At 39.3% G+C, this 288358-nt stretch overlaps 2 protein-coding genes and 2 pseudogenes across 14 annotated transcripts; 3 read left to right on the forward strand and 1 right to left on the reverse strand.

Moving 5' to 3' along the window:
- Positions 1-457: 457 nt before the first annotated feature.
- Positions 458-80476, forward strand: YAF2 (YY1 associated factor 2). 12 transcript variants are annotated; one of them, XR_011483283.1, is made up of 7 exons: positions 458-598; positions 1023-1148; positions 2684-3062; positions 22491-22623; positions 22717-22816; positions 68299-68353; positions 77734-77887. XR_011483283.1 is itself a non-coding variant. In XM_070454560.1 (5 exons), exons 1-5 carry the CDS (start codon positions 573-575, stop codon positions 78922-78924), a joined length of 615 nt encoding a protein of 204 aa, XP_070310661.1. In that variant the 5' UTR covers positions 460-572; the 3' UTR covers positions 78925-80476. The 12 variants fall into 12 exon arrangements, 5 of the variants coding, with proteins under 5 accessions (XP_020769600.1, XP_070310661.1, XP_070310663.1 ...); XR_011483279.1 differs by lacking the exon at positions 68299-68353; XR_011483280.1 differs by lacking the exon at positions 68299-68353 and having other exon boundaries at positions 22552-22623.
- A 9615-nt stretch (positions 80477-90091) lies between these two features.
- On the forward strand, positions 90092-140474 carry GXYLT1 (glucoside xylosyltransferase 1). Of its 2 annotated transcripts, XM_020898438.2 has the most exons (8): positions 90092-90472; positions 98598-98690; positions 107899-108070; positions 113466-113591; positions 117685-117936; positions 125955-126078; positions 126276-126448; positions 134666-140474. In XM_020898438.2, the coding sequence occupies exons 1-8, from the start codon at positions 90252-90254 to the stop codon at positions 134825-134827; spliced, it is 1323 nt and encodes a 440-aa protein (XP_020754097.1). In that variant the 5' UTR covers positions 90092-90251; the 3' UTR covers positions 134828-140474. The 2 variants fall into 2 exon arrangements, with proteins under 2 accessions (XP_020754097.1, XP_020754098.1); XM_020898439.2 differs by lacking the exon at positions 98598-98690 and having other exon boundaries at positions 90093-90472.
- Positions 140475-146211: 5737 nt separating this feature from the next.
- Positions 146212-146879, forward strand: LOC139030926 (large ribosomal subunit protein eL29 pseudogene; annotated as a pseudogene).
- A 40072-nt stretch (positions 146880-186951) lies between these two features.
- On the reverse strand, positions 186952-188267 carry LOC110140167 (splicing factor 45-like; annotated as a pseudogene).
- Positions 188268-288358: the final 100091 nt, after the last annotated feature.

Genomic DNA, 288358 nt, shown 5'->3' on the forward strand with positions numbered 1-288358 from the left:
TTCGCTGGTGGCTCCCGCCTGCCCCCGGGGATCCTTCGGGCTGGGGCAGACGCGCCGAGACTCGCCAGGCCCGGAAAGCGGTTCTACCTGGAGCCCGCGGCCGCGCACTCTGGTCCGGAGCCGAGCTGACCTCCGAACGCCGGCCCACCTTGGACCAGGCTTCGGGCGGGATGGCAGAAGATAACCCCGACACAAGTGCTCGAGGGACGCCCAAGGGAAGCGGGCGGCTCGGGGCAGAGAGGCGGCGGCGGCGGCGGCGGCGTCGGAGGCTGCGGCGGCCACCCCCACGCCGCCGCCGGCGAACTCCCCGCGAGTGCTGGGCCGCGCTGGCCGCGTTTGAAGTCTCCGGCGCGGCCGCTGGTTGGCTGGCGCGGGTCACGTGGCCCAGGCAGGAGTTTCCCCGACAGCTGGAGGCTGCGTGGGATCCGGCGGCGGCTCCCGAGCTCGGCGGTGCGGCCTTCCCCACCCCCTCCCTCCCTCCTCCCCCGCCCGCTTCCGCCCGGCTTATTATCCTCCTTATTGACAAACAGCGGCTGCGGCGGCGACTCTCGGCGTGCGTTTGTAGCCAAGTCATGGGAGACAAGAAGAGCCCCACCAGGTAACAGCGCCCGGGCCCCCGGGCCCGGACTGTGCGGGCGGCGGGGCCCTTGCGCCGGGCTTCGGGCAGCCGCCTCGCTCGCCGCCGGGGCAGCGGGGCGAGAACGGGGGCGGTGCCGCCGCTGAGCGAGCGCTGCCGCGTGAAGGGCCGGCGCCGGCCGCCCCACAATGGAGCCGCGATGGCGGCGGCCGCGGGTGTCCAGCGGCGGCCCCGGGTGTCCAGCGGCGGCGGCTCCTGCTGCGGCCGTGCTCGCGCCCCCGCCTGCCTGACTCCCCTCCCCCTCCGAGCGGGAGCCCGGCGCGCCGGGGACCGGCGGGGCGGGGGTCGCGGCACGGGGCTGGGGGCGGGGCGGGGGCGGCCGCGGGGCCCGGGCGCGGCCCGCTGGTGACCCCGCGCCGCGTCGTGTCCGGGTTGTGTCCTGCAGGCCGAAGCGGCAGCCGAAGCCGTCCTCGGATGAGGGTTACTGGGACTGTAGCGTCTGCACCTTCCGGAACAGCGCCGAGGCCTTCAAGTGCATGATGTGCGATGTGCGGAAGGGCACCTCCACCCGGTGAGTCCTGGGCCTGCCCCGCGTCGCCAGCCCCCGGGGTCCCGGCGCCGAGGACGCCCCTGCGGCCGCCGCCCCCTCCCAGGATACTGGCAGACCCGGCGGGCCGAGGCGAGACTGAGGTGGTGGCCGCGATAGGAACTGGGTCAGATTGATCACGACCCGAGCGATGCTTTGCGGTGAGGGTAATTGAAGAGGCTGTAATGTTTTTTGCTGCCAGGAGAGAATAAATTATTGAAGGGAGGCATTAACTCTACCGCGATTTAATTCGTGTCGCTGGGTGTAATGCCCCCCCCCCCCCCCAATCCGCACCACATTTTCTGGATGAAATAATGCTGGCTGCATTGTTGTGTTGGTGTGTAGGAATCAGAGAAAAACCATGAAAACCTCTTTAGGAGCAAACGATGTAATTTAATTTCGTTCCTGAAAAAAAGTATCTGATTAGAGAATACACAATAGATTAACCTTCCTTTTTTTATATAGACTCTGGAAAGGTCAAATCAGGGGTTTGTGTAGTGTTTTAATCTCAGTTCTTTAATGTTTTATAAATAAATAGTTGGAGGTGAGCCCAGTCATAGGGACACATTTTTCCTGAAAGTATCTGAATATCTTTAGTTTGATTAAATGGCAATTTATTATACTATACAAATGAGATAAAATGATCTCTGCCTATTTTCAGTCTTTATTTCATTGTCAGCTTACAGTGTGATAACAGTCTTTTAAAAAACCACTTAAGTGTATTAAGTGGATGAAGATCATTCAGGAGATTCAAAGTCAGTGACATTCTTGAACTGCCAGCACTTTTAGTTGCTGTGATTCGTGGCCTGATATTTAGATGGCATATATTTTTGATTAAAGTTTCTTGGAAAGTGAATTATCACGAGTATACTAATGCAATATACTGTTGCTTTTGAAAAGGTCTATATGATATTAACCTTAGGGGAATATATTCGGTAGAAGTTATTCTAAAAATGAGATATCTTGATTCTAATTAAATTTTAAATGTAGAGACATAAATGGTTTAAAAAATCTTGAAATTTAAAGATTTGTGTGTTGAAGCTAGCTGCTTTTGACATACCTGTCTTTTTGTAAACCATAGTATGCTTTTTGTATAGTCTCATTAAATTCAATAAATTGTTAAGTATTTTCCTGATATCTTTTAAAAAGCAAACTTTAGAACAACTACTAAATTCAAGGGAATGTAACAGAACATACGAAAAAGGAAAAAGCCCCATTTGCTGAAATGAATGTGGTAGCTATTTTTGGACCCGTGATTTAAGTATTTGGAAAAGCAAAGTATCTTTATACCTTTTAGTTTATATAAGGTTTGATTTGGCTTAGATTATATTTGTTTTTCAATGTCGTACTTTTTAAAATGCTCAATAAGCAATGTTAAGAAAAGGCAGGAACTTTAATGTGGAGACAGTTATAATCTTAATCTCTGGTACGGTATTGTTGGTTTTTGTTGTTCCCTCTCTATGTTCTTGTGGCCATTAGAAAAATACTGAAACTAGAAGAGCCTGTATGTTTATTTGCAGGGACAGCAAGGAAGGGGGGAAGCTGGTGGCCTACTCCACAGCCAGTCTTGGGGTTAGAGGAACCCTGAGAAATAGAGTAGGTGGTGGCAGCTCAGAAGAGAAGAAACAGGCCGAATACCTGGCACCTGGAAGAAGAAGGAATATAGTGCACAGGGGAGTCGGCCCAGGACAGAGAAGTGGGCCTAGTTTAAAAGAGGTGTGAGGCCCACGTTGGGGGCCCCTGACATTTTTTACCAGTACATCTGAGCTCTTATAGATCCAATTTTTAGTGGTGGAAACATTTCTTGAGAAGGACTCAGAGAAGCATTGTCATTTGGATTGAAACTGAAGAGGCTCTGGGCAACTCACCAGAAGTCTAAGGGACACTCTGTTCCTAAAAGTAAGTGTTCTACACTATGACCCTCTCAGCTTCTTCCTTCCTCTCTCTGAATTTGTCTCTTCTCTTTTGATTTTGGCCCTAAGTTAAACCTAAGAGCTCTAATTTCTCTGTTATTTGTTACTTTTCTCCCACTGTTTCTGAAATGCAGAGTGGACTCCATGTTTGGAGAGAACAATGGAACAGGGCATTGTTAATAGGGCAGATATTGATTGCACCACAAAATATTTGCCTCTCTGGTAATGTTAGAAATACAGAATTAAAGGACTGCATAATACTTGGAGGAGCAGAAGTTTCAGTAGTTGGAAGAAATAATTCTCTACGACTGACATGTTAATTAGCAGTTAGGGTAATTTCAAGAATGACGTCGGCAGGGACTGGATAGCTGCAGAGTAGAAGGAGGCAGTTTGCTGATGACTCGTTTGTGAGACTGACAGACGGGACTTCAGTCCCTGGGGTCAGACTGATCTTTGAACTGATTCTGTCTCAGTTGCCAAATGTGAGGCCATGTCTAAGCCAATCCCAGACATTTGAAAAACTTTTCCTTTTAAACCTCCAGAGAAGATGGAGTCTGTGGTCTCCCTTTAAAGTCTTTCTGACAGTCTTTCTTGTTTAAAGATTATCTAGTTCAAATCCTTTTATATTGCAACAGAAGATCTTTTCCTTTGACAATATCCCTGGTAAGTCATGTTTTTCTGCAGAGTAATTGTATGAAATAAAATGGGGTTATGTTCATAGCAGTGTTTCAAGATGAAATGCGATTTGAAGTAACTTCAATTCCTAAATTGTTAGCTTCTTTAAATGTATGCCATTTCCCCAATTGAATTGCAGTTTTGTACTTACTGGCCTTAATTAGTTTAAATTTGATTAATTTTTTTTTAAAAAAACTAAAATCTAAAAAAAAAACTAAAATCTAAATAACTAGATAGTTCAAGTACTGAAAGTTTTATACATTATACTTTTGTAAGAGAATCAATGACAAATGTCAGTCTGACAGGAAAAATTGAAAAAGTTTCAGTGACAATTATTATTAAAAGTACTACACATTTTCCTTCATCTTTATATTTCACATTCTTTTAAGGCAATAGTGTCTCAGGTATAAGTCTAAGAAACTTTAAAAAATCAAGAACAATTCTGAATTATCAGAGAAAAAGAAGTAGTATAGTGTGTGTGAGGTAGTAGAATCAATGTGTTGAGTTAGAGTGGTATCTTACTGCCACTTCATATAGGAATGGAAATTAATGCTTAATTCAGATTGTAGATGTATGAAAATGAAAGTGATAGAGCTATTTGGTTTTGAACTGTGATCTAAATGAATACTTATAAAACACCTAGTCTAGAGCAGGCTTTCAAATGTAATTTCAAGTACAATAGATAGTGTTATATTTTCTCAGGGTAAATTGTATGAGTTCCTTTGGGTTTCTAAGAGATGTTACAAGATTTATGAGAAAGATTTCATATATTAGCAAGAGCACTAGGTGTTAAACTAGGAGTTTGACCATGAATTCTTATTTTTAACCACTTCAACATTCAGCAATGTTTATTGAACAATCTTATTTTGTACTGGGGTTGAGCTAGGTACTAGACTTACAGTGGTGAACAAAATAGATACTTGTTCCTTCTGTAAAATTTTATGATTTGCTGTCAGTTCAGAAACACTTTGAATTGTACCCAATTCTATACAGGAGGTAGTATTAGTAATTCTTTATGTGTGAGCAGAGGAGGTGAAATTTTCTTATTTAAAAAAATAGTGTTTATAATTAAATACAGCATTATGGTTAGGATTTGACCATTGGTAAAGAGAGTGATTTATTTTAGTTTCTATAAAATGGAAGTAAATGATAGAAAATTCACATTTTTTTGAAGAAACCTTAAACCAGTTATCATCTGATAAAAATCTTTTCAGTGTCATTGTTGTCATGCTTGCTGTCTGTCTTCTAATTTGAGGCTCTGCACAGATTTCATCTAGACTCTTGTGTGAGAATGTGGAGAAAAAAATTGAGGACCATCTCAGGCAGTCTGTTTTTCAGAAATGCAGAGTTCTGAGCCTCCCATACCTGAGGAACCTTTCCCACGACCACACAGTTATTGTTCAGAGACTTCTTATTCTAAGAGGTTGGCTTGTTTGTTTTCTCCTCTACATCTTGGGTTAGATAGTCACATGGGTTTGTTGTTTACAGAGGAATTTTAAAAGTGATTAGTGTTTGGATAGTAGTGGTTTTCAAAGTCTGAGCCCTGAGAGTCCCTAAAGACTTGTTAGGGAGTCTGTAAGGTCCAAGCAATTTTCATAATCATTCTAAGATGTTACCATGTTGACACTTGAGGTGGTGGTGCAGAGTTAATGCTAGGCAACATTGTTGGCTTGGGGCTTTGCTGGTGGCTCAGTGGATAAGAATCCGCCTGCCAGTGCAGGAGACACGGGTTCAATCACTGATCCGGGAAGATTCCACATGTCTCGGAACAGCTAAGCCCATACGCCACAACCACTGAGCCAGAGCTCGCCAGAGCTCTCCAGAGCCCAGGAGCCGCAGCAAGAGAAGCCCCCACAATGAGAAGCCCCCTCGCCACAACTACAGGAAAACCTGCACAGGAGTGAAGACCCAGCACAGCCAAAAATAAAATAGATAAATAAAATTATAAAAAACCCAAACCTGCTAGCTCTTCCAGTGGCACCACATTGCTGTGTTCATTGTAATCTTCACTACCATGCGCATGTCGTAAGAATAATGCTAGTTTCACTTTAGAATATCCTTCATGAAGCAGTAAAAAATGATTAGTTTTAGAAAGTCTTGTGTCTTTTAAAATATTCTGTCTGATGAACTGGGAAGTACAAGTAAAGCATTCCTGCTGCATACCAAAATCATGTGGTTGATTCACGGGAAAGCATTTTTGTAGTTGTTTGAGTTTTGAGCAGAACTTGCTTTTCTGACAGAACATTATTTTTATTTGAGAGAATACCTGACAAACTATGGTTATATTTAGACTTGGATACTCATTAGATATTTTCTCAAAAATGAACATAGTCTATCACTTCGAGGAAAACAATTGATGGTATTTGTTGCCAGTGAAGAAAACTGAGCTTTCAAGTGAAAAATTTTGAAAACTTGTAATTTCTGTAGTGAGTTTAAGAGTTTCCTAGTACTTTACAGATGAGATTGGATGGTTATATCCACAAATATAATTTCTGATACTTTATCATAAAGTTTGTTATCATTTGGAAGATTTGCATAACTCAGTAAACCAGTGTTTCCCAGTTACCAGTGTATTATGTTATACAACCATACATAGATAAACCACTCAAAGTATAAAAGAACCAGTGGATTTTAAGGGAACCCTATGAAACCTTCGTTGATGTGGTTCCAGATTTCACATGCAACTAACCTTTGAGAAACAACTCCTTGTTGTGTTTTTATGCATGTATCAAAGAATATCCACAATTATCTGAAAAGGCTATTAAAATATGCCTCCCTTTCTCAACTACAAATTTGTGGGAGTCAAGATTTTCTTCATATTCTTAAAAATACACATCACGCCAAATTGAATGCAAGAGGAAATACCACAATCCAGAGGTCTTATGTGAGTACCACTAAAAATACACAAGTACACAAAGTTATATATTGTTTTGGAAAATATAGTTTTTTTATAAAGATATATTAAAATATTTTAAAATGAACTAGTATACATTTAAATTTTTCTGTTTTTATTTTCAGTGTAGTAACTTATTTCTTGGTTTAGATAAGAGCTAGATAAACAAAAGCCCTTTAAATTTTGAGAGTATAATGAGATCCTGGGACCAAAATATTTGTGCACTGCTGGCATAGAGTTTTGCTACCTTGGGTTTCTGTATGCAGTAGATGTCCTTCATCAAGCATTCTTTCCCTTTCTTTTATCCTTAGTGAAGTGACAGCTCTCAGATACAACCTAGTGACCCCTAGTGACCCAGTTGTTAAACTCAGAAGCCTAACCTCAGTCTTTTTCATGACACCTCAGCAGTATTTGATGTTGGCAGCCTTTCCTAAAAATGTAAGTTCCCCTTCCCTGACGTCTCTAACATTCCTTTTTCTTAGTTTTCCTAGTACATTTTGAAATTAACTTCTGCTTACCCCAAACTGACTTCTCTATTCCTTATTTGGTATGGGGCATAAACTTTATGGAACCTCAACTAGAAACTTTCGTCGTCTCAACTCTGATTTCAGTTCATCATCCTCCCTCATGTCCAGTCTTCTTTTGGCTCTTTCTCAAATCTGTCCTTTTTACAGTTTTTGTTGGTGTCGTTAAGAAGCCAGTATCATTTCTCTCATCAGGTATTGGACAGATGGGTCTCTTCTCCTAGAACATTGCTAATGTCATCTTCAGCACTTTTTTGAAACCTATGGGATTATTTTGATTGCTCTGTATTAAAAACAAGTTGAGATCTTTCTAGTGACTGCTGAATAAAGGTTGAGCTCTTGAGCATGGCATTCACGGCCATGACAACCTCTGTCTAGATCGCCTTGCTAGCTTCAGTTCTTGCTGTGTGTCCCAGCCAGGCCTGTGCTGCCTCGGCACTCAAGTACTGCGCTCAGATGGTGCTTCTAAAAAGAAGCCCTGGGGGATTGCAGCCATCCCTGCACCCACTCCCACTGTCAGACTGATTCGGTGTATCTTTGTATGTGTGTGTGTGTGTAATTACTTCCGCAGAACACAGAACTGTGTAATGTTTGCTCTCCCCAGCAAGGACTATCTTACTTTGCTGGCTCCGAAGCTAGTAAAGTACTTGGAACATTTGAGGCATTTAAACCTTGTCAGTTAATGTTCTTTTAAATTTGTTACAATTTGCCACCTGGCATTGCTTTTCCAATAACTTTAGAGATTATCTTTGTAAAAATATGATCAGATTATTTTGTCATAATTTGTTATGCATATATTAATTCTTTGTGCATTTAAAAAAATTGTTGCAATGTTGCCATATAGTAAAAGCACTATTTTTACAGTTGGATTAGTAACTGAGATGAGTAATTCTGAGTATTTGTTTAAACATGGAAATAGTATTTTTATAATACAATATTTCGAAGATCAGATAAAAACAAAGAGCTTAGCACATGTCTTATTTCTGTTACCATATTTTATTTGTTCTTATACACATTCTTAAAAGCATGTATGTGAACAAGAGAAAATATAACTTTTATCTCAGTTTTGGTACATTTTTAGCTTTATCATTTTTTGTATTGACATATAACATATGTTCATGTTTTAACATTATTTCAAGGATGATATTATATATGAATACCTTAACATTTTTAAGGTTTAACTTTGGAAAATTTTGTGTTTATTATCTCACTTAAAACCTTTTATTTAGGTCTTGTTATTCACATTACTGAAATTTGCATAGTATAGAAGTACTTCTTGACTATTGACTATACTGAAGTCATAAAAGATAACAATATATTATAAAATATTTCTATTACTCGATTAAATTGTAAGTTCTCCGTTGAATATTCAAAGTTAAATAGTTGATATCAAGAGCCTATCAGAAACTAAAATATACTGAACATAAATTTGTAATATTTGAGATTGTTTAACCAAAAAATAATTTAGAATTCAGATTTTTGCATTTGTTTGAACTGTACTGAATTTAAAATTAACCAATGGAATGAATTAAATTTAATTATAATTAAAATGGCACTGATTTTTACCTTCTGATTGAGGTAGCATTGTTTTATCTATCAGCATGTTACTTTTCAAGATAAATCAGTTGTACAAATTAGCACACACCTGTGTAATAGAAATCAGCTGTTTTTCAGCCACTAAGTCATGTCTAACTCTTGCGACCCCATGGACTGTAGCACACCAGGTTCCTCTGTCCTCCTCTGCCTCCCAGAGTTTGCTCAAATTCACCTCCATTGAGCCGGTGGTGCTATCTAACCATCTCATCCTCTCCCTCTTCTCCTTTCCTGATAGAAATTAGGCAGACATTAAAAAAAAAGAAACTTCCCTCATCTTGTGCTTCTTTACTATTTCTGATTTTTGTGAGTCAAGCTGAAAGAACTAGTCATTGACATCTTTCTAGAATTTGTTACTTTGCCTGCCGTGTTAACTGCTTCTTCAAGATCCGGCTCACACACACAGTCTGTGTGCCATTCCCCGAAGTCCATCCAAAGCTTGCCTGCCTTTGTGTCTTCGTTCGTACCTCTCATCGTGATCTCTAATGAGTTTTTCCTCCTAAACCCAGAGTTGGTTTTGTCTTTCTCCTGAGGCTGAGTATTTGAAAAAGTTGGAATTCTAATACAGGTTAAGTCAGTACTTGGAAAAGAAACCTTCTGTATACATGTATGAATTATTGGAAATAAATCATCAGAAGTGAACAAAATCTAGCTTCTGAACTCTTCAGTTGCACAGCAAACATCCTCCTGTTGTTTGTTGGGCAACATGTTGTCATTGGACATGTACCATAAGCCAGAAATGTTAGGCCTATAGAATTGTGGATGAGACACCAGTTCCAGCTTCTAAGAGTTTGAAATCCAGCAAAGAAGGTCGATAGTATTTGCTAATGAGTAAACAAAAGAAGGAATTTAAAATTTTACAATATTGTCCTAGTTTTTGGAGTTCTATATTCAAGTTGAGTATAAAAACAGTTACTGTGGTGGCCAGTAGTAAAGTGCTTTTGGTACAAAGTGTGCTTTAACCTTGTGGCCCATTTCCAGTTTGATTACCTTTGTCCTAAGAAATTTCAGCCAAATGAAGCTGCCACTTCATTGTTGGGTAAAACCTTCTTTCTCTTTATATGTGTGTATATATGTATGTGGGTATATATATATATGCATATATGTATAAATATGTATGTTTTTAAAAGGGATTGCTGTTTTTAACAAGATGTTTAAGGAGGAGAAGGGGTTGACAGAGGATGAGATGGTTGGATGGCATCACCAACTCAATGGACATGAATTTGAGTAAACTCCAGGAGATGGTGAAGGACAAGGAAACCTGGTGTGCTGCAGTCCACAGGGTCACAAAGAGTCAGGCATGACTTAGTGACTGAACAATGAACAACAGGAGGATATTTCCTATGTAATTGAAGATTTCAGAAGACTAAGATGATTACTATGAAGACTATGACAAATTTACATAGGATGGATTGGGTGAGGTTTATATATATTTTGTACTTATCCCAGGAACCATCTGTTTTGTTTTTGAGAGTAAAATAATTATAACAGGACTGCATTATTAAACTTAATGTCTCTCTTCTCAGCTGTCTTATTGGTTATATTGGCAGTGATCTCCATTATTCCACTCCATTTTTGTTCTTCTAGTTTGTTTTTCCTTTAAATGTGTTGTTGAGAAAATTAAATGAGTTAATTTCTGTAAAGCCCTTATCATTGTGTCTGGTACAAGTAAGTGCTCACTAAATATTTTAAAAATAATATTTATAACTTATTGCCACCAAATTAATTCTTAGTTATTATAGGTTGTTTCTGTGGGTAGGAATTCAATAAAAGCAATATCATTAAAGTATTTATAATTCGTGTAGTGCTTTACTGTGTTCAGAATGCTTTTGGTTTATTCTTGCATTTGTTCATCAAGTCACCCTGCATTCAGGAGAGGGAGATGGTCATCTAATCATAGTTTTATTGCTAGAAGCATAGTTTTTTTTTTTTTTAACTTCTAAATAAACCAAAGAAACAGGTTTGTTTGACTCAACCTTCTGTCTCTGATAAAGAGGTTTATGAAACTACTTTATTTAGGTGAAAGGTTTCTTTGCTATTCCTCTTTCCTTCGAGGTTAGATATCTGGCCAACATACTTTGGTACAAGGATTAGCATTCTTTGGGGTATCAACGTTTTCATTCAGTGAAACCTGAGGTGTTTCTTTTTTTTTAAAAGACACATTTTCCTTAAATAGTGATTTTAATAAGTTGTAAAATATTATGTAATTGTGATTTTGAAAATAAATTATTCATTTAACAAGTATTTACTGAACACTTAGCTGTGTTTTGTTTATTGGCTTTTATTCCTGCTAAAATCTCTACCTTTTGTTACATGATATATGATCTATGATTGATCAGTTTTAAAAGATTCAGTAGAGATTTCATTCTGTAATATTGTTTATCATGGATATTTACAGAATGACGGAGAATTTTAAGAGCTTCCGTAGTGTTTAGCGATTTCCTGAGAGGCTGGTTTTTATTTCCTGAAACCTTGATGGTAGAGGGCTTCCCAGGTGGCTCAGGAATTAGAGTCCATTTGTAATCCGAGAGACGCAGGAGACGGGGTTTGATCCCTGGGTCGGAAATGTCCCCTGGAGGAGGAAAAGGCAACCCGCTTCAGTACTCTTGCCTGGAAAATCTCATGGACAGAGGAGCCTGGTGGGCCCCAGTCCACGAGGTCATAAAGAGTTGGACACGACTGAGCTCTCATGCACCTGATGATAGAGAGAGGAGGTAGTCTTCAGAGGGAAGTTCTTGAGGGGTATGCGGCAGAGATGTTGGTATTAAAACTTTTGAAATTGTCGAGGCCGTTATTGTTTCCAGATCCTTTTGTTTGACATTTTCAGCTCAGTTTAGAGGATTCTTGTTGCACTGAAGTCTTAGAGAACTGCCAGGTAACACATAGCAATATGCTGGGTGAGGTCTTTTCTTTGTGTTGGAACTCACGGCTCTAGCTTAGCTTCTTGACAGGTAAGAAAACAGGCCTGGAAAGTTTGTGACCTGTTCAGTATCAGTAGCTGGTTAGTGCCAGGTCCAAATGTTTGGATTTCTTTGTCTTTTTTATTACCTTGCTGTGATAGCTTTAAATTTGCTAGCAAGTAATTTCTTAAAGAGTTGTTCCTGTAAATTTCCTATGCCTGTAGCTAGCATTGTATACCTTGAAAACGTCTAACATTAAACCTACTACTTATAACTAATACAAGAACTTATGTTAAAATTTGGGCTAGCATTATACTGAATGAAGAACAAAATGACCGTTAATTGTTTTCCCTATTTTAGGTAATATTTTTGAAGTTAAAATGTTAAACTTCATTTTGATGTCTTTTATAATAATGGTTATTGTGCTGTATATTCTGACTTCTTTGATACCATAGTATTTCTTAGGAGAAAAATCCTGGTAAATATTATTTCCCTCTTTTATTTGTGATACAGGTACTAAGAATCTCTAATAGTATAACTAATAATAAATTTGAATGTCTGTGTGTGTATGATAAAAAAATTTGTACAGTTCTCTGATAATTTTTAGGCATGAGTTGAGAGTCACTTCATCTTTACATATTTTATAGTCTGATCAGGGCTCTTTTATACAGTATCATCCTTTATAGGATATGCTAATGATGATAAACCTACAACAGCTGCAAGTAGATAATATTCTATGCCAGAGAAATAGTTGCTCAGGAAGTAGAGCTCTATGTGTATTTTCAGAGTAGGCAGAGTTGTTTTAGTCGTTTTTCAGCTTTTTCCATCCTTTTTCTTTATTTACTTTTTGGCTACCCAAGGCACAGCATCTGCTTGATAATAATAATTTATAGCCTACTTTCTGAAATGTTCTGATTCCTTTATGTTCTTACTCCGCCAGCAGTTATTCCTTTATTAGAACTTTCCTGTTTTAGGTAAATCTAAATAAATACTTTTCAAGTATGAATGTAAATAACCTGAGCATGGGGGATAGAATTATTTTTTTCCTTTAAGAGAATAGCTCTTTTTGATGAGAAAAGTATTTCATATTCATTGAAGATAGTAAAGTGTAAGGAGGAAAATAGGAATGCCCACCCATTATGACATCTCTCCAGCCAGAGACGTTAGTACAGCACCGAATACATAGCCATCCATTCTTTCCGCTGTACCGCTTGTTCAGGGCCAGCTCTGAGAAGCGTCCTTCCTGCAAGTTGCAGAAAATAAGGAGTAAGGAGGAGATGGGTTTACTGCTTAGAATCAAGTAACATGTTTCTTGGCGTAGAGAGAGCTGTTTTTTTCCTTTAGAAGGGTGCAGAGGTTTTGAATTGTGCTCTTTGGAGCCCTGAGATCTCCTGAAGTTGTCTCAGTGGCTCCCAATAGAGCAAACACGTGGGGCTTTGTGTTCCCCTAGTCCACTTCAGCCAGATCATCTGTGCTCTTATACATTTTGTTGTTGTTCAGTTGCCCATTCGTGTGTGACTCTTTGTGACCCCATGCATTGCAGCACACCAGGCCTCTCTGATCCTCACCATTCCCGAAGTTTACCCAAGTTCAATGTCCATTGCCTCAGTGATGCCAACCAGCCATCTCATCCTCTGTCATCCCCTTCTCCTGCCTTCAGTCTTTCCCAGCATCAGGGACTTGTCCAATGAGTCAGCTGTTCGCATCAGATGACCAAAATACTGAAGCTTCAACTTCAGCATCAGTCCTTCCAATCAGTATTCAGGGTTGATTTCCCTTAGGATTGACTGACTTGATCTCCTTGCTGTCCAAGGGACTTTCGGGAGTATTCTCCAGTACCACAGTTTGAAGGCATCAATTCTTTGGCGTTCTGCCTGCTTACAGTTCAGCGCTCACAACCGTACGTGACCACTGGGAAGACCATAGCTTACACATTTTACTTATTAGGATTTCTCTTAATTTTTATTTCCTAAACTTGTTCTGCTATCAGAACTTTTTGAAAATCATTGCCCTGTTCATCCATTCTACCACTCAAATTCTGTTCGGCACAGGCTGAATTAATTGACTAGGCTTCTTAGCCTCACATTTCAAAGGGAAGAGCTAATACTGACTTCTGTATAGTGGTGGGGGAATTTGAAGCTTTTCCCTTTGAAAAGCCTTTTTCTTTCTCCCTCCTTCCCTGTTCCTTTCCTTTTTGTTCACCCATCTTAGACATTTTTGCTCTTTATGTATTTTTTTAAGACCAAGCCTGGTAAGGCCCAAAGCTCTGTAATCATTGATCAGATGCGTAATGAGCAGTATAACTTACAGGTGAAAAATACGTTAAGTTCATAATGTCATCAGGTTGTACTTTATGATAAAACTTAGTAAGACTGTTTCGTCATCTCTATGAACACAGTTATTAGGTTTGCTCAGTATGCTAGTTTTTTTGTAAACTTCATGTCTGTGGTTCACACAGCATTTTTTGCTTCCTTGGTAGTGTACATTTTAATTGTAATCTTGCCGTCTTCCACTTGTGTAGAGTTTCATTATACTTCTTTTTAGTGCAGGAAAATGTATTTAGTTTTATTTTTTTCAATTGTGTATTTGTTTTTAATTTTTATGTGTACTCATTATGATAATGAAAAACAAAACAAAGAAAAGAATGTTGATATTCATGAGTTGCTTGCAATTATATGGTATAGTGGTGAACAGTTTTGAGTCTGTAACTTGTTTTCTTGGACTTATATATTAGTCTCCACTTATTGACTGTGTGAACTCATGAAAGTTACTATGAGCCTGTTTTTTCATTTGTAAAATGGAGATGATAATAACAACCAAGGGTGGTTGTGAGGATTAAATGAGATAATTTTTGTAAAGTACTTGGCACAGTGCCTGGCATACAGTAAGTCCTCAGAAAATATTAGTTGAAATAGTTAAATACATGAGTGGTGATATCATAGTAGACTTGTATATAGGGGTTTAACAATTTGTATTGTCAAATGTGTGGGTTCCAGTGGGGTGACTGGCAAAATCCAGAACATAAGGGTAAGTGTCTTCTACTGAAAAATAATATTTCAGTAGATTGCCTCCGGGATGTTTTCTCCTCTTAACTCCTTCCATCTCTTCCTCTTTCTTCTCTTCCTTGTGTGCGTGTGTGTGTGTGTGTGTGTGTGTGAGTGTGTGTGTGTGTGAAGCTGATGTGGACTGTCATATAAACATTTGGGCCTCACCAGTAAAAGTTTTAACCTCCAGGAAGTACTTTGATAGTATAATAGTGGTAAGCAATTTATATAGACTTAAGAATTGAATAGTTAAAAACAGCCTTTTTTTTTTTTTTAAAAACAAAGAGTAAGTCTATTTTCATGTATTTGGGCGAACCCCAGGAGATAGTGGAGGACAGAGGAACCTGATGTGCTGCAGTCCATGGGGTTGCAAGGAGTCCGACATGACTTAGTGACCGCACAACAGCAACAAGTCTGTTTTCAAGGTTGGATTGTCAGACAGCTTGGTCATGGTCTTTTTTAGGCCACTGTGTCTTCTTGTTTATTATATTATTTCCTCTGCTTCATATGCTCCTATTCACGACAGTTTCTTTCTTATTCTTTATGACTGCTCAAAGCATCATCTCTCTCAAGAAGCATTTCTTTATCTATTAGGCTAGAGTGAATGCCCTTTCAATTAGTCTTAAAAGTATGCTGTGCAACATGTGATGATCGTATTTATACAGTGTACTGAAAATATTTCATTGTGCTTCCCTGAACTGTATTTCCTTGAGAATAGTGCCACTGATACTGGAATCACATTTTAGTTTAAATCCCTGATATGCCATTTATGGTCATATAACCATAGGACTCTGTGTTGATGATTAAATGTGATAATTGATATAAGAAACTTAACATAATTTTTAGTTAATAACAATGATAATAATTGTAAGTGACATTAATAAAAGATCCCAATGTCTGTCATTGTGTCTTGCATGAAAGTGAAAGTCGCTTAGCGGTGTCCTACTCTTTGCGACCCCATGGACTACACAGTCCATGGAATTCTCCAGGCCAGAATACTGGAGTGGGTGGCCATTCCCTTCTCCAGGGGATCTTCCCAACCCAGGGATCGAACCCAGGTCTCCTGCGTTGCAGGCGGATTCTTCACCAGCTGAGCCCCCAGGGGAGCCCGTAGGTACTGACAATGCTTAACTGCAAAGGCTCTTTATCATTTTTCTGGTTCTGTCGTTCCTTTCAACTGTTTGCCACTTATTTTTTAAGGAACATTTATATTGTTTCATTTCATTTTTTGAACTTTTGAGTTGGGTAGAGTATTTACTTCATGAAAGAACTTGTGTCAACCTAAATTACCTTCATACTCAGCTTTTTCAGCAGTTTAAAAATGTTTTCTTTTGCCATCAAAATACTGCATACTAGAAAGCAGAGCAGGCAGCATTTTATTCTGTTTTAAGTCATGCTTACTGTTTGCTGAATCTTAACTAGAGATGGAGAAACTATTTGGTGGAATTCATTGCTAGGCAAGAAATAGTAGTGGCCCAGACAAGATTGATGTCAATAGGAGAGAGAAATGAATGGATTCTAGATATGTTTAGGAGAAAATGTATAGGCCTTGATGGATGGTTGACTATGGTTGTGGAAGATAGGAAGTTGGGTTTTAGAGAGGAAATTTAGAGAGTGAGTATTTAGCGAGAAATTGAGGATAAATCCCAGGATTCTGGCTTAGTTATACAGCTAGGTAAATGGTGGTACTTTTCACTGAAAGGGCACAGAAGGAAGGACAGGTTTTGGGCAAGGTAATGTTCATTGGAAGGGCTGAAGCTGAAGCTCCAGTACTTTGGCCACGTGAGGTGAATAGCCAACTCATTGGAAGAGACCCTGATGCTGGGAAAGATTGAAGGCAAAAGGAGAAGGGGGGGCAGAGGTTGAGACAGAAATAGTATCACTCACTCAATGGACGTGAGTTTGAGCAAACTTTGGGAGATAGTGAAGGACAGAGAAGCCTGGCATGCTGCAGTTCATGGGGTGAGGAGGAGTCAGACGTGACTTGGCGACTGAACAGCAACGACTGGGTCACTTTTAGATTTGTTGAATTTCAAGCATCTGAGAGAAATAGGAGAGGGTAGATATATGAGGCAGTTGGATATGTGGTGCTTAAGCTTAGGGAGGAAATCAGAGCTACTAATGTATGTTCAGTAGTCATCAGCATACATGACCAATTGAAGCCAGGAAAGTGACACAGATCAAGGAGAGACTAGACTGAAAGCGTGAGAAAAGAGAACCTAGGATGAAACTGAGAAACATCATCATTTCCTTAAGGTAAAAGAAAAGCATCATGTAAAGAAGAAGAAAGAAATGGAGGAGAAAGAAAAATTAAATTGGGAATAAAAAGCCCAGGAGAGAGTAATGTTATAGGAAGAGAAGGAAAAGAATGTTTTCAAAAGGAGAGGATGTGGTTGGCCATGGCAAAGGGCTTTTACTTTTGTCAGAATCTTAATTTTTCCTTTGCATTCTGTGTAATGTTTATTTTTAACAAGTGTTGCATTAACATTTGTATTTCAAATTGTAACAAGAATTTAATCCTGCCTAGTGGGCTAAGCTTTCCATGATAGTTTCAACAGTTCTGAATTATATCTATAGATAACATAAAGGAGATTGATAATGGTAGATCAGGAGACAAGTAAAATTACGTTACTCTTTCAAGGAATAATGCTCTAATTATCTAGTTAAATCTGTAACTAAGCCTCTGCATTTACAGTTAACTCCTGATTGTAGCTATAGAAATGAGTAGAATTAATTTAAACATTGGGTCCATGTTGGTATCAAAAATATTTTAAATGATAAGTATATTAACTTGGAACACTTTTTTGGAAAACTGCGTTGTTAATTGTGGGGGAGCTTGTATAGTTTGAAGAAGTCCTTACCTTCTGTTTTTAGAAGGAATGAAAAATAGTTTTATTAACTTAGTAAGCAAATCACAATACTTTTCATACAGTTCTACAGTTTGTTTGGTCTCTAAAGTGATAGCCATTGTGGGGTATGTTGAATTTGATATGATCCATGATTCAGATTTTTTTTTTTTTTTTGCAAAATAACTTTGTGACCTTTTAATAGATGCCCCCGAGAAGGAAACAGCAACCCACTCCAATATCCTTGCCTGGGAATCCCATGGGCAGAGGAGCCTGGAGGCTACAGTCTGTGGGGTCGAAAGAGAGTCAGACATGGCTTAGGGACTAAACAACAAGCAAATATGTGCTAGACAAGCTCTAATAAGCCCATTGGTGGGGTATCTCTTTTGAGAATGTACGTTCATTTCACTATGATTCAGATTTTATGAGTGCTGAATTAACAATATTTAGAATACAGTCAGTAGGTTGCAAACTATTACTGTTGACATCAGACTATTTGAGATTTATTGTTAGAAAAGTTTGCCATTGTTTTATAAAATCAATTTTACACTGAAAATATGCACTCATGTTTTAGAAATGGTTATTAAAAATTGATTTGAAAACAAATACAGGGCTTAGAACCTCCTCAGATTAATTTTAATATTATAGGCAGAAAAGGTGAGAAAAAAGGATGAAGTTGCAGAGCAAAGGTTAGACTTCCTTATCATGTTGACATAATTGTTGGCGTTCAAAATAGTTAGCCGTTTGTTATTTTTGTGTATTTAACTTGGATACTGACTATAATTAGCATATGAAGGACTAAAGCTCCTGCTATTTTGAACTAGGATCAGGAAAATATTTCCTTAAACTAGAAACTATTAAGGATAGAGGAGTGAGTGAGTGAGTGAGTGGGTGAAAGTTGCTCAGTCCAGTTCTTTGGGACCCCATGGACTGTATTCTCCAGGCCAGACTACTGGAGTGGGCAGCCCTTCCTTTCTCCAGGGGATCTTCCCAAACCCAGGGATCGAACAGGGATCTCCTGCGTCGCAGGCAGATTCTTTACCAGCTGAGCCATAAGGGAAGCCCAAGAATACTGGAGTGGGTAGCCTATCCCTTCTCCAGCAGATCTTCCTGACCCAATAATCAAATTGGGGTCTCCTGCATTGCAGGCAGATTCTTTACCAACTGAGCTATCAGGGAAGACCGATTCATGATTCCTAATGAATACCATAAATTACTTCTTTTCTTTCTCTTGCAATATAAAGAATATAGTCTCAAAATAATAGTACAGTCATCCCTGTGTATCTATGAGGGATTGGTTCTGGGACCTTCTTGGTTACCAAAATCTGAATATGCCACAGTCCCTTATATGTAGGTTTAGGATTATAAACGGCATACTCCACAAACCTACACATCCTCTTGTATATTTTAAATAATCCTTAGGTTGCTTATAATTCCTAATACAATACAAATGCTCTGTAAATAGTTGTTAGCATGAGAAATTAATATTCTGCTTTTTGGAATTACTTGTAATACCTAATACAATATAAATGCTCTGTAAATAGTTGTTAGCATGAGAAATTCATGTTCTGCTTTTTGGAACTTAGTGGAAATTTTTTCTCAATATTTTTGACGTGTAGTTGGTAGAATTGTGGATCCTGAACCCGTGATACAGAGAGCCAACTGTACCAAAGTTAATACAAACAATAAATCTCTAAGCTTAGAATTTTTTTAGTATTTCTTTGCAGATATATAAAATCATTTGAAAATAATTCCATTTCTGGGTGGATATGTTACAGTTTGATAACATGGTTAGATTCCAGGCATGGTCTTTAAATTTTTATTAACTTAATCCTCATAACTATTCTATGAAGTAGGTTCTGTTTTTACCCCTAATTTATAGATAAGTATAGTTTTTTCATCTTGATTTTAGGTTATTTATGTTAACAAGAAAATGATGCTGTTTTTGTTTGTTTCTTTGTGAGTTCATATAGAGCTAAAGGATAAAGCTGAAGGAAAGGAAAATTTAATTAACAAATTATCTGATGAGCTTGTTAAGAAACAAAGAAAGATGACAGTTTCCGTAAATAATATTATTTAATAAGTAAGTTTACATTTCACTTTTGACCTTGTTTTACTTAATTGAGCTACACACCTCCCCCCATATTTAGGAACCATTATGATGTCACTTAAGTATATGTGAATATATGTATAAAGTTAAATTTTATTACACTGCTAAAGGTTTTCACATCCCGGATTTACTATGAACAACTTTCCACAACTATAGTACCTTACATTAGAATTGCAAACCTTATTTAAAAATTCAAACATGTACTTGGAATCATAAAACCAGTTGTAATTTGATTCTGGCCAAAACATAATATCTAGCAGTAGTGGAAGTGAAAGTTAGCTAACTTATTTTTTTTTCTGAGCAGTTTTTTCAAAAGTTCAGATTGATTTTTTAGAGTAGATTCTCATTAGTGAATTGCTTTATTAGGTTCTTAATTACTTGTTAACCTTTTTGTGGACTGGCATTATAATTATTGGAACTTACAAAGGATATTTTTGAGTAGAATATTCTAATTTCTGCAATTTCTTTTCTAAGCTATTCTAATAAAACCCATTTTAGTTAAGCTTATGGCCTAATAACAGCAACAAATAGCTTTGAATGCTAGTCTCTTAAGTGACCTTTTAGGTTACCTTAAAATATTTTAAAGATATTTTATTTTATTATTTTTTTTTCAAGATATTTTAATTCTCAAATTGTTTTAAAAAGTGCATTTGATTTTATTTTAAATTCACAAGATCTTAGTCTAAATGAAGGCTGTATGTGTTGCCATAAAGTAAAATTGGAAATTATTATTTAGTTCTTAATGAAAAGTTTTATACTAGCTTTTACTGTAAGGATAAAATATTTGGGTTATTGCTCCTGTATCAGTTGTATCAATCCAAACACATAGGACTTTCATGCCATGTACTGCTTCACACTTCAGGAAATATAAGTTAACTAGGAATCTAATTTAAACTAGATGATCCTTTTGGAATTTATCTCTATTGCAGTTAGAAATTGAGGTCTGTGTAGTGCCCCTCTTTGCCTGAATGAGTCATTTAAAAACTAATGCACTAATTGCTATTATTATTTAAAACTCAGATTTATGTAAAATGGATATAGTTTATCCAAAACAATTTGTATCTTTAAGTGGGAATCTAGGAAAAATCTTGACATGGTGTTGTCCACCTTTACTATATAAATATTACCTCCTAACAAGATTAAAATGCTAGATTTTCATTAGCAGTACATTTTAAGAATGTTTTTAAGAATTACATTTTGTTTGAGAGAGGGAGGTGGGGGGGGGTATCGGGATGGGGAATACATGTAAATCCATGGCTGATTCATGTCAATGTATGACAAAAACCACTACAATATTGTAAAGTAATTAGAGTCCAACTAATAAAAATAAATGGAAAAAGAAAAGAATTACATTTTGTTTTTGATGAATTAATGATTTTATATACCATCTTACCCTGTTTACTCTTAAAGTAGAAGCTATGTATTTAATTTTTTCCATAGAAAGAAGAACCATGAAACCATATGTTTTTTGAAGGTAGGAAATAATTATTAAATAGCAGCATAATGAGAAAAGGAAGACTGTTACTGAAATTTGTCTGTATCTTCAATAGGAACTAGTGTTTGAAGTCATCACTACTATAGCACATCAAAATGAACATGTACCCGATGAATATATACTGCTGCTGCTGCTAAGTCGCTTCAGTCGTGTCCGACTCTGTGCTACCCCATAGACAGCAGCCCACCAGGCTCCGCTGTCCCTGGGTTTCTCCAGGCAAGAATACTGGAGTGGGTTGCCATTTCCTTCTCTAATTCATGAAAGTGAAAAGTGAAAGTGAAGTCACTCAGTTGTGTCTGACTCTTAGCGACCCCGTGGACTGCAGCCCACCAGGCTCCTCCGTCCATGGGATTTTCCAGGCAAGAGTACCGGAGTGGGGTGCCATTGCCTTCTTCGAATATGTATTGTGTTAACGGTAAAGGCAATCTTCATGTATACCTGAAGATAAAGTTCTATTGAGGATAGCTTTCTTTTGTTAGAAATAGTTTATTTTTTTTTAATGACAGGTCCAATTTAAAAAGTGTAACAGTTAATTGAAAATATTACTGTACTACTTTGTACAAGTGTTTACGTTAAAATCAGCATTATTATTTATCAGTGGCCTGGCATTCGTAAGGGCTTCATAGGTGGTGAAGTGGTAAAGAATCCGCCTGCCAATGCAGGAGATGCGTGTTTGATCCCTGGGTCAGGAAGATCCCCTGGAGAAAGAAATGGCAACCCACCCCAGTATTCTTGCCTGGAGAATTCCCATGAACAGAGGGCTACAGTCCATGGGGTCACAAAGAGTCAGACATGACTGAACAGAGCACAGTGGCATACTTACATATATGTATGTGGTTGGTTTGTTATAGGTGACAAATAGTTATTTTAAAGACTTATTGAGTGATGAATGGGAATTGCATTGGTGCTTTATCTGAAGTGTTATAGAGTATTAATCCACTGTAGTGGCCTCTACACCCAAATTCAGCCTATGTTAATGACAGTGGCTAGTTAAGAAACAGTAGATTTTGATCAATTAATTATCCTTTACGGGTACTAAAAAATGATGGTAGTACTTTAGCGAGACAAAATCGTTTGATAGCTGATATTTTTATAAATTAAAATGTTGCTGTTGTTACAGTAGAGATTTTAAAATGAAACTATTCAAATCATTTTCTTTTTCTTGTGTTTCTAATAGTGCCAGAAGTTTCTGTTGACTTTATAGTTAGTACATTGTTTCTGTATTTACTTTGGTGCATTCATGTATAGTTATCTAATTAATTTGCAGCCCTTTCCCCTGTAGTTCTTTATGTATTAATCTCAAATAAATTTAAATAATTTTCTTATTCTGATAGAGAAGAAAAAGCTGGATCACTTACCAGTAACTGGAGTTCTCCTATTGGGTAATCTCCACAGATCCACATTCTTTGAAGTTATTGTGAATGCCTCGTGGACCATGGGACTGTTGAAATTTCCAATTTCAGGAAGGTAAGCAAGCACACTGAAGCATGTCTCTAGCATCTCCCAAATCCCCTTCCCTCCACTTTCTTACATATGCGTCTGTACTGCATGCCCCCTCAGTTCCAGTGGATGCCTGTCGGGAAGATTCCCATGCTGGACAGAAGGGCAAGAGAGGTGGATCTGTGAGGGAAAAGACCCAATAGGATAACTCAGGTTACTGGTAAGTAATCTAGTTTTCACAGAATTGAGATTTTTTTCTCGCCCATTTCTTCTCTTTAGGGGTTCATTTAATTGCAAAGAGAGGAAATGGTTTGACATAGTTTCTTTTTGTAAGTTTGATGTGGAGTATAGTATTTATTGTATAGATGATAAATGCCTAGTTCTTAATGGACATAATGAATAAATGTGACATTAAAGTACATCATTTACATAATAGTTGTTTATAAGAATTATGTATTTACTACCTTTTGGTAAATAGTGTAAAGCACTATTGGTATTTGGTAGAACTATTTGGTAAATAGTTCTAAAGCAGTATGAGGAGCTGTGTGTTGAATTACTTTAGTTCTTTTATTTGCGATATTGCTTTTATTGAAGTAGATACTCATACTGTAAAATTTCTGCTTGTGTCTAATTTAGCCAAATTCTTTTGACATTCTACTGAACAGCAAGAATAGTTTTACATTAACTGACTAACACTTCTTACTGATATAATTTTCAGTGTACCTTAAATTTCATTGAATGTATGTTTGGAAATAATTTAAGGTATGTTGCAATTATATTTACTACTTCGTTGTTTATAATGGATAGCCTTATTAATGTGAAGGGTAGCACAGTTGGTTCAGTGTGAGCTCTGCCTCAGTTACTAACCCTATTTATTTGTATAAATATTAGAATTGTATAGAGTTCCTTGCTTCCCATTTCTCTATTACTCATTCTGTATTGTTACCGGTTACCATTTCTAAAAGGCCACTTGCATCACATAAAGAGCCATAGTGATGCCACGCTCTTGCTGTTTTATAAAATTTCATCCATAGCTCAGTACTTAGGGCCTCTCATAATCCAGTCCTATCCTGTTTATCCAGCCTTAATTTCTTCAATTTGAAACTTTTGTTTTGGTGTTACCTTGGTATTTATGCTTTAGCTTGTACTTTTCTGTTTTCTTGAAATGACGTTGGAAAGATCCATTTTGCTTCTCTATATTTTAAAGTTGAAGTTAAGTCCTACTCCTTACGTATATCCTTTTATGCTGACATCTCTGTTCATCTGTTTCTTCAGTGAAAAAATGAGATTGCTATGAGGCTTGAATTAATTAATTCATGAAATGTACTTAAAATAGTGACTAGTGGCACATACTAACTTCTCTTATTAACTGTTATTTGACCATAGATTTATCTTAAATATTTTTGTGATTGTATGTATAGTTCTTATCTGTATGACACAGTTTAGCTTTAAATAATAGTATCAGGTTGTACCAGTAGATGTTTCTCCTGATATAAAACTCTTACTCTGACTTGCATGGTCTTTGACAGCAAGTATAGGTTTTATTGGGCTTCCCTTGTGGCTCAGCTGATAAAGAATATACCTGGATTGGGAAGGTCCCCTGGAGAAGGAAACGGCTACACACTCCAGTATTTTGGCCTAGAGAATTCCATGGACTGTATAGTCCATTGGGTCGCAAAGAGTTGGACACGACTAAGAGACTGTTTTTTTTTTTTTTAAATAGGCTTTTTTTGTCTGTAACCTTACTTCTTAAAGTTAGTGACTGAGATTAAATTATACCCATTGAAAAGTTAGTTTTCATGTAGAATGACATATATACTTACCAGTTTTTTCATTTGCAAAATAGGTTCATTTGGCTAATCAATCCTGTTTGTACTGTTTGTTTTTCTTAAGAACAGCTTTCCTTCAAAGCTGATATACATTGTAAACTTCCGTTGCACTTGAGAAAAGACGGTATAGTTTTGAGAGTGTTAATTAGATTGTATTCACTTTAAGACTGTGTATTATTGGAAAACAATCTGGAAACTTAGTGTACTTGATTTTTGAGGCCTGAATATCTTAGGAGATAACTGATTGATTTTTTTTTCAGAAATGCTTGGATTTAAGATTCCTGTCTGATGAAACAGTAAATAAAATCTGATTTCAAGGCCGCTGAAGGAAGGAAATGCTCTATGACAGATTGGGTGTCACTTTTATTTTTTTTGTGGCTGTCCCATGCACCGTGTGGGATCTTACTTTCCTGACAAGGGATCAAACCTGTGCCCCCTGCATTGAAAGTGTGGAGTCTTCACTGGGCCTCCAGTGAAGTCCCAAGTGTCACTTCTAAATAATCACCAGAGAACCACTTCAGGTCCAGTTAGATGAGCCAAACTGAAGAATGTTTAGTCATTTGACATCAGTGTTTGACTTGAATCTGCCAACTGTTCAATCTCCTGGTTTCATTGTGATTGTGGTATGGTGGTTATATTGAGAATGGCCTTATTCTTTAGAGGTGCATGCTGAAATACTTAGAAGTGAAGTGTCATGAGTTCAGAATAATCGTGTAGGTATCTGAATGTTGGTATATGTTATGTGTATGTAAAGAGAGATAAAGGGAGAGAGAAAGCAAATCTGGCAAGTTTTAACAGTTTTGGATCTAGGTGAAGGGTATAGTGGTATACATTGTACTTTAAGCTTTCCTGTGGCTCTGATATTTTTCAAAGAAAAGTTGTGTGTGGGGGAGAGTATTTTAAAAAGAGCTTTATTGTGCTTCAGTTTCTCTAATTCTAAAATGACAATAATAGAACTTATTCTTTACATGCCTTGATGCAGGTAGGCACAGTGGGATAACATTTGGTAGAATGGCAGTCAGGAGAGCTTTTAAGAAGTAATTTTTTTTTTTACATTAAAAAAGAATTTTATAGTGGAGAACTTTTCAAAGAACATTTCACCTAAAAGTATATTAGATTAAAATATATCTGTTCCCTTTTTTATTGTTCAGAGCACATTCTATTATAATTGAATAAAAGCAATCAAGAAACAGTAAATACATGTAGATATATAAATTAGCCAATTGAAATCTTGAAAATATCTAGTTATAAAATAATCGTGAGAAAAACAGAAGATTAGACATAGATAAAGAGAGACATTGTTAATTCCAAGATAAAACCAATAACTCATCCAGGACCAGAGCCCAGGGAGATAAAGAATGAAAAATAGAAAAGAAAAACTAAGACACTTTAGGGCTAGATTGAAAAGCTCCAGTGTAATGTCCAGAAGAGAGAATATGGAGAGTGGTAGAGAAACAATATTGAAGGAAAATGACTAAGGATTTTCAAATATTAAAAAAAATAGTGGAAATTAAGAAATAACTAGAGTGGAATCACAAAAATGTTGTATCCAAATTTGAAGGATGTAAGAAAAGTGGTACTTAGGGGTAAATTTATAACCTTAAATGGCTGTGTTAGATTGAATAAAAGTAAATGAGCCATATATTCAACTCAAGAAACAAAAAAATGGAAAAAGTAAAACCAAAGACAGGAGAAAAGAGAAAATAAAAATGGAATTAGATGAAATAGAAATAATCAACAATAGAAATGATAGCAATCATCTTTCAAATCATAGCTATTTCTCTTCAGCTAATTAAGTACTAGAAATTCCAAGAAGCACATTATACAATAAAATTATAAAATGGGATATAATTACAAATAATAATTGTAATTTAAAAAATCACAAATCACTATTAATTTATATGTGTATAAATTTTAAAAACCTGATGAAATTGTTTTCTAGGCAAAATATCATTTAGAAATTGACTGTACAAGAGAAAGATGGTCATAGAAACTAAAAACCATTAAAAAATTGAAGCTGTAATAAATTTCTCCAAGAAGTTTTTTTAAAAATATCAGCTTAATTGTGGTATATGACTATACCACCTACCCACTTAAAATGTACAATTTAATGGTTTTTAATATTGTTACATAATTGTTGAATCATTACCACAGTTAATTTTTAGAATATTTTCATCACCTCAGAAAGAAACTGTGTACCTGTTAGCAGTCAGTTCCAATTCTCTGAAACCCTCCAGCCTTAGACAATCACTAATCTACTCTCTGTTTCTATAGGTTTGCCTGTTCTAGATCTTTCACATAAATAGAATCATTCAGTAAATGGCCTTTTGTGGTTTGCTTCTTTCATTTAGCGTAATATTTTTAAGGTCCAGCCATGTTGAAACATGTATCATATATCTCATTCCTTTTTATGGCCATATAATATTTTATTGTGTAGATATAGCACATCAGTTGACGGATGTTTGGATTTTTTCCCATTATGAATAGTCCTTATACTGGCATTTGTGTATAAGATTTTGTGTAAACATAGTTATATGTTTTCATTTCTCTTGGATGTATACCTAGGAGTAGAATTGTTGGGTCCTCTGGTAACCATGGAACAACAACAAATAGGAAAAGGAGTACGTCAAGGCTGTATATTGTCACCTGCTTATTTAACTTATATGCAGAGTGCATCATGAGAAACGCTGGGCTGGAGGAAGCACAAGCTGGAATCAAGATTGCCTGGAGAAATGTCAGTAACCTCAGATATGCAGATGACACCACCCTTATGGCAGAAAGTGAACAGGAACTAAAGAGCCTCTTGATGCAAGTGAATGAGGAGCTTGAAAAAATTGGCTTAAAACTCAACATTCAGAAAACTGAGATTATGGCATCTGGTCCCATCACTTCATGGCAAATAGATGGGGAAAGTGGAAACAGTGAGAGACTTAATTTTCTGGGGCTCCAGAATCCCTGCAGATGCTGACTGCAGCCATGAAATTAAAAGATGCTTGCTCCTTGGAAGAAAAGTTACGACCAACCTAGAGAGCATATTAAAAAGCAGAGACATTATTTTGCCAACAAAGGTCCATCTAGTCAAAGCTGTGGTTATCCCAGTAGTCATGTATGGATGTGAGAGTTGGACTATAAAGAAAGCTGAGTGCTGAAGAATTGATGCTTTTGAACTGTGGTGTTGGAGAAGACTCTTAAGAGTCCCTTGGACTGCAAGGAGATCCAACCAGTCCATCCTAAAGGAGATCAGTCCTGGGTGTTCATTGGAAGGACTGATGTTGAAGCTGAAACTCCAATACTTTGGCTACCTGATGCAAAGAGCTGACTCATCTGAAAAGACCCTGATGCTGGGAAAGATTGAAGGTGGGAGGAGAAGGGGGTGACAGAGGATGAGATGGTTGGATGGCATCACTGACTCAATGGACATGAGTTTGAGTAAACTCTGGGAGTTGATGACGGACAGGGAGGCCTGGCGTGCTGCAGTCCATGGGGTCGCGAAGAGTCAGACAGGACTGAGCCACTGAGCTGAACTGAACTGTGGTAACCACTGAAGCTTTTAAGGAACTGTCACTATTTTCCAGAGCACCTGTACTGTTTTACTTTCCAACCAGCAGTGTATGAAGGTTCTAGTTTTTCTACACCCTCATCAGCATTTTCATTATATGTGTTTTTAAAATTAAAGCATTCCTAATGGGTGTGAAGCAGCATCAGAAAGAATAGTTTTAATTGTGATTTTGTTATCATAATTTCAGGCATACTTTTGGGGAACAGGTAATCCCAGTTTTATACAAACTGACCTAGATAATAGAAAAAGAGGGAGAGCTGTTCTGTTGTTTATCAGAGAAACTTACCCTGGAAACCTAAACTGAAAAGAATATGCAAGGGAAAATAATGGTACATTCAATCTCATTTATGAACAGAGACAAAATTTTTAATTAGGATAAGAGTGTAAGCATAGCCCAATATTTGAAAATTATTAAGGTAAGATTTAGGGGAAAAGATCTTGAAAGATTTGGTAAAATTATGATAGAACTCAATACTCATTAGTTTTTTTTTTTAAAGTAACATTTAAACCATGATGAGAAATAAACATGTTTCTTCCAATAAAGGCTCTTTTTAAAACTTAACTGTCTAAATCTTAGAAACATTCCCATTAATATCAAGAACAGGACAAATATATCTCCACTAGTAAGATTAAAAAAAAAAAAAGGAAATAAAGTACAAAAGGGTTGGAAAGGAAGAAAAATGAGATGAATGTATTCATAGGAAATTAAAAACAAAAGACTATGGGACTTCCTTATGGCTCAGTGGTGAAGACTCGACATTCCCAATGCAGGGGGCACAGGTTCAGTCCCTGCTTAGTATACTAGGATCCCATGTGCCATGTGATGTGGCCAAAACAAATAAAAAAATAAAACCAACAGAATAGGGAATTCCCTGGCAGTGCAGTGGTTAAGATTCAGCACTTTCATTGCTATGAGCCTGGGTTCCATCCCTGATCAGAGAACTAAGATCCCTTAAGTCATGTGGCTTGGTCAAAAAATCCCTCAAAAAACCATCAACAGACTAAATATATTCATAAGAGAATTCAGTGTTGCTGGATACAAGAACAACATTCAGATTGGCAGTAGCCAATTAGGAAATAAAAATACCTCTTTTACAGCAAATTCTATGAAGTACCCAAAGTTTTATTGAAGAACATAAAATTAGACATGAATAAAAGACAAGATACAATTAGTATTGGGAAGTATAAATATTGCTAAAAAAATTAACTTCTCTATGACTTACATGTAGTTTCAGGCAAAAACCTAATAGAATTTGTTTTCTTTTTTGGAGGAAAATGATCTTCATATACAGAAGTAAAGAACCAAGACAGTTGTGAAAGAAGAAAAAGAAGGAGGGAGTTGACTATTGGATATCTCGATTAATCTTAGATTTTGGTATTTAGAATAGAATCCTACACAGTAATGAAAAATAGTAACCTGCTACACACAACATGTGTGTGGCTTTCCTGGTGGCTCAGACAGTAAAGAACTCACCTGCAATATGGGAGACCTGGGTTTGATCTCTGGGTTGGGAAGATCCCCTGGAGGAGGACATGGCAACCCACTCCAGTCCAGTATTCTTGCCTGAGAAATCCCATGGACAGAGGAGAAGTCCGTGAGGTCATGAAACATCGGCAACACACAACATGAATCTTCCAGACTTAGTGTTGAGCAAAGGAAGTGGAACACAAAAGAGTTCATATAGTGTGAGTTCATTTTTAGGAAGCTCGAAAACAGAACTAATCTATGATGATTGAGATCAGAGTAGCAGTTCTCTTGGAAGCATGGTACTGAGAAGGTGTATGAGGGAGATTCTGAAGCATTGAAAAAAGTTAATATCCTAATCTGAGTTGGATCACACAGGGGTTTACATACTTAAAAATCAGATTGTACACAGTACTTTTATTTAAAGTAGTATAGTCTTAATATACAAAAAAACAGATTCATATAACAGAATAGAGTTAAGAAATGGATCCATATATATTTGAGAAGTTGGTTGGTGCTCGAGATGGCATTTTCTGTCATCAGGGAAAGGAAATGTGAACTGTTGAATTGGTTTTTCTGTATAGGGGAAAACTAGATTTCTACTTCAGGCCATATGCAGAAATAAATTCCAGTTGAATTAAATACTAAACGTGAAACCCGTTTTTAAAAAAAAGGAAAGTATAGACGAATATGTATCTTCAGAATATGTAAGGTCTTTTTTAACAAGTCAAGAAAAAAGGAAGAAACCATCAGGGATGAAAAACCATCAAGGATTTGACTACCTCAAAAAAAAGAAAAAACAACCTTAGGTTTAATGTAAGACCCCATAAACCCAAATAAAACATAATGTCACAACTGGGAGATATATATAATGTCTGTACTATCCAGTGGTTTTGTGTCCAGAATATGTGAAGATCAAAAGAGGTAAGATAGGTAATACAAATAAAATGAACAATGAATAGTATGGCAATTCACAGCAAAGACTGGAAATTGTACTGAGAAGATGATTAGTCTGTAGGGATTTTATTTGAAAGTATTAGTTGCTCAGTCATGTTTGACTCTTTGTGACCCCATAGATTGTAGCCCGCTAGGGGCCTCTGTCTGTGGAATTTTCCAGGCAAGAATACTGGAGTGGGTAGCCATACCCTTCTCCAGGGGATCTTCTCAACCCAGGGACTGAACCTGGGTCTCCTGCATTGCAGGTGAGTTCTTCATTGTCTGAGCCGCCAGGGATGTCCCATTTTTAGGGTAGATGCAGTTAAAAACATATGAATCATCAGTGTTTACCCATTAAGTTGCAAGGCTCAGGATCAGGTAAGTGTTACACACATTAAAATAAGTGTTACACAATTAGAAATGTGCATACACGGTTATCCAACCATTTCTATGTAAGATATTGTCTAGAGAAGCTTGCACATTTGCCCAGGGTGATTTGTGCAGGGATTTTCATTTGGAAAACAGTCTAAATGGCTGCAATAAGAGTCATGGATAGATAGGATATAAAATAGTTATTTAATTAAGAAGTCCCTGAATCTGTGATTAGGTTACAGACTTCCTTGGTGGCTCAGATGGTAAAGAGTCTGCCTGCAGTTCGATCCTTAGGTTGGGAAGATCCCCTGGAGAATGAAATGGTGACCAACTGTAGCTTTCTTCGGTGGAAAATCTCATGGACAGAGAAGCCTGTTGGGCTACAGTCCATGGGGTCGCAAAGAGTTGGACATGACCGAGCCACTACACTTTCACTTTTCACGATCAGGTTATTCTCAGTGGTTTAGTAATTTACTTACTTATGGCTGTGCTGGGTCTTTGCTGTACACAGGCTTTGTCCAGTTATCGAGAGCTGGGGCTCCTCTTTGTTGTGGAGTTCGGGCTTCTCATTTTGTGGCTTCTCTTGTTGCGGAGCACAGGCTCCAGAGCGGGGGCTCAGTAGCTGTGGCTCGTGGGCTTCGTTGGCCCATGACGTGTGGAATCTTCCCAGAGCAGGGATCAAATCCGCATCCTTTGCACTGGTAGGCTGCTGCTTCACTTCTGAGCCACCAGAGAAGTCCAGTGATTTTTTTTTTAATACAATAAATAAGTGGTACTGTCTATAACCAGGATTGTTTTAAGCATTTTATAAACATTCAGTATTTTAGTCCTCATGAGAACTTAGAAGTAGGTACTGTCATTGTCTCCACTTTTTAGATGAAATACTGAAGCATAGAGTAAATAACCCTGCCTATGCGCATGGGTAGTAAATTGCAGAGCTGGGATTCAAAGTTGCCTGGTTCTAGAGTCCACTATGCCATGCTGCCTTTTGATGTTTAAAAATATGGAGAGGCCTCCTAATTGTAAGGAAAAGTTAATCCCTTACATAAATGTAAGGATAAGCCTCATTTACACCAAATTTATGGTGGTGGTTACCACTGAATGGGATTGGGAGGTGAGGGAGATCAGTGATGGCGGTAAAAGAAAACTAGCATAGGGAACTTCAAGAGTATGTCCATTACTTTATAGCTTTTAAATACTTGCACTTACTGTGGATATATGCTTATTATGTAAAAGGAAACATTGAAAAGATTGGCCTTTATTTTAATCTTTATTTTTCTTGATATGGGTTATATAGAAAAAGAAAAAAGCAGTGGCCCTAGCACAATGGCTATAGTTTAGTCTAGTTCTGAGATAGTGAGCAGCAGATAAGCGCCAGACCCTGGATTAGGGTGCTGCAGATAGGGTGGTTTCTTCCCCGATGGCTCAGCGGGTAAAGAATCTGCCTGCAATGCAGGAGAGGCAGGTTTGATCCCTGGGTTGGGAAGATCCTCTGGATGAGGAAATGGCAACCTACTCCAGTATTCTTGCCTGGAAAATCCCATGGACAGAGGAGCTTGGAAGGCTACAGTCCATGGAGTGAACAAAAGAGTCAGACATGACTGAGGGGCTAACACTATCATCCTCTCTCTTTAAGGAGTTCAGAGTTGTAAAAGGAAAGAGATAAGAAAAATAATTTTAATTCAGTATGTTATACCCAAATCTCTTCTTCTTCCCTATTTCTCTACCCCCATCCTTTCCCCTCCATATGCAGATAGGAGAAGGGGGAAATGTCTTGAGTTGGGGCAAGAGAAACAGGCAATGAAATCTTGATTGTGATCCTACTTCCAATTCTTTTAAAAACTGCCAGGGAGTAAATTCTATAATGGTCAGTGATTGTGGCTTGTTCACCATCTCCAAAACTTGGTATAATGCCCTGTGCATAACAGACCCCTGGATGTTGGAATGAATAACATGCATTTGACATTTCACTCTCAAATGACCTAGCACCTCAACCCAAAGTTCTTAAGCCATCTAGGGTATCTTCCATTGACTAATAAAGTTTAAAGCAGTTTGCCTGAGAACTTAATATGAAGTCTTGTGTCAGATTGTTTTGTGCCAGAGAATTCTGACTTGAGAAATATTTTCATCTGTAGGAAATTTTAGATCTCTAAAATCTAGTATAATTTTCTTTGTGCTGAGTCCATGGACTATTTCCAGGTGGTATTAGTATGTATAATCTGAGAATTCTAGTGTCTTTTAAAATTTATCTTTTAAAGTGACTACCATTTTTCAGTCTCATCAACAATGAATGAGAATTCCTGTTACTTCACATCTCTCCAGTGTTTGCTGTTATCAGTGTTCTGGATTTTGACCATTCCAAGAAGGGCAACCAATAATTTTTGTTTTAACCTTAGTAAGATCATGTTATTCCCTTATTTAGAACCTTCACATCCTACTTCATTTCCCATCCTACTTAGAATAAAATCCCGTTATTTCCAACTGTATGAGGGGAAGGCTTTGTATGATCTGGTCCTTGGCCACCTCTTTAAACTAGTTTTATCATTTTCTCTGTTTTTCATTGCAGTTCAGAAATGTTGGTCACCCTAGTGTTCTTTGAACATGCCAACCTTCTGCTTCAGGGCCTTTGCAGTTGGTCTTGCCTTTCCTGGAATGTTTCACATCTAGATACCTTGAGGGCTTACTCCTGTATTTCACTGAGGACTCCGCTTAAGTATAACCTTGTCAGAGATGCTTCTCTGATTTTCCTGCCAAAAAATAGCACTTCTGTGCTTCTTCCTATACCCTGCTTTATTTTTCTTCTACTGCTACCTCATAATATATATGTGTATGTTTGTTTATAATAATACATATAAATTATATATACACATGTATGTAGCCTATCTTTATGAGAATGTATGTGTGCTTCATGAAGGGATATTTCTGTATACCTCTAGAGTAGAACCTGGTACACACATGGTGTTTAATAAATATCTGTTGAGTGAATGATTGTATTACATCAAAAAATGCTTTAATGTTGGTGATTTAGAATATTATGGTAGGACATAATCAGATACATAAGGAAGGCTTAAAACTTAATAATTAATAATTAAATAAAACCTTAATTTCACAACATGTAATATGCAAGACTAGGGATTTTTTCTTCCTTGCTATATTCCCATGCCTAGAATGTTTCCTAGCAGTAATACACATTTGATTAAGTATTTGCTGAATGAATGAGTTTATGTAGCATGTCTTTTAAATAAACTACCAAATTATGCTATATGTAAAAGCAATGTTGAATAGAACTAAAAGCAGACCACAAAACTCCCGAATTGGGAGAAGGGGACGGGGATGAGCGATAGTACTACCTTGATTTAAATTTTTGGATCCAGCTTCACCATTTGCCAACGACTCCAAGCCAGCACCGTTGCTTGTCAAGACTACTCTAATACTGCACCATTTGTTCTTCAGTTCCGCATGTGTCATGTTTCATTCTCTATGTTTAAAATTTAAAAGTATTTCAGGATACTTACTGTACCTAAAATAAAACCAAGATTCTTTCTTTAACTTGGAGACCTGACGTGGCCTTTTTACCTCTTAATCTCATTTAATCCTTCCCTCTTGCTCAACATCCTTCAGCTTTTCCTTCTGTTTCTGTAGGCCACCAAGTTCTCTGCTTCATTTATACACTCAGTGCTGACTTTCTGCCCATTATAACCTTTCTTTCACTATGTCACTGAAGCACCTTCTTTGTGTTATTTAAGTCTGAGTGTGTTGTATCTTGTGAGCAGTCTTCCTTGAAAACCTTATCTACCCCTGCTCATGTTAGAATTGCTTCTGATATTTGCGTGGGGTGGGGAAGAACAAAACCACAGTTTGTAATTATGTATAGTGTTAGTCACTCAGGTGCGTCCGACTCTTCGTGACCCCAGGAGCCGTAGCTCGCCAGTCTCCTCTGTCCCTGGGATCCTCCAGGCAAGAATACTGGAGTGGGTTGCCATTCCTGTCTCCATTGTTATGTATATGGCTGACTTTTCTTTTTGCTGTTTACCCTTGTGTTCTTGGGCTTCCCTCATGCCTCAGACCATAAAGCGGTAAAGCGTCTGCCTGTGGGTGACCCGGGTTCGATCCCTGGGTTGGGAAGATCCCCTGGAGAAGGAAACAGCAACCCACTCCAGTATTCTTGCCTCGAGAATCCCATGGACAGAGGAGCCTGGTAGGTTACAGTCCATGGGGTCACAAAGGTCAGATACGACTGAGCTACTTCACTTCACATTGTGTTCTTAATGTTAAGTATGGTACTCGGCATATAATAGGTGCTCAGTAAATTTTTTTTTCAGTAACTATTTAATATGTGAATAACTGTATTTCAAAAGATGGAATGTAAAAATGGGCATGAAAGGAAAAAAGACCCCAAAACTAGAAAAAAGATCATATGTGCTTATTAAAACAACAGAAATCTATGACATAAGCTCAGCTGTTAAGCAAGACTGATAAATCACAAAACCCAACTACATGCTTGATGTTAGAAACATTTAGAACAAAATTTCTAAGGGAGTTGTAGGTAAATGTATAATCAAAACAAGATACTAGGCAAATAAAAACAAAAAATTAATTGTTGAATGATATTGCTAGACAAAGGTGAATTAAAAGTGAATGAACATTAGGTGGAAAAAGATGCATGTTGTAGTATGTATATACATACATACCTATCTTATCTATCTCTATATGTACACACACACATATATATAAAATCAAGCATATAGTTACTAATATGAAGAGAACCACAAATCTTTATTTTTTTGAAGGTGAAGCATTGAAATGTTTAAAGTAAAAATTATAAATTCAAGAAGGAAGAGAAAGAAGTCTAACAGTAACAGAAGACTTTAAAACATCTTTCAGTTCTAACCACGTCAGAGAAAATAAAAATAGGATATGGAGATCTGAATTATGTAATTAATAAATTTCATATAATGTACTTTGTTATTATAAAAAGAAGAGCATATTTTTAATTCCCCATGAGACATTGTGAAAATAAATACTAGAAAGAAAGTTGGGGGGAGAAGGTATTAACTACATGCTCTACAATGAAATTTTAAGTTAATGGAGAAGTTAGAATCAGAAACCAACCACAAAATCTTCCCAACCTCAAAACAAAAACCTCAGCTAATTGAGATTAAAAATGTAAAAACATTCTCCTAAAAAATTTTAGATCAAAGGTCTAAAGGTACCGCAAACCAGCAGTTGTGGTCTCTCTAGAAAATAATTACAATAAAAATTAAATACTAGGACTTCCCTGGCAGTTTAGCGGTTAAGACTCTACTCCCAATGCGGGGGGCACAGGTTCAATCCCTAGTTAAGGAACAAAGATCCCACATACCACGTGGTATGGCTTAAAAAAATAAACTACATAAATTTATTTTTAAAAATTAAATATATAAATATAGGACATAGGTAAAATTATTTGTAAAAGTTTCATTACTAAATGAAAATAAACAAGTTAACATTTAAAGAATTTATTAAAAGAGCAATAGCACAAACCTAAGGAAAGTGGAAAAAAATAATAAAGCACAACATAGCAAGTAATAAATGAGAAAACAGAACAGGTAGTTAAGATAAATACAACCAAGAACTGGTTCTTTGATTAACACAAAAATAAGACTAGCTAACTTTTTTTCTTGTAAACAAAAGGATAAAGTACAAAAATTAAAATTTAGATTATGAAGAAGAAAACAAGCATAGATGTAAATAATACAAACATAAGAGGATGGTTGGCACAATAAATAAGTTAGAAAGCATTGGGAAAACATCATTTTCTAGGAAAATATACATTATTCTATACTCAAAACTGATCCAAGAAGAGACTGAAAACCTAAACCTACCAAGCCCAAATGGTTTTACAAGTGGTTTCTTTCAAGCCTTCATGGAGCAGATAATTTCACATATATTTAAATTGACCTAGAGAAAATAAGGAAGAATTGAGGCTTTCCTATTATTTTTATTTTTTTCCCTATTATTAAAAAAAAAAACTTCAGCATAAGTCTTTCCAATAAATATTCAGGACTGCTTTTCTTTAGGATTGACTTGTTTGATCTTGTAGTCCAGGGGATTCTCAAGAATCTTCTCCAGTACCACAGTTTGAAAGCATCAGTTCTTTGGTGCTCAGCCTTTTTTATGGTCCAGCTCTCTCTTTTATGGTCTCATCTCTCTGTACATGACTACTGGAAAAATCATAACTTTGACTATATGGGACCTTTGTCAGCAAAGTAATGTCTCTGCCTTTTAATACACTGTCTAGATTTTTCCACTGCTTTCCTTCCAAGGAGGAAACGTCTTTTAATTTTGAGCCTCAGTCACCATCCACAGTGATTTTGGAGTCCAAGAAAATAAAATCTATCACTGTTTCCACTTTCCTCTCTTCTATTTGTCATAAAGTGATGGGACCGGATACCATGATCTTCGATTTTTTAGTGTTGAGTTTCAAGCCAGCTCGTTCACCTTCGTCAGTAAGGTCTTTAATTTCTCTTCACTTTCTGCCATAAGGGTGATGTCATTTGCATATCTGAGGTTGTTCATATTTCTCTCGGCTATCTTGATTCCAGATTATGTTTCATCCAGCCTGGCATTTCACATGATGTTACTCTGCATAGAAGTTAAATAAACAGGGTGAAAATATATAGCCTTGTACTCCTTTCTCAGTTTTGAACCAGTCAGTTGTTCCATGTCCAATTCTAACTGTTGAAGCAAAAGGCAAGGGAGAAAGGGAAAGGTATACCCAACTGAGTGGAGATTTCCAGAGAACAGAAAGAGCGATAAGAAAGCCTTCTTCAGTGAACAATGAAAAGAAATAGAGAAAAACAATAGAATAGGAAAAACTAGAGATCCCTTCAAGAAAATTGGAAATATCAAGGGAACATTTCATGCAAGAATGGGTATGATAAAAGACAGAATTGACAAGGACCTGACAGACAGAAGAGGTGGTAAGAATACACAGAAGAACTATACAAGAAAGGTTTTAATGATGCAGATAACCACGATGGTGTGGTCACTTACCTAGAACCGGACATCCTATAGTGTAAAGTTAAGTGGGGCTTAGGAAGCATTATTGTGAACAAAACTAGGGGAGGTTATGGAATTCCAGCAGAGCTATTTAAAATCCTGAAACATAATGCTGTTAAAGTGCTTCACGCAATATGCCAGCAAATTTGCAAAACTCAGCAGTCGCCACAGGACTGGAAAATGTCAGTATTCATGACAGTGTCATACAGTTACACCCATTTCACGTACTACCAAGGTTGTGCTCAAAATCCTTCAATCTATCATTAAGTAGTATGTGAACTGAGAACTTCCAGATAATTCAGTGTATTAGATAAAAGAAGAAAAGCTATGTGATTATCTCAATAGATCTTGAACTACAGTTAATAAAGTCAGACATGTATGCCTGGAAGCAGTCTTTAGTAATAACATAATTAAACTATGTACCTCAAAATCATACTCAGGAAAGTGCTTCAGGGAGATATATTAGAAATTAAGTGATATTAATGTTAGAAACAAGGCAAGGAAATTCTCATCACTATTATTTAACTTTGTTCTAGATGTGCTAACAGTTAAAGAAATTAGAGAAGCATGATATTGAAGTAATCCTCAAACACTTTGGATAACATTCAAGTGCTTTGTTCTGGAGCTATCCACCTTGTTAAACTTTCAGCCACATTCAGTTATTTCCACAAATGCAGTCTCACAGTGTTTTTGGTTAGCTTATTTTAGTGGTTTTGCCATTAAAAAAATCTCAAAAAATTTTGTTTGGAGCTCTAATGAGTAAAGTGAAAGCAGAGCTACTTTTGTTGCAGAGGGATTAGGGAGCATTGTAGTCGCCTCTTTGTCATCCATGACTCCTCCATTAGCTTCTGGGAATGCTGTGTGCAACTGTAAGATTTACAACCCTATTCTGCTTCATGGAATTTTTTTTTGTGTCACAGTTAATAGTGATATAAAACAATCTTTGTATAAAACATGACGACCAATTTGATAAGATCATCTTATTCTTGGCAATTTTCAGTCCTTCTTTGGTTATGGTAGATATTAAATTAGAAGCAGCTTGGGGCTTGGAGTTGTGATTGAGATGACTAAGGTTGCCCAAAGCAGTTATACAGAGAAGTGGTAACTGATGCCAAGATGGGGCACAATAAAAACACCAACTAGAATGAGGCAGCATTCTGGAACTGCCATTTCAGATGAAGGCAGATATTCCAGAGCATCTTAATGGCTCCAGAATACCATGCTGCATGGAGTTCTAAAAGATGGTTCTCAGTAGAAAAGACAGCACAGCCTTGTGCCATGTGGGAAGTATGGGCTGTGGAAAGACAGATGCTACATGATGTGGAATATATGTGGAATCTAAAAAAGTTGAACTCATCACAGCAGGGTGAATGGTTGCTTCCAGGGGCTGAGGATGAAAGAAATGGGAAAAGGTAAAATGGTACAAAGTATCAGTTACGCAGAATGAGTAAATTCTGGGAAATCGAATGAATTAGTCCTTGTGTTCAGTTCAGTTCAGTCAGTTCAGTCGCTCAGTTGTGTCTGACTCTTTGCAACCCCATGGACTGCAGCATGCTGGACCTCCCTGTTCATCAACAGCTCCAAGAGTCTACTCAAACTCATGCCCATTAAGCCGGTGATGCCATCCACCCATCTCATCCTCTGTCGTCCCCTTCTTCTTCCACCTTCAGTCTTTCCCAGCATCAAAGTCTTTTCAAATGAGTTGGTCCTTTGCATCAGGTGGCCAAAGTATTGGAGTTTCAGCTTTAGCATCAGTCCTTCCAGTGAATATTCAGGACTGATTTCCTTTAGGATGGACTGGTTGGATCTCCTTGCAGTTCAAGGGACTCTCAAGAATCTTCTGTAACATCACAGTTCAAAAGCATCAATTCTTCAGTGCTCAACTTTCTTTGTAGTCCAACTCTAAATAACATCCATACATGATGACTGGAACAACCATAGCTTTGACTAGATGGGCTGCAGTCTCCATCTGCAGTGATTTTGGATTAATCCAAGTTAATACATGGTTAACTATAGTCACCATGTACAGCATGGTTGCTGTAGTTAGTAATACTCTATACTGGAAAATTGTCAAAAGATTGCATCTTTAATGTTCTCTACATCTATAATGTTCTCACCACTGCAAAAAGGTGATATTATGTGATGGATATGTAACCATTTCATAGTATATATGTATATCAAAACATTACATTGTACAGCTTAAATTGTTTATAGCTTTGTCAGTTGTGCTTTTTTTGGTTTATTTTTATTTACTTATTTTTAAATTTATTTTTATTAGTTGGAGGCTAATTACTTTACAGTATTGTACTGGGTTTTGTCATACATTGACATGAATCAGCCATGGATTTACATGTATTCCCCATCCCGGTCTCTCCTCCCACCTCCCTCTCTACCTGATCCTTCTGGGTCTTCCCAGTGCACCAGGCCCGAGCACTTGTCTCATGCATCCAACCTGGGCTGGTGACCTGTTTCACTATAGATAATATACATGTTTTGATGCTGTTCTCTTGAAACATCCCACCCTCGCCTTCTCCCACAGAGTCCAAAAGTCTGTTCTGTACATCTGTGTCGCATATAGGGTTATCATTACCATCTTTCTAAATCCCATATATATGTGTTAGTATGCTGTAATGTTCTTTATCTTTCTGGCTTGGTTTATTTTTAATTGGAGGATAATTGCTTGACAATGTCGTGTTGGTTTCTGCCACACATCAGCTTGAATCAGCCATAGGTATACACGTATGTCCCCTCCCTTTTGAACCTCCTTCTGCCTCCCCCCATCCCACCCCTCTAGGTTGTCACAGAGCACTGGATTTGAGCTCTCTGCTTCAGACAGCAGATTCCCACTGGCTGTCTGTTTTACACATGGTGATGTATATGTGTCAGCGCTCCTCTCTTAATTCGGCCCACTCTCTCCTTGCCCCACTGGTCCACAAGCCGGTCCTCTAGGTCTGTGTCTCCATTGCTGCCCTGCAAATAGGTTCATCCGTACCATCTTTCCAGGTTCCATATATATGCATTGATATACAATATTTGTTTTTCTCTTTCTGACTTACTTCACTCTGTATAATAGGCTCTACGTTCCTATACTTCATTAGAACTGACTCAAATGCATTCCTTTTTATGGCTAAGTAATACTTCATTGTGTATATGTACCACAGCTTCATTCATCTGTCAGTGGACATCTAGGTTGCCTCCATATCCTACCTATTGTAAATGTTGCTGCGATGAACATTGGGGTACATGGCCTCTTTTTCAGTTATGGTTTCCTCAGAGTATATGACCAGTAGTGGGATTGTTAGGTCATATGGTAGTTTTATTCCTAATTTTTTAAGGAATCCCCATACTGTTCTCCATAGAGGCTGTCTCAGTTTACATTTCCACCAACAGTGCAAGAGGGTTCTTTTTTATCTACACCCTTTCCAGCATTTACTATTTGTAGATCTTTTGATGTGGCCATTCTGACTGGTGTGAGGTGATAACCTCATTGTAGTTTTGATTTGCATTTCTATAATAATGAATGATGTTGAGCATCTTTTCATGTGTTTAATAGCCATCTGTGTATCTTTTTTGGAGAAATATCTGTTTAGGTCTTCTGTCTACTGTTAGATTGGGTTGTTTGTTTTTCTGGTTTTGAACTGCATAAGCTGCTTGTACATTCTGGAGATTAATCCTTTGTCAGTTGTTTCATTTGCTATTGTTTTCTCCTATTTTGAGTTTTGTCTCTTTACCTTGTTTATAGTTTGCTTCACTGTACAAAAGCTTTTAAGTTTAGTTAGGTCCCATCTGTTTATTTTTGTTTTTATTTCCATTACTTTAGAAGGTGGGTCATAAAGAATTTTGCTGTGATTTATGTCAGAGTGTTCTGCCTGTGTTTTCCTCCAAGAGTTTTATAATAAGTTTCTGGTCTTACATTTGGTCTTTAATCCATTTTGAGTTTATCTTTGCCTATGGGATTAGGAAGTGTTCTGATTTCATTCTTTTATATGTACCTGTCCAGTTTTCCCAGCACCCCTATTGAAGAGACTGTCTTTTCTCCAAAGGTGCCCATAGATGTGTGGGTTTATTTATGGGCTTTTACCTTGCCCCAGTGGTTTGTATTTCTGTTTTTTGTGCCAGTACCATACTGTCTTGATGACTGTAGGTTCGTAGTATAGTCTGAAGTCAGGAAGATTGATTTCTCCAGCTCCATTCTTCTTTCTCAAGATTGCTTTGACTATTCAGGGTCTTTGGTGTTTCCATACAAATTGTGAAATTTTTTGTTCTAGCTCTCTGAAAAATAGCTTTGGTAGTTTTATAAGGATTGTATTGAATCTACAGATTGCCTTGGGTCGTATAGTCATTCATTCGCTCAGTTGTGTCCGACTCTTTGCGACCCCATGAATCGCAACACACCAGGCCTCCCTGTCCGTCACCAACTCCCGGAGTTTACTCAAACCCATGTGCATCGAGTCGGTGATGCCATCCAACCATCTCACCCTCTGTTGTCCCCTTCTCCTCCTGCCCCCAGTCCCTCCCAGCATCAGGGTCTTTTCCAATGAGTCAACTCTTCGCATGAGGTGGCCAAAGCACTTGAGTTTGAGCTTCAGCATCAGTCCTTCCAATGAACATCCAGGACTGATCTCCTTTAGGATGGACTGGTTGGATCTCCTTGCAGTCCAAGGGACTCTCAAGAGTCTTCTCCAAAATCACAGTTCAAAAGCATCAATTTTTAGGCACCCAGCTTTCTTTATAATCCAACTGTCACTTTAATACCTGAACTGCAAAAACCATAGCTTTGACTAGATGGACCTTTGTTAGTAAAGTAATGTCTCTGCGTTTTACTAGGCCGTTTAGGTTGGTAATAGCTTTTCTTCCAAGGAACAAGTGTCTTTTAATTTCATGGCTGCAGTTACCATCTGCAGTCATTTTGGAGCCCAAGAAAATAAGGTCTCTCACTGTTTCCATTGTTTACCCATCTATTCAGAGGAAGTCATGGGACCTGATGCCATGATCTTAGATTTCTGAATGTTGAGTGTTAAGCCAACCTTTTCACTCTCCTCTTTCACTTTCATCAAGAGGCTCTTTTGTTGTTCTTCGCTTTCTGCCATAAGGGTGGTGTCATCTGCTTATCTGAGGTTATTATTATTTCTTCCAGCAGTCTTGATTCCAGCTTGTACTTTATCCAGTCTGGCATTCTGCATAATGTACTGTGTGTCCGTCTAGTCAAGGCTATGGTTTTTCCAGTGGTCATGTATGGATGTGAGAGTTGGACTGCAAAGCAAGCTGAGCGCCGAAAAATTGATGCTTTTGAATTGTGATGTTGGAGAAGACTCTTAAGAGTCCCTTGGACTGCAAGGAGATCCAACCAGTCCATCCTAAAGGAGATCAGTCCTGGGTGTTCATTGGAAGGACTGATGCTGAAGCTGAAACTCCAGTGCTTTGGCCACCTCATGTGAAAAGCTGACTCATTGGAAAAGACCCTGATGCTGGGAGGGATTGGGGGCAGGAGGAGAAGGGGACGACAGAGGATGAGATGGCTGGATGGCATCACCAACTCGATGGGCATGAGTTTGAGTAAACTCCAGGAGTTGGTGATGGACAGGGAGGCCTGGCGTGCTGCGATTCATGGGGTCGAAAATAGTCGGACATGACTGAACGACTGAACTGAACTGTGTATATAAGTTAAATAAGCAGGGTGACAATATACAGCCTTGACGTTCTCATTTCCTAGTTTGGAACCAGTCTGTTGTTTCATGTCCAGTTCTAACTGTTGCTTCTTGACCTGGATACAGATTTCTCAGGAGGCAAGTCAGGTGCTCTGGTATTCCCATCTCTCAAAGAATTTTCCACAGTTTGTGCTTATTCACACAGTCAAAGGCTTTGGTTTAGTCAATAAAGCAGAAGTACATATTTTTCTGGAACTCTTTTGCTTTTTCAGTGATCAAGCGGATGTTGGCAATTTCATCTCTGGTTCTTCTGGCTTTTCTAAATCCAGCTTGAACATCTGGAAGTTCACAGTTCATGTATTATTGAAGCCTGGCTTGGAGAATTTTGAGCATTACTTTGCTAGCGTGGGAGATGAGTGCAATTATGCTCAAAATTTGTTTGAACATTCTTTGGCATTGCCTTTCTTTGGCATTAGAATGAAAACTGACCTTTTCCAGTCCTGTGGCCACTGCTGAGTTTTCCAAATTTGCTGGTATATCTAGTGCAGCACTTTCACAGCATCATCTTTTAGGATTTTAAAGAGCTCAACTGGAATTCCATCACCTCCACTAGGTTTGTTTATAGTGATGCTTCCTAAAGCCCAGTTGACTTCGCATTCCAGGGTGTCTGGCTCTAGGTGAGTGATCACACCATCGTGGTTATCTGGGTCATGAAGATCTTTTTTTTTTTTTTTTTTAATAGTTTTTCTGTGTATTCTTGCCACCTCTTCTTACTATCTTCTGCTTCTGTTAGGTCCATGCCATTTCTGTTTGCTGTGCCCATCTTTGCATGAAATGTTCCCTTGGTATCTCTAATTTTCTTGACATGATCTCTAGTCTTTCCCATTCTATTATTTTCCTCTACAATGTAAAATTGACATTGAAGTCGCTCAGTCGTGTCCCATGACTCTTGGCAGCCCCATGGATTGTAGCCTCCCAGGCTCCTCCGTCCATGGAATTTTCCAGACAAGAGTACTGGATTGGGTTGCCATTTCCTTTTCCAGGAGATCTTCCCGACCATGGATCGAACCCGGGTCTCCCGCATTGTATGCAGACGCTTTACCGTCTGAGACAACAGGGAAGTCCACAATGTAAAATAATTACATACAATTTAGGGGGTCAAGCAGAGTGATATGGTAAGTCAGTGTGCATACATGCACATGTTTTCATCTACCCAGCCAGTCTTATGTCTTTTGGTTGGTACATTTTATTCATTTACTTGTAAGGTAATCATCAATATGTATGATCCTATTATTACCACTTTCCTAATTGTTTTGAATTTATTTTCCGTAGGTCTTTTCCTTCTCTTGTGTTTCCTGCCTAGAGAGTTTCCTTTAGCATTTGTTGTAAAGCTTGTTTGGTGGTGCGGAATTCTTTTTAACTTTTGCTTGTCTGTAAAGCTTTTGATTTCCCCATCAAATCTGAAAGAGTTCTGCTGGATAGAGTATTCTTGGTTGTAGTTCCTTCCCTTTCATCACTCTAAATACATCATTCCATTCCCTTCTGGCTTGTAGAGTTTCTGTTGAGAAATCAGCTGATAGCTTGATGGGAGTTCCCTTGTATGTTCTTTTTCCCTTGTTGCTTTTAATACTTTATCTCTGTCTTTAATTTTTGTCAGTTTGATTACTGTGTGTCTCAGTATGTTCCTCTTTGGGTTTAGCTTCCTGGACTTGGTTGACTATTTCCTTTCCCATGTTCAGGAAATTTTCAGCTATTATCTCTTTAAATATTTTCTCAGATCCTTTCTCTCTTTCTTCTCCTTCTGGGAACCCTGTAATATGAATGTTCATACATTTAGTGTTGTCCCAGAGGTCTCTTAGGCTGTCTTCACTTCTTTTCATTCTTTTTTCTATAGTCTGCAGCAGTGATTTCCACCATTCTGTCCTCCAGGTCATTTATCTGTTCTTCTGCCTCAGTTATTCTGCTATGTATTCATTCTAATGTATTATTCATCTCTGTTTGTTTGTTCTTTAGTTCTTCTAGGTCTTTGATAAACATTTCTTGCATCTTCTCAATCTTTGCCTCCATTCTTTTTCCAAGATCCTGAATCATCTTCACTATCATTATTCTGAATTCTTTTTCTGGAAGATTGCCTATCTCACTTCATTTAGTTGTTTTTCTTGGGTTTTATCTTGTCCTTTCATCTGGGACATAGTTTTCTTCTTTTTCATGCTGATTAACTTTATGTAATATGGTTTTTGTTTTAATTGTGAGATTGTGCTGCTTCTTGCTTCTTCTGTGTGTCCTCTTATGGATGAAGCTAAGAGGCTTATGTAAGTTCCTTGCTGGGAGGAACTGGTGATGGAAAAACTGAGTCTTGCTCCTGGCAATCTTGATTCCAGCTTGTACCTCATCCAATTCAGCATTTCTCATGATGTACTCTGCATATAAGTTAAATAAGCAGGGTGACAATATACAGCCTTGACATACTCCTCCTATTTGGAACCAGTCTGTTGTTCCGTGTCCACTTCTAACTGTTGCTTCCTGACCTGCATACAGATTTCTCAAGAGGCAGGTCAGGTGGTCTGGTGTTCCTAACTCTTTCAGAATTTTCCACAGTTTATTGTGATCCACACAGTCAAAGGCTTTGGCATAGTTAATAAAGCAGAAATAGATGTTTCTCTGGAACTCTCTTTTTTGATGATCCAATGGATGTTGGCAATTTGGTCTCTGGTTCCTCTGCCTTTTCTAAAACCAGCTTGTACATCTGGAAGTTCATGGTTCATGTATTCCTGAAGCCTGCCTTGGAGAATTTTGAGCATACTTTACTAGTGTGGGAGATGAGTGCAATTGTGCAGTAGTTTGAGCATTCTTTGGCATTGCTTTTCTTTGGGGTTGGAATGAACACTGACCTTTTCCAGTCCTGTGGCCACTGCTGAGTTTTCCAAATTTGTTGACATATTGAGTGCAGCACTTTCAAAGCATCATCCTTTAGTATTTGAAATAGTTCAACTGGGATTCCGTCACCTCCACTAGCTTTGTTCATAGTGATGCTTCCTAAGGCCAACTTGACTTCACATTCCAGGATGTCTGGCTCTAGGTGAGTGATCACACTGTCATGACTACCTGGGTTGAGAAAATCTTTTTTGTATAATTCTTCTGTGTATTCTTGCCAACTCTTCTTAATATCTTCTGATTCTGTTAGGTCCATACCATTTCTGTTCTTTCTTGGGGTTTTTAATTGAAGTGTAATTAACATACAAGAACACACACAGGTCCTAAATGTTCAATTTGATTACATTTAGCTTCAAATATTAATGTGATAACTTAGTAAAATCTATGTTAAGAAAGCTCTTTAATAAAAGTTAGTTATTTTTGAAAACTGAGTTGATTTGTAGTCACTGTTGATCTGTATTAACTTAGTGTCAATGTTCCTTCATAAATTTTACTTATTTATGGCCTTGAGTACCAAAAATTTCTGTATATAGCTTCCATTTATTAGTACATATTACATGTTAACTACTATTACATGTTAGCTAACTATTACATGTTAACTAACTACTTAACTATTTAACTTTATAACTAACATATTACATGTTAGGGCTTCCCAGGTGGCTCAGATGGTAAAGTGTCTACCTGCAATGTGGGAGACCCAGGTTCGATCCCTGGGTCGGGAAGATCCCCTGGAGAGGGAAATGGCAACCCACTCTAGTACTCTTGCCTGGAAAATTCTGTGGATGGAGTAGCCTGGGAGGCTACAGTCCATGGGGCTGCAAAGCGTCGGACACGACTGAGCGCCTCCACTTTTCTTTCTTTCTTTCTTTCACATGTTAACTGGTATAATCTTGTGTAAGATTATTGAAGTTTGTCTTCTCATATTTCTTTTTTTATCTTATTTGGCTTAATATACTTCTGTTCTTCCTTATACTTTTACCAGAAAGAGAAGATCTGCCGTGGTCACGTAGGCCTGCTAGTAGATCACTTCTTGTTGTTTAGTTGCTGCTGCTGCTAAGTCACTTCAGTCGTGTCCGACTCTATGTGACCCTATGGACAGCAGCCCACCAGGCTCCTCTGTACACAGGATTCTCTAGGCAAGAATACTGGAGTGGGTTGCCATTTCCTTCTCCCATGTTTAGTTGCTAGGTCGTGTCCAGCTGTTTTGTGACCCCATGAACTGTAGCCCTTCACGTACCTCTGTCCATGGAATTTCCCAGGTAAGAATACTAAAGTGGATAGCCATTTCCTCCTCCAAGGTATCTTTACAACCCAGGGATCCAGCCATTGTCTCCTGTGTTGGCAGGCAGATTCTTTACCACTGAGCCACCAGGGAAGCCCCATAGATTATTTGTATGTGTTTATAAATTTGTTATTTCAACCATAACATTTGTGTTTTAGCTCTGTATCCTAAAGTAAGTTTTGGCAAGTGAATAAGATGGGGAACTATGGGATGAAAGGGAAAATTACAACTATTTCCTCAGCTGATCTGGAAAATAAATTTAACTTAATTCTCTTAGGATCATTAGAGATAGAGAATCCTGAACTGTTGCCTTATTGTGTTTGGAAAGAGAAGCTGAGGTTTTACTTGTGTTTGGCTGAGAAATGCTGAGAGTAGAGGACATCTGTTTTTCCTAAATTAGGACTCTGTTCATCACTAGAAATCTCTCTGGTAGTCTTTTCCTCCCCTCTTTTACTTTAGGTAAGCCTCTTTTTTGTTGCATGTTTCTTTATATTTGATGTCCTCAAACCCTAAATTCCCCTTTTCAGTTATTTTGAAGTATATCATTATATCCATTCATTATAAATTAATTTAACTCAACTTCCAGTGATCACACATAACTGTTTGGTAATATACCTTAGCTGGAAAAAAGTGAAAGTGTTAGTTGCTCTGTTGTGTCTGACTGACTGTTCACGAACCCATGGATGTAGCCTGCCAGGCGTCCATGTCCATCATCAATGCCCGGAGCTTGCTCAAACTCATGTTCATTGAATGGATGATGCCATCCAACCATCTCGTCCTCTGTCGTCCCTTATCCTCTAGCCTTCAGTCGTCCCCAGCATCAGGGTCTTTTCTAATGAGTCCATTCTTCACACCAGGTGGCCAAAGTATTGGAGATTCAGCTTCAGCACAGTTCTTGCAACGAACATTCAGGACTGATTTCCTTTAGGATTGACTGGTTTAATCTTCTTGCTGTCCAAGGAACTCTGAGGAGTCTTGTGCAGCGCCGCAGTTCAAAAGCATCAATTCTTTGGCGCTCAGCTTTCTTAATGGTCCGACTCTCACATCCATACATAACTACTGGAAAAACCATAGCTTTGACTAGATGGACATTTGTCAGCAATGTAATGTCTCTGCTTTTTAATATGCTGCCTAGCTTGGTCATAGCTTTTTTTCCAGGGAGCAAGAGTCTTTTAATTTCATGGCTGCAGTCACCATCTGCAGTCATTTTGGAGCTCAAATAAATAAAGTCTGTCACTCTTTCCATTGTTTTCCTCATCTATTTGCCATGAAGTGATGGGACCAGATGCCATTATCTTTCTCTTTGAATGTTGAGTTTCAAGCCAGCTTTTTCACTCCTCTTTCACTTTCATCAAGACGCTCTTTAGTTCCCCTTCACTTTCTGCCATAAGGGTAGTGTCATCTGCATATCTGAGGTTATTGATATTTCTCCCAGCAATCTTGATCCAGCTTGTGCTTCATCCACCCTGGCATTTCACATGATGTACTCTGCATAGAAGTTAAATAAGCAGGCTGACAACATACACCCTTGTAAAAAACAACAACAAAAAAACACAACTCGTTTCCCAATTTGGAACCAGTCTGTCCTTCCATGCCCAGTTCTAATTGTTGATTCGACACTTGCATACAGATTTCTCAGAAGGTAAGGTACTCTGGTAGTCCCATCTCTTGAAGAATTTTCCACAGTTTGTTGTGGTCCACACAGTCAAAGGCTTTGGTTTAGTCAATAAAGCAGAAGTAGATGTTTTCTTGGAACTCTTGCTTTTTCTATGATCCAATGGATGGTGACAATTTCGTCTCTGATTCTTCTGGCTTTTCTAAATCCAGCTTGAACATCTGGAAGTTCACAGTTCACGTACTGTTGAAGCCTGGCTTGGAGAATTTTGAGCATTACTTTGCTAGCGTGGGAGATGAGTGCATTTGTGCTAAAAATGTGTTTGAACATTCTTTGGCATTACCTTTCTTTGGTATTGGAATGAAAACTGACCTTTTCCAGTCCTGTGGCCACTGCTGAGTTTTCCAAATTTGCTGGTATATCTAGTGCAGCACTTTCACAGCATCATCTTTTAGGATTTTAAAGAGCTCAACTGGAATTCTATCATCTCCACTAGCCTTGTGGTGATGCTTCTTAAGGCCCACTTGACTTTAGACTCCAGGATGTCCGGCTCTAGGTGAGTGATCACACCATCATGATTATCTGTGTCATTAACATCTTTTTTGTATAGTTCTTCTGTGTATTTTTGCCACCTTTTCTTAATATCTTCTGCTTCTGTTAGGTCCATGCTATTTCTTTCCTAAATTGTGCCCATCTTTGCATGAAATGTTCCTTTGGTATCTCTTAATTTTCTTGACTCGATCTCTGGTCTTTCCCATTCTTTTGTTTTCCTCTATTTCTTTGCATTGATCACTGAGGAAGGCTTTCTTATCTCTCCTTGCTATTCTTTGGAACTCTTCATTCAGATGGATATATCTTTCCTTTTCTCTTTTTTTTTTTAGTTTCTTTTTTTTTAATTTTTTATTAGTTGGAGGCTAATTACTTTACAATATTGTAATGGTTTTTGTCATACATTGACATGAATCAGCCATGGATATACATATATTCCCCATCCCGATCCCCCCTCCCACCTCCCTCTCCACCCGATCCTTTTCTCTTTTGTCTTTTGCTTCCCTTCTTTTCTCACCTATTTTAAGCCCTCCTCAGACAACCATTTAGCATTTTTGCATTTGTTTTTCTTGAGAATGCTTGTGATCACTGCCTCCTGTACAAGGTCCTGTCAGGACCTTACAATGTATACCTCCGACCATAGTTCTTTAGGCACTCAGTCTATCAGTCTATCAGTTCTAATCCCTTGAATCTCCCTGTCACTTCCACTGACAAGTTAAGGGATTTGATTTAAATCATGCCTGAATGGTCTAGTGGTTTTCCCTACTTTCTTCAATTTAAGTCTCAATTTGGCAATATGAGTTCATGATCTGAGCCACAGTCAGCTCCCGGTCTTGTTTTTGCTGACTGTGTAGAGCTTCTCCATCTTTGGCTGCAAAGAATATAATCAATCTGAAATTGGTATTGACCATCTGGTGATGTCCATGTGTAGAGCAGTCTCTTGTGTTGTTGGAAGAGGGTGTTTGCTATGACCAATGCATTCTCTTGGCAAAACTCTGTTAGCTTTTGCCCTGCTTCATTTTGTACTCCAAGGTCAAACTTGTCTGTTACTCCTGGTATCTCTTGACTTCCTACTTTTGCATTCCAGTCTCCTATGTAAAAAGGACATCTTTTTTGGGTGTTAGTTCCAGAAAGTCTTGTAGGTCATCATAGAACCATTCAGTTTCAGCTTCTTTGGCATTGGAGGTTAGGGCATAGACTTGGATTACTGTGATATTGCATGGTGGAGTAAAAGGATGTGCACTCATCTTCTCCTGTGAGAACTCCAGAATTGCAACTTCCTGCTGAACAACCATTAACAGGTGAATGTTGGATCCCACCAAAAAAAAAAAAAAAAGATAAACAAGATATATAGCCATTAATCCAAATTTTTGGAGAACTTTCTGAAGGCTGAATTAAATCTTCTGTTAGCAGACAGAAAATAATAATCATTTGTGAAGAATTGATACATAATATAATCAAAGGGAAACAGACTTAACAGTGATTAGTATTACTAGGTTCAGTGTTTTAAAAATCATTCTGATTACAGGACACTATCTTTTGAAAGAACACTCTCTAAATTAGAAATCTCTGTGATTGTAGAGATCTTGAATTAAGTAGAACAAACAACCTGAAGAATACAACAAAAGTTGATTTTATGGCATTTATATTAAAAAAAGACAATTTTGATCAAATTTGTGATTAATGTTTTCAAAATTAAGTGTATACACACATCTAATACATATATACATGTGTATCAGTGTGTTAGTCGTTTCAGTTGTGTCCGACTCTTTGTGATCCCATGGATTATAGCCTGCCAGGCTCCTGGGTACATGGGATTCTCCAGGCAAGCATGTTGGATTGGATTGCCATGCCCTCCTTCAGGGGGTCTTCCCAACCCAGGGATTGAACTCTGGTCTCCCGTGTTGCTGGTGGACTCTTTACCGTCTGAGCCACGAGGGAAGCACCTATATACATATCCAAGGCCAGATAATAAAGTTTAAGCACATCTCTGCTTTGTGGTGTCATCATGCTCTTACGCTTCCGTTATAAATTGTGACATCCTTGTTCATTCCTCCCCTTTGTCGCAACACTTCAAATAAAAATAGATTTCTGATTATTTTCCCTATATATGCTCTCGCATGTAGCCCATCTAGTCCCCGCAGCTCTATTTTAAACACTTCTGTAGTAACGATTTCTTAATGATTTCCTTTGCTTTCAGTCTAACCCTGAGCCTCTTGCATGGTCAGCAATGAGGATTCAAAAACAGTTTCAACTTTTAAACTTTAATTTATATGTTGTTGTTGTTATTCAGTAGCTAAGTTGTTTCTCACTCTTTGTGACCCATGGACTGCAGCACTCCAGGCTTCCCTGTCCTCCAGTATGTCCTGGGGTTTGCTCAAGTTCATGTCCATTGAGTCAGTGGTGCTATCTATCCTTTTCATTATCTGCTGTCTTCTTCTTTTGCCTTCAGTCTTTTTCAGCATCGCTGTCTTTTCCAGTGAGTTGGCTCTTCACATTGGGTGGCCAAAGTATTGGAGATTGAGCTTCAGCATTAGTTCTTCCATTGAATATTCAGGGTTGATTTCCTTTAGCATTGACTGGTTTGATCTCCTTGCTGTTCAAAGGATTCTTAAGAGTCTTCTTCAGCACCACAATTTGAAAGCATCTATTCTTTGCTTCAAAAGCCTTCTTTATGGTCCTGCTCTCACATCTGTCCATGACTACTGGAAAAACCATAGCTTTGACTATATGGACCTTTGTCAGCAAAGTGATTTCTTTGCTTTTTAATATTCTGTCTAGGTTGGTCATAACTTTCCTTCCAAGAAGCAAGAGTCTTCTAATTTCATGGCTGCAGTCACCAGCCATGGTGACTTTATTTATATAACATTACATGAAGTTTCAAACATATAATAGAATATTATATGGATTGAACTTGATAGCTCCTTATTTTTCAGAATAAAATCCAGACTCCAGACCACTGAATATATATGTCAGAACTGTCCATAGCATGGCTTCAACTTGCCTTTCCACCTTTGTCTCTACACGTAAGGCTGAGTTTAAGTACCATCTCCTTAGCAGGGCTTTCCTGACGTGTTTCTTTTCAACTCTGACTCTCCTAGCTGTAGGTATGCTCTTTTACTGTATCCTACTCCTAATATTTTTTTCAACAAATATTAAGACTATACCAAGTTGTAGGCCATTATTGAATTCTACTAAATTGAGCCTCCATGGCATTAGGAACCACTCATCTTCATCATTTGGTCTCTTCTTCCATTTAGCACAATGTCTTGCATATAGGTGAAGCTTTGGCTTCTGTTTGTAGGTCTCTAGAGTGTCTAATTGGAAAAGACCCTGATGCTGGGAGTGATTGGGGGCAGGAGGAGAAGGGGACGGCAGAGGATGAGATGGCTGGATGGCATCACCGACTCGATGGGCATGAGTTTGAGTAAACTCCAGGAATTGGTGATGGACATTGAGGCCTGGCATGCTGCGATTCATGGGGTCACAAAGAGTCGGAGACGACTGAGCGACTGGACTGAACTGAATGAACAGTGTCTGATTTCCGCCCTGACACAAGGGGGCGGAGGTGGTCTCTTGTTCAGGTTCGCTTGTTCAGTCGTGCTGCGGGGAGGGAGCGGGCGCTGCAGACAAATGTCACCGCCCTGTATGGGGAGTGCTCACAGTGTTCCGGCCACACTGGGTTTGCCCCCACTCACGGCGTGTGTGCTTTCCCCGTCCACACTGCTCAGGCTCCAGGCTGCTCTCCAGGAAGCTGGCCCTGCGTTGCGTTCACTTCCCAGGCCTAAGCCGCTGAGGTTCAGGTTCTCGGGTACCCCACAAAGGTGCAGACTCGGTTGGGCCTGCGTTTTGTGCCTTCCCCGTCTGAGCAGCTCAGGCAGCCAGGAGCTTGATGAGCGCACTCTCTTCAGGTGCAGCGCGACTTCTCCCCTCCCTGTCCCTGCCTCAGTTTCCAGGCGCATCCGGTCCGGTGCGCCTTGTGTCTCTTCTGGGGAGGTGATCTCTGGCTGCAACCCTCCTGGCGGATGTCAGCCATCCAGAATCTCAGGAAGTCTTTGGTTAGAAACGGGAAGCCTGTTTGCAGTTTGGTAGAGGATGCCGTCTCTGGGGCCGAGTTGCCCCCTTCCGGCTCTGGCGCCTGCCTCCCCCCTGCCTCCGGCGGGGGATGGCCCAGGTACGCAGCCGGCTAGCTCTTCTCTGGTATTGCTCCGTTCTTTGTTCTGCTAATGGGCTGGCTGTGCCTTAGGTTAGGGCTTTTTGCAGGTTAATTCTCTCTCTTGCTATCCCACAGTTTAAGTTGCTATCTCAGATTAGCTCCCTCTGATTGCTCTCAGGGCGTTCAGCTCAGGTTCTTACCGTAAACAATGCCGCCTGCTCCTCTCCATTCAGGTTCAGCCCCTACTTGCTGGTGGCGGATGCAAGCGTCTGGGGTACTTTTCTACTCGGAGTTGCTTTTAGGCTTGTAATCTGTGGGTTTTATTTATTTTTCCTCCCGGTTAGATTGCCCTCTGAGATTGGAAAACTTCCCCCAGACCCACCGATGAGAGGGTTTCCTGGTGTTTGGAAACTTCATCTATTAAGACTCCCTTCCCGGGACGGATCTCCGTCCCTAACTCTTTTGTCTCTCTTTTTATCTTTTATATTTTGTCCTTCCTCCTTTTCCGGGTGCCTGATGTCCTCTGCTAAGGATCAGGAGTTGTTTGTGGAGTTTGCTCAGCGTTCAAATGTTCTTTCGATGGATTTGTGGGCGAGAAAGTGGTCTCCCCGTCCTATTCCTCTGCCATCTTAGCTCCTCTAGGTTCTTCTAGGTGAAGCTTTGAAGTCAGTAGTGATCTCAACAGTTGACCTTCAGTTATTTTCAAATTGATCATTACCTAATAAAATTATACACATGAAATTTAGAAAGTCCTTAGAATTAAAAATTTTAAAGTTTTTAGGATTACAAATTTCTCTTTTAATTTTTTTCTGTTTTTATTTTCAAAGTAAAATAGATTGTTAAAAGTGTGGAAAATATAGATAAGGACAAAAAAGATTAAAATGATTTTGAAACCTAGAGATAACAACATAAAACATTTTTATCACTTTGCATTGATTTATTCTGTTCACTTGACTCAGTCTCTTCCCCACACCCACCCACCCCCTCTGTGTTCCTCTTCCCCACACCAGAAACCACTGTCTTTTCACCTGGATTTTTGGCAAACAGATTTATATATTTCTGTGTAACAGAGTATTCCAAAACATTTGTTTTCTTACAGCTTTTGTGAGTCAGTAGTTTCAGAACAGCTTAGCTTGATATTTCTGGCCTTGGGTTTATCATGAGGTTGCAATTAAAATGTTAACTGAGGCTACAGTTGAAGGCTGGACCCAGCCACAGCGTCGGCTTCCAAGATGGCGCACTCACACGGGCTCTCTGGGCAGGAGGTCCCAGTGTCTCGCCATGTGTACTTCCCCATAGGCCCTGCGTGAATGTTCTGATGACACAGCAGCTGGCTTCCCCAGTGTGAGTGATCAAGGGTGAGCCAGATGGAAGGCAAGTGTTGTTTATGACATAGCCTCGAAAGTCCCACTTATATCCATTTCTGCAGTATCCTTCTGTTGGTAGAAATCAGCATTATTCATCTTAGGAGGAGCCTGTGGAAGGGTGTGAATGCCAAGAGGTGTAAAACTGTCTTGAAGGCCAGCGACAGTTGTCTCATCTAGCTCCAGAGCTGTGAAACAGAGGGGAAATGAACAAGCCAAATAGCTTTTAGTTTTTTCCAAATTGCGATTTTGCAGTGTAGAAGTGATTTTTTTTAAGATGACAAAGTATGAAAAACTTAAAGTCTTATAAAAGTATGTGTTCCTAAATCATTTTTAGTTCTGCATTCACATATCAGCTTTCAGATTTCTTATGTACTCAATTATAGATTGCTGAAATGATAGCAAGCAATGGCTTGCTCAATTCAGTATTTCTGAATCTTCAAACTGAACATATCTCCAGAATTACAGATAGTTCCTTAAACTGTTTCTTGAACTCTCAAACTCTTGATCAACTTTGTCTCACTAAAATGCTCATTTTTTCAAATTGAGGCAGTGGTGAATGTAATATTAATTAGCTTCCTGGTTATTTTTTAGTGGGAAAATCATCTCTAGGTGATCAACACTACCATATCTGACTTTTTCTTAAACTAAAAATTAAATTTATTATTTTGTATTCCAAATCACCATATTTCATGCTACTCAATATTTTAAACATATTGCTCAGATATTTATATTACTTGAACAAGTCTTTAGAAGTCATAGAAATGATCATTTCTAATGTTATCAGTGTTTTAAAGAAATGTAAACACTTTTTACTGCAACAGTTTATATTGATGTGCACAATTCAATATATTCAATGTCTTCTTTGTATAGAAAAACCATTATGACCATTCTGATCACATTGAATCAAAACTGGGAGGTGTATTTTTGTTTTCGTTTTTTTTTTTTTTCCCATTTATTTTTATTCATTGGAGGCTAATTACTTTACAGTATTGTAGTGGCTTTTGCCATACATTGACATGAATCAGCCATGGATTTATATATGTTCCCCATCCCGATCCCCCCTCCCACCTCCCTAAAACTGGGAGGTGTATTTTTGATTGCCAGCTATATACTGAACAGTAAAGCAATGTGAAGGTTAGGCAATCAACTGCAACCTCTTTTGTAAGTTGGCGTCTATACAAATGGGCTTCCCAGGTGGCTCTAGCAGTAAAGAACCTGCCTGCCAGTGCAGGAGACAAGAGACGTGGGTTCAATCCCTGGGTCAGGAAGCATGGTAACCCATTCCAGTATCCTTGCCTGGAGAATCCCATGGACAGAGGAGCCTGGTGGGCTATAGTCCAAAGGATTGCAAAGAGTTGGACACGACTGAAGCGACATAGCATACACACATGCATCTATACAAATATCTGGTGTTCTATCAATACTGACTCTAACCCACCTTTTGCAACTGATACTGTAGTTCACAGTTTTCAATACAGTGTCATTCTACTGGAAATAACTTTTTTGTAGCTTGGGATGTCAGTGATAAATCAAACAAAATCATTGATCATTTCTCTTTCAAATAGATTGCTTATAATGACATAAGAGCTGCTTGGTTTTTTTTCACATTTATTTTTTTCCAACTGTAAAAGAAAAGTATCTGCTAGCATGCACATGTACAATACATAGTATTGTATGCTATTAACATTATATGATGTCCAACTATATCACATTACAAGAATCTTATGCCTTCTACTTCCCCTTTAAACATATCATCGACTTTGTGAATTTTTTAAAAAAGCTTCTAGTTTATGATATTTTTGATATTGAGTATAATTATGAATGCTACCTTTATAGTTTTAGACTTAGCTGTTTTTGATGACAGAGTTCATTGATTTCATACCAAAGAGCATATCTTGCCTTCATTTTGTAAAAGCTTACTTGGTTTGCCAGAAAAGTACTGCATTTAAAAAAATAATTCAGAAGCTTTAATGCTCATGCCACTATTTGAAAAAAGATTATACCATGATTCATGTGAGATGACAGGATGCTAGTTTATTAAAAAACAGTTTCCAGATATTTGTCAGTTATTTTTCCATTCACAGTTTTCTTTTCCAGGTACTTGTGCATACACATGAATACCTGTAGATTCATTTACCTTTCATAATGATTGATGTTCTGTATTCTCTTGAAGTCCTATTCAGTGAATTCTGGTATTTCTGGAATTATTTTCACCTCTTCTTTTATGAGTTTGAATTACAGATTAGAAAATAATACAGCTTTTGTGGAAATTTGTGATTGATCTTACCTTTTAAGTTTATAATTAAACCAGGCTGCCTGTGGACACGTAGCAGATGACCGGGACACTGGTGGTACACAAGCTGAACTTTGAAAGTATCGCACTGAGTTGTTCCAGGAGCAGGTGTTATAATGGCCACAGATCTGATTATTACGTGAGTAACAGGTCTGGCTGGTAAAAAATAAAGGAGAGATGAAAATGAAAGTAGACGTTATTAATGCCTTGTGATGACTCTGAAAACCATTGTCTTAACCCACACCAGGCCAGGAAGCAGAGGAGAAGCAATAGAGCAAGGAGTAGGATAGACAACACAAAGGAAACTTCATGACAAGAGGAACTGATAGTGCGGAATAAAGGTGAACACTACAGAGGAGTGGAAAGAAATGCCAGTTGGAACTTGTGAGAACATTAAGTGAAGAACAAATCAAGTATTTACTTGAGTAACTTCAAGCACAGGACAGCTTGTCCCATGCTGAAGGTGCTGTATCTGATAGATGACTTGTTATAGTCCAGTGGTGACCTAAGTCCACACCATAACCTCTGTGTAATATATAAAGATTCAGTGAATCAGAGCTAGGTGTGTCAAAGAGGCCGTTATCATCCAGTATGGGTATCAGATTTTCTGTAATGAAGGATGGTGTCACAATACCTGGAATATAATTGGTTTCAGTAAGTATATTATCTATTGCTGCATGATAAATTATCTCAACATTTAGCTGCTTAAAAACACAAACATTAATTGCCTCACTGTTTCTATGGGTTAGGAATCTAGGGACAGCTTAGCTGGGGCTTCTGACTTCGGGTCTCTCATGGGCTGCAGTCATCTCAAGGCATCGGTGAGGGAGGAATTGCTTCCAGGCTTCCTTTCCTCACTGGGTGCTGAGCAGGCTTCTTTGTCGTGTGGACCACTTTATATAGAGGCACTCACAACAAGGCAGGAAGATGTGAACAAGATGGAAGATAGAGTTCTTGGGTATCCTAATTTTGGAAGTAGCATCAATCAATTTTGCTGTAGTCTGTTTGTTAGAAGCACTTTACAAGATCCAGTCACCTCCAGGGACATGAGATAGGGCATGAATACCAGTGAGTGGGATTATTGGGGACATTTTAGAAGGCTGCCACAATAAACATGTTCATGAATGAGTAGATGAATGAAGGAAAGAAGAAAAACTTAAGAAAAAAAGCTTGTACTAGTAAGTTCTCTACAAATACGGATTACTAGAAGAGAAGTTGAGCCATAAAACAGAAAATTAATCTCTGGATAAGACTTGTTTTAGCTTAAAATAGACATCTTGATCAATAAGTACACTGAGTTCATCAATATCATAAAAGAAAGACTTTGAAAATATAAGTGCTATTTCCTGCAGACTGTAACTCAGCATCTTCAAGATTCACTTACTCAGTTTTTTGACTGTGGCGGTCTTCATTGCCGTGCTCGGGCTTTCTGTCGTTGCAGGGACGGGGTTGCCTTTTCATTGCGGTGCGTGCTCCTCTCACTGGGGTGGCTTTTCTCGCTGCTGAGCTCAGGCGGTAGGTGTGCGGGCTTCAGTAGTGGCTGCGTGTGGGCTTATGGTTGTGACTCATGGGCTTAGTTTTTCTCACCATCTTTTAAATGTTGTCAGTTTCTATGTTTACAAAAGGTAGTGACTTTTGATGTGTTTCAGTCATTGGTTCCTAGCTCTCCTGCACATTGGAATCACTTTAGGAACTAGAAAACCAAACTGAAAAAGAATACCAGGGCTCTATCCCAGGCTCAATAAATCACAGCTCCTAAAGGTGGGGCCCAGACAAGGATATAGTGTCTTAAGAGCTCCTCAGGTGTTTGCAATTTGTCAGGGTTTGGGACCACTGAGTTAAGTGGTTCTATTTTTGGGGGAGAGAAGGATTGTGTTGCATCCATAGATCAGATGAGAGGGATTGATATTTTTAAGAAATTACTTATTTTTGGCTGTGCTGGGTCTTTGCGGCTGCGTGGGCTTTCCCCTAGTTGAGGTGAGCAGGGGCTGCTCTCTAGTGGTGTGAGGGCATCTCATGCGGCGGCTGCTCTTGTTGTGGAACCTGGGCTCTAGGGCATGCAGGCGTCAGTGGTTTCGGCTCCCGGACTCTAGAGCACAGGCTCAGTAGTTGTGACACACAGGCTTAGTTGCTCTGCGGCATGTGGGGTCTTCCGGATGCGTGATCAAACGAACCTGTGTCTGCTGCATTGGCAGGCAGATTCTTAACCACTGAACCACCAGGGAACCCCTAAGTGGTTCTTAAAGGAAAGATTCGAGCAGGCACCCTTTCTCAGGTTTAGTACAAATTGAAAAAGGAAATAATTTTATTAGCAAGCTTTCTTTATTCAACATGTTAATTGTGTCTAGTATGTGCATAGCACATGTGGGGGATTAAAATACATATAAGTAGTTTAAAAATGGGACTAAGCTTTACTTCGTGGTATATATGTATTTACTATGATTACCTGATAGTCCTCATGTGCTGTGGGGTTTTCAAGAGGGGAGAGATGCATACAGGCTACAGTAAGAAGGCTACTTGGAAGAGATGGGATCGGGTGCGTTAGAGAAGTACAAGGCGAAAGGCAGTAATTTGCTTCACTTGACAGATCTAGAATCTGACTTGGAGAAATTTGACAGCTTAGCTAGCACTTGGATCTTACTCTGTAGTGGCTATATAAGGAAGGCAATGGAGGAGCTATGAAAAATACCACGTTTCACTCCTGGAGAACTTTATCCAGTCGGTCTGAGTGGAGCCTGAGTATTGTAATTTGTGAAAGACTTCCTGTGTTGGCTACTGTGCAACTAGCATTCAAAAACTGCTATAGGACCACCTAAGGTCCCTGGAAATTTTCGAGGAGGAGGGTTTCAATTTACCCATCTATTAAAAACACATTAGGGTGGCTTTTTGTTCTGTTTTTTATGCCATAGGCAGAGGGCAAACAGCAGTGAACAAAATAAAACAGGAAAAAGTCGTTGTTTACACTTATGGGGTGGAAGGCAGCTTATTCTTTTCTGGTAGGGGAAGACAGGCCATAAACTAATGGTACATGATGTGGTAAGTGAAAACAGGTGTTTTGAAGGAAATAAAGTATAATGAGGGAAACAGAAATGGGGGGAAGGGTCAGAGAAGAGAGTGTATTTTATGTCAGGTTAGGGGAGACTTCCCTGATGGTGGGCATGTGAGCAGAGGCATGGAAGAAGTGAGGGAGTGAGTAGACAGAGGAGGTCATAAGGGAAACCTCCAGACAGCCATAGGCCAGTGAAGGTGGATGCCACACTGTGCAAAACACATACACATACTCATTTATGTATCGAAACCTTAATCCCCAGCATGACTGTTTGGAGATAGGGCTTCTAGGAGGTCATGCAAGTTAAATAAGTTGTAAGTGAAGTGAAAGTCGCTCCGTTGTGTCCAACTCTTTGCCATCCCATGGACTATACAGTCCATGGAATTCTCCAGGCCAGAGTACTGGAATGGGTAGCTGCTCCCTTCTCCAGGGGATCTTCCCAATCCAGGGATCAAAGTCAGGTCTCCCACAATGCAGGCAGATTCTTTACCAGCTGAACCAGCAGGGAAGCCCAAGGTCATAAGTATGAGATCCTAACGGGATGGGATTGGTGACCTTTTAAGAAGAGGAAAAAGAAATCTCTTTCCCTGTTTACCATGTGAGGAACAGCACGGAGGCCTCTGCAAGCCAGGAGGGGGAGCACTCACCAGAGGCTGAATCCTGATAGACTTGATGTTGGACTTTCTGTCTCCAAAACTTTGAGAAAATAAATTTATGTTTTTCAGCCACCCAGTCTCCAGTATTTGTTATGGGAGCCCTAGCCAACTAAGACAGCATATTAAAAAGCAGAGACATTACTTTGCCAGCAAAGATCCATGTAGTCAAAGTATGGTTTTTTGAGTAGTCATGTATGGATGTGAGTATTGGACCATAAAGAAAGCTGAGTAATTGATGCTTTTAACCGTGTTGTTGGAGAAGACTCCTGAGAGTCCTTTGGCTGCGAGGAGATCCAACCAATCAATCCTAAAATAAGTCAGTCCTGAATGTTCATTTAAAGGACTGATGGCTGAAGCTGAACCTTCAGTACTTTGGCCACCTGATGTGAAGAACTGACTCATTAGAAAAGACCCTGATGCTGGGAAAGATTGAAGGCAGGAGGAGAAGGGGATGACAGAGGACAAGATGGTTGAATGACATCACCGACTCAATGGACTTGAGTTTGAGCAAGCTCTGGGAGTTGGTGATGGACAGGGAAGCCTGGAGTCCATGGGGTCGCAAAGAGACAGACACAACTAAGTGACTGAACTGAACCAACTGAGACCCCAGGAGCAGAGGCTTCAGAGGGGAGAGTATAGGAGATGGAGTGGAGGAGGAACTCAGTCATGTAGGGCTGCAGTCCAGAGCAAGGATTTTGAATTTTCTTGTCAGTTGCCATGTATTCTTTTTTCCTGGGGAAGGAGTTTGGGTAGGAAGGAGGAATCCATTGAATTGTTTCAGGCATAGGAGTGGTATACTTTGATTTATACCTAGAAGGATCAACTGGCTGCTTTGAGGGAGCATAGTCTTCCTTCCAGGGACATTAGTTATCTTCATAACTGTTGCACACGTGGGAACAGTGTGAAATCATCCAATTCCAGATATAGTTTGAAGGTAGAGTGGAAAGAAATTGCTTGTGAATTAGATGTGGGCGTGAGAGAAAATGGGGCATGAATACTGTGTCTAAGTGTCTGGTCAGAGAAACTGAAAAAATGGAGTGCTATTTACTAAGATAGGAAGACTGTCAAAGAATGGAAGAATGGGAGGAGGGAGCAATTAAAATTATAAGTTATTTTGAGTTGCTGCTAAACATCCAAATGAAGGTTTAAGTAGGTAGTTGGTTTATAAGACTGGAGTTTAGAGGGGACATTGGGGCTGGTGATAGAAATTTTGGAGTATCATTATATAGATCAGTAGTTTTCAACCTTGGATGCCCTTTATAATCAGTGTGGGAATTTTCAGAACATTTCTAAACCTGGTCCCACCCCTGTATATTCTCATTTAATGTGAGAGTGGGGCTCAGGTATTCCTGTTTTAATTTGGCTAGTGGTTAGATTAAACATTTTTAAGACAACTTTTATTGAGGTATAATTGACACCCAATATACTGCACACAAAGTATGCAGTTTGATAAGTTTTGGCAGGTGAATACACCTGTGAAACCATCACCACAATTATGATAGTGAAACATATCCATCATCAGCAGAAGTTTCTTTATATCCTATTTCAGTTCTTCCCTACTATGCCTCCCTCCCATCTTCAGTCACTAGGCAACTGCTGATTTGCTTTCTGTGTAGTTTAGCTTGCATTTTCTGGGATTCTATAAATGAAATCTTAACAGTATATATACTCTTCTGTGTGTCTTCTTTAAGTATAACTGTTTTGAGTGTAACTCCTTTAGCATAATTCCTTTTTGTTACCGAGTAGTATTCCATTGTATGAATTTCTTTTTTTATTCAGCTGTTAATGAACATTTGGGTTGTTTTCAGTTTGGGGCCACCACAAGTAAAGCTACTGTGAACATTTGTGTATAAGTCTGTGTGTGGACATATATTTCCTTCTTAAGATAAATATCTTAGAATGGAATAGCTGGCTTGTATGGATCAGATTTTTTCATATATTTCAGGATGAGGGATTTTGTGTATGCATGGGTATATGTGTGTCCTTGAGGAAAACTTTATGCCCCGAAGTTTTTCAGACACTGTTTTTATTATTAAAATTAATACTCAGTGTATTAATTTCAATTTAAATATCTAATTTTTTTCTTAAATGTTCATTTTGTCAGATCTTATTCACTTTAGAAAATTTAGAAAAATTTAACTTCTTTTTTCCTAGGTGCAGTTATGTTTTAAAAAGCATCACAGGTTAATTCTGTTGTGGAGCCCGGGCTGAGAACCATGAGAACAGATAGTATTTAAAGCCAAGTATTGAATGAGATCACCTAGGATAGTCATTTTTCAAACTTTTGTTTGCAAGCAAATACACATATTCCTGGGGCAAATTATGAGAATTTGTATTTCTGCAAGGCTCCCAGATGCTGATACCCTCAGTTAAGCCGATGGGCCATACTTTGAATAGCACATCCTAGAAGGTTAATGTAGATAGAAGAGATAACCTCAAGGCTAATTCCTGGCCCTTCAAAAGTTTAGAATTTGGAAAGAGGAGTAGAAAATGAGCCGGGGGTGAGGGGGTGGGGATGAGGCGGTATTCTAGAGGCATCTGAAGATAATTATAGTTCTGTCAGGAGGTAAAGTGTAATAAACTCTAAAATATGGCTTGAAGAAACAGAGTGAAATTCGAGCTATAGTTGACTAATGGACATGGTAAAGTGCTCACTGAAATTCTTTACTTGAAAGAAATGCTTTTGGTAGAGTGGTAGGGACAAAAGCCTGATTGATGAGAGCTCATGAGAGAAGGGAGGAAAGTTAGTACAGGCAAATCATTTAATGCTTACTGTGGAAAAGAGAACAAAGAAATGGGGCCAGCGACTGGAAGGGGATGTGGAAGTAGGGATGGACTCTCTTTCTTTTTCAGGTAGGAACTATCATAATGTATTTGCATGCTGACAGGAATAACTTAGTAGAGAAGGAAGTATGGTTGGAGCAGGAGTGGTGTCCTGGGAGAAGAGATCTTCTTGGCAGATAGAGGCGTGACCTTAATAGGATTATGGAGAGGGAAAATTAGACTATCAAATAGCTTCTGTTGTCTTTATGAAGTGAGAATCAAGGTCACTCCATGATAAGTAAAGAGAACACAATAAGTTTTGTTCAGCACTCTAACCTCAGTACTTAGAATGGTGATTTGCATATGTGAGGGCTTAGTTAATATTTGTTAACTGAATGAATGTAAGGAAGAGTGACCTTGGACTGGAGGGGAGGAGGCAAGGAGTCACGTCAGATAGTATAGAAGGTGGCTGTTGGCTTAGGCCAGAGTGGTGCTTATGGGAATGATGAGGAGAACTGTTCCAGTAATATTGGAAAAAAAAGTGAAAGGACTTGATTTTAATTTGACTAAGGAGATGGAAAAGTTGAGAATGACTTGTCTATAGCTCTGGAGCATGTCTTTAGTCTTTCAAGTGAAGTGGACTGTGATGTTCTTTAATTATGTGAGTGATTTTTCGAAGACTTAATTGCTGAACACTAGCATAGTTTTTATTAAGTTGATGTAGTCAGCTTTCTTGTCTGTACTTAACAGAGAGTGTCTCAGTAGCTCCTGAGCAATCAAGTCTCTCCTGCCACCACCTCTCAGGAATTTAGGGGGGAATTTAGGGGAAAATTGTGTCCTGGGCCTCTGAGGAAATGTGTGATGTTGAAAACTAAATGTATATAAACCTTGGAATAAAAATTCTTCAAAATACTCAGCATAGATTCTTAAAATGATGAAGGATACTGTACATTGCATTCTGTAAGCAAACTAAGGCAAGGGACAAGACAAAGTGCATGGAACCTGAGGTGTCAGTCTAGTTGGTTTGGTGTGAGTACTTTGGATCAGCAGACAGAATGGTTTTCCTCACAGCCACACCTCAGGGTCAGCTGGGAGATGCAGGCACGAGCCCTGAACAAGTGGGGCTGTGGAGTCTCCACAGGAGCTTCAGCAGAAGTCAGTCAAGATGGTGGCCAGAAGGACGTGTTCATCACCTCCTGGGGGAGCGCCAAAATCGCAACTGGCTGTTAAACAACCATCAACAGGAGGATGCTGGAACCCCCCCCCCCCCCACCAAAGAAGGTACCCCATGTCCAAAGACGAGGAAAAAGCCACAGCGAGACAGGAGGAGGAGCACAATCACAATAAAATCAAATCACATACCCCCCAGGTGGGTGACCTACAAAGTGGAGCGCAATAGTACCAAAGAAGTTCTCTTGCTTTTGGGAAGATTCTGAGCCCCACATCATGCTTCCCAGCCTGGGGATCTGACAAAGGGACTGGGAATTCCCAGGGAGTCTGACTTTGAAGGCCAATGGGATTTTATTACAGGACTTCCACAGGACTAGGGGGAATAGAGATTCCACTCTTAGGAGGGCACAAACAAAATCCTGTGTGCATTGGGTGTCCAGGGGAAAGCAGCAGTGACTCTACAGGAGACTGAACCAGACCTGCCTGCTAGTGCTGGAGGGTCTCCTGTGGAGGCCTGAGTCACCGGCGGCTCACCATTGGGATGGGGGGACTGGCAGCAGCAGTCCTCGAAGGTGCTCCTTGGCATAAGCCCTCTTGGAGGGCTGACCCCTTCCACAGACCCCCAAGGCTGAGACGCCTCAGGCCAAACAACTAACACGGGGGCTGACAGCCCCACCTCTCAGCAGATGATTGGATTAAAGTTTTACTGAGCATGGCCCTGCCTGCCAGACCAAGACCCAGTTTTCCCACCACTAGTCCCTCCCATCAGGAAACTTACACAAGCCTCTTAACCTCATCCACCAGAGGGCAGACAGAAGAAGCAAGAAGAACCACAATCCCACAGTGGCTAGAACAAAAACCACGTCACAGAAAGTTAATCAGAATGAGAAAGTAGCGGGTTATGTCTCAGATGAAGGGACAAGATAAAACCCAGAAAAGCAACTAAATGAAGTGGAGATAAGCAACTGTCCAGAAAAAGAATTCAGAATAATGATAGTGAAGATGATCCAGGATCTTGGAAAAAGAATGGAGAAGATGCAAGAAATGCTTACCAAAGACCTCGAAGAACTAAAGAACAAACAAACAGATGAACAATACACTAGAAGGAATCAATAACAGAATAACTAAAGCAGAAGAATGAATAAGTGACCTGGAGGACAGAATATAGAAAAAAGAAAGAAAATGAAGACATCCTAAGAGACCTCTGGGACAACATTAAATGTACCAACATTTGCATTTTAGGGGTCCCAGAAGGAGAAGAGAGAGAGAAAGGATCCAAGAAAATATTTGAAGAGATAATAGCTGAAAAGTTCCCTAACGTGGGAAAGGAAATAATCAACCAAGTCCAGGAATTCCACACAGAGAGTCCCAAACAGGATAAACCCAAGGAGGAACACACTGAGACACATCATAATCAAGCTGATGAAAACTAAAGACAGAGATAAAATATGAAAAGCAACAAGGGGAAAAGGACAAATAACATACAAGGGTACAAGCCAGAAGGGAATGGCAAGATTATTTGAAGTGATGAAAGGGAAGAACTTACAACCAAGAATACTCTACTCAGCAGAACTCTCATTGAGATTTGATGGAGAAATCAAAAGCTTTCCAGACAAGCAAAAGTTAAGAGAAATCAGGAGCACCACATCAGCTTTACAGCAAATGCTAAGGGCACTTCTCTGGAAGGAAGCACAAGAGAAGGAACAGACCTACACAAAATAAACCCACAACAGTTAAGATAATCACCTTAAGTGTAAATGGATTAAATACACCAACCAAGAGACATAGACTGGCTGGGGATGAAAACATGTATATGTATGCACTTCCACTTAGCACATCATTCTACTTAACCCCCCAAATTGTATGTAATTATATTGTTAGGTTAGTCATGTTTCCATTATGGTTTGGAGTTGTAGTTATCTTTTATTTTTTTGTCTGGCTATTGAGTGTGAAAACTGATAAATATCTTTTACTGTTGTGATTATGTAACTATTATTTGCTTAATACTATTGTATCATGAGGGCTTCCCTAGTAGCTCAGATGGTAAAGCATTTGACTGCACTGCAGGAGACCTGGGCTTGATCCCTGGGTCGGGAAGATCCCCTGGAGAAGGAAATGGCAACCCACTCCAAAGTCCTTGCCTGGAAAATCCCATGGACAGAAGAGCCTGGCAGGCTGTACGGTCCACGAGGTCACAAAGAGTCAGACATGACTGAGTGACTAACACAACACAATTGTATCATGATGGGTCAACAAAAATTAGAATTCTGTATCACTAAAACTATCATTTAATAGAAAAACCTATTTAAAATTCAGGTGCATATCAGAATTATCTTGAAATTTTTTGAGAAATACAAATGCCCAAGTATTGCTTTTTTTCTTCAAAGCTCCAGATGTGTTTCTAACGAGCACCTATGTTTAAAAACAATTAGACTATATGATGGTCTTTTGCTTTCATCTAGTATGTTTCACTTTTTCTATTTCATATTCAGTGCTTCCTTTTCATTTAGTTTGTTTTCCAATTTCTCCCATCTCTTTTTTCTTGTTGTTCTTTCTCAATCCTTTATCAAGCATAGTAGAAAAACTTTAGTATACATATGTAAATATAATAGTATGCATAATACAAAGAGTATGTCTAATACATATATTTTAGAAAATTTAGGAATTTTTGCCTAGCTAAAAAATTTATGACATTTTGATTCTACTTATTTGACTTAATATGAACAGAATGATAGATTTCTGATTTATATTTACTCAGAACTTTGATATAGTTCCATGTATTTTGGTATCTAATATTACTGCTGAAAGTTTAGAAAGTTTATTATCTTAGTGATTTATGATAAAGACAACTTGAATGAGGCTTGAAACCTCTAATCCAATTCTGAGAATATAAAGAAATACTATATCATAAAAAAACAGGAAATTAAATGTGATACAGTATTGTTAAAGTACAGATTTTGTTCAAATTACAAAAATCTTATGGTAGTGTCCATTATTTATTTTCATACCTTATTCAAGATTCCACATTGTATTTAGTTGCATTGAGCATCTCCAGTGCATGCAGCAGATTCTGGTAAGTTCTTTTAAATTTTTTTTCTGGTACAAATATTTTCTGATTTTCCTTGTTGTATCTTCTTAGATATACCCATCATTTAAAAGTGCACATTTAATTTTCACATATATGGGACTTTTAAGTTATCCTGGACATTAAATTGCTCATTTTGATATTGATTGCTCATTTAAATGCTTTCTTCTCTGCAGTCACCCTATGTTTTTTCAGTCTCCTAACTTGATTGAGGCTTTCAGTGGCTAAATCAAAGATCTCTTGGTAAATGTCACATTGCACTTGAAAATATGTTGGTTATTTTCAAGTATCTTTTGATACTGATTTTTAACAAAATTCTGTAGTGAGAAGAGAACAGTCTATATGATTTCAGCGCCTTGTTGTTGTTGTTCAGTCACCTAGTTGTGTCGACTTTGCAGAACACCAGGCTTCCCTGTCCCTCACCATCTCCTGGAGTTTGCCCAAGTTCACGTCCATTACATCGGTGATGCCATCCCGCCATCTCATCCTTTGTCACCCTCTTTTCCTTCTGCCTTCAATCTTTCACAGCATCATGGTCTTTTCCAAGGAGTTGGCTGTTCTCATCAGGTGGCCAAAGTGTTGGAGCTTCAGCTTCAGCCTCAGTCCTTTCAGTGATTATTCAGGGTTGATTTCCTTTAAGATTGACTGGTTTGATCTCCTTGTTGTCCAAGGAGCACCACAGTTGGAAAGCATCAATTCTTTGGCGCTCTACCTTCATTATGGTCCACCTCTCACAACCGTACTTCACTACTGGAAAGACTATAGCCTTGACTGTACAGACCTTTGTCGTCAAAGTGATGTCTTTGCTTTTTTAATAGACTGTCTAGGTTTGTAATAGCTTTCCTGTCAAGAAGCAGTTGTCTACTAATTTCATGGCTGCAGTCACCATCCACAGTTATAGAGCCCAAGAAGAGGAAATCAGTCACTGCTTCTACCTTTTCTCCTTCTATTTGCCTGAAGTGATGGGGCTGAATACCATGATCTTAGTTTTTTTAATATTGAGTTTTAAGCTGGCCTTTTCACGCTCCTCCTTCACATCAAGAGACTCTTAAGTTCCTCTTTACTTTCTGCCATTAGAGTGATACCATCCACATATCTGAGGTTGTTGGTATTTCTCCTGGCAGTCTTGATTCCAGCTTATAATTCATCCAGCCTGGCATTTCTCATGATGCACTCAGTGTATAAATTAAATAAACAGGGTGACAATAAACAGCCTTGTCATACTAGTTTGTCAGTCCTGAACCAGTCAGTTGTTCGCTACAGGATTCTTACTGTTGTTTCTTGACCAGTATACAGGTTTCTCAGCAGACGGGTAAGGTGGTCTGGTATTCCCATCTCTTTGGAGTCTTCTACAGTTTGTTATGTCCACACAGTCAAAGGCTTTAGCATTGTCAGTGAAACAGGTAGATTTTTTTCTGGGATTCCCTTGTTTTTTCTGTGATCCAGCAACTATTGGCAATATGATCTCTGATTTCTCTGCCTTTTCTAAACCCAGCTTGAACATCTGGAAGTCCTCTGTTCACGTAATGCTGAAGCCTAGCATGCAGTTTGAGCATAACCTTACTAGCCTGGGAGATGATTGCAGTTGTCTGGTGGTTTGAACATTCTTTAGTACTGCCCTTCTTGGGAATTGGGATGAGGATTGAACTTTGGCAGTCCTGTGGCCATTACTGGACCATGAAATTTTTGCACTTTGTTTTTATGTCCATGGATGCGTTCTAGTGTCTCCTAGTTGATAGTCTATGGGAACTTAAAGTTTTTATTCTACTGTTGTGTGAAAATTGTATAAATCTTAATTATGTTAAATTGATTCATGGTGCTCTTCACGTATACTATACCTTTCTACTTTTCTATATATTCATCCTATTTTTGAGAGTTTAATATTGAAACTCCAACTAAAAATCTTAATTTACTTAAAATGAATTGTAATATATAGTGGAAATATATGTAACTTTGTTCTGTATTTTCTAGTCTCCTGTGTTATCATACTTACAATTTAAAAAAATAAAGAAAAATATATAAAAAGATGTTAGTTTGCTTTCAGTTTTATATATTGTGATTCTTTGTAAAGATTTTATTTGCATGATCTACTGTAGAAACAGTAACAGAAAACATTTGTATATCTCTAGGGTAGGTAGCATTTGAGTTTTGCTGAGAAGTTAGATAGTGCTGGTATTAGCAGAGTAGATTATTTCATTGTTTGGAGGTGGGGAAAGCCACATAGAAAGGACTCTTTAATCCTTTGATTTAGTAGTCACTATTTATGCAGAGCAGTCATACTTTAAACCTTTCATTCCGTTTTCATGAAAAAGGAAGTAAATGGCTCAGAAGCAAAATGGTATCAGCAAATTTTTCAAGAAAGTGAATTCTTGGAAGTTGGCACGTAGTTAAATCAGTGTTTACAAAATTAATTTATAGTTGTATTTATGCATCATGTTTTAACAGGTTTTTATGATTGCTACTGTTAAGAGATATTTATTGAGCATCTAGTACTTGTAAATTCTACTGTATATGTATTTGTTGGGGATAGAAAAATAGGCAATATGTGATCTTTTCCCACGTAGGAATTAGAGTCACCTTGGGGAGGAGATAGAACACAGCCATGAAAGGATCAGCAGCCTTGCAGAAGCGCGTAGAAGACCACAGAACCACTGCAGGCTTCCACAGACATGTGACGTGCCTTTCTTTTAAAAACTTCCAGTAACCTGTTCTGTAAATGTCTTCTCTGCACTGAATAGGGCTTCCCCGGCGGCTAGTGGTGCAAAATTCGCCTGCAGTGCAGGAGACACACAGGAGATACGGGTTCAATCCCTGGGTCAGGAAGGTTCCCCTGGAGAAGAAAAAGGCAACCCACTCCAGTATTCTTTCCTGGGAAATCCCATGGACAGAGGAGCCTGGCAGGCTACAGTCCATGGAGCTGCATAGAGTCTGACATGACTGATCAACTGAGAAGCAGGATCAGTGTGCACCAAATACTCACGTGCACAGAAGGAAGATGATAAAGCTTACTAATTTATTTTGCTTATTAGTTCACCTTTTTTTTTTTAATGATTTCTAGAGTAGCAAATCCTTCATTTGTATTTCTCCAACATAGTGAAAAGACTCACATGGCCCTAGCAACATTTTTTAGTCATCATTTTCCCTCTTCTAGCTCTGCCTTCTCATAATAGTTTTGCTCCCAAGCTACACTCATCAAAACCTCTGTAGCCTCAAAAACTGATCTGTCAAAAATAAGATCTGCCCGAGAAAGCCTGGGAAAGGAAGATACATTGAGCAGGCCAGGCCACAGAATGGACTTCCCTGGGCCCTGGGAGGAGAAATCCAGGGGATTTCAACAGTACCTACCTACATCATGCTTGTTATGCTGCATGGTGCTTGGGCTCTCTGACTCCAGGTCTTCACCTGACAATAATCCTGGATGAGTTTTTCTGCAGATTTAAGAATTGTTACATGAACAGTCTTTTAAGAACAGAAAGGGATATGGTTTCTCACACAAGTAGTCATTTATCCCAAAGGACTCTGTCATGAAATATTTCACAATAGTGAACCTGAATCATCTTGTTTTGCAGTAGAACATGTGATAGTATTCTTTTTTCATCTTTGACATTTGGCACTGAAATTTATTTGATAATGATTGGTAAGTGGACAGCTGCTGAAGGGTCAGAACGTATACCTAGTCTAGAAGTGACAATGTTTGATGTTTTGGGAGCAAAGAAAATGGTTGGCCTCTTCAAAAAATTGTGAGCTGTCAGGCTTTCAGATTAAAAGTGTTTCGATGATGCAATGCAAGAAGTGGAAGCAAAGAGAAGCCAGAGTCTATTAGAGATGTATTTGAGATCAGGAGTCACTATTTAAAAGGTAAATATGTTCCTAGGATTAGGCCTAACAAGTTGATGAGGAATTAGTTACATTAGTCTATATCAGGTCTGTATACCTTCAAATAGAATAAAAATTTGGGTTTACTACTTTTTAAAAGTCTTATAAAGTTTTTAATATTAATTATTCCTTTGTTTTTTACTTCTGTAAATTATTCATAAAATGATTTTAAAGAGGAGGGTGGCAGTCCATGGTGATGGCTGTTTTTCTTCGTGTACTGACCGTTCAAACATGAACTAAAGTTCCTTCCATCTTGTGGAAAGTTCCTTCCATCCATTTACTACAAGTAAATCCTCTGTCTGATTTTTGAAATCACAGCACATCCTTTTTTCCTTCTTGGCGCTTTTGACAAAGTTTACTTTTATTTAGTTAGTTATCCTTTGTGTGGCTTCTCTCCCATACATTAAGCAAACACTTTGAGGGTGAGAACTGTGTCTGTCTTGTTCACAGTGAATCTCCAGCACCGTGTCTAGTGTCTGACATGTGTGTATGTGCAATATATTTGTCAAACAGTGGGGCTTGTTTATAAAATCTTCCTTGGTTGTATTTTTGGACTTTTGTTAGCAGTGTATCAACAGACTTGCAACAGGTTTAGATTTTTGTTTAGTCTTTTAACTCACTTAAATTTATTATATTGCTTCAATTTACAATATATATAAGTGTTTTGCAACAGATTGTCTTTCTCAGCTGAGTAATGTTGCCTCCTTTAGAAAAGAATGAATAATTGCTTTATATCTTATTTATTTGTTGCCTATCCAGCTCGACAAAGCTAATTTGTGATGAGATTAATCAAGCTTAAAATGTTTATTTCATAATAGTCAGCACATAGAATTTTTGTTGCAGGGTGGTTGGGGTGGAGGGCAGACACATAGTTAGACACAGTATATATCAAGTCACCAATAACCAGTCTCCTACCCACATGAAAAGTCAAGCAGCTCCTAAATGTACTTTGTTCTGATGAATAGGAGATATCCATAAATGTTTGTTGAAATGTTCCCTCCTCTTTTTTTATGTTACAGGAAATCAATTTTTAGGTTACAAGAAAGCAAAAGAGACCTGTTAAACTTGACACTGTCTCTTTGACCTTTTTATGATGGATACATAGGGACACATGGAGATCCCCAAATTTTGGAATGCCAAATGTTACAAGTTACATCAAATCGTGACATATGTGAATAATAGAGTACAGTTGAGATATGTCTGGATAGCACTTATTTTTCTAACTGGGTGACCTTTTTGTCCTGGTCACAGAACCTTCAGGGTTGTAGGTGTATTGTCAAAAATCATGAATGATAAATTGCTGAACATAAAAAAAGCATACTATAAATACCCTCCCCCTTATATCCTATCTCCTACCTCTAAAATCCCCTGCTCTCCTCTAGATTTTTCTCACTTAGTAGAAAAGGGATCACCGTTAAACCTAAGACCCCTAGAGATAGGAGAGCTTTCTTTTGAATAGAGCATGGTGAAGGTGAGTCAGTTTATGATAAGCTGAAAAGATTGTCAGAAGCTGTGTTCCTCCTGCCTTCATTGAAGGATCTTTGAAACTCATTCAGCCATTAGAGATCAGCAGAAAGCTTGTTCAATAGTTAAGCTACATGTATACACATGTTTTGTGCTTCTTTTAGTTGTACCAGATCAAATAATCCTACAAAAGAGGAGCAAAGATGTAATTTTTAAGTGAAAATCAACCATCTAATTAAAATAAGAATAAAAGAATGAATTAATAAACATTTAGGAAAATTTAGGATTAAAAGAGAAAGAGATGTAACTACTGAAAAACAAAAATAATATTTTTTGAGGCAGAAGAGAGCAACTATAGAAAATTTGTTGGTGCTTAAAAACTAACAAAAAATTAACAACAGACAGTGCCAAATACAGAAGTTATTGGTTGCTTATGCGATCACTAGTCTCATATTTCCACTTGCTCCAGGGACACCTTTTCTTAAATTTTATAAAATCCACAAACCCAACATGACCAGCACCATCATTTCTAGTTTGATGTGATGGTCTTCTAACTTGTCTCCCGATTCCAGTCTTTCACCTGACCAGGCCAGCTAGTCTTTCTTTCTGTGTTGTTTTTACCTTGTAGAAGAATATACATTTATTACTTTTGTTCTTACCTCTGAGAATATGACACTTAGAAGAAATCTGTATTCATAACTAGTTTTAAAATATTGATATATTTAACTCAACCTCATGGTTTTATGGAGAAAATCATGCTCTATTGACTGATATGCTTTCATTTTCAGATTTATGGGCCATATAAAAAGGGGGAATGGTTCTAGAAAGATTCTGGAGAGAGAACTTGTTAACTATGAAAAAGACTTGATAGCAGTTTTATTGTAAGTTTCATGAAGTTGGGAATTAGTTTTCTTTCTTACGTAAAAGTGGGAGTGATTGAGGAACTGTGTCTCATAAGCAACATGTACCAACTTGGAGACAGATACTGATGGGGAAGGGGAGGGATTGATAGCGTTGTAAAGATATTCAGTACCTAACCACAACACAGCAGTTACATTCCTAAAACGTTCGTGATCAAAGAATCCATGATTGAGACAGTTACATCTTAAGGGAAATACTGTGTTGAGATTAATAATGAATCCAGAAAAACCTAGAAAAATGTTGTTTTGCTTAAAAACAGCACTAAATAAGGAGAATATACATGATTATATATCTGAAGTTAGTGAGAATGGCCTGTAAATAACTCATGTCAATTTATTGATTGGTGGAAACATCAGGGTTTCTACTCTAGAATGTGATTTTTTTTAGTTTTGCAATTTATTGTAATTCAGTTTAAAATTTTTATAAATTTATTTTGTATTCAATTTTAGGTTTAAGGGAGTAAGAGTACAAACTGATAAAGGAAGTTGTCAAACTCCCATTGGTTATGGCAGGAAGAGATTCAGAGACCCATAATGCCTTGCGAGACAAAGGATGACTACACCTCAGTTGCATTAGCTTGGAGTGACTCGCAGTTTTAGGTGACTCACTGGTTCACCAGGCAGTAGTCTAACCAAATCTTTCCACAACCTGCCACACCTTTGAACTTTCTTTCTCTTTACATACCCTAGAATAATTAAAAGAGGCATTAATTCCTGCTGCTCTTGCCTTTGACTGCTTGCTGGCTTCTGTGTAGTGAGTGGTTGATCCTCTGAGTAAGCATGAGACAGTGTTCCTTTCCTTTAAATACATCTTTGTGGGTGAAGGGTGGGAGGGAGGTTCCGGGGGCGGGGACGTACGCGTACTTACCGGCTGATTCACATCGCAACATGGTAAAACAGTTGTCTTCCAATTAAAATGTTTTAATAAATGCAAAACCTTTCCTCGTTAAACCTGATTTTATCATTCATTCATTTTTCAACAAATATTAGGTATCTAGTATTTTCCAGTACTATGCTAGGTACTAGTTATCCAGTGGTGTATAAAACTGATACCACCTCTTTCTTCGTGGAGTTTATACTCTAGATGAGGAAAGAGACGGTAAAATTAAAATTGCAACTCCTTCCTTAAAACTCCCTGTGTTCCTTACTTTTTTTTTTTCTTCCATAGCATTTATCCACATCTATGACTTTATCTCTTGTTTAATTTCGTCCACAGAATACTGGTTACATGAGAATAAGCAAGAGTTTCTGTAGGTTTTGCTAAGGGACTGTATTGGTTGAGAAGTGAGAAAGGCACATTTAATTAGTCACCATGTCACCTTGATTCTGCTTCTTCATTCTGTCTTTAAATAACCCCACGTCTGCTTCATTTTAGTTCAAGCCCTTTTTATTTTTGCCTGATCTATTAAAGTAGCTTTCCCTGCCTCTGTAGTACCTTTCTCTTCCAGATCGCTGCCAGTAATTTTTGTAAAATTCAAGTCTGAATTTCTTCAGTGATCTCCCATCTTTAAAGAGTAAATCAGACTCCTTAGCTTTGCATTATCAGGTTCCTTCATATCTTTCTTTCATTTCTCTGCCACTCCCTGATCTCCATCTTAAACTCATTGCTGCAGTAATGTTAATATATTATACTCCTTCAAGCTTCTTTGCAAAATGTGGTGGCTAGACCGGAGGCTTCTGCTTAACTGGGAAGCTATTAAAAATGCAGATTTTAGACTCCATCTGAGACCTACTGAATCAGAACTCTGGGAGCAGAGCTAAGCAAGCTAAATAAGACTTTCTAGTAATCCTGATGTACCTTAAATTTGAGAACCACTGCTTTAGTCTTTTTTCTTTTAAAGTTTATTTCCTGAACAAGCTCAGCCAATAATATTTTCATCTATGTAACTCTTAATATGCATCATTAACTCTGGTATCTGGGTCAGCCCTATTTTTATATTGTATTCTGGACATCTTTCCTGGATATCCTATCTGTACTTCAGACTCTGTAGGTTCTAAACAAAATTCAATATCCATCTATTAAGATGTTTTAGATACTGCATTTCCTGTTTCTTCCTTCAAAGGATTCCTCCTTGCAGCTTTTAAAGCTAGATTGTGCAGTATTTTCTCTTTGGTTTCTATTTTGTCTTGTTTTAGAAGAACAGAGGAAAAAAATTTTTTTTAAACAGCTCTACTGACCAAAATAGGGTCAGGATTTTCCAGGCAATAGATTACTGTTGTTTGTAGACCATCTGTTATGATTTATTTTTGTCTTATTTTTCCCTGTTTTTTCCCTCCCATCTTTTTTCCCCTCTTTAGTAGTCTTTCTCATTTTAAGAGACTATTAACTTTGAATCTTGACCTCGGCCACCCACACTGTACCATAAAGTTGGAGGGATCCTTGACCCTGGGCTAATAGAGTGACAACTGGTACCAAAGGCTGTAGACAGGAAACATTTCATCTCTCTCGGTACAGTTTTACAGTAGGTTCTCAATACATTTTTTCTTCTTCTTTTTTTTTTAATAAGTAAGCTAGGCAAGTCTCAAAAGACTGGGAAGATCTTCAGGGTCAAAAAAGCACAGTGAAATTGTGGCTAGGTAGGTAAGGAACCTTAAAGACTTTAACAATAAGGAGAAAATTTACTGAATGAATAAACGAATGATTTTTAAAGAAAAGAATAGCCACTCTCACAGATGGTGAGATATTTCCTCTGAGAGAGGAGGGATACATTTAGATTTTATTTCAGTGTAAACTTTCAAGTTTAATTTAAAAATCTCATGTTTGTTTATATGTTTGCTTCCCTATGAGCACAGTTTGATATACATTTTTATAATTTTCATGTTGATTTATGTGACAGTTACATTTTAATAGTTTGACTATATATCTTGGGCAATAACTTTGAACTGTTATTATAATTTTTGTTGACTAGGAAAGATAATAATGTATATGTGTGTGTGTATACATACATTTATCTGTTAAATTGCACATCTGAATTACCTTACATATGAGAAATTTTTTAATGTGAATATCACAGTATGTATCTATTCTCATAATTTGAGGTATTCTCATGAAAAATCATGTTGTTAAATTATAGTAATAAAAAACCTTTGTTTTTAACATGCACACAGGAAGCCTCGACCTGTCTCCCAGTTGGTTGCACAGCAGGTTACTCAGCAGTTTGTACCCCCTACACAGTCAAAGAAAGAGAAAAAAGACAAAGTAGAAAAGGAAAAAAGTGAAAAGGAAACAACTAGCAAAAAGAACAGTCATAAGAAAACCAGGTAAATTTGAAGAGTGTTTTAATGGCACTTTCGAAATAATAAAATTAACCATTTAACATTGTCTTTTAACACTGATGTAGAAAGTAGAATATGAAATATATAATATAGAAATGAAAGATTTCATCTGTTTTACTATGTCATGAAAGTATTTTTTCAAGTTGAAGCTATATTAGAAATTAAATACGGAGGCCACAAATACAGGCTTAAGTGTGAGGACACTTTCTGCTTTTTGTTTTTGTTTTACTAGATTAAAAGCCATCTGTGTTTAAACTATTTCTTTTTCACTCATAAAGCCAGGAGTGATATTCACAGTACTGAACAGATATTTGCATGAATTTTAACCAGTCAGAATGGCCATGGGTCCTGGCAGGGCAGACAGTCACGATGCCCTTATCCTGAGTGCACATCAGTGGAGTGGCAGCCCTCCACCTGACTCAGCCTTGGCTGCTGTCAGCTTCCTCTGTGATGCGGCTGTGACTGCTGTTCGAAAATCTTTACTGTAGTGAAATTGATAAGCCGTCTGCAAAATTATGATCAGGTTATAAAAGCACAATTAGGAGACCATTACTCCCAGTGTTTTTTGTCATGTTGAGGAAGATTCATGAATGATTGGCTTGATTAATGTTAATGATTTCAAGCATTTAATTATATTTTTGTGTTTAGTTACACATGAAAATAGAGCTTTAAAGATAGATGTACTTATTTTGTCATTTTTACTTTAACTTAATATGCATGCCATGCTCAGACACTTGGTAGATAAAAAAGCTAGTTAAAAATTTTTTATCATCTTTTGTGTTTAGGCCAAGATTGAAAAATGTGGATCGGAGTAGTGCTCAACATTTGGAAGTTACCGTTGGAGATCTGACAGTCATTATTACAGACTTTAAGGAGAAAACGAAGTCACCGCCTGCATCTAGTGCTGCCTCTGCCGATCAACACAGTCAGAGTGGCTCCAGCTCTGATAACACAGAGAGGGGAGTGTCCAGGTCATCTTCACCCAGAGGAGAGGCCTCGTCACTGAATGGAGAGTCTCATTAAAGTTTATTTTCTCCAGTTTCCCTCACTTCTGTCATACCATGCAAATACACGGATTATGCCAAGAAGTACCACATTTTCATGACAAACATATTCACACACAATCCATGATTTGTGTTTTAATTAAAATAGAAATTTGTTAGAATTCGTTAGATTTTAATTGCAATCTGTGCCTACCAAACATTTCCAGACTTAATGTTTTGGTCTCCACAGTTAAAGATGCCATGAAAATGTGGTTGAGTTATTCATTATGCAGTGTTATTGGTAAGTCTATTTTCACTTTTAGTTTAGTGAATTCTAACACATAATTCTTGAATTCTCTACTATTGGCATGTAAGAATTTAAATTTTTATAACATAGTGCAAGTTGCCTAAATATGTATTATTTGAGAATTGTGAAACAAATAGTTATATGTATACAAGTCAAAGATCAACTTAACCAACTATTGCTGCAACAGAATTTTCTTAATGGTTATCCTCTTAAGTACACCTGCTGGTACTTGGTGTGGTTAAATAGGAAGATTGTTATTAAATAAAGAATTTGTATGAACCATTGCCAATGTTTTTGACACATTTTACTAAATTATTGTTTCTGAATTATGTTTTAGGTTTTATCTGTTTTGGGGGGGTTTGCTTATCTTTCAAAACATTCATTTATTGTAATGTTTACTAGCAGACTAGTAAACAATAAAACATTGATTACGTAGCTTTATAATTCAGGTTTAGTGCTATTGTCATTGAACACTGGTATTTTCTGTATTGTATAGAACATTAAAATTCAAGTAATTATAAGCATTTGACGAAAACAGAAGAGAAAAGAAAGCTGTAATTTTAAGAGCTGAATTTTGGAAAAGCTTTAACTTAATAATAGTTTTATCACTGTTTCCTTGCCCCAGACTTATCCAGGGTCATAGGAGTATGAATCTAATTAATACACAAATGGGAACTGTTGCACAGAACTAGGAAATAACTAATATTTAATCAGCTTAATTGGCCTCTTTATTAAATATAACAATTCTTATAAAAATTATAGTACCCTATTTTCAGAGACACTTGCCAGTTTATGCATTTATCAATATCCTAAAATTAAAAAAATATTTACAGCCCCACTTACTATTATGTAAATTTACCAATAAAATATTTTTATGACTACAGATTTTGCATTTTTGTTTACAACTAGTAAAAGTGTTTTATGTTGTCTTTAAAAATCCAACTTAGAAACCACACAGTACTTAAATTCTAGGGTCTCCCGCTTTCTCTTAGCCATTTGTTTAATACATATTTACCTGTAGGAGACTTTTGAACTATAAATGAACTTTAAATCATAATGTGGATACAAAATATCACATAAAAACATCATGATAACATTTGAAGAAAGGAAAGTGTAGACTCTGACAGTTGTGATATTTGGTGGTTTCATGTGGTAATGTAATTTTTTGTTTAATTGCAGTACTTTTTACAGGCACTATGGTACTGTCTTTTTGTAAGATGCAAGTTGTGAAATACAGTTAATTGCATACAGTAAAAGTCTGTGATTAAAACATTTATATACCTCATTCTTTAGTGTTGTTAAGTGAAAGAATTTTGTTTTTAAGATACTTCCAGTGGAACCCCAAATAACTGGTATGTTCTTTTAAAACATGAAATTTTTAAATTTTATTCTTTTTCACATGTTTCAAATGTTTTATATATATGCATATATATTCATTTTTTAGATGTAGTAAAAATTGCAAGTATTAACTGTAATAGGGAAAATATTATAATATTTAAACTAGAACTACTCTTTGGGGATACTGGGTCTTCTGATGATGATTAAATACTTTCTAGATGTATTTTAAATGGACTGCAAGAGAGAATAATCAGACAGCAGACGGGATTTTACCTGAACAGAGCACAGTCATCTTTGTAAATAGTAAGGAGACACTGCAGCATGGAAATGAAGATGCTAACTGGAGTCTGGCATTTTAATCTCTTGGAGAACCTAAGTTAGCTTGAGTGAGTTACTCCAGGTCATTTCCCCTCTGGTATACAGGGATAATGATAATCATGTCTAGCTCATAGTGTTGTTGGGTTAAATGTCAATCCGTATACAGTTCTTAATAATTACCTGATACATACCCAATGCTCAGTAAAGGTGAGCCTTTACTATCTTTATAGGTAAAATCCCATTTACAGAAACGTAATGCTTTTTGGGTTTTTTTTTTGGTAACAAAAATTATTTCCATGCCTTCTTGCATGACTGAAAGGAATTGTGTTCTCCAGGTTAAACTGAATTTTTACACCAGATGTTTGCTTTGATCCCAGACGAGCTATCTTTCTATAATTAAAGAATTTGATGATACGCATTATGAGACAAGAGAAATGAGTTGAGTTGGCTACTTTGACATTTTGTTTTCCTTTCGTTAATTATAGTTATGTTTATCTGCCTTTGTTTCACCCTACCTCAAATACACTTCGAAACCAGGAGACAGACCCCAGTTCTATAAATACTTATCTCTAATGTTCAAGTATGCAAAAAGATTCAGAGCCTGGGCTTAAGGTATATATTTAGCTCTGTTTCATCAGCTTACCTTGTGGTTTTAATAGTGGATTCTTTTAGCCAAATTCTACACAAAAAGAGCATTTGGATGTTTTTCAGAGTTTATTAGCTTATTTTGATATAAGTAAGAGTGAAGATATAATTTGAGGCATACAAGAATACATATTCTTAAAACCTTTTATATTACACAGAAATAGTTGACTTAATAACTTAAAGGTTTTATTTTTATTAAATGCTTTCCTAAAATTATAGTGATTATAGACAAAGTGAAAACATTTAAAAAGAAAAGACCTCAGCTTTTCTAAGTTGACATATTACCTTTTTTTTAGACAAAAGTCCTCATCGCCTGACAACATTGTAGTTTATTCATAGTATATGCATTTATGCTGAGTGGTCCAGAATTTTTAGTTTCCACTAACACTCTTATTTTACCTGTTCTTTGGTCTGCCACTTATCTCTTTCCTTAAATCTTTTAAAGACTTGAAGTAGGAACTGGGCCATTAATAGAAACTTCTGTACTGTACTTTGAAAATTAAGTGAAAACAGTGAACGTGTGTGTGAAGAATAATCACAGAGTAATACTTTGACTTAGCACTGGCTCCCCCCTTAACCACAGGCACCTTCAGGTGTCTGGAACAAGTGAAATGTAGAAAAACTGAGGTGTAGAAAAGTCATCAGTGACAAAATAGCAGAATCAGGAGACAGCGAAGGTTACAGAATACACAATGTGACTGATCATTTTGTGAAAGCAGAAGGATAAAACATTCCCTGGCTATTGAGGGTGATGAAAAAGAAGGTCCCCTAATAACAAAGGCAAGAAAGTGCAGAAATGGGAAAAAATAAGGGAGGCAGAAAGAGAAAAAGCAATAATAGTAGGAGAAATGAGAAAATGGGACATGGGAATGCAGTTGATGGTGGCAGAGGAGAATCACTAGGAAGGGAGAAAAAGGACAAATAGAAGAATTTGTCTTGGGAAGTCTCTTGGAAGAAATTTTAAAGCATGATAAATCATCTTCATAATGACGCAGTCGTTGTTCCAGTTGTGTTTACTAGAGCAGCAATATGTGTAATAGCTGTAAAATGATTTTCTTCAAAACCAGTTCACTTTTAGAAGCGTCATAGAAAAGATTTACCTTGAATTATATGAACACTTTACTGTCTTGAATGCACAACCCTGCTAGCCTGGATAATCTAAATGTTACACTTTTTAATACAGCTTTGTATTTAGCCAGTGCAGGTATTCCTGCCTTTGCGGAATGGGCTAGTTCTGGAGCATATGAGATGTCATGATAAGACCAGGTCCATACATACTAGAAAAATCAAGTAGAGCTCTGAAAGCTTTCAGTTCTCTGGGACGTGTTTCATGTTCTGAATTGCTTTTCCGTGGTGATTTCTCTCCCCTCCTTCAGTGAAAGTTGTAGGCTATAGTAGCTGTTTTATTGCCACTCAGTATTTTCCTGATCTTGATTTTATGTTGGTATTCAATTCAACGAATATTTATCGAGTTTATTTGTGTCTTAGGCACTGGTCTGGGGGTTGGTTTCAAAGACTAAGATGTGGAACTCTCATACTAGAGGAGAGATCTGTAAATATAATGCCATTACTTCAACAATAAAAATACAGAAGCAACAGAAGAGGGAGGGCTTGCCACTTTCTTTTCCTTCCTAGAAAATTCAGGCTTGGCCTGAGTGCCCACTGTGAGTCCACATTGAAGATACTAGGATCTCACCTTAATACTTGCAGCTGATAATGTTGGGTGTTAACCAGTAACTTTTGCCAGCTACCATTTCATCACCCTAGCTTGAATTTTCAAAAGTTAGACCTTAAGCCATGTAATGTGAGATTATCATTTTCCCGTTCTAATTTTTAAAAGTCAGTAAACCATTGAATGAGATCTCCTGTTGCCTTTTTCTGAGGATATTGAGGAAACATTACATCTCTTAGAATCTAAATGAGAAATTTTATTCAGACCTGTTTCAGGAAGAGCTTTACTTCAACCTGAGAAATCAATTTGCATGTTTCTTATGAACAATGCAAATCATTGACTGTTTCCAGTGTTTGCTTTAGTTGTGAGAAATCTCAGATTAAAATCAGGCCTACTTTTAATAATTAGGTAGAACTCAATCATCTGTATATTTGTATTCTGACTTGTTATTTTTGATCCAACTGTATTTTTCTAGATTACAATTTTTATCTATTTAACCTTTTTCCTTGTGTTCTAAAGTTCCTTAAATCTCTTCTGTAAATAAGGCTAAATAGTAATACTTAAAAAAAAAACAACAACTCAAAAAAGCTGCTTAATTTTAGTTGTGAGGATAAGCTCCCATGTGAAATTTTCAGGGCAAGTATCCAGTAAAATGCATCCAGCTGAAATTCCTGCGGAGTGGAAATAATACATAAGTTTGGTGGGTCTTCAGTTACATCCAGGGAAACCTGGATCTGCTGAGTTACCTAGATATTGATAATGTTCATCAACTCTTACCAAGAGAATTCAGAAGCTAAACTGGGTACTAAATCTATTAATTTAAACTTTTTCATGTGTATTATTTTCACTTTTAATTCAGACTAATAGCAACAATGAGATTAGCCTATGTTTAGAGTTGGGATATTGTTCTAAAACCAGTTGGGGAGTAGACTCCTAAAGGACAAAAACGAAGTGAGAACGTTAAAAAGGAAAGGAAAGTAGGCTGGTTTCAGAATTAAAGAACTGAGTGATCTGGCCTTAGGTTGGAGAGAGAGCTTTTGGTCTTTAATAAGAGATATATGAAAGACTATGATGATTTCAATATACGATAAGGTAAATAATGTAAGGGACACTTAGAACAAAAATTATCTTTTACCTTTATTTAAAATACAGAAATGAGAAAAAAACCATTTCAACATATGAAACCTATTAATATTAAAAAAAAAACATAGACTGTTTAGGATGTAACTTCTATATAGAAAGGAACAATAGATAACAAGAATTCTGACTTTATTTTTCAACTAAGCACTGTACTTCTGAAGTGTAATGGTATTCTTTATTTTCGTCTTTCATTTTTGAGGAATCTGGGTCCAGATGGCATGAATGTTTTAATTCTCATTTTCCCCATAACTAAATTTCTCTGCAAACCTAGACTTTTAATTTCACTGACAGTACTTTTTAAAGAAATAAGAATAGATTGTAATCTATTAATGGGAATGGAGAGTTCCTGTAGATTTAACCAGGGAGAATTAATAAGGGTGGCCCATAGGATATTTCTTTCTCCCCTCCCCACTCTGCCTCTTCATACTCTCGCTCCTTTGTGGGCAGAAATAAACTAGCTGAATTCTGGGATTATTTGGGAGTGAAAAGTGAAAGTCGTTCAGTTGTGTCCGACTCTGCGGCCCTATGGGCTATACAGTACATGGAATTCTCCAGGCCTCAGTACTGGAGTGGGTAGCCTTTCCCTTCTCCAGGGGATCTTCCCAACCCAGGAATCGAACGGGGGTCTCCTGTATTAAAGTGTCACCATTTATTAGTTTTCCACTGCCACTTTTTTTCTAATCTTTTTGCCTACAGCTGAGTTTTTTGAGCAGGAAACGAATCACTTTACTCTTTCATCTTCCCTCTTACCCTACCCTTTTTCCATGCTGGTCTGAATGAACACAAAATGAAATTTTTTGCTCCAACTGACAACATAGTCTTGCAACTTTTTCCTCCAGTCCAACAAGGTCTCTAGGAAATAGCTTGTGAAAAAGGAAGAAATTTCACTAGAGGCCAACAAGAGGAGAGAATGATTTTCACTTTCAGTGTGAATTTCTGATTCTTTGTGCTCTGCATCTAATCTGATTTCTATTTCTTTGATTGTAAATCTAATTTGTCTTATTCCTTAAGACCAATCTAAGAGATTTCCATGTATTATCTTTTTTTTTTCCTGTTTGCTTTTACTTTTAATCTGCATCACGTAGTTTAGCATTTATTTGTTCATGGTGAGATAGTATGGTATAAGGGAAAAAAACAAATACTGTGGATCCTCAAAGCTTTCCATTTGAATTATGGATCTTCATTATTGGTCATGTGGTTAATGAACTTCTCTAAATTTCAGGTTCCTTGTTTTTTTTTTAAAGAATAAAATAACATCTATTTCATATAGCTGTTATCAGGATTAAGTTAGATTATGCAGACCTTTAAAAAGTGAAAGTTATGTTAAAAAAAAGTCTTTGAACTTGACTCTGAAAAGGTATAGAATTTACCTTGGCCCTCATAGGATATCTTTTTTTTAAAGAAGTACTAAAATGTAGAATTGGAAAAGAAATGCTAAGCAGAAGCATTTGCTCTAGAATGACTTGGGAAAGATTTTTTAAAATGTCATTAACTGAGTGTCTATTATATATCCAACATGTACCAGGAGCTCCATGAAAAATCAAGATTAGTCTTTTGAATATAAGATTTTTGAGATTTGGATTATCCTGAATCTGAGAGTTTTCCAGGTCTGGAGAAGGTCTCTATCTCCATAATTTAACCAACAACCAATGTTGCTGCTTTTAAATTTCTTTTTGTCCACCTAAACGTAACCTTTTTGACAGAATGCAGGGAAAATCAGAATTGATTAAAAATGTGAATATAGCCAGCCTGTTGTTAGAGAATCAAGAGGGTGGTCTAGAGATGCAACAATAGACTAAAGAACATGTACATACACAAAGTAAATGAAATAAATGCCTAACTATTATGACATAAAGATATTTTAGATCATTTTCAGTAACTTACAGTTAATTTTAGAAATATCAATATGTGTGAATCCTGGAAATTATCAGAAGTATTCACACAGCTCCTTACACTCCAGAATAACCAGTTAGGACAGTGGGTGGGTAATACAGAAGTCATATCTAGTTTTGGAAAGCCATATATACTTTTTCAACAATTTCCTTTTTAATTACAGGATTAAAAGGGATCTAAAGGTCCAGAACCCTGATGTCAAGTAAAAGGAGATTGTTCTTCTTGATATGCTCTTCCCATATATTGTGCAGAAATGAATACTGCCATTCCAGTATTTTAACATTCTCTGGGTCATTAAATTATTCTTTATTTTTATTACATTTAGTTTGTTGCAATAGAAACAATCGTAGTTAGCATCTCTTTAAATTAAACATAATTTGAGTACTAGCTCTTACTCTAGTTTCTTGTTACAATATCCTTTAGTTTTTCTCCCTCAAAATCTATTTTCTTTTCTTACAGATGCTTTTATTATCCATCTTTGTATCTCATTAAGTTTCTATTTATTTCTCTAAGAATTGTAAGGTGTAGTGAAAGGATTATTGTCGCTGTTTTTACTTGCCTGTCTCCCCTTTTGGGGGCAGTACAGAATAGCCCCTTGTCTGGCATGTAGAACATATTCAATAAATGTTTATTGAATGAATAAGTGTATGTTTTCATTCTATTCATACCTCTTAACAGCATAATGGTTTTGCTTTTTTGTCAAGTAAGGCAAGAAATTTAATCCTTATGGGGGAGAAATTGAGGCTTAAATTTGTTAGTAACTAGTGCCCATGGTCACAGAACCAGCACTTATTTGGTGTAGGGATTCCAAATGAAGACTACTGTTAATTACACAGCATTTCCCCATCTTGTTTTGCACGGCCAAACTTTTCAAAGCTTCAACTGCAATTTGAACCGTTTAACAGCTGATTTTTCTCCATGGAGAGAGAGAGAGAGAGAGAGAGAGAGAGAGAGAGAGAGAGAGAGAGAGTGTTTAAAGCCTCTTTCCTTTCCCTCACTTTTTGGAACTGTAGCTGCTTTCTGGCTCCAATCTCCCTCTCTGTTTCAGCCTCCACACTGCAACCAGAATCTGTCCTCCAAAAGGCAGATGTTATCATGTTACTTCCTAACTTAAACCCCCTTCAGTGGTTCACTGTTGTCTGCCAGATTACCTTCAAACTCCTTGGTGTGCTGAACAAGGAATTCAGATCTCTGGCCCCTTCAACCTCCAGTCTTATCGCTCATCATATCCTCTCTTGCATTCACTTAACTGATGGTATCAAACTTCTCACAGCTCCCTGAACAAAAGAGCCTGTTTCACTGATTCCTCAGCCTGGAATCACTTCCATTACCCCATCCAAGACTCTAGGGCCAGTTTTGCTATACTCAAAGTTTCACAAAAAACAAAAGTAAAACCTATGAATCACTGAAGCAGTTACCAGTAAAAGTGTATCGTGCACACAACCAAAAGACAGCAAACTGGTAACACTCAAACCAAAATATGGAATGAGGCTTAAGGGTATGTTATTAAGCAGTGTATATAGTGTGAAGGCAGTTGAGTGTGTTGTCTTTTCAGTGATTGGTTAAAACATTACAATTTTTTCTTTTTTCTTTTTTGCAGTTTAAACTTCAAACATTGAATATTTTATTCAACTGCTTCTATTTCTTATTTCTACCTTCTTTTTATTATACAAGTTTCAGGTGTATAGCATTATAGGTTGCACTAGTAGTAAAGAGCCTGCCTTGCCAATGCAGGAGACATAAGAGACCTAGGTTCAATCCCTGGGTTGGGAAGATCCCCTGGAGGAGGATTTGGCAATCCACTCCAACATTGCCTGGAGAATCCCATGGAGAGAAGAGCCAGGTGGGCTATATAGTTCATGGGGTCGCAGAGTCCCATGCGACTGAAGCAATTTAGTACACATATTCTGCAAAGTCGTCACTACCATAAGTCTAGTTATCAACCATCACCATACAACTGATCCTCTTCATCTGTTTGCCTACCCTCTGCAAGAATTTACTAAAAGGGAATTGGGTTAGTGGTTACCTCATACCACCCTTATGGCAGAAAGTGAAGAGGAACTAAAAAGCCTCTTGATGAAAGTGAAAGAAAAGAGTGAAAAAGTTGGCTTAAAGCTCAACATTCAGAAAACTAAGATCATGGCATCTGGTCCCATCACTTCATGGGAAATAGATGGGGAAACAGTGCAAACAGTGTCAGACTTTATTTTGGGGGCTCCAAAATCACTGCAGATGGTGACTGTAGCCATGAAATTAAAAGACGTTTACTCCTTGGAATGTTATGACCAACCTAGAAAGCACATGAAAAAGCAGAGACATTACTTTGCCAACAAAGGTCCATCTAGTCAAGGCTATGGTTTTTCCAGTGGTCATGTATGGATGTGAGAGTTGGACTGTGAAGAAAGCTGAGCGCCGAAAAATTGATGCTTTTGAACTGTGGTATTGGAGAAGACTCTTGAGAGTCCTTTGGACTGCAAGGAGATCCAACTGGCCCATTCTAAAGGAGATCAGTCCTGGGTGTTCATTGGAAGGACTGATGCTGAAGCTGAAACTCCAATACTTTGGCCACCTCATGTGAAGTGTTGACTCATTGGAAAAGACCCTGATGCTGGGAGGGATTGGGGGCAGGAGGAGAAGGGGACGACAGAGGATGAGATGGCTGGATGGCATCACCGACTGGATGGACATGAGTTTCAGTAAACTTCGGGAGTTGGTGATGGACAGGAAGACCTGGCGTGCTGAGATTCATGGGATCGCAAAGAGTTGGACACGACTAAGCGACTGAACTGAACTACCTCATACCAGTTTTGGGGACTTAAATACTTAAGTTCTGATTATGATTTTCAGATGTATAGGCAAGAAGTGACCCAGATCAAGTTAAACTCTTATCCTGCAAAATATGCTAAATTAAGCTTTGCTTGTATGACTGGTTTTGTCTGGCCAAGGAATTTTCAAGTCTGGTCTCTGTATTGCATTTTGACATTATGAAGTATCTCCTGACCATGCCTGCTGGTAGAACTGGTTGTGCCGTTCTGTGTGTACCCGCAGCTTTACAGGCTTCTATCCTAACGTCTGTATGGTTGTATTGCACTTAAAATATTCACTGTCCCACCTCCATGCCCCAACTAGGGGTTTTTGTGCCCCAAGATACTCACAGTGCTTGGGACATAAGTGATGATCTATAAATGTTCAATAAATGAATGGCATGAAACTAAGGCCGAAGAAGAGGGAAAAGAATTGGAAAGCTCTCTTTAGGGAGATATTGCAAATGCTGAGTTGTGAGCTGGTTCATAAAGGAGTAAAAGCTTGGACCTTAGTCTTACAGGAACTTACAACCTCGATGGGAGGCGGAATATGCATCCTCAACAGCATCGGGCATCTGCATTCGATATCTGCGTGAGAATGGCTCGAACCAACTGTATTAGAGAATGCTAGAGGCTAGGGAAGTCGCTGCTGGATGAGGTTAGAGCGGAAAAGCGGCTTAATCAAGTGCCTTCGAAATACAAGGCGTTTTTCGTGCGTTAAGCAATTTAATCTTTACAACCATCCTATGATGAGGATATCGTCTCCATTTTAGAGACGAGGAAAGCCGCTCAGAGAATTTAGGTCTTTCAGCGTCCCAAACTACCACGTGGGAGAACCATAATTTGAAATTGGGTCAGTTGCCTCCAACGCCCGGCTCATTTCGCCACACTTCTGCAGCGCAGTTGGGAGTTGCAGGGCTTGGGAGTCGCTCGCCCGGCAGTCCCCAGCTCCCAGAGCTCCAGGCCAGCCCAGCCCACCAGGCGCGCCCCGCCCCCGCGCCCAGTGCGCAGGCGCGTCGGGCCGCCAGCCCTCCGGGCGGGGCCCGCGGCGGAGGCGGGGTCAGGGCGCCGGGGCGGGGTGTCGGCGCGCGGGTGAAGGTGGTGGGCAGGGAGCCGAGTGGGGCGGCTGCGAGGCCGTGGCGGAGGAGGAACTTGTTGCGCTCGCGGCTGCGCGGTGTCGCTCCTTCGGTTCCAGTTCGCCCGGGCGGGCGCGGCGGCGACGGCGGCGGCAGCAGCGCTGGGCCAGCGCGATGCGGCGCTACCTGCGCGTCGTGGTGCTGTGCCTGGCCTGCGGCTTCTGCTCCCTTCTTTACGCCTTCAGCCAGCTCGCCGTGTCCCTGGAGGAAGGAGCGGGCGGCGTTGGCGGGAAGCCGCAGGCCGCAGCGGCTTCCTGGCTGGGGGGCGACGGACGCGGCGCCGGGAGAGGGGTGGGCAGCGCGGGCCCTGCGGCGCATCACGGCCGGTCGGACAGGTACGGGCCGTTCCCTCTTGGGGGGCCGGGGGTGCGGCGGCACGGGGCTCGGGACTCGGCCTGGCCCGGGCTGCCCGCGAGTCCGCCTAGCGCCTCTGGCCGCCGGGCCCGCATCTCCCGCTCCTTTGCAGCCGACTCTGACCCTCTTTGCTCGTTTCCCTCCTTCCCTTCACCCCAGGGGTGAGCTCCCCGCTGCTCTAGCCCGAGAGCAAAAGCGTTTTGCGTTTGTCTTCTAACCTGTTCCTTAGGCACAATTCAGAGCAGTTAGAAATTAGTTTTCAACTCTTGACAGTTGCGTCTTCCTTTTCTTTCTTTCTTAGGATTTGTCGAAAATAAGGGGGTCCTACAAAAACCTTCTTGCTGTCTGACTAGTGGGAATTCCCTCTTGTTTCCATGGCGTTCCAATTGAGATATTTAAACAGCCGCCTGGCGCCCTGGTTCAGCTTTCCTCCTCCCTCCTAAATGAGGCGGCTAAATTTCCTGTCGCTTAAATTTTTCATTATTAGCCGATCAGTTAAATCTGGAGAGAGCCTTTTCTGCGGATTGTGAATTTTTCTTTAGGAAACAATCCGTCTATTGTGTAACTTAGAGCAAGTTAAGAAAAATAAGGGATACTTAACATACGTCTTTTGTGAGTTGGGATAGAGGTGTCTTTCTTTAAAAATAGGAATTTTAAAAGCACGGTGACTCAAGTGGATTTACACAAATCACTGTCAAGAGTTGGAATCAAGATGAGATTTAAATGGAAAAAAGAATGCAACGCATTACGAATGCTTAACAAAATCTGAGCGCTCCCACTTCCTTGAAAAAGAGGCTCCTCCATTTGTGGGCAGCTCTCTTGCTCCGACTACTCTCTTAGTAAGAGGCAAAGGCTGCTTTGATCGGATCCAGTATCGGATTGGTAGGAGGAGGGAGCGCTGTAGACTGTTGAAGGTTCTTCTCAAAGTTGATGGCCAATCCTAAAATGAAAAGGAATGTTTGGGCAGAGGGGCACAGAAAAGCCGGACTGTCGCGTTTTCACCCTGTGACCTGATTACAAGGGCTCTGTTCATAAATGCAGAACTTCTTTCCAGGGCCAGGTTTGTCACTACCATTATCTGCCCTGGGAGAGGCAGTGACAGATCTGGAAGAGCTCATGAAAAGCTGATCGAAGTCGGTTTTGTTCTGTGAAGAGTTTTAAGTTAAGGGAAGGAAACTGTTTTTGTAGTGGGTAGAATTGAAAAGAAGAAACATTTTTGTCAAAACATTGAATGAAATTGAACTATGATATTAGCATTTCAATTTGATAGAGTAACATGCATTTTTAGTGCCTTGTCTGAGATACTTAAATATTTTGTGGCAAATTTTTATACATTGGATTTGCTTGGCTAGCTAATTTTAACAAAATTATGTTATTTGAAATTGAGAAAATAAGCACCTCAGTTTTAAAAGATAATTTATAGAGCCATTACTGAAATCTGAAGTTTGATGTGTCAGAGCCAACTGAAAGCTTTGTATTATAAGTCCTCTGAACAGCATGATTCCTCATTTCAAATGAGGCATATATTTGAGTTAAAATTGAAGGTGTATCATTGTTAAAATGTTGTGAAATACATTTCATCATGTGTGCATGCATAAGAAGGGTGAGAAGAGGAACAACATGGAAAAGCTGGGTTGCTTGGATCACATGGTTTGATTACAGTCAGGAGAATTCTTAAAAGATACCAGGGCTCTTTTCATTTTAGATATTATCATTTATAACATCTTTTTAGACTTCTCACAGAGTTCAGTCAATTTTTTTGGCTGTCATGGGAAATGGAGTCGGCATTCTTAACCTGCTTCCAATGTATAAATTGTTTAGCCAAGATCAGAGAGCATCTGTACTGGACCAGGATTAGAAACTATGTATCTTTTGCTTGTTCTGCCAATACTCCTATAAAGCTGCTGTGATAAGACCCCAGTCTGGATAGTATTTAATCAGTGAAAAATGGGGCTATGAGGCAAGCAACATCTGTTTTTTTCTTATTAGGACTTGATTATCAATTATGTTCTTACTTTATTTGAAGCAGTCTTAGCTCAGAGATTAAACCTACTATTTCTCTCATTTAAAACATGGGATTACAGTTGTATCTAATAGATTCCATTGGTCAAATCTTAATAGAAAATATTCACTGCACAGAATTCCATGATAACGAAATACTTGGAAATGTCCTTTCACATTCTCAAAGTAAAAAGTCGAAAATGATGGAAACAGTTTTTCAGTGAAATTTATTATTAATTAGTCATTTTGTTTGAATCCATCATTTTGGATTCCATTTAGAAAATGGGTAGATCTTAGTGTCAGACAAACCTGTGGTGTCTTTCTGGCCCTGATTGCTGTGAAACCTTGACCACCTTTTTGCTTCACTTTTCTCACCTGTAAAAATGTAGTTTATATTTACCTTAACTAGCTCAAGTTGGTAAAGAATCCTCTTGCAATGCAGGAGACCTGAGTTCGATTCCTGGGTCAGAACAATCCCCTGGAGAAGGAAATGGCAACCCACTCCAGTGTTCTTGCCTGGAGAATCCCATGGACAGAGGAGCCTGGCAGGCTACAGTCTATGGGGTCTCAAGAGTCGGACTTGACTGGATGACTAAGCACAGCACACACAAAATCAGAATTCTTAGTTGTCAGTCATCAGAACCCATTAAAACTGACTTAATATAGTATTATATATAGACTATAGACTGTATATATACATAATAGTCTCTATATTAAATATATTACATATAGACTATATATTATATATAGTATATATAGGTTATATATTACATATAGACTTAAATGGTTTGTTAGAAGGAGCAGAATTAAAGGAAAAATGCCTGGACAGCCACAGGAACCTCAAGGACTGAAGACTCTTTCTCTTCTGCTGTAGACGGGCTTTGTTCATGCATCTTTCCACTTCTTAATAGTGTTTCCTCTCTAATCGCAAGTAAAAATTCTAGAAAAAGACTCTCTTTGGACTTGCTTTGCCTCATGTGCCCATCTGTGGGCCCGCTGTTGTTGCCTGGAACGGGCACCGCTGCTTCTGTGGGCTGTGTCCCTTGCACATCTCTCCTGCAGACAGAATCCCATGACCGGTGTAGGAGAGGAGTCCTGCCTCAGTGGAGGGAAGTGAGAGGCTCTCTGAAGCCGCTATGGACAGACTGTATTTCAAGTATTCGATCTACAGCACTTAATATTACCAGGTGTCAGTAATCCTCCAGAAGGAATTAAACCATTTTGTAACTAGATTCTCAGGATGAGGAATTTCTCACATTTCACTGATGAATCCTGGTAGTGGCGAACCAAGAAACTCCTAAGCGCTTTTCTGGGCTGTCCTACCCTTAGTGTGAATGACTTGCCTTGGGAGGTCGGCACCTTACTTTCCTTTGCAGATCTGGTCAGGCCATCAAATTATGGATTCTGCTGGGTCCCAGGAGCCCCAGTAGGATGTCCTGGAAATGTAGAGTGGAAGGAGTCAGGGCTTTGGAAACAGCTTTGCCTCTTATTGACTGTGTTAACCTTGAACACATTTCCTCATCACTTACAAAGAGGTAAGAGCATCTGTGATACCTGGGCTTTTTGCTGGGAATTGAAATAAAATGGCATGTGTGGATTACTTGGTGGTGCCTGGCACAATAAAATTACAGCTAATTCAGTGGTGGTTTTGATCATTTTAATTTTAAGTGATTTTTTTTTTTTTTCTTTCTGACCTTTGGAGAAAATTCAGGCCCCAGTCCACACCTGCTAAACCAGAGTGCCAGGCAGTGGGGCCTGGGAATCTGTATTTTAGATATGTGCTCCAGGTTATTTGTCATAAAACCAAAGATTGATTAAACCCCTGATGTAACTGAGAATCATTTGACCACTATTTTTGCGCTGTTGTTTTCTGGGGGAGAATTTTCTTCCCTCTTCCTTGTGCTTATTTTTGAAAAGGAGAGGAGTTAGGCAGTAAACAGTGAAGAAGGCTGAATTATTTACTAAAGCCACTTTAATCTCTGCTTTGTTAATGCAGTGGCATCGTATATAAAAACCAGTAACTTTGCATCTTGTATTTCAGTTCGTTGAAGATTACATTTCATGTATTTGTAAAGTGCTTAGCACAAACCTGACTAGTAATTATTGTTCTGTGCTTTTGAAAGGGGAAGATGGTTAGGCGAGTGAAAAAATGTGTACTTTTGACTTAGAAATCCTATTTTAAAACCTTAAGACTATTATCTATGTGTCATACCTGTTGGAAATAACTTCCCCCAAACATGTTGACTTAAATTTGTTTTAGGAGTGTATACCACGTGAAGTTTAAAATTTTACTGTATTCAGATTGGCAGTTTTTTCCTTTATTTTTATTTCTGTTTTGTAGAAAAATTTTCTATCAGTGGGATTTTCCTCCCTTTTTTTTTTACATTTAAATCTTTAATTCAGTTTTTTGTTTGTTTGTTTTTTTTTTTTTGAGAGAGGGTAGGTTGTACAGTGTGATGCTAACTTATTTTTTGAAATAACTGTTCATTGCCATTTGTATGTAAACAGTTCTTTCTTCCTGGGTATTCCTGAAACTAGATATTTAAGAAAAAGAAAACTGATTAGAGCTAGAAACTAATCTAAGTTGTCTGAAGACAATTTTTAGTTAAAAATGAGTTGCGCAGGCACTGATCTGTAAATAGTGGCGGTCAGAACCATGGGGATGGTCTCCTCTAACGTGGCCGTGAGCAACTTCGTTCCTCTTGCAGTCACAGTAAAGGTATCCGTTCATGCCTTAAGGTGCATCATTGATGAGGCACCTCATTCAGACTTCCACATTGTTATGCTGGATATGCCTAGACATATCCCCAACTCTCAATATGCATGGTTTTCACTAAAGCCTCATGGCTATCATGGATGTTTTGAAATGAAAAATACCTTTTCCAGTTGAATTTAAAAGTATAAATGACCTTCCACTATTGGATTTAAGTAAATTTGAAGTTTGAAAACTGTTATTGTGGAGAGCATTATTACTGTTTAATGCTCTGTTTAATCTCCAGAGCCTGATGCCTCAATTTTTAAAACATTTTTCAAGTACTGAAATTTGTGACCTGTTTGTTTTTTTAAACTTTTGAAGTAAATGTTAAGTTTACAGGAAACTTCATGGACATCCCATTTAATCTTCACTCAGTTTTTTCCCAATAGTGACATCTTACATGAGCTTAGTATAATACCTCTGTATCTGGAATATATGTGTATGAACGTAGTGGAATACTAGAACCCCAGAAATTGGCATTGTCCAACCCATACACCATCTTCAGACATCACCAGTTTTACACACTTGTGTGTAGGTGTAGTTTTTTGATGTTTTATCAATAGGTAAAATTCATGTCACCACCCCAGATGTCAGGATACAGACTATTTTATCATCTTGGAGAGTCCCGTGCTATCCCCTGATCAGTTTGCTTCTAGACGAGCCACATAGTTAGAAACATTAAGCCTATGAAGTAGGAGGATGAGCCTTAGTAAAGTTTTATTTCTGTCTGATCCACAGTGGAAAAACTTTACATTTATGAACTTTACTCATTCTGGATATTATTACTTACTGAAGACATACCCATTTGTCTCAGCTACAGTTTTATTTCATTAAAATTATTGAAGTTATCTTTTTGAATTTTGTATATCTAATGTTTCATTTTTCAGTGGTCTTAAGAAATAAAAGCAAAAGCAACTAATAACTAGAACTTGGATAAGTACCTTTACTTTTCCAGCATTTTTAAGATTTTTTTTTCTGGCCTGAAAGTGCAAGTACTGTCTTCTCTAGATGAGTTGCCTTTCCTAATTTATTGTTTGTAGTGATGGTTACTGGTCTGTAATGAGTTCTCAGTATGAGTTTCTACTCTCAGTCTTTGAAACCAAGTTTTCATAAGTGAGAGGATGTAAGTTTGGGAGATATAAACCTTCAGTAAATTTTGTCTCCTCTTGCCAGCAGCACCTCAGTGCTTTATGTGTTTTTTTTTTTTTTATTTTTTAATAGTAAGGAGAATGTATACTCACTAATGCATATGTTTTATATTTTCATTAAAGAAAGAAAGAAAACATTCTTCCTATAAACTGTGTTTTCTGACATTGAGTTATGGTTAAGAAACTTATGTTAACTTGACATTTTTTTCCCCCTGTAGTTTTATCTGCATTGATCAGTTTACAATGATTACATGATCCAGCAATTCCTCTTGTAGGGATACGTGCTCACACTCAAGAGAATTGCAAACATATGTTCACATTAAAACTGTACATGAATCTTCATAAAAAGCATTATTTATAATAGCCAAAACTATCAATGACCCAAATATTCGCTAACTCAAGAATAGATAAAGAAAATGTGGTATATACATTCATTTATAAAAGGGAATATTATTTGGCCATTAAAAGGAATGAAATGTGCTGATAAGTGCTACAGTGGGTGAACCTTGAAAATAAGCTAAGTGAAAAAAAGTCAGACTCAAGGCCACATACTAATGATTCCATTTATCTATGGAGACAGAAAATAAATGTGTGACTCCCTAGGGCTAAGGGATTGAGTAATACAAGTTAAGGCAGAAAATGATGTTAATACATAATTTCAGATAATCATTTTTACAGAAAAATTACTTAGTCATTTTCTTGAGACTTCTTTCTCATTTTCTACTGTTGGAAGGTTTGACAGGAGATGGAATAACCAGCTTCCTTCCTGAAATAAAGGTGTTGATTATAAATAAATTGTGGACTTGAAAGAAAGGTTTGATAATGTCTGTATCTGAAAGATAGGGATGCCTATTTGAACAGCTTTGTTGTGAGGCTTAAATGGATGTGAAAACTCTTGAGTCTGAAAAAAAAAAAAAACTTAGTTGTTGCCACTTCCACTGAGCCTAAGGAAATGCAAGACTTAAAAACTACATGACCACACCTGGAAGGGGACAAACATAAATTTCCTTATCAAGTTGTACATTTTACTGGTCTGTACACATTTTCTGATTTATCAACCATTTAAATTAAGATATGTTAATGTTTTATGCTGTGCTTGAGAATGCTGTCCCTTTCAAGAAAAACCACATTACAATGTCAGTTTTTTCCCATTGATTTAAAATTCTGATCTAGTTCTTTGTGCAGTAGTATACAGAATCACTTAGGCAGGGTTTTAAAAACTACTGGTGCCTGGCCCTGTTTTCAGGGTTTCTGATTTAACAGGTCTGGTGCAGGGGTCTCTGGTGATTTCACTGTGTGTCCTGGATCTGAGACCCCCCTATCTTAACCTGTTGGCATTTGTGAGAGGTGGGCTCAGAGATCTTGCAAATATGACATTTCATAGACCTTTCACTGTAAGAAGTCACTTAATTGAATTCATGATAATGGGACATGGTTTAGTGACTCTGGCTTCATACTTGCTTACTTTAGTAAACTCAGGCCTCCAGTGTCCTGAATTACCAGCTAGACTATTGTTTTGAGAAGAAATAACAATGAAAATACATACATTTTATATTGTAAGTAGCTACTGTTGTGTGTGGTGTTTTTTTTTTTTAGCTCCAACCTGCAGTCTAAGAAGAAATTTGATCCTCCCTGTTAGCTTGTGAAATACAGTGAAGCTGAGATACCTGTAGATAGTGAAACTGAACTGTGAATATTAGCATGATTTCTTAATTCCCGCTTAAAACATCATATGTGTAGCTTGGATTCAAGACTAATTTAAAAGCATTTAAATATCTTCTTTTTCCATTCTACCAGCATTTGTGGCTTAAATTTTGCTTCAGGATAAGCAGATGTTTTGTTTGACTAAAATGGATTTTATTCTAGGGGGAATGTGTGCAGTTCATGAAGGAAAATTTTAGAAGTATTCCAGTATTTTCTGTGTCATCTGAGAAGGAGATCTTATTATATTAGAGAATTCATGACTAAAAAACTTTTCCTGTCTCTGTAGTATTTTCTGCCTAAAAGTTTCACAGTTCTGTTTAAAATAGTGGTACCCTAAGTAAGGGAGAAATCAATTTCCAGAAATCCTCATTACCATAGCAGGTTGGATTTGCAGTTTTGTTGCTGTAAAATAGAACAGTAAGTTTTTATGTTATTGAGTAAATTCCTTGATAGTTTTAAGCCTGAATACTCACATAGGTTTCTGTCTCACTCTGTTAGGTGTAAAGAGTTCTCTCTGTGTTACTGGAATCCCTATTGGATGCTGCCCTCTGATGTTTGTGGAATGAACTGCTTTTGGGAAGCGGCCTTTAGGTAGGCACTTAATATTTAATTGGTAGATCAGTGTAGGTAAGATCAGATAGTAGATAATAAATTTTTAACTGTAACAGGTCAGAAAAAGATTTCTTTTCTTGTAATCTAACATTATCATAAAAGTAAGTAATTCATTTTCTGATTAGGTTTTCTTTTTTTTCCCACTTTGAAGTAGTTACGACTAATTTTTAAATCCATACTTTGCGTGAAATGCTCTAAAATTTGTAAGATGTTATTAAGATAAACCATTGTTCATGGAACAATTTATGGTCTAATTTTAGGTAATAGGTGATAAAATGATAAACAGATATTGAATATAGACTTCCACTGACATTTACAGGCATATAGCATTTATCTAATTTAAAGCTGGTATACTAAAAAAACATTTGTAGGTAGATGGAGACAACTGGGGAAGGGTTAAGTTGGTCAGTAGCAGAGGGATTGAGTATTTGGGGATGGGAAGAAAAAGACAAAAGTATAATGAAGAAGCAAATGATGTGACAATGTTTATTGACCCTTTTTAAAAAAGTTTTTGAAGAGTGTGGCTTTCTTCACTTATCAGGATAATGAAGGCACAGTGTTGGCTGACTCTCCGGAACCTCCTGCTTCTAACCCTCAATGAGGGAAACAAGTGTTGGTAGAAATGGAATATCAGACTCTGAGATAGTGGCAGGGGAGAGTGAGGTTATAGCCTGAAATGCCCTCCCCAGGAGTAACATTTTTTTGTGATTCATTTGAATTTTAATTCTACTCATTCCATTTGCCAGGCACAGTGCTAGATGGTAAGAATCAGACTGAGTCTGGTTAACATGGCCCTGTCCTTCTGGAGCTTACATTCTGATGGAAGCTTCAGACCTGAGATTCTAGTAGAGGGTGACGAGTTATAGCCAAGATGATGGGAGAAGCAGGTGGTCATCAGATGGGATTATCTTAAGGCATCAGGGAAGGCTTTTTGGATGGGTTGACTACATGATGAACAGGAAATTAGCCAGGCTTAAGAATATGTTACCAGGAGGTAACATATTCCAGGTTGGAAGAACTGTATTCTTAATCAATACTAGTAGTGTGTATTTTAAAATTCTCATAGTCCAGATGTATTATACAGCCCACAAACAACTGGGGAGAAATCGTTGAAATCAGATATTCTAATCTAGTTGCTATGGAAAAGATTGGGTGAATGAAATTCTAATATGGGTCCGTCAAGTCAGATTATGTAAACTTTTAAAAACTAACTTTTTAGGATAATCTTGCCATTCAGCTTGTTCATAATTTTGGAGAGTAGGAGCTCCATATTTTTCCTTCTTTGAAGACTTTGCTAATGAATAGAATATTGACAAGCTCTACTGTGTTATCTCTGGTGACATAAATCTATTCACCCTGGAAGCTGGGTAAGCTTGAAAGCCCCAGTATTCTCTTATTTATACAACCCAGACCCTTTTGTAAGTTCTGGCGTGAGTAATAATCTTCCTACTCCTTTAGTGCAGGAGTAGCCCAGAGAAGCTGACCTAATCTGAATCCTGGAGCTCTGCTTAATATTCCTTTTGTTTGAGCCTCTCGAACTCATTATTTTCCCAACGTTCCCATGTATTCCCTGGAAGGAATTCCCTGTGGATGGAGGCATGATATTGCAAACCTTGTGCTTTTTACTGTCCTAAATTGGAGATTTTAAAAGTTATACATCCAACGTATAATTCTGAAACCATTTTAGATGTATGTGTGCATATTACTGTATGTGTACATATTACTGTAACATGCTGTTACATGTGTCGTATCATTATGTAAAATCTCAGTGTATGATCAGGCCACCCAAGGTGGCTCTCTTGCTCTCTGTACATTCCCTCTCCACCAGTGCCTGCTTCGCGTTCACCCTGCTCACGTGACTGACCTTGCTACGCACTGTCCCTCAACGGACTAGTGAGTGTTCTAACATTTAAATCTGAACACCTCCTCCGTGATAGTTTATCAAAGGGATGGTGAGGGGCCTACCCCTCTGCTGGTTTCCCTGGTAACCAGCGAGCCAGCCTGAGGTCGGGTCTCGATAACTGGTGATCTCTCCTTCCCCAGAAGCAAACGCCGCTGCCCTGGCCTCTGCACACGGTGGGGTGTTGCTGCAGGCCCTTGCCTCCTGTGTGTAAACTCCCCTTGTCCATGAAGCCACCGATGTCCCTGTCGCCTGACTCCAGCCTCCTCCTCCTGTCTTGGAACTGAGCGAGTGCAGGCCTTGCAGGCCTGTTTGCTGCGGTCCAGCACACGTAGTTTCTTACTTGAAACTTGGGAATACCTTATTTATTTGGCCTGTTCAAACTGGCAGACGAGCCAAAGTGCTGTGCAGGTGCTGTGTCATTCTCCTGCTCCATTTCAGTATTTAGTGAACACCGCGTTTTGGCCTGAGTCGAGAGCTGCTCCACCCACCCAGGAAAGCATCTTGGAAATCGCCTCTGCCAACATGAGGACTCCCGTTTTGTCTGGCAGCAGTGGGCCCTCAGCTGGCACCGTTTTCTCCTCCTCAGACTTGTCCCAGAGTCCCCAGTTTGAATTCTTTATATATTTTGATCTTCTCTGGGGGGTTCATTCCTCCCAGTTGATTTATTATGCACTGATCATAAAGTAACGTCAGTTCAGTCGCTCAGTCGTGTCTGACTTTCTGCTACCCTGTGGACTGCTAAAAGTAACATAAAAAATCCAAAATCGCCAGGACACCCACCACCAGTGTTTTGTCCATTTCCTGCCTGTGCTTTTGGTAATTTGTGCCTGCATCTGAGTGTCTGCGGCTGACCGCGCCCCAGTGCTCACACCTCATCTCCCTCTTCTGTCCTTGAAACAAGCACGAAGTCCCGACAGCACCTGCTTCCAGCCCTTTCCCTTCAAACATCCCTTCGTTATTTTTTCTCTTCACCAGAAAGCGTTTATAAGAGTTATCTCCTGGCTTTACTTCCTTAAAAACAAATCAAAACCCACCTTCACACCTCAACTGTGAGCAGCACCTGCTTCTGTCCCGAGGTCGCCCTGATGTCGGGATTGTTCTGAGGCTGGTCTGTTTCCTTGTCACCTCTCCCTCCGTCTTCCTTTCAGTGCTGTCTCCATCCCTGGCTCTCAAGACCAGTGTCCCAGGCTTTGTTTCTCTCTGCCTCTGGACTCCTTGGGACTCTGCTCTTTGCCTGCTCCCTGGAAGGGTCACGGGGTCACCTGTTTAATTGGTTTCTTCAGTCCAGGGCTCTTCTGAGCTCCCGAGCTGTGTTTCCAGCTGCACTGGGGTGATTTTTACCTGCTCATCACACCTCGCCTCGTCTGGGTTTTGTACCTTCATTCGCGGTGGACTTTTCGTGTGTCGGCCCACAGTGACTGTTCCTGCTCGTCTCCTTTCTTGTCCGCGCTCTTGCCGGCCCCCTCCTTTCTCTGCCTGAACTCCCACGCCATCGCTTCTCATCCCGCCGCTGTCATCTCACTGCCTGCCCGCCTCTTCTTCCTTCTCTGTATCCTCTCACGTACTGTACCTGCTGCATCTCCTGTGGTTGTGAATTGTTACCCATTTCAAGAAGTGCTGGCTTTGCAGGTGGACACCAAGTGTTGCTCATTATTTAAGCCCCATTATTTAGCCAGGTGCCTGGCAACCAGTAAACGACTAGTAATAATTTCCCCCAGCACTTCCAGACGTAAGGTTAGATGTTTGTGTAGTAAGCCCTCTTAGCAACCTCATTTGTTTTCTAGTGAAGCAGTTACCATGCTTTCTGTTTAAATCTTTTAAAAATCTGTTCTTCACAACAGGCTATAAATTGTATGAGGTTCAGATCGTGGCTTTCTGGCTTATCCCGTGTCTAGCATGTGAAAGGAGTTCAAATATTCATTACAAAGAATGGATAATCCCGTGTGTTCTAAAAATTATGCAGATTTAAGCCTGCACCAGCATTGTGTGTCTCCATAACTTTAGCATTCATTATTGGGAATTATAATTTTACCACCTATTAGAGTAAAATGATATTTTATTATTGATTTATACTCATTATTTCTTGAATATATTTCTGTATTTGTTTATCTTTTAAAAGTTTTGTTTGCATTGTCTGTATTGCTATTTACCTGTTTGGTTTTTAGTGCTTACTGTATGAACTCTAAGAATATACTCTACTTTTGACATTGATTACAAACGTTCGCCTAATTGGTTTAATCTTAAACTTTTAGTAATCTTTTCATTATATAATCTCTTAATATTATTTAAAGACTTGAGCTTTTAAAATATTTAATCTTTCTCTTTATGATTGAAATTGATTTTCAGTTCATAGTGTCTGTGTATTTACTACCTGAAATGTTATCTTGAATGGTTCCATACTAGTTTTAAGAGGTATATTTTTACAGACTTTTTCAAATTGTATTTTAACAGTTAATACTTACACTTCATATTGAATTTTTAGATTTTTTTAATGCTTTACTTAAAACCTTGCAGAGATTTTTGCAAAGAATTGTATTTTGTCCCCAAAGTGATTTATGCATGCTGCATGTTAAGTTGCATTAGTTTTCTGACTCTTTGCGACCCCATGGACTGGAGCCTGCCAGGCTCTGCTGTCCATGGGATTCTCTAGGCAAGAATACTGGAGTGGGTTGCCATGCCCTTTTCCAAAAGTGATTTATATACAACCTTTAAAGTAGTTTTAGCTAGTATGATAATTCACTACAACTTTTTTCCTCTATAGTAAAAGGAAAAACTTTTTTAAAAGGTTACACATTAAGGAAGTTATCATTAGTGTTTCTGAGTATAGTTTTCCAGTTTTGTTCAACTGCAGATTTTAAAAATTAGTTCATGGTAGTTATTTTTTTAGTTTGAGGAGAATGTTACCAGAAATTTAATTTGCTTACCTTGAATTTATGTACTTCGTTACAATGCTAATTCCTAGTCTAAATCTTATTGTACATTGTTTTCTTTTATAGAGAAAACACTAGTTTAATTATAGGCTGGAAGCTTTCAATGCGGCCTAATTTTTTAAAAAGAGAGGGAAAGTTATTATTCCTTTATAACAGGAATGTTACTTAAAATGTTACTTAAAATGTTCTTAAGGCTTGTAAGTCTATTTACAGTATTTATATTAGAATTTTCATCTAAAACATTGTGTTAACTTTTTTTTCTAGATTCCTCCTCTCAACTTTTCACTTTGATAAGTTTTCACATCTACAGAGTTATAAGAATAGCATAGTGAGCACTCTCACCCTTCACTAGATACTTATTATTAACATTTGCCACTTTGTTTTTGGCTGAACCATTTGAGCAACAGACGTTATGACACATGGGCTTCTCAGGTGGCTCAGTGGTAAAGAATCCACCAGCAATGTGGAAGATGTGGGTTCGATCCCTGGGTCAGGAAGATCCCCTGGAGAAGGGATTGGCAACCCATTCTAGTATTCTTGCCTGGGAAATCTCATGGACAGAGGGGCCTGGCATGTTACAGTCCATGGAGTTGCAAAAATCAGACACAACTGAGAGATTAAATCACCACCACCACCACAAATATTCAGCATGTATTGCCTAAGAACATGGGTGTTCTCCAATTTCACCATAACAAAATTGGCACTTCAGTTTATTCAACACTGACAATATGTGTATGTTAGTTGCGCAGTTGTGTCCAACTGTTTGCGAACCCGTGGGCTGTAGCCTGCCAGGCTCCTCTGTCCATGAAATCCTCCAGGCAAGAATACTGGAGTGGGTAGCCATTTCCTGCTTCAAACACTGACAATATTGTATTTATATACTACGTGTACATTTATAATACATTTACATATATTCATATCTCCTTATTTACCTATTAATGAATTTTATATCTTTTCTTCCCCATTCAGAACCCAGTCAAGGAAAATACATTGCATTCAGTTATTTAAATCTATTTAGTCCCCCTTTTCTCTAGGACAATTGGCCGACTTTTCTTTTTGAGGGGGGCAGGGCAAGGACATGATATTTTGTTTTGCAGAATGTTCCTTTGTTTGAACTTGCCTGTCCGCTTGGGGTCAGATTCGGGATCTTCCGCAGGAATGCTGCACCGGAGATCCGGTGCCCCTTGGGCATGCTGTTGGGAGGCACCTGGTGGCAGACGGTTAACATAATTGGTTGTTTGATCAGATGGTTATGATGGTGGTATCACATTTCTACACTGTAACAGTATCATTATCCCCTTTGTAATGTGTGGGGATAAAACCTTGATACTGTGTGGGTTTAACATCCATTAATTATTCCTGTTCAAATCATCTACAAGAGTGAATGCAAAATAGTGCTTTTTGTGGTTTTCTCATTCCTTCTACATTTATTGGTTGGTATCCTTCTTTAAAGAAGAGCTCCTCCCCCGCCCTCCTTACCCTTTACTTAGTATCATTTTGGACCCATTGATTCAGTTTTTTTAATAGAATGTGTTACCATTTATTACTGTCACAATTGCTGTTTGTGTTCAGGTGATGCCACATTTAGTCATGGGGACCCTCAGGTATTAACTTTGAATTATCTGAAGGATATCTTCTGATCCTATATCTGTAGAAGAACAGAGTTGACTTTAGAATGTCCTTTTGGATAACATTTCTTTGAATCCACAGGGGTTTTTTCTTATTCACACTGTGACTAATATATAGCATATAGCACATTTTTGTAGATCCTGACAATATTAACACCATTCATTTGGGATCAAAATTCCTTGAATGACTACTTTCCTATGACTTTTTCGAAAGTTGTAGTCATCCCTTCCTCTAATGTAGAAGCTTGCGTTAGATTTCGTCCCGTTGTAGTGACTTCCCATCCCTGGGTCTAGGGACAGGGTGGTGGGCAGAGACAGCTTCAAACTATGTTTTGTCTTCTCAGTTTAGATGTTGGAGTCTGTACTGTGTATAATCCTTTTACTGAAAAGAGACACATAATAGAAAAGCGAATTTCACAGAAATTGGTGGAAGGAGTGCTAGCAGCATGATTAGAAGAAGCCTTGCTGCAATGCCTGAGAGCCAGGGTCCCTGGGACTGACTCAGAGCGACTTTCTTTCATGAAGAACATTTGACTTGTTTTTCTTGAGAAGGTTTATTCTGCTTCTTGTCTCTGTATGTAGAGAGTTCTCTGGAAAGTGGCACGTGCCTGTTACTGCTTACTCTCTTAAGTCTCTAGTCTTTTTATCTTTGGAGCAGGATTGAGTTATGGCCAGGTGGGTAATTCGAGCCCATTATAGATTCTCAAATCTGGGTCATCATGAGGAACAGGATCTGGAGGTATTTATCAGAAAGATGAGACAGTTTAGAGCTCTGTGAAATTGTTGTGTGTCTTGATTGCCCTGGCTTCTGCTTGTGTTGTGTGACTTCCACTGCTTAGAGAAGAACTGGGTTCACATGCCCTTGTTTAGACATAGAAAGTGTGGATGGTCTCCCCTCTGATAGGGATCCAGTGTTAAACATTGAACAGCTCAACAGAAAAGAGGGCAATGGATAGAGGGTGCAGACAAGGAAGGAGGTGCTGTTGCTTTCTAATTGCTGTCAGTACAGAAGAACAGAGCTTTCAAAAGACCCAGGCTTAGGCTACACCTTATGTATGAGAGAGGTGGCATAGCAGGTGGGTAGGGAAAGGCTAGACTCTCTGTGATCCTGTAACAGAAGGGGCTTGGACAACTGGATAGCCACATGCAAAATTGTGCAGTTTTCCCCTCTTCAGACCACTCATAAAAATCATTTCTTGGTAGATTGATATAAGTTTTAAAGGCAAGATATGTACCTGATATCTTAATCTTATTAATGGTCTCAATAACTTGATGAATGAACTATCAGCACCTTTTCTTGAATAGTAAATATTCTTCTTCCAAGGATATCACATTATATGTGACTTCTCCATTTACCACCTTTAACAAAGTGGTGTAATAATGTTTAACTTTGTCAGTTATCTGGGGGAAGTTTCATTTTCTTAAAAGTGGTTTTTGTTGCTTGATTTTAAAGAGCCTCACCTTTAGAATAATCAGCCCATTAAGGGTAAGTTGTCAGGGTTATGAGTTTCAGTCTCCCAGTTGAGGGATTCGGGATGGAAACCACCCCTTTGTTTTCTAGGAGGTGAGTATTCTGTGCTGAAGGCTGACTGTTACCAGTAATTGTATATGCAAGAGAAATGAACCTGTGTTCAGGCCTCAGGAACCCAGTCAGACCAGAGAAGCGTCAGTTTCAACTGCTGTCTTAAGTGTCTCTAGGCCCTTAACAAACAAACAAGCTTGTTAATAGGAACGGACAGATCCACAGTAAAAGCAGGAGCATGTTTTGTTTTGTATATATATATATATCTATATACACACACACACACACACACACACATACATATGTATGTATATATATCTCCAGGCTTAATTTTTTATCATGTTAATATAAATAATTGGTATAATTATTAAAAAGGATAAAAAATAGTATAATTCCAAATGTTTAGTGTTAAAACATTAAGATGTATGAATTTAATATTTGGGCCTACTTGGCTTAGTGGTAAAGAATCCACCTGCCTGAGGCAAGAGATGGAGAAGACACAAGAGCTCAGTCCTGGTGTTGGGAAGATCCCCTGGAGGAGGAAATGGTAACCTACTCCAGTGTTCTTGCCTGGGAAATCCCATGGACAGAGGAGCCTGGGCTCTAGTCCACGGAGTTGCAAAGAGTCAGACATGGCTGAGTACACACACATGCACGCATGTTTTATATAGTCAATTGTTTGTATTTAATTTTATTTAACATGTTTCTCTTTTCCGATATCCTCGTTAGTTGAGGAAATATCCATGAACAAGATTTTCTTTGGAAAATAGTTCTGAGTCCACTCTGACACATGCACACGTGAATACTCAAGATTCCAAAGTCCTGTGCTAATAAGCAATGTAGCTGCAATAATTTTAGCCTGTAAAATTAAAAAAAATGATTGATCACCTGTCCCTGCTACTTAGTAATATATACATAGAACTATTAATGTTAAACAATATAATTTCTAATCCCCTTGTACATTTTACAGAAAGGATCTCTAACCAAAAATTGAAGTCAGCAAAGTGATTTTGTTATATACATATATTCTTTTCCATATTCTTTCCATTATGGCTTATTACAGAATATTGAATATAATTCCTTCTGCTATACAGTAGGACCTTATCGTTCAAACTTCAGTCTTCGAACACAGTCAGAATACCATGTTGTTAACATGTTACCCTGTACTAAAACTGTGGGAAAATGTGGTTATCTTTTCTATCAGGTATGGTGTGAAAATGCAGCCCACTGAGAGAGTGCACCTAGCCGTAGTTGCCTGCGGGGAAAGACTGGAAGAAACCGTAACCATGTTGAAGTCAGCGCTCATCTTCAGCATCAAACCTCTTCAGTTCCATATTTTTGCTGAAGATCAACTGCATGATAGTTTTAAAGGCATAGTAAGTATTTGAGACTTGGTCAGGTCTGTAGAGTTGAATGTTTAGCATATACTATAGTAAAATGTTGCTGAACAAAAATACTTAGCCTGCAGCTCTGCCCTCTTAGAGTGGGGACTGCTCCCTGCTGCCACTTGCGTCTGTGCGCCCAGCCCTGGGGTGTAAGAAGAAGGCTTGGCTCTGAAGGAGTTAGGCTGCTTAGTCCTACTTCGTCCTTTGCCAAGCGTGGAGGTTTTGTTTTACTAACTGTAGTTCCAGGATGTTTTGACTGAGAAGTCCTGTGTCTTAATTGTGTTCCCATCCTCGACTTGAGAGTGCCTCAGTCAGAGTGTGCACAAGGTTTTGATTCTGTTTTGAGTGGAGGGAACTTTTAATTGATAATATGGAGGGAAGTGACTTCTTCCTCTGATAGTAAGGTTTTTTATTTTGGTTTTGCATTAGTTGCAGTCAGTTTGGCTGTAATGGCAGAAAACCCAAAATGTCTTAAAAAGATAGAAGTTTATTTCTCCCTTATATAAAAGCAGGCAGCCTGTGTCCAGGGATTCTGCTCTTTTTTCTCTCATGCAGCTGAGCCATCTTTAACATAAGAAATCTAGCTTATGATCCAGGATGGCTACTCAGGCTCCAGTGATCACACTTATATCCTAGCCAATATGAGGGAAAAAGGGGTGAAGAAGGGTGTTCTCCTTTCTAGGGAGACTTTCCATAAGTCGCACAGGATGTTCCTGCCAGTATATCATTGGTCCGATCTTAGTCATCTGACCATATCTAGCTGTTTGTGAAGACTGAAAATATACTCTTTTAATCAGGACCACTGCATTATCTTAACAAAAGAAAATTACTATGCAAGAAGAAGAGAACAGATAAATACAGAAGGGAGAACATACACAAAAAAGAAAATTCCCCAGAAATCTCATTACCTTGTGTTCTGAAATGGTGGTAAAAGTGATGGTGATTATGCCTTCACCATCTCTGTCTTTCTGTGTTCATTCAGTTAAGCTTTCAGACTGATTTGGATTTTTATGCTTGACCTATATAGGAAAAGCTTATTTGATATTTTCTCAGGTAATTTAGTTCATTTTTCATATTAGTTGAACAATACTACTTGTGACTTCAAGTCTTAGTTTCCTGCTAAAATCTTTGATTCTAAGAGGCATAAAGCTTTACTTACTGTTACAAGGAATGAAATTGGAACATTCTCTTAACACCATACACAAAAACTCAAAATGGATTAAAAACCTAAATGTAACACCTGAAACCATAAAACTCATGGAAGAAAACATAGGAAGAACACTCTTTGACATAAATCACATCAGTGTTTTTTGGATCTGTCTCCTAAAGCAAGAATAAACACATAGGACCTCATTAAGCTTAAAAGCTTTCACACAGTGAAGGAAACCATTGACCAGCCAAAAAGACACAACCTACTTAATGGGAGAAATACTTATAGATGAGATGACCAGTATGCCTCACATGCAGGATTTACTAAAAATCCTGCACCCTAGGCTTCAGCATTACGTGAACTGGGAACTTCCAGATGTCCAAGCTAGGTTTAGAAAAGGCTGAGGAACCAGAGATCAAATTGGCAACATTTGCTGCATCATAGATAAATCAAGGGAATTCCAGAAAAGCATCTACCTCTGTTTCATTGACTACACTAAAGCATTTGACTGTGTGGAAGGCTCTTAAATTAAGAGATGGGAATACCAGACCACCTTACCTGTATATTGAGAAACCTGTGTGCCAGTCAAGAAGCAACAGTTAGAAGCCTGTGTGGAACAACTGACTGGTACAGGATTGAGAAAGGAGTATAAGAAGGCTGTATATTGTCACCCATTCATTTAACTCACATACAGAGCACATCATGAGACATGCTGGGTTGGGTGAGTTACAAGCTGGAATCAAGATAGCCGGGAGAAACATCAGCAACCTCAGATATGCAGATGCTACCACTCTAATGGCAGCAAAGAGGAATTAAAGAACCTCTTGATGAGGGTGAAGGAGGAGAGTGAAAAAGCTGACTTAAAACTCAGTATTGAAAAACTAAGATCATGGAATATGGTCCTGTCACTCCATGGCAGATAGAGGGGAAAAGGTGGAAGCAGTGACAGATTTCTTCTTCCTGGGCTCTAAAATCACTGCAGATGGTTACTGTAGCCTTAAAATTAGAAGACGATTGCTTCTTGGCAAGAAACCTATAACAAACCTAGACAGTGTGTTATAAAGCAAAGACATCACTTTGCCGACAAAGGTCTGTATAGTCAAGGCTATGGTCTTTCCAGTAATTATGTACAGTTGTGGGAGCTAGACCATAAAGAAGGCAGAGCACTGAAGAATTGATGCTTTTGAACTGTGGTATTGGAGAAGACTCCTGAGAGTCCCTTGGATGGTAAGGAGATCAAACCAGTCAATTTTAAAGGAAATCAACCATGGACACTCAATGGACTGATGCTGAAGTTCCAACACTTTGGCCACTTGTTGTGAATAGCTGACTCATTGGAAAACACTGATGCTGGGAAAGATTAAAGGCAGAAGGAAAAGAGGGTGACAGAGGATGAGGTGCCTGGATGGCATCACTGATGCAAGGGACATTAACTTGGGCAAACTCCGGAAGATGGTGATGGACAGGGAAGTCTGGTGTGCTGCAGTCTATGGGGTCACAAAGAGTTGGTCACGATTTGGCGACTGAACAACAACATGACCAGTAAGGGGTTAATGTCCAAAATATATAAACAGCTCATACAACTTAGCATCAAAATACAGCCTGATTAAAAAAATGAGCTGAAGAACTGAATAGACATTTCTCCAGAGAGGACATGCAGATGACCAACAGTCACAGGAAGAGATGCTCAACATTGCATGTTAATCATCAGGGAAATGGAGATCAAAACCACAGTGTGATCTTGCCTCACACCTGTCATAATGGCTATCATCATGAAGACCCAAACAGCAAATGTCAGGACGTGGAAAAAGGGAATCCTTGTATGCTCTTGGTGAGAATGTAAAGTGGTGCAGACAGTGTGGAAAACATTATGGAGGCTTCTCAAAAAATTAAAAATAGAACTACATATGACTTAGCAATTCCACTCATGGGTTTATATTTGGGAAAAAACCTAAAAACACTCATTAGAAAAGGTACATACACCCCAATGTTCATAGCAGCATTATTTACAGTTGCTAAGATATGGACACAACCTAAGTGTCCATCAGCAGATGAATGGATAAAGAAGAGATGATGTACACACACACACACACACACACACACACACACACACACTGAAATGCTAACAAGCCATAAGAAAATGAATATTTTGCCATTTGCATCAACATGAATGGACTTGGAGGATATTGTGCTAAGTGAAATAAGAAAAAAATACTGTGTAATATTACTTACAGGTGGAATCTAAAAATTACAGTGAGCAAGTGAATATAACTAAAAAGGAACAGGCTCACAGTTATAGAGAACAAATTAGTGGTTCCCAATGGGGAGAGGGAAAGGAGGAGGGATAATACAGGGGTAGGAGATAAAGAGATGCAAACTATTATGTATAAAATAAGCTACAGGATATATTGTACAACATAGGAAGTATAGCTGGTATTTTATGATAACTCTAAATGGTGTATAACCTTTAAAAATTGTGTATCACTGTATTGTATACCTGTAACTTACAGAATATTGTACATCAGCTGTAGTTCAATAAAATAACCAAAATAAAAGCTTTACTTACCATTTTAAAATATTTATAGTTTCTGTATCTGTGATATGTGCTTTTGTGATCCTAAGGTCATTATCTGGGTTGTTTTCTGAAATATTAACAGAACAATTAATCTTGCCCTAGCTGTTCAAAGACTAGCAACAGATTGCTACCAACTGTGGAAGCCTTTGAAAATATAATATAAAAGTAAAATAAATTTATTGCTTCATCTTATATGCAGCTCTGTGTTGTCTTCAGATCTGGATGAGTTATTGCTTGTGTAGTATATGTTATATTTTTAGACTTAGTTTTTCTTTAACTATCATAGTTAACTCTGAGAATGTTTGGGTTTTCTTTTGATGAAAGAGAATCAAATATTTCCTGGAATGTGATTTTACTGCAAAAAAGATGACTAGATACTAGAACTTTAAAAATGACTAAGATTTATTTTTGATGTTGGTATTTAAAGGATCTTTAATAAGTGATTAATAAGTCATGCAAGGGAAATAAAATGCTAGTGTTTGAAACTAGTTGATGGAGACATCAAAGCTGTGTTGGATGTAAAGCTATTCCCTTAAACTACGTTGAAAGGCATATGTTCCTTCCAAACACATGTTGGAAGGAAAGAAAGAAGGAGGATGTTTCTAAAAATTACTTGAACACAGATGTAATTCAAAAAGAGATCTTCAGTCTGTTATTTTTTTTCTTCCCCCAGAGATTGTGAATGCTCTGTGGGAAATTTACGTCAACAGTACTGTTGAAGCAGCAATGATAGATAATACTTTCTGAATTTGAAACAATTCAGAGTCTCCAGATGCATTCAGGAAACTAAAAAGTAAATGTGTTCATTATAGATTTTCAGATGAGAAAATCAGATTTTGCTTTTTTTGTAATGATTTTTAAAAAATTGGCCCTGGAAGAACTTCCCTGGCGGACCAGTGGTTAGGACTTGAAGCTTTTGTGGCCAAGGGTCCGGGTTCAGCCCCTGATTGGAGATGTGAGATCCCGTGAGTCACACAGTGTGGCCAGAAACAAAAACTCTGTGCTAGATATATATTTATTAAAATATTTTATTATGAGGAATATCTATTAATATAGAAAATACACCGATAAATATTTTCTTTTTTTAAAAATATATTTTGGCCATGCCTCACAGCATGTGGGATCTTAGTTTCCCAACCAGAGATGAGCCTGAGCCCCCTGCAGTGGAAACATGGAGTCTTAACCACTGGAAAACCAGAGAAGTCCCAGATAATATTTTCTCATCAGTTCTTTATGTTGGTCTGACTTGATTGTAAACATTTTCTGTTACGTCATACATGAGATGGTAATAAAATTAGTGCTTAATTTTTCTGAGTTTAACTTGTTTAAGGATTCAGAAGATTTGTACATCAGGTCAAGTTTGATGGAGGTGAACAGTTTGTATGGTTCTTTCAACTTCCTGGTTTTTTGATTGATACTCTTATAATTTTAATTGTCCCTTAGATCTTTATAGTGACGTCTTCTCTAGCTATTAGAATGATTTTAAGATTTTGAATGAAAACAAAATGGTGGGAAAGAAGAATCTCAACTTTCTCTTAACTGTGTATGACATACAGTATATAACATTTTAATTTTTAGCTTTTGAAAAATAATCTTGGTTTATAATTTTGCAGAGAAAGTGAAACAAGTTTGAATTGAGTTCTTTTATTTTTTTATTGTAGCTTGACAGCTGGTCATTTCTGCAAACGTTTACTTATTCATTATACCCAATAACTTTTCCAAGTGAGAATGCAGCAGAGTGGAAAAAACTGTTTAAGCCGTGTGCTTCCCAGAGATTGTTCTTGCCAGTAAGTTTTTCTCCAGCGTTTTTTGTTTGCATCTTGCTTTTACACATGAGTTAATGAAGAATTTCATGTAAATCAGTTAAATAAACACACACAAATTGTTTTCCTTTTGAATATTAGAAGAAAGAAAAGACTTCCCATAGGACAAATAAAAGCTCTGGTAAAATATGCTGTTAAAAATGAAAAGTGTAAGTAATTTCTATTGTAATACTATTTCTTACATTTTAATTTATTCAGTTGCTATAAACTGTCTCTTCTCTGAGAAGTAGTTGCCTGTCTGCCTGCCTGTTAAGTCACTTCAGTCGCGTCCGATTCTTGCAACCCCACGGACTGTAGCCCGCCAGGCTCCTCTGTCCAGGGGATTCTCTTCGCAGGAATACTGGAGTGGGTTGCCATGCCCTCCTCCAGGAGATCTTCCCAACCCAGGGACGGAACCCACGTCTTTTGTGCCTCCTGCATTGGCAGGCAGGTTCTTGACTGCTAGCGCCGTGTGGGAAGCCCTAAGAAGGAGTTAGAGGTTATCAGATCTTAATGGAGCCAAATCTTTGCCAGTAGGAATGCAGCAGCAGGATCACCTGCCAGTTGCAGGCTGCGTTTGTAATTCGGGAAATGAAACAGATTATGAAATAACTATTTCTGTTTTAACAGCAAGTGAGTTCACCTTTTCTAGCTGATATTTTTAACACAGAAACAGAATTTGAGGCACGTGAACTAAAAGGGAAATGGGAACCATTTATTCAGTGGGACTCTTCTTTGGTGGTAGTCTCTGGTGATAAACCCTGATTATTATTTTTTTTAATCTAAAAATATTCAGGGACTTCCCTGGTGGTCCAGTGATTAAGACTCTGCCCCCAGTGTAGAGGGCCCAGGTTCGATCCCTAGTCAGGGAGCTAGATCCCACTGCTACAACTAACGACAGAGGATCTTATGTGTTGCAATTAAGACCCAGTACACTCAAATAAATAATAAATAAATAAATATTTTAAAAAATATTCAGAAACAAGATTACCTCTTCCTTTTGAATTTAATTCACCCATATTTTAAAAATTCTCAGTAGTTGTTAGAACCACTATAATGTTTAAAATAATTATGGTAGTAGAAATATTGAAAGCTCATGAGTTCTGTTAAGTATAGGAATTATTGGGAAGAAACTTATTCGTTATTAAGTGGAGTAAGGCAGTTCTTAGCATATAGAGTAGAATTTGTCAAATCTAGGATGTCAGTTAAGATTTAAAATCATGTTACATTTTGATAGCTGAATCTGCCTAACCAGTAGGTTTATTGCTGAGCATAAAAAATCTTGATCCTATGGTATCTTCCTTGTTATCTGCCTCCCTTGTAAGAAGCACACAAATAAGGGAGTAGGGGGGGAAAAGCCTAAGAAATTTTAGATAGCTTCATGCAGGCTTTAAATTTTAAAAGTAAAAAAAAATACTTGCGTTGAGTCATTTAGTAGTTTGAGTGCCTTTGTTCTGCCACGTATCTGTACTGAAGTGCTGGGTATATAGGAGTGAACATATACCCAGATTTCCTGTTTTCATACAGCAACGGCAGCCCACTCCAGTCCTCGTGCCTGGAAAATCCCATGGGCGGAGGAACCTGGTGGGCTGCAGTCCATGGGGTCGCTAAGAGGCGGACACGACTGAGCGACTTCCCTTTCACTTTTCACTTTCATGCATTGGAGAAGGAAATGGCAACCCACTCCAGTGTTCTTGCCTGGAGAATCCCAGGGACGGGGGAGCCTGATGGGCTGCCGTCTATGGGGTCGCACAGAGTCGGACACGACTGAAGCGACTCAGCAGCAGCAGCAGCAGCATTGTCTGCTATGGGAGATGAACATTTAAACAAACACATTATGACATTAAATAAACAAGAATACACCACTGAGAAACAGTGAATGGTGAAAGAAGCATGAGTTACAACCGTTGCTCTTCTGTTTTATTCAGCGTTATTAAATTTAATTGTTGATGTTGTGATAGGAAGTTTGCAAGATCATTTAATGATGTGATCTAGTTAAAAATTTGAAATACTGAAATTAAATACTTAAAACCTGTCAAATTGTTCTTGTACTTCATTCACTCTTAGTTCTGCATCTTTTTAACCAGATTCTAAGTAAATTGGTTCTTCATTTTTCTTAAATGAAGAATTTTCTTAAACTATTTGCTGAAGTAGTTAAGTAAAAACCTTAACTATTTCTCCTCTTTTAAAATGGAGGGATTAAGGGACTTCCCTGGTCCAGTGGTTAAGAATCTGCCTTCCAGTGCAGGGGATGCAGGTTGATCCCTGGACAGGGAACCAACATCCCACGTGCCACAGGGCAGCTAAGCCTGCATCCTGCAGCAGAGACCCCATGTTCCACAGCTAAGACCTGACACAGCCAAGTCAATTAATAAACATTCAAAAAATTAAAAAAAAAAAAATGGAGGGGTTAATAGATCTAATGTAAGCTCTGGCAAATCCTCCTTCCTCCAAAAGGAACCATAGAAAAATACTCATGTGACTTATTTCGCCTTCTGTATGACTTCCAGATGGACTTCCCTGGTGGCTCAGCGGTAAACCATCCACCTGCAGTGTAGGAGATGTGGGTTCGATCCCTGGGTTGGGAAGATCCCCTGGGGAGGAAATGGTTACCCACTCCAGTCTTTTTGCCTGGGAAATCCCATGGACAGAGGAGCCTGGTGGGCTGCAGTCCACGTCACAAAGAGTCGGACACAACTAAGGAACAGAACACACAGCGTGACCGCCAGTAGGCAGTGGCTCCCGACGGTGACCTTGGAGCTTCCTGTAGTGTCTTCCTAGACTGCCAACAATACAGTGGTCTGTAAACACACATTTGTCTCATGGTACAGAAGCAAAACAACTTCATTCACTTTTCTGCCCCCCCAAAAAAGAAGAGAGGGACAGACATACAGACACATACATAGATACATACCCTTTGAATTGTAGTCCTTGGACAAGTGAACCTTCCGTACTCAGGCTCTGTGGTTAACTGTCAGATTTTTCCCTCAGCCTGGAATTAAAAAGGGGGGAATGGAGTGATTTTGGCTTTGTAACTGGTCATTAGGGGGGTGGCTTAACCCTAGCTGCAGGAGGAGGCAGCAGCTTTGAAAGGGAGCAGAATGAGGATCCAGATCTTACCCTCATTGTATTCTTAACTAAAAAGCTTTAATTTAGGTTAACCTAATCATTGAGCCTTACTAGTACACTGGGATAGACAAATTTAAATTTGCAGGGGTCAGATTCTTAAGTCTTTGGGTGAGGCACAAATAAAAACTTACGCTTGAAAATTCCTGTGAAAGATACATGTTGGAGGTTTAACCCCAGGAGTGGGGAAGATCCTGTGGAGCAGAAAAGGGCAACCTACTCCAACATTCTTGCCTGGAAGCTTCCATGGACAGAGGAGCTTGACAGGCTGCAGGCCATGGGGTTGCAAAGGGTCCGACCCAACTGAGCACAGCGAGGGCAGGCAGGAGGTTTAACATCTCTTGGGGAAGTGACATAGCCAGTCTTCCAAGACAGGTCTTGTTTCAGCCCTTGCTATTTAAGTGCAGGATCTTTGATTTGTTAGGAGATGATCAGCTCACATATAAGAGCATGGACTTGAGCTTGGTGGTCTGGATTTCAATTTTGACTCTACCAGTTGCTGGCTGAGGCCAGAATGAGGTAAAGATACCAGCTATTAGTGTTACGGCAGAGGGGACAAGTTCAGATCTTCATCTGTATTGGCTAGTTTCTGTATTTATCTCAGGAAATTAAGATTTGCTATGTCAGTTCACCAAAGGTAATGTTATTTTTCATTATGGAAAACATTTCCTCCCTAGTCTTTGAGGATACTGTTTTTACTATTTTCTTCCAGTTTTTAGTATTGAGTTTTTATTTGGATGTGTTTTTATAGCTCTTCTTCTTTAAAAGTTAATAAAAAGATTAGCAGAATATCTGTATATGCTGTTGTAAAAATGACAGACTTCGGAAAAATTAATTTAAAAAATTAATGTCAAGTAGTTTATCTCTTAAGTATTTTTTAAAAAAATAGTGAAAGCCTCTTTGGTGTTTTGTAATGAAATAGAGTTACTGATTCAAATATCTCTCCCCACAGTTAATCCTGAAAGAAGTTGACTCACTATTGTATGTCGACACTGATATCCTTTTTTTACGGCCCGTTGACGATATTTGGTCTTTGCTAAAGAAGTTTAATTCCACACAAATTGCCGCAATGGCACCAGAACATGAAGAGCCTCGAATAGGCTGGTATAATCGCTTTGCTAGACATCCATACTATGGAAAAACTGGAGTGAACTCGGGAGTTATGCTGATGAACATGACCAGGATGAGAAGGAAGTATTTCAAGGTAAGTCACTGATTCAGGTTAGCATTCCTCTCTTTTCCCTCCAGATTGTTTGGTTTCCAGTTTAGTTTTGTTTTATTAAAAGCTAGATTGACCTATTCAGAATTTTTCTACTTACCTAGAATAATTGAAGCAAGTGTGTTCTTAGTATTCTGTTTATTAGAGCATTACAGTAGGTCAAAGCAGGTGGCATTACAGTCCAGTATTAAGTATCAAGCAGCAAGTGTGAACATTCCTAGATTGGTATTCCAGACACAAGTTATCATTTTGTAATCATGCAACCTCATAATACTTGACTCTAAAGTGTGATATGTCCTGGAGAAGCACAGATTGTGGTTAAGAGCTTAAGACTGTCATGTTAGCTTGGTTCAAACACTGAGATCTTGGGTAAGTTTTGAACATCTCCAGGCTTTGATTTCCTCATCTGTGAAGTGGTATGATAGATAACGGTATGTATGTCATGGGATTTTTGTGAGGAATAAATTAATTAGACCAGAGGCTTAACACATAGGAAATGTCGGCTGTTTTGGTGCTATTGGAAATTACAGTGACTTTAAAAAAAATCCCTACATGTTTCTTGTCTCAAATTTTGGGATCAGAAAAGTCCGGCTTATAGAATTCTCTGACTGTGCATTCTGAACACATTGTACTGTTTATCAGTTTCATGCTGATGAATCCTTAAGCCATTGTAGTCTGGGGCCGTTAGAGTCAAGTAGTTTGGCCTTATGTTTAACTTTGTCGCCTGTTCACCACAACTACTAGCCAGCTAGTTAATTTTCAAATGTCAGTTCTCTCAGCTGAAAAATAGAGATAATAAATGGACTCATGTAGGTGGTCTTTTTAAGAGAAACATTCAAAGTGCTTGATATAGGGCATGACCATTAGTAAGCACCTTCAGTTCAGTTCAGTTTAGTCGCTCAGTCATGTCCGACTCTTTGCGACCCCATGAATTGCAACACGCCAGGCTTCCCTGTACATCACCAACTCCCGGACTTTACCCAAATTCATGTCCATCGAATCGGTGATGCCATCCAGCCGTCTCATCCTCTGTCATCCCCTTCTCCTCCTGCCCCTAATCCCTCCCAGCATCAGGGTCTTTTCCAGTGAGTCAGCTCTTTGCATCAGGTGGCCAAAGTATTGGAGTTTCAGCTTCAACATAAGTCCTTCCAATGAATATTCAGGACTGATTTCCTTTAGGATGGACTGGTTGGATCTCCTTGCAGTCCAAGGGACTCTCAAGAGTCTTCTCCAACACCACAGTTCAAAAGCATCAATTCTTTGGCACTCGGCTTTCTTTATAGTCCAACTCACATCCATACATGACTACTGAATAAACCATAGCCTTGACCAGACAGACCTTTGTTGGCAAAGTAATGTCTCTGCTTTTTAATATGCTATCTAGGTTGGTCATAACTTCCCTTCCACGGAGTAAGCATCTTTTAATTTCATGGCTGCAGTCACCATCTGCAGTGATTTTGCAGCCCAAAAAAATAAAGTCTGACATTGTTTCCACTGTTTTCCCATCTATTTCCCATGAAGTGATGGGACCAGATGCCATGATCTTAGTTTTCTGAATGTTGAGCTTTAAGCCAACTTTTTCACTCTCCTCTTTCACTTTTATCAAGAGGCTTTTTAGTTCCTCTTCACTTTCTGCCAATAAGGGTGGTGTCATCTGCATATCTGAAGTTATTGATATTTCTCCCGGCAATCTTGATTCCAGCTTGTGCTCCCTCCAGCCCAGCATTTCTCATGATGTACTCTGCATAGAAGTTAAATAAGCACGCTCACTGTTTCTCCCTTTACATCTGGTTAATACTGAATTAAGCATTAAGGGATATTATATCTTTTATGATATGAATATGTATGTATACATATTTGCACATATATATATATTTAGGATTTTTCCATTGGCTGTGGTGGACCAGAGTTTACACCATTATTTTTATTCCTGTCTTTATGTCTGATTTAAATTTATTGTCCCTTTGTATCCTTCCTACAGGCCACTGAACTGCTTGTAGCCATCACCACCCACATCTGGACATTTCAATCTTAAGGCAGTTAATATCTGTCACTCTTATCTTCTGTATATCTACCAGATATAGGGTTGGTTGGTTTGTTTTTTTAGCTTTCCCATCTTCTGTACCTTTCTGAAATCTTGATTTCGCTTCAGTTTGTCTTCCACAAATGAATGCATTAATGAAGTCAATGTAAACTGTGCTCTTATCAGTCAACCTCAGTTACCCAATTGGCTAATATATTTTGAGCTTTAAAATTTTATCTACCATAACGTTTCACTAAATAAGGCAGGTGTCATACCATGAATTTTCTTTCTTTTCTGATGGTTAGACTATGCATAGTAATATCATACCAGAAGATGGTGCTGTGAGATTATGTGCTAAGGAATAATGTAAGTGCTTAGGGACTCTTCATTTGAAATTCTTAGAGTTACGAGAAGTGTTGTGTTGCAAAGAACCTTAGAGATAATTTAGTGTAACACCATTATTTGATTTTTAAGAACATTTCAAATTACAGCTATGTAGTTCAAATATATCGTTATTTTTTATTTGCCTTTTACTTATTAGAATGTCATTCTTAAAGTATGTGGAACAATTTCTCTGCTTTCCTTTTAGTCTGTGGCATGTTCTAATCCAACTAGAGATGTAGATATGGGAATTGAAAAAATTTCTAAGCTTTCAAACTTTTGTTTTTGTCTGTGTATTAACGACTTAATGAAGAAAAATACGAGGTGTATGATTGTATATTAATTAGTAGGTGCAATTTACTTCATACATACTATCCCTTTGTTTCAGACAACTCTGTTCTTGCCCACTGGGAACAAAGATTTGCTCTGTTTTTAAAATATTTTGTTTATAATTGCTGATATGTTTTGACAAAACTTATTGATTTTTTTTTTTGGTTCCATTTTATATCTCTTTATTTTTCCTGATTTCCAAACATATCTTTAGCAGACATGACCTTGTTTTTTTTTCCTACTGACTCTATATAATTTATGGCACAGATGTCAAATTTTAGAGCTCTAGTGATATGACTGAATTACTTATAATAACTTTTCAAATTGTTTCATAAAGGTCCACAAATGTTATCCCATAGTTATTATTACATGAAAGGCTGTAAGACAACCCACAGGACAGTGACCATGTTTTAAATTCTTAATATGCTTTGCTGTAGCCAGCCCCAACCATTCATAATTATTCAGTTCCAACCTTATGTATTGTAATTATATATTTTAAAATTTAAAATAGTAAAAATTTAGCTTTTTCTTTTGTTTCTGATAATGCTTTGTAGACACTGATATAACCCTGGCTAAGATACTACTTTGTATTTTGTATTATGATTGTTTCTGCAGTGTTGAATCCCTGTTAGGATATTTCTTGACCTTTTCCTATTTATTAGATAAAAATCAAAGACTATAGGCATCTTGAGAATTCTTTTCTTGTATGTTTGCTATACCTTGTTCGTGTCCTGCCATTTATTTTTTTGTAAAGTTTAATTTTGGCCTGTTTTCTACAAGAACTGAGGGGAGGGTATGTCTTTTATACAGCTTTGCTTTCAGAATATTTAGCATGGAGTCTGGCATAATGTAGCAACTCGGATAACTACTGGCAGAGGACAGACAGAAGTTTTAGAAACCAGGCAATTAATGAACTTTTTTTTTGTCACTGATGAATTATGGAAAAGTATGAAAAAATAGAATACTTGCTGTGAGGTAGTTGTGATGATTGTTTTTACATATTTGAAATATGTGTGTGATGGAAGGCTTTTATTGTATTACATATACAGCTTAAGAAAACAATGTCAGTGAACATCTTACCAAAAGGGGCAGAACTTTTCAGAAATTAGTAATCTTTGAGAATGGATGAGTTCTCAGTTTCTAGCATTGTCAGAGCATGATATGAATAGTCATCTGTTAATTTTATTTTTACATATAACATAGACTGATGGTAATAATGAGTTTGTTTTTAAAAGCTTACATAATTCTAAAAATGAAACTAATTTATCTTAATATAATGTGCATTTTTGGTAGATTTGCTGAAATGAATATTAGAGCTACATCTTTTTTTAAAAATTACAAAATAAATCATGCTTGTAAAAATTCAGGCAATTCATTGAGTAAAAAGACACTTTTCCACTTTACATTCCACTATCCCCAGTTTCATTCTTTTGCCCAAATGACATTATATACTTTGCTCTGTATTCTTCAGGCCCTTTTAAAAAGGCATTTTGAAGCAGATATACATGTACATTAGCATATACATGTGGAGACCTTTTATACAGCTTCAGTTTGCTTTTTTCACTTAGCAAATATATAGTTGATTTTTATGTCAGTACATATAGCCTGTCACATTTAATGTGTGTGATATTGTGGAGAAAGAATAATTTATTTGATTGTGTGTACTAGTATTAATATGTAGTTATATGGCTGCTGCTGCTGCTAAGTCGCTTCAGTTGTGTCCGACTCTGTGTGACCCCATAGACGGCAGCCCACCAGGCTCCCCCGTTCCTGGGATTCTCCAGGCAAGAACACTGGAGTGGGTTGCCATTTCCTCCTCCAATGCGTGAAAGTGAAAAGTGAAAGTGAAGTCTCTCAGTTGTGTCCGACTCTTCGTGACCTCATGGAATGCAGCCTACCAGGCTCCATCGTCCATGGGATTTTCCAGGCAAGAGTACTGGAGTGGGGTGCCATTGCCTTCTCCAAGTTATATGGCTGCTTCTGCTTTATTGACTATGCCAAAACCTTTGACTGTGTGGATCACAATAAACTGTGGAAAATTCTGAAAGAGATGGGAGTACCAGACCACCTGACCTGCCTCTTGAGAAATATGTATGCAGGTCAGGAAGCAACAGTTAGAACTGGACATGGAACAACAGACTGGTTCCAAATAGGAAAAGGAGTCCGTCAAGGCTGTATATTGTCACCCTGCTTATTTAACTTATATGCAGAGTACATCATGAGAAATGCTGGGCTGGATGAAGCACAAGCTGGAATCAAGATTGCTGGGAGAAACATCAATAACCTCAGACATGCAGATGACAACACCCTTATGGCAGAAAGTGAAGAACTAAAGAGCCTCTTGATGAAAGTGATAGAGGAGAGTGAAAAAGTTGGCTTAAATCTCAACATTCAGAAAACTAAAATCATGGCATCCAGTCCCATCTTGTCTTAAATCTCAACATTCAGAAAACTAAAATCATGGCATCCAGTCCCATCACTTCATGGGAAATAGATGGGGAAACAGTGGAAACTGGCTGACTTTATTTTTTTGGGCTCCAAAATCACTGCAGATGGTGACCGCACTCATGAAATTAAAAGACGCTTACTCCTTGGAAGGGAAGTTATGACTAACCTAGACAGCATATTAAAAAGTAGAGACATTACTTTGCCAACAAAGGTCTGTATAGTCAAGGCTATGGTTTTTTCAGTAGTCATGCATGGGTGTGAGAGTTGGAGTATAAAGAAATCTGAGCACCGAAGAATTGATGCTTTTGAACTGTGGTGTTGGAGAAGACTCTTGAGAGTCCGTTGGACTGCAAGGAGATCCAACCGGTCCATCCTAGAGGAGATCAGTCCTGGGTGTTCATTGGAAGGACTGATGCTGAAGCTGAAACTCCAATACTTTGGCCACCTATTGTGAAGAGCTGACTCATTTGAAAAGACCCTGGTGGTGGGACAGATTGAAGGCTGGAGGAGAAGGGGATGGCAGAGGATGAGATGGCAGGATGGCATCACCAACTCAGTGGGCATGAGTTTGGGTAAACTCCTGGAGTTGGTGACAGACAGGGAGGCCTGGCGTGCTGCGATTCATGGGGTCACAAAGAGTCGGACATAACTGAGCAACTGAACTAAACTGAACTGATGGCTGAAAAATACCTCATGCATTTTGATTTTTACTTTCCTGACTACACCACCTATGTGGATGAAAATCTTTTCATAATTTTTAGCCGTTTTTGTTTCCTCCTTTGTGAATGGCTGTATGTCCATTTCCTTTGACTTCTACTTTGCTGTTTTTCTGTTTCTGTTGGCTTGAACTCTTTTTGTATATAATGCCTCTTTATTAAACTCATTTTTCATGGCTTTTTTGGTGTTGGATATTCTATATTATATCCTCAACAAGTACTACTAGTGTTATTGCCTCTTGTCCAATATTTTTCTGGTAGGACTTTTCCTTTGCGTTATAAAGATTCCTCTTCACCCCCCGTGCCCCCCACCCCTCCTTTCCCCCTAAAACTGCCCTGGACTTGTTATTTATCTTTTCTTCTTCGAGTAGATGTGTTTCTTAGAATAGGTATGTTTTTCTTCTTCCTTTTTTTAAATAAGTAAAATCCATTGAAGACTTGAACATGACATGATACAAGGGTTATTCCATGCATTACTGGTCTTGGTCCTTGTTGATCAACTCATATTTTCCTTTTCAGATCCTACAAGTATTTAGTTAACATGATCAGTGACTCATTGCAGAGTTGTCCTTTCAATAAATTGTTTTCTTACCATTTCCTTAAGTAAAATTTGTTTCAGTCATTTTCCAGATTTTGTGTGTGTATGTATGAGATTTCTTATTGTGTATAGTCACTGTATTTACTGCATCCTGAGAAAGAAGGTAATACAATTACTATAGTAGATTATATTTAGTTTAAATATGTAGTTTTTTCCCCTAGGAATTCTTACTTTTCCTTCTCAAAGGATAGTTTGCTTATACCTCCACTGAGTTTACTATATATCCTTGAATATGCTTATAACAGTTGTTTTCAGACTCTCTGGAGATAGGATCAGTGAAGAAGGATCAGTGCTTTTTTAAACATTGTTTGCAATCTGTCATGAGCCAATGGTTTTGTAAAAAATAATATAAGTAAATTACTTGGAAAATGTTAAAATAAATAGACATAAAATTACTGTTAAATTGCTATAAAAGTTTCTAAATTTTATGCTCAATTTCTGTACTTAAATCTCTCAGAAGTTGTGAAAAATTCACTCATCAGCATGTTAGAAACTATAGTTTGAAAAGTACTTAGTTTAAACCTGGAGAGTTTCCAAGAGTCAAATTTGTATAAAAGACTTGGTATTCAACTCCACCCCTTTTCACCCTAGATTCAAGTGATCCCCAGCCCTCTTTCAACTCTGTTGTTTCCTTACGTATCTGACTTTGAGTTTTAAAATAATGAGCTATGAGTAATTCCATAGAGGCTGAAAAGGCATCTGATTAAATTCAGTATCTATTTTTTATTTATCAGTTTCAAGTGATCTCTTTGAAATGCCAATTATAAAGGATTAACAAATCAGTCTAAGAATCATAGTGATCATGGTGATAATATAAGAGCTAAGCAACGCTGTGCCAAGTACTGCTCCTGTGTGTGTGTGTGTGTGTGTGTGTGTGTGTGTGTTAGTCGCTCAGTCATGTCCAGCTCTTTGTGACCCCATAGACTGTAGGTTGCAAACCTGCTCTGTCCATGAAATCCTTCAGGCAAGAATAATGGAGTGGGGATGGGGAGACACTCCCTTCTTCAGGGATCTTCCTGACTCAGGGATTGAACTGGTCTCCTGCATTGTATGCAGATTCTTTGCCGACTGAGCTACCAGGGAAGCCCCACTGCTCCTAGTACGTTTCATTTATCTATTCACATGTTTAATCTTCAGCAGCGTATTGCAGAGACATAGGTGCTGTGTCTAGATATATGACACAGGTACTAAAACTGTGTGCTTTTGAAGATGAGGGTACAGTCATAGCACTGAAACCACCTCCTTTCTCTTTCCCTTTCCTTCCCGACTTCTGTTAGTTTCATCATGTCTCTGTACAGCTTCAGGTATCTTTTGTTCTCTCTCCACTTGAGCTGTTCATTCTTCCTCACTTTTAGGTTTACGTTAGGGTCACATTGTTTTGTAACAAAAAAGTTTGCACATCTCCTGTTGCCCTGTAATGACTGCTAAGGGAAGAAGGAGGAACTGTCACTATGCTGCCATTTTTAACCTGGAAGTCTGAGAAATTTGTTCATGTGTTTACCAACAGAATGATATGACCACCGTGCGACTACGATGGGGAGATATACTGATGCCATTGCTTAAAAAATACAAGCTGAACATCACATGGGGTGATCAAGATCTGTTGAATATCATATTTTTTCATAATCCAGGTAATTTTTAAAATTTCTTTTATTCTTTGTAAAAAAAATAGTATTTAGTCAAAATTGAAAAAAATGCATTTATTTGATTTTGGCTTATATTATCACTCTTTATGTTTAAGACAGAGTAAACTAAGTTTAAAATCTTTGCAGAATGTTAATTCTGTGGAATTAGCGTGTGTTTACTTCTTTGTTTTATCTTTGTGTAGAAAGCCTTTTTGTTTTTCCTTGCCAATGGAATTATCGACCAGATCATTGCATATATGGAAGCAATTGCCAAGAAGCTGAAGAAGAAGGAATCTTTATTCTCCATGGGAACAGAGGTGTTTACCATGATGATAAGCAACCAGCATTTAGAGCTATTTATGAAGCACTGAGAAATGTAAGCTCTTTTTTTTTAAGTGTTTTTGTGGACATGTTCCCTGGTTTACAGAGAATTTGTATATCCTTTACTCTAGTTCAGTAGTGATAAGCCCCACCACACCCTCCCCATACAGCTCTGGCACTTGGCTTTCTGCTGTAAGGAAGGACACTGCCTTTTGCCCACTTATTGACCTATGCATTATCAGTATGAACTCACTGATACTATTCTTTTCAGCAAATTGTAATGCAGTGTTCAATGTTATTTATATTGATGCTGAAGTTGTGCCAAATTTAGCGATTGAGTGCCCCTTTTGGCCATCTCTTGTGCTTATTTGACGCATTTCCTTCATTATTTTGAGTACCTTCTCAAAGAGGAGGTACAAGCAAAATATTCCAGGCTTATCTTACTATGCCTTCCCTGCCCTCGCCCTGAAATTAGCTGTCTCTCTAAGGAACTCTGATGCTTATTGCTGCAAAGGTGTCTTCCCTTCCAAGCCCTTTTAGCAGCAGAGCTGGGAAATACAAAAATGCAAACACATACACACACAGAGACCTCTGCCCGCACCAGCGCACCCAGTTTCATTCCCCCAGGCTCCTTCCTTTCCTCTTCTACATGGTTTCTGTTTTCTTCCAGTTAGAATCCTGGCTGCAAACTAGAACTTTTCCTCTTTTGCTTAATGCTATAATACATTTAAAATAATTTCAGAAATGCTCCATTTGTAGTACTATCCCCACTCTTCTCCTTGAAAAACTAGCTGGCTGTAAGCATTCAGTTTGTTTACAGTCCTTCTCCCGCCCTCCCCACCCCTGGATGAGGGTGCATGTTCTGTACTGTATTTGCGTTAGTTTTTTTCTCCTCCTGTCAGTGTCATTATTTATTCATTTGAAATACTGTTGGATTCATGTATTTCCACATGCTTTCAGTTTTAAGTTTTTTTCCCCTCATCTCTGTTGATTCAATTTTTAAGGACTTCATTAATCACTTTTTTGGCTGTGCTGGGTCTTTGCTGCTGCACAAGGGCTTACTCTAGTTGAGGTGAGCGGGAGCTCTCTAGTTTCAGTGCGTAGGCTTCCCCTTAGCGTGGCTTCTCTTGTTGCAGAGCACAGACTCTAGAGCAGGGGCCTCAGCAGTTGTGGCTCTTGGGCTTAGTTGCCCCATGGCATGTGAAATCTTCCAGGACCAGGAATTGAACCCGTGTCCTGCATTGGCAGGCAGAGTCTTAACCACTGGACCATCAGGGAAGTCTTAGTTCAGTTTGATATGAGGAATATTAATATACTTCAAAAAGTCAAAGCTGTATTAGGGTTTACTGAGAAATTGTTTCTTCCCCATCCTTCCACCCCAAGTCCCAGCCCCATCACGAATTTCATTTTCTGGTTTGTCCTTGTACAGATGAGAGGGTACACGTATGTTTTGTAAGTCCCTTTTTCTTACATGAAAGGTATTGTTCATCTTTATTTGTTCTTTGCTTTTGTTTTACAATATTCTGTAAGTTTGGGCATTTATAAATATCTTCCTCATATGTTTTTTACACAGCTGTATGATACTCCACTTTGTGCATGTACTAGAGTTTATTCAACTAATCTCTTAAGTTTGAACGTTTTGGTATTCTCCAATGTTTTGAATGATAATGCTGCAGAATTCCCTGGTGGACCAGTGGTTAGGGCTCCATGCTTTTACTGCCGGGGCTCTGGTTAGATCTCTGGTTTGGGGACACTAAGATTCTGCAAACTGCAGGGTGGGCCAATAGAGAGGGGGAAGGAGAGAATGAGAGAGAGAAAAGAAGGAAAGAAGTGATGGAGGGAGGGAGGAAGGAAAAAGCAATGTATTAATTAGGGTAAATTCCTGGACATGGGATAATTTTAATGGAAGTTACTGCCTGTTTCCCCTCCATAGGGATTATTTTGCATTCCTGCCAACAGTTCATGAGGAAGCCTGTTATGCACAGGAGTATATTGTCAACCTTGAAAATTTTTTGCCATGCTAATAAGTGAGAAATGGAATCTTAGTTTAAATTTCGCTTTCTCGTATGAGTGAGATGAACATCTTTTTATATATCTAACAGCTGTTTTTACATCTTTTTGTTGTGAATTTTCTTTCAGATCTCTTACTTAGTCTTCTGTTGATTTTTAAAAATGACTTTATTTTTAACATATTTCATATGCCATCCTTTTCACTCATAGTGTAAATTATTTGGTGGTTTTTAGCATATTTATAGAGTTGTTCAGTCATCACCATGTGAGACTTTCATACTTTACTTCCTACCTGCTCATCATTTGCTGCAAGTTCTTTGTGTATTAAAGATATTAGTTCTTTTTCTGTTATATCTGATGTAAATATTTTCTCCCAGTTTGACTTTGTTTATGGCATTTTTTGTCATTCAGAGTTTTTTTTTTTTAAATTTTTGTGTAATCAAATTTAAAACCTTTAAAAAAAAGTCATAGAAAGTCTTTCCCTACCTATACTCAGCTTACCGAAAAGTTCACCTATATACTGTTTCACTTACTACATTTAGTCTTCTGCTCAATTTGGAATTTACTCTTGAGTAAGGGATAGATCTGATTTGATCTTTTTCCAAGTGGCCGTCTTGTCCCAATTATGTTTATTTGAAAGGTTATCTATAACCTGAAGATTTGAGATACTGACTTTATCATATACTAAAATTCCATTTGTGATTTCTCGATTTTCTCTTTTGCTCCACTGGCCTGTCCATTTGTACACTAACACACACTGTTTTAACTATGATGTCTTTGTGCTGTATTTTAATACCTGCTGGAGAGGGAGGCCTGGCGTGCTGCGATTCATGGGGTCCCAAAGAGTTGGACACGACTGAGTGACTGAACTGAACTGAACTGAACTGAAGGGCTATTCCCTGTTCACATCCTGTCCTTATAGTGTTTTCCTACTTAGTGTATTTTTATTTTTACACAGGTATCAATGCATTTAACAAAAAGTTGTTTTTTCGTTGGGAGTGTGTCATTGTCACATGTCGACTTAGTAACTGCTGATGTTTTGATGGTGTTGAGACATCTTAGGAACAAAGGTTGTCTTTGATTTGTGTCTTTCAGGAATGTTGAATAGATCTTTTCATACAGTGGATTTTGAACATATCTTAAGTCTATTCAGGTTTCTTTGTTGCCTTTGTAAATGAGGTTTTCTTTTTTAAATACTAAACTTTATATTAAGTTTGGAAAAAATTATTCTGGCCCTGTCACCCAGGTACCTGTTTCTGTCTCTTTTTCCCCTTGGTCTTAATAGTCCACTTTTATGTAGTTAAGGTGGATTGACAGGGGGAGATGATTATACTTCACGTACCTGTAGATTGATGCATGAATCAGGTCTCTGAGTATGTTGGGGACCAAGACTTGGGGCAAAGCCAAATAAGGATTGGATTTATGATTTTGCTTAATGAGCTGTATATCAGTCACTATCCATGCAGCTAATTCACCGATACCTAGGGAGAAGTTATAAGTGACCATTCATCTTTCAGGGGGTATGTTCACTGTGCTGCTGGACTGTGTCTGATCTTCTATGGATGTGAAGACAGATATCAGTGACAGGAGTGCTGGTTTGGTCTAAGTGTGGGGATCAAAAGAGCTGATGCCCCTATTGGCGAGACTCTTAAGTATTTGCTAATGACACCATCCTTATGGCAGAAACTGAAGAGGAACTAAAAAGCCTCTTGATGAAAGTGAAAGAGGAGAGTGAAGAAGTTGGCTTAAAGCTTAACATTCAGAAAACTAAGATCATGGCATCTGGTCCCATCACCTCATGGGAAATAGATGGGGAGACAGTGGAAACAGCGTCAGACTTAATTTTTTGGGGCTCCAAAATCACTGCAGATGGTGACTGTAGCCATGAAATTAAAAGACGCTTACTCCTTGGAAGGAAAGTTATGACCAACCTAGATAGCATATTAAAAAGCAGAGACATTACTTTGCCAACAAAGGTCCATCTAGTCAAGGCTATGGTTTTTCCAGTGGTCGTGTATGGATGTGAGAGTTGGACTGTGAAGAAAGCTGAGTGCCGAAGAATTGATGCTTTTGAACTGTGGTATTGGAGAAGTCTCTTGAGAGTCCCTTGGACTGCAAGGAGATCCAACCAGTCCATCCTGAAGGAGATAAGTCCTGGGTGTTCATTGGAAGGACTGATGCGAAAGCTGAAACTCCAGTGCTTTGGCCACCTCATGCGAAGAGCTGACTCATTTGAAAAGACCCTGATGCTGGGAGGGATTGGGGGCAGGAGGAGAAGGGGACGACAGAGGATGAGACGGCTGGAGGGCATCACCGACTCGATGGGCGTGAGTTTGAGTAAACTCCGGGAGCTTGTAATGGACAGGGATGCCTGATGTGCTGTGATTCATGGGGTCGCAAAGAGTCGGACATGATTGAGCGACTGAACTAAACTGAACTGAACTGATCTCAGTATTTGCTAGTACACTCTCATTAATAGGAATGAGAATAAAGATACTGAACTAATCTCCTGAGACACAGACTGTATTAGGATGTCGAAGAGTGTAGCAGCTGTGCCCCGAAGGGCCAGGGAAGGCCTCATTGAGGAGGAGGCATTTGAAGTGAACCCTGAAGAGATGAGTAAGAGTTTGCCAGGTGAGCAGGCAGAACCAGCACTGCCTGAGAAAAGGTCTTGAGGGTGGTGAAAATCCCATGAGGAGGTCAGGAGTTGAGCTGTTTGACTGGGGTGATGGGTGCAAGTAGGCAGTGGCTGGACTGGGCTGGATGTGGTGACGATGTGTGCTGTGTAAGGTGATGATCTGCAGCTGAAGTTTTCTCCTGGCAGTGAGTGTTGCTCACACTTGGTGGTAGGGAAAGTGCTGGTAGCATTGTAGGCTACAGCTTTAGTGTTTTTCTAAGTTTCTTAATCCTATAAGCCTGAGAGATAGGGTTTCTGAATAATCAGTTTATCATGATACAGCTACACTCACTGAAGAGTGATAAAATTTAGTGTTGATGTTCATTTTCATGTAGCTGACCTTGTATGCCTTCAGAATCAGTATCATATTTTAATAATGCTTTATTATGGCTTGTCAAGAGGTGATAAAAATAACAGAAGGTACTTTAGGAGTTCTGAGACTTTGCAGGGTAGAAAAGAAATGCACTCCTATAAAAATGTGATTTCTTTGTTGCCTCTGAGCATTAAAAAAAAAAAAATCCATTATTAAGGAATTAAATCTTACTAGTTTTATTTGATCTTTTCTTTGATCTCTTATAAGTACATACTTAAAAAAAACTGAGTATTTGTTTTAAGCTGATTAATTACACTCAATTTTTAAGAAATAAATCTTATTTTAAAAACTGTTTCAAACCCTGAAGTAATTAATGACTAGTGGTTGTTTTCAGTTTGTATTAATTAGCCGTATCTACCCAGTTTTCAACTTAACGAAGTTAATCAGTCTTTTTGGTGCTTGGTTAATGTTTCTATCTTCTCTTATCTATTATTCAATGGAAAGTATAATTTTTAAAAGAATTACTGTTCAGACAGAGGTATTTATGCAAGTTTCAGAGAGAAGCTTAGTCATAGCCATTGAATGTTGTGAACCATAAGGATGTGAACCATTTGTAAAATGTGAACGCATGGCTATGTCTGCCAGCAAATCAGGTTTTATAGTCCATACATAATGGTTAAATATTAGTTGTTGAGTGAATACAAATACTAAGATTAAAAAGTGCAGATTCACAGTGGGAATAAAGCATTTTATTGCGCTGTAAAGTATTTTCTGCTTCCTGTATTTCATTTGAATTATTAGATTTCATGGTGTTTCTGTGTTAACTTTGATTTACCTCATACCCTTCTTGTATCTGCATAAGATGCAGTAGATTTGCAGAGATGCAGGGGACTCAACATCCTCTCCTGCACAATCTTGTATGTAGCTGGCACTTGGCATCTGAAGGATTGAACTGCCTGCCATTGTACTTGTATTTTTGAAACATGTTCTGTTTTTTGAAAATGCCTTGAATTATCTCATTGTAGGCATCATAGCCTCACTGTTCACTCTCTGCCTTCAGCTGACATTCTTATATATAAAACATGACCTTCCTAAAAGTTTGTGTGCTGGGTACGGTGCCAATGAAGAGGGAGTGATTATCTGTGTCAGGAGAGCTTCTCGGAGGAGCTGACATCGGTCTGAGCTGGAAGGACGAGTACCAGGCAGCCAGGAAAGGTGTGGACGAGTCGGGTAGCACGCAGTGGGGGAGGAGGAGGCCTGCAGTCAGGGGAGGGCACCGTGGCCTCTAGGCAGGTGAGCTGCTGGACGCCAGGAGGGTGCACAGTCCTGGGTTCTGTGGAATCTGAGCCTGGCGGAGGGCGACTGCTGGCTCTGTATATACAGGTGGGCATTTGGTGATTTCTCACCTTCTTCTTTAAAGGTCAAACTTCTATGGTGGACTAAAAGAGCTGTAATCCCTGAGGCACTGTTTTTATTTCAGGAAAATATTCATCAAAAGACCTTCCCAGTGAAGAAAAAAATTTTTTTAACCACAGACACTGGGATTTAAAATCACAAGGAAATGCACTGATTCTCAAGTATTCCCCAGGAATTAACATTTAAACACCTTTGCAGCGTTTCCATTTTTAGTCGTTGTAGAGTAGGAACAAGACCAGTTTGGTCTGCCCAGTATCACTCGCCTCTCAGCCACAGTTGCCCTAGTACGTTTTTGTACACAGTGAACTGTTACCAGGCTGACACTCCATTACAGGTGTTACACCTTGATGAAGGTTCCCTTCTTTGGCATGGCTGCTACTTTTAGCCCCAGACAAGTGTAGACACATCTATATACAGCACACCGCAGTTCACCACTGGTAACTGAGCTTCATCTTTTCAGCAGAGGTTTTGAAACTCACTTGGCACGGTTGCATTTGCTTTTTTGGGTTAGCAGTGCTGTCTGCTTTGAGCACTTAGAGCTTTGTAACTGGGAGAATTCTCTCTCCCTTCCTTAGTTGCTTCATTGTAAATTGTCATGTTTCATAAAGTTGGTGTGAGGTTTAAATGCTTTACTGCATATAAAGCTCTTAGCCTGATGCCTGGTGTGTAGGAAGTGCTTTCTTTTTAACCAGTCCAGCTTTCAGCAGTTTCTTCCAGATCCCAGAGTGCTGGCTGTTATTATTTTCATTACATTTCTTTCTAGTTAAGCCTCTTCTCCCCCCTGCTTTTTTTTTTTTTTTTTTTTTTAATACTTTAAGATATTTATCTTCAGTGTATGGGATTAGGTTTGAAAAAATTACCCAAGAAGGAAGGTTTCATGCAGTTAACACTCCTAGTCTTCTTGCACTAGAGGCACCAGGGTTTAGGATCTCTGTTCAGCCCTATCACGGCAGTGTTCTGAATGAGCATTGAAGTTCAGCCTGTTCTCCATAGAGGGGCTGCAGCTTCCTACAGACTCACTAATTGTGATTCAAGTGGTGCTTCCATTTCCTCTCCCTCTGTGGCAGGGTAGTAAACCTCAGGTCATTTGCAGTCCTCTTAGATTTCTGGTTCTGAATTTCCTTTAGAGTCTTCCATTTTTTACTGACTTTAAACTTTCCTGTAAGATATTTCCAAGCCCCATCAGTCTTTCTAATTGTAGTTGCAAATAACAAAAAGGTACATGGCCGAAAATGCTAAGAGCTCAGCTTTTTTCCCACTTACTACTACTACAGTGTTTTCCAAAATATATTTCTTGAGGTATTAATACATTTTGTAGTGAAAAAGGATTCTGAAAGTACATTTTGGAATTAGTGGGCCAAACAACATCCAACAGGTGTGTTTTCTGTTTTAATCGATTCTCATGTGTCCCTGTGAATCTCACTCAAGAGTGCATGGTGTTTAGCAGTTCTCAAACATCTATCCTTGTGCAGCTGGAGTACTCTGGGAAACCCTGAACTGTGCTGTCTCCATCTCGCTTCTTCCCAGTCCAGCTTCACCAGTGTTACCGGAGTGATTTTTGGCTTTTATTAGTCTCTCTCAGCCACCTTCAGACCTGTTGCTTGTCTTCTCACAGCTGTGAGAATCTTTGGGTCTTTTCTGCTCTTGACCATGTCCTTGCCTTGACTCAGGATTCTCTGCCTCCTCCCTCCTCCTGTGAGATGTCTTCTATTTAATTCATTGAAATTATTTGTTGGGCACGTGCTGTATATGAGACTTTTTAAAGTGGAGACTGCTGATAAAAAGTTGATTGAAGAAGTTATTGGGAATAGTTAAATTTTTATATATATCTTTGTCTTTTTATCTTCTTTCTCTAGTGTTCTTTTGAAGATGACCACATCCATTCCTTATTAAAACCATTAGAACTGGAACTACAAAAGACAGTGCATACATACTGTGGAAAAATTTACAAAATATTTATCAAACAGCTGACAAAAAGCATACAAGACCGTCATGACAGACCGCCGAAAGAAAGGTGATTCTTGGTGACTGCTAAATCAAATGAATTAAAACAACAAAATATCAGAGACTATTGTGAAGGAATAGTCTTAGATGAAGTTTTCAGGAAGGAATTATTCATCTTCAGTAGAATTTTTTTCCTGAAGAAGTCAAATGAGCTATATTTTCATGTAATGAAGAACAAGTTGAAGTCTTGGACCTCAACAAGAAGATATTTTTGATCTCTGATGTTTTATAATGTTATCTGGTATCATTCCAGTATTGACAAAAATGTTATTGAATGGTTATAGCCTACAGACTTGGGTTGACTCTTAACTCTCCAGTAGGTAAGGGCAGTAAGGATATATGAATGGAGAAAATGTACCTCATACACAGTGGAAACACTCAAACTGTGAGTATAGCAATAATCTTATGTCAGCACTAACCTCACTTTAAATGTGTGAGAAAAAGAAGTTGTTTACAGAAACAGGAAGGGTTCTGTTTCTAAAGAAATGTGATGGAACTGATGTCACTATCGACAATCTGTGTGTGCCTTTATACATTTCATCTCTGTTTAAAATATTTTTGTGACAATCATGTTTAAAAGTGTTTTTAGTTTATACGTAAGCTGCACATTTAAGATTGAGCTCCATAAGGAAAACAGTGAAAGTTTGGATTTTAGTCTGTGTGTGTATTTGTGAAATGTAGTATTTTCATTTGTATGTGCTTAACTGTCTTGCCAAAAGTCAGGTCTAAGATGATTAAGCAAGTATTTTAGGAAAATTTTTTATCACTTTAAATGAAAAATTTCAGCTTTACTGGGCATTCTGGAAGCAATAAATATGCAGATAATAAAGTGAGAACCTAAGAAGTATACTTCTGTAATGGTGGAAAATGTGATGGACCAAAATATGGAAGCTATGTCTTCTGTGAGCAGTGATTACAGTTAACAGTGGAGCAGGAAAAAGTGATCCATTGAAACCTTTTCTTTTCTACCTCAAAATGGCTTTGCAGAATATCTTTGAAGAAGCAAATATACATATACAACCTTAATTTAAGTACATTAGAAAACTATCATGGATGATTTGGCTTAAGATTGTCACATCTGACTGTAGAAAACACAGTTTTGATTTGGTTAATGTGCATGTCCTCCTTTTTTGAATATCACTTAAGACAGCTATTTTTTTTTTATCCTGACAGTAAGGAAAAAATTACTTTTCTTAGTGTTTTTGACCTTTAACTGATATAACTATAGATTCTGAGTACTTAGCATGTGCTGTGCTGGGGCACGTGTCTCTTTACCAATTACTATGAGGTTAACTTTTTTTTTTCTTTTGATATTTTAATACTTAAATAGAGAAGAGAAAATCATGAAGGAAAACTGCCATGGTGGTTTATGAAGTACCTGAAATAGTGGTGACTGGCTTTATGAAGACCCAGAGCCCTCTGTGGGGTTTGGAAGAACAGCCGGCCTCTGTCTTGTGCGGTTGAGTCAAGGACAGGTTGAGAAAGAAAGGTGTGAGAAAGACGAATCAGAATTTGGCAAGAGCCCGGCTCTCGTGGGGCAGAAGCATTTAGGGAATGCCACGGTGAACATGAGAACTCGTGAACGTGTTGAGATTGAATTGGCTAAATAAAAAATGGGATCCCTAGAATTTTGAAGTTTGGAGCAGGTAGGATCATTTTTAATGGCCCCAGAGGAGACCCTTGGCTGCCTGGCCACATTAGGCTCTTGTGGAGACCTTGACGAGAATGACCAGGGCTTCACCTTAGCTGACCCTGGTATGCCATATCCAGATGGGTCTGCACATTACACAGAAGTGGAGAGAACGGTACAGTGGTACTCGTCCAGATTGAACACGTCCGTGTTTACCACTTTTGTGTTATCTGTCCCTTTTTCCTTTGCTAATGTATCTTAAAGAAAATGCTAGTCATCATGTTATTTCACCTGTATAAACACTTTGGTAGCCACAGTGACATTGCACCCCCTTTGGCTTCAGTTAATATCGAAGGCATATTCCCCTTATGATAAGGGTGCAAAAATAAGTCACCTTATGATTCTATTTTTAATAAGCACCTCAGATGATTTTGGTGTCATTTAGTTTGGGAACCACTGGAAATCATTCTGCCAACTTGAAGGTTGAAGTAGGACCACAATTCTCAGCCCAGTTGATGGATTATAAATGTGATTCTGGAATGTTAGTGGAAGTACTTGGGGTTATTTACAAGATATGAATTTATATTATTAGGAAGCTCCTTAGGTTTAATTTTCTCAGTGAACAGACTCTTAGTCCCGTGGGCTCTAGTATGATTGAGACTGGGTAGAGTGTATCGTAGTTTAACTGGATTGTGTGCTGTGGTCTCACACATGTTGTGCCTTATTTATACCATCACACACTGTCCACTGTGGGGTCAGTTGGAAGGTCCTTCACTTGGTTTATTCAGACCTGACCTAATTTTAGCATTTTACCATAAATTGGGTTATGGTGAAAACTCTCCACTGAGGGACTATTTTTACCTAAAGTTTAGGATATCACAGGAAGTCCTTGACAATATTAAAATGAATTTTCTGCGTTTATCTTTGGATAAACTTTTCCCTTGAGAAGTTTCAGGAAATACAGTTTCTCAGCATTTATGAAGTTAAATTCTAGAGCAGCTTACAGAATGTTTTATATTTCTTTCCTTAAGACAGTGTATCTATGCAGTGTATTTGAATTATATTATATATTCTTTGAGTCTATGTCTTAGAAAAATTCTGACCTCAGAATTATCTCTGGGCTACAGTTTTACCAAAGTGGAATGACTTTATAATGTAGTCAACCTTCATTTATATGAAGTTGCCATCTTAGAGGAAAAAACCTTGGGAAAAAACCTTGAGAAAATATATATTGTGATTTACATTTTAAGAAAATGCATACGTTGTTTTTCCCCCCTGTGAAGAGTAGTTTATAATGTATATACAGTAACCCAGTTATCTCTGGATACTTTTGAGCCGAAACAGTATTACTGCTTCACTGCTCTCTCATTTTGCCTCAAGTTGAATGTTACTGGTATAAAGGAAAGAAAACCAAACTGAACTGGATCTGCATTCTCTTCTTGATTTGGGGGCCAGGGCATATCATTCACCTTCTCGGTCCCGTAAGCTTGCGAACAATCAGTATGCCTTGCCCACCTCATGAGACTCGGCAGTCATGGGGCTGTGAGCCCGGGAGAGAGAACGGGTTAGCTGCATGGCCTGTCTCACGCCACTCCGGCCTTGCTGTTGAAGTTGTGTGCCACGCTGTTGTCTCCTGTACAGATCATTCTGTTTTAGACCGAGTGTTTGCGGACGTGCACTATATCTCCAGTGTGAATTTGCTTAGCTTGTGTAAGGAAGAGAAAGTGAAGAAAAGAATGATGTAAATGAATGGTGAGAGGAAGAAGGAAAAGAGAGGAAGTGACAGAAGTGAGGAAAGAGAAGGGAATAAGAGAATGGCCAAAGGCAGAGTAAGAGAAGAGTGGCTCAGAGTGGGGAATGGAGAAGGCGAGAGGGAGGGAAGTGGTGTGGGGACAGTCACTTTTGAAGCTGCGACCCCCTAGCCTGTCCTGCGGTCAGCTTGCCTTCCTCTGTTCATGGCCCTGCGGGGTCAGGCTTTCATGGAAGGGGCAGCCAGGCTATGGTTGTTGAATTTCTTTGTTTGATTTGTTGATAGTAAAGTCTTTCCCCAGTTACTCTGCTCACTGATCATTTAGTGCTATGATTCTACATTGTAGTTTTTTTTTTTTCTATATATTGGATCCCAGTTTGTGACCCAAGACTTGTGGAAACACGATGACAAATATCTTCCTTTTTGACATCCTTTTAGTCGTCCCAGATACTGGATTATGCAGGACTGACCACATAGATAATATGGGAGGTTAGGGTGGAAGGGATAACCTTATTAGATCTGAAAGGGGCCCAGGGATCTTATCTGATTTTCCCAGATGATATTGATAGGAGGCCAGGTTTGGGAACCACTGCCCTACCTTGAGTGGCAGTTTAAACCACACATCACATCCATTGATTCCTCAATAGGCATACTTCCAGGTGGAGTGTTAGGAAGGGATTCAAGAGAACAGGAGACAACAGGAGTACATTAAATGGAAAAACCTTGAAAGAGGGTAGTCAGAGTCTTCTTTTTCAGAAGTTTATATTGTAAGGAATAAACATCTTAGTGTTAATCAGTAGTGATTTAGTAAGCCCGCTAATTTTTTATTTTTAACTTTTTGATTTCTTAGAGTAAACAGAGAAGAAACGTAGGGGCACAGTGTATCAGGAAAGGTAGGTGCACAATGTGTCCGTGTAGGACCAGTTATCAGTTTATTAAATTTAACTTCAAGTGTCTTAAAACAATTGCCTTATTGCATTCTAATATTTAATAAAAGTAGATTAAATAATGATTAGTACTGTAACAGTTATCCTTTTATACTTTGCCAAAGCAACCCTTTTTTGCCTATTAAAGCCTGGCTTAACTGTCCTAATGTTTGTTGTTTCTTGATTCATTGAGCATGAAACTAGATTTTTAAATCTAAGTTATATGAACTTAAGGCAGGGGTAAATTGTGGTGCAAGAATTTTTTTTTAACTAAAAATGAATATGGTGTTAATTTAGATATCTAGCAATTACAGAATTATGAGAAGAGCATGGAATAGGATATTGGACTAAGCAGTTTAAAAATGATTACAAATGAATGTCGCACTTACTTCTAAATGAAAAATACCTATTGTCACCTCATTTCTACCAATAATTTGAAATGTCTAATGGGATTATTTTTAAAGAATTTTCTGTAACTCCAGTTTTCCAGTTTTCAAACAAAAGAGAGCCTTTGAAAAGATGTGGAGAGAAAAAGGAAAATCTCTCTCACTTCTAATGCTGTGAATGCTATTTGGAAGGTGTGGTTAGACTTTTTAATACAAACTTAACTGATGTGAAGCCTCTGATTATGTGTAGTTTACATATACTGTCTGAATTCGTAAGCATATTCAAATATACAACATCATAGTCCTTGTAAAAACTAAAGAGAAGCAACAGTGTACCTTCCATTTAAAATATAAGTTGACTTAAACTATGATGGAAAATAGCTGTTTTCAACCCGTGTGTAAAATTTCTTCAGGGAGTATTGGGGTGTTATGCAAAAATAATTCAGGTCTTGTAGCTTTGCTGTAGATGATGTCATCCATTCAAACTCAACACACATGCATCACAGTCGTTGTCAGGATTTGAGAGCTGGGCCAGTGGCGTTTGATGGATGTTGTAACAGAAGATCTGTGAAGGAGATGGTGGCTTGCAGCTGTTCCTGAAATCAGAAACTGGAAGGTGTTTCCATTTTTCACAAGTATTTGCATAAATGTGTTGATATTTTGAGTAGTAATGATTCTAAAGCTGCAAGAAGGCATTTTGCCATACTGTGATATGTAGCGATTACCACCCTTAAACTGCTTTTTAACCTGAAAATATTACAATTTTAGGATAAATTGGATATCCTCCAAGTAGTTTGTGTGTCTTGGCATTTATTAAAGAGAAGGCGAGTGCAAGATTATAGATTCAGATATAACGTGAGAATAATGGCAAGTTGCTTTGTTTGGTTTTCGGGGGAGTTCATATCATCTTTTTCACTCTGTGGTGGTATTAAGTGAATATATACTCAATAAATGTCTGATTTCTTCAAATGGTGTGTCTGAATTATTCTAGAAGGCCAATACATGTTGATGTATGGCAAAAAACCATCACAATATTGTAAAGTAATTATCTTCCAATTAAGTAATTTTTTAAAAAAGTAGTTTTGAAATCATTAGCCTTGGGAAACTTGATAACTAAAAGTCTAGGCAGGTGGCAGTTCCTGGATTGACTGATTCACCAACTGGACAATGTCATTGGAAACCTAGGTACCTTCTGTCTTTACATTACAGTTCTCACCATGTGAGCTAGTTTTCCCCCCATAGCCCCCAAGTGGCAGCCAGCATTCTGGGTCCCAAATGACAGCCAGAGGCAAAAATACATCTTTTTATAACAGGAAGGTGCCACCTGTCCCCATTCACTTGCCCTCATAGCCATAGCAGTGACTGTCTGTCTCCAAAACCATTACTTTTCAAAGAGAATAAAACTTGAATGGTTTTCTCAGATCTTAATTTGCCCCACACTTAACCGTAGCTTCCCCTTGAAAAATGGCTACTCGCAGGAAAGGAAAAGGAAGTAAAGAGGGTTCTGTTAGAAGCCTGTGGGGTAGAAGGGTAGATAACAGACCTACATGATTTTACTGGCCCAAGTATTTCTTAAAACTTCCCAGGGATCAAATTTCAGATCTAGAGGAGAGCAATTTTTCTGTGCCAGAGTGTGTGTAATTGTACTTTAATGGGTCTTCGTAATGTTATGATCCAATAGTTCTCAGGTTTACATATTTTGTTATTTATACTATGATTTTCCAGTCACAATAGATAGCATAAGCATAAGGGTTTTAAAAGATACTGAGCTGATGAGTACTTACAAGAGAGTTAAAATCAACAGTCTTTCGTTTTAAATCATTTATAAGTTACACAATGTCCTTATTAAGATTCAAACAATACAGAAGAATTAAAAGTATATGAAGTAAAAAAAGACTCCTAACAAGCCACCCCCGAGAACATTTGGTGTGTATCCTCCCTGTCTTGCTCTGCACATTTACACGTGATGCACCCACACTGGGCTGGCTTCTACAGTGTCTGGCAGCTTGCCTCATTTCAGATTATACATTATAATATCTTGCCTTGTTGATACATTAGATCCACCTCATTCTTTAGCTACATATTATGTCATAATAGTGTACTTAAGTAGAGATTAGCCTATGGACTTCTGAAGTGTGAAACCAAAAATAATGAGTTTTAACTTGTTAGGGGAAGTAGTCATTAACTACTTTTACCATTTTTCTAGTTGTGATTTAATTTAAGTACCTTAAGTGGAAAGTTTTTGTAAAGTAATTTGTAATAAATATACAATAAAATAATAAAAGTAAATAATAGTTATATCTTTGTGAGACTGACATGTCTAAGTACTGTTACTTCGGAGTTATTCTTTTACCTTTCCATTCTTAAAAAGACATTTTTGAATAGTAAAGTTTTAAAAAATTTATTTGTGAAAATTAACAAAATTGGACCATCAGTTTTACTTATGCTTTATCTACGGTTCTTTAGCATTTAAAATATTTTAATAGGGTCACTTAACAGGTTAAAAGAGGTTTTTAATCTGTTAGTGCTGTCTGACAAATATAATACAAGCACATATATAAGTTTTCTAGTAGCCACATTAAAAGCAGTGAAAAGTACTTGCTACTAATTTTAGTAATATATTTTGCTTAAGTATATCCAAAATTTTATCATTTGGGCATGTAGTCAATATAAAAATATTTAGTGAGATCATATTTTTTTCATATTGTACTAATAAGCATGTGTTTATCACATACAGTGTTTGTCACATTTTTGTTATCTCATTTCAGCATTTGTCATCTCATCATCAGCATTTGTCATCTCATTTCAGCTTTGTCACGTTTCAAGTGGCCACTTGCGGCTCGTGGTTAACAATTTGGACAGCACAGCTCCACTAGAGTGCAAACTTGAGGCAAAAGTCATTTCTTTTTTCAAGTAGTGTCTGTCACCATGACTATACATGGTAGACACAGATTTGCTCAGTACATTTTAATTGAGAGATGTTTTATAAAACTGTGGAGGTGTTTTGTAAATTGGGACAAGTTTGAACTCTGGCCATTTTATTTTTAAGAACAAGAAATAAAATTCTGTTTCCCAAAATGTATACCCTCATGGATAGTGAAAGAAGTTAAACCAGAAGAGGTGAAAAATTCTAGTCTAATTAAAGTGTGTATGTCTGAGATAATGAGAGGAACCTCAGTGCTAGCAATGTTGTGGTGAGTCTACTGCACAGAACTTCAGGTGACAGTGTGAGGTCATGTGATTCACATACCCTCCTGGTCCACTTTTTGGGTCATTGATTATTCATGCACACACATTAATCTCAAATCTATAATAAATCTGAATCTGCTCTGGTAGATTCTGGCTTCCCTGTGTTACTAAACCTCCCGTTTAAAGCCAGTTCTTTGACCTTGCCCTGGATTTGTCATGAGGCTACCATTGGCATGTGTGGTGGTGAGAGGTACCCACTCTGCCAACAGTCACCCTCGCAGTGGTGCTCATGGCAGAGAGTGTGGAGAGAGGTGGATCACTGCCTTCTCCCTGGGGCCCCTCTGGCGGCCTATAGTTCATAGGGTTGCAGTCAGACACGACTGAAGCGACTTAGCACGCGTGCCCACCTCTCTTACTCATCTATGAATTTGTTTTTATGTTAAAAATTTCCAGTGTTTTCTTTCATACCATCTTGTACTCATTTCAAAAATGTACTCTTTTCTTTTTTCTCCCCAAGGATGTTCATGATTTTGCATAATCCCAATCACAAAGTTTCTCTTTATTTTGTTTTGGTCTGCCTCTAGTGTTGGATGTCTGGTGATTATAGTTGGTATTAAGGTGCCTAAGAGCTGAGTAGAAGCTCTGCATGGGTGGGATATATTATCTGATGGACTTTACTATAGGATAATCTGTGCTGTTTTATTGGGAACTCTTGATTCTCTCAGTATCTATAGGTCTTTTTCATGGGCTGGTCAGATGCCTCAGAAAGGAGACCAAGTTTATATGGTTTGAGCCTGCATTCAATTGTGAGAACTAAGGAGGGGAAGGGGGCTGTTATCTATCATTTAATTTACCTCCCCCCTCTTTTTTTTTTTTTTTGGAAAGTGAGTTGAGGCAAATGTATCCAAAGTCACATATTTTTCTTTTTTTTTAATTGAAACTCTTGAGCCAGTTAAACTGCAGACTCAGTCGTCGTGGAGGAATGGTACTCACTGCACAGAGGGACAGTGTTGGGGTGAGGTTGGGGGGCTGTCTAGCAGCTCATTCGTTGAGGCCACCAGTGCCCCTACCTTCAGCAGAACCTTGTATGCAGTTCCTGATATTTCTCCAGGTCTCTGATTCAAGCGGCTTGTTCCTGTGCTTTCCCCGTTTCCTGCTTGTGCAGTGTGCTAAGTTGCTTCAGTCGTGTTTGACTCTTTGTGTCCCGCCAGGCTCATCTGTCCATCGGATTCTCCAGGCAAGAATACTGGAGTGGGTTGCCATGCCCTTCTCTAGGGAATCTTCCCAACCCAGGGATCAAACCCGTGTCTCCTGCATTGCTGGCAGATTCTTTGCTGCTGAAGCCACGAGGGAAGCCCATTTCCTGCTTACATTTCAGCAAAGAAAAGGATCAGCAACTCCTTGTTTCTTTACTTTTCAGCTTTCAATTTTTTGTTGCTGCTTTCATCTCCTTTCTTGTTTTCTTTGCCCATGTGGATGTATGCTTCTGTTTTGCTATCACTTTGGTGGAATTTAGTGAAGACACAAAGGTAATATGTGAGTTCAATTCACTATATTTAGGCAATTTGTTGTATTTTAGCCATGAGCCGTTGCAGGATCTTAGTTCCTCAACCAGGGATTGAACCTGTGTCCCAGTGCTGCAGCGGAAGCATGGAGTCCTAATCATTGGATCACTAGGGTTGTCCCAACATGAAGACCTTTTTAAAAAAAAATTGTTTATTTTTATCTGTGCTGGGTCTTTGTTGCCACCAGGAAAGCCTGGAGAGTTTTGCTCTTGAAACTCCAACATGAAGAGTTTCGATTTTCTTTCTATCTATGCTTCTAACTTTATACAATTCTAGTTACCCTAATTACATGTGAAAGACTCATTTAGCTAAACTCTGGGTGTTTTAAGCTCCATCTTCTTTCAGAAAGCTCCTTATTCCACCCACACAAGACTTTATTAAAGGAGCTAGGCTTTTTCTGGGATAGACCACTAAGTATGATGCTCTTTGCTTTCTATTTATTATCTCATGAAATCTTTATGACAGTTCTAGGAGCGAGATATAATATATGCACTTTTTAAGTGGAGCAAATGAAAGGCATAGTATGTTACTGGCCTACAGCAAAGCAACTTTTAAGTGGCAAAAGCAGACTTCAATGCTCTTATTTTTTTTTAGCATTGTTTTTATTTTATTTATTATAAATGAAACAAAGATGAGTTTTTTTAATGATGAAAGGTACAATTCATAAAGAAAATAGAAATCATAAACCGTTAGACACCTAACAACAAAGAAGGAAAGATACATAAAGCAAAAAGCAGAAGAAATATAAAGGAAAAGAAAAAGATATATAATCATAGTGAAACATATTAACATTTCTCTGAGAATATTTTACCAAGTGGAGAAAAAGTAAGAAATGGAGCATCTTGAATGATATCATTAATAATTTAAATATAATAGATTTATATTTAATTCATTTATATTAATCTTATGTCCTACACAAATATATTTAAAACTTTGTATCACGTGCTTAGACATTTAGAAAAACTGGCAAAAAGATAAACATTACTAAATTTCAAAAAGAATTATTTTTTTGTGTGTGATTCAGTTACACATATACACATATATTATTTTTGAAATTATTTTTCATATGTTATTACAAGCTATTGAGTATAATTCCTCATGCTATACAGTAAACCTTTGTTGCTTCTTGCATATCTATTTTTTTAAATTAGAAATCTAACATTCTATTCGTACTAAGTCAAACAAGTGAAATCAAAATGTCATAAGTTTTTTAGGCAAAAATTCATAAGTTTTCTAAAATATATATATTATACATATTTTTATATATGTATACAAAAGCTTTTCTACTATGTTTGATAAAGGCTTGAGAAAGAACATCAGAAAAAAAAAGAGATGGAGAAATTGGAAAACATAAAGTAAATGAAATGGGAGCATGGAATCTGAAATAGAAAAAGTGAATCAAACTAGACAAAAGTAAAAGATCCTCATATACTCCAGGTGTTTTTAAACATGGCTGCTCATTAGAAACATATCTGGATCTCTGGTGAACAAAAGCAATACCTGGGCACTTATATTTTTCAAAAAATTCCAAGATACTTCTGATACTCACCTGGATTTTAAAAAGTGATTACAAGATTTTCTATTAGTTTGTAATTTGGGTGATATAGAATCTGTTGACCAATCATGATGCAATGGTATTAAGTGAGTAATAGTTAAAAAATCACAATAGTAAAAGATGTTTATCAGTTTTTACAATCAATAACCAGACCAAAATAAAAGATAATGACACGTCCCGCCTAACGTGTGTTCCTCAAGGACTCCCGTCGCCTTCAAGACCTTTAATGAGACCTGAGACTCAAGTCCAGGAAAAATAGGAGGCAAAACCTGAATGAGCCGGCCCGGCTTGTTAGCCTCGCCTTCCTGTCGAGATTGTATCCTCCGGGCTTAGGAACCTTTCTTCACAGCGTTGAGGGAAGCTTTTCCAGTAGTGCCTTCCTGCTGCGACGAGCCTATTTCCCGTGCTGCACCGCGGCTTTCCTCTTTCTCTTCCGGTCCCACGCGCTTCAGCATCTGCGGGCCGTGGTGCAGACATGGCCAAGTCCAAGAACCACACCACGCACAACCAGTCCCGAAAATGGTATAGAAACGGCATTAAGAAACCCCGATCACAACGATATGAATCTCTTAAGGGGGTAGACCCCAAGTTCCTGAGGAACATGCGCTTTGCCAAGAAGCACAACAAGAAGGGCCTGAAGAAGATGCAGGCCAACAATGCCAAGGCCATGAGTGCATGTGCTGAGGCTGTCAAGGCCCTCGTGAAGCCCAAGGAGGTCAAGCCCAAGATGCCAACAGGCGGCAGCCGCAAGCTCAGCCGACTTGCCTACATTGCTCACCCCAAGCTCGGGAAACGTGCTCGTGCTCGCATCGCCAAGGGTCTCAGGTTCTGCCGGCCAAAGTCCCAGGCCAAGGCTCCAACCAAGGCCAAGCCACCTGCAGCTGCGGCTCCAGCTGCCAAGGGTGCCCAGGCCCCCACCAAAGCTACAGAGTAGAGACCTTCATCTGCTGGTGTGAGGACAGAAGGACTGGTGTGACCCCCTGGGCTGCTGTCTGTGTGGGGCTGGTGTCCTCCTGTGCTATTTGTACAAATAAATCTGAGACAGGAAAAAAAAAAAAAAGATAATGACAATTGCAAGCCATCATGGAAACGTGATTAACCTAACAATATAAAATAATTATATACAATTTGGATCAAGCAGAGTGATGTGGTAAATGGAAATGCATACATGCACATTTTCATCCACCCAGCCAGTCTTATGTCTTTTAGTTGATGCATTTAATCCATTTACAGTTAAGATAATTATCAATATGTATAATCCTATTACCATATTCATAATTGTTTTGGTTTATTGTTTTCTGTAGTAGGTCTTTTTCTTCTCTACTTTCCTGCCTAGAGGAGTTCCTGTAGCATTTCTTGTAAAGCTGGTTTGGTGGTGCTGAATTTTCTTCAACTTTTGCTTGTCTGGAAAGCTTTTGATTTCTCCATTAACTCTGAAGAGGAGTCTTGCTTGGTAGAATATTCTTGGTTGTAGTTTCTTCCCTTTCATCACTTTAAATATATCATGCCATTACCTTCTGGCTTGTAGAGTTTCTGTTGAGAAATTAGCTGATAGCTTGATGGGAGTTCCCTTGTATGTCATTTGTCTTTTTCCCCTGTTTCTTTTAATAGTTTATCTGTCTTTAATTTTCATCAGTTTTGTTATTATGTCTTGGTGTGTTCCTCCTTGGGTTTTTCCTGCCTGGGACTCTCTGTGCTTCCTGGAATTTGTTGATTATTTCCTTTCCCATGTTAGGGAAATTTTCAGCTTCAAATATTATCTTTTTGAAGTTCTCTCTTCAAACATTTTCTCAGGTCCTTTCTCTCTTCTCCTTCTGGGACCCTTATAATGCAGATGTTGCTGCATTTAATGTTGTCCCTGATCTCTTAGGCTGTCTTCATTTATTCTCATTCTTTTTTCTATATTCTGTTCTGTGGTAGTGGTTTCCACCATTCTGTCCCCCCAGTCATTTATCCGTTCTACTGCCTAAGTAATTCTGCTATGGATTCCTTCCAGTGTATTATTCATCTCTGTTTCTTTGTTCTTTAGTTCTTCTCAGTTCAGTTCAGTCGCTCAGTTGTGTCCGACTCTTTGTGACTCCATGAACCGCAGCACACCAGGCCTCCCTGTCCATCATCGACTCCTGGAGTTTACCCAAACCCATGTCCATTGAGTCGGTGATGTCATCAACCATCTCATCCTCTGTCATCCCCTTCTCCTCCTGCCCCCAATCCCTCCCAGCATCAGGGTCTTTTCAAATGAGTCAGCTCTTCATATCAGGTGGCCAAAGTATTGGAGTTTCAGCTTCAACATCAGTCCTTCCAATGAACACCCAGGACTGATCTCCTTTAGGATGGACTGGTTGGATCTCCTTGCAGTCCAAGGGACTCTCAAGAGTCTTCTCCAACACCACAGTTCAAAAGCATCAATTCTTCAGTGCTCAGCTTTCTTTATGGTCCAACTCTCACATCCATACATGACCACTGGAAAAACCATAGTTTTGACTAAATGGACCTTTGTTGGCAAAGTAATGTCTCTGCTTTTTAATATGCTGTCTAGGTTGGTTATAACTTTCCTTCCAAGGAGTAAGCGTCTTTTAATTTCATGGCTGCAGGCACCATCTGCAGCGATTTGGGAGCCCAGAAAAATAAAGTCAGCCACTGTTTCCACTGTTTCCCCATCTATTTGCCATGAAGTGATGGGACTGGATGCAGTGATCTTAGTTCTCTGAATGTTGAGGTTTAAGACAACTTTTTCACTTTCCTCTTTCACTTTCATCAAGAGGCTCTTTAGTTCTTCTTCACTTTCTGCCATAAGGGTGCTGTCATCTGCATATCTGAGGTTATTGATATTTCTCCCAGCAGTCTTGATTTCCAGCTTATGCTTCCTCCAGCCCAGCGTTTCTCATGACGTACTCTGCGTATAAGTTAAATAAACAGGGTGACAATATACAGCCTTGATGTACTCCTTTTCCTATTTGGAACCAGTCTGTTGTTCCATGTCCAGTTCTAACTGTTGCTTCCTGTCCTGCATACAGGTTTCTCAAGAGGCAGGTCAGGTGGTCTGGTATTCCCATCTCCTTCAGAATTTTCCACAGTTCATTGTGATCCACACAGTCGAAGGCTTTGGCACAGTCAATAAAGCAGAAATAGATGTTTTTCTGGAACTCTCTTGCTTTTTTCGATGATCCAACAGATGTTGGCAATTTGATCTCTGGTTCTTCTGCCTTTTCTAAAACCAGCTTGAACTGGTTTAGTTCTTCTAGATCTCTAGTAAACATTTCTTGCATCTTCTCAATCTTTGCCTCTATTCTTTTTCCAAGATCCTGAATCATCTTCACTATCATCATTCTGAGTTCTTTTTCTGGACGGTTGTCTATCTCCATTTAGTTGTTATCTGGGGTTTTATCTTGGCCCTTCATCTGGAACATAACTTTCTGCTTTTTCATTGATTCACTTTCTGTAATGTTTTAGTCGCTGTGGGATTTTGGTTCTTCTTGGTTCTTCTGCCTGCTGTGTGATGGAGGAGGCTAAGAGGCTTGTGTAAGCTTCCTAATGGGAGGAACTGGTGGTGGGGAAAACTGCATCTTGCCCTGGTGGGCAGGCCCTTGCTCAGTAAAGCTTTAGTGCAATTATCTGCTGATTGGTGGTTTTATGCTCCCTCTCTGGTAGTTTTTGGCCTGAGGCAACCCAGCCTTCAAGTCTATGGTAGGATTAATGACAGCCTCCAAGAGGGCTTATGCCAACGGGTCCTTCCAGGACTGCTGCCAGTGCCCCCATTCCCGTGGCCTCCTCAGGAGACTCTCCAATACTAGCAGGTGGTTTTGGTTCAGTTTCCTGTGGAGTCATTGCTCTTTTCCTCTGGGTCTTGGTGCAGGCAAGGGTTTGTTTGTGCCCTCCAAGACTGGGGTCTCTGTTCCCCCAGTCCTGTGGAAGTCTTATAATCAAATCCCACTGGCCTTCAAGGTCAGATTCTCTGGGGATTCCCAGTCCCTTTATCAGTCCCCAGGTGGGAAGCCTGATGTGGTATTCCAAGTCTTCACAGCAGTGGGAGAACTTCTTTGATATTATTATTCTCCAGTTTGTGGGTCACCCACCTGGCAGGTATGGGATTTGATTTTATTGTGATTGTGTCCCTTCTACCATCTTGCTGTGGCTTGTTCTTTGTCTTTGGACAGGGGTATCTTTTTTTGGTAGGTTCCAGCATCCTGCTGATGGCTGTTCAATAGCTAGTTGTGATTTTGGTGCTCTTGCAGGAGGGGATAAGCACATGTCCTTCTACTATGCCATCTTGAACTGGAAGTTCCTCAGTGTTCTTATTCTTAGCCTCAAAGCAACTAATATGCATCCTTTTGCTTTGTTGTTATTGTGGCTCTTCCTTTTTCTACTACTATATTATCTTTGGGGAATATGATGTTAGCTATTGAATGAATCATTTAAATTTCTCTTTAAAAAGACTTTCTGTTGGTTTTTATGTTAATACCACTTTAGGTCATGTGAGGGAGGGTAGTTTATTAAAGTGCTTTTCATTAACCTCATGCTCCAAGAATCAAATCCACTCCATACGTATCCTTTTGACAGCTTAGCATCATATCCACAGCTCTGTAATTATATACTGCACCATACAGACACATTTGATAAAATGTTCAGTTTTAAACAATTGTCAAATTTGCTGACAATTTGCCAACTTTTTAATACCAAAATATCATCTGTGAAATTAATTATAATATTTATCTGAAGTATTCCAAACATGTGACCACTCAGTCTATTAAAAAAAAAAAAATCAACTTACCCTGCAAAAGCAAACAACAAAAAACCTTCCCACCCAAGAAAGACCTACAAATCGATACAGAATTTGTATATATTCCAGATATCATTGATCCTTATTTGTGATAGTTTTAGAAAAACATTATATTTAAACTTTAAATTTTTAAATTTACTCTCCTTTGCCCTCTCTGTCAGTCTCTCCCTCTGTATAATTAAGGCTTGTATATGAATTTTTCCAGGCTGAGAAAAGAATCAGTGAAGAAATGTGAAGGTGATCAACAAAAGTCTGAAATTTTATAATTATTCTGTCTCTCTCCTTTAAAAAAACTCCATAATATTTCAGAGATCTTTTGACTGTCTCAGGGAATAAACTGAGTACTTCTGGCTAAATACTGAAGAGAGGATTCTGATATTGATGCCAGCTAGTCTGAGTCCTATTCATTCCTGTTAGGATTCTTGTATGACAAGTGATTAAAAATGGGTTGTTACTAGGTAACAAAACAGTAAATTTAAGAAAATCCAAACCATCTCAAGCATCTTTTCTAACCAAAATTTTATGAGACTAAAAATCAAGTACAAAGAAAAAACTACAAAAAACACAAATATGTGGAGGCCAAACAAATATGCTATAAACAACTATGAATCACTGAAAAATCAAAGAGGGAGTAAAAAAATACCTGGAGACAAATGGAAATGGAAGCACAATGATCCAAAATCTCTGGGATGCAGGAAAATCAGTTCTAAGAGGGAAGTTTATAGTAATACAAGCTTACCTCAGGGAACAACAACAACAACAACAAAAAACACAGTATTGGATGTCCTAGCCACAGTAATCACACAAGAAAAAGAAATAAGAGGAATCCAAATTGGAAAGGAAGAAGTAAACTGTCACTGTTTGCAGATGACCTGATACTGTACACGAAAATTCTAAAGAACTCAACAAGAAATACCAGAACTCATCAACAAATTTCATGAAGTTGCACAATATAAAATTAATATACAGAAATCTGTTGCATTTCTATACAATAACAACAAACAGAGAGAAATTGAGGAAATAATCCCATTTATCATCACATCAAAAAGACTAGAACACTTAGAAAAAATATAACTAAGGAGGTAAAAGGCCTTTATATGGAGAACTATAGACATTGATGACAGAAAGTGAAGATGACACAAACAGAAACATATATCATATTCATGAACTATAAGAATTAATATTGTTAATATGTCCATACTGCTCAAAGCAATCTGCAGATTTAATGCAATTCCTATCGAAATAGCCATGACATTTCCATAGAAATAGGACAAATAATCCTAAAATTTATATAGAACCACAAAAGACCCCTAATTACCAAAGCAATCTTGAGAAAAAGAAGAAAGCTGAAGCTATCACACCCTGTGACTTTAGACTATACTACAAAGATATAGTCATCAAAACAGTATGGTACTGGAACAAAACATAGATCATCTATGATCTGGAACAAACTGGAACAAAATATGGATCAATGAAACAGAATAGAGTCAGAAATAAACCCATGCCCCTATGGTCAATTAATCTATGACAAAGGAGATAAAACTGTACAATGGAGAAAAGACATTCTTAATGTGATGATGGGAAAATGAGACCGCTACTTGTAAAAGAATGAAATTAGACCATTTTCTCACACCACATACAAAAATAAACTCAAAATGGATTAAAGAGCTAAATGTAAGAGCAGAAACCATAAAACTCCTAGAAGAAAACATCAGCAGAACACTCTTTGACATAAATTGTAGCAATACTTTCATGGATTTGTCTTCTAAGGCAAAGGAAACAGAAATAAACAAATGGGATCTAATTAAACTTAAAAGTTTTTTCACAGCAAAGAAAGCCATTGAGACTGCTATCCAAAAGTCTACAGGCAATAAATGCTGGAGAGGGTGTGGAGAAAAGGGAACCCTCTTACACTGTTGGTGGGAATGCAAACTAGTACAGCCACTATGGAGAACAGTGTGGAGATTCCTTAAAAAACTGGAAATAGAACTGCCATATGACCCAGCAATCCCACTCCTGGGCATACACACCAAGGAAACCAGATCTGAAAGAGACACATGTACCCCAATGTTCATCACAGCACTGTTTATAATAGCCAAGACATGGAAGCAACCTAGATGCCCATCAGCAGATGATGGATAAGAAAGCTGTGGTACATATACACCATGGAATATTACTCAGCCATTAAAAAGAACTCATTTGAATCAGTTCTAATGAGATGGATGAAACTGGAGCCCATTATACAGAGTGAAGTAAGCCAGAAAGATAAAGACCAATACAGTATACTAATGCATATATATGGAATTTAAAAAGATGGTAATGATAACCCTATATGCAAAACAGAAAAAGAGACACAGATGTACAGAACAGACTTTTAGACGCTGTGGGAGAAGGTGAGGGTGGGATGTTCAGAGAGAACAGCACTGAAACAAGTATACTATCAAGGGAGAAACAGATCACCAGCCCAGGTTGGATGCATGAGACGGGTGCTCAGGGCTGGTGCACTGGGAAGACCCAGAGGGATGGGATGGAGAGGGAGGCAGGAGGGGGGATTGGGATGGGGAACACATGTAAATCCATGGCTGAGTCATGTCAATGTATGGAAAAACCACTACAATATTGTAAAGTAATTAGCCTCCAATGAATACAAATAAATGGAAAAAAAATAATATGCTGTTAAAAAAAAAAAGAAAGCCATTGATAGGGAATTCCATGGTGGTCCAGTGGTTAGAGCTTGGCCCTTCTCTGCTATGGCCCTAGGTTCAATTCCTGACCAGGGAACTAAGATCCCACAAGCCATGCAACTCAACCAAAAAAGAAAGAAAGAAAGAAAACCATTGACAAAACTAAAAGACAAACTAATAAATGGGAGCAAATATTTGTAAATGTTGTGACCAATAAGTGGTTAATATCCAAAATATATAATCAACTCATACAACTGAATATCAAAAAACAAACAAGCCAATTAAAAAAATGGGCAGAAGTCCTGAATAGACATTTTTCCAAAGAAAACATCCAGATGGCCAACAGACACGTAAAAAGATGCTTAACTCAGAGGAATTTCAATCAAAGCTACAATGAGTTATCATCACATGCCTGTCAGAATGAATGTCATCAAAAAGACCACATATAACCATTGCTGGCAAAGATATGGAGAAAAGGGAACCCTTGTGCACAGCTGGTGGGAATGTAACTTGGTGCAGTAACTGTGGAAAACAGTATGGAAGTTCTTAAAAAAAATTAAAGATAGAACTACCATATGATACAGCAAGTCTACTCCTGAGTATATATCTGGAAAAACAAAAACACTAATTTGAAAAGGTACATGTACCCCTATGTTCATAGCAGCATTAGCCAAGGTATGGAAGCAAAAAAATGTCCATCAACAGATGAATGGAAAAAGATGTGTTTTCTGTATAATATATATATATATATATGTAAATGAACCTGGAGAGTATTATGCTTAGTGAAGTAAGTCAAACAAAGAAAGACATAACATATAGTATTTACTATATGTTTTAACTTATATGTGGAATCTAAAAATTGAAGCAAATGGATGAATATAACAAAGCAGAAACAAACTTATAAAGAACAAATAGTGGTCAGCAACAGGGAGAGGGAAGTGGGAGGAATAATACATGGAAGGGGATTATTACCATGCGTAAAATAAACAAGCTACAAGGACATATTGTACAGCATGGGAAACACAGTTTATGGGAACTGATAGTATATAATAAGTTTTAAAAGCCTACCATACAGAGATAATGAGGGCTTCCATTTGGTATGTATCTTTTCAGATATTTTCCTTCACACATTCATGTGTTGTTTCTGTCGGGGTACAGTCAGCGAAGCAGAGTCCCCATGGATATTACAGAAGAGGAGTTAATGACAGTCATTAGACTCTAGCCAATTGTGGGGGGAGCTGGAGAAATGAAAGTCCAGAAGAGGGAGTTGGACGATTGAGAAAGATCTAGTAGCCACTCTCCTGAAGCAGTGCTGTGGGTGGATAACTTGGAGCTTGCATGAAATCTGAGAAGCCCTACTACATCTCACAAAAAACCCAAGACTTGTGGCAAGGTCTGTGGGAAGCTGTTGTCTCTGTGGGGGGAACTGGGAGGGGGGTTGCTGTGGCAGCAGCAGAAGAGATGGATGTGGAATGAGAAGAGTTAGAACAAGTTGAAAGCCGCTAGGAAAGTCTGGGTCTGTCTGACTGTATCTCACTGGGAATTCCTACAGAATGTGGCTGCTGACTCCAGCTCAGACCCAGACAGGGCAGGGACTTCTGGGAAACATGGTTCCCAGGTTAACAAATTTGACAAGAGTGTGTAAGTACATACATGTTTGTATATATATGTTTATATACATATATGTGTGTGTGTATGCATTCATACTGTACAAGGGGTTCTGTAACCTATTTTTCTTACTTCAACCATTGTAAACACTATTATTTATATAGCTTGTTAGCATATCTTTAATCTTTAATGGCTGTTTAGTTTCCCATCATTTTAAAGATTTATTTGATCTGTTAATCTTCTCAATTGTTTCACACTGGAAGTTTAGGCAGGGTTGCTTCTGGTGACTGGAGCAGTGAGTGAATTAGATGAAGAACACCACCAGGACATTCCAGAGCAGAGTGGTAGGGGTTAAGTTATAATATTCCATTATTGTAAGGCTTTTAGTAATTTCTATTAAGACTGACTACATTTTCTCTGATTTGTGTGCTAAGTTGATTTAGTTGTGTCTGACTCTTTTTCAGCTCTATGGACTGTAGCCCACTAGGCTCCTCCATCCATGGGATTCTCCAGGCAAGAATACTGGAGTGGGTTGCCATGCCCTCCTTCAGGGGATCTTCCCAGGAATGGAACCCACATCTCTTACATCTCTTGCATTGGCAGATGGGTTCTTTACCACTAGTGCCACCATTTAGAGGGAAGATCATTGCTCTGAGAAATGAATGAAAACCACATTAACTGGGCTCGGTGGCAGGTGGTACATGTGTCATTGTCATCAAACACAGTGGCATGTGGACACGAGGAGGCCAGAGCAGAAGAGACCGAAGACTCTGCTCCTGGTGTCTGTAAGGTGGCCCCCTTTGGGGATGGCTCAAATACAGCTGGAGAACATTTAGGCAAGATTACTCTCCAAACCACAAGGCCGGACAAGATAGGGTTGAGGAAAGGTGCCTGAATAATTCAGGTTATGACTGAAGGTATCACAGTGCATTTTATTTAGCTGCATTCAATTTTTACTTTGGATTGTGAGCAGTTAAAATGCATGGTTCATGTTCAACCATCTTGTTATCTCTAGTGTGTAGGGAGTATACTGAAGCATGTTCAAACTGGGTAACTGAGGAGAAGTACATGGAGAAACAAGTTACAAACATGGGGTCAAGGTTTAGGGAAAACAACATAAAATGTTGGAATATCCAGGGCTCATAAGACTGGGGAATTATTACCACTTCTAAGTCCAAAGGGGCAGAGCAGGGAGGTAGAGTTGCCAGAACCCAGAGAGCATCTCCCACTGGGCACATCCAGTTGAAGACCAGAAAGCACAGAGTCCAGCAATAGAGGCCTCAAAGACAGATCCCCAGAGATCAAACTGGGGCAAGAAGGGTGGTGGAAGCCAAACTGGAGGGGCCAGTGGGAGATACCAGCCCAAGGCATCATTAGACAAAGGTGTTTTTGAGAAGATGAGCCCTGAGCTAGCTGTTCCATATATTTGTTATCATGAATTTTAGGTACGTGTTCATTTTGATTCACTTCAAACTAGAAAATTGCAAGAATAGCACCAGGAACTCCTGTTTATACTTAATTTTTTTGCCTCATTTGTTTTATCATTTCCATCTCCCCTCTTGCATTCTGAGGCTTCCCTCCACCACTAGAGAGTAAGCTGGACACATTATGCCTCCTTTAGCCTAACTACTTCAGTATATGTTTTCTAGGCATAAGGACATTCTCTCTCATATCCATGGTACAATAATTTAAATTGAAAAATTTAGGGCTTTCCTGGGGGTGCAGAGGTAAAGAATCCTCCTGCCAATGCAGGAGACATGGGTTCAACCCCTGATCCAGGAAGAGCCCACATACCGTGGAGCAACTAGGCCTGTGCACCACAACTTCTGAGCCTGTGCTCTAGACCCTATTCAGTATGACTGCTGAGGCCCGAGAGACCTCGCACCTGTTCTCCGCAACAAGAGAAGCCACCACAATGAGAAGCCCGAGCACCGCAACTAGAGAAAAGCCCATGCAGCAATGAAGAGGCAACACAACCCAAAGTAAAGAAATAAAACAAAAAGAAATTTATCAAGTATACAATTTTGTTTGTTTAAAATACATTTAAAATCATTTAAAAATGATTTTATCAATCATCCCAATAATGTCTTTTATAGCTTTTTTTTTTTCTGGTTCAAGATTTAATCCATGCACATACATTATGACATTGTCATGTTTCTTTAGTCTCTTTTAATCTGGAAAATCTCATTAGCTTCTTTTAGTTTTTGATCCTGACTCTTTTTTTGTGCTATTACTATTATATTTAGGTTAAATCTATGGAATCAAAATAGTTTGAATCCATGTCATCATAGAAATTGAGTTTCCAGGATTCCCCTTTTCTTCCTTACAAATGTAGATGTTATTTAACCTATTGCACAGATGTTGAAACCAAAGCCCAGAGAGGGTAAGTAACTTGGTGAAACTTGCAAGTAGAAAAGTTGGTCCTGGAATCTAGAGCTTCATGACTCCAAAAACCTGTGTTTTTCACCATCATGTTATGAGGTACATAGTCAAATAATTTGGAAAAGGCCATTTTAGAAATCTGGGTCCCATTACTTTATGATAAATAGATGGGGAAAAAATGGAAACAGTGGCAGATTTTATTTTCTTGGGCTCCAAAATCACTGTGGACAGTGACTGCAAGCATGAAATTTAAAGGCGCTTGCTCCTTGGAAGAAAAACTATGACAAACATAGACAATGTATTAAAAAGCAGAACGAGTTCAGTACAGTCAAAGCTACAGTTTTTTCCGTAGTCATGAATGGATGTGAGAATTGGACCATAAAGAAGGCTGAGCACTGAAGAATTGATGCTTTTGAATTGTGGTGCTGGAGAAGACTCTTGGGAGTCACTTGGACAGCAAGGAAATCAAAACAGTCAATCCTAAAGGAAATCAATCCTGAAAATCCATTGGAAGGGCTGATGCTGAAGCTGAAACTCCGATACCCTGGCCACCTATGCAAAGAGCTGACTCACCGGAGAAAACCCTGATGCTGGGAAAGATTGAGGACAAGAGGAGAAGGGAGCAACAGAAGATGAGATGGTTGGATGGCGTCACCGATTCAATGGACATGAGTTTGAGCCAACTCTGGGAGACAGTGAAGGACTGGGAAGCCTGGTGTACTGCAGTCCATGAGGTCTGCAAAGAGTCAGACACAACTGAGCGACTGAACAACAACATTTTTTTTTTTTTTCCTTTTTTTTTTAAATTTTTATTAGTTGGAGGCTAATTACTTTACATCATTACAGTAGTTTTTGTTATACATTGATATGAATTAGCCATGGATTTACATGTGCTCCCCATCCCAGTCCCCCCTCCCACCTCCCTCTCCACCCGATCCCTCTGGGTCTTCCCAGTGCACCAGGTCCAAGCACTTGTCTCATGCACCCAACCAAGGCTGGTGATCTGTTTCACCCTAGATAATATACATGTTTCAATGCTGTTCTCCTGAAACATCCCACCCTCGCCTTCTCCCAGAGTCCACAAGTCTGTTCCATACATCTGAGTCTCTTTTTCTGTTTTGCATATAGGGTTATCGTTACCATCTTTCTAAAGTCCATATATATGTGTTAGTATACTGTAATGGTCTTTATCTTTCTGGCTTACTTCGCTCTGTATAATGGGCTCCAGTTTCATCCATCTCATTAGAACTGATTCAAATGAATTCTTTTTAATGGCTGAGTAATATTCCATGGTGTATATGTACCACAGCTTCCTCATCCATTCGTCTGCTGATGGGCATCTGGGTTGCTTCCATGTCCTGGCTATTATAAACAGTGCTGCGATGAACATTGGGGTGCATGTGTCTCTTTCAGATCTGGTTTCCTTGGTGTGTATGCCCAGAAGTGGGATTGCTGGGTCATACGGCAGTTCTATTTCCAGCTTTTTAAGAAATCTCCACACTGTTTTCCATAGTGGCTGTACTAATTTGCATTCCCACCAACAGTGTAAGAGGGTTCCCTTTTCTCCACACCCTCTCCAGCATTTATTGCTTGTAGACTTTTGGATAGCAGCCATCCTGACTGGCGTATAATGGTACCTCATTGTGGTTTTGATTTGCATTTCTCTGATAATGAGTGATGTTGAGCATCTTTTCATGTGTTTGTTAGCCATCTGTATGTCTTCCTTGGAGAAATGTCTGTTGAGTTCTTTGGCCCATTTTTTGATTGGGTCATTTATTTTTCTGGAGTTGAGCTGGAGGAGTTGCTTGTATATTTTTGAGATTAATCCTTTGTCTGTTGCTTCGTTTGCTATTATTTTCTCCCAATCTGAGGGCTGTCTTTTCACCTTGCTTATAGTTTCCTTTGTTGTGCAAAAGCTTTTAAGTTTCATTAGGTCCCATTTGTTTATTTTTGCTTTTATTTCTGAAATTCTGGGATGTGGGTCATAGAGGATCCTGCTGTGGTTTATGTCGGAGAGTGTTTTGCCTATGTTCTCCTCTAGGAGTTTGATAGTTTCTGGTCTTACATTTAGATCTTTAATCCATTTTGAGTTTATTTTTGTGTATGGTGTTAGAAAGTGTTCTAGTTTCATTCTTTTACAGGTGGTTGACCAGTTTTCCCAGCACCACTTGTTAAAGAGGTTATCTTTTTTCCATTGTATATCCTTGCCTCCTTTGTCGAAGATAAGGTGACCATAGGTTCGTGGATTTATCTCTGGGCTTTCTATTCTGTTCCATTGATCTATATTTCTGTCTTTGTGCCAGTACCATACTGTCTTGATGACTGTGGCTTTGTAGTAGAGTCTGAAGTCAGGCAGATTGATTCCTCCAGTTCCATTCTTCTTTCTCAGGATTACTTTGGCTATTTGAGGTTTTTTGTATTTCCATACAAATTGTGAAATTATTTGTTCTAGTTCTGTGAAAAATACTGTTGGTAGTTTGATAGGGATTGCATTGAATCTATAGATTACTTTGGGTAGTATAGCCATTTTGACAATATTGATTCTTCCAATCCATGAACATGGTATATTTCTCCATCTGCTTGTGTCCTCTTTGATTTCTTTCATCAGTGTTTTATAGTTTTCTATGTATAGGTCTTTTGTTTCTTTAGGTAGATATACTCCTAAGTATTTTATTCTTTTTGTTGCAATGGTGAATGGTATTGTTTCCTTAATTTCTCTTTCTGTTTTCTCATTGTTAGTGTATAGGAATGCAAGAGATTTCTGTGTGTTAATTTTATATCCTGCAACTTGACTGTATTCGTTGATTAGCTCTAGTAATTTTCTGGTAGAGTCTTTAGGGTTTTCTATGTAGAGGATCATGTCATCTGCAAACAGCGAGAGTTTCAGTTCTTCTTTTCCTATCTGGATTCCTTTTACTTCTTTTTCTCCCCTGATTGCTGTGGCCAAAACTTCCAAAACTATGTTGAATAGTAGTGGTGAGAGTGGGCACCCTTGTCTTGTTCCTGATTTCAGGGGAAATGCTTTCAATTTTTCACCATTGAGGGTGATGCTTGCTGTGGGTTTGTCATATATAGCTTTTATTATGTTGAGGTATGTTCCTTCTATTCCTGCTTTCTGGAGAGTTTTAATCATAAATGGGTGTTGAATTTTGTCAAAGGCTTTTTCTGCATCTATTGAGATAATCATATGGTTTTTATCTTTCAATTTGTTAATGTGGTGTATTACATTGATTGATTTGCGGATATTAAAGAATCCTTGCATTCCTGGGATAAAGCCCACTTGGTCATGATGAATGATTTTTTTAATATGTTGTTGGATTCTGTTTGCTAGAATTTTGTTAAGGATTTTTGCATCTATGTTCATCAGTGATATTGGCCTGTAGTTTTCTTTTTTTGTGGCATCTTTGTCTGGTTTTGGAATTAGGGTGATGGTGGCCTCATAGAATGAGTTTGGAAGTCTACCTTCTTCTGCAATTTTCTGGAAGAGTTTGAGTAAGATAGGTGTTAGCTCTTCTCTAAATTTTTGGTAGAATTCAGCTGTGAAGCCATCTGGTCCTGGGCTTTTGTTTGCTGGAAGATTTCTGATTACAGTTTCGATTTCCTTGCTTGTGATCGTTTTGTTAAGATCTTCTATTTCTTCCTGGTTCAGTTTTGGAAAGTTATACTTCTCTAAGAACTTGTCCATTTCTTCCAAGTTGTCCATTTTATTGGCATAGAGCTGCTGGTAGTAGTCTCTTATGATCCTTTGTATTTCAGTGTTGTCTGTTGTGATCTCTCCATTTTCATTTCTAATTTTGTTAATTTGGTTCTTCTCCCTTTGTTTCTTAATGAGTCTTGCTAATGGTTTGTCAATTTTGTTAATTTTTTCAAAAAACCAGCTTTTAGCTTTGTTAATTTTTGCTATGGTCTCTTTAGTTTCTTTTGCATTTATTTCTGCCCTAATTTTTAAGATTTCTTTCCTTCTACTAACCCTGGGGTTCTTCATTTCTTCTTCCTCTAGTTGCTTTAGGTGTAGAGTTAGGTTATTTATTTGACTTTTTTCTTGTTTCTTGAGGTAGGCCTGTAATGCTATGAATCTTCCCCTTAGCACTGCTTTTACAGTGTCCCATAGGTTTTGGGTTGAACAACAACATTTTAAATGAAGTTACATCAATTTCTTCATTACAGCACTGGTCAGAGCTTTTATTATTCAAATGAACATTGGGAATTTCCAAGAGGGGAAAAGAGTACACAGTATTGTCTAAATTTGTACTCACAGAAGTCTTTCCCCCACCTCTTATCTCTCCGGACACATCTATGCAACGCTGTTTGTAAACAGTGGGCTAGAAGATGGAGTGTCAGTGGCTTAAGTGGGGTGGAAGTACAGAGCTATGGTTGAAAAGGGAAGGTTGAAGACTATTAATGGGAGAATGGCCAAGAAATTAGTTTTTCGGAATGAATTCTGGGCCAGGTGCTCTAGGCAGACATCTTTTCACTGTTTCCTCAGTCTCTGTTTTGCTTTGCTACAGCTGCCCACACACCTGCTACTACTGCTACTCAGCAACCACAGCCTTCAGAAAAGTTTTAAACTTGTGTTTAAAATGTCAACTCAGAGTCGGTCTAAAAGAAAATAAATCTGGGGAGAAGGAAGAGCTATCCCAGCCAAGATGGCTGCCTAGGAGGAAACGGAGAGCAGTGAGTAGGAGAGGAATGACGAGGAGAAGCATGGAGATGAGTGTGACAAAGCTGAGAGGGCTACTCGGGCAGAGAATGGAAGACGGCAAAGCCAGCGCCTCTCATTCCTAGAAGCAGAGAACTGATGGGGACCATCAGGCAGACAGCACTGAAAGGAAATGAAACAGGGGTTTCTTAAAAGGCCATAAATGCCAGGGGATAGGGTAGGAGGGAATGGGAGTTATAATTTAATGGGTAGAGAGTTTCAGATTTAAAAGATGAGGAGAATTCTGGTGATGGGTTGCAGAGCAGTGTGGATGTATTTGGCACTATGGAACTGTCCACTGAAACATGGATGAGATGTTAAATTTTATGGTATATGTATTACATCACACACACCATAAAGGTGCTAGTGATCGACACACTTCTCATTCCAGAATCCAGTTTGGGTAGTGGGTTCCTTCTGCCTCAGGGTTACCATCCTATTAGAGAACACAATGCTTCTCAATAAAATGACATGAAACCAGCTGAGGGGAAAACTGCCATCAGTGGGGAAAAGACAAAAACTTGAAGGACAAGCTTTCTGCTCAGAAATTTGTCTACAGATACAAGTATAACTGCAGAGTTGTGGAATTTTGTGTATATTTTGGCACTGAACACTGTGTATGTCAGATCAGTACAAAGAGCGACTAAATTAACAGCAATGTCAAGAGAACAGAAAAATCCAAGTCAACACTCTGTTAGAAAAAAATAATTGTGTGACACAAATGAAGACCCAGGAAGGTCTGAGTTTGCAACTTTGAAGAACAGGTATGGAAAAAAATTCTCTGCTTTATACAACATACTATAGAGAAGTATTGTATTTTTAGTACTTAGTTATTGAACAACAGTCCATTGTGTAGTAAAGACCAAATGAATACAGTCAAGATTTTAAAAAGATTCCTCCCATCAGCACAGGAGCAGATGGAGCCAGGCAGAAATAATGGGACTCTCTTAATGGCTGAATTGGTATGACACCACCGAGGCATATTTGTAACCTCACATTGCTCCTTCTGTGGCCGGATGAAAAACGTAATAATAAGACACCAATTGCACATTCCAGGTTCAAGGGGGAAAACCCCACAATATAATAAGAAGTAAATCATATGTTTTGGAATGAGCAATAAAGGAGGCAGATGCTCTGAAAATAATGCTGATATATCCAGGGAGGCATCTGGGATCTTGTAGGATGGCTCCTCCTCAGATTAGCACTGCCTAATTATGAATAATTGAGTTATGGGCCCTGCTGGTGAGGCTTATATCATTTGTCTTGTTGATAGTAACTCTAAAACACCCACACTTGAATTAATTTGCTGGTAGTTATTACTGAATGAAAAGTGAAATGATTCAGCAGCCTAATCAGAAGGGCTGGGCAAGTGGAACGGACAGCCACACTGTCAGCTGCATACTATGGCCCAGTGGGATATGTTATTGGGCCGTCAGTTGACATGTCTGCCTCAGTTTCTTTGTGGTGAAACTGGAAAACAAAAGCAGCTCAGACCTACAGAGACATCTGCTCATCTCAACAACCTGACTGAACACCAGTGTCAAGTTTATTGGCTTCAAATTCTGCATTGATCCCGTAGAAGCCAAGAGTGACATTTTGCCCTCTTTCCAATATGCTTAAGCAATTCATATATGACAGTCAGAGAAAACATGTAACCCTCTGATGTACACCAAAAATAACGAGGCCACCTTGACTGGGTCTGGCCCATGCAGAGCAAAACCTTGCATATTTCCTGAAAATCATTTTATACCTGTTATTTGCCATGTTGGTGTCTGAAGATACATCATGACCATTTGAATGTGATAAGCATGTGAGAAAACTGCTGTTTTCCTTCATGGACATAATTATGTAAACTTGGTAACCTGGGTAATTCTGCAGCTTTTAAATTTAAATACTTTGGTGAGCCAGTTCTTCTGAAGTCTGACTCTTTTGCCCTCTTGGAAAATAAATGCTTTCTTTCCTTTGCTAAATGCTTCCTTCTCTCTCTTCCTTTGACAACCATCTCAAAAACCTTTGTGCAAAACCCCTAATGGTTTCTTATTATTTGTTTGACCAGATGCAAATTCCTTTGGCTGATATGTCATGGCTGCTGAAATCTGACCTTGAGCTCTTTCTGCACATTTAAGTCCCATTGTTCCCTCATGTGAATCCCCTGGCAGCTAGGTAGACCATGGTTGCCTGGATTGCCATCCTTGCACATTGGCTCATGCTGCCTCTTCCTTTTGCAAAATCCTTCTGACATCACTTTATCAATGCAAATTATATTCATCTCTTCAGGCACAGCTTAGGTCCTATATTGTTCGTGAACCTCACTGGGTAGCTCACAGCATTTTCCTTCTCTCAACTCATAGTCTGTACCACACGTTCAGCATTTAACCCCTTGTGCCTATGTGAAGTACTTTGCATTAACGTTTTATGTCTGAGAACCTCATCTCTCTTAGATAGATTGTAAACTTCAATCCACAAGAAAAACCAAAGCAGGCGTACTATTTAATGGAGGAACTGGAAACTGAGTACTGTATTGTTTTCTGCTTTTTGCAGAGTTTTCATTGCAATATTGAGACATGCGAAACATTGGAATACAAGCCACTTTTAATAATTCTATGCCAAGTATGACTTTCAACCTCCTAACAACACCTTGAGCAACTCCTACACCTTTCTGATCAATTTCTGTTATTTGTGCCAAGATGGCAGAGTAGAAGGACGTGCACTCATCTCCTGTGAGAATTCCAAATTACAACTTGCTGCTGAACAACCATCAATAGGAAACTGTTGGATCTCACCAAAAAAAGATACCTCATGTCCAAGGGCAAAGGAGAAGCCCCAGCAAGAAGGTAGGAGGGGCAAAATCACATTTAGAATCAAACCTCATACCTGCCAGAGATGCTCAGAGGGATCAAACAAAACGTTGTGCACCAGGAGACCCCACAGAGACTGAGCCAGACCTGCCTTTGAGTGTTTGAGTGTCTCCTGCAGAGGTCCGGGTCAGCAGTGGCCTGCCACAGAGGCAGGGGCTCTGGGTACAGCAGACCTGGGTGTGGAATAAGCCCTCTTGGAAGAGGTCGCCTTTAACCCCACCATAGAGCCTCCAGAACTTACACAGACTGGGGAAACAGACTCTTGGAGGGCACAAACAAAACTTTGTGCACACCAGGACCCAGGAGAAAGGAGCAGTGACCCCACAAGAGGCTGACCCAGACTTTCCTGTGAGTTAGTGTCCAGGAGTCTCTGGTGGAGGCGTGGGTCGGCAGTGGCCTGCTGCAGGTTCGGGGGCGCTGAGTGCAGCAGTGTGTGCATGGGGCCTTTTGAAGGAGGTCGCCATTATCTTCATTACCTCCACTCTAGTCTAGTCTCAGGTCAAACAACAGGGGGGGAACACAGCCCCACCCTTCAACAGAAAGTTGGATTAAAGATTTACTGAGCATGGCCCCGCCCATCAGAACAAGATCCAGTTTCCCCCTCAATTGGCCTCTCTCATCAGGAAGCTTCCATAAGCCTCTTATCCTTATCCCTCAAAGGGCAGACAGAATGAAAACCACAATCACAGAAAGCTAATTAAACAGATCACATGGGCCACAGCCTTGTCTAACTCAATGAAACTATGAGTCATGCCATGTAGGACCACCCAAGACAGATGGGTCATGGTGGGGAGTTCTGACACAATGTGGTCCACTGGAGAAGGGAATGGCAAACCACTTCAGCATTCTTGCTTTGAGAACCCCATGAAAAGGCAAAAAGACATGACACTGAAAGATGAATTCCCCAGGTTGGTAGGTGCCCAATATGCTACTGGAGATCAGTGGAGAAATAACTCCAGAAAGAATGAAGAGATGGAGTGAAAGCAAAAACAACACCCAGTTGTGGATGTGACTGGTGATAGAAGCAAGGTCCGATGCTGTAAAGAATGATACTGCATAGGAAGATGGAATGTTAGGTCCATGAATCAAGGTAAATTGGAAGTGGTCAAACAGACAGCAAGAGTGAACATTGACATTTTAGGAATCAGTGAGTTAAAATGGACAGAAATGGGCAAATTTAACTCAGATGACCATTATATCTACTACTGTGGGCAAGAATCCCTTAGAAGAAATGGAGTAGCCCTCATAGTCAACAAAAGAGTCCAAAATGCAGTACTTGGGTGCAATCTCAAAAATGACAGAATGATCTCTGTTCATTTCCAAGGCAAACCGTTCAATATCACAGTAATCCAAGTCTATGACCCAACCAGTAATGTTGAAAAAGCTGAATTTGAATGGTTCTGTGAAGAACTACAAGACTTTCTAGAACTAACACCCCCAAAAGATGTCCTTTTCTTTATAGGGGACTGGAATGCAAAAGTAGGAAATCATAAGATACCTGGAGTAACAGGCAAATTTGGCCTTGGAGTACAAAATGAAGCAGGGCAAAGGCTTGCAGAGCTTTGCCAAGAGAACACACTGGTCATAGCAAACACCCTCTTCCAACAACACATGAACATCACCAGATGGTCAATACCTAAATTAGAGTGATTATATTCTTTGCAGTAAAGACGGAGAAGCTCTATACAGTCAGCAAAAACAAGACTGGGAGCTGACTGTGGCTCAGATCATGAACTTCTTACTGCAAAATTAAGACTTAAATAGAAGAAAGTAGGGAAAACCACTAGATCATTCAGGTATGACCTAAATCAAATCCCTTATGATTATACAGTGGAAGTGACAAATAGATTTAAGGTATTAGGTCTGATAGAGTGCCTGAAGAACTATGGATGAAGGTTCATGATATTGTAAAGGAGGCAGTGTTCAAAATCATCCCCAAGAAAAAGAAATGCAAAAGGCAAAATGGTTGTCTGAGGAGGCCTTACAAATAGCTGAGGAAAGAAGAGAAGCTAAAGGCAAAGGAGAAAAGGAAAGATAACCCATCTGAATGCGGATTTCCAAAGAATAGTGGGGAGAGATAAGAAAGTCTTCCTCAGTGATCAGTGCAAAGAAATAGAGGAAAACAATAGAATGGGAAACACTAGAGATCTCTTCAAGAAAATTGGAGACACCAAGGGAACATTTCATGCTAAGATGGACACAATAGAGGACAGAAATGGTATGGTCTTAACAGAAGTACAAGACATTAAAAAGAGGTGGCAAGAATACACAGAAGAACTATACAAAAAAGATTTTCATGACCCAGATAACCACAATAGTGTGATCACTCACATAGAGCCAGACATCCTGGAATGCGAAGGCAAGAGGGCCTTAGGAAGAATATGAACAAAGCTAGTGGAGGTGATGGAATTCCAGTTGAGCTATTTCAAATCCGAAAAGATGATGCTGTGAAAGTGCTGCACTCACTATACCAGGAAATTTGGAAAACTCAGCAGTGGCCACAGAAATGGAAAGGTCAGTTTTCATTCCGGTCCCAAAGAAAGGCAATGCCAGTGAAAGTTGCTCAGTCACGTCAAACTCTTTGCGACCCCATAGACTATACAGTCCATGGAATTTTCCAGGCCAGAATACTGGAGTGGGTAGCCATTCCCTTCTCCAGGGGGTCTTCCCAAGTTAAGGATTGAACCCAGGTCTCCCACATTGCAGGCAGATTCTGTACCAGATGAGCCACCAGGTAAGCCCCACATTTTGAGCACAGTGGCACTCATCTTGCACGCTAGCAAAGTAATGCTCAGAATTCTCCAAGTCAGGCTTCAACAGTATGTGAACTGTGAATTTCTAGATGTTCAAGCTGGATTTAGAAAAGCCATAAGAACCAGAGATCAAATTACCGACCTCTGTTGGATCATCGAAAAAGCAAGAGAGTTCCAGAAAAACATCTACTTTTGCTTTACTGACTACGCCAAAGACTTTGACTATATGGATCACAACAAACTGTGGAAAATTCTTCAAGAGATGGGAATACCAGACCACCTTACCTGCCTCCTGAGAAATCTGTATGCAGGTCAAGAAGCAACAGTTAGATCTGGACATGGAACAACAGACTGGCTCCAAATCAGGAAAGGAGTACATCAAGGCTGTATATTGTCACCCTGCTTACTTAACTTCTATGCAGAGTACATCATGAGAAACGCTGGGCTGGAGGAAGCACAAGCTGGAATCAAGATTGCCGGGAGAAATATCAATAACCTCAGATATACAGATGATGCCACCCTTATGGCAGAAAGTGAAGAGGAACTAAAGAGCCTCTTGATGAAAGTGAAAGAGGAGATTGAAAAAGTTGACTTAAAGCTCAACATTTAGAAAACTAAGATCATGGCATCCAGTCACATCACTTCATGGCAAATAGATGACAAAACAGTGGAAACAGTGGCTGACTTTATTTTTCTGGGCTCCAAAATCACTGCAGATGGTGACTGCAGCCATGAAATTAAAAAGATGCTTGTTTCTTGGAAGAAAAGTTATGACCAACCTAGACAGCATATTAAAAAGCAGAGACATTACTCTGGCAGCAAAGGTCCATCTAGTCAAAGCTATGGTTTTTGCAGTAGTCATGTATGGATGTGAGAGTTGGACCATAAAGAAAGCTGAGGACCGAAGAATTGATGCTTTCGAACTGTGGTATTGGAGAAAACTCTGGAGAGTCCCTTGGACTGCAAGGAGATAAAACCAGTCAATCCTAAAGGAAATCAGTCCTGAATATTCATTGGAAGGACTGATGCTGAAGCTGAAGCTCTAATACTTTGGTCACCTTATGCGAAGAAATGACTCGTTGGAAAAGACCCTGGTGCTGGGAAAGATTGAAGGCAGGAGAAGGGGATGACAGAGGATGAGATGGTTGGGTGGCATCACTGACTCAATGGATTGAGTTTGAGCAAGCTCTGGGAGCTTGTGATGGACAGGGAAGCCTGGTATTCTGCAATCCACGGGGTTTAAAGTTGGATACAACTGAGTGAATGGACTGAACTGAACTGGGTCCAGGTAAAAGCTTCAGTTTCATATCTGATGCAAAACTCTTCTTCAGTGCTGGTCAGACTGTTTTCTTCTTCTGTCTTCTGTCTAGAGCTTGGGGAAGGGATGCCAGGGAAGAAAAACTTCTTTTGTCTTCTTTGGGTGATTACAATCTGCTTTTCGTTGCTTTTCTGGTAATGCTGATGGGAGAGAATGCCTGGTTGCAGAGTGCAGATGCTGACCTTCTGACGGGGTCCCCACTACAACATCCCTTCCTGTGGGATCTTTGGTTTCAGATCAGCCTCTTCCCTTGACCTCCTCTTGCTACCAGACCACTTTCCTGGCAATGGCTTCCATGAGAGCTGTTCTGGTTGGATGAGTCCCTTCCATGCAGTTTCTGTGGGTCCATCAACCACACAGGAAAGTCATGTTACTCATACGAAGTAGCACAAGTGCTGACTCCAACCTCTGCTTTCTCCGTATGCTTCTCCCCTGTTCCCCTTCCTCTGTTCATGCCAGCCTGGGGGCAGATATGCAAGACCACTTTCTCAGCAGATACCAAGTGGGGATAAAATGACATTGCCCCGATGTGTGCACATCTGCATTTCATGCATCTGATTCTCTTGTACACTCCTGATCAACCCTGGGCTTACGTTACAAGATACCAATTGTGTGAAGCTATTTTTCTAATAGCAGTTCTTGGTCAAAATTATTCTTGATCAAAATTTTAAAATGGATAGCGGTTTCAATTCCAAATAAGGTAGTTCTAATAAAAGCCTGAGTTATTCGCCTCAGACATCATATTATATTATATACACAAGAATCTTTGTTTCACTGAAGAAGACACTATTTCAGCAGCTTATTCTCAGTCCTGAAACTTTAAAAAATTTGTGATGTATGAATTTTATTTTATTAGAAGTAGTTTGAGACATCTGTGTAAATTTCAGACACCTTTCAGACAATTCCATTATATTTTATAGACATCCATTTCCCCTATAATTTTTTCACCTTAATTTTTATTTTTGATTAAGTTTTTGTGGGTATCCTACCCCATCATCAGTATAATCTTTTCTAGATTTTCACTTTGGGGTCACTTTAAGCTGCTTTGGGGCTTTCTAATTTTGTATTCTCTATCTGATATTTCCAATAGCTACAGTTCTTCAGGGCCTAATTCTTTATTTCTCCAGCTCTTTTGCTCATGGCCAGTGTGTTTGGTAATTTTGGATTGTGATACCATGTTTGTCTGAATTTTCTATGTTAATTTATTGTTTGGGGGTTTCCCAAACCAATCAGAGCTTGCATTTTAATCCCAAATGCATAAGGGTAAACCAGCAGTTATGAATTTCAGAAGATATTTTTTATTTTTTAGATACCCTAAATCTGTGCCATGACAGAACAATCTTGTGTTTTCTTTTTGCTGATAGGCAGACAACAATTTTCTAGCCTTCTTTCTTTACTGAGGTTGAGCACATGGATTTCAACTCCAAATTCCTGTCTTTTGTAAGTTCAAGATCTTATTTTCTGTCTACTGGTCACTCTTCAAAACCAAGCCTTTAGAAAATGGGAACTGTTAACTGCTTTGAGGCCAATTGCACTTTCAGTGTCAGCCTACAAAATATGGGTTACAACTTGCTTTTAGGGGGGTTTCCTTATACATTAAAAAAAAATGAACTCAGGTATGCGTTGGAAAGAATGACTTATATTTGATTCAGTTTTTCTAAGTATCTTATAGAAAAAAAATTGAAAACATCTAGCCTGCTATTCCTTTAAATTTCAAATCCTACCTACTCATATTTTAGATTTTTCTTCATATCTTGCTCTGAGCAATGTAATAAGAAAATACTGCTTATTGAATGCCATTTATGCACCAAGTGCTTTATATTTGTGATTCCATTTTGTTGTCATCTTTACTGTAATTCTGATTATACCATATAAATGGGATCCTATCTATTACACTTTGTATCCACCCCTTGTATGTATTCTGTATATTTCTATGATGTTGTTGTTCAGTCGTTAAGTTGTGTCTGACTCTTTGCGATCCCATGGACTGCAGCATGACAGCATTCCCTGTCTTTCACAGGCTCCCAGATTTTGCTCAAATTCATGACAATTGAGTCAGTGATGATATCTAAACATCTCATCCTCTGTTGCCCTCTTCCCATTTTGCCTTCAATTTTTCCCAGCATCAGGGTCTTTTCCAGTGAGTCAGCTCTTCACATCAGGTGGCAATGCTTCTGCTTCAGCATCAGTTCTTCCATTGTGACATAATAAGAAATACATATTTGTTTTCACTCACTTGAGCTCCTAAAACTCTGTATTTCCTAAGTGATGAGAGCTGTAAAGTGTCTCTTGTTATGTTAATTGGGCTTCCCAGGCAGTGCTAGTGGTAAAGAACCCTCCTGCCAATGAAGGGTTTGATCCCTAGATTGGGAAGATACTCTGGAGAAGGAAATGACAACCCACTCCATTATAATTAGGAGGGCTGGAGACTTCAGTTCTACCACGTGCCCTCCTGGGAAGGTAGAGGGTCTGGAGGTTAAATTCATCTCCAATGGCCAGTGATTTCATCAGTCATGCCTATGTAATAAACCTCCATAAAACCTGAAAGGACAGGTTGGTGAATTCGTGGAGACTCAGGAAGAATGGTATGCCACTCAGGAATAATGGGAGCTCTGGGCCCTTTCCCCAGACTTTACCCTATGCATCTCTTCTATGTGGCTGTTGCTGAGTTATGCCCTCTAAAATAAACTGCTAATGTAGTGAGTAAGGTGTTTCTCTGAGTTCTGCAAGCTACTCTAGCAAATTAATCAAACCAAATTTGATTGGTTGGAACCTTCAGTCCATAGCTGGTGACAGCGTTGGTGATGGTCACATAAAAAAAATATACCTATTTTCAGATAAAGACCTGTGACCAGGGAAGTGAAGTGACTTGCCCAAGGTTATAGAGGTAGTCAGTGATTAATTTGTAGTAAAAGATCAGATGCCAGAGTCCATAACCCCTGCCATTTGGGAAGTTATTTCTTTCATTAGTTTCTGAAAAGCCAAGGTGACTAGCTGAATTATGAAAGTGGCTTGATTAAATGATAAGTGAAAAAAGTTCTTCACATCATTAATTTTAAATTACGTTGAATTTTAATAGTTAGAGGATTTATATTGTATAGAATCAAAGACATTTCATAGAGACAGCATTACAGAGTACAACTTCCAGGCTCTATTGCTTATACATTGTGCCAATTTTTGTCTTATTTCTGAAAAGTAGGTAACATTTGTCTTGAAAACTACATTTTGAGTTCTCATCTTACTTAAGAGAAATATTAAAAACCACTGTGCTTTCTTTCTTTCCTCCCCTACTTTTCTTAGTCCCTGATGTAAAGGAGAAGATTGGCAAACTATTGTTTTTACTGAGTCCATTATAGAAATCAGTTTATTATTATTTCTAAAAGACCCACAGAAATTAGCTAGTTCAAAATGTCTTTTTCTTAAAAGTATCTAAACATTCTAAAATAGACACAATTGCCTTGCTTCAACTAATTTATTACAGGTTTCTATTTAAGTCAAGGTACTTAAACTAGAGAACACTTTCTTCAATAGAGGCTAAAGCTAGCAAACTGGTCATCAAAGTGAAGTGAGCATCACAAAGAATATCCATACCTAGAGAGAGTATGTAGTGAAGATGAGATTCTTACAATAGATGAGTAGATATTGTATGATGAGTAGAAAGGCTATTTTGGATCTTTTCAGGATAAATCGGTCTGTAACAAATTGTGAGTCGCTGCTGCTGTGGTTCATTCTCAGATGGAATTTGGAATAAATGAATACGTATGCTCTCTGAGTATAAAGATTCTGACTTATAGTGCCTTTTTCAGTTTAGTGATATGAAGAAAAATGACTCCCATTGTCTGAAAGAGTAGTTTTCTGTAGAGTCTGGAAAACGTTCTTATACTTTTAATGGCAAGTTTAAAAACGTTGTCCACAGGGTTCTATATTGTACAGCTGGAGGCGAAGTCTGAGTCCATTTCACAGAAAGCGTGGAGCCTTGATTATTGAATGGGTTCCCACGGTGGCATGCACAGAGAACAGCTTTTCAATCTTTAGAGTCAGAGTGTGGGTTTGCTTATGTTAGGTTGTAAATCAATGCTATTTAACTGCAAAATTGAAATACAAAATATTTTGACAATATAGTTTTAAAAAATACACAAAGAGCTGTAAAAGTCAATATTTAGGCAAAAGAATCTTTCCAAAATAGGATAGTTTTGAGTGACAGTGTGATTTTAACATGCCTTATTAATTTCCACACACCTCTTTATATAGACCATAATATTAGATCAAAGGCAGGGATATCTCTTATTCACTTTTTTATCCTCTCACTCCTACTATGCCTGGTCAGTGCTGGATGAAGGGGTTTGGAGATATTCATCTAAATAGTCATGGGCAAGCCTCTGCTTGAACATGTTTCAACACCGTTACCCCCACTATACCAGTCAACCCATTCTGGTTTTGACAGCTTAGGCAGAAACTTTTTCTTCTCTTGAAGAATTTTCATTCTCTCTTCTTTAATTGAAACTGGGCAGAGCCCTGCGGCTTCCCTGCCTGCAAGTACAAAGGCCCCTGTGTCTCTTGCCTCTTGTTTGTAGAAAATCTGAAGTCTCCCAGGCCTCCCAGGATCACATAAGAGCAGGTTCAAGCAATGAATGATTAGGACAATAACGTCATAGACTCAGTGTCTGATGAAAAATTGGGATTAATGCTGTTGCTTATAATCATCTATATTTTTGTGGGCATTAGAATAATTGTAGCTTGCTCTAGAATTTTCAGCAAAGAGATGCTACAGACCCATGCTGATATTTCTCACTTTAAGATCTCGATGCCCTTTCTCAGCATCAGAGAAAAGGGGCCTTTGCCTCTAATCTCATAGAAATGGAAAGATATCTGACTTGGAATTGGCAAGCAGCTTTTCTATTTATCTGTTTTCCTTGAATCTTAATCATAAAAATGAGATCCCTAGGTAACATTTAACCTAATTCTTGACTTCTATTTTACTGAACCTACACAATGCCTTGCCTAACCTGTTGATTCCTTTCTTGGATTAAAAGGAGTGAAAAGTGAAGAAGTAAGTAGTAAACGAATAACTGACTCTCTATGCCAAACTTTCCCTTAGCAAATTTACATGCTGTCCATGTGGGCAATACAGCATCCAAAAGAGGTTCAGAAGTCAGTCGGTCTGCACTCAATGGAAAAATGACAAAGAATCTGACCTCTTACATTAATGATTTACTGGGACTGTTTCCCCCTTTTCCCTAAAAAATTGTCATGGCTGAGTGAACCTCAGACAAGTGTTCAGTATCTCCCCAGATTGCCAGATTTTCTGAATAAAGCAGGTTTCCTTTCTCATCAACACTTGCCTCTCAGTTGTTTGCTTTTGAAAGGTGAAAAGCCAAATCTGTTCAGTAAATAACTTTCTCACGCCAGCTTTGTCCTCTGAAGCCTCTCAGAACAAGTCTGTTCCTTCTTCCATGTTTTAGACATTTGAAGTCAAATACGATGACACAAAATTTGATTTACGGTGTGGCAAGTGCTACACCACTGGGTTAGGAAGATCTCCTGGGGAAGGGAACGGCGACCCACTCCAGGAGAACTGCCCAGAGAATTCCATGGACAGAGGAGCCTGTGCCGGGCCCGTGCTGCTGTATGCGGGATTTATCCAGTTGCGGAGAGCCAGAGCTACACCCCAGCTGCAGCGCACGGCCTCATTGCGGTGCCTTCTCTTGCCGCGGAGCACAGACTCTAGGTACGCAGGCTGCAGCAGCTGGCAGCGTGTGGGCTTAGTGGTTGGCACGTGGGCTTCGTTGCCCCCACTGCATGTGGAGTCTTTCCAGACCAGAGATGGAACCGTGTCCCCTGCGTTGGCAGGCAGATTCCTAACTCTTGGACCATCAGGGAAGTCCTTAGGACTTGGATTTTGAAGAAGTTTGTTTTATGGGTTACCTTCACACTAGTTTAAATCATGTCAATCTTGTTGTCAACTAAAATCCCTGTTCTCTTTTCTCATGCTCTTTAAACACTTCCACACATCCTTGAGTAGATTTTGAGTTAGACTTTGAAATTTGCATTTATCTCTCTTAAATTTCTTGTTGTATTTAGCTTATCATTTTGGCTTACCAGAATCTTCATGAATTTTTCTCATATTGGCTAACGATCCTATAATGCTCTTTTATGTCACTTCCAGCCTCATCTCTCATCACTTCCACCCTCATACACTCTACTCCATACATACAATAAGAAATATAATTCTTGGGACAAGTCATGCTTTATCTCGGTTTGAGTCGTTGCATATACTCTGTTTTGTGATAATTTTTCCTTTTTTTCCTCTGCTAGTTCTTATTCTTCAAGGCTTGACTGAAACATCACTTTTTCTAGGATTTTGTTTATTGCTGGGTGAGATGGCCTACCTCGGAGCTCTTATAGTACTTTGCTTTATGTTAGTCCTAGCACTCATCAAATTATTATACATTATAATGGTCATATCCTTGGCTCATTTCCTCACTAACCTGTATGATCCTGAATGCATTTTGTATCTTCAGTGTCTAGTATAATGCATGGCATATAGTGAGCGTTCACTATGTATTTCTTGAGTCAAATGGCCTCAGCAAAATAATAAGAAACATGTGTACATGACCAAGGAAGTTGCCCTCTTATATACCTCATTAAACCCTGGTCCTGCAACCCACAATCTGTGTTTTAGACTCTGGTCATTCAACCAGTTATGGGCCTACCACACTAAGTCACTTCCAGCACACTTCTTATATCTTACAAGATCATCGTCAAATATAATAATACCATCTGAAATTCAGTGATACTATGCATATGGACTTGACTTGACCTATAGTCCCAGAAATGAAATATTTGTGTTGACCTTAAGCTATAATGGTATTTAATTCTTTTTTTTTTTTAATTATTTATGGCTGCACTGGGTCTTTGGTGCTGTGCCTGGCTTTTCTCTAGTTGTGGTGAGCAGGGGCTATTCTTCACTGTGGTACGTGGGCTTCGCATTGCAGTGGCTTCTCTTGTTGCAGAGCACCGGAGTGAGCTGTGCTAATCTTGGTCACTCAGTCTTGTCCTGCTCTTTGCAAACCCATGGACTGTAGCCCATTGGGCTCCTCTGTCCATGGGATTCTCCAGGCAAGAATACTGGAGTGGGTTGCTGTGCCCTCCTCCAGGGGATCTTCCCAACCCAGGGATGGAGCCCACATCTGTAGCTGTCTACTTGCATTAAAAGGTGGGTTCTTTACTACTGGTGCCATCTATGTAGTTGCAGATGCAGACTCAGTAGTTACAGCATATGGGCTTAGTCACTCTGCAGCATGTGGGATCTTCCCAGACCAGGGGTTGAACCCATCTCCCCTGCTCTGGGAAGTGGACTCAACCACTGGACCACTGGTTTTTCAGTTGCTCAGTCATGTCCGACTCTTTGCAACTGCATGGACTGCAGCACGCCAGGCTACCCTGTCCTTGACTATCACCTGGAGTGTGCTCAAACTCATCCTCATTGAGTTGGTGATGCCATCCAATCAACTCATTTTCTGTTCCCCCCTTCTTTTCCTGCCCTCAATCTTTCCCAGCATCAGGGTCTTTTCCATTGAGTTGGCTCTTGGCATCAGGTGACCAAAATATTGGAGCTTCAGCATCAATCCTTCCAATGAATAGTCAGGGTTGATTTCCTTTAGGATTGACTGATTTGATCTCCTTGCAGTCCAAGGGATTCTCAAGAGTCTTCTCCAGCACCACAGTTCAAAAGCATCAATTCTTTGACAGCTCAGCCTTCTTCATGGTCCAACTCTCACATCCATACATGACTGCTGGAAAAATCATAACTTCGACTATATGGATCTTTGTTGCCAGGTAAGTCCCTATAATGGTGTTTAATTTTTTTTTAAATTTTTTAAATTTTTTTATTTTTTTTTTTTATTTTTATTAGTTGGAGGCTAATTACTTTACATCATTACAGTAGTTTTTGTCATACATTGAAATGAATTAGCCATGGATTTACATGTATTCCCCATCCCAGTCCCCCCCTCCCACCTCCCTCTCCACCCGATCCCTCTGGTGTTTAATTTTTATTCCCAGTTTTTTGTTTAATTCTTCCCTGTATTGTTTATAGAAGCCTTTAATCTCATCTTAGTTTTCTGTAGATTTTATTTGTGTTTTCAAAACACCTTTAGCAAATTTAGGATACCTGACTATTTTTACAAATATTAAATATGTTTATGCTATCACTGGTCTTTGTCTTTTAACTCTACCTTATGACTCTCTTTCTTAATGTGAAACAAGTTTTATTTATAGTTTAAGTTAGTCTAGAGAAAGGGAATTAACCTTGATGAAGTACATGTATGCCAGACAGTTCCTCCTTGGATTATTGCTTATTCCTCAGAAAACACTGCAAAGCAGATTTTATTATACCTGTTTTATATAAGAGGGAAGTAAGATGTGAAGCAAGGAAGGCACAGAGTTGTCACTGAAATTCAGTTAGGTTTTGTTCTGAAGCAGAGAACCTCTGAAAGAATCTGATGAAGGCCAAACCTCCCTTCCCAATAAATCCATTTAAGCCACACATCAGTTGGGGTTCTCTGTTATAAGCTAAAAAAAAAAAAAAAAAAAAGAATCCGATTTTGAAATGGAAAGAGGCTCTATGTTTCTCAGACATTGGTAGCTCACAGAACCTCTGGGAGAGTTGTAGAATTGGAACTGAGATAAACAACCAGGAAGAAACGTCCAAGCCCACCCTACAGAGGTGTCTGGTGAGGAATCCACTGTTACATTGCGCTACAAGCTGCAGTTTGGACTGCTAGTTCCGCAATTCAGTGCTTTTGAAACCATAGCTTCCACCCCATTTTTTAGGAAGTGGGTAAACTGTGTTTATTTCCTTCTATTTGTGTGTATGTGTTTAAGGGAAAGGAGAAAATCCCTCCTCCCTTCCAGCACAAAGTGTCCACTAGGCCTAGAGGTGAGTGCATACACGCGTGCTAAGTCACTTCAGTCATGTCTGACTCTTTGCCACCCTATGGACTGTAGCCTGCCAGGCTCCTCTGTCCATGGGATTCTTCAGGCAAGAGTCCTGGAGTGGGTTGCCATCCTCCAGGGGATTTTCCCGACCCAGGGATCGAACCCATGTCTCTTATGTCTCCTGCATTGGCAGGTGGGTTCTTTACCAGGGGTGAGTGCAGTCAGGGCCAAGTGCCCCACCAGAAGGTATAGAAGCAGAAGGCAATGGCACTGACTCTGTGGTCCGTGAGGAGGAAGGTGCTGCGTGTGTCTGACCCCTAGGCTGCCCTGCGCAGTAGAGAGAAGTGCCACAACTTCATCAGGGTGAAGGTAGAGAAGCAGTTCTGAGTCAGGATCTCTCTGCCTTGGGTCAGCACCAAAAAGAAACCTTCCTTCAGCTACTCCCAGTTCCTCCATGCGGAGTCCACACACAGGATGGGAAGGCCAGTCTCCCACTGGAACACGGCCTGGTCAATCCCAGGCAATGTTGCCATGATGCATCTGTCCAGCATCCTCCTGGTTTTCTTGAAGGTATAATGAGAAAGGGGAACTGCCTGCTGAGCACCTCCTTCAATTTCACAGCAAAACCTGGTTAACCTGTGGTGGATGTATCAAACGGTGGTGGATGAGGATTCCTAGCTGATCTGGCACCTGGCAATAGTTGAACCTGGTGGGCAGTGTTATGAGGAGCTAGGCTGTTCATGGTCAGACAGGAACGACCCACTAACTTGGTCCCACAGCAACAAGCATCAAGACTGGCTGGCCTCACAAATGTGGACCCATAGCAACCACCATCTGCATCTTGTCAACACTGCATATAGAACCTGCTCCTGGGCTTGCAAGTTGAGAAGTGGCACAGGGCACCGTCTTCTGAAGGGCTCATATTTGGTTTAATGCTCTATTGTTACCATCTTGGATTGCTTAATCATTTTTGAACACCAGGCTTCACATTCGCATTTTGCATTAAGCCCTGTGAATTAAGTAACTGGCCCTGACTGCCCATATGGTCCTGTAGCAACCACCACCAACTCTGTGGACACCATGAGCATAGACCTAGATAAACCATCACTGCCATTACGCTGCCACTACAAACATGTTCTGCTGCAGCCAAGATTGCCAACATGCCAATATGACAGGTACAACCCCATTCCTACCCTGATAAAAAGGGTAAAATCCACGAGACACAAATTTTGTATGAATTTTATGAGGTTCTTGGATTTCTAAAACCCTCTTTGTGGTTCTAGGTTAAGACTCTAAGTTTCTAAAGCCAATTTCACACACGATACTGCTTCCAGGACTAGAGGAAGAAAGCTTTTCTCTTCCAGTTTTATTGAGATACAATTGACATAGAGCACTGTATAAGTTTAAGAGGTATAGCATAATGATTTGATTTAATACATCATGAAATAATTACCACAACAGGTCTGGTTAACATCCATGATCTCATATAGATACATTACTAAAGAAATAGAAAAATATATATACTTTTTTCTTGTGATGAGAACTCTTTGGATTTACTCTCAACAATTTACATTATAATATATAATGTGTTAATTATACCTATTATGTTGTACATTACATCTCTAGTACTTAAAACTGAAAGTTTATGCCTTTTGACTACCTTCATCTAATTTCCCCTCATACGGTAGTTCCAATTTTAATTTTTTGAGTAATCTCTATACTGTTTTCTATACAATTGTACCAATTTACATTCCCACCAACAGTGCACAAGGTTTCTCTTTATCCACATTCTTACCAACATTTGTCTTTTTGATAACAGCTATCTGATAGGTGTGAGGTAGTACCTTATTGTGGTGTTGATTTGCATTTCCGTGTCAATAAGAGTTGTCAAACATCTTTTCATGTGTTTGTTGGTCATCTATAGGTCTGCCTTGGAAAAATGTCTATTCAGGTCCTCTGCCCAGTTTCAGTTGAGTTGTTTGCTATTAATATTTTGATATTGAAGAATATGATTTCTTTATATAGTTTTGATATTAACCCCTTGTTGGATATATCATTTGCAAATATAGTCTCTTATTCAGTATGCAGTTTTTTTGTTTTTTCTTTTCTTTTTTTTTAAAATCATTTCCTTCTCTGTGTTTGCTTATTAATTTGATGGAGTTCCATTTATTTTTGCCTTTGTTTCCCTCACCTGAGGAAAGAACCAAAAAAATTCTGCTAAGACATCAAAGAGTGCATTGCCTAGAAGAGGATACTCTTCTAGGAGATCTATAGTTTCATTCTTATATATAAGTCTTAAATCCACCTTGAGTTTATTTTTGTATGTAGTGTGAGAAAGAGATCCGGTTAGATCCTTTTGAATGTAGTTTCCAGTTTTATCAATTATATTTACTGAAAAGAGTGTCTTTTCTTCATTGGAAAAGTTCCTGGTGCTGGGAAAGATTGAGGGCAGAAGGAGAAGAGGGCGTTAGAGGATGAGATGGTTCGATGGTATCACCGATGCAATAGATATGAACTTGGGCAAACTCCAGGAGATGGTGAGGGACAGAGAGGCCTGACGTGCTGCAGTCCATGGGGTTGCAAAAAGTCGGACATGATTGGATGACTAAACAACAAGACGGCATATATATAGGTCTTACTTTTTATCCATTCAGCTGCTCTATGTCTTTTGTTGGACTCTACAATGAGGTTTATATGTAGTAATCTATAGGTTTATATGGGCTTTCCTGGTGGCTCAGGCCTGCTATGTGGGAGACCCAGATTTAATCCCTGAATTGGGAAGATCTGCTGGAGAAGAGAACGGCTACCCTTTCCAGTAAACTTGTCTGGAGAATCCCATGGACAGAGGATCCTGGTGGGCTACAGTCCATGATTATTTTAAGTTGCTGATCTGTTAAGTTCAAATGCATTTTAAAATTCTGCAGTGTTACTCCTACTCTCCATGTTTATTGTTTATGACATCATATTTTAACATCCTTTTGTTTTGTGCATAGCTTTCTTTATTATTCTTTACCAACTGAGCCACAGTAAAGGACCAAAATCCTATGGATATAACAGGAGCAGAAGATATTAAGATGAGGTGGCAAGAATACACAGAATAACTATACATACAAGATCTTCATGACCCAGATAATCACAATGGTGTGATCATACACCTAGAGCCAGACATACTGGAATGAGAAGTCAGTTTGGCCGTAGGAAGCATCACTACGAAAAAGGTTAGTGGAGGTGATGAAATTCTAGTTGAGCTATTTCAAATCCTAAAAGATGATGCTGTGAAAGTGCTGCACTCAATATGTCAGCAAATTTGGAAAACTCAGCAGTGCCCACAGGACTGGAAAAGGTCAGTTTTCATTCCAATCCCAAAGAAAGGCAATGCCAAAGAATGCTCAAACTACCACACAATTGCATTCATCTCACATGCTAGCAAAGTAATGCTCAGAATTCTCCAAGTCAGACTTCAACAGTACGTGAAATGTGAACTTCCAGATATTCAAGCTGGATTTAGAAAAGGCAGAGAAACCAGAGGTCAAATTGCCAACATCTGTTGGATCATCAAAAAAGCAAGAGAGTTCCAGAAAAACATCTACTTTTGCTTTATTGACTACACCAAAGACATTGACTATGTGGATCACAACACATTGGAAAATTCTTCAAGAGATGGGAATACCAGACCACCTTACCTGCCTCCTGAGAAATCTGTATGCAGGTCAAGAAGCAACAGTTAGAACTGGACATGGAACAACAGACTGGTTCCAAATCGGGAAAGGAGTACATCAAGGCTGTATACTGTCACCCTGCTTATTTAACTTCTATGCAGAGTACATCATGAGAAATGCTGGGCTGGATGAAGCACAAGCTGGAATCAAGATTGCTGGGAGAAATATCAATAACTTCAGATATACAGATGATGCCAACCTTATGGCAGAAAGTGAAGAACTAAAGAGCCTCTTGATGAAAGTGAAAGAGGAGAGTGAAAAAGTTGGCTTAAAACTCAACATTCAGAAAACTAAAATCATAGCATCTGATCCCATCACTTCATGGCATATAGATGGGGAAACAATGGAAATAGTGACAGATTTTATTTTTGGGGGCTCCAAAATCACTGCAGATGGTGACTGCAGTCATGAAATTAAAAGATGCTTGTTTCTTGGAAGAAAAGTTATGACTAACCTAGACAGCCTATTAAAAAGTAGAGACATTATTCTGACAACAAAGGTCTGTCTAGTCAAAGCTATGGTTTTTCCAGTAGTCATGTATGGATGTGAGAGTTGGACCATAAAGAAAGCTGAGTGCTGAAGAATTGATGCTTTTGAACTGGTGTTAGAGAAGACTCTTGAGAGTCCCTTGGACTTCAAGAAGATCCAACCAGTCCATCCTAGAGGAAATCAGTCCTGAATATTCACTGGAAGGACTGATGTTGAGCTGAAACTTCAATACTTTGGCTACCTGATGCGAAGAACTAATTCATTGGAAAAGACCCTCATGCTGGGAAAGATTGAAGGTGGGAGGAGAAGGGGATGACAGAGGATGAGTTGGTTGGATGGTATCACCAACTCAATGGACCTAAGTTTTAGTAAGCTCTGGGAGTTGGTGATGGACAGGGAAACCTGGCATGCATCACATGCATTCTTGTGATGGGGTCACAAAGAATTGGAGATGACTGAGTGACTGAACTGACTGACTTCCTCATTATGGATATAAATGATTTCATTACTTTTTTGTTTTAACCTTCCTATTAGCTTTATAAATTGTTGATTTATTGCCTTTACTATATATTTGCCTTTACCAATGAAATTTTTTCTTTTGTGCTTTTCATATTTCTAGTTTTGACCTTCTTTTTCCACTTAGAGAAATATCTTGTTTAGCTGGTTTAGTGATGCTAAACTCTTTCTAACTTTAGCTTGTCTAAAAAAACTTGATCTCCCTATCAAATCTGAATGAAAGCCTTGCTGGGTAGAGTATTCTTGGTTGTCATTGTTTTCCTTTTATCACTTTATAAAAGTGCTAATAGTTTAAAAAAGTGGAGTATCTTGCCATTCCTTCTGGCCTGCAGAGTTTCTATTGATAAGTCTGCATATAGCCTTATGGAAGTTCCCTTGCACATAAGTTGTTGTTTGCCCTAGCAGCTTTTAATATTCTCTCTTTATTTTTAACTTTTGCCATTTTAATTACAGTGTGTCTTGGTTTGGTCCTCTTTAGGTTGATTCTGTTTGGCACTCTCTGTACTTCCTGGAACTGGATGTCCATTTCCTCTCCCAGGCCAGGGAAGTTATCCACTATTATGTCTTCAAATATGTCTTGGCCCCTTTCTCTCTCTTTCTTCTCCTTCTGCAATCCTTAAAATGTGAATGTTTTGATGCTGTCCCAGAGGTCTCTTAAACTGTCCTCATTTTTTAAAATCACTGTCCAGTTTCACTGATTTCCACTAGTGTCTTCCAATTTGCTAATTCATTTCTCTGTATCATCTAATCTACTGTTGATTACTTCCAGTGTATTTTTAAAATTTCAGTTGTTGTATTCTTTATCCAGGTCTGGTTGTTCTTTATATATTTTTTTAACTCTTTGTTAAAACTTTCTAACTACTCCCTCTGCTTATCCGTTTCCCCCTCTGAGTTCTGTTAGCATCTTTATCAGATTGGGTGCTTATCTCTACTTTATTTAATTCTTCTTCTAGGGTTTTATCTTCATATTTCTCTGTTGCCTCATTTTGCCCAATGTGATATTTTTATTTCTACATACTTGTTAGGTTGGTTTATGTTTTTTGATCTTGGGAAATAGGCCTTGTGTAGGAAACATCTTATGGGTCCCAGCAATGTCCTCCCCTCTGGTCACCAGAGCTATATGCTTTAGGACTACCCTCTATGTGGGCTGCGTGGGTCTTTATGTTGTGGTGGGGCTGACTAGTGTGGAAATACTTGGATGTGTGACTGGTCCTTGGTCTGGTTGGTTGCCAGGCCCTGCCTTGTGTGGAGTCTGCTGATAGGTGAGACTGGGTCCTGGTATAGCAGATGCATATCCAGAGAAGTCCTTGCGTTGGTACTGGCTATCAGATGAGTGGTGCCAGGACATAAAGTGACTGACTATGAAACTCTGGGGATCCTCAGGCTCATGTTGGACTACTGTTGGGCAGAGCTGTGTCCTCAGGCACCTGACTGCTGGGCTTGGGGTCCTAGCACTAGTATCAGCCCACTGGTAGATGAGGTCAACTGTTGACATGGCTGGCTATGGAATCTGGGGTGAGCCAGAGCTGATCGCAGCATGCTGGTCCATGGTACCAGATTCTGCCATGCTGGCAGAGGGGGCAAAATTGTTCTGAGCTTGTGTTTGCCTACTGTTGGGTGTGGCCAGGGTCCAGCATACTGGTGGGTAAGGGGTCTTGACTTGGCTGTCTATGAGGTGAGGTTGTCCAGGGCCTGGTGTCAGCCTGCTGGTGGAGGGGTCAATCTGACAGCTAGCTATAGGGGCCCCTGGGCCCTGGGGCTAGTAGACTTGTTGGTGGATGGGGGTAGGTCCTGGGCTGTCTGGTGGATGGGGCTAAGTTATAGGTTGGCTAGATGCTCAGGGGATCCTATAGCAGTTGGCCTGCTGGTGGGTGGGGACCTGGCCTAGGGCATCTCAGGGCTGGTGATGACCAAGTGTTGGGCAGGGCCAGGTCCTAACACTAATAAGCTAGAGGGAGGATTTCAAAATGGTGCTCAACAGCGTCAGTGTTTTCATAGTGAAATGAGCTTTCAAAAATGGTTGCTGCCAGAGTCAGTGGCCCCAGGGTGAGTTTCAATTGACTTTTGCCTCTCTAGGAGGCTCTCCAATATTTAACAAGTGGGTCTGACACAGGCCTTTTTCAACTTACTGCTTTTGCCCTGGGTCTCAGGGTGTGTGAGGTTTTGTGTACATCCTTTAAGAGTGGAGGCTCTATTTCCCACACTCCTCCGGCTCTCCTAAAAATAAGCCTCAATGGCTTTCAAAGACAAATGTTCTGGGGGCCTGTTTTTCTGGTGCACGACTCCTGGTATTGGGAGCTCAATGTGGGGCTCAGACCCCGTGCTCCTTGGGGAGAACTTTTGCAATTATAATTATCGTCTCATCTGTGAGTTGCCTAACTGGACTGTGGATCTTGACTATACTGTATCTATGCCTCTCCTACCTGTCTTGTTCTTAGCTGGTTCTGGTTCTTAGCTCAGAACATGTTTTCTGCTAGTCTTCAGGTGACTTTCATGGATAATCGCTCTGCAAATAGCTGCAGCTTTGGTGTGCCTTTGGAAGGAGGTGAGCTCAGGGTTTTCCTACTCCACCATCTTGGCCACTTCTCTCTCTAGCAGAAGAAAGATTTCCCTCACATATGGACCAAGGATACTGTGAATTCTTGATCTTGATCTGAATGACTGTAAATTTAGAAAATAATTACAACTGTATCACAGTAGAACATATATTGTCTGTAGAATGGTGACATACTGAAGGATATTTTGTTAAGTGAACAGAAGCCAGGAGCTTAGAAAGTGATTAGAAGTGGAAATTTCAGAGTCATCAACAGAGATGCAGATGAATTAATTTAACCAATATGCACTGAGCACTTACATATGCTGGGTAATCTTTTTAGGCATAGGCATAAAATTTTGAGCATTAGCACATGTTACTACCTTTAGAGTTTATATCTAGGCACCAGAGCCTTAGGGACAGCAGGGAGACTGATTAGAAGGGATATTCTGATACTAATAATTAAAAGGACATGCTTATTCATGTAAATACAACTTTTAAGTTTCCTAGGCATTGAATTGTAATTCTGTCATTGAACTGAAATCTGTAACAGCAGTTCAAAAATAGCACTGTCATATCTAAACATTTTGTGGGACCTTAAAAAATATGGCATTTAAATTTATACATGAACTAAAAAATGAAGCAAGTCCTGTCATAATTTGACAGGCATAATCACTTATCCTTTAAGGCAAACAGTAACCTAATAGTAAGATGCTAATAGTGTCTTGGTGCAGGTGTTGCTAATTAGCTATTGGATTAAGCTGAATCGTATTCTCTTCTTTTACCTGTGCATAATGTTTGTGCAGAATGCAAATATGAGCTGTAAGCTGAAGTGTTTTAAGCACCAGCTATGGCTCAGGGATTGACCTTGAGGCAATGAGAATTTTGAATTGGCAATAATCATGGCTTAATTGTAGCTTAGAGCTTAGTCAGACTCCTGGTTTTCCTCCTAATGGTCAAGGGTTGCCCTCAGATAGGAAGTTTAGTTAATTTGGGCTCTGGTCAAGTGGCTAGGTGAGAAGACAGAGTCATTTCTTATTCTTTTCATATTCATTTCTAGCAGTTGGACTGCTCTGAGAGAAATGGTAGGTAGCAATTACTAGAATAATTAGGGATCATACATTTGTTTATTCAGCAAATATTTATTGAGTGCCTACCATGTTCCTGCGCTCAACATATGGTAGGAGTGATATAAATGTTTGTTGAATGAAATATAATTGCTTGAGAGTTAAAAAAGGCCTTCTTGAAATAATTTGTAAATTTTGGACTTAGCTTGATGAGGAAATGAATTCTGTTTGTGTGATTAAAGTAGGGAAGAGATGCTGAAATAGTTTATTTTACTCTCCTACATTTTTTTCAGCCTCCTTTCAGTTGAGAGGGAGAAAATACTAGTCCTGGCTAATGTGATGTATCTCCTTCTGGGTTGAGATTGTGGGAACCCCAGTGAATAAGGAGGGAGGCCATGCCTTCTAGATGAAGAAGAAGATGGTGGAACTGTGTGGAAAGAAGCCATTGCTGATTTCTGCAGGACATGTCACCTGAGGAGGAAAGGAACTCTTGTTGTATTAAGAGAACCTGGGAGTTCAGTAAAGGATTTGGGGTTTGTTTTTTTTAGTGTCATGTTATGAAGTCTATCCTGACTAATAAGAACTACTGTATGCTTTGTTTCTTTAAGGATTTTTATCCTGTATCAAAAAACCCACAAAATATAACAGGGATCAGTTGATGAATATCTTCGAATTCTTTCCAGAATCTCTGCACCCACAGCCACGAACGTTACCTATCACCTTGTCCTCCTCTGCTCAGCCTGCAGCTTGTTGAGGGACCATTGGAGATGACTCAAACTCTAGTTTTTAAATCAAACTTGTTCTGCCAAACCCAGGACCCTGAATTTATCCAAACTGTAGAAATATTCTTTGACCATCCACTAAACATCCCATCCACTAAAACATCTCCCATTTGGATCAACAGCAGCTTTAACTGTTGATTCAACCCTATTAAATTTAAAAAACATTCTTACTGCTTCATCATCAGGGGCACCAGGAATTTCAAATATCACACATTTTGCAACTATACCATAGTTTTCACACCTTTCCTTGGTTTCAGCTTCTAAATCTTCGTCTACCTCTCCTGCACCAACCACGTTCCTTAGTTTTGTGCTGTGATTAGTCGCTCAGTCGCCTCCAACTCTTTGTGACCCCATGAACCACATGCCAGGCTCCTCTGTCCATGGGCATTCTCCAGGCAAGAAAACTGGAGTGGGTCGCCATGGCTTCCTCCATGTTCCTTAGTAGGACCACTTAGTAGGACACAAGTATCTCAGTTAATGGATTTGAATCTGATCTCCCGGCTGCATCTTTCTGAGTGGTGTCGCCCATGATGATTTTGCCTTCCCGCTTTCTGGTCTTCTCCACCGACAGCATTGTGCTCAGGCCCTGCTCAACCTTCCCAAGAAGCCATTCTTCTGCATGACTTCCTGTGTTATTGTTTGTGCGCCCCCTCCCCATGTTGGTGAGGAAGGAGTTGCTGGGGCCAGTCGGGGATCTGGGTCTGTCTTGTTGCCCCTACACTGGGGGAGAGAGAGCAGCTCTGGAAGACTGGGAGCGGGGTCTTGAATCCTCTTCATAAGGAAAGCCTCAGGGTAACTCTTTGTCTTTCTCCACAAGAGAATGGCAGCTCCGCTCATACTTCTCTCTTACTCATAATATTCATGCTCATCAATCTGGATCTCCTAACCTGAAAAACCTACTAGTTTCAAGTCTGGCTTTACGCCTGTTTTCTCTCTCTTCTGTTTTTGCAGCTCCCGCTGCCTCTGTCGCACCTCTCTTTGGCCCCTCACTACTTTCTCATAATCATTAGGAAACGCTGTGGCATATTCCTCAGCTGTAGGGATCAAAACTTCTACAGAAAACCCACTGGGAACAGGATCTGTGAGGCCCGCGGCTGCATGTGGTGGGGTGTCCTGGATCTGCTGCTCATCTGAAGAGCCACCTCGCTTGAAGTCAATGGATGACCGGGGCAAGAACAGTACTTTGTATTGTCCCCTGGCTCTTCGCCCGAGTGAGAGCTGCCTTTTTCATTTCGAGCTGAGACTGCAGAAGTTTGAAGTTTGGGGACCAACCTTCTGGTTTTTGAGTCACTATTCTCCACTCCCAGGTCTTTGTATATGGACATCTTCTTAGTTTAATGCCCACCAGATGGGTGGACGCTCCCGGCTGCGGCAGGGCACCTGGGCCCAGGTGCCCTGGACCTGGCAGGCTGGGCGCTCAGAACCAGCCAGTGTACCTTTTATTGTAGAGAAGTTGCTGTTGTTGCCACATTGTGTCTTGTAACAAAAGACTGTAGATAATTAAATGACCATTGCCAACAGGTAGCTTAGATAAAGTTTAGTATCCTGTATCATAGAATATCAACCAGCCATTTAAAAGAATGTGCTGATATGGAATTTTCTCTCTCAGATATGTTGTTACCAGAATAAAAGAAGATTCAGAACAGTGTTCACAGTTTCAATTAGTGTAAAAAATAGACTCTGTCATCTACTTACATTATCTACATGCACAAATGAACACATGTAAAATTATTATTAGTATTAAGTAAAATATACTTAATATAAAATTTAGCCATTTTAACTGCACTGCTTGGTAGAATGAAATATGATCACACTCTTGTGCAGCTGTCACCCATCATCCATCTCCTGAACGTTTTTCATCTTCCCAGATGGAAGTTGTATACCTATCAGACACGACTTCTTCATTTCCCTCTTACACCAGGATCTGGTAACCACCATGCCACTTTCATTGTGATGAGCTTGATTACTCTGTGGACATCACATATGTGGAATTGTGCAGTATTTGTTCTTTTGTGATTGGCATATTACTTCGTATAATATCTTCAAGGTTCATCCATGTTGAGCATGTGTCAGATTATCTTTCCCTTTTAAAGCTGAATAATATTCCCATCGTATGTATGTATGACATTTGGTTTATCCAGTCATCTCTTAGTCAGCACCAAATTGCGTCCACCTTTTTGCCATTGTGAATAATGCTGCTTTGAACACGAGCATACAAATGTCTGTTAGATCCCTGTTTTCAATTTGTTCAGGTGTATACTCAGAAGTAGAACTGCTAGATCATATAGTAACTCTGTGTTTACTAAGGAACCCCTTCTTGTTTTCCATAGCAGTTGCACTATTTACATTCTCCCTAGCAAGGGTTCTGATTTCTCGACATCCTCACCAGCACTTGTTATTTTGTTTTTTTCTTTTGATGATAGGCTTCCCAATGGGTGTGAAGTGGTATCTTGTGATTTTTATTTGCATTTCTCTAGATTATAAGTTGAGACAATTTAAAAGCTATGCATGATGATAAGAAATCTTCCCTGAGTATGTTATTAAGCTATGGAATAATAAAATTTTTGTTATCCTCTAAGTTATTTTTTTTGAAGATAAACTAGAAAAACTGAACTTGAAAAAGTTGAAAAAGTTGCAACTTATAATTATAAACATAATTGTAAACAATTGTCTATATTTAAGGTATTCAACATGATGATTTCACATAAATATACACTGTGAAATACTCACCACAATTAAGCCAATTAGTATTTATTATCTCATGTAGTTACCTTTTTTTTAAATCCCTCCACCCTTTCTCAAGGCAATACACAAAGTCAGTGCAGTCCTTATAAAAATACCAATGGCATTTTCACAGATTAGAACAAATAATTAAAAAAAATCTGTCTTAACTGGCTCTGGTGTTTCCTTCAATTTTAGTTGTAACTGCTTTTTCCAGTAATCCTTTGCATGCTGAATAAGATTGTGTTTTTCAGTAGCTGGAGGTATAATAACACCCTGTGTTGCCAAATACTTAAATATGATTTCTCGGTGGACTTTTCTTCGCCTCAAAAGTTCTTCTACACTTTGACTGTAGACTAATATTGCACGAATGGCATCTTGGCGGTCCTCAGGCTGCACCAGACGGTTGGTGATAGTAATATTTTAGAGATGTTTAAAGTCCAGTTATTTTAGAAACTTGAATGACATCCTCATACAAAAAGTACAGAAATTTAGCTGGTGGAGAAAAATTTAATTTGCTTTTTAAAATATTTAACGAACATTTTTCAGAGTAATCTATTGTCCAAGCTAAATATCTTATAATATGCAATGTTTTGTGAAGTATTTTGGATAATAAGTGCTGTTCTTAGACTTTTTTCTTTAAGCTTTCAGCTAACAGTTTCATAGAGCATTTATTATACTGTTAAAATTTTATAAAAGGTATACCCAGTTTCTAATTTAAATGAATTTTTTTTTCTTGAATGATCTTAGGTGACCAATGCCCCAGATTAAACATATATTGAGATATATTCCCACATCATAAATTAAAATTATTATAATTTTTTTCAAAAAAAAAAATAAAAAAAATAAAAAAAATATGATAACCACTAGTTTGTTCTCTGTATCTATGATTCTGTTTCTATTTAGTTATGTTTGTTTATTTTTGTTTTTAGGATTCCACATATAAGTGAAATCATATGGTATTTGTCTTTCTCTGTCTACTTATTTTACTTAGTATAATACATTCTAGGTCCATCCATGTTCTTGCAAATGGCAAGATTTCATTCTTTTCAGTGGCCAAGTAATATTCCATCCTATATCTATATCAACCACATCTTCTTTACCCATTCATCTATCAATGGACACTGAGATTGCTCCCATATCATGGCTCTTGTAAATAATGTAATGAACATGGGGTGCATATATTTTTTTCAAATTAGTGTTTTCATTCTCCTTAAAAAAATGCTTTAGAAATGGAATTGTTGGTTCATGTGATAGTTCTACTTTTCTGTTTTTGAGGAGCTTCTATACTGTTTTCCATAGTGGATATACCAATTTACATTCCCACCAACAAGGCAGGAAGGTTCCCCTTTCTCAAGGCAATATACAAAGTCAGTGCAGTCCTTATAAAAATACCAACGGCATTTTCACAGATTAGAACAAATAATTTTAAAATTTATATGGAAACAGAAAATACCCTGAATACTTAAACAATCTTTAGAAACAAGTATGAAATAGGAAGTATCGAACTCCCTGATTTCAAACTAACCTGGAAAACTAATCAAAATAATATAGTACTGGCACAAATGCAGGCACAATCAAAGGTATAGAATAGAGCCCAGAAATAAACCCATGTTTATATGATCAATTAATCTATGACAAAGGAGCCAAGAATATACAGTGGGTAAAAGACAGCCTCTTCATAAACGGGAAAACTGAACTGCATGCAAAAGAATAAAATTGGCTACTTTATTGCATCATGTGCAAAAATAAACTCAAAATGGCTTAGAGACTTAAATGTAAGACCTGAAGCCATAAAACTCCCAGAATAAAACACAGGCAATAAGGTCTTTAACACTGGCCTTAGCAATACTTTTGGATATGTCTCCTCAGAGGAAACAAAAACAAAAATAAACAGATGGGACTACATCAAACTAACAAGCTTTTGCACAGTGAAAGAAACCACTAACAAATGAAAACTTTAAATGAGAGAAAATATTTGCAAATAATATGAGATCAATATCCAAAATGCACAAAGAACTCATATAACTCAGGATCAAAAGACCAAATAACCCAATTAAACAATGGTCAGAGGATGTGACTAAGACATTTTTCCAAAGAAGACATGCAGATGGCCAACAGGCACACATGTAAAAAATGCTCACCATCACTAAGTATCAGGGAAATGCAAATCAAAATCACAGAGATATCACCTCGTGCCTGTCAGATTAGCTATCATCGGAAAGATAACAAATTGCCTCTTCTTTTTCACCTTCTTCAGATGCAGAATAATGGCTGCTATTTAAATAATTTTTATTTGCAATTTTGGCCCATGAAGTTTCTCACATTTTCCTTAACATTTGCTGCTGCTGCATCGCTTCAGTCGTGTCTGACTCTGTGCGACCCCATAGATGGCAGCCTACCAGGCTCCCCATCCCTGGAACTCTCCAGGCGAGAACACTGGAGTGGGTTGCCATTTCCTTCCCCAATGCATGAAAGTGAAAAGGGAAAATGGAGTCGCTCAGTTGTGGCTGACTCCTAGCGACCCCATGGACTGCAGCCTATCAGGCTCCTCTATCCATGGGACTTTCCAGGCAAGAGTACTGGAGTGGGGTGCCATTAACATTTGGCTGGTACCATTATGTAGTGGTTAAAAGTATAACTTGTTTGCAGTCCTCTGCTAGCGATCAGAAGACAAGTGCTCGGGCCTAGTGCACTGGGAAGACCCAGAGGGATCGGGTGGAGAGGGAGGTGGGAGGGGGGACCGGGATGGGGAATACATGTAAATACATGGCTAATTCATTTCAATGTATGACAAAAACCACTGCAATGATGTAAAGTAATTAGCCTCCAACTAATAAAAATAAATGGAAAAAAAAATAAATAAAAAAAATAAAAATTTGAAATGAAAAAAAAAAAAAGTATAACTTGACTAGAGTCAGGCTACTTGAATTCAAAGTCTGGCTCTGCTACTTACTAGCTGTGTGACTTTGGACAAGTTATATAACCTTTTTATGCTTCAGTTTACTCTTCTGTAAAATAGGAATAATATTGGCACTTAACTCAGAGAGGTATTGTGAACATTAAAAAAATACATGTATGTAAATCACTTGGAACAATTCTTGGGACATAGTAAATATTAAATGTATTAATCATTATTACAATTAAGATTAAATATGAATCATTTGGTAGTAGTGCAGCATATATTTACATGTATTTGGAAAATATGTTGACACTGTTATTTAGATCTCAAGCAAGGAAGTAAAATAGTGTATTCATTATGGCCTCTGGAGAAGAGTCTATGGCTTCGAATGAAAGGATTTATCTGGTCTGTGTTAGTCAATAAAAGGTAGCTGAAAGTCACCTTTAGTATTTCTCTTAAAAGTAGCTAATCTTTTGATGCCATGGGGCCTTGAATCAATGGTTGCAGATCAATATTTTCTATATACAATTATTGTTTCCTTTCACCTTCTACACGATGGGCTGAAAATCAGCACACTGTGGACTGAGAAAATCAATGGGCTACATTTGTGATTTAGAGAACACTGGATAGGAGATGTATGTCCTTTTGGAAAACACATAAAAGGAAATTACGTAAGCACTTTCTCAGAGGAATCCTAGGTAATTACTGGGTGAATCTGTGATCCAACAGGTTTCTCCTCAATTACACCTAGAGAACACATCAATTCATTTACCTTGTAGCAAGCAATCTACCTCAGACATCCAAATAAAGACACCAAGATTGTGCCTTATAGAGTAATTGGCTCTGGTGGACCCAAACTCAGGATTTACAAATGGTTTCTCATTTCTGGTCCATTTGGTCTTGACTTCTAGGGGCAATTACTACTTACTGCTTTGAAAGGAATCTTATTTTCAGCAGTCTCAAGGAAACACGTCTGAATGGTTTTGAGCTTTCTGTGTTAGTGGAACCAGATGAATTGCTATCAAAAGCTAATTCGCGTTGTGAATTATGTCCTTTTAACAACATGTACTCCCTCTGGGGCAATTAAAAAAGCTGTGCCATGGTTTTAAAGTCAGGACCTCAAGAGTGTTGGCTGGCCCTTGTACTGGGAGTTAGCTCTGCAATAGTTTTCAATAAATAAACACCTTTCTGTGGTTTGGATGGGGAGGGACTTTAGTGTGGTGCTCTGAATCTCCACATGCTGTTTACTGGATACAGTCTGTGGTGGGATAGACATGCTGTGAGTTTTTCTCACTTGGATGACCACTTTTTTCAAACAGGAAAAAGGTTGAGAGGAAGAATTTGTATTTTTATTTTATGAATCTACTAGAATGTTCACAATGGGTTGATTATATTATTATTTGCAAAATAGATTCACACAATTAAGATAGGAAACTTATCCTTCATTGTGTTATTATCAGCTAGCATCTGAGCTAGTTCAAGCTCTACCACGTTCTAGTCAAGACATTGGGCCACTCAATCATTCAGTCATTTTTGTGCAAATACACTGTATGTCAAGTGGCAACTAGGTTCTGGGGATATAGTAGGGAACAAAATAAAATCTATTCCCTTATGAATCTGATCATCTAACTGGGCAAAGTGGTTTGTTCTAATCTTGTCAGGATGCCATAACGACATACCATGGACTGGGTGGTTTCAACAACAGAAATTTATGTTTTCACAATTCTGGAAGCTAGGAAGTTCAAAATCAAGGTGCAGGCAGAGTCAGTTCCTGGCAAAGCCCTCTTTCTGACTTGCAGATGATTGCTTTCTAGCTACGTCCTCACAGGGCAGAGAAAGAGGGGGCAAGCTCTCAGGTGTCTTTTCTTATAAGAGCATTAATCTTGGAGTGAAACCTCACTCTCACGACCTCATCTGCCCCGATTACCTCTGAAAGGATCTGTCTCCAAACGCTGTCACTCTGGGGGTCAGGGCTTCAACATAGGAATCTTAGAGAGACACAATGCGGTTCACAGTAGGGAAATAGAATACCACATAAATACATAATAGTCTGATGGGGATATACACCAAGGCCAGAACTGATGGGGTTGCTGCTTTATATAAGGTGGTCAGGATGAACCTTTGTGATAAAAAAAACTCTTGTCTACTCTGAGTGAAATGGAATCATTGTAGAATTCTGAGCAGAGAAGTGATGTGATCTCATGTATGTTGTATGCTTTAGATGCAGCCCTCTGCCTATTGTATTGGGAATAGATTTGGGATGGAATGGGAGACCACTGCAATAATCTAAATGGGTGCTTGCACAGGGTTACAGAGGTGGAGGTGATGAGATGTGGATGGATTCTTCTTGAGCATAGAGCTGATAGGATTTGGTGTGCATCTACTTTGGCATGAGGGAAAATAAACCATGACTGTTGATATAAGCAACTGAAAAAATAGAGTTGTTATTTATTGGGGAAGTGGGAGGCTGAGGGATAATTTTTCTTGGGGGTAATCAAGAGTTTGGTTTGGCCTACTAGACATGTGAGCAGAGAAGAGGGCACTGGGGTACATGAATTATGAGTTTCAGGGCATCTGAACTGGAGATGCATATTTGGGAGTCATCAGTACACAGATATCATTAAAAGTTACAAGATCAGATGAGATGAACAAGGGCAGATTTCTGGGAAACAAAGAGGAAGTATCAGAAAAGACTGAGAAAGATAAACTAGGTAAAAGGGGACCCAAAAGCAAGTGATATTTCAGAAATCAGGGGAAGAAAGTATTTTGAAAAGAAGGAAACAGCCAACTGTGTCTAATGCTAAAAGTTTAGTAGAGGAAAAAGTGAAGTTCTGTATACTAGGTTGTCCATTTCCAGCTCTGCACCGTGTAAAGCTAGAGCTACATTTCTCTGAATCCCTTCCCCTGTAAGGAGAGAGTTGGGCAAGAGAGAAAGTTGGATAAAGATTTCACACGTGAAAGCAAGAGCCATTTTTTACAGGAAGTCAGGCGGCCACACGGGACGGCTCAGCAGGTTTCTCTATAGCTCCCCCTGCTGGTTGTGACGGCCACAAGCCATCAGGCTTCCCGACGTGTGTCTACTCCTCCTTCACTGCGTTACTTTGTCAAGGTTGTCAGTCGCTCTTTTTCTTCTTTTTCGGCTGCAGGCTTTGATTCCTACGTAAAACTCCTTATTTCTTAAAACTTGTGGTGGCTCTGTTCTCTGACCAAACCCAGACTGATAAATCCTGCTTGGATCTTTATGGAGTCCCTTCAAATACGTTAGCTACTTCTTGGGACTAATTAAAAAGGCAGTGAGGCCCCGGAAGGGATTTTGTAAATTCTTCTTTTATGTTGCTCCCAGAAATTCTGAAATGGGTCAAGGAAGAGCATTAATTAAGTAAACCTGAAGGCTACATACGCAATAATTTCTGTTAGAGGAAGAGGTCTCCCTACCCTGGAGAATTCACTCATTTCCCACGTCTCCTCTGTGCTGGACCTACCAGCAACATGCCCTGAATTTGATTTGAGCGTCTCCTAACTGTCAGGTAAATGCCTGAAAAGTTTAGGTTCCTCTTCTCATTAATATCGTATTTTTTTTTCTATCAGAAAGTTAAAGCACACTTGACTATTAAATCTCCTTTGTGCTGTTCAAAGTGCAGAAAGTGAATTTTCCTTCCTCTCACAGCATACTAAATCAAAAAGTCCCACTATGATATTGTGATTTATAAGAAACGTATATTTGGTCATTCAGATACATATATTTTTCATACATATTTAATCTTCATCCACAGCTCCCCAAACCCTTGGGATTGCCCAAGTATTGAGAGTGATAACAGTGTCTTTCGTTTTGTGAATGAAGTGACCCCTGGCAATATTAAGAAGGGAGGCTATTTGCCATGGCATCTTCCCCACCCAGGGACTGACCCGAACTCCTGTTTCCTGCATCTCCTGCACTGGCAGGCAGATTCTTTACCACTATGCCACCTGGGAAGCCCGAATCCCTTACTAAGTGACATATTGTTTTAAAATACTTTCCTATTAAATACAATACTAGAATGAAAGATCTTTGTACCTTTTGGAAAGACAATACATTTATATTGCATTTCAAACAGGACTTCAACATAGGACACTGGTTAGAAAGGTCTTAGAAGGATTGGAATAGCAAAAGTTAGAAGATTTAGGGGACTCTGGAGAAAAATGGAAGATGGTGTGACAATCTGAGATCAGCAGGCACCTGGTTACCTCTGGGGTTGAGACCCACACCAGCAGCTGTTCTGTTGGAGACTGCTGCTGACCAATTGCTGCTGAACCTGTGCACCTAGGTCAATCCTGAAATGGCTGAAAAGATGCTTTGTAGGTACTAAGTTCGGAATTCTGCTGCCATGACAGTATCTGCCAGCCACCAGCAAGTAACTACCACATTGCCATAGCCAGAAGTAGAAAGTTTGCCTTCTTTTCTCTGACCATCTCAATACCTTCCAGAGTCTCTTATTGACAGAACCAAATGGGAAGCCAGCTGAAAAGGAAGGCTGGAAAATGCAGTTTGCACACTGCCAGTCTCAGGAACACAGAACATATTGTAGAAGGTGGGTGAGGGTCTGAGGATAACTAGCACGGTCTACGCCTTAGAATTCTCGGCCCTCACAGAGGTGCTTCTACCCAAATTTTGCCTTTTGTGAATTAATTTATAGGACAAATTCTCAAGTGGAATTGTCCAGCCAATGGAAACACACTTTGAAAATCTGAAAGATAGAACTAAATTACTCTCCTTAGAGGAGTATTTGAGACTACTTATTTTTCCATGCCCTTACCAAATCCATGTGCCTGCCCATTTGGAAGAATTGGTCAATCTCTAAATCCATATCAATTATACACCAAAGGCTTTATTCTAAGAAAATACCATGCTTATCACCCATAAGAAAATCATTCTTAAAAATGCCTGAAATCCACCTAATTAGAGACTTGTGGTTAATAATATGAAAATAAATACACATTTGTAAGGGTTAAGGCTATCTATCATTCATTCACACAGTTCTTTCAATGAGTTCAACAGCTTGCTGTCTTAAATGGAGGTGGGAAGACTGCAAAGGTATTCATATACATGGCTAAAACGTTTTCCAACCAATTTCCAGTGTATGGGAAGGGAGTTCCCACCCCAGCAAGCAGTTCTCTGACCGCAGCTGAGTGTCCTACAATTCAGTTCGATTCTGACACTATCATCTGGAAGGTAGAGTCAGATCCAACAGAGTAAGGGCTTAGTCTTATAAGATGGCACTCTACCCCTACCCCCTTTCCGCTTACCAATTCCCCTTTGGATGCCAGGGGCAACTCTAGATTGTCACCTGTGCTTCTGACAGACCAGCTACAGATCCAAGGTTCCAGTGACCTGCCCCTCAGCCCACCCCTTGAGGTCAGTTTATTTGCTGGAGTGGCCCTCTGAATTCAGAGAACATTTCACTTACTAGATATGGAAGAGATCCATAGGGTGAGGTGTGGGGAAATGTCTTGGATCTTCCATGCCCTCTCCAAGAGTGCTACTCTTCCCAATAACTATGTGTACCCCAATGCCAAAGCTCTCCATATCCTGTCTTTTCTGTTTTTTTTTTTTAAATGGAGGCTTTATTACAATACATAAGCACGATTGATCAAATCATTGGCAATTGGTGATTGAATTTAATCTCTAGCCCCTCCCCCTTCCTGAAGGTCTCATAAGCGAAGTTGCTCCTATCCGACTCTTTGCGACCCCATGGACTGTAGCCTACCAGGCTCCTCCCTCCATGGGATTCTCCAGGCAAGAATACTGGAGTGGGTTGCCATTTTCTTCTCCAGGGAATCTTCCCAACTCAGGGATCGAACCCGGGTCTCCTGCACTGCAGGCAGACGCTTTAACCTCTGAGCCACCAGGGAAGCCCCGACAGTCTCACAGTGGGACTGAAAGTTCCAGCCTCTAATCACCTGGCTTGTTCTCTTGGCAACCAGTCTGCATCCTTAGGGGGGATCCTGTGCTGTGCTGTGCTAAATCCCTCAGTTGGGTCCGACTCTTTGCGACCCTGAAACTGTAGCCCACCAGGCCCCTCTGTACGTGGGATTCTCCAGGCAAGAATACTGGAGTGGGTTGCCATGCCCTTCTCCAGGGGATCGTCCCAACCCAGGGACTGAACGTGTGCCTCTAAAATCTCCTGGCCAGTAGGCTCTGTATCACTAGCACCACCTAGGAAGCTCTAGGTGGGGTCCAAAAGCCACCTAATTAACACAAGAGACACCTTAATCCCCTTCACCTCTTAGGAAATTACAAGGTTTTTAGAAGCTCTAAAGTGCCAGAAATGGGGATGAAGACCAATATATTATTATAAATCACAATATCCCATTTGTCTAGGATTAATTCTGCAGTGACTGGAAGTGGGAAGTAACTCTTTAGAGCTGGAGGGGAGACTGGATGTCGTCTAATCAGAAGCTTTATTGTGCTGATGAAGAAAGAGGCCTGGAGAGGTGAAATCACTGGTGAACAGAAGCATAGTTGGAGCCAAAGAAGGCTGGGGAGGACTGGACTCCATGTAGATGGATGAGGCATGTCATATGTTTAGGGAACCAACACATATTTTCGTGTGGAAGATGAAGCATTTAACAAAAGTATTTATTATTCATTGTGAGAAAAAGAAAGACGGTTGGATTTAGTTTATGACTTAGTATTGTTTTAATTTTTAATTACATATTGGTGAAGGGGTAACATTCACTATTTATGGTCTCTGTAGGTCCTATTTCAGTCTGAAATATAGGTCTCTTGGGTCCTAGTTCCTTGTTCCTCCGCCATGTTCCTCTTCAACGTGATGTCTCTGAGCATCACTAGAAATTATGATCTACCAGAAAAAATGACATTTCTAGCACTTCTGTATTTATTTTGATTTTAAGTGAAATGAGCAATGAAATCCATCTATAATTTATTTAAAACAAAATTTCAGAATTCTAAACATTCAGTTGGATTAAAAACATCATATATTTCAAGTATGAAATTATAAACCAGGAAACCCTCAAGTAACATATACATTTATGAAAATAAATAGGCATTATAATAGTATAAATTATTAAAAGATGAAATATATAAAACAATGCCTTATTTAAATGGGCTTTTTAGAAAAGGAAGAAGATTAAATTAGTCACAAAATAGAAAATCAAATATCTAGTGTAATGTATAGTTCTTTTAAGAAGTACCAGCTTAAAAGAAATGAGGTCAACAGTATCATTATTCAGTCACAAGTCTGTTTTTATACAAATTTTTCCAGCTGCTGATGATGCTCTTTCATTATTCTGTACATGTCAGAAGTGGAGAAGTAAGCTGCAAGCTAACCCCAGACATTTACTTTTGACTCTTTTATCTTCAAATAATCCCATCTCTTTGAGGAGTACTTTTTGAAAATTTTTGAAAGTGACAATCTTTTTGTTATGGTAAGCTGCAATATTTTGTTTGGAAGAAAGCATTTCAGGTTTGTCTTTGTCTTTCTTAGTGTCTTGGAGACTGAGGTTGAGGGATCTTTATCAGTTTCAGTACCGACAGATTCATATTTCACTTGTTTAGAAAATCTTTGAATTGGAAGAAGACTAATCCTTTCTGTGGAAACATTGCAATTGCATATTTGCTTGCTTATCACATCCTTTTGGGTGTGGTCTTGCCCAGGTTTTAAAAACAAGCACAGATTTGTTTTGTGGCACAAACTGAACAACTGAGTCACTGATTTTTGAATACATAAAGGATTCAGATTTCATATTTTTTCAAATGTTGGAACAATGGTATCATCCAGAACTAAATGTGCATTTTAGTACTTAAAAATAGCATAATATGGCAGATACTGGAAATGGCATCACAATACCACTTTTTGATCCTTTTCCTGCACCTTTTTAGCTTTCTGCTTCCTGAGCTTGTGATTCCGGTTTGTATAATCACATCATAATGTCAAGTGCGTGATAAACTATGCAGACTTGTGAGTTGGCTTGAGAATTTACCCACATTTTTAGTTCTTTGAGGAGGTACTTTCTTACCTTCAAGCAACTGCCATAAAAATGGACTTTTGCAACATAATATGTCTATTACCTAATTTAATATGCAGTTCTTATCTATATTATAACAAAAAGGTTTGACAGAAAGTTAGTAAGCAAGAATGAGAAAAGTAAGTTGCGACACCCAAATTGCTAGCCCTCACTGGAAGCTTATTTGAGTGGGTGTATTCTGCTAAGTGATGGTGCTATTTGATAAAACTCATGAAGCCAGCCAGGCACATTGCATAAACATGACCTTGGCTATGAACAAACGGTGTGCAGTTAAAAACTGCACGTACAAGAAATGATGTTTCCTAGTCACACCCATGTTGGTGTACTTTTTCTTGAGTTTCCTGTTTCCTAAGTGATGTGTGAAATTGCTTTATTTAAGGTAAAAAATAGTCAACTAGTAGCAGTTTCTTATGGCTCAATCTATAATTTGTTTCATGAATACTATTTTTAGCATCTCCCTCTCTCCCAGTATTTTGGGTAATATTTATAATAAAAATAAGCATTGTTTATCTCTGACTATCACTCCCATCTCAAGTTTTAGGAATAGAAATTTAATTAATAAAAGTCAGCATCTGGAATTAGATGTTGGCAGGAGGTGTCAAAAGCGGCTGCCTTTTGTGTGGAGGTTTCTGCTGTGTTCACAATCTAGGATTTTACGGCTGGCATTTGTGGCTGTCCTTGACATCCTGTTTACCATTTTCCCCAGTCATATTACACAAACCCCAAATCATGCAAGTTAGAGACGAAGATCTAGTCCTATCTGGGGCATATTTCATCTGGAGAAGGAAATGGCAACCCACTCCAGTATTCTTGCCTAGAGAATCCCACGGACAGAGGAGCCTGGCGGGCTACAGTCCATGGGGTCTCAAGAGTCTAAACCACCACAAGTCTAACAACCGCAAGACTAAACCACCACCGTCACCACTGGGGCATATTCATCTACAGTTGAAAAAAGGCCCACGGACCACTGTTAGGTCTGAAAACAGGCTTCATTAAAAGAGAATTACATTCTGAGTCCAATAAGAAAAGATCAGTAAACTCGGTACAAAATTTCACGTGGAACTCTGCTGGATGTTATGTGGCAGTCTGGATGGAAGGAATCTGGGGGAGAATGGATATAAATATATGTATGGCTAAGTCCCTTAGCTCTTCACCTGAAATTATCCCAACATTGTTAACTGGCTATACTCCACTACAAAATTAAAAAATTAAAAAAATTTCAGCTATTTTAAGGAAGGAATAATAGTTTAGAATCATTCTTTAAATTCTAATGTGTTATTTTAAAAATATTTATCTTACTAACTCAAAAGGTGCTATTTCATAACATTGTTTGAATACATTTTCCCTCTGCAATATTTCCTTTTGTGTGTGGCATTAACTTTGTAGTATTTAAAATAAAGGCAAGAACTGTGATTAAGTTCTGATGCTTTATTAAAAAATGTATACTGTGGTTCTATGATATGCATGAATATAAACTAGGTTTTAAACTTCAAATCTCATTTTTGTCTGAGACCCTTATCTAGAACATCAAACAAAAACAAAATGATAGCAAATAATAAAAAATTCAACGACAAATAAATGTCATGTATTCGTTTATATTAGAGAAAATTTCTTTCCAGAAAGTAGTCACAGTGCCATTGGAAGAAACGCTTTCAGGACACAGTAGTCATTTTTTCCCCAGTGTCCGTTCTTCGCCCAGACAGACAGCAGATGGCGCTGCGCTTCCCCTTTTGTCTGCCGTTAGGGATGGGACCAGAACCCAATTTTGGCAGAGCTGAGCTGAAGATCGTAAGCATATTCTGAATTGGGTGAGCAAATGAAACTACGCATTTAGCATCATAATTCACCTCACTTTATACTGATCTGTGCTCTCAAGGACATAGTTTTCGTTATCTTTGATCTAGGGGGCTTAATGCATTGCATTAACAGGGCTCATTACCACTAAGAGAACGGGCTGCTTGTCAGGAGAAAGGACCCAAATTGTTGAGGTGGGAGGTTGAAAGTCTGTTCTCAGCAACACCCAACCAACACCAAGAAAAGGATGCTGTCTTCTTCCTTGTTACCAATTTGCATTTATTAAGGGTCCCTTGATGCTTGGTGGTGAGTTGCCAAGTTGTGACTTGTAACTTTGAGAAGTTTGTGGTTAAGGTGGTGACCCATAGACATTTAGTCAAAATAAATTTCTGCCCGTTGATACTAAACAACCAGCTTAGTTTTGCAGTGTTCCAGCATTACTGTGCTAATTGCAGCTAATGGTCATCAGCAATCTCTCCTCTCTTTAGTCTTTTGGTCTATGTCCATTTCTTCTTCTGGGTCTGTTTCTTTAGTTAAATTGCACTTATTGACTTTGGCAAACAAGTATGATTAGCTGTATTTCCTTAAATAATTGAATAAAAATGCTTTTTGTGGGAAAATGATAACAGTTCAGTATCATAATCATGTAATTTTCAGTTAGGTAAGATCTTAAGAGATTATTTCACCTAACTGACTAAATAATATGGGGAGAAAGTGATGCTTAGACGGGTACAAGGGTTCTCTCAAGTGCCTGTAGACTCAGAGTGAGAACTTTGACCCATGGCTCTTAAGCAGTCTAACAAGCCACTTTACATTATGCTCTATTGCGTTTTAAAACAGGTTCAGATCAGAAACGTCAAAGTTAATTTCTGTCGCTGACACGCTGATCATGGATGGGTCTTGGCAGGTCACATTCATCACACACAGCCTACATGCAAAGCCTTCTGCTTCCTGGCCACAGCCAACGGTCAGTTCTTTGCTCCTGTTCCCTTTGCAGGCTGCCGAGAGCCCCATAGTACTGGCGTTTATCAGTGATCTTCTATAGGCTATCAGGTTGTTGGGAACAGGTTTTTTGTCTCACTTCTGTTTGTCTCATTCCCTGTGACTTTCATAGTGCCTGACACCTCTTAAGGTTTCAAATAGGCTGGTTGTGTAAAGAATGAAATTTTTGTGGAGACTACCCTGAAAATGGCAAACTTGAGGAATATGAGAAAATCTCCCCTGGCTCTGAAAATAGAGACATGCTGGATTTGATGTAAGAGAAATCCTTAACTATAGCTGAGCCTGAAATCAAAAAAACAAATCCTCAGATACTAAAAATAAGCAAAGCCAAAAGTCTGCAGAGAGAGCAGAACAGCACGTGTAGGAGATGTATTCAACTAGATGAATATTAAGTGAGTTTATATGCATAGACTCTTTGATGACAAGGAACGGGTAAACTGAGCTACTTTTTATACGATGAGGAAAGGGCCTGGCACCTGGGTGCAAAAACTTGCTTAATGATTGTGTGCCTTCCCTTTCTTTTGTATGTCTGCAAAGAGCCACACTAGTTGTTTTGATGTCACACACTTAGGATAGTAATTGGTGTTAGAGACAGTCCATCACGTGGTAAAGACAGGGGCACCAAGTGGCACTTTAAATGACTGAGGTCTGTATAGGAAACAAAGAAAAACACATGTAAGCCAACAGTCTGCCTAATAAACTGCCTCATTCCACACAAAGTTTGCTTTTAGAACTTGAATGTGATTTTTCTGGATGTTTGGCCTCTTATTTTCCTTTTATTCACAGGTAGGGAAAAATTTGCAATCACAAAATAAGATCTGTAAGGAATTCAATAAATTTTCATTAAAAAAAGTCAGCACAAAACTTGGAAGCAACCAAGATGTCCTTTAGTAGATGAACAGATAAATAAACTGTGGTACGTCCAGACAATGGAATATTGCTCAGTGTTAAAAAGAAGTGAGCCTACCAAGCCCAAAAAAGACATGGAAGAAACTTAAATGAATACCACTAAGTTAAAGAAGACAATCTGTAAAGGCTACACACTATAGTCCCTTGGACAGCAAGGAAATCAAACCAATTAATTTTAAAGGAAATCTTGAAACATCCCACCTTCGCCTTCTCCCATAGAGTCCACAAGTCTGTTCTATACATCTGAGTCTCTTTTTCTGTTTTGCATCGAAACATGTATATCTAGGGTGAAACAGATCACCAGCCCAGGTTGGATGCATGAGACAAGTGCTCGGGCCTGGTGCACTGGGAAGACCCAGAGGGATGGGGTGGAGAGGGAGGTGGGAGGGGGGACTGGGATGGGGAGTACATGTAAATCCATGGCTAATTCATTTCAATGTATGACAAAAACCACTGCAATGTTGTTAAGTAATTAGCCTCCAACTAATAAAAATAAATGGAAAAAAAATTTTTTAAAGGAAATCAACACTGAATGCTCATTGGAAGGACTGATGTTGAAGCTGAAGCTCCAATACTTTGGTCACCTATATGAAGAGCCAATTCATTGTCAAAGACCATGATGCTGGGAAAGTTTGAAGGCAGGCAGAGAAGCAGGCAGCAGAGGATGAGATGATTAGACAGCATCACTGACTCAATGGACATGAATTTGAGCAAACTCCAGGAGATGGTGAAGGACAGGGACACCCGGGGTGCTGGAGTCCATGGGGTCACAAAGAGTTGGATGTGACTTAGCAACTGAAGGACAATACGACAAATATGACGTTCTGGAAAAGATGGAAGTATAGAGACAGTAAGTTATGTTAACTATGGACTTTGGGTGATTATGACGTGTCCATGTAGTTTTATCCGCTGTAACAAATGTACCACTCTGGTGAAGGGTGTAGATAAGCAGGGAGACGATATATGTGTAGGGGTGGGTGTGTGTGAAATCGCTATACTTTCCTGGTAATTCTGCTGTGAACTTTAAACTGCTCTAAAAATTTTCTTAATTTAAAGACAAATAGTCAACATGAACATGACTGTGCAAGCTCATTTCCCATGGTGAGCAAGAAACTAATTTATAGTTATTATTGGGGCTTCTTCCAACTCCTTTGCGTTGTGTGAGGACCCAGGAGGCTTGGGGGTGCCTAGCTTTCCAGGAAGGACCATGCAGAATCAGTCCAGTGTGCTGACAGCTGGCAATTGCACTGTCCAAGCCGCGTACCTTGGAGGCAGGCAGCTCTGAGGCTTCTGGACCGAGCTCGGGCAAAAGCACCTTGCCCACGTCTGAGTGCTACACTCCGAGAGGCCTGATCTGCCTGAGTCTTAACCCCTTGATCCCCTCTTTCCCTGTAGAACAAATGCAGAGAGAAAAACCACAATGTATTATCCTAAAATGTTATCTTACCCCACCACAAGTTGGGGGTAAGCTCATCTCTTCTATCTCCCCCTGTCTCTGGGATGTTGACAAGACCGGATGAGGTGGGGTCTGTGAAAGCACTTTCACAACAGTACTGTGTTGAACAGTGGAGGGGCTACAGCTCTGGGGAAGGTGCCATGAGGGGCCAGGTACTGTCCCTCACTGGGGTTTTCCTCCAATATCTAACACATGGTTATTTCCTTGGGTTGAACACGAGGAGAACTGGTCAGGTTCATCTGGACTTAGGAGTCTGTTGTCCCCAAATACAAACCTTCAAGTCTTAGGATCATGTTCAGATGCTCCATGAAAGCACCTGAGGACAGAGATGAACTGAGTGAACAGCTAGGTCCTACCTTCAATCATTTTCTTCTTCCACAGTGTGTGTTTACATTGAAAGACGGGTCAGAGATGTTGCCTGCACTTCATAAATGGTTCCTCCCTGGTTTTTCCCTCTAGCTGTATCTTTCTCTCTTCTTTTTTTCCATATTTAAGTTCAATTTTAATCTGATTATGATGTGACTGACTGTTAAAGAGAATCACGAGATTTGAAATTATGAGCCGTGGGTTCAGTTTGCAGGCCTGCTACATGTGTGTGATCATGGCAAATCACTTTCTCTGTGCCATTTTGGCTAACAATGAGGTTAATAGTCAGAAAAGACAAGAAATGAGGTCATGGAAGCACATTGTGAACATAAAGTGCTTGACAGAAATTACTTATTGTGTCTATGATTTTTATTATTATTTTGGACTTGTCTTTGATAGCCTGTGACCACTGTCCAACCAGCAGTTTGCTAGATTGTCTTTTGTTCCTTATCTAAGAATGTTATGATTATCAAAAACAAACCAGCTCTGAAGTCCATGGAAAGGCTTTTCCTGGAGTGAAAGTTCATATTTTGGGTTCCTTATGGGGACTGGGGACTCTGCTAGGAAAGGGGTTCAGGGGTCTCTTTAAACTCTCCCGGGAGCTAGACCTCCCTGGGTTGTCTCCCACTGAGGAAGAGGTGGTCCAGGGCCAAAGGAGTTCCCAGGAATACAGCTGGGCTGCAAGGCTCCAGGGCAGGCCTTTCTGAGTGGAGGTGGGGCCAGCCGTTTACATGCTTGGAAGTTCTTCTCCCGGCTGGTTTCTTCTCCCTATTAACCCAGGAGGCTGGTGTCATACGACAGACTTGAGCTGCTTCCAAGTTGCTGCAGGTCGCTTGGAGGGACTCCTGTCCTCTGTTGCGTAGGGGCTGGATAACCACAGAATTTATCCTCCCTATCTGGGTGTGTGGGCGTCCCTTGTGGCTCAGCTGGTAAAGAATCTGCCTGCAATGCAAGAGACCTGGGTTCAACCCCTGGGTTGGGAAGATCCCCTGGAGAAGGGAGTGGCTACCCACTCCAATATTCTGGCCTGGAGAATTCCATGGACCTGGGTGTGTCGGGAAGGAGTCTTATAATAATTATACTAATCTTATACTAATAATTTCGCCAAGATGATCTAGCAATGAGGCTTAGGGAAGGCTTTTCTCTTTTTCAGCATCCCTTTTCTAATTGTCTTCTTTCCACAGGGTGGTGAAACTTCAAGACCCAAGATCAGAGGGTGGACCCAAGTGAGGGGCCACGGAAATCTCCCGGCTTCAGCTTTTGGTCCAAGTACACCAGGGTTAAGCTTCCACATAAGGCTCATTGACAGGGCTGAGAGTGACAAGCAGTGGACATTTAACTACCCTTGACTTCTGTCTACCTCAGGGACCCATCTGGAGCTAGAGCCTGGCCTATGGTTGGATGGGCATCAGACACCCCCATTACCATTCTGTGTATCACAAACTTTCCTGGGGCACAAAATGAACAATAATTATAAGAGCTGACACATATCTGACACTTACTAAGCAGGTTTGCTAAGCATTTCACATGGATTATTTCACTTAATTCATTTAATCTTTTCTCCAGGGAAGTTATTACTGTGTCCATTTGGCAGATGAAGAGTCTGAGGTTTAGAGGGTAAGTTGTCAAGGCCACACAGCTAATAAATGGCAGACCTGGACTTGAATTTGGGGTCTGCCTCTACAACAAGCTGTTAATCATGCCATCAGTCATAGGCCCTGCCTTGAAGGGTTTATGAATTCGTGGAGGCAGTGAGCCATGAACTAGACTATACTGTACAAAGCTCTGCTGTATAGACGTATCCTTGTTAGAACAGGAGCACAGCCAGGAGGCAACTCCATTGCCAGAGAAAGCAGCAGAGACTCGGCATTTCTAACCTTCTCTCTTCCTCCACGTTGTCTGGCTGCTACTAGTATCCTAGGAAGCTGACTTTCCCTTACTTGTTCCTTCAGCCTGACGGTGTAGTTAGGCTTCTCCCGGACTCCTCTGGCCTCTCCTTAAAGGTGGGAACTGCTCCAGACTTGCGTGTGTTTCCTTATATACCCAGGTGCTTGGAAATTCATGAGGTGGAGGTCACGAGAAAACCACGTGAGAGGAGACATTTTAACAAATGTCTTCATGTATTCTGCCTGAAAATGTTTTCACACGTTTCACTCATGGACGCCTTCCTAACTAATTGGTGCTGAAACTCAGGGCTGGAAATATGTTTTAAAGATATGCCTGATCATTTTCCTAGTCTTAAATAAATGATGCATCAAAGCAACAGCAAAAATTGACACTTGCAGTCAGAAATGGGTCAGCTTACAAAATTTGTCATATAGCAAGCATTTACATATTGTTTTGCTTTTTTAAGTAAGAGTCAGATCACTGAAGACAACTGATACTTTAAATCAAAGCATGTCAACTAGGGTACTCAGTAAAAATCCAGGTACCTGCACCCAATCCAGACCTGTTAAATAAACATTGTGGGGGGAATGGGGTCTAGAAATCCATATGTAAACATTTCAAGTGATTTCTTTTAATGCCGACTAAAATTTGAAAACCACTGCTTTAAATTGGGCTTCCCAGTTGGCACTAGTGGTAAAAAAAAAAACCAGCCTGCCAATGCAGGACACATAAGAGAAACGGATTCAATCCCAGGGTTAGGAAGATCCCCTGGAGGAGGGCATGGCAATCACTCCAGTATTCTTGCCCCGAGAATCCCATGGACAGAGGAGCTTGATGGGCTACAGTCCCTATGGTTGCAAAGAGTTGGGCACTACTGAAGCGACTTAGCATGTATGCACGCTTTAATTAGTTGATTAATCCAGCCATGGAATATTTACTAAACCCCATGCTCTGCCATTCATTGCATGGGTTATAAAGACAGGGAACCTCTGTTTTAAGCACATTCATTTCAGCTGGTGACATGTAGGGAAGGTTCATGAGAAATTCAGCTATTTAACCACTCTATAGAAACCTGAGAAATCTGTATGCAGGTCAAGAAGCAACAGTTAGTACTGGACATGGAACAAGGGACTGGTTCCAAATTGGGAAAGGAGTACTTCAAGGCTATATGTTGTCATCCTACTTATTTAACTTTTATGCAGAGTATATCATGTGAAATGCTGGACTGGATGAAGCACAAACTAGTATCAAGATTGCTGGGAGAAATATCAATAACCTCAGATATGCAGATGACACCACCCTTATGGCAGAAAGTGAAGAAGAACTAAAGAGCCTCTTGATGAAAGTGAAAGAGAAGAGTGAAAAAGCTGGCTTAAAACTCAACATTCAAAAAAACGATCATGGCATCCAGTCCCATCACCTCATTGCAAATAGGTGGGGAAACAGTGACAGATTTTATTTTCTTGGGCTCTAAAATCACCACAGATGGTGAATGCAGCCATGCAATTAAAAGGTGCTTGCTTCTTGGAAGAAAAGCTATGACCAACCTATACAGCATATATACAGCAGAGACATCATTTTACCGATAAAGGTCTGTCTAGTCAAAGCTATGGTTTTTCCAGCAGTCATGTATGGATGTGAGAGTTGGACCTTAAGGAAAGATAAGCATGCAAGAATTGATGCCTTTGAACTGTGGTGTTAGAGATGCCTCTGGAGAGTCCCTTGGACAGCAAGGAGATCCAACCAGCTAATCCTAAAGAAAATCAGTCCTGAATATTCTTTGGAAGGACTGATGCTGAAGCTGCAACTCCAATACTTTGGCCACCTGATGTGAAGAACTGACTCACTGGAAAAGACCCTGATGCTGGGAAAGATTGAAGGTGGGAGGAGAAGGGGATGGCAGAGGATGAGGTGGTTTATGGCATCACTGACTCAATGGACTTGAGTTTGAGCAAGCTCTGGGAGTTGGTGATGGACAGGGAAGCCTGGCATGCTGCAGTCCATGGAGTTGCAAAGAGTTAGACACGACTGAGTGACTGAACTGAACTGATGGATTCTAGAAGCTGTTTTCTGACTATGAGAGGAATGCGATGAGAGGCTGGTAAACAAGCTTCTTGGATGAAATGCTGGAGAAGACTGAGATGTCAGTTTGAGAATCACTGGTAACATACCCTCAAGCAGGGTCAAAGGTGAACTCTGAATTCTAGAAGCACTGAGAAGGCAATCAGGGGAGCCCTCCTCCAGGGAGCTCAGCATGCTCTCAGGGGCCCCAGACTGCAGTTGGCCTGGAGAGGTATTGGTGCTGCTTAGCAAGTGTCTCCTAGTTCCATTCTAGATGCCAAGGGAACTCAGAAATACATGGAAGAGCTGGGCTCCCCTTCTGTGGAATTCTGGCTGCGTGAGAACCTTACCCTACCCGGCGAGAGAGAAGCAGCTGCCACAGTAGTGATGGGAAACCACAAAGAACCTTTGATTTGCATGTGTCTACAGGTGTCAGTTCAGTTCAATGAACTGATAAAATTGATTTTCTCACTGCATTGACTGGTTGTCATACTGAATCGCTGAGGTGATTGACTGGTTCAGCATCTTGCAGATATAGCTACAAACTCCAGTAATTTGGTCACATTCTAAGTAATAAATTGGAGAAATGCTGGGTTCAACTAATCTAAGAAAGCTGTAAGTTTAGTAACAAATAGCTAAGAATCACTCATTCAGTGGCACTGGCAAATACTTGGTATTGGGTAACAAGGAATTCACCTGAACTTTACCCTGATTTGACTTTGAGCATACTATGAGTGATAACTAAAGAAATTAGATCTATTCTACTTTGCATTCAATAGGTTAGCTGATTGGGGTTTAGAAAAATCTACTGTAACTACCTTCAAATTTTGTGAGTCATTCTGGTGCTGATTGAAAGTTGGGATCAAATTGTGATGGGCGCGTAGATGCCAATCGAGGATTTTTTTCCATAAAGCCCATACTTTTGCCTGAATTGCTAGACACCCATTTGAAAATTTCAATCTGTGTAGAAAACAAATACTCTTTGCTTTCAAGTAGGATATGCAGATGAGAAATCTCAAATGACATTAGTCCCACTCATACCGCATTAGTGAAATCCCTGTCATTAGGAAATGTTATTTTATATAAAAAATTGATAATAGGATACAAAGATGCTAATATGATTAGGTGATGAGCTGATAATGGGAATTTTTTTCATATCAGTGATTTTCATTTGTCACCAGCAAAGCTGATCTCCCTAATATGATATGATATTATAATAAAACTCAGGCAGAGAGTCAGCAGTGAAATTTATGATGCAAAAGAAAAGTCAATAGCATTATAAATCTTAGAAACTGATTATATTTCAGCTGTCAATGTTCTTGGCTGGAAAATCTCCTTCAATTCTCATGTCTTAGTCCTATTTACTTTAGTGATACCGAGCAAGGAAATGAAATAGATTTAAATCTTTATCTAAGGATAACTTTAATGAGTAACAGTCAATTCCACATGGCCTGGTGACTGCAGATCTGCACCTTTGCCTGGATAAACTCCCATCCAATTAAGTGTACATTTAAATGCAGGTGTATAGTTGGAAGGGTATAGTCAGCGGAATCTAATTCTATGAGATATAAACCTATTTTTCTCTGATATCATGGTTTTAAGTAATAAATGGCCGTCTGAAGGTATGGGACAATCATTTGAGTATCACTAAAGGTGAATTCTTCTTTTCAGTTACAATGTAGTGTGGCCAGTGAGCATTTTTAGAAAAGAAGTTCTCTGGGTAGGGAGGGGGCAAAGGCAATGAGCTTCATTTGAACCACTCATTCAACCAGCATCTTTTGAGTTTAAACAAAACTGTATAAGAAATTCACATCAAAGTCATGACTAGATAACTGGTGTGACTATCAGCGTACTGGAGAAATTCTCAAAGGGACTGACAGTCCTAGAAAGTTGTTTCTAGTTTGATGGCACTAATAGAATAGGAAACGTACCAGAATGGGAATGTTAGGTGACATTTTCCCTTCTGGCTCAAACATTAAGAAAGTGTAAGTAAATAAAAGTTACTCTCAACAATACAACAAATACTGTATGTAATAATGTGTGAAAGTCTTAGTATGAGTCTAATTTCGGTGGCTAATGCATTGTCTATAAATTGTTTTTCAGCATTATTAACACACTAGTGCTAAGTTGTGTCAGTCATTTCCGACTCTTTGTGACCCTAGAAACCATAATCTGCTGGGCTCCTCTGTCCATGGGATTCTGCAGGCAAGAATGCTGGAGGAGGTTGCCATTTCCTCCTCTTGGGCATCTTCCTGACCTAGGGATCAAACTTGTGTCTCTTAAGTCTCCTGCCTTGGCAGGCAGGTTCTTTACCACTTGTGCCACCTGGGAAGCCCATCAGCCTTCTGTCAGCCTTTTAAAAAAGTTTTATATTGGAGAGCTTTGTTGGAACCTTTTGCTGCGCATGACCAGGATTATGACACCCAGAGAATGGTCCTGTCTATGGAACTTCCATAAATGTTTTTCCCCTCAGAGTCTCTAAACACTTTATAAAGCAGATTCTGAGGTTCCTCTCATATGCATAACTCTTGCTGTCTTCACTCTATGGGAACAAAACCTCATGCATAATGTTTACTGAACCACTTCATGAGATAGTCACTTGCATAGTTTAGGGCCAGAGAGTACCCTTCCTTTCTTCCAATAATAGATTTGAATTTAACAAAATTTCCACTCTGAGCTTCTGGCTGGGCTGAACTTGGGTTTAATTGGACTGAGCTTGGGTCAGAAGCCACACCAGTACAGGTTTCTACTCCAGGCAGCGAAGAGTTGCTTGAAACAGGCAGTGAGAGGAACAGCCCCAAGAAGGCCAGCAGGATCTTTTCTGTGAACTTCCAGTGCTTCAGTGATGTGACCTTTGTCTTCTGCCCAGTATGACTTCCTGCCTCCCACCTATTTAACCTGCTGCTGTTCCCCTGACTGCACAGGTTGAATTCAGAAGTTCTTTTGGTACCTGATTATCCACTCTGTATTGGCCTGCAGCCCGCCTCTTCCTCCTGCATTCCTGGGCTTCAGACCTAATTTTCCCAAGATGCACTCACATACTGCCTTTAACTCATTATGCATTAGAGCCCACTTCTGCCTCTTGATCAATTCAGTCCCAAGAAATGTGGCAAGTGGGCCAGAACTGACTCACCACATGTAATTAATATGTAGTAGCTGACTCCCAACTTATTTGTCAGGTCTGGGCTTTTAGGAATTTTTGAAAAAAGATACTTGACGATAATAGGGCTACTTTTTCAGTTTTTCATTTTCTTCCATCAATGAATGTCATGTCCCTTAAATTTTGTTTGATGTTAGTAAATTTTTTTTTGCCTAAGTAAATGTTAAAATTCATCTTTCCAGTACGTTTCTACCTGTAGACACTTCCCAGCCACAGCATGATCCAGCCAGTAGAAGATGAAATGAGGGAAAGGATAGGGGTAGGGGAAGGGAGCCAACAGAAAGAGAGAGCCAACTAGAACTGTGCAGCCCGACATTCTGGAACCTACAAGGGCTCACTATTTCTGAGCCCTGAGCAATTGGCTGTGCATTTTCTTGTGCAATCCTTGAAGCCACTCTGTGAAGTCCATTTCCATCACCAATCTAGAGGTAGAGAGATTGAGACTTGTGATTTTCTCAAGGCTACATAACCAATAGGTGTCTGTATTTAAATTTAGAGCTGTCCAAGCACAGCTTGGACTCCTAATCATCTTGTTAAATTGCTTATACATTTTTATGAGCTGATTGAAAAATGTTTAATGACTAAAATTTGCTAAGAATTCAATATGCCCTTCAATAAATTTGTATTAGAGCTATTACACATAGAATAACTTGAAACCCAGCAGTTCTCCCACCCAGAAGCTAAGTCTAATCATCGTCGCTTGAATCGGGCTAGCCCTGTGAGTTGCTTGACCAATAGAATGAGGAGGAAATGACACTGTGTGGTGTCCAAGGCAAGGTCAAAAGAAGCTTTGTTGCTTCATCTGGCTCTTTGTAACACTCCCCCTTTTTTTTGGGTGCTACTTTTTGCAACCTTGCCACCCAACCACGAAGCCCAATCTACATGGAGACTCTGTGTGTAGGTGTTCCAGTTGACAGCCTCAGCTTAGTTCCTCCTGGCCAAGGGCCAACAAGAGGCAGCCATGTAAGTGAGCCGTCCTGGATGTTCCAGGCCAGTCAAGTTTCTGGGTGACTGCAGACATGCTGACACTCCAGGTAACACCAGGTGGAGCAGCAGAAACCTTGGTCAAGCCACAGAATTATGAGAAAGAAAATGTTTTGTTTTAAGCCTCTGTGTTTCGGGGTGGTTGTTATTACTATCATACAATAATTGATAACTGGAACACACATCCTTTGTTATAATATGCTCTTTGTACACTGTACATAGTGAATGATTGTGTTCATATTGATTCAAGAATTCTTGGCAACAACTCTATAGCTCTGTGAAGTTTCATGAGAAGTTTTCTACAGTGCCACATCCCATGCGTATTGGCTGCCTCCAAATTGCTCCTGGTCCCAGGCAGTGCAGTGTTATTAACTATCTCACAGGGGCAGAGAAACTCCTGTGAGGTGTTGTGGAAAGTGTGTGTGCAATGTGCACACACACATACACACACACACACAAATATAGATGACCTCAAATGAACACCATGTATCTGGGTGACATTTGAAAGAAGCAGCTATTTGGCTTTCTCTCTTCCAAAGACAAGATACAGGCTAAATGATGCATCAGTAAATGCTCTCCACAGGCATTCTTAATAGCTCCAGTTTATGTGCCTATAATTCTAACATGGGCTTTCAGAATGCAATAAACAAAGAACCAAGTGTAACCACTTTATGATATTACTAAAATAGTGCATATAATTGTTGTCTAGTAATCAGAATATTTTAAAAAATACTTGATTATAATGAGTGTTCTGTTTTAAATGTTTTTCTTCTTTGAACATTGATTCACTTCTATAGAAAGTTTTAAATTTATTCTTTTAAAAACATGATTGAAACCCTTAAGCTTTGCTTATATTCTTTTGGATTTAATGATACCTCCTACTTTTTGAGCACCTGTGTGCTTAGTAAAGAACCCACCTGCAATGCAGGAAACCCTGGTTCAATTCCTGGGTCCGGAAGATCTGCTGGAGAAGGGATAGGCTACCCACTCCAATATTCTTGGGCTTCCCTTGTGGCTCAGCTGGTAAAGAATCTGCCTGCAATGTGGGAGACCTGGGTTGGATCCCTGGGTTGGGGAGATCCCCTGGAGAAGGGAAAGGCTACCCACTCCAGTATTCCTGCCTGGAGAATTCCATGGACTGTATAGTCCATGGGGTTGCAAAGAGTTGGACATGACCAGAGTGACTCTCACTTTCATGTGCCCTATATCATGGTGAATCCTTATACAATCTTGCGAGGTAATTATTGTGAAAATTGCTCAGTCGTGTCCAACTCTTTGTGACCCTATGCACCATACGGTCTATGGAATTTTCCAGGCCAGAATACTGGAGTGGGTAGCCTTTCCCTTCTCCAGGGGATCTTTCCAACCCAGAGATTGAACCCAGGTCTCCTGCATTGCAGGTGGATTCTTTACCAACTGAGCTACAAGGGAAGCCCAAGAGTACTGGAGTGGGTAGCCTATCCCTTCTTCAGAGGATCTCCCCGACCCAGGAATTGAACCGGGGTCTCCTGCATTACAGATGGATTCTTTACCAACTGAGCTATCAGGGAAGCCGCTTTATAGATGGTGAAACTGAGTCTTAAAGAGCGAGATCACTTGCGCAAGGTTACTCAGTTAATAAATTCAGGGTTGGGATTTGAACCACAGGCTTTCTGATTTCAGAGCCATATGTTCTTGCTGTCTTCTGATGACTGCATCTCCTACTGCCCTTCTAAAAAGCTTATGATTCAAAAGGCAATTTATAATAAAGAGCCAGACTGGAATTGAGGTTTTAAAAGCACTGCCTGCCCTTTGAGGTATAAAACATTTTGTTAGAAGCAATAACAGCCTAATTATAGCAAATTGTCTCCACCTTCACTGTCGCCACTGCACACGGGTCTAGGTTACAAGTTTGAAATTTTACTGATTATTGGTGCATAATTGGCTTCATGTAGATGATAAATGCATTGCTGATTGATTATCATGACTTGGTCATATTTGAAATGTCAAAGTAGAAAATTGAATTGTCGTATTATCGCATGTTCTCATTCAAGCACCAGATAAATATTACAAATGATGATTTTCCACTGAGTACTATATAAAGAATTTATGGAATATTAATAATACTGTTATCCACAACCTTCATGCTTGGTGGATGACCCCAAACTGAAATCATGTTTGACTTTTGAGGAATAAACCTCAAGAACGTTCTGCTTTAACCCACTTCTCTTCTGCCTCCTGGTTTATAGTGTAACTACTCCTAAAGACAATGTCTGCCTCCTGTAGTGAGAACTGGATGATTATGAGCTACTTGAGAATGCCTTTTTGCCTCACTCTTTTACTACCCACCATGCTTTAAGCCAGTCAAAGTGTCCTCTGGGATGAAATCAGATCTTTGCAGAAGATGAAGTAGGTGCGCTGAGCCAGCCGAGGTTCAGTCCCTGGTACTAAAAGTGGTGAAGAGCCTGACCGCTTTAGAGAATGCTGCTGTGAACCATCTGCGGAAGCCAGCGTCTGCTGTCAGCCTTCCCATTTCCTAACAGGTCTGACCTCCGTGCTCTCACTGGACGCTAGGGCTCTCTTTCCACAGACCAGCTAAGGACAAGAGCCTGGGAGGAATCTCTTGAGATAAAAGGCTAGGATAACAGATCTTAGCCTGTGGAATGCGAGCCTCTGCTTCTGGCCCTTAAAGAGAACTTCCGATTCTGCAGTTCACAAGACTGGTCTGTAGCCTGACTCAACCACATGATTTAACTGCCCGTTATGAAGATATTGCTGGGCTTAATGAAATACAAGTTATTTTAAGATAAAACTGAATGTGTTACCTTTCAGCAGTATGCATTTTCTTAACAGATACTACAAAAATAACATTATGGAAGATGCATGGATTTTTTTCCCTCCATTTTCTGGACTCACTGACTGGATTGAGGAAACAATGGTACAATCGCATGTTTTCTGGAGAGCCAGGAAGGCTGCTTGGAGGAGGCAATTCCTGCTTCCTAAACCTTGCTAGTTGATGAAGCAGTTGAAGAAATCTTCTGTTCCAGTGTTTTTATGATTTCTTTGATCAGACTGAATGAGGATGCTTCCTAGTTGCTCCAGATTTGCTCCAGGACTTGATCACTCTTTAAGATACTGTCATCTTCAGGTTTCCATTGCATAGTGTCCAGATATTTTCCAAATCTTTCTTTCATTTTATACTTTATACATAGTATGTGTTCAATAAATGTTTATTAATGTTGGGAAAGAAGCTGTTTACTGCAAATATGCCTGACATCAAACATCATTGTTAATCATGTTCATATTTAGCGGGGTATCTGTAGTGTGAATGGAGTATCCCTGGGTTAGAAAGGAAAATCAATGCTTCATAAATGTTATTGAAAATGTCTATTCTGCTCGTCCCTCATATTAAGAAAAGAAACAAAATATATTTTAATTTTAATTAGCCACCTGGCGTTTAGAAGTGGCTTATTACAGAGCTTGATCTAAATCTCTGGTATCCATGATGCTTTCTTACACATCTGCTTGTTTGAAGTGGAAATGCCAAAAGGGTGTGCATACTCTTTGACTTGTAAATAGGCAGTAAACATGAATGAAACCCATGACATGTGTTTTGCAAGCCACATGCTCTCTCTTTCTTTGTGTTCCATAACTAACATTTCTTCTGTTATTAGTACCAAGGTTTGACTGCTTCCACAATTAAGCTGCATGATGGATAAGCCTGCTTTGGCTGGCTGACCTAAGAGCCCAATAAACATTTATGAGAAATGCCAAACAAAGTGTTGTCTTTGTGATCAAACCTGCTTGGAGCTGGTGCAATTCTTGCCAGACTCCAAGTGTCCCTGGATCACCCTGTCATTAGTACACCCATTTCATGTGACCTAGGGTAGACCAGTGCTCTCAACATCAGTGAGCTTCAGAATCCCCCAGTGACTATTGAAATGTACAGTTGAAAAAAAAAATGCAGTCAAACCCCGCTCTCCTAGATTATAATTCGCTGGATTAGGGGTAGGGCAATATTCAATGGAAGGACTGTTGCTAAAGTTGAAATTCCAATACTTTGGCCACTTGATGCAAAGAGTTGGCTCTTTGGAAAAGACCCTGACATTGGGAAAGATTGAAGGCAAAAGGAGAAGGGGGCAGCAGAGGATGAGATGGTTAGATAACATCACCAACTTAATGGAGATGACTTTGAGCAAACTCTAGAAGATAGTGGAGGACAGAGGAGCTTGGAATGCTACAGTTCATGGGATTGCAAAGAGTAGGACATGACTTAGTGACTGAACTACAACAACAATAACAGGAAGTTACATTTAAACCAGCCACCTTGGGTTGTTTTGAGGCTTGTGTTCTGGTGTTAAGGGCTGCAGGTGGGGCAGGGAAGATGGAAACTAGTGCTTTGGATATGATTAGGATTTGGAGGGAAAAGAAGACTTTCACAAGTGGGAACTAATGTGAGTGGAGGTTATAGAGGAGAATGCTGGTTGGACCCATTAATAAGGAAGCCTGGAGTTAGGGGGTGTGGGCTCTGCCTGACAAAACGTTCTGAGGCTCCTGCTCCACCACTGATGACCTGTTAGACTTGGACCAGCCACCTCAACCTCTGACCCCCAGTCTCATCTCTGCAACAGTTAAGAATGGCACCTGCCCGTTGCCAAGGTTGGTGTGAGGATGAAATGAGAAAGTGCCGTGAATGTGCCCTGAGTCAGTCAGTTCAGTTCAGTTGCTCAGTCGTGTCCAACTCTTTGCTACCCCGTGGACTGCAGCACGCCAGGCTTCCCTGTCCATCACCAACTCCTCAAGCTTGTTCAAACTCATGTCCTTCGAGTTGGTGACACCGTCTAACCATCTCATCCTCTGTCGTCCCCTTCTCCTGCCTTCAATCTTTCCCAGCATCAGGGTATTTTCAGATGAGTCAGTTCTTTGCATCAGGTGGTCAAAGTATTGGAGCTTCAGCTTCAGCATCAGTCCTTCCAATGAATATTCAGTGTTGATCTCCTTTAGGATTGACTGCTTTGATATCCTTGCAGTCCAAGGGACTCTCTGTCAGTTAGGGCCTTCAGAAATACTAGCTTTTTTGTGCAAATGCACATGCAGAAATGTTGCATTTAAATTTTCTTTTTCACCCTGTAGTTGCAGAACTTATATTTTGAAAATTTTCTTTTCTTTTTTTGTTCTGAGAGTCACCAAATCACATGGAGAGGTAGGATGTATCCAGAGTCTGGTGAAAGTCAACATATTCACTTGGAAAAGAAAAAAAAGACCATCTCTGAAAATTAGATATCTTGAAAAGAGAGCCAGGGCCAAGTTGGGGGAGAGCACAGGCCGCAGGCCAGAAGGACTCTAAGTTCTGGCTTTGCCACCTGCCTGCTACACAGTTCGGGGCAGTCAGTCAGGACCCATCTCAGTGTCTCCGTTCCTGCTTTAATAAGTTGAGAGTGGGCTGAGGGCTCGCACCTGCGGGGCACTGTGACTGCTTCTGAGGAGGGTGTGGGTCCTGGTGTGCGTGCACTCGGGACTCTGGGGCAGAACTGCCAGCACCTAACTCCATTGCACGGTGACACGTCAGTTTTTTCCATTTTAGTTACTTCATCTATAAAGTGGGGGTAATTATTATCAGACCTATGTCAATGGATTATCACACTCATAATAATAACTAACTAATACATGTGAAGCAATTAGTACACAACAAAATGTTCAAAATAGCTCCTGGCACACATGGGTGCTTAGCACCTGTCAACTGTTCTTATATGGATATATTGTCAATATGGGAGCACAATAGTCCTTTTAGGGAAATTCTTTTGGGAGGATTCAGGTGAGTCTCAAGTCCTTCCAGAGGATACCCCTTATCGCTCACTGTTTCTCAGGCTGTTATCTTTTCTTTCTTTCTGGCCTCACTGTTCTCTTAATCCCATTACTCTTGTTGAGAGCTTAATCAGTTCAGTTCAGTCGCTAAGTCGTGTCCGACTCTTTGCAACCCCATGAATCGCAGCACGCCAGGCCTCCCTGTCCATCACCAATTCCCAGAGTTTACTCAAACTCATGCCCATCGAGTTGGTGATGCCATCCAGCCATCTCATCCTCTGTCATCCCCTTCTCTTCCTGCCCCCAATCCCTCCAAGCATCAGGGTCTTTTCCAATGAGTCAACTCTTCGCATGAGGTGGCCAAAGTATTGGAGTTTCAGCTTCAGCATCAGTCCTTCCAATGAACACCCAGGACTGATCTCCTTTAGGATGGGCCAGTTGGATCTCCTTGCAGTCCAAGGGACTCTCAAGAGTCTTCTCCAACACCACAGTTCAAAAGCATCAATTTTTCGGTGCTCAACTTTCCTCACAGTCCAAATGTCACATCCATACATGACCACTGGAAAAACCATAGCCTTGACTAGATGGACCTTTGTTGGCAAGGCAATGTCTCTGCTTTTTAATATGCTATCTAGGTTGGTCATAACTTTCCTTCCAAGGAGTAAGCGTCTTTTAATTTCATGGCTGCAGTCACTATCTGCAGTGATTTTGGAACCTCCCAAAATAAAGTTTGACACTGTTTCCACTGTCTCCCCATCTATTTCCCATGAGGTGATGGGACCAGATGCCATGATCTTAGTTTTCTGAATGTTGAGCTTTAAGCCAACTTTTTCACTCTCCTCTTTCACTTTCATCAAGAGGCTTTTTAGTTCCTCTTCACTTTCTGCCATAAGGGTGGTGTCATCTGCATATCTGAGGTTATTGATATTTCTCCCGGCAAACTTAATTCCAGTTTGTGCTTCTTCCAGCCCAGCATTTTGCATGATGTACTCTGCATATAGGTTAAATAAGTAGGGTGACAATATACAGTCTTGATGTACCCCTTTTCCTATTTGGAACCAGTCTGTTCTGTGTCCAGTTCTAACTGTTGCTTTCTGACCTGCATATAGGTTTCTCAAGAGGCAGGTCAGGTGGTCTGGTATTCCCATCTCCTTCAGAATTTTCCACAGTTTATTGTGATCCACACAGTCGAAGGCTTTGGCGTAGTCAATAAAGCAGAAATAGATGTTTTTCTGGACCTCTCTTGCTTTTTTGATGATCCAGCGGATATTGGCAATTTGATCTCTGGTTCCTCTGCCTTTTCTAAAACCAGCTTGAACATCTGGAAGTTCTCGGTTAATATATACCAGCAAATCACTTCCATAGCACTGTCACAGGTAATCTTCACCACAGTCCCATGACGTGTGCATTTTATCGTCTCTACCTGAAGGTCACGTATCTAGCTGAGTGTAGCGGCTGCGCCGGAACACATGCCGGTCACCTCCCTGTTTCACTCTCTTCTGAAGCCTTCACCGTCTGTACTGTTGTTCATTCCACCCCCTGCCCCACCCGGCCTCCGTTCTTCCCTCTTTCTACACTTTTCTCTGGGTGATCTGTGCTGCTCTGTCTTGGCTTTGATCCCTTGAGGATAGATAGCACTTATTTCCTCTACTGGATCTCCTATTACTCTCTGTCTCATCCGTGTGTGTGTCTTTCTAAGAGACTGGAAGTTCCTTGATAAAAGGGTCTACGATAGCTTCCTAATCGTATAGTGTTATGTCAGACATAGAATGGTGATTATTTGTTTAATAGAATGTAATATGCATGTGCGTTACTTTGCTTCAGCCGTCATAACAGAACACTACAGACTGGGTGGCCTAAACAAAAGTTTGTTTTCCCACACTTCTGGAGGCTGGAAGTCCAAGGGCAAGGTGTCAGCAGGTTTGGTGTCTTCTGAGGCTTCTCTCCTTGGCTTGCAGATGGCCACCTTCCTACTGTGCCCCACATGGCCTTGCCTCTGTGTGTCTAATTTCCTCTTCTTATAAGGACAGCAGTCACATTAGATTAGGGTCCACCCTAAGGGCCTCATTTAAAGGCCTATTTCTGAATATAATCACATCCTGGGGTCCCGGGGGATTGGGCTTGAACATTTGAAATTTAGGGGAGAATGATTCAACCCACAACAGTATATATCTTTAAAATAACACACATTAGTACTGAGTGTGACATGCTGATCAAAAATTTAGAATTTCTATAAATATATGATCTCATATAAATGTATGATCCATATATGAGGAATACATTGGGAGTGTCACATACAATATATGGAGATGACCTCAATGAATCCCTTGTATAAGAAGATGTAATGAAAATTAACTTCAGAACTTACTAGGCCGATTACAAAATTTTCCAGGTATCTATCAGGTAGGCTAATGATAGCTATATGGTCTGCCTGCCTAATCACAGCCCACTGGAAATTTTCAAACATTGCTTTTGCAGGCTCAGTTGGCAGGTATATCACAGATCAGTGAGGCCTAACCGCCCACCCAGCTCCACTCCCTCCCTCCAGGTGTCACATCAGCAGGTGTGAATCAGATTAGTAATTTGTGATGGAAACTGAAAGCAATCAATTACACAATTTCGAGCTGTTCACATTAAATTCCATTAAATTATATCACAAAACTAGCCCATATGAAGTACTGAAAATAAGATGGGAGTAAACGTGCATAAAGGCTTTTCACTGGGAAAATACAGTTATGAGAGAGGGTTATAAGAGTATGGTGGTTTGAGTCCTCCAGGCCTGGGTATGAATCCTACTAAGTGAATCTGTCATGTAGTAGTTGTATGACTTTTTTCAAGTTTCTTAACAACTTATTGACCAGAAAGGTATTAATGCATCTCTTGTTACCTGAATGTTATTGAGCAGAGTGTTTCAATATACTCTTACATAACAAATCGCTGGCCATAGGGGTTAATGTCTGCAAAAATTCCCTGGTTAACTGGATGAATGATCAGTTTCCTCAATTGAAAAGTGAGAATAATAATGGTCACTGCATATACTTGTTGTGAGAATTAAATAAGATGATGAAAGAAAAAAAACAATTGTCTGGTATATGAAAAGTGTGAGAGCAAGAACGTTGTCTCTTTTTTTCATTGCTGTATCCCTGGTGTTTACAACAAGGCTGGAAAATGGAGGTGCTATCTTTTAATAAATAAATCTTTATTTGAATAAGTAGCTGAATGAATTAACAACAAAAGAAAGAACTCCTATACAACAATAGTGATATTCTCCGTGGATGAAAGCAGTGGTTCTCAAATCTGGTTGCACTTTAGAATCACTTAGAGAACTCTTAAAAAATACTGATGCCAGGGCCTCATGCCCATAGAACTCGACTTACTGGTTTGTATTTTGGTCTCTAGCATTGGGCTTTTTAAAAAATAGCATTTATTATCTTATAACATACTATTTAATCAATGAAAGTGTTAGTCGCTTAGTCGTGTCTGACTCTTCACTACGTCATAGACTGTAACCTGCCAGGCTTATCTATCCATGGAATTCTCCAGGCAAGAATACTGGAGTGGGTAGCTATTCCCTTCTCCAGGGAATTTTCTTGACTAAGGGATCAAACCCGGGTCTCCTGCATTGCAGGTGGATTCTCTCCTGTCTGAGCCACAAGGGAAGCCCCATTCAATCAGTACATATATGTTTAATCATTTGTAAATGTAATATACTAAATGAAATAATAAAGTATTATTTTATTCATTATAGTTTACCATTTCCCTCTAGTACATAAGTTTCATGGTGTAGAAATTTTTTTTCTTTATTTTTATTAGTTGGAGGTTAATTACTTTACAATATTGTAGTGGTTTTTGTCATACATTGACATGAATCAGCCATGGATTTGCATGTGTTCCCCATCCCGATCCCCCCTCCCACCTCCCTCTCCACCCAATCCCTCTGGGTCTTCCCAGTGCACCAGGCCCGAGCACTTGTCTCATGCACCCAACCTGGGCTGGTGATCTGTTTCACCCTAGATAATATACATGTTTCGATGCTGTTCTCTCGAAACATCCCATCCTCGCCTTCTCCCTCAGAGTCCAGAAGTCTGTTCTGCCACAGCTATTGAGCCTGTGCTCTAGAACCCAGGAATCGCAACTGCTGAACCCACGTGCTGCAACTACTGAAGCCCGTGTGCCCTGGCCCCTGTGCTCTGCGACAGAATAAGCCGCTGTGATGGCGCACTGTCACTAGAGAGCAGACCCGGCTCTCTGCAACTAGAGAAAGGTCCAGGCAGCAACAAAGACCCATCACAGCCACACACACACAGAGGTACTGGCATAAAAATCGACACATGGAATTACTGGGTCATATCTAGAGGCCAGAAACAAACCCACACACATGTGGTTAATTTTGGATGAAAGAGCCAATACTCAATGGGGAAAAGATAAATCTCTTCAATAAGTGATTCTGGGAAAATTGGATATCCACATTCAAAAGAATGAAACTGGAAGACTATCTTACACCACTCAGAAAAATTCACCTGAAATGGGTTAAACTCTTAAATGTAAGACCTGAAACCATAAAACTCTGAGAAGAAAACATAGGAATAAAAATTCCTTGACACTGATCTTGGCAATGATTTTCTGGCTATGACACCAAAGGCATAAGAAACAAAAGCACGCATAAGCAACTGGGAGGATAACAAGCTAAAAAGCTTCTGCACACTAAGAGAATTGATCAACAAAATGAAAAGGCAACCTACAGTATAGTGAAAATATTTGTAAATCATATATCTGATAATGGGTTAATATCCAAAATATATAAGGAACTCACACAGAAAACCAAATCATTCAGTTAAAAAAATGGGCAAAGGAGCTGAATAGATATATTTCCAAAGAAGAAATACAAATAGAAGAACTCCTCATTTTACTGTGCTTCTCCCTTTTGCACTGTGAAGGTGTTGGTGATTTTTACAAACTTAAGGTTTGTGAAAATCCTTCATTGAGTAAGTCTATTGGTGCCATTTTTTTTCCAGCAGCATTTGCTCACTTCATGTCTCTGTGTCTCATGGCCATTCTTGCAATCTTTTAAACTTTTTCATTGTTATTATGTTTGCTATGGTAATCTATGATTAATGATCTTATAATTAAAAAAATTATTTTTAAGTTGAAGTATACTTGATTTATAAGTTGTGAGTTTCAAGTATAGAGTACAAAACATTTTCAGATTCTTTTCCCTTATAGGTTTACAAAATACTGAGAATAGTTTCTCTGTGCTATACAGTAGGTCCTTGTTGGTTATCTATTTTGTATATATTAGTGGGTATATGTTGATCTTAAGCGCCTAGCTTATCACTCCACCCCCCTTTCCCTTTTGGTAATCATAAGTTTACTTTCTATGTCTGTGGGTCTATTTGTGTTTGGTAAATAATTTGATTTGTAATTTTTTTTAAGATTCCACATGTAAATGATATCGTATGATGTTTGTCTTTCTCTTTTTGACTTATTTTGCTTAGTATGATAATTTCTTGGTCCATCCACGTTGCTTTAAATGGCATTATTTCATTCTTTTTTAATGGCTGAGTAATACTCTGTTGCATGCGCGCGCACGCACACACACACACGCACGCGCGCGCGCCCCCCCTTATTCATACATCTGTTGATGAACATTTAGGTTTTTTCCATGTCTTGGCTATTAGTAAACAGTGCTGCAATAAATATTGAGGTGCGTGTATTTTTTTGAATTATAGTTTTCTCTGGATATATGCACTGGAGTGGGATTGCAGTGTCATGTGTACCCGTGTGCTAAGTCACTTCTGTCGTGTTTGACTCTTTGTGACACTACAGACTATAGTCCAACAGGCTCCTCTGTGCATGGGATTCTCCAGGCAAGAATACTGGAGGGAGTTGCCATTTCTTCCTCCAGGGGATCTTTCCCATCCAGGGCTCGAACCCTCATCTCTTATGTCTCCGGCATTGGCAGGCATGTTCTTTACCACTAGCACCACCTGGGAAACCCCTTGCAGTGTCATATGGCAATTCTACCTTTAGTTTTTTAAGGAACCTCCATACTGTTCTCCATAGTGGTTGCACCAATTTACATTCCCATCACCAGTGTAGGAGGATTCCCTTTTCTCCACACCCCCTCCAGCATTTATTATTTGTACACTTTTTAATGATGGCCATTCTGACTGGAGTGAGGTGATAACTCATTGTAGTTTTGATTTGCATTTCCCCAATAATTAGTGATGTTGAGCAATTTTTTTCAAGTGCCTATTGGTTGTCTGAATACCTTCTCTAGGGAAATGTCTAGGTTGTGATCAATGATCCTTGATATTACTATTGTAATTATTTTGGGGTGCCACAAACCATGACCATGTAAAGGTAACAAATGTAATTGATAAATATAATGTTTATTTACTGATTACATTGACTGCTTCACTGACTAGCCATTCTCCCATTTCTCTCCCCTTAGGTTTTCCTACTCCCTGAAAAACAACAATATTAAAATGATGTCAATTAATAACCCTAGAATTACCTCTAAATGTGCACATGAAATATCTCTCACTTTAAATCAAAAGCTAGAAATGATTAAGCTTAGCTGAAAGCTGAGATAGGCCAAAAGCTAGGCCACTTGTGCCAGTTGGACAAATTGTGAATGTAAAAAAAATTCTTGAAGGAAATTAAAAATACTACTCTAGTGAATAATAATAAGTGAAACAATCTTATTAATATAGAGAAATCTGTAGTGGTCTGGATAGAAAATCTAACCAGCAACAATATTCCCTTAAGCCAAAGACTAATCCAGAGCAAGACCCCAGCTCTCTCTGTGAAAGTGGAGAGAGGTGGGGAAGCTGCAGAAGAAAAGTGCAAAGCTAGCAGAGGTTGGTTTAATGAAAGAAGCCATCTCCATAATATAAAAGTACAAGGTGAAATGCAAGAAAGTGCTGATGTAGAAGCTGCAGCAACTGAGCCCATCTGCCACAAGTACTGAGCTCACACTTGGCAACAAGAGAAGCCACCAAAACTAGAAGTTTGCTTACCGCAACTAGAGAAAGCTCTTGCACAGCAATGAAGATCCAGCATAGCCAAAAATAAAATGAATGAATTTTAAAGATGCTGTCAAACAGCATTGCATGCTACAGAGAAATTGTTTATGAAAGGAAGAGACACCAGTGTAGCAAACTTTGTTGTTATTTCATCTTAAGAAATTGCCACAGCCACTCCAACCTTCAGCAACTACCACCCTGAACAGTCAGTGACCACTGATGTGGAGGAAAGGCTATCTACCAGCAAAAAGATTAGGACTCATTGAAGGCTCAAATGATGGTGAGCATTTTTTAACCATAAAGTATTTTAAAATTAAAGTATGTACATGTTTTAGACATAATGCTGTTGTACACTTAATAGACTATAATATAGTATAAAGATAACTTCATATGCATTGGGAAACCAATAAATTTACAATTCACTTTACTGTGCTATTTGCTTTATTGTGGTGCACCTTAGAACCAAACCCCTAATATTTTGGATGCATATCTGTGTATATACAATGGAATATTAATCAGTCATAGAAAAGAAAGATACCTTGCCTTTTGTGACAACATGGCTGGACTTTGAGGGTATTATGCTAAGTGAAATAAGTCAGACAGAGACAAATACCATGGTCTCACTTATATGTGGAATCACCCCAAAAATGAACTCATAGAGAGTAGATTGGTGGTTGCCAGGTTTGAGGGTTGGGGGAAATGGGTGAAAGTGGTCAAAACTTCCAGGTATAAGATGAATCAGTCAGTTCATTTCAGTTGCTCAATCGTGTCTGTCTCTTTGTGAACCCATGGACTGCAGCACCCCAGGCCTCCCTGTCCATCACCAACTCCTGGAGCATGCTCAAACTCATGTCCATCGAGTCAGTGGTGCCATCCAACCATCTTATCCTTTGTCGTCCCCTTCTCCTCCTGCCGTCAGTCTTTCCCAGCATCAGGGTCTTTTCCAATGAGCCGGTTCTTCACATCAGGTGGCCAAAGTATTGGAGTTTCAGCTTCAGCATCAGTCACTCCAATGAATATTCAGGACTGATTTCCTTTAGGATGGTCTGGTTGGATCTCCTTGCAGTCCAAGGGGCTCTTAAGAGTCTTCTCCAACACCACAGCTCAAAAGCATCAATTCTTCGGCACTCAGCTTTCTTTATGGTCCAACTCTCACATCCATACATGACTACTGGAAAAACCATAGCTTTGACTAGACGGACATTTGTTGGCAAAGTAATGTCTCTGCTTTTTCATATGCTGTCTAGGTTGGTCATAGCTTTTCTTCCAAGGAGCAAGTGTCTTATAATTTCATGGCTGCAGTCACCATCTGCAGTGATCTTCAGTTCAGTTCAGTCGCTCAGTCATGTCCGACTCTCTGCGACCCCATGAATTGCAGCACACCATAGAGTCTGTCACTGTTTCCATTGTTTCCCCACCTATTTGCCATGAAGTGATGGGACTGGATGCAGTGATCTTAGTTTTTTGAATGTTGAGTTTTAAGCCAGCTTTTTCAGTTTCCTCTTTCACTTTCATCAAGAGGCTCTTTAGTTCTTCTTCACTTTCTGCCACAAGGGTGGTGTCATCTGCATATCTGAGGTTATTGATATTTCTCCCAGCAATCTTGATTCCAGCTTGTGCCTCATCCAGCCCAGCATTTCGCACGATGTACTCTGCATATAAGTTAAATAAGCAGGGTGACAATATACAGCTTTGATGTACTCGCCCCGCATAGGGTGCAAGAATAGCAGTCAGGGATCCAAAAGTGGTAGATGGGACATTGTTCAAAATGGTACCCAGTAAAACACTTGCCATCTGGGCTTCGGGTATTTGGGTTAAATATCAACTGCTTCAATCTCAGTTCTCTCACCACTTGCATCACCTTGGCATAGGTATGCCATTTACTCACAGCATACCAGAGCTCCACTGCATTCAACTACACGGTGTGGATGGCAGCATCAATCCATTCTGTGAGGATGTACATTTGGTTAGGTGCACCTTGCATGAGTCGTCTTGCATTCTGCAATCTTTGTCTCAGTGGGGAGTGAGTGGTTATAGATGTCAGCCATTCTACTTCGTCCCCAGAACACAGGATACCGTCCACCTCTGTGTTCTAGAGTCACTAAAGCCTTGCTGCCAATGGTTCCCTTTGCTTTTGCTGAAATTGCATACCCAAGTCGACCAACTCTGCCCGAGTATATGGTCGATGTGGGGTGAACTCTGTCACATTGGGGGGCGTCCCTTGAGGATGTCCCCCAGACCACATGCTGCTCATGCCTCACTTTCTGCTGCACAAGGGGCTTCACTGCCAAGTGGCAACCCACTTGGCAGTCTCATAACGTTCATTATCACCATTGCTTTCAGCCTCACTGTCAGAGATGCTGGGTTCTTCAGGGCCATGGGGTTCTTGCTCTAATGCCATATACATTGCTCTAGTTCTTCCAAGCATCTCTGCACATTGCACACTAGTGCGGCATCACAGAGAAACTATCCATATTCACCTTAAAGGGAGTCAGGAAAATCGGCCCCATGGTATCAACGGCAGTCTGTGCTGCCTAGTTCGGCAAATGGGAACTCACCACCTGTGACACCTTTTCAGTGCTATCCGGTGACCTGTCCACTGCCTCTCAATCTTCCACCGGAGCCCACGCTGAGAGGATCGCAGCCACATGGTATTACAAACTATATGGTGGCCACTGGCTTCCTCCATCCAGTGGAGACTCGGGCTCTTCTATCTGCTGGGTATCCTGCCGACTACACCAGTTGTGTTGCTGATCCTGTTTACAGCGCCAATTGTCTCACTGTGTCTCACTGTACACACTGTTCGCTGAACCCACTGGTAGACAAAAGTGCAAATGGGGAAGCCGGAAGAAAAATGGGAGAAGCCAAAGGAACTGCAGATGCGTTTCTTCTCTCCTGGCTGGTGCAGCAGCCGTAGCAGCCGCCATAACGTGACACAACATAACCACATACAACCTTCAGGGCTTTTCCAGGTGGAGCTTATATATACTTACAGAACAAAAGTAGCCCGAGGCCAAGCGAGTACCTCATGACGTGCATATGCAGTGAGTGCCATAAGCGCTCTCAGCTGTTACATAACTGTGGAAAGTCATTGTTTACAGAACATGGGGCGAGAGGGCGTAATAAGATCATGGGGCGAGAGAGCCTCACGAGAGCCTCTTGTTGAATTCCCTACAGCTGCCATGGGGATTGACCTTAAAAGTTCTCATCACACACACACACACACACACACACACACACACACACACACACACACACACACACACCCTATATGAGGTGATGGATGTGATAACTAAACTTATTGTGGTAATCATTTTGCAACAATCATGTATATATATATCTCTATCTCAAATCATCACTTTGTATACCTTAAACTTACACAATGTTATGTGTCAATTATATCTTAATAAAGCTGAGGGGTTAAAAGAAATGTAGGTTTTCAGGTCTCACCACAGGGCTACTGAATCCGAACTCTCTGGACCCCAGAAACCTGCGTTTCCACCAGCCCTCCAGGGGATTCTGTGCATGTCAACTACAGCCTAAGTCCACTCCAGGTATCTCTGTAGTTACCACGGCAGGGAACTGGGGATCGGCAGGGAAAGGGGAAGACTGAAGTGGGTGGAGGAGAGAACTTAGCTCCACAGTGCCTTTCTCTAAGATTGGGGTGCGAATAAAATCCCCTAAGGATAAGGCGGTTCACTCTTCATCCCCCACCTGATGATGTCCTGACAGACTTTTTCATCCCAACATTTTTGCTAAAATCAGAGCCCTGTAAGGAGGAGATATCGAGCTGAACCATTTCGCCATGGATGAAATCAACCTGGCGCTTTGAACGGATAAAGGGAGAGTGACATTCTCTGAGAACCGACAGGCTTCCGGGTGTTCTCCGTCGTCAAGGCAGCGCTGGCAGAAGACTCTGCAGGGGAACCCAGAGCAGCCCCACCACCCCAAGGATCCGAGATGCAGCACAGTCTTGACAGGTAGGGAGACAGGAGAGTGAATGTTTTAGTATTTTATAAATCATTTGGAAGAAATTATGTTTTATTTATGTTCATTTTTGAATGTATTTGAATTTTATTACAGATATTTTTCAAACATGCGAGCATTGCAGGCAATCCTGGGGGAACATGCCCCTCAAAAGAATGTGGTAGGGGTCGCCCTGATTGGCTGAGGGGGTGAAAATTATTCATATTTTAAAGAGCAGTCTGAAGGTGGCTTTCAAAGTGGCCAAATCTGAATGAAACGCGAAAGTTTTAAGTCGTGACTATGAAGGACCTAGTTTGAAAAGGATGATTTAGTGTAAGTGAATCGCAAGACCACCTAAGTGATGTGGAACGGAATTCCGAATGAGAAAACAGAAGGAAGAATTAGGGGTGAATCTCAATTAAATGGGCTGATAATTGTGTGAACTATTGCAGTGGCTACATTTTTCAGAATCCCTCTTCTCTGGTATAACTGAGCCTGAAGTCGTATCCATTTATCATCTGGAACTCAGCTGAGTGGCACTAGCTCGTCCAGCTGCCTTTATTACCAACGCTGGTCTTCAGGGCTGCTTCCTCAGTGGGATTGATGGTGTGGCTATTGACACCAATCAATGAAATGTGCCGGAATGACTGTATTGTATGTGTTAACAGGCGGTGCATTTCATGTAGAGATGTGATGTGTGTCCCACTCCTATTTGATTAGCAGACGGCTTTGATGCTGTTGAAACTAAAATGAAAATGGACATTTTAATTTGAAATTTTTCATGTTGTGATTTTGCCTCTACAGAGGTATTCACTGATTTTTTTGTAAGAATGTTGAATGTTGGGATATAGTTTTCCTTTTTCATTACAGTATGAAGTTAGTCATGGGAAAAATGTATTCTCAATAAATGAGGAATGGTAAATGGAGACAATGAGCATTTCTTCTTCAGTGTATCACTGAAACAGGATACAGGCAAGTATTTTAGGGTTAAAAAGGTGCATGCCAGTGCCGGACACTGGTACTTTTATTCCAGTTCAGTTCAGTTCAGTTCAGTCGCTCAGTCGTGTCTGACTCTTTGCAACCCCATGGATCACAGCACACCAGGCCTCCCTGTCCATCACCAGCTCCTGGAGTTTACCCAGGCTCATGTCCATCGAGTCGGTGATGCTATTCAATCTTCTCATCCTCTGTCGTCCCCTCCTCCTCCTGCCCTCAATCTTTCCCAGCATCAGGGTCTTTTCACATGAGTCAGTTCTTCGCATTAGGTGGCCAAAGTATTGGAGTTTCAGCTTCAACATCAGTCCTTCCAATTGAACACTCAGGACTGATCCCCTTTAGGATGGACTGGTTGGACCTCCTTGCTGTCCAAGGGACTCTCAAGAGTCTTCTCCAATACCACTGTTCAAAACAATATCTGGTTTCATAATTCTCCCTATTATGTGATAATGCAACAACAAAAAATTGGTCCTGAGAATAGATAATGCCTTTTGCATGGGAAAGCAAGAGTCAAATAAGAATATTTTTGTTGACAAAAACTATAAATTAAAAGGTTTTTAGAAAGGCATTTTGATTAGCAACATTAGTTGTCACTGGTTGATGATGACCATGTGGTAAGCCATGCCCACAACTTGATCTTTATTCAGTGATTAATTCAACTCATATTTAGTGAGTTATTAACGTGTGCCAGGCACTAGTGTGAACTACCATGGTTAGACAACAATTCAGCCCTGTGTATACATCAGCCCTGTTTGTCAAAGCGAGTTTGTCCTGTAGTTCACCACCCAGGAAACTAAATCTCAAGAACATGGCATCAGAGGTTCGCACCTCTGTTATATTAGAATCACCTGGATTGTTCTGCTCTTGAAAATACTGATGTCTGGGCTCTACCCTAAACCAGTGAAACTGGAATGGCTAAATATGGGGCTGGCGGAGTGTGGGGAGGACAGTCTTTTCTTGAAAAGTTCCCTTGGGGTTTCTGATGTACAGTCATGGCTGGGGACAATGCTGCAAAATCACCTTGGGCCTCCCATGAACAGAAGCCTTGAAGTCGGGTCAACCTAGAACACTGTTGTCGTCTAAACTCGGCTCTGTGCGGTGGTGTCAGAGGTTATGAGGAGGATGCTCCCAGGGCCTTATGGATTCTCAGTGCAATCTCTGCTCTAGGCCTCACAGTTTCTTGAAAAGTTCTGTCAAGGTTGGCAGTTTGAAGACAAATACATGATGCCCTGAAGGCTTTTCACTTAATAGACTACTAGGCGCCGTGTAGCATGTGTGCTTTGTAACTTCACTTAGGAGGTTTGTTTTATGTATATATATCCTGGTAATAGCAGTGGCAGAGATAGTGGGGGAGGGAGGGCACGGGGGAAGGCTTCTCCCTTCCTCTCGGAGGAGAGCAAGTTATCGCTTTGTTTTCAAATAATGGAGTTGGTAATAAGTTTTTGGATGTGTGTGAGCTGTAAATCGTTCTGAAAATTGAACTGAAGATACAATATCGTAAATCTCTTCCTTGGTGGTGGAATATTTATGGGGAGAGCAATCTAATCAGTTATGTGGGTATGCTGTGTCTGATGTCTGACTGAGCGGACCCTGTACTGACAATCTATCGCCTATTAGAAAATTCCTCTAGGTGAGCACACCCCTGCGTCAACTGGAGGACTATTTTCAATGGAAATGATCAGATGATCCTTTAATAGAATCAATCCAGAGTGTATTAGTGGAGCAGGTGGGGGCAGTGCAGTGCCAGGAAGAAGGGCAAGGAAATGCAGGCTGCACATGCATCTTCCTGGGGCAGCCCCCCTCCCCTGGTTGCTGTGTAATTTGGTTCCCTAAATCAATACTTGTTTATTCTAGGGACTCACACTTCTACAGAAATGCACATTTCATTAGATTTGTTTTGAAACTCATTATCATCACTCTAAATACCTCTGTGTGTAAAGTAATGAAATAAAGCCCAAAGAGAAGTAGTGAAATCACAGGCAAGCTGTGAGCAGTGAAGAATCAAGGCTGCAGTGTACATCACTGTCATGATTTCTCTTTTGAATAATTATTTAAATTATTTTTATTATTTAAAATAAATACAATCTTTTATTTAAAAGATAAAATTTTATGATTACTATTTATGGTTTTCAGACTTCTTTGGAAGGAGGGTGTGTAGTGAAACACTTTTTTCAAACAAAATCTGATTTGCAGCTACATTATATAAAACAGATCAAAAGTTGAAGCTGGCGAAATGACTCAGATCATTCCCTGCTTAGCCTCTAGTAGCAGCATCTCCCTCCAGGGCCCCCAGTTACCTCCTCCACCTGATGGTTGTGCCAATCGTGGTTCTGTAACACCTGACCTAGTTTAGGACTTTCTCTCCTTTCACAGATGAGGAAACTAGTCCAGGAAAAGTCAACTGGTAGAGAGTGAACAGGGACAAGGATTCTTGACTCTGTTCTTTCTTATGTTTTGTTTTTGTTTTTATCGTGGGCTTTTGTTTATTTTTAACTTTTAATGGGAGGATAATTGCTTTACAATGTTTGTGTTGGTTTCTGCTGTATACCATCACGAAGCGGTCATAACTGTATATATACATCTTCTCCCTCTTGAGCCTTCCTCCCACCACCCCCCAATCCTGCCCCTTTAGGTTATCACGAAACACCAGGCTGGGCTCCTTGTGTTATATAGCAGCTTCCCACTAGCTAGCTATTTTACACATGGTAGTATATACTTCCTTAGTTTGTCCTACCCTCTCCTTTCCCCAGAAATACCCATCTGAATGCAGAGTTCCAAAGACTAGAAAGGAGAGATAAAAAAGCCTTCCTTAGTGATCAATGCAAAGAAATAGAGGAAAACAATAGAATGAGAAAGACTAGAGATCTCTTCAAGAAAATTGGAGATACCAAGGGAACAGTTCGTGCACAGATGGGCACAATAAAGGACAGAAATGCTATGGATCTAACAGAAGCAGAAAGTATTAAGACAAGGTGGCAAGAATACACAGAAGAACTATACAAAAAAGATCTTCATGACCCAGATAACCATGATGGTGTGATCACTCACCTAGAGCCAGACATCCTGGAATGCGAAGTTAAGTGGGCCTTAGGAAGCATCACTACAAAGCTAGTGGAGGTGGTGGAATTCTAGTTGAGCTATTTCAAATCCTAAAAGATGATGCTGTGAAAGTGCTGCACTCAGTATGCCAGCCAATTTGGAAAACTCAGCAGTGGCCACAGGACTGGAAAACATCAGTTTTCATTCCAATGTTCAAACTACTGCACAATTGCACTCATCTCACGTGCTAGCAAAGTAATGCTCAATATTCTCCAAGTGAGGCTCCAACAGTATATGAACCGAGAACTCCCAGATGTTCAAGCTGGATTTAGAAAAGGCAGAGGCAGAGATCAAATTGCCAACATCTGTTGGATTATAGAAAAAGCAAGAGAGTTCCAGAAAAACATCTACTTCTACTTTATTGACTACCCCAAAACCTTTGACAGTGTGGATCACAACAAACTATGGAAAATTCTTAAAGAGGTGGGAATTCCAGACCACCTGACCTGCCTCCTGAGAAATCTGTATGCAGGTAAAGAAATAACAGAACCAGATATGAAGCAATGGACTGGTTCCAAATTGGGAAAGGAATACCCCAAGGCTGTATATTGTCACCCTGATTATTTAACTTATATGCAGAGTACATTATACGAAATGCCGGGCTGGATGAAGCACAGCTAGAATCAAGATTGCTGGGAGAAATATCAATAACTTCAGATATGCAGATGACACCACCTTTATGGAAGAAAGAAATTGAAGAGGAACTAAAGAGCCTCTTAATGAAAGTGAAAGAGGAGAGTGAAAAAGCTGGCTTAAAACTCAGCATTCAAAAAACTAAGATCACGGCATCTGGTCCAGTCACTTCATGGCGAATAGGTGTGGGAAACAACGGAAACGGTGACAGACTTAATTTCCTTGGCCTCCAAAATCACTGCAGATGGTGACTGCAGCCATGAAATTAAGAGACTCTTGCTCCTTGGAAGAAAAGCTATGACCAACCCAAACAGCATATTAAAAAACAGAGACGTTACTGTGCCGACAAAAGTCCATCTATTCAAAGCTATGGTTTTTCCAGTGGTCATGTATGGATGTGAGAGTTGGACTATAAAGAAAGCTGAGCACCAAAGAATTGATGCTTTTGAACTGTGTTGTTAGAGAAGACTCTTGAGAGTCCCTTGGACTGTAAGGAGATCCAATCAGTCAATCCTAAAAGAAATCCATCCTGAATATTCCCTGGGAGGGCTTGATGCTGAAGCTGAAACTCCAATACTTTGGCCACCTGATGCAAAGAACAGACTCATTAGAAAAGACCCAGATGCTGGTAAAGATTGAAGGCAGGAGGAGAAGGGGATGACAGAGTATGAGATGGTTGGATGCCATTACCAACTTGATGGACCTGAGTTTGAGAAAGCTCTGGGAGTTGATGATGGACAGGGAAGCCTGCCATGCTGTAGTCCATGGGGTCGCAAAGAGTCAGACACGACTGAGCAGGTGAGCTGGACTCCCCCCCGCTGTGTCCACAAGTTCGTTCTCTACATCTGTGTCTCCACTCCTTCCCTACAAATAGGTTCATCAGTACCATTTTTCTAAATTCCATGTGCAGGCTTTAATATACTATATTTGTTTTTCTCTTTCTGACTTCACTCTGTATAACAGGTTCTGGGTTCATCTGCCTCTCTGCAACTGACTCAAATATGTTCCTTTTCATGGTTGAGTAATATTCCATTGTATATATGTACTACAACTTCTTTATCCCTTCATCTGTCAGTGCACATCTAGGTTGCTTCCATGTCCTGGCTGTTGTAAACAGTGCTGCAGTGAACATTGGGGGTACATGTTGAATTCCATTCTTGAACTCCTTGTGTTAGCCACGCTGCCTATTGAAAATGTGGTCACTTCGGGAGAGATAAGTCATTTGATTAATTTCATCTCCTTCAAATGTTTTCTTAAATATCACCTTCAACTTCCTAATCACCTTTACCTTGATCTCTCCATTTAAAGTTGCATCTCTCCCTCTGACTCCTTACAATGTTATATGTATATTTTCACAGCACTTGTCTCCTGTCTATGATATTGTTTATATCATTTGTTTGAGTTTATTGTCTCACTACCACTCCTACCAGCCCCTCGCTCCAACCACTCTCCACTGGAATCTTAAGGTTATGAGGGAAGGGCTTTTTGGGGGATCTATTTGTTTATTAATGTATTCCTAGTATGTAGAATATACTACACATATAGAATATATATAGAAGAGTGCTTGTCATATCATTCATGCTCAATATATATTTGCTAAATGAGTAAACTTTATGAAAACTGATTATAAATTAATGAGATGGTCTCCACAAGTTATCCATGACCATCTTCCTCATGATTATGTATAATTAGAATTTATTTGGGAATAGCAAAGGCTCAGCAAACGAAATAGTTCAACTATTTTCTGTCTCCAAGGAAGGGTAATGGCCCTTTGAACCAACACTCTGTGTTAGTTTTGCTTTCATTAGCATCTGCCTATTGTGGCCGTGAAGACAGCATGACAGGATTAGGCCAGTGGAACTCTTCAAGGAGTCCATGAACTTGGACTGGGGAAAGATGACTATTTTATTTTAGCTTACCTATAGCTGAAATTTAGCATTTATTCAACTGCAAATATAGGATTCAACTACAAATGTGTAGCATTTATTCAACTACAAACCCCAAGAGACTGTCAGCAATAGAAATCAATTTTCTAAATATTATGCTATTAATTCAGACATATCAAAATATTTTCAATTATTCTCTCTTTGAAATTATGGTAGCTATTATACCTGTCTCTAGATTTTATTATTTAACACATTAATAAAGAATCACATATATTACTATTAATATATGACTAATTTATTAAAATATTTGATAATTAAATTTCAGTATAAATCTTTTTTCTTTCTAATACCATGGATTTTATTTTATGTCTTGAAAAAATTATTCTAAAAAGGAATTCAGGCTTCATCAGCCTGCTAAGAGGGTCCATGGCATTGTCTGTGCCAGGAGAGAGGGCAATGGGAAGTCCTCGCTTCTGGGTGACTCCAAAGAACCAGCTAAGACTCACAACAAAAAGAGCCAGCATCTTGTTCCCCTCTAGGGAATGTTCTCTAGGTGCCAAGTCTGGTGTCTGCAAGCCCAGTATCACCAAAAGAGTCAAGCCATCCTAATGCAATTCTGTTGTAATTAGGGTTTCCAGCCCACAAGAGGTGGATCTTCAATTTATCAGTTGCATGAAGCCCTCCTGGGCTACTCTATCTGAAATTCCAACAATTCTACTCCCATACATACTTTCTAACCCCGTTCTGCTTAATTCTAACCACTATATATCATATTATATATTTTAGCTATTGTGATTATTGTCAGTAGATTGTAAGCTTTTTGAAGGCAGGTAATTTTGTGTTTTATTAATGCTGTGTCTTCCAGAATGAATGTGCCTAGAATGATGCTTGGAACAGAGATAATAAGTAGACATTGGTTGAACCAGTGGATGCATCCTGATGCCTTTATTTTGAAATATGTTGTATTCTGTGGGGGACATAGGCATCACTTGTATTTCTTCCTAATATCACCCTGCTGTGTTTAACAGATTGGATGACTAGGTGAGTGCTTTTATTTTTTTTCAGTGACCTCAAATTCCTTTACTGGATTGAACAGCTGGCCTGAATCACAGGCCCTTGGACTGAAGCCTTACTCCTTCATTTCTCTAGACAAGATAGACAAATACACAGCATCTGGGTGACCAGCCCTGCACTCATGGCAGACATAATGAATTGATTACAATGTTCATTTGCTGGAGTCAGGCTTGTTTTCACAGGCTTTTCTAACCTAGTGGTCAGGAGTGATTGTTCTTTGGGAATTGCCCACAGATTTTACATTTTGGTCTTGTCTTACGCTAAATCTTATTTCTTGTACCCTTCAGCTATTGTCTGGAATCCTGCTCCAGTTTAAACTCACTCTTAGAATCTTGATGCCTCCTTGTACCACTTGCCACAGCCCATGTCTCCCTCACCAGGACCAATTCATTCGTCCAACAGACCCTGCTCTTGGTAATCTGGTGTAGCAATGAACAATATACACAAAATTTCCTGCGCTTGTGCTTACATTCTTGCGTGGGGAGAGAAGCTTTAAATAATAAACACAACATAATTAAATTATGTAGTATTTTAGAACATTAAAATGCAGAGTGTTTCAGTTGTACATATATATATTCTTTTTTCTTTTTCATATTCTTCTCCATTATAGGTTATTATAAGATACTGAATATAGTTTCCTGTGCTTTACAGTAGGACTTTGCTGTTTATCTATTTTATACATTAATATAATTTTGTGTGTCTGTTAATCCCAAATTCCTCATTTATTCCTCCCCTGCTGTTCTCCTTTGGTAACTATAAGTCTCTTTTCTATATCTGTGATTCTATGTCTGTTTTGTAAATAAGCCTATTTGTATCTTTTAGATTTTGCGGTAAATTAATTTTTTTAAAGTCAGGATGAAATAAAGTCACTCTGAAAAAAAACTCCTATGGATAAAACCCAGAGCAGAATTTAGAGTGAGATTTAGAGTTTTCATTCCCCAGAAGGGGGTTCAGCTGGACACTTTGGTTTGATCGGCCCTGCCGCGTGTGGTCCTGCTTTCTTTGTTTTAGTCGCCTAGTGCTCAAACCTGGCCTGGTGGGGAGACGAGTTTGTGGCAGCTGCGACAAACATTGTAGATGTTCCATGGAGAGGTAGGGCAGAGCAGGTCCAGGCTGAGGAGCTCAGAGTAGCTTCTGACGGATAACTATGCACATAGAAGGCGAGTAGGAGTAAAGCTGAAACCATGCTAAAGGCAAACTTCACTTTTACAATAGTTTCTCCAGGGCTAGCTCCTGCAACATCTGTTTAAAAATTCAAAATCTAACATGCCTTCATTCTTTTTCATCCTTCCCACTGAAATGAGCTTCCTACCTCGAGGCTATCCAAATTAGAGTTAACTAAAATTAAAAGTTCATTTCCTCAGTCTTACTAATCACATGCGCTAGTGGATACCATACTGGACAGTGAAGGTATAGAACACGTTCATCATCACAGAAAGTTCTGAAGAACAGCATTGCTGTGGCCTGAATATGAATGTGTCCGGAGCTGAGTAACTAAACACAAGAGGCTTGACGGCCTGAGGTTAACGAGGGGTGGGTTCAGAACCAGGGTTGAGCTTCAGAATGAGAAGTAGCCAGGGGCTTGAAAATGAGTCATGTACCAAAGAAACCAAATCAGGTCAACCAGTGGGCTGTCAGAGTAACAGTGGTGAGTCCAGGCGGAAATGAGTTGGAGTAGAATCCAGCTGGCTGGAATCCAAGGGTGCTGTGTGAGGTCTGTGGGGAGTACACGAGTGGACACTCACTCACTGTTTCTCACTGCTCCTCTGTTCCCAAGAGCTGAATCTTCTCACATCTCCTCTATCCTTGCCTTCCTCCTTTTAAGCGTCTAACCATCCAAGCCAAACATGTTGGAATGATTTTTGACTCTTTGTGAACTCTTGACCCCTGTCCCCCACCTCACACATAGCCCATCTGCTTCCTTAGTCCCACCCCTGTGGCTCACACCTGGGTTCACACCCAAAAAACTTGGGTTTTTGGGTTTTTTTTTGTTGTTTGTTTTTCTCTCCTTTGGACAAATATTCACACCTCTCCGATCATATTATTAGCACTAATCTTTTCACTTTCCAGTCTTTTCTGATTGCTGTTGTTCAGTTGCTAAGTCTTGTTTGACTCTTTGTGACTCCATGGACGGCAGCACGCCAGGCTCCTCTATCCTCCACTATCTCCCGGTGTTTGCTCAAATTCATGTCCATTCAGTTGGTAATGCTGTCTAACCACCTTATCCTCTGCTGCCCTCTTCTCCTTTTTGCCTTCAATATTTCCCAGCATCAGGGTCTTTTCCAGTGAGTCAGCTCTTCACATGAAGTGGCCAAAGTACTTGAGCTTCAGCTTCAGCATCAGTCCTTCCAATGAATATTCAGGGCTGATTTCCTTTAGGATTGACTGGTTTGATCTTGCAGTCCAAGGGACTCTCAAGAGTCTTCTCCAGTATCCCAGTTCAAAAGTATCAATTCTTCTGCAGCTCAGCATTCTTTGTGGTACAACTTTCACATCCATACATGACTACTGGAAAAACCATAGCTTTGACTATATGAATCTTTGTTGGCAAAGTGGTGTCTCTGCTTTTTAATACACTGTCTAGGTTTGCCAGAGCTTTCCTTCCAAGGAGCAAGTGTTTATTAATATCATGGCTGCAGTCACCATCTGCAGCGATTTTGGAGTCCAGGAAAATAAAGTCTATCACTGTTTCCATTGTTTCCCCATCTATTTTCCATGAAGTGATGGGATCAGATGCCATGATCTTAGTTTTTTAACGTTGAGTTTTAAGCCAACTTTTTCACTCTCCTCTTTGACCCTCATTAAGAGGCTCTTTAGTTCCTATTCACCTTCTGCTATTAGAGTAGTTATCATCTACATAGCTGAGGTTAATATTTTTCCTGGAAATCTTGACTCCAGCTTGTGATTCATCTATCCTGGCATTTCGCATGATGTATTCCACATATAAGTTAAACAAGCAGAACGACAATATACAGCCTTCTCATATTCCTTTCCCAATTTTGAACCAGTCAGTTGTTCCCAGTTCTAACTTTTGCTTCCTGACCTGCATACAGGTTTCTCAGGAGACAGGTTAGGTGGTCTGGTATTCGCATCTCTTTAAGAACTTTCCACAGTTTGTTGTGGTCCATATAATCAAAGGCTTTAGTGTAGTCAATGAAGCAGAAGTAGATATTTTTGTGAAATTCCCTTGCTTTCTCCATGATCCAACAAATATTGGCAATTTGATCTCTGGTTCCTTTGTCCCTTTGAAATCCAACTTGTACATCTGAAAGTTCTTGGTTCATGTACTGCTGAAGTCTAGCTTGAAGGATTTTGAACATAGCCTTGCTAGCATGTGAAATGAGTGCAATTGCATGGTAGTTTGAACCTTTTTTGGCATTGCCCTCCTTTGAGATTGGAACGAAAGCTGACTTCTTCCAGTACTGTGGCCACTGCTGAGTTTCCCAAATTTGCTGATGCATTGAGTGTAGCATTTTAACAGCATCATCTTTTAGAAATTGAAATAGCTCAGCTGGAATTCTGTCACCTCCACTAGCTTTGTTCATAGTAGTAATGCTTCGTAAAGGCCCATTTGACTTCACACTCCAGTATGTCTGGCTCTGAGTGACCACAGCATCGTGGTTATCCAAGTCACTAAGACCTTTCTTGTGTAGTTCTGTGTATTTCTGATGCACCTGTATAAAATCAGACTTCTTAGGCCATAACTCTGGTCCTTACCTGCTGGACCCCTGACTTCCTGGCCTCTCCTGCCTCCAGAACCAAGTCTCCCATTTTGCCCTGGCACTGAGACATTCTGTGAAATGCTCTAATCTATCTTTTCAATGTCATCTTTTCTTACAAGTTTATGTCCTATTCTAAACAGCCAAATTGGATTAATTTTGATTCTTAAATCTATTTCTTGCCTTGATTTACTCATACTGTTCCTTCCACCTGGGACACCTTCCCCACGCTTTCAACTTCACCTTGTGTAAATAGCCCAACCTTGCTAAAAGGTTCAAGTTAAATTCCTCCCCTATCAAATCTCTTCCTGCTTTCCCCCTAAATTAAATGTTCTCTGCCTACTTCTCCAGATTCACTCTCCACCCTTGTTCACTGTGATGGGTGCCTAGGAGGCTAGTCTATATGGATTGTGTCATTTACCCTCTGGTTTCTAATTGAGATGGCCAATTGTACAGTATCAGGGGGAAAGAGACAGAGATGCAGTCAGGGTATTATTGCCCTGATGCCCTTCTTGGTCAACTGCAGGTGGCAGAGAGTGCACTCTGCACTGAAGCTGCTGCTCTTGACTGCTTCTGCCTTTTCAGATACTCTGAGGTCTAGAGATGATAATGTGTGTGTGTGCGTGCTCAGTTGTGTTTGACTCTTTGCAACCCCATAGACTGTAGCCTGCCAGGCTCCTCTGTCCGTGGAGATTTCCAGGCAAGAGTACTGGAGTGGGTTGCCATTTCCTACTCCACAGCATCTTCCGGACCCAGGGATCAAACCTGTGTCTCTGCCTTCTCCTTCATTGGCAGGTGAATTCTATACCCCTGAGCCACCTGGGAAGTCCCCTCCTGCATTGGTAGCAGTCTGCTTTTGCTAAGTCTGCAGTGTTTTGCCAGTTTTGCTTGTTTCTATTAATTTGCCCCATACCTTCGTAAGCAGTTATTTCATGAAATGCTCCTCAATTATTCCTTTTGGATGTTCTATCCATTTACTACCAAATGTCCTGACTGGTATACCCCAAACCAGATACAGTTACTCTCTCCTTTAAATCCCTTCTGTCTTAAGGTACTTTCTGTAGTCATGGATTTCTCTATTAGACTAAAAGCCCATCTTGAGCACTTGTCATCTATCAATCACTATTCTGGATTCTGGGAATAGAGTGATGAGTAATGTAGATTTGTCCTTGCCACCTTAAACCAGAATAATAGAACTAATACTTAATAAGTGATTACCACATGCCAGCACTTTTAAAAGTTCTTTACATGTAGCAAATCACTTCATCCACACAACTACCTTGTGGTATATTTTACAAATGAGAAAATAGAACCTCAGAGAAATTAAGTAATTTGCCTAAGATCACACAGCCAGGAAGTGGTCTGACTCCAAAGCTTATATTATACTCTGAACTGCATCCCCGTATTGTCTCTTACTATTAATAGCTTAGCATCCTCTACAATGACTAGTGCATAGCTGACACTCAGCCTGTTTGTTGAGTTGATTTGAGTAGATGGTCCCTTTAGGAATGGAAGAAACCAAGGGGATTATGTCTTCTATAGGTTCAACAAAATTTTGATTTCAATAGTTTGCAAGAATAATTTGATTTTCTTTATTTTGTATTATGTTTATCTGCATTAGCAGATGGTAGTTTCTCTCCCCCATTTAACCAAGCTAAATAGCTGCTTACATGACTGGATCTTCATCACAGACAGAATTGTGTGTTTTAACCTTGGGCAAGAGGCTGCCTCTCGTGTGACATAACAATCCTCAAGGGATAGTATTTGCAGCAAATGTTTAGTTACAACAGAATAGCACCCAACTTGTAATCATTAAGAGCAACCCATGTAAGAGTTCACCACAGCTGTGACTTCTTCCACTGGTGAATCATTCTGTTTGAAATATAATGTACTCAAAAAGCAGCAAAAACTGTAGTTAGAAATCACTGTAATGGCTTTCATGAAAGCTATTGCTAATTTAGGGCCCAATTAAAACTAGAAATCCAATTATTGCTGAATAACATAATTGCAAGAAAGTAACTTGAATTGCATGTATGTCAGTAATTAAGGAGGAAGCTTTAATGAGAGAATCTGTCTGAACCATTACAAGGAGGGGCCAAAGAGCCTGAAGATCCACTTCCTTTCTGCTTCAGGGGTGGGTCACAGCACGAAATGCCCCAGGTTTTGGGTGCAGGCAGTCAGCTCCGAATCCTATAAACATTCTGTGCTTTTACAGCCTAGCTCATGAGATCCTGGTAGGATAAATGCAGGATTTATGAGCAGCTTAATCTGAATCTGAGTCGACATCCAATGACTATCAAATACATTGTTAATTCTGAAAAAAGAAGTACCAGGGGGTACTCCATGGCAGGTATTTAAGCTGCTATAGAAAGCAGTTGGCAGTACAAGTGTCAGATGCTCTACCTTTACAGTTCAAAGTCAGATTTTGACCTTGTGGTTAATTTTGCTACACTGATTCTGTTGTTTCCAATGGGATAGCAGGTTGCTGGGGACAAGAGGCCTCACTTAACCAGACTAGGGCTCAGCTCCAGGCCCACTGGGTATTAAGAGTGTGAACTACAGAAACAGACAGAGAGCGTAAGAATAGTAGGAATAAGAGACACCATTTCTTGAGATCCTTTGTGCCAGGTGTTTTAATTGCCTTATTTAGTTTAATTAAAACCTTATTATTATTTTTTTACCTACTCATATTCATTTTGGCTCATGCTGGGACCATGACAGATGGCAAAGTGCACCCTGTGAATGAAATGCCAGAACCTCAAAAGAAAGCAAGAAATCCCATTCTCTCAGCACTGAATCTATAAAGGATCATTTTACTCAGCAATAAATAAGGGGCAACAGAGGGAAAAATCAAGTTGCCTCAGGAGGAATAAAATAAAATTCTGATCAAGTCCAAAGACAGTATCACATCACCTATATGTGTCCATCTTTGATTCCTGCCCTGTCGTCTGTGTCTCCCCACTTAGGACCTGGGCTTGCACGCACTCAGCCCCCTACTGTCCTTGCAATCTCCTCCCCAGCCTGATGAACACTGCTAGCAGCAGGCTGGGCCCGTCTTGTTCCAGAGTCTCGGCACAGGTCCGAACTTTTAGGTAGTTTTGTTTTAATAGTTTGTGACCAAGAGGAAATCAGAGATGAAGTCTGAGCATGTCCGGGCCTTTCTCCACTCTCAGAAATTGGAGAATAGCTCCTGGAAGGCGGGGGTTAATGTCCACGGCCTGGTTCAGCCTCTCCTCCTCCGGGCAGGTAAGAAGTTGAGAAAGAAAAAAACTAGGACAACACTATGGTGGGTGGGGGCGGGGGCAGGAGGGAGAAACAGGGGAGCAAATTGGGGATACTTCAAAAGGCCTCCCACACATCTCCCCTTCCATAAGGAGCCCAGACTCAGTTTTCAGGAGTAGGGTAAATCTCAGAGTTCAGCTCTGGCTTAAACAGACCAGAAGCAGCAAGATGGCATAATTAGAGTGGGGCCTAGTTGTCTAGGCTCAAGGAGAAGCTTAGACCTGGGCTGAGTTGAGTTTTCAGGGAAAGGACCTTAGACAGAGTCTCTGCTGAAGGGCTGGGAAAGTAGGAGCCATGGACCTGTGCATCTCAGTCCTAAAATGGGAGTAAAATGCTTATAGTAGTTACTGCTTATCTGTCCACTCCTTTCCAAAGTTTGTTACCCTTGGTCAACTGTGGTCTGAAAGTATTAAATGGAACTTTCCAGAAATAAACAATTTATAAGTTCAAAATTACACGCCCTTCTGAGGAGGGTGGTGAAGTCTTGCTGTGGTGCTCCGATCCTTGCCTCCTCACTGTTAGTCACTTAGTAGAGGACTGGGCTATCAGATCCCAGGGTGCTGCGATGCAGGTCAAATTGCCTTTATTTTGCTTAGTAATGGCCCTGGAGGCAAGAGGAGTGTCATGCCAAAGCCACAAAGTGCTTTCTTTGGGTAGAAAGGTGAAATCTATGCTGACCTGCTAATATCTATGCTAAGAGTGAATCTTTGATCCCGTGAAGATGTGAAGAGGGAAAAGGAAATTCCTGCTAGTTTTGTTGTCAAACATCAAACTGCAGAAGTTATACCTGTAGTGTGTGATAAGTGCTGAATTAAGATGGAAAAGGCATCATGTTTGTAAGATATTTTGAAAAAGAGAGACCACATTCACATAATTTTTATTACAGTATATTGATATAATTGTCTTCTTATAGTTATTGTTGTTAATCTCTCATTGTGCCTAATTTATGGATTCAAATTTGTATGTAGGTATAGGGAAAAAACCCAACAACTTAGCGTTGTGTGCTATCGGTGGTTTCAGACATCCACTGGAGATCTTGGAGTGTATCTCCAGCTGATAGGAGGGACTATTGTTATCTTAATATAAGTAGGGAAGTTCCTTGATTAGTTTTCTATGGCTGCTGTAGAAAATTATTGAAAACTGAGTAGTTTAAAATAACAGAAATTAATTCTCTGATGTCCTGGAGGACAGAAGGCTTGGGTCAAGCTGTAAGTAGGGCTACCCTCCCTCTAGAGACTCTAGGGAAGAATTCTTCCTTCCCTTTTGGCTTCTGGTGGCTTGGGACATTCCTTGGCTTCTTTGGCTTCTGACCGTATTAATGTCTGCTTCTGTCTTCCCATCACCTTCTCTTTTATGTGTTTTCTCTTCTTGTGTCTCTTATGAAGACACTAGTCATTGGCTTTAGGGCCCACCTGGGTCATCTAGTATGGTCTTATCTTAAAATTCTTGATTTAATGACATCTGCAAAGACCGTTTTTCCAAATAAGACCACATTTATAGGTTTTAGGGATTTGGGCATCTCCTTAAAGCCCACAATCCGACCAACTACAATTGTTCAGTGCTTTCTGGGAAATCAAAGGTAAAAGACATTTACAAAAGGAAAATTTTATTCATGTATAGATGAGATATTTTCTAAAAAGTCCTAATGTAATAGTTCACTGTTGACTCTGAAGCTCAGATTTTACAAGTAGTGTTTTTCTTATAAAATCATAATACTTGTAAAATTCCTTGTAAAGTATATTAACACTTTCAAAGAGGTCCATCAATGCTTCCTCCCAACAATTCTCTCTATCCTTGTGGGAACATGTGTACATTAGGGGATGGAGTCTGTTTCCTTTCCTCTGTACCTGGCCGTGGGATGCTTGACCAACAGAATGCTGTGGAGGTGACCTGGACTTCTGAGCCCTAGCCTGAAGTCAACTTTTGCTTTGCCCTTTGGGACTCAGCTGTTAAAGAAGCTCAGGCCAGAGAACTGAAGAAGGAAAGAGAGAAAGGGGGACCCATTCCAGTCACAACCTCATATGCACATGAGTGAAGGCGTTTTGGACTTTATAGCTGAACTTCTACCTAATGCGGCCACAAGGCTGATCCCAGCCAACAGCATGTGGAGCAGAACCTTCCATCTGCACCTAGACTAGGTGAAGAATTGAGAGAAATAACCAATTGTCATTATCAAGCCAGTAAGTTCTGGGGCAGTTTTGTTGAAGTAGATGACAAAAACAATGCAGTATATTGTGTCATTCAGAATTGTAAAAAATTGTTACATGAGCTAAGGACGATGATAGTAGACCCTGTGTAAGCAGAAAAATGTTTTGATGTTGGAAATGGAAGCTTTTGGTGATTTGCTTTGGATCTTGTTCAGGATCTGACAAGGAGATGTGCACAGGTCACAGAAAACAGAAAGATGGGTGGAAGCACCCATCTTGTGGGTACACCACCTCTCGTGCTTGCATTTGGGAAATCTAGCTTGGGGGAAGATTATGTTAGACAAACTGACTTTATGTTCTGGTTTTATTACTAATTTACAGTATGACCTTAACCTCGGGAAAGTCATGCATTCTCTCTGAGCCCCAAATAGGAAATCTGTGTGGCTGATGGTAACCATTACCAATTGTTAGGCCCCTGATACATGCTAGGCCTGCAGTAGGTGCCATCCTGAAATAATATTGGACATCATCCTCATTTTTGGATCAGAAAGCAGTGGTTCTGACAGAGTTAGTAGCCAGCCCTAGATCACATGAGGGTAGTGGAGAGAGGGTGGTAGGTAGATATTCAAATCCAAGCAGTTAACTTCACATCTGGGCTTTTGTGGCTGTGCTGGCGCTGCACCCATGGGCTCACTTTTGGTTTAAGGCAGTTATCAGCCCAGTCATCTGAGCAGGTCCTACTGGGTGTTCACCATTTACTGAGGCTCGTGGGCAAGATTCCACAAGCATCTATAAAACCACCACAGAATGTATTATTTACAGTTTTTCAATACATGCCTTTCTCATCATCAGTTCCTCAGTATCATTGCTCTGCCTCCCTTTCTCTCACTCCTAATCAGCCAGCTAACTGCTAGTGATTTTTATTCTTCACCATGTTTCTTTTATCTATCACCTCCAGCCACTATCTGCCTTTATCCTACCTTGGCCTGGCACCATCTTTTGCAAGGAGCTCCTTATCTGCCTCACCCACAGTCTCTCCATCAGCCCATCCATCCTTCATACAGCCACCAGCCTTATCTTCTTGCACGCAAGTTCGAGATTGTCATTTGCTTGTTTAGAAAACTTTTAATGGCTTTTTATTGCCTATAGAATAAAGAATTTAAAAAATTTAGTATATAAATAGCATGTACTTATGGCTCATGGTAGCTGTATTTACTAACTGAAACAAAACAAAACAGCATCCAACCTTTTCTATTCACTCTGGCCCTGCAGTGTCTGAAACTACAGGCATCAGAGGCTATTTGCAGAGATGGAGTGCTTTTGTTTACCTGTCACATAGTATAGTCAAAGCTCTATACCAGCGTTTGCTTTTGTTAGTTTATGTCTCCCTGTGAGTGGTAAACTCCAGTGGGGGCAGATTTCTATGAAGCCTTTCAGTTTTGGGGCGGCAGGAAAGCAAAGTATTAATGAAACACTAGCTTTCTTCTTAGTATTGTTATTTCTACCACTCTTGACAGTGAGAGCATGCCAAGAGACTTGCTCCATTGTTTTCTATCTAGAGGGAATGGCTCATTGATGCCTTGTACCTACCTGCCTTTGTTACTGACATACATATTTAAGCTTACTTTTCCACGAGCTTGGGTGCTCTTTGATAAGGTTCACTCCTAACAAATGATCAGAATCTCTTAGTAAAGCCCCAGCTCCAGAAATTTCACTAGCCTGGTCTAGAACTTCCCTCTAGAGAAGCACCAAATTAATCAAAGCTATCTTTGCTCAAAGCTTTCCTGCAACAAGGATGCCCATTGGCACTTCAGGGGGCTTTCATTTCAGAGGCCCCTCTAGTGAGCTGAGAGAAAGCAGTTATTGCTAAAACTAAAAAGTGAAATCTAAGTTGATATTACATCATTTTGATTATTCAGCTTACAAAAAAACCTGCCTGTAAGCCCTACTCTTCAGGCAAGAGCCATTCTAGGTCCCAGGTGGGAGTGACTGGGAGTGGGAGTAACCTGTGAATAGGGATGAGAAGGTGAGAACAAGAATTCCTGAATAGCTTTGCATTCTGAAGCAAGAGCTGCTCAAGGAATAGAATTTTGTGATGTTTTTAGTCTATTCCAGGTTTTCCCCACAATTCTCAATGTCAAGGACCCTTTTAGTGATTGACACCTTCCTCATGTATTCAGTTTAAAAAGTATCTACAAAATAATTTTATTAAGTAATGACATATGTTTATGTATAGGTATAAATATATATATATATGTATTCAGGAATATAGATATACATATATATGTGTGTGTATATATATATATATATATATATACACATACATATATACATGTGTATGTATGACAGCAGCAACACATGTTTGTCAGTCCCGATATTCAGTGAATGTGGGAAACAATGTAATTAGAGTCCATCACAGGCTTTTCGTTGTCTTTGTCTTGTGCAGGTGTATTGGTTTGATTTTCATTGGACCTTCAGACATGTAAAAATGCTCGAGGACCTTCATTTGCACTTTTCTAAGTTGCTCGGAGTCTAGGAAACCCTGGAAATTGTATCAGGTTATTTTATAATATTTCTAGATAGGAAGTAACCATCCCAGGATATTGAAAAGGGTTAAGTGTACAATTTTGGATGTTACAAGGTTATGTAATCAACTTTGAATGCTGATCAAAGACACACCAAAGATAACTGAATTATGAACACTTAAAACTAATTTGTGCTGACCCATCAAGAGAAATTTATGATTTCATTTCTAGAAATAAGATAAAGAAATGAAATAAAGTCTAATTCTAGTGTGTAAATTAGAGAAATCAACCTCTTCCCCATTTGGTCCTGAATAAACTGCTTTCTATTTGACGTGCTCAAGAGTGTGGTCTTCCCTTTAATTCACATTGTGAAATAATTGCCCTGGTGGAAATCAGAAACATACAATGTAATATATTAGTTTTACTCAATGATTCTTGAGAGGTGATACCTCAATTAACAAATCCTCAGGGAAAGAGGCAGTGTGGAAAAAAAAATATGTTCCAATCTCATCTTCATAAATCAAGCCAGGCAGAACTGCCTCTAGGCATTTGGCAAGACAGAAACATCCCTCAGCAGAGTGGTTCTCAGCCCTGCCCAGATGTAAGCAAATAGGGCCACTCTTTAGCAACAGTATGAAATATTTCAGCCTTCTGCCTTTCTCTACCTTTCATTTTATGTTATGCCTTCACAGATTCCCCCCTCCTCTGATTTAAGGCATTCTACACCTTCTTTTTTCCTTATCTTCCATCAGAAACTGATTTTGTTGGAAATTTTCATTTGTTGGAAAAATATTGTTAGTGTTGATTTAATGTGAATGAGTATTCATGGATATGGTAAATCAAGCAGGTCTGTTTGTTTGTTTGTTGTTTTGTTTTGGCACACCATGCAGCATGCAGGATTTTAGTTCCCCAACCAGGAATTGATCCCATGCTTCCTGCTGTGGAGCACGAAGCGTTAACTTCTGGAAGTCCCAAGCAGGTCTTTGAAGTCAAGCGTTTATCAGCTTTGAGAATCCTGGGACTTGAAACTGCTTGCTATGGTAGCCCCAGCTCTAACTTACTGCCTAGTAGGTAAATAACAAACTGTTGTTGAATGAACAATTAAAGACTTAGTTCCCTCTCAATTGAAGGAATTCAAGTTTAAGGGGTAAGTGAAGGGTGGGGCATGAATGTCCACAGACTTAGGGAAGTAGGTAAACTGAAATCCTAGTAGGTCTGATAATGAACCCAACAGTTACTCCAAGGTGTCTGATGGGTATATCAGAAACAGGGGGGTTTATTCTTCCTTCAACACCCCAGCCTTTTGTATGCCTGGGAGAAACAAGGAAGGACTGTAGACCCTGGGTGCTGATACTTCCTTTTACATCTATTTTGTCCAGCTAGGACCAATACATTATTTGCAAGGCCCAAGGCGAAATGAAAATGAGGGCCCCGTGTTCAAAATTTATTAAGAATTTCATGCAAATCAAATGACAATGAAATACCACCTCACATTCATTAGGTTGGCTGTAGTAAAAAGGATGGATAATAATAAGTGTTGGCAAGGATATGGGAAGACTGGAACCCTCACACACTGTAGCTAAAATTGTAAAATTTACTAACACTTTGGAAAACAGTCTGGCATTCCCTCAAAAAGTTAAAATAGAGTTACCATATGATCCAGCAATTCTATTTCTAGTAGAGAGAATTGAAAACATGTGTTCACACAAAAACTTATCTTCATAGCAGCATTATTCATAATAGCCAAAAAGTGTAGCTCAGATGGTAAAGAATCTGTCTGCAATGCAGGAGACCTGGGTTCGATCCCTGGGTTGGGAAGGTCCCCTGGAGAAGGGAATGGTTACCCACTCCAGTATTCTTGCCCAGAGAATCCCCATGGACAGAGGAGCCTGGAAGGCTACAGTCCATGGGGTCACAAAGAGTCAGACATGATTAAGCAACTACTACTGCTACTACTAAAGAGTGAAAACAACTCAAATACCCATCAACTGATAAATGGATAAGCAAAACATGAATATATCCGTGGAATGGACATATTGTATCCATACAATGGGATACCATTTAGCAATAAAAGGAATGAAGTACTGATACATGCTACAACATGAAGGAACCTTGAAAACATGCTAAGTGAAAGAAGCCACATACAAAGGCCATATATTGTAGGATTCCAATTTGATGACTTGTTCAGAATATGAGTCCTTAGAGACAGGAATTAGATTAGTGGTGTCAGGGCCTAAGGGAGGGGAGAGTGGGGTATGACTGCCAATGGATTCCGAATTTCCATTTGGGCAAAGAAAACGTTCTGGAACTAGGTTGTGATGATGGTGGCACAAGCTTTTGAATATACTAAAAACATGGAATTGTATACTTTAAAAAGGGGACTTTATGGTATGTGCATTCAGTTCAGTTCAGTTCAGTCCCTCAGTTGTGTCCGACTCTTTGCATTATATCTCAGTAAAAAAAATATCGAGAATTTCAAGACAGCAAGAGCAGAACATGAAGCAAACTGGGGAACCCTTCTGAGTTTGGGGCCTGGGTGACTGCACATGTGCGCCTCCCCAACCCCCACCACAGTGTCTTAAGCCCTCTCCCTTTTGCCTGCGCTCTTCCAATCCACATTGCGTATTTTCTCTCAATTTAGTGCTGTGTTAGGTGTGGTCTATAAACCAGTTGACAATAGAAAGAACAACCATTACTGGTTTCCCAGGGACTGGGGGGTTTCCCAGGATGTGGAACTTTCAATGCTAAAACTGGGAAAATCCTAGCCAAATTGAGATGAGTTGGTCACCTTAGTGGTCAGTGAACAATATTTATGCTGTCATTTATCCTAGCTAAAATCCTGGGGTACATCTGCAGGTCTTTTAGGTCCATTCATCCTCAGTGGTGATAGCAGTGCAGTATGGAGAATTGGCTCTGGGCCCCGTCTTCACCTCGGTAGTTAGCAGAAATGCGGAACCTGAGGCCCTTCCTGCGTGCTCAGTCGTTTTAGTTGTGTCCACCTCTTTGCAACCCTGTGGACTGTAGCCTACCTGGCTCCTCTGTCCATGGAATTTTTCCAGGCAAGAATAGTAGAGTGGGTTGCTCTACACTCCTCCAGGGGATCTTCCCGACCCAGGGATCAAACCTGGGTCTCCTGCATTGCAGGCAGATTCTTTACTGGTGAGCCTCCAGGGAAGCCCAAGGCCCTTCCCAGGCCCACTGAATTAGAACATATATTGTGACAAGGTCCCCAGGTGACTAATACACATTAAAGATGTGGAAGGTAAGAGATGGCCGAGCATATAGGAGATCTGGGTTCTGGTGCTGGACTTGCCATTATCTCTATGCAACCTTGGGCAAATTGTTTAACCTTTTTGGGTCTCAGTGTTTTAACCTGTGAAATGTGGGAGTTATATTTTTAAAGCTAGTGGATAACGGATATATAAACATTTGTTAAATTTGTAGCATCTGGATTTGAACAGCTCACATCTACCTGGTTCTAAAATCAGACAACTTTGCATTGGTCACCTAGTAGCTTGGAAACTTTGGTAAATATCTTTCAGTTTTCTCATCAGGGTTGTTGTGGAGAGTAAGTGAGATAAATAGTGTTCACAGCGTGCCTGGTTTGGGGTAGACCCTCATTAAGTGGTAGTTATTAGTTTTTGTATTATTAGAATCTAAGGTTCTGATGAGAATGTGCTTTTAGAATACATCTTCATTAAGAGAGCTGGATCTGGGTATCTTTTTATAATTGCGAGAATATTTGTGTCTTGACAAACTGTAGAAACTTAGTGTTGGGTGGGAGGATGTATTTAATTCCAGATTCCTTATTTACATTGTTTCAGTTTAGAGGTTACTTAAAAATCCAGTCTATTTCTACCTAACATATAGGTATTGTGTCTTAGGATAGAGTCATCAATTGCAAAGATAAAAAAATTCAGGGAAAACATTTACAAACAGGGCACATCAATATGGTTTCCATGGTTAAGCACACGAAGCTTTGATCTTTGAGGAAGAATGGTGACAGAATTTCAGTGCTTGAGGTTTGCTTTGCAGGCTGGATTTTACCGGTTGACAAGGGCACGCGACAGTTCTGAGTCTCCAAGGTCTTTGTTGGATATTTTTTGTTGTTCTTGGTCCCAGCACTCCATCAGATTTACATGTTGGAGATATAATTAGCCAAAGACTGATTGCAAAGAATCAGCCATAATTTAAAAATATGAATTAACATAAAATGGCAAGCATTAAAAGTTAATGTTAACTTGATGCTCATTTATTTTTGCATCCAAATGAGCCTTATTAAGTTACTTAGTCCATCTAAACATCAGGGTTTTCTCTCACATGGTACAATAGGATAATAATTTCTTATATGCTAAACTCTGATAATGATTTTGAAAACTGCAGGCCCAGTCTGCTGTTGATATTTAGTTTTCAGTTTCTTCCATGACCTGGATTAAATAGACACCACTATACAGTTTGGCATATTAAAATACAGAGTCTCAATATAGATTTTATATTTTCAATAAGGCTTTCTAATGGAAATTATATTTTGACTGTCAGTGCCCTGTGGTTTTCTTCACTGTCAGCACAATCAATAAATAACTTTGCCAGGTGGATGGAGTACAGATGGGAAAGGAATGTATGGAAATGTAGCAGGCTTGTGAGATGTGGGCTTAAAAAAGCAAATCAAGCCAATTGGCTTAGAATTATGATGGTTGGCTTTCTAATGCATATTCAGAGAGGGCTGAAAAAAATGTATGAAGTTTAATTGTACCATAAAGCTGTCACAAGAAAATATATACTGAATATCAAGTAGGGTAACACTTCTTCTGGAGAGTTAATCTGTAAAAGTTAAAAAAAATTAAAGAATGTTATAGTTGAATAAATAACAGGAAGAAATAGGTGGTGCTAGGGAACAGCTTTTGGAATAAGAAAAGAATTGCACAAACTCAAATTTAGTAGGAGAAATGTATTTGATATTTCATAGGTACTAGAATTTCCCCTTTGAATATGTAGAACAAATCTGGAATAAGAGTTTAAAGAATGAGATGATTTTAACATTTCCTAAACCAAAGCTTTAGTAAATGTATCAACAGTATTTAGGTAACCATTAATATTGAGATGCTATGTGTATCACTATCAATACATGGAGTTTGGAGTTTTGTTCCTTTGTGTTGAAAATTCAGTGTTTCTAGAAGCCAGGCTGAAAATGACTAGAAATACCTGATATTTCATCTAGTAGAACTGACTCCTCAAACTTTAATGTGTATATAAATCACATGGGGGGCAGGTCTTAAAATGCACAATTTTTTTTGCACTTTTTATTGAGGTAAAACTCACACACAAAATTAGTAATTAACTATTTTAAAGGGTATAATCAAATGGCATGTGGTATGTTTGAATTGTTGTACAATCATCACCTCCATCTAGTTTTAAGATATTTCTCCATCAAGGAAATCCAGTACCCATCAAGCAGTCACTCCTCATTCCCACCTTCTCCCAGACGCTGGCAATTACCAATCTCCTTTCTGTCTCTATGTTTTAAATAAGTGGAATCACGCAAATAAATGGAGTCACACAATATCTGAGCTTTGTGTGTCTGGCTTCATTCACTAATGTGCAGATTTTGATCTGGGAGGTGTGGGGATGGAGCCTGAGGTCCAGCATTTCTGCTGTACCACCTGATGCTGCTGCAGGTAAAAGGATGGTGCTTGGATGGGGCTGGGACTCCTAGTGTCAGGGCTGCAGCCCACTGAGGAGCAGGGCAGGCCAGAGCCTTGATTGGCCTATTTTAGCAGGATAATGAGCTAACTGAACCACTGATGGAGTCAAATGGACTTGTTGGCTTATTTGTGCTCAGAGATACTGAGGATATTATAGGGCTTCCCTGATGGCTCAAATGGTAAAGAGCCTGCCTGCAATGTGGGAGAGCCGGGCTTGATCCCTGGGTTGGGAAGATCCGCTGGAGAAGGAAATGGCAAGCCACTCCAGTATTCTTGTCTGGAGAATTCTATGGACAGAAGAGCCTGGTGAGTTACAATCCATGGGGTTGCAAAGAGTAGGACGCAACTAATACATACATATTGAGCATCTCTGGCAGATCTTTTCCACAGAATGTGTAAAAGTTCAGATCATGTGCACTGCCATTTATGCTTTATTTAAAAATTTTTTTTGGCTGCTCTGGCTCTCTGCTGCGGCACCTGGCCTTTCTCTAGTGGCCGTGCAGTGGGGCTTAGTTGCCCCACAGCATGTGAGATCTTAGCTCCCCCACTAAGGATCCATCCTGCCTCCCCTGTGTTTGAAGGTGGATCTTAGCCACTGCGCCATCAGGGAAGTCCCGTTTATGCTTTATTTTGTTAAATTACCTTTGCCTTCTATATCAGGGGTTGGCAGCCTATGGCTAGGGGGCCAAATCCAGGCCATTGCCTGTATTTGTACAGCCTGCAGCCTACTAATAGTATTTATTTATTTTTTTAATTGTTGAAGAATAATCAAAAGAAGAACAGTATCTTAAGGCATGTGAACATCACATGAAAAAATTCAACTTTCAGTGTGCATAAATAAAGTTTTATTGGAACACAGCCACGTTTATTTGTTTACTTATTGTCAATGGCTGTTTTCATGCCAAGATATTGTTGACAGAGATCATCTGGCTCACAAAGCTAAACATGTTTGCTGTCTGGCCCTTTATAGACAACGTTTGTCAACCCCTGATCTATCTGATTATTTCAGGCTGCAAATACAAAATAAAGACATCAAGATAACCTGTAAAGTCCTTGTGAAGAGAAAAGCCTGTGATATTATGGCAAGCAAACCAGAAGTTAAATGTTACAAAGGAAAATCAGCTCACAGAGATGAGTTTTACAAAGCACATCTTTTAAAGAAATTCTAATTTCTCAGTAAAACAAAGAACTAAAAACCAGGCTTCTGCTCCTGACCAAGCATTAGAACTTTTATTCTTTTTTCTTTCCTTTAAAAAAAAGCCATTCTTGGCCATTTCCTCGCATTTCCATGGCTGTAAAGCTGCATGTGAAAATGTCAAGTGCTTTTTAAGAATGGATTTTACACTTGCCATTTTCAAGTGCAGTGGATTTACACTTCAAAAAGTCAGACACGACTTCATAATTGAATTGCACCTGATCTTTTCAAGTGCTAGGCACTGGAAGTTGGAGTCAAGGACAAGCTCAGAACTAGACTGAGTTTCTAGAGGTTGAATCTATCTTGAATTCAAGCCTCCAAAACTAATAATAAAAGACTTCTGCAGGTTAAATGTAGGCATGGAGGAAAGACTTTTGAGTTCCAGGGTTGTTAATGAAAGTTCACTGTGCTAATTTTCCTGGATTATTTTTTGATATTTAAAAAATAGTGGCCTGGGTGACCTAGGATTTATGATATACCCACATTTGATTGGTGGGGCCACTAGGGCAATCTCTAAGGAAATGACAGACTAAGCTTTAGGGATTTTCTCCTACCTTAAAGATAAATGGACGAGGTTGCCATTATGAAAGGCCCAAGGCTGCTTCCAAGAAAGGTTCAGTAGAAGTTGTTAACTCCCCAGGGTCTCAACCACTCAGAGACAGACATGCGCACTCATTTAAACCTTCACAGAGACAAAGTCTTTGTGGCTTTTTTGAGAAAAAAAAAAAAAAAAAAAAAAAGGAATGTATCTAAAAGTTAGTGTTCTAGCAAAAATTTTAAAAATGGAATAAGTCAGAAAAATCAAATGAAACACGTTTTCCTTTAACTCATTTAAAAACTGTCAGGAAAATATTTTGGCAAATTTTGTGCTCTTTGCATGAAGGAAGTGCACTGATTTGAGAGTTTGAGTTCTTACTTGCTTCTCATATATTAAAAGAGAAAAAGATTGTACAGAATGTTTCTACAAAAAGTTACAGATAAAATATGAAAATAGTGTATGAAAATGTGCCCTAAAGACATACCTTTCATCAGGATAGTTGTGCATCTTTGTAAAGTTGAAAGGTACTATGCAGTCATTCCTTCTGTTAAATCTGGCGAATGATGTTTGAGACTCAGAAGAAGCAAAGGGAGAATGTATTCTCATCTCAAATGGAGAGCTGAAGTTCCACAACACACCATCTTCTCTTCTTCTTCCTCTGAATGCGCCCTACACAGAGTTAGACACCCCACAGGTTCATAGGGTACAGTCCTCCACAGGGCCACCCTCCCTTCTGATACCAACTGTAAGTTTGAGGGTATTCTCAAAACCATCCTCTAGTTCCATAGTTTGCTAAGACTCACAAGAATTCACAGAGCTGACCATATGCATGTTTATGCTTATTATTGAGAAAGACATAGATTAAAATCAGCAGGAAGGAGAGATGCTTAGGGCAGAGTCTGAGAGTGAATTGAACGTGAAGTTTCTGTTGTTCTGGGGACACATTGCCCTCCTGGCATCAATGTATGACAGTCCACACGGAGTACTTCCAGCCAGGGTGCTCACCTGAACTTTGAGATCCAAAGTTTTTATTGGAGCTTCATTTTATAGGATGACTGATTGCCCTTTTGACTGAACTCAGTCACCTTGTTGACTGATACTATGTGACCCAAAGCTCACACCTAAATCACACATTGCTTTTTCTGATGTGGCCAGCCCCCAACCAAAGATTGTCAGGGGTGGCCAGCCTCCACCCTAAACAAAGATACTCCCATCAGGTATGAGGAGCTTCCCCAGTGTCTCAGATGATAAAGAACCTGCCTGCAATGCAGGAGACCTGGGTTTAATCCCTAGATTGGGAAGATCCCCTGGAGAAAGGAAGGGCTACCCACTCCAATATTCTTGCCCGGAGGATTCCATGGACAGAAGAACCTGACGGGCCACAGTCCATGGGGTCGCAAAGAGTCAGGACATGACTGAGAGACTAACACTTTCAATTTCAGGTATGACAGAGATTACCTTCCAGAAGCCAAGGGCAAAGGCTAACCCTCTCTTTGGGGAAAGTCACATTTCTACTATACACTTCTATTTCAAAATAAAAATAATTATTTTTGGAGTCAATTATCTCAAAGGGTTACTAGTCATTGATTGCAATGCTTTCTGAAGCACTTTGTTTTACACTTGAGATTAGCGTGTGAGTGGAGAAGAATTACGTTTCCTTTGTCCTTTGCTAAATTCCTCATCCCAAAGTCAAGGATTTTTGTTTGTTTATTTAGTTGGAGAATAGTAAGACCATTTATTTTATGTGTACGGGAGAAATATCAATAACCTCAGATATGCAGATGACACCACCCTTATGGCAGAAAGTGAAGAGGAACTAAAAAACCTCTTGATGAAAGTGAAAGAGGAGAGTGAAAAATTTGGCTTAAAGCTCAACATTCAGAAAACTAAGATCATGGCATCTGGTCCCATCACCTCATGGGAAATAGATGGGGAGACAGTGGAAACAGTGTTTCAGACTTTGTTTTTTTGGGCTCCAAAATCTCTGCAGATGGTGATTGCAGCCGTGAAATTAAAAGACGCTTACTCCTTGGAAGGAAAGTTATGACCAACCTAGACAGCATATTTAAAAGCAGAGACATTGCCTTGCCAACAAAGGTCCATCTAGTCAAGGCTATGGTTTTTCCAGTGGTCATGTATGGATGTGAGAGTTGGACTGTGAAGAAAGCTGAGCGCCGAAAAATTGATGCTTTTGAACTGTGGTGTTGGAGGAGACTCTTGAGAGTCCCTTGGACTGCAAGGAGATCCAACCAGTCCATCCTAAAGGAGATCAGTCCTGGGTGTTCATTGGAAGCACTGATGTTGAAGCTGAAACTCCAATATTTTGACCACCTCGTGCGAAGAGTTGACTCATTGGAAAAGACCCTGATGCTTGAAGGGATTGGGGGCAGGAGGAGAAGAGGACGACAGAGGCTGAGATGGATGGATGGCATCACTGACTCAATGGACATGAGTTTGAGTAAACTCCGGGAGTTGGTGATGGACAGGGAGGCCTGGCGTGCTGTGATTCATGGGGTCACAAAGAGTCGGACATGACTGAGTGACTGAACTGAACTGAACTGGACAGTTTTAAAGATGAAGCAAATTACTGTGAAAAATGTAGAGATTGTCTGCTATTCTAAATCCATTAGGATTATGTATTCAATAGAAAATATGAATTAATTTTTATCCATTTCATTACTGACAACTTTTTGAGACTAACTTTATTATTTTTGAAACGATACAGCATACTTATTATAAAAACCTCAAACAATAAAGTAAAAAAATCAATTAAGGGAAACACATTAGACATATCACTAACCAGATAACCTATGTTAATAATTTTACTTGATTATAAATTTTAATAAACAGCTATTGTTCTTTTTTGTTGCTTTTTTGTGTCTTCACTAGACCATGAGCTTTATGAGGACAGGGACCAAATCTCTTTTGTTTACCATTGAATAGCTAGCTAATTACAGTATGGTGTCTGACATAATCACCAAAGATTTGTTTAACGGATGATTGGTGAACATCCATCTATATATATGTTCTATATAAACAGATATCTGCAGAATGTAAGCCCTTTTGAGACAGAGCTTTTCGTATGTTTTGCATCACTTTTATATCCCAGTAGTCTAGAATAGCAGTCAGCAAACTAATAACCAGTAACCAAATCCATCTAGCAGTCTATTTTTCGTAAAAAAAGTATTGTTGGGACACAGCCACACCCATTTATTTACATGTTGCCTGGACTTCGTTCATGCTGTGGTGGCAGAGTTAAGAAGCTACAGCACAGACCCTGTGACCTGCAAACTGGAAATACTTACTATGTTGACTTTTGGGGCTTCCCAGGTAGTGGTAAAGAACCAGCCTGCCAATGCAGGAGACATAAGAGAAGTGGGTTCATCCTTGGGTCATGAAGGTCCCATGGAAGAGGGCCTAGAGAATCCCATGGCCAGAGAAGCTTGGTGGGCTATAATCTGTGGGATCACTAAGAGTCGGATGCAACTGAAGCAACTTAGCACACATGCTTGTAGACTTTTGTAGAAAAGGTTTGTCCATCTCTTCTATGAAATGATGTCTGTATGTCATTTAGTAAATGTTTGAAAATATTAATAGCGGAATTAGGTTTTATATGAATTCTATATACTGTGCAAGATGTTTCTTACTAAATACTATTTCAAATATCCTATAATTTTAAATAGTTGTGTTAAACTTTATCTGCATTCTGTAATATGCTTTGTTTTGGACACTTAGGGTATTTTCTTATTTAGTTATTTTTTGCTGTTGTAAACAGCAATATAGTGAACATGCATCTTTTTCTGTATGTGTAACTACATCAGGGTAAATTCATGAAAGTGGAGTTTCTAGGTCAAAGGATAGTCATGGTTTTACATTTTCAATGTACTTTTGGCAGATTGTCTCTAGAAAGGTAGTACTGATTTACAGTACAACAGTACATTTTCCCATAACTGCACCAACACTTTATATTTAAGACCAGGATTTTTATTCAGGCAAGACATAGACATAAAAAAAAAAGTCAGATGTCAGACATTACTTCGAAGTTTCTTTTGGCAATAAAGCTGACTTGTCCTGCCATAGTGATAGGAGATATTGATATAAATGGTTTTTACTTGCCAAATTAAGAGCATGGTGGTACCCTTGATTACATTTACATTTACCACTAATTCCCTGAGCTCCGGAACACAGGGGAAAAATCATTATGATAATGAAGGAAGCTATTTTTAAACAAATGTATGCATGTACATTTTGGAAATAGAAATGTTATGTTCTTCTTTAGAGAGTGAAATACATACTATTCATTTATTCAAGGCAAAACTTAATATCCATAGTAAAATATAACTTTTCCCCCCCAAAGTCTCACTTACCTGTAGAAAAGAAGAACAAGATGACAATCCAATTTCCAGGCTCCTTGATGGCAGTCTAAAGGTGTGTACTGACAGTGATGTATTTGGAAACTGTTTTGGATTCAAGAATTCAAGAAGCCCAGAGCTAGAATGACCATTGTAGTCCTGCCTTTCACCGCCAGGAGCTTGTTTATTCGTCCTCTTGAAAGTGTAGAAAATGTCCAGCTATAGGTGGATGGGGCAGGAGAGGGAGGGGAGGCACCATTCTCTCCTCATCAGGTTTTTTAAAAAGCCAACTGGAAAGTGAAATTGAGCTCCATTATCAGTGCACCATGAGGGCATAACGGGTTAAGTCCTTGGACCTGATCGCTAAGCTGCTTATGTTTTTAATCTTTTGTCAGGAAGATTACTGACCTTCCCTTCAGTTCAATGCAAAAGTTAGCAGGTTGAGTAGTAAAATTTCAAATCTCTTTGTCACATATGAAACTAGTTATTTAGAAGGAAGAAAAGCTCGCCTGTGTGCTTAGCTGAGGAAATGGATAGCTTCATTGTGCAGTAAAGGATGCTCTTTTTTGATGATTAAAACTGCATGGCAAATAGCAGAATGGCTTGGAATGGGATTTAGGTAGTGTGAAGCAGGTCGGGATGTGAAGGAGTCAAGGGAAGGGAGCAGAATGCCTTGCTGTATGGTCTCAGTACTTGGCTCTGGGGCACCCTGCTATTCTGTCCTCCACTGGATTGACTCAGCACAAAATGAAATGAAGTGTTGGAAATTAACTGGTGAATAAGGTGATGACGGGGCTTCCCTCCTGGCTCAGATGGTAAAGAATCTGCCTGCAATGCAGGAGATCTGGGTTCGATCCCTGGGTCAGGAAGTTCTCTGGAGAAGGGAATGGGTACCCACTCCAGTATTCTTGCCTGGAGAATTCCATAGACTGAAGAGCCTGGCGGGCTACAGTCCACGGGGTTGTAAAGAGTCAGAGATGACTGAGCAACTATGCATGCATTTCTTTGCAGATTGGGCCTGACTGAATATCTTCATTTCAGTTTTACTTGTGGTTATTCACGCAATAGGATATGAGAGAGAATGTTACCAATCATTTGGAAATGTTGTCAGTGGAAATAGAAAATATTGTCAAGCATATCTGACATGTGTGCAGCCGTACACAAATCCCAATTAGCTGGGTAATTGCCATCTTTGTTTCTAACTTCCTCCCAGTTTCTTTTACAAATTACAATTGACAACTAGAACCTAACCAGAGAAGAAAATCCATCTGATTGCTGATTAGATCACTTAGGAAAAAGGAATATTTGTTTGTTAAATGACTTCCAAAGGTTATTTGCTAAGAGACAGCTGCTAAACTGGAACTCCTGAATCAGTATTATTGACTGTAATTCTTAGGTAAAGTCCATTAGAGACAACTTAGCATTATAAAGTGGTGGATTATTATTTTAGTTACAGAATAGTTGGTGAATATCAAGGAATATCCCATTTTAATGAGATGCAGGTCCTAGGCAATTATTCAGTTGTTGTTTAGTGGCTAAGTAATGTCTGACTCTTTTGTGACCCCATAGACTATAGCCTGCCAGACTCCTCTAATAGGATTTCCCAGGCAAGAATACTGGAGTGGGTTGCCATTTCCTTCTCCAGAGGATCTCCCAACCCAATGATTGAACAGCATCTCCTGTTGTTAATTCCTCAGGTAGTTTGCTTATGGTTGACGTCCTTGAAAGTAGCAAGGAGTCTAGATAATTATTCTATAAATGTTTTATTACGATTGATTTTTTTGGTTACATCTGCCTTTTTCAGTTTCTGATTCTTCCAGGCTAAAATTGTGGTGACCCAATTCTTGGAGTGGAGTATTTTTGCTACATTTATGTAGTACAGAAGATTCAAGATTACTTTCAAAGAATTTTGTTCCTGCGCCCAAATGCTCCCTTAGCTCACCAGCAAGCCGAGGTGAAATCACCTTTTTGTGCTTGTCAGGCTTTTCAATTTTCACCCAAGAATGTTAACTCTCTTCCTAGCTCAGCTCAAGCATAAGGCTCTGGAGTGAATTGATAGCATAAAATGTCCATACTTTAGTTATTTTTGGAAGAGTGCACATTAAACTCGTTGCTGTATGCATCATCTCTCAAAAGCTCAGCCAAGATCAACAGTATTCATGGAGGTTGTGTGAAGGCTGCTCAGTTTAAATGTTCCTCTGGATAACTTCAAAATGTTCCTGGATTGAGCCATGAGAGCATAAAGCTGTGTGCCTAGACTGATTCATCTTGGCTCCTTGCGGGTTTGCTTTTTACTGTATTGATGTTGGAGTTTATTATCACCAGAGTGATCAACCATCACAATTTGCCCAGATGGTCCTGTTAGAACTGAGAGTCCCTGTCTCAGGGCAATTTCTAGTCCTAGACAAACCTGTACAGTTGGTCACCATACCAGCCAATCAAACACATCACCTTGGAACTTACTGGTGTATCTAACATAAGGTTGTGAAAATCTCTTTTTTTTTTTTCCATTTATTTTTATTAGTTGGAGGCTAATTACTTTACATCATTGCAGTAGTTTTTGTCATACATTGAAATGAATTAGCCATGGATTTACATGTATTCCCCATCCCAGTCCCCCCTCCCACCTCCCTCTCCACCCGATCCCTCTGGGTCTTCCCAGTGCACCAGGCCCGAGCACTTGTCTCATGCACCCAACCTGGGCTGGTGATCTGTTTCACCCTAGATAATATACATGAAAATCTTTATATGAGTTCTCGGGAGGTAAGTCTCTTTGGTCTTGATTTTTTCCTGAGCAGCTATGTATTTAGTCAAACATCTTAAAGTTATAGTGAATTGTAAGACTGCAGTGTTTGCTTTCTTTTCCGTTGACAAAAAAGAGCCACACTTATGGCTCAGCTAAGGGATGCATTTTTGAATTAGCCACATGCCTAGCTCCATTTTATGTGCTTGATTTCTTTATTTTTTATTTCTTTATTCTTCCTCTGCCACCTCTAATATGTTAACTTGTATTTACATATTCATGAAAATTGCCTTTGGTGCTTTTTGTTAAAGAGGAATCATAAATAAAAATTGCTATGTTACATTACAAACAATATTGCAGGTCAGGTTTTCCAAGAAGCAGACCCTGATAAGGAAATTTATGCATAGGACATTTATTAGGGAGTACTTTTAGCATTCGTAAAGTGAGAGAAGGGGAGGAAGCAGGACACACAGCAGAGGTATTGAGGCTCCAACTGATCCGAGGGGACCTCTGGAGCTGGGATGGCCATGTGGTCTTGTCTTGGATTTGGGCAAGGAGGCTGACACTTACATTCTCTCCCCCTTTGATGAGTTAAGGAATGTGGCTGCCCCTGGGAGGAGGTATGACCTTGGGTGAGGGGCTGTCTTCAGCTTAGGGCAAATCTCAGAGAGGTCCAACAGTGAGGTGGCAGCAACACCGGTCGCTTGGGAAATGAATCCTCCAGCATTGTATCCTCCATGACTAGTATGCAGTGTGGAGTAGCAGAAAGAGAGAAAATCTGCGCTATTTGTCTGTAAAAGAAGGATAAGAATACCTTAAGTGCAGTATTCTTATGAAAATCAATCAGAGTGTATGTTACTGTATTTCAGTCACTTAACACAGAATGCGCCACTCAGTAGAGGGTTATTGTTGTTGTTTAGTCGCTAAGTCATGTCCGACTCTTTTGTGACCATGTGGACTGTAGCCCACCAGGCTCCTCTGTCCATGGGATTTCCCAGGCAAGAATACTAGAGTGGGTTGCCGTTTCCTTCTTCAGGCATTCTTCCAGACCCAGGGATCGAACCTGTGTTTCCTGCATTGTCAGGAAGATTCTTTACCACTGAGACACAATAAATGGTAACCGCTATCATTTCCCTCTCTATTTTCTACATGAGCCTGATGGATTAATCCATGTGAAAGCATCATGGATCATTTTATTCAATGATTTTACTGTGCTGTGCATGAAGGTAGTTATAGAAGAAATTTAGGTTAAGAAAAACAAAACAAAGCAAAAACAATTTGGAACATGCACATTCTAACACTAGTTATAACGTAATAGGCTTTCTCTAACAAATAAGAGCATAAGAAAAGTGACATAGAATGTTCTAGGTAGATTATTTGCAAGTCTCTATTATGGAATTTCTTGTGAGCCTCTTGAGTCTTTAGGATGAGGAATTAGAGGCCAGCATAATACATACAAAGGAGGCTGGGCAGCTTTGGCACTTTCCTGGTTGTAACTAGATTCCTTCCATTTTGAGCATTTCTATGACCCACTTTTCTTCAGGCACTGTGAAAACAAGAGACCAAAAATAGAAAAGCACAAGATGAGACTAGGCATAGTTCAATAAAATGAAAGAACTTGAAAAAGGTGAGATAGTCATGAAGCTAAAAAATGTTAAAATAACTATCTCTACTGATATATCTTTAAATAAAATATCTTCAAGGAACAAAGTATAAAAAGCTGAAAGGGAAACTAAACCCTTGAAGTTAATAACCAGTAAAATAATGCTGATTTAAAAATAAATAGGAAATTTAAAATAATGGAAATTAAAAGTAGAGCACAAAAATATTTGAAATTCTTTTTAACAACAACTACAGATATAACATGGGCTTCCCTTGTGGCTCAGCTGGTAAAGAATCTGCCTGCAGTGTGGAAGACCTGTGTTTGATCCCTGGGTTGGGAAGATCCCCTGGAGAAGGGAAAGTCTACCCACTCCAGTATTCTGGCCTAGAGAATTCCATGGACTGTATAGTCTATGGGGTCGCAAAGAGTCAGACACGACTGAGTGACTTGCACTTTCACTGTTCACAGATATAACATTGCAAAAATGTATGACCAGGGTTATTTTATAACACTTAAGTCAAAGACATATGAATTAAGACCGAAAATAATCTAGTTAAATTAAAAAAATATTTTATTGGTGTATAGTATTTTGTGTTAGTTTTGGTATACAGCAAAGTAAATCAGTTATACATATACATATATCTATTCTTTTTTAGATTCTTTTCCAATATATATGCCTTTATAGAGTATTGAGTAGAGTTCCCTGTGCTATATAGTAGGTTCTTATTTGTTATCTATTTTATATATAGTAGCATGTGTATGTCAATCCTAATCTCCCAGTTTATCTCTCACCTCCCCCTTACCTCTGATAACCATGTTTGTTTTCTTTATTTGTAACTTTATTTGTGTTTTGTAAATAAGTTCATTGATACCTATTTTTTTTGATTCAACATATAAGTCATACCATATGTTACTTGTCTTTCTCTGTCTGACTTACTTTACTCTGTATGCCAATCTCTAGGTCTGTCCGTGTTACTGCAACTGACAGTACTTCATTCTTTTTATGACTGAGTATAATATTCCTTTGTATATATGTACCACTTTTTTATCCATTCCTCTGTAGAAGGACATTTAGGTTGACTCTATGTTCTGGTTATTGTAAACGGTGCTGCAATGAACACGGGTGTGTCTATCTTTTTGAATGATGATTTTATCCGGTTATATGCCCAGGAGTGGGATTGCTGGATCATATGATGGTTCTATTTATTTAAAGTTAAGACCATAAAGAAGCTGTACATATATGTGAAACAGAGCAGGACCCTGTAGGGCCTTGTTGGGAACAGACCTCTGTAACCCTGCCTCTTGTTTGTAGAAAAGTTTTGGCTTCCTAGGCCTTCCCCAAGTTCCAAAGAGCAAATGTAGCCTGTCAGTTCAGTCTCTCAGTTGTCTCTGACTCTTTGTGACCTCATGGATTGCACCACACCAGGCTTCACTGTCCATCACCAACTCCTGGAGCTTGTTCAAACTCATGTCCATCGAGTCGGTGATGCCGTCCAACCAACCTGTCCCCTGTCATCCCCTTCTCCTCCTGCCTTCATCTTTCCCAGCATCAGGGTCTTTTCCAATGACCAACTTAGCCTGAGAAGTCAGAAAATACAGAAACAAAGGAAAACTGTCAAGTATAAATAATAACAGCCATAAAACAAAGTCAAGTGTCTTTAATTCCTCCTCAAGGGCTAAAGGTAATATTTGGAGCTATATATTTGAGTTATTTTGCAGATATTAAGGCCCCCTACCTAGGGGGAGAAGTTAACTCCATATTGGCTATCAGCATGTAGATCCCAGACGAGTTGGAACCAGAAGGTAAACAACTGAGATTCCTGAAACATTACCCTGTCACCTTACCATCAACCAGAGGACTGCACACAAGCTGATCATGTACTCTGTGATCCTTTCCCTCACCATGTATTTATTTATTTTTATTTATTTATTTTTGGCTGCTCTGAGTCTTGGTAGCTACAAGCAGGCCTTTTCTCTAGTTGTGGCAAGTGGGGACTCCTCTCTAGTTGTGGCGCATGGGCTTCTCATTGCAGTGGCATCTCTTGTTGAGGAGCACAGGCTCTAGAGCACGTGGGCTTTAATACTTGTGGCTCTTGGACTTGTGGCTCTTGGCACATGCTCACGGCATGTGCAACCTTCCTTGTTCAGGGATTGAACCTGTGACCCCTGCGTTGGCAGGTAGACTCTTAACCACCAGGGAAGTCCTCCCTCACACTGTCTTTAAAAACCTCATACTGTCTTTGAAAGCCATCAAGGAGTTGGGTCTTTTGAGCATCAGCTGCTAGTCTTGCTTGGTGCCCTGCAATAAATGCTATGCTTTCCTTCACTACAACCTGGTGTCAGTAGATTGGCTTTGCTATATATCAGGTGAGTGGATCCAATTTTAGTTCAGTGACCTATGTTCACTTTTTAAAGTAATTTCCAGTCTGCTCCTTCAAGGAGTCATTTGGTACCATTTACCTATAATGTGAATCTACCTAGAAAATGTGAATTGAATATTGGCAGAATGACATCATGTTCATGTCCAATTCCCTTAGAAGATATTTGGTAAACTATAAAACAACATGCACTTATAAGAATTATAATTATTACCTAATAGTATAGAATTTGCTAGTCTTTTATTTACTTATTTATTATTTTTAATTTTATTGAAGTATAGTTTATGTAAAATATTATGTTACTTTCAGGAGAACTACATACTGACTTGATATTTACATACATTATGTAATGGTCACCACAATAAGTCTAGCAACCATTTGCCTCCATACAAAGTTATCACAGCAATAGTCACCATACTCCTTATATATTATATCCCTGAGGCTTGTTTATTTTGTAATTGGAAGTTTGTACCTCTTAATCTCCTTCACCTATTTTGCCTTACCCTTCCCCACTCCTTCCCTCTTGCAACTACATCTTTGTTTGCTGTGTGATTAACTGTGTCAAGGGAGGTGACCTAAGTGACAAGGGGACTAAGATGGTTTCTTTTTCTTTCCCAATCCTATTTAAGATGTAGCAAGTCCGTAGATAAGGAATATGAACCTACTGTGCAGCACAGGGAACTCTACTCAATACTCTATAATGACCTGTATGGGAAAAGAATCTAAAAAAGAGTGGATAATGTATATATATGTGTATATATATGTACACGTACATGCATACATATATATATATATAACTGATTCAAATACTTTGCCGTACAGCAGAAAGTAACACAACATTGTTTATCAACTATGTTCCAATATAAATAAATTAAAAAAGATGTAGCATGTCCAATGAAATTCACTAAAACTTTTGACTCTAAGAAAACACTATGAAAATATGCGTTTGAAAGAGAAATCATAATATTAAATTATTTTTAGTTTTTCAAAGCATGGTAATTTGAAATAGCATAAATCGTGTCCTGCCTCTTCAGGCATGCCACATCTTTCATGTTTTTGCAATTGCTTTCTGTTTTGTATTGTTGTTTTTCTGTTAATGTTCCTTATTGCCTGGTGAAATTTCTTTGGGGGTATTCTTTTTGATAACATTGTCACTTACTGTAGAAAAGTTCTTTGGGAGCTGGAAGGGCAGTTAGAAAATATAACTCTACTCTGCCACTGTTATCCCATTCAAACCGCCTCTTCCCTACCCCTGCCAATGCAAAGAGATTCAGAAAAGCAAAAATACGCAGTCCTAAAGAAGTATTCAAATAGTAACTGCAATTTATTCATTGGTCACATGGGGTGCTTGTAAAGCACGTATTCTTGGATTCCTCTCCAATCTGATTAGAATAGCTGGTTTGGGTCCAGGAATATGTATTTAAACAAATGTGACAGGTAATGCTGATGTCCACTCAAGTTTGAGAACCACTGTCCCAAATGTCAGACTGGGAAGTGAGAACTCCTGGTGACATACTGTCACACAGGATGCTGAGAGGCAGAGAATAGATCTTTAACATGTATATTTGAAAAATCAGCTATTTCCAAGCTGCAGCTGACATACAGATGATAAACTCGCATAAGGGCTGCTTATCAAATTTGTAGACAACTCAGTAGAAAGAAGGGTTGACATGATAGATGGTGGCATTAAAACTCAAAAGGGTCTTGACAGGCTGTGAAATAGGATTGAAATCAGACACTGAAATGGAACAAGGATAAATGTAAAATCCTCTATTTGGATTGACAAAAAAGTTCACTGCTCAAGGTCAAGATGGAAGAAAGCAACTTAGTAAGAATTCACCAGTGAGGATTCAGGAGATTTTGTTGACTGTCACCATGATAGAAGCCCCCAGAGTGAAGAGCCTGCTAACAAAGCTAAGACCGTACGAGGCGGAAGTGGTAGAGAGAGGCCGAGGGTGGAGACACAGTCTTGAGTTTCTCTGTGCTGGTCAGGGTGTGCTCCTTTCTGGATGAAACAGTCTAAGGAGAATACTGATGAACCGGCGCTCAACCAGAGGAAGCAGCCAGGAGGACAGAGCCTCATAATCACGCTAAATGAGGGATGACCGAGACTTAACTCAGAAAAGTCAGGTGTTTCAAATATTTAAAGGTACCTGACATTTGTAAGAGGGAACAAAGAACAGATGAGACAGTGAGACCTTCAGGAATCTAAAGGCTGGGGTACAGAAGAATTGAAAAGGATCAGATGGAGCAGAAGCCTTTAGGAGAATACGGACTGGAAAAAAGGAACTTTGCTTTAGTATGTAGAAAATCAGCTGCATTGTGTGATAGAGGCAGAGACTGATCGGAGATTAGCGAGGACGGGGGCTGGCAAATACATGCAGGCCATTTTTGTAGGCAACACATTCTAGAATTTTGGTGGAGAAGAAAGGGGAAGAATATGGATGAGTTTCTGCAAAAGGCACTAGCCTGAAATGTAATTTTTTTTTAAAAAAATCATTTATTCTTTGGCTGTGCTGGGCTTTTCTCTAGTTGCGACCTGCAGGGGCTACTCTCTAGTTGCGGTGCCCAGGCTTATTGCAGTGGCTTCTCTTGTTGCTGAGAATGGGCTCTAGGGTATGTAGTCTTCCGTAGTTGTGGCAAGAGGTCTCAGTATTTGGGTTTCCTGGGCTCTAGAGCACAGGCTCAGTAGCAGTGGTGCAAGGCTTAGTCTCTCTGCAGCATGTGGAATCTTCCTAGACCAGGGATCAAATCCATGTCTCCTGCATTGGCAGGCAGATTCTTTACCACTGGGTCACCAGAAAAGCCACTGAAATATAATTTTGTTTTAAAGGTAAGGCAGTCATGTTGGTTTTGATGGGGTGACTGGATCTCAGTTTGTGGATTTAGGTCTCTCGTCTCAGCATATTACTGATATACTGTCCACTTTCACTCTCAAGAGTAGGCTGGTGTGGATGATAAATATCATGATGTTGCAGTGTTTGAAGGCGGAGGGAGGTGAGCCAGGGGAGAAAGCATGAGACTGGAGATTTTGCAGTGAACTTGCGTAATGAGGAAGTAAGTCCTGCCATGTCCTGACTGGGCAGCAGCAGGCCTGGGCTGGCCGGGAAGCCAGGCTGGGGATTTGGTTAGATAGGGGAGCTCTGGCAGGTGCTGTGAATCCATAGGCTAGAGGCCAAGTCTGGAACTTGGCTGGAACCAGCAGGCCTCTGGCATTGTATCTGGCAGTGATGAAGACTTCTGCATTTTAATAGAGCATTCTCAAGAAGAGAAGGCTTCCTGACTCCAATGGATGCAGGTGAAGAAGCTCCTCTGCGGCTCCTCTCACCAGACCATTCTAAGGCCGAATTCCAAGTCCATTAGTTTTCAAAGGCATGCTGACTGAAGCTCTCTTCTGCTTGGGTTTCTTTCTCCTGAGTGGAATGAAAAAGAACTTGCCTCATTAGCAGTAGGCAAAAAGTAGACACCTATTAAATCAGAGCGAGTTATGTAAGTCTAAACCTAGAAACTGTGATAAATGTGCCATCCAGGAGGGCTGCAGACGCTGGTACTTTCCTGTGAGTGCACATTTAATAGGACTGAGGATTTGTATGTCCTATCCCCACTCACAACAGCCACACACAATGCCCTGGGCTTTTCAAATGTCAGGGAACCCTGGACTGCCAGTCATCCTTTTAGCTGCTCTTTTATTCGCCTCTTTGGGGGCTGTATTTCTTTTCCACCATGAAGGGTAGTTGTGATATTATAACCCCATCGGAGGTTAGGAGCACAGATATTGCAATCAGGGAAATTGGTCTGAAGCTCATTTCCACTAGTTACCACCACTGTTTGCTTTGGGGCAAATAACTTCCTGGGTCTGAGCCTCAGTTTTTTCATACGTGGAATGGGAATAATGCCAGCACTTATTTCCTTAATTTGTTGTGGGGACTAAATGAGGTAATAGATGTGATTACAGTGTGAGGTAAAGTGATTACATTGTTGTTTTGCTGTTTTAGTCACTAAGGCAAGTCCGATTCTTTGCAACCCCGTGGACTGTAGCCTTCCAGGCTCCTCTGTCCTTGGGATTCTTCAGGCAAGAATACTGGAGTGGGTTGTCATTTACATAGTTAGTGTTAATACTGCTTGTGGCTATTTTTATTGCTCTTTGCTGCTCTTTGGTGAGATGTTTGAGGGAAGCTCAAATAGAGTCAGGAAGTGCTTCTGTTTTTCGGGTCTCTTCATCAAGCATTTACTGAGCACTTCATATATATGTGAAGGGCTTTACTGTTCAAGAAAGGTACTTATCAATATTTTACTCTGTGCTAGTCTGGTGGATACTGTCTAGCAGGACCCACCAGAATGAATTGCAGTCGATCCCCTCCTGACTCTACTGTGGATTTTTTGAATGTTTAATTACGAGAATAGTAACAATAACAATCATAATACATACCACTTTAAAGGTGTATAGAACAGAGTCCTGGTTCAGACTGTATAACTGCTTTTGGAAAAGAATTTGGATTGAGCAGCTGTTACAAGAATATGTAAGATTATACAATATTTTGTAGTCTTTTGTGACTTTTTTTGAAATAGTTATGAGTTCAAATGTGGTGGCAAATTTAATCTATGCTGCATGACAGGATTGCAGATTAGCTAAAAATGATTAAGCCCTTTGACACTGGAATAGCAATTTTTTACCATTTCATTATACTCTTCTTAGGGTTAGAAGTGATACATTGGCTGTTAACCAGCTCTAACAGCTTTAGAAAAGACTGCATTTTCTTTTTTTCCTTCTGTCCTTCCCTCCCTCCCTCCCTCCCTCCTTTCCTTCTTTCCTTCCATTTTTCTTTCCCTCCTTCCTCAATCAAGTCAATACTTCCTCAATACTTGACTTCTTTTGTGAAGAGCTAAGGTTTGGAATCTACAGATCAAGGTGCTTCTAAAATAAATTTTAATTAAAATTTTTCTGCATATAGGCATATACCTTTTCAGCTAGCTTGATTTCTTTTTCTCCATGGGCTTAGTTTGTGAACTTGGAGCCAATTTACATAATTGATTAAAGCAAACCTAGATAGTTTGTGGCCCATTTTTATTAGAAGATTTTCTCTTCCTCATCTGCTATTAATATCATGACAATTAAGATGTTATTTACACTAGCCTGGCTAACAATTTTCAGATTCAAATCTTGGGTCTGGAAGCATGAGATTTTTAAAAACACTGAATCTGAGTTCTCTCATCTGCAAAATGACTGTATTATGATTTTATTGAAATATGTGAATTGAAATGTACCTTGTAATTCTTGGTTGATGGCTTTTTAAGGCTAAAACTTTAACCTATGTAATTCTAAAAAGCAAAATATGACTAACTTGATAATAGAGATTTCTAGGCCATCATCAATATCCTCTTATTAATGGCAATGCTGGTAGTGATGCCAGTAGGAATAGATGAAAAAAGACTTGTATCTATAATGGCATCATAATTAACATGTCACTAGTGGTCCTTTGGCATTATAGTTTGAGGAAATAATGAAAATGTCATTTCAAGTTATTCTATCATTTATTAAGAAGAAGTAAATGAAGTCCTCAAAATGCAGGTTAAGATCAATAGGTGTTCATCGGCCATTAGCTGCAGGGTCATTGAACTTCAGCTTGTTACTCTTTCCTATTTCTGCTACCCCCTGGTCCATGTACATGTTGTGTGTCTGTACGATAGTGTAGCCTAGGAATGAATACGGCTGGAGTCACTCACACTAGGGTTGAATCTATGAACTGGTTATTTACACATTGTGTGACACTCTTAATTGTTCTGAGTTCACTTCCTAAAATGTAGACATGATGCCTTTCTCAGTTTGGTTCTGAGGATTAACTGTGATAATGCAAAGAAGTACCTGGCACCAAAAATGGGTAACATGTACTGAGTGCCTCCTCCATGCTTTCTGTTTATGTGATGGTTCAGACAGTCAAAAATCCGTCTACAGTGCAGGAGACCTGCATTCGATTCCTGGGTCAGGAAGACCCCCTGAAGAAGGGAATGGCAACCCACTCTAGTATTATTGCCTGGAGAATCCCATGGACAGAGAAGCCTGGTGGGCTACAGCCCATGGGGTCACAAAAAGTTGGACACGACTGAGCGACTAACATAATCAACAACCACCACATGACCTGGTTGAATGAATGCTCCATGTCCGTTTTACAAGTGAGAACTCAGGGAGGTTGAATGACCTGTGACTCTTGCGTAGGCAGTAGACAGCTGAGGGGCGTGTCTGGCCTGGGTCTGCATTCTCTGTGGCTTCTGTCGGGGTGCTCCCAACATGGCAGGTCCTTGAGAGACCGCAGCTTTTTTGCTCCCTCCACAGGGGTTTTTGACTGAGGGTCTGAAAGAAAGAATTTCTTCTTATTAAGTTTGTGTCAATATGACCTTCAGTTAAAATCCAAATGTACAACCTTCTACGCTGGCACACTCTGAATTCAAGCAAGAGATTCTGTGTCCTATCAGTCACTCTTAATGGCAGAGCTCAGAACTGAAGATCTTTATACCACCTTAAATTTTCTTTTTCTTTTTAAAAAGTTTGTTTTGACATAATTCAAATTTACAAAAATTTGTAAGAATAGTACAAGGAAATCCCATATGATTTTCTTTTAATTTAGTTATCATTTAAAAAAAACTATATTTTATCAAAGTATAGTTGGCTTACAATGTTTATGCATACACACATATATTATTTTTGAAATTATTTTTCATCATAGGTTAATCCAAGATATTGACTATAGTTCTCTATGCTCTGCAGTAAACCTTTGTTGCATATCTATTTTTTAATTAGAAAGCTAGCATTCTATTCATACTAAGTCAAACATGTGGACTCAAAATGTCATAATTTTTTAGTTAGGCAAAAATTCATGTTTTCTAAAATTTATATATATTACACATATTTATATATATGTATGCAAAAGCTTTTCTACCACTTGATAAAGACCTAAGAAAGAACATTAACAAAAAAGAAGATATGGAGAAATTGGTGAACACAAACAAAATGAAATGGGAGCATTGAATATGAAATAGAAAAAGTGAAACAAACTAGATAAAAGTAAAAGATCCTCATGTGAGTAGGCCAGTTGTTTTTAAACATGAATGCTCATTAGAAATGTATCTGGAACTCTGGAGAAAAAAGCAATATCTGAACATTTGTATTTTTTGAAATATATCAAGATAATTCTGATATGCATCTGGATTTTTGAAGAGTGATTACAGGTTTTTTTTATTCAATCTTAGTTTTGGTGATATAGAGTTCTATATTTTTCTGTTGACCAATCATGATACAATGGTATATGTGAGTAATATTTAAATAATCTCAATATTAAAAGACATTTGTCAGTTTTCACAGTCAATAGCAAGACAAAAATAAAAGATCATTACAATTGCAAACCATAATCAGAACATGATTAACTTAATATAAAATAATAACATAAAATTGGGTGGGGATCAAGCAGAGTGATGTGGTAAGTGGAAGTGCCTATATGCCCATGTTTTCATCCAGGCAGCCGGTCTGTGTATTTTGGTTGGTGCATTTAATCCACTTTCATTTAAGGTAATTATCAATATGTATGATCATATTAATGTTTTCTTAGTTGTTTTGGGTTTATTTTCTATAGGTCTTTTCCTTCTTTGGTGTTTCCTGTCTAGTGAAGTTCCTTTAGCATTTGTTGTAAAGCTGGTTTGGTGGTGCTGAATTCTCAACTTTTTTTTTTTTTCCATTTATTTTTATTAGTTGGAGGCTAATTACTTTACAGCATTGCAGTGGTTTTTGTCATACATTGAATTAGCCATGGATTTACATGTATTCCCCATCCCGGTCCCCCCTCCCACCTCCCTCTCCACCCCATCCCTCTGGGTCTTCCCAGTGCACCAGGCCTGAGCACTTGTCTCATGCATCCAACCTGGGCTGGTGAATTCTCTTAACTTTTGCGTGTCTGGAAAGCTTTGGATTTCTCCATCAAATCTGAAGGAGAGTCTTGTTGGGTAGAGTATTCTTGGTTGTAGGCGTTTCCCTTTCATCACTTTAAATATATCATGCCATTCCCTTCTGGTTTGTAGAGTTTCTGTTGAGAAATCAGCTGATTGCCTGATGGGAGTTCCCTTGTATGTTATTTTCTGTTTTCCCCTTGTTCCTTTTAATACTTTATCTCTGTCTTAGATTTTTGTCCGTTTGATTACTGTGTGTCTCAGTGCGTTCCTCCTTGGGTTTATCCTGCCTGGACTCTCTGTGCTTTCTAGACTTGGTTGACTATTTCCTTTCTCGTGTTAGGGAAGTTTTCAGCTATTATCTCTTCAAATATTTTCTCAGGTCCTTTCTCTCTTCTTCTTCTGAGACACCTATAATGTGAATATTGGTGAATGTTGTTCCAGAGGTCTCTTACGCTGTCTTCATTTCTTTTCATTCTTATTTCTATATTCTGTTCTGCGGCAGTGATTTCCACCATTTTGTCCTCCAGGTCATTTATCCGTGCTTCTGCCTCAGTTATTCTGCTATGGGTTCCTTCTTGTGTATTATTCATCTCTGTTTGTTTTTTAGTTCTAGGTCTTGGTAAACATTTCTTGCATCTTCCCAATCTTTGCCTCCATTCTTTTCCCAAGATGCTGGATCATCTTCACTGTCATTATTCTGAATTCTTTTTCTGGAAGGTTGCCTATTTCCACTTCGTTTAGCTGTTCTTCTGGAATTTTATCTTGTCCCTTTATCTGGGACATAACTTTCTGCTTTTGCATCTTGATTGCTGTTCTGTAATACGGTTTTTGTTTTAGCCACTGTGAGTCTGTGGTTCTTCTTGCTTCTTCCTGTCCTTCCTTTGGTGGATGAAGCTAAGAGGCTTATGTAAGCTTCTTGATGAGAGGGACTGGCAATGGAAAAAACTGGGTCTTTCTCTGGTGGGTAAGACTTTACTCAGTAAAGCTTTGATCCAATTATCTGCTAGTGGGTGGGGTTGCACTCCCTCCTTGGTGCAGTTTGGCCTGAGACAACCCAGCCCTGGGGTCTAGGGCTCTGTGGTAGGTTAATGGTGAACTTCAAGAGGATTTACGCCAAGGGGGACATTTCAGTGCCCCATCCTGGTGGTGAGCCCCAGCTAATCCATGCCTGCAGAGAAGGCCCTCCCACACTAGCGGGTAGTTTTGATGCAGTCTCCTGTGGGGTCACTGCTCCTCTCCTCTGGGTCTTGGTGCATGGAAAATTTTGTTTGTGCCCTCCAAGACTGGAGACTCTGTTTCTCCCAGTCCTCTGGAAGTCCTATAATCAAATCTTGCTGGCCTCAAGACCAGATTCCCTGGAGATTCCCAGTCCCTTTGTCAGATCCCCAGGCTGGTAAGCCTGATGTTGGGTTCAGAACCTTTACAGCAGTGCAAGAATTTCTTTGGTATTATTGTTCTCCAGTCTGTGGGTCACCCACCCGGTGGTTATGGGGTTTGATTTTATTATGATTGCACCCTCCTACCATGTCACTACAGCTTCTTGTTTGTCTTTGGACATGGGGTATCTTTTTTTGGTGGGTTCCAGCATCCTTCTGTCAACAGTTGTTCAACAGCTAGTTGCTATTTTGGTGCTCTCGCAGGAGATGAGCACACATCCTTCTACTTTGCCATCTTGAACCAGAAGTTCCCCATATACTCTTGATGCAGACTCATCCGTTCTGAATGTATTTTATCCCATTGCTTTACCCCTCTGTTTGGGTATATATGTACATGTGTGAAGTGTACACATATTCTTTCCTTTGAACCACTTCAGAATAAGTCACAGCCATCAGATATACCTGCTATTTCACCCCATATATTACTGTGTGTACTTCCTGCAATCAAGGAAAACTTTTATACAACCACAGTAATATAATGATCAAAATCAAGAATTGTAACATTGACACAGTATGTTAATCAAAGTCATTATCTATATTCAAATATTGTCAGTTCTTAAAGGCCAGTTCAGAGGCACATATTGTTTTTGTTTGTCATGGCTCCTTACTTTCTTTCTATCTGAAAGAGTTTTTTTGTCTTTCCTAACTTTGAAAATTTGAATACAGGCCAGTTATTTTGTAGAATATCCCTCAGTTTGTTTTGTCTGATATTTCCTCGTGATTAGATTTAGCTTATACAATTTTGGCAGGAAAACCATAGAAGTTATGTGTCTTACTAATTGTATTGTATCAGGAGACACATAGTGTTGGTTTGTGCCAATATTGGTGATGTTAGCTTTTATCACTTGGTTAAGATAATGTCTGCCAGGTTTCAGTTGTGAGGAGATAATTTGAGATTTGGTACAGGAGTACAGGCTACAGTCCATAGGGTCAGGGAGAGTTGGCCATAACTGAAGCAGCAGCAGCAGCTTTCTTTGAGCATTTCCTTACTTTCTGGCATAAGATGCTCCAGACTCATCTTGTACTGCCTCTGTCCCAACCCTGGAATCAGTCTTTTCCCCAGAGCTTTGGTTCTTTAGTTCTTTTTAATGGAGAATGCTACATAGAAATCAAGATCAGTCACTGATACAAGAATTTACTTTTTGTGTAAACAGCTCTCTGTGCACCTAGCTAGGAAACACACATATATACACATAGGTATACATGCCCCTATATCTACATTTATTTCTCTTTAACAATCAAGGTACTTCTGATATCTCCAATTACAACTCAATGTCACAGGGTTTTTTGTAGTAGCCTTCCCCTTTTGATATTTGTAACTCCCTTCTCCATCAATAAAGGGCTCAACTCCCATTATCCCAAAATATTTATTCATTTATTCAAGTTACATAGGAACTAGTTTTAGAATCATTAACTCATAGCACCACCAAAAGAAAACCTAAGCATTCGAATTCAATATTTAGTTAGAGCTTTTTGAGGACAAAAATGAAATATATATAAAATAAAATATAAATATATACAATAAAAGGCATAAATAATTTTTTAAGAGAAGTTAAAAAAATTACCTGAGATTACCCAGCTGGTCAATGGCACACACTAGATTTTTAAATTTAATTTAAAATTTAAAAGTTGAAGTATAGTTGACTTATAATATTAGTTTCAGGTGTACAACATAATGACCTGATATTTTTATAGATTGTACACCATGTAAATTATTATGCTACTGACTGCATTCTTTGTAATATCCATTATATCCCTGTGACATTTATTTTATACCTGGTAGTTCATACCTCTTAATCTCCTGCACCTTTTTGGCCTATCCCCCCACTCCCTCCCCTTTGACAACCACTAAATTTTTTCTTTGTATCTGTGAAAATGTCTGTTCCTGTCTTGTTAAATTTTTTGCTTGTTTTTTAGATTCCACATATAAGTGAAGACATACAGTATTTATCTTTTTCTGATTTATTTCACTGAGTAAAATAACCTCCAGATCTGTCCATATTATATAAATGGCAAGATTTCATTCTTTGTCATATATTATTCCATTATGTGTGTGTGTGTCTGTGTGTGTGTATGTGTGTGTGTGTGTATACCATATCTTATTTATCCATTAATTTGTAAATGGTCATGTTGGTTGCTTCCATATTTTGGCCTTTGTAAATAATGCTGCTATGAACATTGGGGTACATGTTTCTTTCCAAATGAATGTTTTTGTTTTCTTCAGATAAATACCTAGGAATGGACTAGCTGGATTGTATCGTAATTCTATTTCTAAATTTTTGAAGAAACTCCATACTGTTTTCCATAGTGACTGTATCAATTTACATTCCCACCAGCAGTGCATGATGGTTCCCTTTTGTCCATATCCTTGCCAACACTGTTGTTTATTGTCTTTTTGATGATAGTCATTCTGACAGTGTGAGGTGATAACTGATATCTCAGTTTTAATTTGCATTTCTCTGATTAGAAATGTTGAACATTTTTTCATTTGTATGTTGGCCTTTTCTATGTGTTCTTTGGAAAAAAGGCATAGATATTGAGTCCTATTTGTTGGGTTTTTATAGATGAATACACTCATGTATCCTACATTCCTATAAAGATATATATGTCTATTATACTAGAAAGTTCTTGTGTGCCCCTTGATAACCAGCTTCCCTGAGAATAACTAATTTTCAGATTTGTTTTGCTATAGTTTGCTTATAAATGAAATCATAGAGTATTTTTTTAAATTTCATTTTAAATTCTTCTAGATTTTTGGTTCTTTCAGTATTTTTATGTATGGATCTGCATGATTATTCCTAAATTTTAATGCTCACCTTCATATTTAAAGGAAGTTCTACCCCTATATAGCAGGATTGCTAAAGCAATTACTCTGAGATGAGATTGTGATGGTAGAAGGCTGGAATCCTACTGATCTTAAACTAAAAAGTCTTTGATGGCTTGGAATTAATTTTTATGAGACCCTGTATAAAACTGGTGGTATAAATGAACTTGTTTTTTTTTTTCCATTTATTTTTATTAGTTGGAGGCTAATTACAATCTTGTAGTGGTTTTTGGCATACACTGACATGAATCAGCCATGGATTTACATGTGTTCCCCATCCTGATCCCCTCTCCCGCCTCCCTCTCCGTCCCATCCCTCTGGGTCATCCCAGGGCACCAGCCCTGAGCACTTGTCTCATGCATCCAACCTGGGCTGGTGATCTGTTTCATACTTGATAGTATACTTGTTTCAATGCTGTTCTCTCTGAACATCCCACCCTCGCCTTCTCCCACAGAGTCTAAAAGTCTTAAATGAACTTGTAATGGTACTATTGTACTAACATCATTCAGAACTCACATCAATTAATCAGGTGTACATTAACTTATTCTGGCATTCTTAACTCATTTATAAATAGAAATATTTATTGAGTATACTTCAGATTCTTCTCTGTCCGAAATCTAGCAGTGAACAAGATAGGTAACACTGCTATTCTGTCAAAGCTTGATCTATTTTATTTCCAGTATTATTCACTCTGTGTGTGTGTGTGTGTGTGTGTGTGTGTGTGTGTGTGTGTGTGTGTGTGTCCAAGTTTCAGTCTGGTCTTATTATGAACTGAATGTTTCCCTGTACCTCCACCCAATTCATATGTTGAAGTCTTAACCCCAGTGTAATGGTGTCTATTGAAAACAGGACCTTTGAGAGGTGATTTGGTCCTAATGGCAGGGCTCTGGTCTGATGAGATTGGTTCCTTTTTAAGAAGAGATGCCCAAGAACTAGCTCACCATTTTTCTGCCATATGGGCACACAGCTAGAAGGTGGCCATTTCCAAGCCAGGAAGAGAGCCTTTTCTAGACTCTGGCCATGCTGGGACTCTGAACATGGACTTCTGCCCCCAGAGCTGTGAGAAAATTGTTGCTTTAGCCACCAGGTTTATATTTTGTTATCTTAGCCCAAGCAAACTAAGACAGATACCATATTCCTTTTGTTTGAAGAACTGCCTTTAACATTTACAGAGTAGGTACACAGGCTATGGTTTCTTTCAGGCTTTGAGAAAGTCTTTATTTCTCCTTCTTTTCGGAAGATTCTTTTGCTAGGAATAGAATACTGGCTGACAGTTTTTGTCTTCTAGCACTTTAAAGATGTCATTCTCTTGTCTTCTGGCTTGCATAGGTTTTGATGAGAAGATGACTGTAACTTCATCTTTGTTCCTTTATATATAACATGTCTTTTTTCTCTGGCTCTCTTCAGCATTTTTCTTTCCAGCAGTTTGGATATGTTATGCCTCTGAGTAATGCATAAGGGAAATGTTAGATGCCTTAATTTCCTTGTAGGTAGCAAGAGTGTTCTTCCAGTAAGTTCCTCTGCTATTTGGCTCATGGGAGTCCTTTGCCTGTGGTGCTTTTCTCAACCCAGCTTTCTCATCAAATCTTATTAAGATATTAGGAACTGGCTCAAGTTCTGTTTCCATGAGGCCTTCATGGTAGATAAGTATCATGCCATAATTTCTTTACCTCCAAGCTTTTTCTTCATTGGCTTCGACACATTTTAGACTAAACCCATTCTCTTCTCTGTGAAATGATTTCAAAATATTTCATCATTTACTACCTTCCTTTAAACATACTCTTTCTTCTAAATATCAGCCCCATTATATAGGCAGGTGTTTTTTTTTTTTTGGTTTGATTTTTGGATATTTTGTCAAGAAAATCCCTTCATCTTTCCTCTACTAGTAGCATTAATTTCTTCAACTCACAAGATTTTAATTAGGTTGCTTTCAAAAAAAAAAAATTAGGTTGCTTTCCTTTTTTGATGGGTGACTCTAAAGATGAGAACAGGAAGGCAAGTAGAGTCTTACTCAGAAGGACCTCATACTTGGTTTTATACTATGCTGTTGCCACCCTGAAATTCTCAATAACATGTGAACAGAGGACCTCACACTTTCATTTTGCACTGGCTGCCCTGACAATTATGTACTTGGGTCCTGAGTTTGGGATTAATATTTCAGTTGGAATTTTGACAAGCCAGCAGTGGTATGAAGATATTAGGTGCCTTGAGCAGAGAGAAAAGAGAATACGAGGAGGCAAAACCATCTCTAAGGTAGCAACTGCCAAATAATATTCTGCAGGGCATTCCGTTTATGTGTTAAATATAAAAAGACATTACTAGTCAAATTTCATAAATGCGTTAAGGAAGGTTAAATAGATTTCTTTAGAACTTTTAAATATTTAATCTGAGGAGCAGTATTATGACCAAATCTGCAGCATTTCCAAAATTTATTTAATGGTGACTAGTGGTCTGGAGGAACAAGGGTTTTGGGGTCCAAGTTTTGGAACACAGTTTGACAAATGGGGACAATAGTTACATGCTTCCAGAGTGAGGAGACCTGTTCCATCAGGGGCTTTTGGAACTAGGTTTATGAACTATTTAGTGGAAGAAATAGAAAGATTCACTGTTCTCTACTGATAGACCAAAGACATTGTTATATGCATGCGTGCAGGGTTGAATTTAGCCCCGTTTCTACCCAGCAGTACTTCCTGGGTCATGTCTTTCTTCCCTTTCTTCTTTAAGATTGTCCTTCAATATACATCTTGGTCAGTTTTTACCTTGGTGAAAGATGACTGTTGATATAGGTAAATCTGCCATGTGCATGTCTCCACTGAGGATTTTAGAGGGATTCTCTCTCAGTTCAGTTCAGTTCAGTTCAGTAGCTCAGTCGTGTCCAATTCTTTGTGACTCCATGAATCGCAGCACGCCAGGCCTCCCTGTCCATCACAAACTCCCGGAGTTTACTCAAACTCATGCCCATCGAGTTGGTGATGCCATCCAGCCATCTCATCCTCTGTCGTCCCCTTCTCCTCCTGCTCCCAATCCCTCCCAGCATCAGGGTCTTTTCCAATAAGTCAACTCTTCGCATGAGGTGGCCAAAGTATTGAAGTTTCAGCTTCAGCATCAGTCCTTCCAATGAACATCCAGGACTGACCTCCTTTAGGATGGACTGGTTGGATCTCCTTGCAGTCCAAGGGACTCTCAAGAGTCTTCTCCAACATCACAGTTCAAAAGCATCAATTTTTCGGTGCTCAGCTTTCTTCACAGCCCTTTTCTCTAGGGGACATTAAAAAGAAAAAAAAAAAAAGCGGAGGAGACTTGGCCTCTGTACTGGAAATGCACAAAACATTTACTACTAAATGAATAAAAGCAGGGATTGGAGTCTGAATCCTTTTCTGTTTGGGGACCCCTATGCACAGCATGCTCTGCATATCCCATTATACCAGCCTTGGCTGGGAGCTGTAGTTGTAGGACCATAAGTGATCCCATATTACCCTCTAATGTACCCATCAGCCTTACTCTATAAATCAGCTGGAAAATGAGCCAGTACTTAAGGAGCTTGTGCCTAGCTCACAGGAGACCACTAAGAAGTGTGTTAGTGAGGTGGGGAGGAGAAACTGGGGACACACACTAGGAGCTGTTAGGAAGTCTGCACAAGTTAATGGGCAGATTGCCAGTGAGTCTTTGTTATGTGCCTGCTACTTGCAGAGCATATTTAATATAACAACATATATTGAGCCATAGCTCTCAATTCTGGCTCAGCCACATATAAAAATTAAAGAAATAAAATAAAATTGTCTAAAAATCTGATTTCTACTTGTATAGGTTTGGACAAAGGATCTTAATCTTCAACATGTTTTCCCCAGTGCTTCTGATGCAGAAAGTCAAGAAGTACTAAATGTTGAAAAATGCTGATGTAGGCAATAGAATAAATTTAAAGCAAAAATCGTTAAAAACACAATCAAAGTCACAGTATCTGACCTGAAAAACAGTAGATATTAATGAAATCTGAAGAAAATCTTTGCAGTCTGCATTTTTCTTTTTATTTTCCTTAAAGAATATTTTTGGTGATAAAATAACTATCACTTTAACTGGGATTAAGATATTGTACTAATATTCTTTCAATTCTATTCTTGTTTCAGGATAGCTGTGAGTTTTAAAATCTTTTCATTCTGTTTTTGCAGAGAAATACTTATACAATAGACAATACTATAAGTGCTTTATGAAGCTCCAGTTATAATTTAAAAAACTGTATGTATGCACGTGTGTCTACAATTTAAAACATTTTTTTCCCTTCTTCATGGAAAGTTCAGCAACTGCTGTGAATTTTTTCTCACCAGTGGGTTTTTATAATTCAGTTTTTCATTATCCTAAATTTTCCAATATTTTATTATGAAATCAACTAATTTTACAATGAATACTCATAGAACTACTGCCTAGATTCTACCACTAACATTGACTCTATTTGTTTCAAAACATATCTGTTTGATTATTTGTCCTCATCTCGTCCTTTAATCCATCTTTTGACACTGTCAAAGTCAACTGTGGACATCAGCATATAGTCTGAAGTATTTATTTACAAGTTATTTTTCTTTTGTTATAAAATATACATATTACAAAGAAAATGAAAATCTAAAGTGTTTATTTACTGATTTTTGGCAAATGCAAACCTCTGTGTGATGCAAATCCATGTCAAGATATAGAACATTATCACCATATCATGCCCTTTCCCAGGCAACCCCCACCTTTTGCTTATTGCAGGGTTTAATCATATAGTATGAATTATTCTTTCAAGTAGCATAATGTTTTAAGATTCATCCATTCTGTTGCATGTATTAGTAATTAGTTCCTTTTTATTGCTAAATTGTGTTCCATTTATGATTACACCACAGTTTATTGGTTTTCTTATTGATGGATCTCAGGGCAATTTCCAGTGTCTGGCAGTTATGGATAAAACTTCTATGGACATTCTTGTTCAAGTTTTCTGTTAATATGTGCTTTGATTCTCTTGGGTGAAAACTAGGAGTAGAATTGCTCATTTATAGTGTATGAAGAGTTTTGTTTACTCTACATCCTTGCCAACATTAGATGTTGTCAATTTTAAAAACTTGCACAGTTTGGGTGGGTATATAGGGTATTTCATTATAATTTTAATTTTCATATCTCTGATGACTGCTGCATACTTTTTCATGTACTTATTGATAATTTATATATTTCTCATTTGAAGTACCTGTCTAAATCTATTGCTTCCTTTTAGTGGGTCTTTTTTTTTCTTTTGGAAATTAGTAACTGTTTTAATAATTATGCTGTGGGCCTCATGGACTATCTATTACTGGATAAATGATATTTCTACATACAAATTTGTTTTTATTCTATGGCTTGCTTCACTTTTTAATGTAAAACAAAAACATTCCTGAAATCTGTTATTATCAACTAATTATAAACGTGAGTTCAACCTTTTGCTGTTCAATATCTATTATTTAAGGGTAAGAGGAGAAAGCAGTGACAGAGGATGAGATGGTTGGATGGCATCACTGACTCACTGGACATGAGTTTGGGCAAACTCCTGGAGACAGTGAAGGACAGGGAAGCCTGGAGTGCTGCAGTTCATGGAATCTCAGAAAGTCAGACATGACTTAGTGACTGAACAACAAAAACAATCTATTATTTAATTTCTACATTCCCATTATATCCAAAATTTTAAAAATTGAAATATAATTGATACACAATGTTGTGTTAGTTTCAAAGTGATTCAGTTATACATATATACTAATTATTTTTCAGATTCTTTTCTATTATAGATTATTACAACATACTGAATGTATTTCCATGCTCTATATAGCAGATCCTTATTTACCTATATTTTATATAGAGTAGTGTGTATCTGTAAATTCCAAACTTCTGCTTTCTCCCTCCTCTCCCACACTTCCTCCTTTGGTAACTAATTGTTTTCAATGCCTGTGAGTCTATTTCTGTTTTGTAAATAAGTTCATTTGTATCATTTTTTTTTAGATTCCACATATAGGTGCTATCATATGTTTGTCTTTCTGATTTACTTCAGTTATTGTGATAATCTCTAGGTCTATCCATGTTGCTGCAGATGGCAGTATCATTTTCTTTTTTATGACTAACATTCCACTGTATTTGTTGCTGTTGTTCAGTTGCTAAGTTGTGTCTGACTCCTTGCCACCCCGTGGACTGCAGCACACCAGGCTTCCCTGTCCTTCACTGTCTCCTGAAGTTTGCTTAAATTCATGTCCATTGAGTTGGTGATGCTATCCCATGTCTTCTTTATCCATTCATCTGTTCATGGATATTTAGCTGGCTTTTATGTCCTATCTATTGTAAATAGTGCTGCTATGAACATTGGCATGCATGTATCTTTTCAAATTAGAGTTTTCTTCTTTTCTAGGTTTATGCTCAGAAGTGAGATTGATGGTGGGCTTCTCCAATGACTTAGTGGGTAAATTATCTGCCTGCGATGCAAGAGACACAGGAGATGAGGGTTCCATCCCTGGGTCAGGAAGATCCCCCGGATAAGGAAATGGCAATCCACTTTAGTTTTCTTGCCTGGGAGATCCCATAGACAGAGGAGACTGGTGGGCTGCAGTCCATGGGGTCGCAAAGAGTCAGACATGACTGAATGATTAAACACACATATAGGAGTTATGTCCATTTCCCACATATTAGTACTTTGTCAAGTAAGTTTTGCAAACATTTTCTCTTAAGTCTTTGGCTTATCTATTTGATACATTAAAAACTTACATATTAATAAGAAAAATGAAAAAGAGAGATAAAGTTCAGTTCAAAACATGCTGATTGGTGGCTAGTGGGACATGCAGTTGATCTTTGTAGGAGGAAGTGATCCCTGAAGCAGGGAGTAGGAAGATTGTAACCTGGAAACAGAACTAAAACTTTAGAGGGCTTCCTATGTATCACTTGACATACATTTCTGATTTAAATATTTTGATATTACTTATGAGTTAGATTTGTTCCACTCCACCAAATCTTCGGTAAAGTGGACACTCCAAGAAGAACCTCCGTGTGGCTGTGTGCCCTTCTCAGAAAAGCATAAGATGGAAAAGGATTCAGGAATGTGTTCATTATATTGGATTTTTTATTCAACAAAATTCATTTTACTTTTATTAGCAAAGCATTATGCTGTGCACTGATATAATCATGAACATTTTATTACGTGTCTACTACATTTCATTCCCTATACTAAACACTTTAATATGTATTATCTCCTTTTATCTTTCTGCAAACCTTATTTATTATCTCACTTTTACCCTCTCTTTTGGAAATGAAAAAACTGAAGT

This window comes from Odocoileus virginianus, chromosome 24, assembly GCF_023699985.2.
Source record: "Odocoileus virginianus isolate 20LAN1187 ecotype Illinois chromosome 24, Ovbor_1.2, whole genome shotgun sequence".
Classification (NCBI taxonomy): Eukaryota; Metazoa; Chordata; class Mammalia; order Artiodactyla; family Cervidae; genus Odocoileus; species Odocoileus virginianus.

Excerpts from the sequence above, each read along its gene's own strand:
- YAF2 (XM_070454560.1), top strand. The coding sequence starts at position 573 with ATGGGAGACAAGAAGAGCCCCACCAG. Across the intron at positions 599-1,022 it reads GACAAGAAGAGCCCCACCAG|GCCGAAGCGGCAGCCGAAGC; the intron begins GTAACAGCGCCC and ends TGTGTCCTGCAG. Across the intron at positions 1,149-22,551 it reads CGGAAGGGCACCTCCACCCG|ATCCACATTCTTTGAAGTTA; the intron begins GTGAGTCCTGGG and ends TAATCTCCACAG.
- GXYLT1 (XM_020898438.2), top strand. The coding sequence starts at position 90,252 with ATGCGGCGCTACCTGCGCGTCGTGGTGCTGTGCCTGGCCTGCGGCTTC. Across the intron at positions 90,473-98,597 it reads CATCACGGCCGGTCGGACAG|GTGTAAAGAGTTCTCTCTGT; the intron begins GTACGGGCCGTT and ends TCACTCTGTTAG. Across the intron at positions 126,079-126,275 it reads CATATTTTTTCATAATCCAG|AAAGCCTTTTTGTTTTTCCT; the intron begins GTAATTTTTAAA and ends ATCTTTGTGTAG.